The sequence below is a fragment of the Boleophthalmus pectinirostris genome, unplaced genomic scaffold (genome assembly GCF_026225935.1).
Source record: "Boleophthalmus pectinirostris isolate CB_2022bp ecotype Guang Dong unplaced genomic scaffold, ASM2622593v1 HiC_scaffold_10, whole genome shotgun sequence".
Taxonomy (NCBI): domain Eukaryota; kingdom Metazoa; phylum Chordata; class Actinopteri; order Gobiiformes; family Gobiidae; genus Boleophthalmus; species Boleophthalmus pectinirostris.
Window position 1 is genome coordinate 26,863,152 of NW_026570971.1, and position 232,812 is coordinate 27,095,963.

At 37.5% G+C, this 232,812-nt stretch overlaps 17 protein-coding genes and 1 pseudogene across 22 annotated transcripts; 11 read left to right on the plus strand and 7 right to left on the minus strand.

Moving 5' to 3' along the window:
* Positions 1-9,051: 9,051 nt before the first annotated feature.
* gng7 (guanine nucleotide binding protein (G protein), gamma 7) lies at positions 9,052-21,589 on the plus strand. 2 transcript variants are annotated; one of them, XM_020919027.2, is made up of 4 exons: positions 9,052-9,148; positions 12,729-12,842; positions 14,129-14,244; positions 15,185-21,589. In XM_020919027.2, exons 3-4 carry the CDS (start codon positions 14,164-14,166, stop codon positions 15,308-15,310), a joined length of 207 nt encoding a protein of 68 aa, XP_020774686.1. In that variant the 5' UTR covers positions 9,052-9,148; positions 12,729-12,842; positions 14,129-14,163; the 3' UTR covers positions 15,311-21,589. The 2 variants fall into 2 exon arrangements, with proteins under 2 accessions (XP_020774686.1, XP_020774687.1); XM_020919028.2 differs by lacking the exon at positions 9,052-9,148 and adding an exon at positions 9,279-9,358.
* Positions 21,590-24,920: 3,331 nt separating this feature from the next.
* On the minus strand, positions 24,921-29,246 carry LOC110154975 (growth arrest and DNA damage-inducible protein GADD45 beta-like). 2 transcript variants are annotated; one of them, XM_055161720.1, is made up of 4 exons: positions 27,564-29,246; positions 26,694-26,795; positions 26,379-26,595; positions 24,921-25,719 (listed from the first exon to the last, which is right to left on the minus strand). In XM_055161720.1, exons 1-4 carry the CDS (start codon positions 27,596-27,598, stop codon positions 25,615-25,617), a joined length of 459 nt encoding a protein of 152 aa, XP_055017695.1. In that variant the 5' UTR covers positions 27,599-29,246; the 3' UTR covers positions 24,921-25,614. The 2 variants fall into 2 exon arrangements, with proteins under 2 accessions (XP_055017695.1, XP_020774685.1); XM_020919026.2 differs by lacking the exon at positions 27,564-29,246 and adding an exon at positions 27,300-27,551.
* A 150-nt stretch (positions 29,247-29,396) lies between these two features.
* LOC110154996 (interferon-induced protein 44-like) lies at positions 29,397-35,027 on the minus strand. Its single transcript, XM_055161952.1, has 8 exons — positions 34,895-35,027; positions 34,260-34,760; positions 32,867-32,918; positions 31,427-31,622; positions 31,080-31,232; positions 30,142-30,313; positions 29,963-30,063; positions 29,397-29,624 (listed from the first exon to the last, which is right to left on the minus strand). The coding sequence occupies exons 2-8, from the start codon at positions 34,738-34,740 to the stop codon at positions 29,415-29,417; spliced, it is 1,365 nt and encodes a 454-aa protein (XP_055017927.1). The 5' UTR covers positions 34,741-34,760; positions 34,895-35,027; the 3' UTR covers positions 29,397-29,414.
* A 1,255-nt stretch (positions 35,028-36,282) lies between these two features.
* Positions 36,283-58,646, minus strand: LOC110154995 (electromotor neuron-associated protein 1-like). Its single transcript, XM_055155361.1, has 11 exons — positions 58,481-58,646; positions 56,066-56,161; positions 49,362-49,444; positions 48,854-48,991; positions 46,224-46,710; positions 45,481-45,564; positions 41,567-43,576; positions 41,371-41,486; positions 41,158-41,296; positions 40,610-40,827; positions 36,283-39,740 (listed from the first exon to the last, which is right to left on the minus strand). The coding sequence occupies exons 1-11, from the start codon at positions 58,644-58,646 to the stop codon at positions 39,585-39,587; spliced, it is 3,693 nt and encodes a 1,230-aa protein (XP_055011336.1). The 3' UTR covers positions 36,283-39,584.
* A 529-nt stretch (positions 58,647-59,175) lies between these two features.
* LOC110154981 (cocaine- and amphetamine-regulated transcript protein-like) lies at positions 59,176-62,272 on the minus strand. Its single transcript, XM_020919032.2, has 4 exons — positions 62,072-62,272; positions 59,900-60,038; positions 59,452-59,532; positions 59,176-59,353 (listed from the first exon to the last, which is right to left on the minus strand). The coding sequence occupies exons 2-4, from the start codon at positions 60,032-60,034 to the stop codon at positions 59,246-59,248; spliced, it is 324 nt and encodes a 107-aa protein (XP_020774691.1). The 5' UTR covers positions 60,035-60,038; positions 62,072-62,272; the 3' UTR covers positions 59,176-59,245.
* Positions 61,791-65,004, plus strand: yju2 (YJU2 splicing factor homolog). Its single transcript, XM_020919031.2, has 8 exons — positions 61,791-61,950; positions 62,173-62,273; positions 62,364-62,508; positions 62,633-62,767; positions 63,041-63,222; positions 63,346-63,493; positions 63,837-63,999; positions 64,338-65,004. The coding sequence occupies exons 1-8, from the start codon at positions 61,927-61,929 to the stop codon at positions 64,448-64,450; spliced, it is 1,011 nt and encodes a 336-aa protein (XP_020774690.1). The 5' UTR covers positions 61,791-61,926; the 3' UTR covers positions 64,451-65,004.
* A 131-nt stretch (positions 65,005-65,135) lies between these two features.
* Positions 65,136-72,327, plus strand: LOC110154974 (SH2 domain-containing adapter protein F-like). The gene is made up of 8 exons (XM_020919025.2): positions 65,136-65,316; positions 66,232-66,472; positions 66,907-67,008; positions 67,307-67,469; positions 67,902-68,150; positions 69,024-69,183; positions 69,437-69,556; positions 69,999-72,327. Exons 2-8 carry the CDS (start codon positions 66,236-66,238, stop codon positions 70,183-70,185), a joined length of 1,218 nt encoding a protein of 405 aa, XP_020774684.1. The 5' UTR covers positions 65,136-65,316; positions 66,232-66,235; the 3' UTR covers positions 70,186-72,327.
* A 6,906-nt stretch (positions 72,328-79,233) lies between these two features.
* On the plus strand, positions 79,234-89,522 carry theg (theg spermatid protein). Its single transcript, XM_020919045.1, has 6 exons — positions 79,234-79,295; positions 82,733-82,794; positions 82,874-82,931; positions 85,229-85,355; positions 86,058-86,217; positions 89,281-89,522. Exons 1-6 carry the CDS (start codon positions 79,234-79,236, stop codon positions 89,520-89,522), a joined length of 711 nt encoding a protein of 236 aa, XP_020774704.1.
* Positions 86,650-86,767, minus strand: LOC129411459 (5S ribosomal RNA; annotated as a pseudogene).
* Positions 89,523-91,445: 1,923 nt separating the features above from the next.
* Positions 91,446-106,795, plus strand: LOC110154993 (interleukin-6 receptor subunit beta). Of its 2 annotated transcripts, none has more exons than XM_020919043.2 (15): positions 91,446-91,526; positions 92,131-92,223; positions 93,153-93,298; positions 95,836-95,990; positions 96,438-96,601; positions 97,029-97,194; positions 97,887-97,963; positions 99,995-100,226; positions 101,120-101,311; positions 103,318-103,422; positions 103,802-103,942; positions 104,545-104,673; positions 105,159-105,255; positions 105,375-105,453; positions 105,859-106,795. In XM_020919043.2, the coding sequence occupies exons 3-15, from the start codon at positions 93,225-93,227 to the stop codon at positions 106,393-106,395; spliced, it is 2,148 nt and encodes a 715-aa protein (XP_020774702.2). In that variant the 5' UTR covers positions 91,446-91,526; positions 92,131-92,223; positions 93,153-93,224; the 3' UTR covers positions 106,396-106,795. The 2 variants fall into 2 exon arrangements, with proteins under 2 accessions (XP_020774702.2, XP_055014421.1); XM_055158446.1 differs by having other exon boundaries at positions 93,156-93,298.
* A 1,341-nt stretch (positions 106,796-108,136) lies between these two features.
* plpp2a (phospholipid phosphatase 2a) lies at positions 108,137-145,031 on the plus strand. Its single transcript, XM_020919030.2, has 6 exons — positions 108,137-108,377; positions 137,149-137,300; positions 138,405-138,667; positions 140,074-140,131; positions 141,050-141,226; positions 142,540-145,031. The coding sequence occupies exons 1-6, from the start codon at positions 108,317-108,319 to the stop codon at positions 142,687-142,689; spliced, it is 861 nt and encodes a 286-aa protein (XP_020774689.1). The 5' UTR covers positions 108,137-108,316; the 3' UTR covers positions 142,690-145,031.
* Positions 145,032-149,920: 4,889 nt separating this feature from the next.
* Positions 149,921-159,250, minus strand: LOC110154982 (TLE family member 5-like). Its single transcript, XM_020919033.2, has 7 exons — positions 158,876-159,250; positions 155,879-155,976; positions 155,736-155,799; positions 155,536-155,580; positions 155,018-155,080; positions 154,779-154,853; positions 149,921-154,020 (listed from the first exon to the last, which is right to left on the minus strand). The coding sequence occupies exons 1-7, from the start codon at positions 158,900-158,902 to the stop codon at positions 153,784-153,786; spliced, it is 609 nt and encodes a 202-aa protein (XP_020774692.1). The 5' UTR covers positions 158,903-159,250; the 3' UTR covers positions 149,921-153,783.
* A 673-nt stretch (positions 159,251-159,923) lies between these two features.
* Positions 159,924-167,353, plus strand: fam241a (family with sequence similarity 241 member A). Of its 3 annotated transcripts, XM_055154622.1 has the most exons (3): positions 159,924-160,052; positions 160,628-160,684; positions 165,110-167,353. In XM_055154622.1, the coding sequence occupies exons 1-3, from the start codon at positions 160,050-160,052 to the stop codon at positions 165,398-165,400; spliced, it is 351 nt and encodes a 116-aa protein (XP_055010597.1). In that variant the 5' UTR covers positions 159,924-160,049; the 3' UTR covers positions 165,401-167,353. The 3 variants fall into 3 exon arrangements, with proteins under 3 accessions (XP_055010597.1, XP_020774718.2, XP_020774717.1); XM_020919059.2 differs by lacking the exon at positions 159,924-160,052 and having other exon boundaries at positions 160,415-160,684; XM_020919058.2 differs by lacking the exons at positions 159,924-160,052; positions 160,628-160,684 and adding an exon at positions 161,188-161,464.
* A 92-nt stretch (positions 167,354-167,445) lies between these two features.
* Positions 167,446-173,973, minus strand: jkamp (jnk1/mapk8 associated membrane protein). The gene is made up of 7 exons (XM_020919050.2): positions 173,860-173,973; positions 173,252-173,331; positions 172,987-173,141; positions 172,162-172,368; positions 170,562-170,743; positions 170,239-170,315; positions 167,446-169,103 (listed from the first exon to the last, which is right to left on the minus strand). The coding sequence occupies exons 1-7, from the start codon at positions 173,861-173,863 to the stop codon at positions 168,885-168,887; spliced, it is 924 nt and encodes a 307-aa protein (XP_020774709.1). The 5' UTR covers positions 173,864-173,973; the 3' UTR covers positions 167,446-168,884.
* Positions 173,974-174,412: 439 nt separating this feature from the next.
* On the plus strand, positions 174,413-181,010 carry LOC110154992 (actin, alpha skeletal muscle-like). The gene is made up of 4 exons (XM_020919042.1): positions 174,413-174,431; positions 174,681-174,881; positions 180,124-180,255; positions 180,823-181,010. The coding sequence occupies exons 1-4, from the start codon at positions 174,413-174,415 to the stop codon at positions 181,008-181,010; spliced, it is 540 nt and encodes a 179-aa protein (XP_020774701.1).
* A 1,137-nt stretch (positions 181,011-182,147) lies between these two features.
* LOC110154991 (G-protein coupled receptor 135) lies at positions 182,148-189,260 on the plus strand. Its single transcript, XM_055158685.1, has 3 exons — positions 182,148-182,319; positions 184,968-185,190; positions 186,650-189,260. The coding sequence occupies exons 2-3, from the start codon at positions 185,111-185,113 to the stop codon at positions 187,992-187,994; spliced, it is 1,425 nt and encodes a 474-aa protein (XP_055014660.1). The 5' UTR covers positions 182,148-182,319; positions 184,968-185,110; the 3' UTR covers positions 187,995-189,260.
* A 4,120-nt stretch (positions 189,261-193,380) lies between these two features.
* Positions 193,381-216,860, plus strand: daam1a (dishevelled associated activator of morphogenesis 1a). Its single transcript, XM_055161338.1, is given in 27 exon segments — positions 193,381-193,801; positions 200,838-201,044; positions 201,626-201,715; positions 202,457-202,525; positions 202,605-202,699; positions 203,639-203,858; positions 204,083-204,196; positions 204,286-204,396; positions 204,701-204,804; positions 204,881-204,947; positions 205,491-205,608; positions 205,835-205,973; positions 206,241-206,299; positions 206,676-206,863; positions 207,831-207,925; positions 207,927-208,080; positions 208,726-208,833; positions 208,915-209,003; positions 209,120-209,204; positions 209,637-209,743; positions 210,418-210,506; positions 210,896-211,064; positions 211,579-211,686; positions 212,061-212,121; positions 212,212-212,346; positions 214,418-214,582; positions 216,006-216,860. Coding segments are annotated over 26 exon segments (3,129 nt in total). The 5' UTR covers positions 193,381-193,801; positions 200,838-200,852; the 3' UTR covers positions 216,204-216,860.
* A 906-nt stretch (positions 216,861-217,766) lies between these two features.
* Positions 217,767-231,818, plus strand: LOC110154967 (mitogen-activated protein kinase kinase kinase 7-like). The gene is made up of 14 exons (XM_020919019.2): positions 217,767-218,030; positions 219,387-219,497; positions 219,579-219,644; positions 220,083-220,128; positions 220,627-220,765; positions 221,649-221,773; positions 223,393-223,521; positions 225,154-225,284; positions 226,109-226,193; positions 226,953-227,083; positions 227,640-227,772; positions 228,633-228,688; positions 228,783-228,898; positions 229,940-231,818. Exons 1-14 carry the CDS (start codon positions 217,965-217,967, stop codon positions 230,103-230,105), a joined length of 1,500 nt encoding a protein of 499 aa, XP_020774678.1. The 5' UTR covers positions 217,767-217,964; the 3' UTR covers positions 230,106-231,818.
* The last annotated feature ends 994 nt before the right edge of the window (positions 231,819-232,812 follow it).

Below are 232,812 nucleotides of genomic sequence, written 5' to 3' on the forward strand. Positions count from 1 at the left end.
AAACAAAAACAGACCTAAAACCTCTAGCGATCAAATATAAAGAAATGTAAAGTTAATGAAGCCTCAATATGCCATGTTATTTTGTTATGTATTCACACTCCATACATTCACCTCATATGTTCCCTCTTGTCAAATATAATGAGACCAGATTGTGTTCATGGTCGGTTGGGGCTTGCATGTGGGAGTGTTGTTGCATGTCAATGTGAAATCATCAAAGCTTTTCCTGTGGAGAATTCTTACACACAGAGAGACAGGATTAGTCATCGTAGTCACACACAGATACACGGGGGACAAAAGCAATGGAAAAACAGACCAACTTCATGCTATTGTGAGAGTACATTGTATAGGACATAGTAATTAACTGTTATATGCACAGAGAAATTACTAATACTTGTGAATATGTATTGTGGTTTGGTAGATTTGGCTGTGTTCACACTGTTCACGTCAAATCAAAATTGGGACTAAACCTGGAATTAAACCTGGACTATTGATACTTTGCAGTGATGTCATGCTGGAGGTGTTGTACATGTATTTCTATTGGTGAAACGTTCATTAGTTACCATGGTGACACAATGCACACATTATCAAAAAAAAAAAAAAAAGGAAAAAATGTTTTAGTATAGACTGATGAAAACTCAAGAAAAAACACACAACTGATTTAAACAGGGCATTTTCAGGAGCCCATGATCAATATGAAAGGGTTAGAGTTAGGGTTAGAGTTAGAGTTAGGGTTAGGGTTAGAGTTAGAGTTGGGGTTAGCGTTAGAGTTAGGGTTTAAGTTTAGGGTTAGGGTTAGAGTTGGGGTTAGAGTTGGGGTTAGAGTTAGGGTTAGGTTAGGGTTAGAGTTAAGGTTAGGGTTTAGGGTTAAAGTTAGGGTTAGGGTTGAGAGTTCATGGCCCTGTTTTGGTGTTTGATTTTCAACTACAAAAATAAGAGTGAGTAACTAAAAAACTGTTGGCTTGTTTGTGACTGCAATTTTACTTTTAGGCGACTTATAGTTCCACCCAAATAAGCTCTTTCTGGTCAGATGAGGTTGCAATAAATCTCACATTAAGCCTAACTTTAGTAACAGCACTTCAGACAGAGCAGTGCTTTAAGTTAGATTCACACTCCCAGGAAATTTTGATGACAGATGCAAAGTATCAATAAACCACTGGTCTAAAATCTACAACAGGCTAAACTGGGATCAAACTAAGACTAAACCTGAACACATGTCAACACAGCCATATTAGCAAGATACTTCACTTTTAGAGTAACATACTGTAAATGTTATTAATTCTGAATCCTATCATGTGAAAATACCGGATACGGGAATACTGGCATCCAATCCTAGCCTAACTGTGTAACCCAACTCTAGCTATTTAGCCAGAGTAGCGCTAATTCTCCATAAATCTGCTGTCCGCCCACTCCACTGGCATTCACTTTGCGCAGTCATTTAGCATCGAAGGCCCTCCCTGCTCACGTCTGGAGGAGGATTATTGAACATAGTGTTTTAAATCTTCATGTTGATGAGATAAGGAGCTTACAGAGTGGTTGCACTGATGAAAAAGTTATAGTTTTTAACTGTATTTTTACAATTTACAGCAACTGATTTTGTTATGGCTTTTGTAAGGTTTTGATGGGTAGAAATTTCAGTTGTTAAAGGGCCCATACGCTATTTCCAGATCGATGTTATAATGTTGTTTCCACATCCAAAAACAGACCTGGAGTTGTGTTTTGTTTCATTCGCACAGACCCTTCACTGTTTCATGACATCACAAGGTGGAACAGGGCATTTTGAGCTTTGGAGATGTAAACAAACTAAAAATAAAGAATTACTCAAACACGTGTGAAACAAAACAACTTCAGGTATGTTTTTGAGGTGTTAACAATGTTCTAACATGGCTAAAAGCTCACATCAAATGTACATTTTGTGTAATATAGGACCTTTAAATCTCGACAACAAAGGGTATGAAATGGACGAATACATTTAAAGCAACACTATGTAAGTTTCTAAAAAGCTATTCTCATGCTTTAGTTTTGCTTGTTTGAACTTGCAATAGAAGCAGTAAGTTTCTAGTTCCCTGATATACTGATTTAGTCCATTTCCTGTCAAACTGAATACAGGTTTATGAATCTTTTTACAATTTTGACTTACTTTTACACACACATTAAAGCAACACTGATTAAGTCTCTAAAGATACATTCACATGCTTTGGTTTTTGCTTGTTTGGACTTGTAAGAGCGGTACAGGTTGCTAGTTCGATTTCTTATAATCTGATCTGGTCCTTGGTCCATCAAACTGCTGTTAAAACGTTTCATATAATTGTAATTTTAATGAGATAAGATACTGCATAAGATTTTGAGGAATGGTCTACTTTGTATTTCATATTTTGTAAAAAGGATATTGGTCATTTTTGCTCTAATTGTCTCATATATTTTCACAATAAATGCTTTATGCTTTCTCTATTGGATCTCTCACATGTAAAAAGTGCACTGGATTAACATTATAGTCCACACTGAGGCATTTTCCATTGATCACTCACTAACACCGAGGACACGTTTGAACCCCGAGCTTTGATGTGTAAACCATTTGAAAGTCTATGTAAATCCCCTTATAGCCTATCTTTGCAGTGGGACAGGAGCATCTGACAGCAGGTTGCATTGTGGGTAATGTAGTTTGGTTCTATCCTGTGGCTCTGGCCCCTCCATTCCTGCATGGTCCCCAGCATGAGAACAAGGACGCAAACTGTGAATCATCTTTGTAATTTCAACTAAGGCCCTTTTCTTGCAAATTGTTTACTCTTTACCAGCTTTTGGTTTTGTAAAATATACAAATTATGTTGTTTTTTTTTTCCTTTTTGGTGATTTTTATTTTTATTTTTATTTGACTAATTATGATGTATAGATATTTATTCTAGCAATAGTCTTCCTATAAGATATACTGTGCTGATGCATCCTCTGAATAACTGAAAATAACGTATATATAGAGATGATAATAATCAAATCTGCAAAATGATTTTCCTAATAAAAATGTAAATGGACTTTTGTTGTTTGTCCTTACTTACAGTACTTTCAACCAAATGTAACTGAGCCTCGCGATAAAGGTTCTGATACTACAATATACAGAGTTGGGTAGTTCTCAGTTACATTTACTTGAGTAAACTTTTCAGATAAATAGTACTTTTCTGAGTACTTAACTAGCCTCATACTTTTACTCCTAGGTGAGAAAATGTTTTATTGAAGTAAGAGGTTTTGGTTACTCTTCCCACTGTAAATAAGACGACAAGTGACAAATGCTTTATGTGGAAAATATGAAATGATGTGTACATTTGTTTCTTGCCACGTTCATGAAGTTGTTCTAAATTTTTTTGTCTATCCTTTGAAAATACCAGATTTTGTCCTTACAATTACATAAACTATATTATAAATTATAAATCAGATGCTACATTCCAATGGTTAGTCTTTAAATTACTCTTATATGACTACTTTTCCCAAATTTACTCTTTACTCTTACTTCAGTATAATTTTTTGGCTACTCTACCCAGCTCTGACAATACACAATATAGGCATGACACAGACATTCGCGGTCAGTGCATTTCTGAAGATAAGATAGAAAGAAATATAAAAATGTCATCAGAGATCTTTTCATTGTTATTTGTTATAGATGTATAACTGTTCTATCGTCATATTTTCATAGTAAATTTCAGTACAGTCTAACTTGTCAGGAGTAGTGGAAGACTCCAGTTCCCCAAAGATTCAGTGACATTTGTGGTGAGATTAGTTTGACTTATAATTGTATAGTTAGACAGCAAATGTTAACATCCTAACTAACTACGAAATTGTGTGTGTGTCCGTGTGTGAGTATGTAGACCTAGATTTAGGGAATACTTGAACACAGTAGCTCATAAATGATTAAAATAGTTTTTGATAGCAGCAAATTGTGTAAGTAAAGGGGTCCATACACATATACTGTATAAATGAAATAAAATAAAGTCTGCAATCTATTTATACACATGGGGTGGAGTAGCTTAGTGGAGTGACAGTTGCATCACATTTGACTGAGAGTATCCAAATATTGTTGCAGTATTTGACTGGGCTCTATACTTAATACTGGAGACAGACTCTTTGGGTGTGGGTTTACAGTTCCACATAAATTAAGACAAGATTATAAATATAAATTGCCTTTTGCCTTTGTGTGTTTCCAGAGTACATAAAACCAATCAATGCTCTAATCATGATGTCCATTGTTCAAAAGGCAATGCTTGGTTTTAGCCACAAAAGGAGTCTCCCTTTAACCCTGTCATTTCTGCAGCTCAGAGCAGCAGTTTCCATGGAGACGCAGTGACGTTACCGTGGTGTCACTTCAGAGTGGTGTGACCCTATAGTGGGGACAGGGATGAACTGGGATTTAAACTGGACTAAACCAGACCAGGACCAGACAGACTTCACCTATAGGGCCCAAATGAAACCAAACCAGGACTAAAGCAAAGGTGCATCAGGTATCTAAATCTGGTTTAAGGAGCCATGAATAAACAAGGACTAAACCAGGGATAAAATAGAGCTGTATAAGACAAAAATTTTGTGTGTGTGATAATTGCTGAAGTAATTATAGACAATAGCAGATAATACTGAAACAAATGTATGCCACTGACACAAAAAACTAAGAGCAGATTTATAAACAAAAACTATTCTAAACCTACAATACTATTAAAAATCATGAGCTGCAATAAATAAATGATAACAGCATAATTAAAGACTTCTGTATTTAGTCTTCATCTGTAATGAGACATATTCAAGCTTTTTTGGCTCAAATTTGATCAAAAAGCCAAAAAAAAAAAAAAAAAAAAAAATTCCCACTAGTGAAAAGAAAATGGAAACACAATAAATACTGATCCTCAAAAAATAATTATTAGATTATTATTATAGATCTATGTCACTCTTTATTGCAAATAGATTGTATACCTCAGCCGGGTTTGAATACCTCATCAGCCAGGTTTACTTCGTTTCACTTCGCACAAACCGTCTGACCTCACAGTGTTCGCTCAACGGTAGGCGGGTACTTTTTATCATTTAACCAGTCGCTGGTATTTGGTAGTCACATATGTAATGCACCACTAACGGGGCAAACTGGTATATTAAGTTTTTCCCAAATCCCATAGGAAGAAGAAAATTCATCAAACATTCTCTTTATTCCGGTTTTAAATTCTCAATTTCGAGAATCATTGGCAACACTGAATATATGGCTCTTTGCTGATTGGCTGGTGCCCGAACTCTTACTTCCAGGGTTTTTGCGAACCGTCTATTGTGTTTTGATTCCTGACCCAGTCGCTGGAGAGAAATTAAATTGAGCGGAGGCCCTAGGTGGCGCCAGCCTGGCTAGTACTTGAGTGGAAGACTGCTGAGAATACCCAACGCTACAGTGGGGCAGAAGTGGCTCTAATGTATCTGTATCTGTTGATGTGTCCTTAGGCAAGACACTTCACCCATATTGGCTCGTATGAATGCGGGGGCGTGTGAGTGTTGAGGGGCCAATGGTGCAGATTGGCAGGTTTCCATCAGTCTACCCCAAGGCTTAACTTACCCAAACTTACTTATGGAGTAAATTAATAATGATATTTAAAGGTTCACTGTGTAACTTTTCTTGTGGAGAGTCCACCATCTGCTTGTCTCCATGTCAGTCACATTTTAGCTTTGTCTGGAATGTTCTGCAATAAAACATTAAACTTATCTATCTCCATAAAGATAATCAGAAACTAGGCCTAGATACAGGTCAGATCTATGGAGAGGTGCACTGCCTGTTTTTCATGGTATTTGTAAGCAAGAAAAACACCTGTAATAGAATAAATGCAAAATAGACAAGTTTAACAATCACATCACCATGGAGACAAGCAGGTGGTGAACCCTCTACCAGAAAAGTCACACAGTGTACCTTTAATGTATAACGAGATGAAGAAAATATAATTCTTTTGTGCAAATCCAGGCACCCAGATGCTGATGGTTCAATTATTGACTCCTGAGGAAGACTGAAGACAAAGGTCATGTCATATTCTCAAACAGGAAAGTGTGTGGGTGGTTTTCATGTTTGAGAGAGAGATAGAGAGGGAGGGATGAAAGAGAGAGAAAGAAAGAGAGAGAGCAACTAAAATAGAGTGAAATATTACAAGTGAGAGAAGGAGAGAACGAAAGAAAAAGAGGGGGGAAGAAATAATGAGTGAGAGGATAGAGAGAAGGATAAAAAAAGAGTGAGGGAAGAAGAGAGGGGCAGAAAGAAAGAAAGACAAAGAAAGACTGAGACACACACAAGGAGAAAGAGAAGGAGAAGTAGAGAGATGGACAGAAGAGGAGTAAGAGAAGAGAAAGGGCAGAAAGAGAAAGGGAAAGAGAGAGATGATATAAAGAAGAAGAAAGAGAGAATAAGAGAGAAAGAAAGAGAGATGATATAAAGAAGAAGAAAGATAGGGAGAGAGAGAGAAAGAGAGAGATGATATGAAGAAGAAGAAGAAGAAGAAGAAGAGAGAGTATAAGAAAGAGGGAAAGAAAGATGATATAAAGAAGAAGAAAGAGAGAGAGAGAAAAAGAGAGAGATGATATAAAGAAGAAGAAGAAGAAGAAGAAGAAGAGCAGGGCAGAAAGAGAGCGATAGAAAGAGAGAAAGAGAAACTGAGAGAGGGACAGGGAGAAACATGGGGTCAGAATGTGTAAAAAAAGGGGAGAGAGCAAGAGAGAGCAGGGAAAGAGAGGAGGAGAAAAATAGAGATGGATATAAAGAAGAGGAGAGAAAGAGAGGGGGCAGAAAGAGTGAGATAGAGAGACAGAAGGAGAGAGAGAAGGGCACAACAGTGACTCACGGGCTTCCACCAAAAATGTCTGTAATCCACTGTAACAAACTGCCTCTTCACTACAAGCTGCTGACTCTGAGGAGGAGAGGAGACACAAATCTGTAACAAGAAAAGCTTCAAAATACACATAAAAGGCAAAATAAATAAATTAAGTAATAAAGAGGGAAGTAGAGAGAGACAGAGCAGAAGAAGGTGAGTACAGTAAATGTATAGACATCAGCATAATTTCACACATCAGTGAAAATGAGGCCAGTGCAGTCCTCTCTCTCACCCTGTAGGTATAAATAGACATTGTGCAGTTATTTTAAAAGGTTTGCAAGAAAATGTGTCTCATGAAGAGGGAAATGGAAGGTGGGTATTTGTTGGATTACGGGGTGTTTTGGTGCCATCTGGCCTCACTGTTTCTGCTTGAATCCAAATTTGGTACAGTAACAAACATGGAAATCCTATTATACATAACATTATATTACACATATTGTTAAGAAAATCGTGGTCGTGGGTCCGTTACCTCCTCGTCTCCAAGGATATGTTGTTGTTTTGTCCAGAATGCACCACAGTATCGCATTAGACATGGACACAAAAGAGTGACACCACCAAGCCCAGTTACACGTCAGATCTGTGGAGAGACTCCGCTCATGATTTTTTAAGCAATAAAAACATCTGTAATTAAATAAATGCAAGAAAAATAAGGTTAGTGCTACTGTGGAACATTTCAGGCATACCAGTAACATCTCCATGGGAAAAAAATCAGATGACAGACCCTCCACCAGAAAAGTTACACAATGCACCTTTGACTTATGATAGCGGTTTGTCATGTTTACTAGCCTATGTCACATATATGTTCAGTAAATGTGCACTGTGTAACTTTTCTGTCACATAGAATGAAACGTATATGACATTTATTCAAATATTTATAGTAGTGTTTTCATTGCTCAAAAATGAGCCGACTCGCATCCCTACAGATCTGACCTGTAACTTGCCTTGTATCCTTGGAGAGAGGTATGTCTAATATTGTGGATGCCGAGCACTAAGGAGCAGACAAGACAAGCAGATGGTGGACCCTCTGTCGGAAAACTTCCAAGTCACACCTTTTATTGCACTGCCCCAAAATAGAAAAGTGCAAAAAAAATAAGATTTTCATTTCAGATATTTCTTATGAAACTATAACAGGCTAGAAACACTGACTTCTGTCCCTATCTAATTCTAATCTAATCTAAATGATATTTGACTGTACGTGTGACCATGTTGTTTTATAAATCAGGTAAGAAACAAAAATTAAACCCCCCCACTTCATACTGTGGACTTGCCCCGTTTCTATCTCCGTCCACATTAGTCTCCAGCGTGTGCAGCTCTCCTGTTTGTACCGGGTCTGACAGGAATAGAAGGAGCGGCCCACACCTCCCCAGAGAAGACATGCGCACTGGCGGACCAATGGCGCCACCGTGTGCTCGAACTGGTACTGTAGGTCCTCAGGGAAGACTTCGGCAGGGACAGCCAGATGTGCACCTAAAAGAGGCAACAGCATGCTTATTTTTGGTGGATTCTGATAGTTTGAAAACAAAACGGTAAAGGACCCAAAACACTAGCCTGTAAACTGGAAAATCTGCACTTTTAGATTTACGCACAAAAATAAACATAATTTCCCTGCATCCAATTATTATTCCAGTCTTAAAAGAGGCCTGTTGTATGAAGTTACACAATGATAATTATTTTTTTCGTTGTCCATTGACTCCGAATAGCAGACCTATTTAGAAATGCATGGAAATACTACAAATATATCCCTTAATGATCCCAAAAATAACATTCAAATACTAGATTATTTGATCACGTTTCTATGACAACAAGCCCAAGTTTGTGCACGTTTTTATTTAGGTTATGGTCTCTTATTCTTATGGCAAAATGATGCTACTGAAAATCATTTGTCTCAGTGGTTCTTATTGAGCACAACTGACATTAAATGCAAAAAAAGAAGCAAAACACTACTAGACTATTAATTGAAACTTGTCTATCACCACATCTATTCATAGTTTGCCATATATTAAACCATATAAACCATAAAAAAAATCCTGGTTTATAGGGTGAGGGGCCATCCACTAATGAAAGAACATAGTAACGCGTGAGGCAGTGCTTGCTTGTGCCGTGGCTGCTGCTGCTTGAGGGAGCGAAGGAAGCAGCGGAGAGGCGAGGGGAGGGGGCTGAGGAGTGGACAGACAGCGGTATCCGAGGGGGAGGCGTTTGGCTCGGGGAGCGAACGAGCGGCGAGAGGGTGAGAAACCAGCGGATCTGGCCCTTTAAATCACCAATACTGCTACGGCGCACATCAAGAGGTGAGTTTCTATGCTGTTTTCTGTCCATTTCCACCAAGGCGTCGGCCGTGTTTTCCAGTAGCAGACCGTGTCACGATTTCGGATTTCCCCCAGCCCCTTTTCTCACCGGCAAGAAGGGTGTGGGAAGGACCGGAGAGGGGTCAGCGAAGATCCGCCTGCCGCTCGACCACTGAACCGCGCGTCTTAATCCAACCGCTGGATTTTTACCAAGTAGGCCCCTTTAGCATTTGCATTACAGCGGGAGATAAGAGGCACTGTCGCCGCTTTCTTTGCCTTTACATTGGCTCGACTCAGAACATGTCACCACCCCGCTACCTCTCCCTCACCAAGGCCTATTCGCGTTGACATACTGTACGGCAGCTACGGCGCGCTCCACTTGGGAAAAATATCATATGTGACCAAGGTGTAGTGGTGTGCGTAAAAGCGTGATTGTACGTGTGTGTAGTGAATAGCCACGGGAGAGGGAGAGGACATGCTGTTCTATCCATCAAAATGCCCGCATTGTGTTTTCTCAGCAGCAGCAAGCAAGCAAGGGCCTCTAGTCGGTACAGTAGGCCCGAGCGGAGCAGCGAGGATCGATAAGGAATCATGCATATTTCTCTTGCGGCTGGAGGGGCTCGTCCACCAACTCCCTGTGGTCGCTTGGTAGGATGTGCCGAGTCCGATAACGGGAGACAGTTTTGGTTCATTCCCTTTGCCTTTGCGCGTAATTGTGGGTAATTTCAGGGCTCGTGAGCACGGAGATGCCCAAAAGACAAGAAGGATGTTTAACTGCTTTTAAGGGCTCCATCATCTGAGTGTAGCGTATGCCAAAGCGAGTTAGGGAAATCAACAGGCAATAGCACTGTTTCTTACTTATACTAGGCCATACATCCAATTATTAGCCTATTACGAATGGTATGACGTGCAAAATGTAGCCTCTATGTGCATATTATTAGTATGGTTATCTCCTGGCTCAAGCCTCTCTAGTGTATATATTTAGTTTTAAAATAGCATGTTATCTTGTATTAGTTGTAATGGTGTATCTGTGTTTATGGTGAATGGCTGGAAATGACAATAACAGACTGTTCTGGTTTTGGTCAATAGGTAGGCTGCAGGACAGGTACAGTATAATCAAGTCAATAAGCCAAATAGTCAATTAAGTGGTTGCCATGGTGCTTCTGTGACTATGTAGTTGTGTATCCACTTACAGTATGGCCAGTCAATGTTTGTGTGAATAAACCTTTATCAAATTACGCTCTTTTCTGATCTGTTATAATGTTGTTTCCTCATCACAAACATATCTGGAGTTGTGTTAGTTTCATTCTTACATTTTTAACACACAAACACTGTTTATTTAGACTGGGTAGTAATACAGGAAGTGCTTCACTGTGATTTTAAACTTCATACACCTTCACTCTAGAATCATTTGGATGATTTCAGCTGTAAGATTGTTGATCTCTAAACGGTAACTTGAAAACTACAGCTTCATGACTTCACAAGGTAGAACAAAGCATTTTGAGCTTTGGAGATGTAGACAAATAATACAGAAATACTTAGACAAGTGTAAATGAAACAAAACTCAACTCCAGGTACATTTGTGAGGAGGTAACAACATTCTAACATGTCTTAAAGCTTCTAAGAATCAAATATAAGATGGTGTTTTCAAGTACATCTCTGTATATATAGTTTTTTGTGCAAGATCCTAATGGTTTTGAGAACTTTTGCCAGTGCCATGCCAAGTCCCCTTTTAGTCAATTAAAAATCGATTCAAGAATAGGCTATCTTTAGTGGACCACAGCCTAGTGCTTTCTTTGTTATATGATTCAGGTATTTCTACTATTGAACAATGCCTAAATGTTTAATCATACTAAATATTTATGTATACTTTTTTCTACACTGTATTATAAGCATAGCAATAGAAAACTGTATATTTATGGCGATGCTTCAAGTGTCAAGATAAAACTTTGTATATTCTGCTCTCACACTTGCAGACACATACATAAAAGCCCTAATTAAAGACATGAATCTCAGAGCTACTCACAGCAGGAGTAATTAAAGCCACACTGCTCCTGGGAGGCACAGGGACAGGCCGACAGGGGCAGGCAGGGACAGACAGGGACAGACTCTGGTCCTGTTGCATAAAGGGGCTTTTATACTCTGCATGTGGGAGGTGGGTGGGGCAGAAGGTTAGAGATGGTTGACTTGAGGATGCCATATGTGTAGTATTAAGTTTTCTCCTTTAAATATGTGGTAGGCTAGGCTTGATTTATCACCCTTAATTGCTTTAGTCTTTATGTCATTGTATGTGACCAGAGCCAAAACAGTAATTGGATTCTTGTACGCCTGCACATAATGAAAAACAATGGTCCCTAAACAATCTGGCGTCTCTGAAGGTTTCGAAATTATTAAACGGCCCAATCTCACGCTATTTTCTGATCTATGTTATAATGTTTTCCTCATCACAAACATATGCAAAGTTTTGTTTTCTTTCACTCACACATGTTTAACACACAAACCCTGCATATTTAGGCAGAGTTCTTCACTCAAACAGAAAACACTCTGTTCCACCTTGTGATGTCATGTGGTGATACAGGAAGAGCTCCACTGTGTTATTAAACTCCATACACCTTCAGTAGAATTATTTGGATAATTTCAGCCAATCTCTACCTAACGAAAGGTAAAGGTAACTAGGAAAACTACCATTTCATGACATCACAAGTTGGAACAGAACATTTTGAGCTTTGGAGATGTAGACAGACTAATAATAAAGCATGTGTGAATGAAACAAAACACAACTCCAGGTATGTTTTTGATGAGATAACAACACTTTAACATGTCCTAAAGCTCACAAGAGTCAATTTTGTGTAATATAGGACCTTTAATGTATTTTGGAATATACTTTATTACACTATTGCCTTCCAAAGAACTGTTGACAAAATATTTTAGTTTAGTGACTGGTTTAAACATCATGTAACTCTACGTATGATAAAACTAATATGTACAGAATTGTCGTATATTAAGGGGCCCATAAGACTGTTAAAAATGCACTGTGTAACTTTTCTGGTGGAGGGTCCGTCATCTGCTTCTGTCCATGGCTGAAATGTTCCACATTATAGTATTACACTTATTTATCTTCACGAAGACAGCAGCTGACACTACACAGCCAAGTCACATGTCAGATCTGTGGAGAAGCAAGCCCACTCACAGTAAGAATGCAAGCTTTTAAGCCAATAAAAAAACATATTATTGTGTAAATGCAAGATGATTAATGTCATACCGGGACATTCCAGACAAAACAAGAACTTTTTCCATGGAGACAAGCAGGTGGTGGACCCTTTAGCAGAAAAGTTACACAGTGCACCTTTAACCTACCCAATATATAAGATGGTGTGTGTCAGGACGCTTGTGGTTTTGGTTGTCACAATTGTCTCTGTTGGTTCCATCCAATGTTTTAATAGTGTAATTAAGTCAATAACAGATCGAGAATACATTTTTTTGTTATAGTCAACATATATTATCGTAAACATTGTGCAGTTCTAATTTCGTGGTCTGATCTCGGGCATTAATTAACACATATTTGTTCATTTTGTCTCTACAGGATCAAACTGATGTGAGTGAAATCGTCTCAGATCTTTCTTCATTGGAAACTGCACACATAACTTCAACGGTTTGTCCACTTCGGAGAGGGTTGTGTCCACCCCCCACCAGACAGGTACCAGCCCCACACTGGAACAGCCTGCATTAGAGGCTCAGAGACAGACACATACAACAAATGTAGATTAACATGTACAAGTCTGATACTGGTATCTAGGTCATGATAACACATTTTGAAGTGTAAATATTGATGAGAAACAATATTGAAACCAAACCATAAAGCAGAATTATCCCTCCAAAACATTCTAAATGCACAAGATTGTTAGAAAATAAGAGCTGCAATAAAAAAAAAATAACAGAATGCAACAGTTAAGAAGTAAGTTTGCATATGGTGAGTCATAGAAGTTTATAATTCAACACTCCTCAGCTCAAATCTAATCGTAGAACAGTAAAATAACCAACTTTTTCTCACTAGTGCAAAGAAAATGTACCCACACCCATAAGTACTAACCCCCAAATTAATGTTCCATTGATATAAATATAGATAAGTCACTATAGTTTTCATTGTGACAGGCCTATTGGTATCACAGTGTTTATAATCTTGGCTGCATTGCACTAATTCTCGGATTTGTCGGAGTAAAAGTGTGACAAGTTTGAAAAACAATACAGCTTAATATCATGCATCAAATTGTCAAGTTGGGTAATACAATGAGATAAAAAATGACATTCTAAAGAGGAATAGAGGAAGCACATTTCTTAACTTCTCATAGTGTACACCACTCCAGGCTCAAAATTATCACCAGTGACCCAGAATTCACTTTATAAACTGTACCATGTCAAAACTAAACTGAACCAAACTTTCACTTCTATGTTTTGACCTCAAGGTGGCGCAAGTGTCCTGCTTCTGCTACACTGCTGCACTGCTGATTCTGTGATCCATAGACCACACCAGTCAATGTCAATCAATAAACATTGGATGCAAAATAATTACACAGTAGCTGCTCTAAATACATACATAATGCATAAATATAATAATTTTACACCATACAAACTACTTCTGATTTATACTGGCAAATTATAATGTATATAGATAAGTTAATTCCACATTTTCAACACAATAACTATAATAGTTTTTAATGCATTTCTATCTTTCTATGTTTTTCAGTTTTGTCAGTTATGCCATAGATTTTATTGGCTTAAATACATGAACATGCCAGTCTAATTACATACTTTCTGTCAGGCTGCTTTGTCACTTCCGGCTCTAATCGTGACAATGCACTTCCACTAAATGCTCTTCCTTTTGTCTTTATTTTTCACATTTAATCGTATTATGCTCATTATATTACATCATTATATTTTTCAGTTATAAGTAAAATGTGCATGTTTTTTTCTCTCTTTCTACAGTTTTCTTAGGTGTTGGTGTCTTCTGATGGATCAGTATGTCTACCACTAACAATATCGCCCAGGCCCGAAAACTGGTGGAACAGCTAAGGATCGAGGCAGGGTTTGAGCGCATCAAAGTCAGTGATATTTTTACTGTATTCAACACTGGGATGTACCCATGTAATCATTATAAACATTAACAATGCATGCATTTGTAAGCACCTACAGGTCTGAAATAAATTTTTTTGTATGCTATATTTATTATTATTATCTTTATATTTGCTAATCTCAGTGGTAGTATTGATATACACTACGGCTGGATATCATAAAGAAGCTGCTGATACAATACATAACTCGATACACAGGCCAGATACGATACATCTCTCAATACAGTGAGCTTTCGATTTGATATGATTTAATATGATATATATATTTCAAATCAATTCAATATAGTTCAATAAAAAAATAAAGCCTAACTCATGGCTGTTTTTGTTAAACCTCTTTGTGTACAAAGTTAATATGAATCACACCCATTTTAATCATCAGAACAGTGAATATGTCAAATGTGTTGTATCAACAAGTTTCCTTCCTCTAAACAAGCAACAAAACTGTAGCAATGTAACAAAATAGTAAAATATGACAATACTCTTGGCGATATATATCGATAGAGCAGCCCACAATATCAATACTTTATTATCACATTAAATCAGTATTTTTATATTTTTGCACACCTTTTTTGTACTAAAGGCAAGTCCATGAACTAAATCTTGACTTGTCTATCTCTCTCCTGCTCTCTCTCACCCTCCCATCCTTCTCTCTCTCTCTTTCTCTCTCTCTCTTTCAACACTCCGATTTTCTGCTCTTTCTGCCCTCCTATTTTTTCTCTTTATCACCTCTCTCCCTCCCTGACCCCCCCTCACCTCTCTTTCTCTTTCTTTCTCTCACGCCTCTGCCCCCCCACTCTTCCCTCGCTCTCTGTCTCTTGCTCTCTTCCACCCCCTCTCTCTTTCTGCCCCACCGCTTTCTATCCCCTCTCAACCCCCTCTTTCTCGCTATCTCATTCTCTCTCTCCCTCAGGTGTCCAAAGCGGCCGCAGACCTGATGAGTTACTGTGAGCAGCACGCCCGTAGTGACCCTCTCCTCGTCGGGGTGCCCACCTCTGAAAACCCTTTCAAGGACAAGAAGCCCTGCATCATCCTATAGCTCTCCTCTTTGTACCTGTGCTCTCAGTAACACACACACAGACGCACACACACACATATTTGCACATTAACCTGATTTGACCTCCCTTGTTTTTGTTCTCACATAAAAAAAAAAAATAACACACCTCCTTTACAGGTCCTACTCTCTCGCATTACACACGCTCCAAAAATAACTCAAACACGCCATACTGTTTGGCTACAGGTAGGGGGCAGCAAGTATCATATGCTCCCACTTTTTCAAAGCTGTTTATCACTGATTAAAGGTGCTTTGGCAGAGTTTGCTAGTAATAGTACACCAGGTCAACTGAAGGAATCTGTAACGAGTATTGAATTGATTAAACTAGATGAAGGATGGATAACTGTGTTATAGACTGTGAGAGCGTGTGTTTAGGTTTTAGCCAATGAATTTATAGTCTCACCTCAAAATGTTTAAAATTCAAGTAGGACATTTACAACCTTAAACCTGTCTGTATTAAACTATGATAGACAAGATTAACTTTGGAGCAAGTGGCTAAAGCCTTTTTTTTAGAGCTAGCATGATTCTACTCAAGCCTAGCTCAGGGTCGTTCTGCCTGTGACCTACCCAATATGGCCGCCTACAGCCTTTGGCCAAATCTCCAGCTGTGCCAAACTTGTACAGAAATTCTCCACTAGATGCAGGTCTGCTTTCACTCTTTCCTCTGTATCTTCGATGTACATTTTTTTTCTTAGCAGTTTGTGGAATACATGTAGGTTTTATATTTTTGTTGGACTTATTATAGTATTTTACAGTTTTAACATTTATTTTACAGTATTTTTGGTGATGTAACCCCCTGGTGGATCAGGTTTCAAGCCAACTAGAACGAAACTACATTGGTCTTAGTATTGACCCAGGGGGGCACCGCGTTTTTTTCCTAAATATCATGCCTCCTATTACTTTAGTTTACACATTAAGGTGATATTTCAGACTAGACATGCCCAGATTAGTTTACACCTATCCCAAAAAAGCTATATCAGAAAATGAAGGCACCCTTTTGTCCATTTTTTCCTAATTAGAGGTGCAATAGGCGACTTTATTTCATGTTTCAACATATGAAGGTGCTTAGTGTTTTTGTTTTGCTTTGATAATGAAGAAGCCTGTTTTTGAGGTTAGATTCTTGAAAATTTTCCGACTTTCCCTAACTACAACGTGTCTTCTTTTTTACACCCTTCTTTTTCCTCTACAACTTTACTTCTTTCTGAAAAACCAAACTTGATTGTAAAAAAAAAGAAGATAAAAAATATGAAGTTGCGACAAACAAACTAAATGTATAAACTTTCTTTGAGATGTGCAGAAGTGATCAGTTGAGAGTAGCCGTATTGGATTTTATTTTGAGTTTCTTCTTTCTATGGAGTCCATGGATCCTGGTCAGTTGAGTATTACCCTGTACAGTGTTTGTAAGATACAAGATCTAAACACGACGTCCCCTCTGTGGATGTTCGATTTTTTTACTTTTACTTTATCTTCATGTCGGTCAAGTTTCTGTCTCTCGTCACCTCTTATTTTGGACCATTTGTGTCATTGGGGCTTTTGAGTGGGGTTGGTTGTAGCAGCACTGAAAGTAATGAAGGATAGAAAGCCAAGATTTAGTTTTGTTAAAGATTATACAGTTGAAAGATGAGTCTCCGCTAGTCATTCGGTTGACTTAAGACTTCCGTTAAGGCCATTTCTAATTTGTAACTTTTATTTCTCTTGTCGAAACAGTTTTATAGGATTTTAGAGAGAAAAAACTAAATATTTATCTGTCTTATTTCGTGGTTCTCAATCTGTAGTATAAGAACCACTAGAGGACAAACGCCTTCTGTCCTTAGACTTCACTTCTCTAAGCTCATCAATCTCTTGCCTCATATTAGGTATTACACACTCTTGTTGATACTGTCGACTGAAGAAGACTCTTATTGGTTGTTTTAATTCTGAATTTTGTGAGCTCTGACACTAAACATTGAATTCATAAATAGGCTTTTCAATTTGGTGTTTACTCAAAGTCCATTTCTTTCATAGAAGTGGCGAGAAGAGCATAGCAATTAGCGTAACTACTCGCTATTATCTTTTTAAATCTGCTATAACCTATATACGCTGGTATTGTCTTGGTCTGTTTGCAATTTAGCGTCACCATCATTGTATTTCATCCAAGCTGCTACAACCCCCCTTTACTCCTTCTCCCACCTGGAAAAGCCTTCACATTTTGTTTTTGTGATCGGACAACTAGGACAACTTCCACACAAAACTACTATACATACACTCCCCTGCAGTTCGCCTGATAGCTTTGAGGTCATGATGAGGCTAAAGCATTGACAGAGAATGACTGGTGACACATGCGTAGGTTTTGGCCATCTTGTCATCTTGTGTGCTTTTCCTTGCAGGTTTTGAGAGCAGGGCTGGGCTAGTTTTTGTAGGTTAAGGGTTGTTGATGGACAGTGGATTGGCCTGTCCCGCTGTGTTTTGGGCTCCTGTTTTCTTATCAGCAGGGCACCATGACCTACCTGCTTCTGTTTGGCACAATGTAAGGGGCGAGGGCTGTCAGTCTCCATGGCAGCACGGAAAGATTTGGGACATTACACTTTGTACGGGTTGGGAGACAGGCAATTTGTATCTAGTTCAAGTAACTGAGAGCTACCCGTGTTCATTCAGTGTTGACATGATGACAATGTGAAGTTATGACTGCTCAGTGTAGTGTGGTTATATAGTAGGTTTGAATGATTATTAAGGTATTAAGCTATGTAAACTGTTACACAAAAAACAGGACTATAACTTGAAAATAAACATAATTTAAAAATCTAGATAGCAACTACCAACGTTTGTGAAATTCACTATTAACACAATAACAATGATCAGTTATAAGATGAGGTTGCAGTGCTGGTAAATGAGCTCCAGGAAGTTGAATATAGTGGATGTGTTTTTGCAATTCCTGTGCTAAAGCATACAATGAAACAACTAAAAGTAGCCATAAAATAAGATATAATTCAATTGTATGGCCAAATCAAACAGACGTGCCAAAAGTTACAGCGTTTGATATTTATTACTAACCCTAACCCCACAAAATTCCATGTTTACAATGCCTCAAATCTCCAAACCAACAAACAACTGGCAACCTTCTACCAAAAACGTTCCTGAGTTGCATGTTGACTTGGCATAGATTTATGTCAGATGTCCTCCCTTAAGCATTTATTCAGGTTTGGGACTGGTGCAAAAAGTAAAGTGGCGTGTGATCTATAGGGGGTGCATGGATTACTGTTTGAATCTGAACTCTCGAATACAGTGCCATTATCTTAGCAAAATATAGAGAACAAGGCCTACTCAACACATTGCAATAATATGCCATGTAAATTTCAAGCCAAGCTTTTACCTGCCATTGTTACTCGAGTAGAAAGAGCAAGAAAAGTACACAGAAAACTCTATTAGTAGCTAGTTTGAAAGGTCTTACATGTTGGCATGATGGTAACAGAATTAAAAGACAAAAAACACACACTTAAGTAAATCTTTGTTATTTTTATGTTGCTTTGAGAGAAAACTGTGAACACTGCAAAATGGGAAACCAACATTAAATTGTAAAAGTATTTTATTCATTTTCACTTGTTTGTTTATTGCCAGGTACCTATTTGATTTGGGTTTTGATATATTGTGCCCTTGTTGTAAGTAAATACAGTATATCTTACCGTGGTAACAATGCTAATATTTCTTATTGTAAGTGAAATTGAAATTAAAAGCAAATATTCTTCAAATGAAAGTTTATTAGATACTGAAATGCTGCTCAAGTATTTTTTAGCATATAGAATAGTGATTTTATTAAGTACATTTATTGAAAACAGTCACAGGGCAAATATGCAAAATAAAAATAAAATAAAATACATGTAAAAAACAAAAACAAACTCAAATTAAGATGATATACTATTTCAATATATTGTGACTACATATCTATATTTTTTTTTCATTTATTTTTATTTTGTCAGTAACTCATTACAGTCTACATACATTAGTTTCAATCGGATGCCATTAAAATAAAACATATTCCGTGTGTAGAACTTTACAACAAAATCAAACACTAAAGTCACTGTCCCCAAGTGTAGGCAGAAGCTAAAGCTGATTTACACTCATTTTTTGGCAGTGAAGTTCTTTATCTAGTTTTGAATAGTAATGCTACAGGCCAGGTCACGGTTAGCTTGACCAGAATGAGGAGGTCATATGAGTCAGTTTACGAGAGAGGCATGCCTGACCTCTGCAGCTCGTAGTGAATTCAGGAGCAGTTATGTTTTTACAGACAGTAGTTGGAGTAGAACATGCTATGTGGGCTAATCATTGCTTAAAATAGTTGTCATGATAACGTAAATAGCTTGGCATGTGTGATTTATTTCCTACTCTGTTGCTTTTTTGGGTTGCCATGGATCGAGATGTTAAAGGTACACTGTGTGACTTTTCAGGTTGTGGGTCAGCCGTCATGGAGATGCTATTAGTTTGCCTGTAATGTGCCACAACATGATATTAAAGTTACATAAGATGCATTTATTCAATTATGGGTGTTTTTATTGCTCAAAAATAGCTTTAAAAACATTCAGTCTTATTGTGAGTGGGGCCTCTTCACAGATCTCGCCTGTAAATTGGCCTGGTGGCATCACCTGCTTGTCTCTATGGAGAATGATAAGTTTGGAACACTGCAGGCAAAGCTGTAACATCTCCACAGAAGCAAACAACTGGCGGGCCCTCTCCGAGAAAAGTTACATAGTGCACCTTTAAGGCCTATTGAGTTGCATGTTGATTTGGCATAGATTTATGTCAGATGCCCTCCCTTGTGCAATTATTCAGGTTTGGGACTGGTGCAAAATATAAAGTGGCTTGTAACCTATAGGATGCATGGATTAACGATGATATCAAAATAGTACACAAACGCTGAACTGATTTAGTAGTGATTTAAACATGTGATTTTATGCCAGATGCCCTGCCTTATTTATTAATCTTTACGGGACAAGATGCAAGATTTCCAGTATGGTAAAGGGCCTTATAATGTTTTTAATATAAAATAGATTAAAGTTGTGTCATAAGCGGGAAACTTAATACTTAAATTGTTGCTCCCATGTAAACAAATGGTACAGTTCAGACAGTCATAGGCGTGGCACACAGACCTATGCTTTATGTACTGATAAATGTTAGTAAATGCTGCTTATTGTAGCTGGAGTCCTTTTGAAAAACCTGCTATTTATTGCCAAAGCTTTTGTTGCTTGACTTTGCCATTCTCTCCATTGTGAGGAAGAGTGAGCGAAAGGGCAGCTGATGTAATAGCATAACAATGCACAGTGAAACCTGAGTGTTAAACATGGTCCCCGGACATGAAACTCCAGTAGGATTCAGGAAACTTATAGTATTTACATATGAAGGATTGCAACTGCAGACATAACTACATTTTAATGCACAATTCTACAAACACTCAAGTTGTCCTGATCATGTGTTTTTTTGTTTTTGTATTGTTTGTTTGTTTGTTTGTTTTAAAGGTGCATTGTGTAACTTTTCAGGTGGAGGCTCTGTCAAATGCTTTTCTCCATGAAGATGTTCTTGCTTTGCCTTGAATGTGTCACAGTATGGTATTAAACCTTCCTACCTTCTTTCATGGAGACCAAACCAGACCAAGTTATAGGTCAAATCTGCAGAGAGGCGACCCTGCTTACAGTCAGAATGCCTGTTTTTTTAGATATTTTTTTGCTATAAAACCACGTGTAATTTAATAAATGCAAAGCAGAGCTGTTTAATGTCATACTGTGGAATATTCCATAGGCGGAGCAATGACATGTCCATAGAAACAAGCAGGTGATGAACCTCCACCCAAAAAATAACATGGTGCACCTTTAATTTTGTCTATTCGAATCATTCCATTGCTGGTTGGGCTTACAATCAGAGACGCACAGTATATCCTCCAAAATGCTTTCCTGATTGGACGGTTGTTGCCTTAAAGTGGCGTAGATATCGTGCTGGTTTTGAGGATGCCATTGGGGTTGTGACATAAAGCGAGCCCCAGACTATTTGGTATCTGCTAGAGAAATAAGAGCAGACTTTTTCATATCGGCTGCATCGGCTCTGAGCCCCTCCGCGTTTTTGTGTTCGGATCTCCTGTGTATGCATACTGTATCTTTTTGCCTTGATTATGAAGAAAATATATCTATTTTTTGTAACTGTTCTCTGATGTGCCATAACTCATGTTTTCTTGCACACTGTTAATATTTTGTGGATATTGCTGTTAAAAAAAGATATTGAGAAGTAGATAACATTAATAAAAAGATGATATAATGACATATATTGTGGTCATTTGTATTTATTTATCTATTTATATTTGTTTATTAATCTGTGCATTTATAAGAAACCAGTCATATGTATTACACTGGATAATAGTTAATAGTTAATTCACACATCTGTCCCTAGAAAAGACTTTTGACAATTAATATTACTCTAAAAATATTTTAAAAACACATGAAACTGCAGTAATAAAAGGTGAATATAGAAATATACAGACATTAATTTACATTTGAATACTAGTAATACAGTTCAAATATTACATTCAGTACTTGCAAAGATAACTGTGGTAGTAGTAATAGCAGCGTCGGTAATAGTAGTAGTAATAGTTCGAGGGTCAGTACCAGTGGTTGCAGAAGATACAGTAGGTTTCTACTGACAGTAGTAGTAGTAGTAGTAGTAGTAGTAGTAGCAGTAGCAACAGTGGTAGATGTAGCAGTAGTAATAGTACTAGTAGTAGTAGTTTTAGGTTGAAGAGCCAGTACTAGTGGTTGAAAAAGGAGCAGTGTATGCATTATAGTTGTCGTCATAACACCAGTAGTAGTAGCAGAAGCAGCAATAGTAGTAGTAGTAGTAGTAGTAGTAGTAGTAATAGTAGTAGTAGTAGCAGTAACTGCTCTTGTTCAAGGTTCCAGTGCTAATACCAGTGGCTGCAGAAGGAACAGTAGTAGCAGTCCTCGTAATAAGTAATATTCGCAGTAATTGTGGTAGGAGCAACCATAGTAGTAGTAGTAGTAGTAGTAGTATTTGTAGTAGCAGTAGCAGTTAAGTTCAAGGTTCAAGAGCCACTACCAGTGGTTGCAAAAAGAACAGTGTATGCAGTTGTGGTAGTAGCAGCAGTAATAGTACTAGTAGTTGTAGTAGCAGTAGTAGTAGTAGCAATGGTTGTAGTAGCAGACACAGTAGTAGTAACTGATTACAGTGCAGCAGTAGAAAGCATTTTTCTCATGTTTTCAGTTCACTATAATGTTATTTTGCCCTACAGACTTTGCGTACTTGTTCCCTCTTTGCAGAAGGACATGTTGTTTTCCTGCACAGTCGGACTCATACACTCTGTCCATAAAGTACAGCATGTGCAGGGGAAAGAAAACATGCAACTCTCTGATACAAAGAGACAAGGTAATGCTCCCACTTCACTATCATTTCCTAAGAATGCCATTGTCAAAAAAAAAACTGCATGTCTTGGGACTATTGTATTGCCCTACCTTAGCGGTCACGAGTCTCTTCTCGGTACTCAAACCTCCTCCTACCCTCAGGCAAGTCCAAGCCAATGAAAATGAAGGCGGGTGCGTGACAGCCAATCACGACCCAAACCCCCTCCCAAACCCCGCCCCTTTTCAACTAATGATAAACAAACAGGGGACCCATGTGCTTGAATGTTCCCTATCTTTCTTGTAACCATGACTAGACATGTGAGACGCAGGGTGGAGGCCTTGGGGGTAGAATGAACCACTTGTGCTCTTTGGTTTAGGAACAAGCTGCTAACAACTAAAGTAAAGATGTTGTCCAGATCAGTGGTCGGACCTTTTGCCTCAAGTACCACATAAGATAACATTTGGTACCACCAGATTTAAAGGTGCATTGTGTACCTTTTCTGGTGGAGAGCCTGTCAAATGCTTTGTTCTAGTGAGATGGAATGTTTCACAGTATGGTATTAATTAAACCTTTCTATCTTCATGGAGGCCAAACCAGCAATCCCACCCACTGTCAGAATACACATTTTTCTAGATATTTTTTGCTGTTTAATGTCACACTGTTGAACATTCCAGGCAGAGCAATGACATTTCCACAGAATTAACATGACAGACCCCTATCCAAAAAGTTATACAATGCACCTTTAAATCAGGGCTTTGTAAGGGTCTAAACAGAGAGTAAACCAGGTCTAAAATGAGACTAAACTACAGATAAGCTGTAAATGTAAATCATTAATCCAGAGTTTGAGAAACACTGGTCTGGATAATGATGCCTTGTTAAAAATATCTCAATTAAAAGATATTAAAATCATATTGTACTTGCATATGATTGATAAGGACAGTATGTCTATTTCAGTTTGTTCTGCCAGTTTGGTTGTACCAGCAAAATATGTTACTATCTCCACCCCTATCCTCTCTCTCTCTCTGTCTGTGTCTGTCTCTCTCTATCTATCTCTCTATTTACAATAACAGGGCATGGACGTGTCTTTCCGACCACAATGTAAACGGCTATGGCGTGACACAGCTGAGATCGGCCCTCCATGACGCATACACCTACGTTTGTTTTGAAATAGGAGAACAGTACTTATGAATAGAAATGATTTATTGATTTTTAAGTGCAAAATAACTAAGGGAGGGAACAGAATGCATTCAATTATTGTAAGCCAGGACTTAAGCCAGGTATGGGTATGTAGTATTACTAGTAACAACAATAGTAACAGTAGTAGCAGTAGTAACAGTAGTAGTAGTAGTAGTAGTAGTAGTAGTAGTAGTAGTAGTAGTAGTAGTAGTAGTAGGGTAGTATTTGTGAACGGAAATATATTGAGATATTTAGCATCAAGATTAGAACAGTATTTTTTTTTTTTAATGTGGCATGGAATACCAATAATAGCAGTAGTAGTAGTAGTAGTAGTAGTAGTAGTAGCAGCAGCAGTAGTAGTAGTAGTAGTAGTAGCAGCAGCAGTAGTAGTATTTGCAAACAGAAATATATTGAGATATTTAGCATTTAGAAGTTTTTTTTGTTTGTTTTTTTAGAGTGACACAGAATATAAAAACAATAGCAGTAGTAGTAGTAGTAAAAGTAGTAGTTAGCAGCAGGGAATACATATTTGCAAGTTGAAATATACTGAGATATCTAGCATTTTATCATAACAGTATTTTTACCTCCGCCAAGGAGGTTATGTTTTTGCCGGCGTTTGTCTGTTTGTTTGTTTGTTTGTCTGTTAGCAACATAACTCAAAAAGTTATGGACCGATTTTGATGAAATTTTCAGAATTTGTTGGAAATGTGAAAAGGATTCTGATTTCATTTTGGGGGTGATCCGGAAGAAATCCTGGATTCTGGATCACTTTGAAATTTTAGTTAACATTGTGGTAAATGGGGCCAAAAATTTTGTTTCTCAATATCTCGGTTAATTATTGACCAAACCCCATGAAATTTGACTCAGGGATGGACAATGGGATCCTCTTTCATATTCCAAAGGCTGATCCGGATCTGATCCAGAAGACTGATTTTATCGCAATTTATATAAAAAATGGGGGTAGTCCTTGGCGGAGGTCTGCGCTCTCTGAGTGCTTTTCTAGTTTTAGAATAGAGATGGACTACACTGAGACTAGATATTTAAGAAAAGAATAATTTATTGACTTTTAAGCACAGAATAAATAACTATGAAAATGTTTTACAAATAATCAATAAATTAAGTTCAAGTTGTGTTTTACAGTAGGTAGTCTTCTCCAAATGAGGCACATTATAATAACATTATTAAATAAAAGTCCTTTTTTGCATGTCATTCTTGCAGTCTCATGCTCATTGTTCAACATTATATTTCAGTTTGCAGCCTTGCACAGGTCCACTCTGCACGCCCAGTCTTTGCTAAATAAAGACACAATTGTACATGCATACCACGCATTCACTAACTAACACTCACACACACACACCTTCTTTTTCTTCTCGTCTTTCCAAACAGCTTTCCCGACTCAACCCAAAGGAATTCTACAATGGCGAAACTATGTCCGACATTCCTGGGTGCTCCGCTGGCTGGCTGCACTAGTCTGGCCTGGTCCGGGGTGTGACTCCAATCCTGCAGCATTACTCCAATGTTTTGAATAATGCCACACACCCAAAAACACCAACGATTTCTGCAGAACGAGAATCTCCAACTTACATTTCCTGTAAGTCTTGTTTCCCGTTTGCTTGCCCTTATCACAGTCAGTGCCACCTAAGGCCATCACTGCAGCTTTCTTTGAAGACTTGAGTTAATCATCTATCTGTATTAGATGCAGATTTGTGGGGTTTCTCTGGTTTTGTGAACTGAAGTTGTCAGCGTTCTTGCAGGGCCAATTCGGGAATCCACTGGTTCATTTTTCGGCTTTCTTGGCAGTACGTTCCCACCTCCTGTAGTCTGCAGTGGTCAGCTTGGGGATTCTGAAATGGAAAAATACATTGCAAGAATTAATATTTAGCTTTTTGGACAGCAATACATGTAAAAGTAGTTCTAGCAGTAGTAGTAGCAGTTTTAGTTATGGTAGTAGTAGTTTCTGCAGTATAGTGAGAGGATTATAGCAGATGGTAGACGAAATAGCCATTTTAGTGGAAAAGTAGTAGTCATAGTACTGGTAACATGTCAACCATATAAAAAGTATTGTCTATTAGTAACAATAGCAGTAGGTAAATAGTAGTAGAACTAGTGGTTTTAGTAGTAGTGCATTAGAAGCAGTAGTGGAAAAGTAGTCATAGTATTGGTAACATGTTAACCATAAAATTATTGTCTAATAATAGCAGCAGTAGTAGCAGTAGTTGTAGTAGTCAAAATGTAGTAGTAACAGTCTTGTACAATATATAGAATGTAGAATAGTAGTAGAAGTAGTAGTGATAGTAATTATAATTGTTGTTTTAGTAGTTGTGGCATGTTAACCTTGCAAAGTAGGACAATTATTAATGTAAGTAGTAGTTGTAGTAATAATAATAACAGCAGTACTATCCATTGTGTGCACTATAGGTCATATGCATTCAGATATTGCAGTGATTTGTACTATATATTGTGGAATAATAGGTCTAATTAGCAGTAGAGTAAAAGGACTTACAGTGACCAGCATGCAGTGAAAATCTCCATGCTCTTCCAGGTTCTTGTTGGTCTCCTCGCCCCGCAGCAGCTGTTGTAACCGCCGAACCCCGGAAACTCGGAGGATGGTGATGCCATTGTCACAGCAGAAGGCCTGGAGCAGTGTGAAGTGAATTTGTAACGCAACATCTTCCTCATTATCCACCGCCAGGACACACAGGACCACACTGTCAGGGTCACTGCAAAGAAAAGGCAAATTGGGTTAGGTCACATTATCACAGGGATGTTGTAAAGTCTTAGGAGAAGCACATGTTAGAGGAGGAGGCCCATTACTTACGCAATAAGGAGTTTAGCCGATTCGTAGATGCCAACTGTGAGGCAATCCTGCTTTTGAGCTGTGACCAGGAGCTCCTCCAAGGCGAGACCTGCTGAGAGCATTCTGAAAAAAGAGAAAGAAACTGTTTATAGCAGTTACACAACATGCAATGGGAAATTCAGGACCACAGTAATACATGAACAGAAAAGTAAAAAAAAAAAAGGTAGGCAGTTTTAAAATGCATTATTAATATTCTACATCATTGCAAAGAAAGTAAGTGGCTATTGACACTAAAAAGGAAACTGGGATTTGAATTTTACTGCATCTTACAATCTGCAATCTTACTTCTAATGCATGCAGTTTTCCACATAAAAAGTGTCTTAGCATTCACTGACATTTACAGTATAGTGAGTTGTGATGTAAACCAGCTTGTGTTGTGCAAGAAACAATTCTGTAGTAGCCTATTGCATTACTATTTGGAGCTCATTTAGTGTGGATTCCTAATGTCCAAAGACTATCCATGCATACTTTGCAAATCAGCATTCCACTCTATGCACAGTGTATGCAGAGGTCAAAGGGCATTTCTAGCTGTGCACCCACATGCTATGAAGTCGTGCGTAATCTTACCTGTTCGCTACCACGTCGGATCCAAAGTTATCCTCGGGAATCATGTTTGCAAAATGTAAACAATCCAAGAAATGTTCGATAAAATGAGAAAAGTTATATTCCCGGTGGAGCAGTGAAGACTAGACAGCATGTGTTTCTGCCTGTGAGTTGCAAGAGAAGCTTTTATACCCAGAGAGACCGAAAGGGCGGCACCGAAACCAGCGCCGCGTTTCGATTGGCCCTCTCTCTTTCTTTCTGTCATGTGCTGCAACTGAGTGAACTTACTTTACACAACAAAGCGCTGGCATTAGGCTTGTCATCGCAGCCAGCGTGGCGTTATGGCATTTATGTCACCTTACAAAGCAACCACGTGCTCAATTCCCACGATAAAACATATAAAGAAGGAGGACATAAAGAAGAGGATAGTTAGTGTAAAATTGTGTAGTGTTCTTCGCTGTAAAGTAATATTTTGTCAATGTTGTGCAAAAGACTTGAAGACTGACATCTGCTGGGAATCAAAGGATATGCAACTCATGTTAGATCAAGCATCAGGTACTATAAGTCAGAACAAAGAGTAAATAAATGAATCACATGCCCCGAAATGAAAAAAATAAATACACAAATAAAGAAAAATAATAAAATGTATTAATTAATTAATTAATTAAAAGATAAAGTAATCAAAATAAATGATGCACGTGAACTATAGCACAGTAATTTTATCTATGAGATTGCATTGTCTGTCGCTTCCTGTAGTAACCCTTGCACATGCCCTAACATGTCTATATACTTTCACTCTCCTATTATCTGCTGTAGTTTTTCTTATAGCTTTTGTTACATTTGACATGCCCGCGTACTGACCACATACTGATACTAAATGGAAATAAAAACAAACAAAAAAAGAGGATAATTGGCAAAAAATATAATAATGCAATATAATAAAAAGCAAATATCAGGCATGACATTTGGCAATTGGAAGAACTAGTTTATGTGACAAAAAATGCAATATTGTAATGACAAAGAAAGTCTATTTGTAAAGCAGCCTATAGGAGCAGCAAATTAATATCTTACTAACTGTTCGTTTCTTCATTTTTCTATTGACCTAATGCCATGACAATAACGGATACATTTATTAAAACCTAATTATACAATGTAAAGAATATTCTCGACATTTACACAGTTGTGCAACCAAGTCAAGTTCAATGAGAAAAGGTTATGACTGCCCTCTAGTGGTTATTTCTAACAATAAGCCAAAACTAAAATAAAACTTGTGAAATGTGTGAAAATCCTTAATTATTTAAGATGGTTTTACCTAAAAAGCCTGATTAAAATGACCACCAATTTAAATGTACTTTAAGTATTCATTTATTAACCCTTGGAGTGTAAAAAAATTGTGCTCCTTGTGAAGTTGAGCCTCTGCTGCCTGGACTACTCTAATTATAGGTGGTATTATGGACAGATGAAAATCGAATTTTTGATCTTGCCTACACTTTTTGGAGGGTAAATATATAGAAGAAAGCGATGCTGGGAGGTGCAAACTACAGTAGATGAACATCTGTTGTGTCTATACAATTACCATCTTAAGCTTAAGACGGTATCACTAAAATATACATTTCTGGATTGTTAGAAAGTTATGGCCATTATTACAAAGGTATGCAAGAATATGAATAAATTTGGATTTAATTTAGATTTCTTGCCACATTTAGTCTTACTTGTTTGTGCAGTTGATATACACATTAGATTATCCCTGGGAAAGATTGATTTTACTGGAGATATTAACGTCATAGATTTCCCCTAACATTTTACATCAAGGAAGGATCCTGATAGTTCCAATTTATCAGATGATTGGTAAAAGAGAATAAATGAAGACAAAAACACATAAATCAAATAGTAATACACCAATTCTGCTGTGATTATCAAAAAACCTAACAAACAAAGTGTTTAAAATGCTATTAAGGCAGAGCAGGGACAAGCTACAAGTTTTTTATGTTATTCACCATGCAAAATTTAAATGAACGAACCATTGCTTCACCTTTCAGCCAACTTTACAGCACTCAGTTGATACTTAACAGCTCAGACTTAGGGACTGCTCTGTGCTAGATAAACTTGAAAAAACGTAAACCCATTTTAATAATCTGTTTATTCAACATAGAGCTCTGATACGTCGGTTTCTTCCTGGTCGTCAGGCAGCAGGTTTTCAAAGAAACCATCTGCATAGTCTAACATGAGCTTCACCGCAGACAGCAGCAGGATGTCCACCTCCAGGTTCAGCTCCATCTCTGTGCAGTAGTTTTTCACTGGCACAATGCAAGACAGAGGGATGCCAAAAGACTCACTCACTTCTCGAGCCTTTAGGAACAAAGAATTTGACTATTAGGTCCCATTTTATATAAAACGTATTCCAACAGCAGCTGCAGTTAGACTCAAAATCTGGTAAAAGACTCAGGAGGACCATAAATGAGTGAGTGTACTTAATTAATCTCTTTTTATCCACCATCTGATAAAAGGAAATATCAGGCTCATGAACATGCACAAAAGTATCAATAGAAAGCTATAACCCACTTATTTTCAGTCAAATCAACCATTCCAAGAAGAAGCTGGTCCAGTTTATACTCCAAGTCCACAAATAAAAAATTTAAATAATTCACCAAATTACAAACCACAGAACTGTCTGTAGCACAACTTACTTTCTTTTGGATGTAAACGCTGTGGTAGACGTTCTTTAAGTCTCTCTCCACTAGAGGGCAAGCTTCATCTATTTTGGTCATTAGCAGAATCTGGGGAACACCTATAACAGTGCAAACTGTTATTAAGGTATGATCACCATAATATTGAAACTACTCACAGCTTTATGAGAGCAGCTTACCCAGTTGATTGGCTTTCTTTCGGATGGTGCGGAACTTGTCCAGCATCTTCTGATCCATCAGGGACACTCTGCTCACGTCGACCACATAAACCATACAGTGAATCTTGTCTTTGAGAGTCACATGTTTTCTGTAGCCAGGAGTCCCCTCCTGGAGCGATGCGGAAGGATTGAACTACAGAGGAAGAAAGTAGGCTGATTGAAGCTCAGCTACTACCACTGAGCTAGTCACAAAAAGCATGTTATGATAAGAACTTGAGTTGACTTGTCAAATCCTGGCAGATATTTAGATATTACATTTTTGCAGTAAGATAAACTAAAGGCTTTTCACAATATATGTGGCAGTAAATGTGTTAGAAGACCTTCCAGATGAACTACACAAAGGATTATTTGATTGTGTGAAATGAACTGTCTGTTTTTCTCATATCCATCGAGACAATGCAAGGGGCTAGGAATGAACATTTGAGATTCGGGTTTTTACACAATATATAACAGTAAATGTGGCAGAAGACCTTCCAGGGGAAAGACTCCAAGATCTTCCAGAGGAAATATTTTGAGGGAATGAACCATGACATCACCAATTGAAACAACAGAGTGAAGTGAGAGTGAGGCCTTTCCTGTTGTGTACACCTACTTCCACCCTGGACACTGCTGTGCTGTTGGCTCTTCCTGTCAGCACAGATCTACTGACCCTCCCTGGCCAGTCCTCCTGTTAAACTACACTGAAACCTTTGACTCAGACACAAAGGCTATGGAGAAGTGCAGCAAAATTTGAATTTCCCTCATGATCAATAAAGTATCTCTCTCTCATTCTCATATACAACTCATTCATATTTGGTGTGTATTTTGTGGTAATTTTAATGCTTGTGTGGCCTCAGAGAGGGCAACATCAAGGTCAGATGTGTACATGTAGCAAATAAACCGCAATGTCATGTTAGTACCTGATAGCGATCCTGAACATGTCCTTTGCAGATGTTGATAATGTCACCTGGATCTAAACCTGAATCATCGCCATGCTCCAGCCCCATCGTGTCACACAGAATCAGGGGAACAAGGGACCCTCTTTTACCCACCTTTATGGTGTAGGTGCGAAACTGCCAAAAAAAGTAAAAAAAAAAAAAAAATGTAAATACCATCAAATAGACTTACAATTGTAGCATTATTCAAACCTGTAGGGTATACACACACACACACAAATTTTTTTTTTCAGTCAAAGACCCTGATCTTTACAGTTGGGGTCAAGCACAACTCCTAGCTCTTGTTGCTCTCTCACAGACTTTGTAGTTACCTGAACAGTCACGCTCTTCCCTGCCGTCCCTGCGATGGCCTGGGACGTTATGTTGCCTCTGAACACTGAGTTGATAGAGTTGAAGAAGCTGGATTTTCCTGCTCCGACTGGTCCCACCATTAGCACCCGTGCCTCCTTTAAACCCCCCACATCTGGACAATATGACAGGATCTGCTTCTTCAGCAACTCCCTTTTACTGTGAGAAACATAAGTAAGTTACATTTACTTACAAAGATCACCTCACAAGGTGTTTAATAGATACAAATATTAATATTCATATTAATAAAAATTGATAAAATGCAGAAACATAAGATGCAGTGCAGTGAGAAAAACATTTACAAAAATCAAATAAAACCCCAAAGGGCAATTAAAACATATCAGTAAATTCAAGTCTATAGGTGAGTCTTTAAATTACTATTAAATTACTCAAGCTTAGCATGGACCACAATTATGACTTGACGGCTCAAGACACTGAAGAAGGATGAAGTGAACTTGAACCATACACCGATCAAGAATCAAGACCAAAAAGGAAAAAAGATGACAACCCTGCAAAGGAAGGCACAGTCAACGCCATCCTCCAAGCTGACCCAGAATACAGATGAGTAAACCCAGAGTTTCATATGTTTTGAAAAAAAAAAAAGAAAGAAAAGAAAGCAAATGCAACCCTGAAGAGTGCTTCCTGCTAGAAGAGGAGATGACAATGTGCAGGAGACGGTGATTGGGATCCTGACTCGCACAGACAAAGGGACGACAAACTTCACAATAATTAGCAAGTAGCGGTATGTGTTATTTTTAAGTTACACTAGGATTCAAAGATCAATATAATTAGTTAGCTAACTTTAAGTTGTAGTTAGTATCATGGACTGTTTGTCTTAAAAAGACAAATGGGCACGTGCCAATTCTGTTCATTTCTCATTCTGAGAAAACTTTATCATGAGTATTGTCTCTTCAGAGCACTGATCAATGCTTGTCTTTTGTTATTTAATATGTATACGAATCCTCGTGTTCACTTCACATACAAAAAATGGAATTAGGGGACACATACTAAGACAAATTTTAAACAAAGGGTAAGAAGGAGCTCAAATTATGGGTGCAATTTTGAAAAAAAATCTTCAGTGCTTGACGTATGAGCAGTAGTGAGGTGACTCATATGCGACATCACCATACTGTCCTAAAGTTACCTCACAAACTCTCTAATCCAGCATTATAGTACACACCTAAATTGTTGATGTTGTCATTTGTTTATGTTCCCAATGTCAATGTCCAAACCTAAAACGCAGCACATGCAGCCAATCATGAATAAGTGGTACTGCAGCCTTTGTACCTCAGTGGGTGAATTCTGGGGGTTTTGAGTTTTAAAATGAGGTATGGCCTGCCCACATTCTGAGAATGAGAAAAAAACTAAAACAAATGCAGAATGTTTCCGTGTATAGTACCTACTCTTCATTCCATTCAACATTCCTCCAGGGTTTGTCCAGGGCTCCCTCCAATTCTGCAAATGACAAAATATAGAGATTTTTCAATTTGTGATGTAATATTATAATTTGGAGTTATAATTTGATGAGTATGATAAAATAAGTATGATAATCTGAACAAAAAAGAGTGGGCCTCATTCATGAATCTTTTCTTTCAAAAGATCGTAACTTCCACACGTGTCTGCTGCTCGTGCGCTGTGCTACTGCGCTTTTTACGCTCCGTTACGCTTTGGTGTGAATTTGGGGTTACGCATCCAAATTCCTTCTTAAGTGGCAGTTGCCACTACTACCCAGCTACAAACACCTCCACATTCATTTACAATTAATTTACTAAGAAAATTAATATGCTAACGTTTTTTGAACATCCAAATATGGCCAATATGGGTTTGGTATTGTGACACGTCAAAGCGCGAGGGAGAGAGTGAACGAGGAAGTCAGGTGGAGCGTCTGCATATTACGACTGTTTAACAACTTCAGCAGCGATTTCAAATGTCCAAACTCACAAGAACACACACTGAGGTAATAGTTAACTCATAAACTTATTGAACTAAGCGGCCGCTTTCGTCGTATTTATGGCGCTTTCCGTGAGGGCGTATACCTGCGGTAAACAGCGAGGAAGGAGGGCCGGGGTAGAGTGCGCTCCGGTCACGAGAGGTGATAGGGGTGATGGGGGTGTTGAGTCTAGCGCGGTGACCAGGCGCAGGGCTGTAAGAGTGGCCTAACTGTGTCCCATATGTAGAGCACTGGGGCTGGGGCTGAGGCTCACTGCAGCCTGGAGAAAGTCTGTTAGACCCAATAGACACATGCTGTATAACACTCCTCATAAATGTTAATGGATCAGAGTCATGTATTTATAAGAACTCATTTAAGAAAATATATAACTTTCAATCATGGAGGAATTAGATTTTTTAGTTGATTATCAGAGTGATAAAACAATATTTTTTTTGTTCTTACAAGTGCTCCTCACTGTTCATAGAATTTGTTCTTCCAGATTTTCAGTTAAGAAAAAAGTTTCGTGAATGCCAAAAAATGTTCATGAGAAGGCCTTAAGTACAAATTTGTTCGTAAGAACGTTTCATGAATGAGGCCCAGTGTTTTTTTCTTCCTATATTTATAAAGGAGGAGTTTGTATCATCTCTGTGTGAAACCTGACCTTGAATGCTGTTTTAAACTGATAAACATGGTCAACTTTATGACCTGCTTTCACTGCCTCCCCCAATTTGCTTCTGAGGATTTAACCTCTAGCAGTAAAATTATGTTTTTTCTACCCATGTTAAGACCAAGACCCACAATTTGAAAGCATGTGTCTTTCTAAAGAAAAGTTAAAGTTAAAATACAAAATGGAAATTATTACAAACCTTCAACTCGATACACTTCAAACTCAGTCAAAGCCATGTCGTTCCCGTGCAACTCAGCTGGATTGAAGGTAAATGCCGCCCCTCCTGAATTTGTGACTGCAGCTGAATTATTATATAAAAACAGTAAAGGATAAAAGTATGGACCAGTGTTTCCATCTAAAAAGGCATTCTGACCAGCGTTTACGCCGACCCGGATTGGCTGAGGTCTGTCTGGACTGATGCTGTACAGAAATGCACGCTCATCAACGATATTTTGGTTACTTTGAGCATAGTCCTTAGAGGTGTATGCTCCATAGACAAACCCAGAGTTGTTGTAAGCCACACAGATGGTGGGGCCCTGTATGTCACAGCGAAAGTGGAACTGATTTGCAGCAAAACCATGGACAGAGGCCTTGTACAGCAAGTGCAGCTGAGCATGGTTGAACAGAGAGAGGAGCTTCTTTCTCTGGTCGTTAGTTAGACTGGAGATGATGGCAGACATGATGGACAGGGTGGAGTAAGCTGTACGAAGAGAGATCATATTTAAGGTGGTAAAAGATAATTGCCCCATCATAACCCACAGCAAGCAGGTCATTATAAAATAACATACATTTCATCTTAAAATAGCATAATCACCTCACAAAATACAGATTTACCTGTAAATAATCCCTCGTCTCTATGTGCTGCAGTAGCTCAGACAAACTATACGGTATGGTATGGTACAGTATTCAGTATTAAGGAGTGTCTTGTCCAGCCCTCTCCACATTATTGTTTCAGGAAACAAAACTGAAAGTAGTAAACGACACGGGCGGATTGGCAATCTGTGCGTTCGGCCGTACTAACAGTAGAGGGCGCTAATACGAAAAGCATAAATTGCATAGGCCTAACAGGCGACAGACTCAGTATAAACGACGGGTTTTGCTAAGAATTTTAGGATTATTCCAGATAGGTGTCAGTTTTGAAGGGCCAAGGTTTGAGTAAGTGAATTTATGAAATTTCCATCAGACTGTCAAGAGCTGAGGATTTTGTTGTATATTTAAAACGGGTTGGATTTAATTTATTGAAATGGGATGTCTGAAAGTGAGATATTTTGGCTAATATAGGCTACATTTGTTCCAGGTCTACCGAGTGTTACCTGAATGAAGGGGGTGAGTCAATCTTAGGATGAATTAAAGTTGACTGGGGAAGAAGTACTGGTAAAAATTGGAGCTTCTAGTTCTCCTTGTGTTTTAAGTTGTAGTAATATAGTCAGTTTGATCCTTGATGATTTATTTTTCCAGTAAAATTGTATTATTGTGTCTAGAGTATTGAAGCATGTAATTGGAGGGTGAGTGGGAAGCATAGAAATGAGGTATTTGGGGGAGTATGGACATTCTGACTGCTGCTATTCTGCGGGGTAAGGGAGAGTGGGTGGTTAATCCATTGTAGGAGAGATGCTGACTTCCCGATAAGTGAGGTGTGATTGCCCATTCTTTTATTTTGAATGGATTTTTGTGCATTGATGACAGAAGGATTCAGTACACATTTTTTTTTTTAACTTTCTTTATCAACTTTTCTCCACAAACTGCCAACTGACTAAAGCAAATCTATAATAAATATTTTCTCTCTCACTAAACAACATTAGAACACCATGAAAAAATGTCATATGCACTTTAAAGGTGAACTGAATAGGAGTGCTGTATCTTACTCGTCTCCAAAGCCAGTGGTTTTAGACCAAGGTCCTCCTGATGCCATGTTTGTGTATTTGCCTATTTATCAATTCATTGTGATCAGATGTAAAAAAAAAAAAAAAAAAAAAAAAAAAGTATCCCTACATACAAGACAAACTATCAATTGACAATGACAAATAGCTCTGGTTAGAGAGAAACTAAATATTTTCCCCCATTTGACTGTATGTAATAACCTATTTAAACTATCAAACATTGACTTTGTAACAACAGTGATGCTCATTCTTTATTCACACATCCCAAAATGACTGCATGGAAAATTACAAAGTGAAAGGAAGATATTCAGTCAATTTCCCAGTAATCACTTGTGTCTCCCACTCTCCCTCTACCAGTTTAAGTTCATGAATATCATGAATGAACTACATACAGCAAACACTGGACACATGCGGGACATATACACAAAGGCTGTTATAGTGGGGTCAGGTTCAAGCTTCAAGTCTTTAAGAATCAAGTAAAGAAACTATGTCTATATCTTGTGATTAGTGAGTTCGGTGGGGCATTAGACAGTGTGTTTCTTAGAATACTTAAAAGTAGGAAATGCATACAATCACATACACCGCATTTGAATGGAATTGTTGTCTACTTTGGCTTAAAACATTAAATGAAAAGTGCAAGTACTTATAATATAATCAACTATATCATCATGACGACTGACAGAAATAGTCACTTATCAACTTTTTAAATTGTTAGTGGACCAGTGTAACCATCTTTGGGGTGTGCAGTGGTCAGTATCAGGAAACAGTGGCTCAAATCTTGTATGTCTCTACGTCTGTTCATAATATTTTACTGATTGGTGAAAAATGTCAGCTTGGTGAAAATTTTAAGTGGGATGAAACAAATCGACTTTTCATTTTTTGAGACTAAACTGCACATGGGATCTTAATATCATCATCATCATCATCATCCTTACTATATACTATATTGCTTTTGTGTGCAGCTTACCCCCCTCACATTCAGTGTGCCCCTTCAGTTGATTCATTTAAGTCTATTTTAAAAACACACTTTTACTCACTGGCTATTAATACACCATGAGAGTCTTTTATTGGTTTTATATTCTATTTTTCAATTGCTAATTTAAGTATTATTTATGTTTTTTACTTCTAAGACTTGTTGGTAAAATGTGCTATACAAAAAAAGTTGGATTGGATTAAACTGTCATCTGTGGTTAATCACTGCCACTGCATTTTACAAGACCTGTGACATCACCTTTAAAAACAGCTAGAACTCAAAAGATAAAATGACAGTATTTTGGTTGCCGGGCAGCCCTGGGTTAAACATGGCATTGCTGGTTGCTATGACAATCTTACTAACACAGTAACACTTCTTAGTATTTCTCTTCACATTGCATCCATTACATTTTTGTGATTTGAGGCCACCATGTTCTTATTTACATACATAACATCACCCTCTGACCTTATATAACTTATATTGCAATGAAATATCTACAACTTAAAGGTACACTGCACAACTTTTCCGGCAGAGGACCCACTATCTATTTGTCTCCATGGTTCTTGCTTTGTCTTGAATGTTCCACAGTATAGATTAAACCTATTCATCAAGATGGAGACAAGTAGTTTAGAGCACTACGCCATACTACAATTCAGATCTGTGGAGAGCCGCCCCTATTCAAAGAAGGAATTATTGTATTTTTGAGCGATAGAAACACCTGCATTAAATAAATAAGATGGATATGTTTAGTGTCATACCTTGTAACATTCCACGGAAAGCAATGACATTCCATGGAGACAAGCAGGTAAAGGACCCTCCACCAGAAAAGTTGTGCAATACACCTTTAAATAAACATATACATTTGAAGAAATACAACATATTTGGCTAAAGCATTTGCTGCTGAAATACATTACAATTGCTGGACCATTCAGGTTTAAATGAAGCTGATTTGCATTTTGGACATTCAGAAACCAACTTGATTTTCACAAACACCAAACTTTTTAGTCAAGTTGAACCACTGATAAACCATTTTTACATTACATATTATGTACAGTTCAGGTTTGACAGAGCCACAAGACTTTTTCAAAGCTCACCTCACAACAGCTGACCACAGTTAAGAGACGTTTTGTATAAGGCTCTTATTCAAACGGATTTCAGTTATTAAACAACATTTAGATTACACTGCAAATTAGATGTATTGATGTAGATGTATTGAAATTACTTGAGTACAAAATATTAATCTTGTAAATGCACTGTTTGAGCACTGCTTCCTGCTTGTCTCCCTGGAGATGTTACTGCTTTGCCAGGAATGTTCCACAGTATAGCATTAAACTTTCAGTTTTTGTACGTCTTAGATATGTGGAGAGACGAACCTTCTCACAGAAGAAAGTTTTTCAAGGTAATTATAATAAATGCTAGATATTGTGGAATATTCCTGACAAAGCAGGCATTCCAGTTACATGGTGTACCTTTAATTTGACTAGTTTTGGTTAGATTAGCCATATTTACTTACTGAGCTTTTAGCTAATTTATCCGATTCATATTCTGAATTAAAGTGATTTTAATACATGCCACAGATTACATTTTTGCAGTGTAGAACTTAAACTATAGTTTTGGTGTAAACAAATTCAGTGCACAGAATGATAGTTCAAGCTATTTGCCTCTGTTCTTTAGTGTACAGTGATTAGCATGCATATTTATAAAGCACAGGTTTTATACCAGATGCTCTTCCAGGCAGACCGTTTTGATCTTTGCTTTGGACCACCATAAGAACACATATTATCCCCATAATAAAATAAACAATGAGATAAAAGTTTTTTTCATTGTGTGAACTTAATCTGCATTTCTAATTCAATTTAAATCATTTTTACTATGACAATATGCTACTGTAAGTGCATTTTTTCAACTGTGTTAACCTAACATTGGCATATAGGATAAAGCAAATTAATTATATATTACATTGCCTGTTCAAGTCTGTTATGCACATGCTTCTTTTACTGCACTGTTTTTCTCATAACAACAAGTCTAAGGATTTCTCCCCATAGAGATGCATTCTGTAACAAAGTGGGTGTAGGTGGGAGGATATATTGGCAAACACAGTCCAGAAGTGCCAAGGTTGTTGAGTCTATTCACATTCAGGTACTTTCAGTATAGTCCAAATATCAATGTTTTTAATAGGAATCACATCAAAAGGAAAAGAGATTCAGGATAAAGCCTTAGCCTGCTCTGAGAAAGGTTAACTTATGTGTTGTAACCATAGACTGTATAAAGAATTGAACTAAGGGAGTGTGATGTCACCCATGCTCTAGTCACATGAGGTTGAGACAGTTACAAGTGCAAATTTGAAGCCACGTTCCATATTAGGAATAGGAATTTATTTACATAAATAAAATAAATAAATAGCAAAATAAAAGCACCAAGATCATGTAGAGCAGGTTAATACAAACATTTTTAGACCAAAATGACGAGGTGTGATAATTTTACAATGTAAAGTCAACTAGAGCCAATTGGAGTCGATGGATGTGTCCATTTATATATACAGTCTATGGTTGTAGCCTAATAAAAAAGTTATATGTGAGAATCTGTCCTGATATTTTTTATTGACTGAAGAGCCTAAATGTATTTAATAGTTATCGAAAATCTCAACTTTTTTCGTATAATGCCACTCTACTCAGAATTCGATCTTGCAGGCAGGGAAGGTCTCATCCTGCATGGCCACGGTGCTGTTGGAGCCCAAGACGGTGATGTTCAGGTCCCTCTGTCGGTCCAGAGTCTGCTGGTACCACTCCTGCATGGAGCCTGACTCAAAGGTGGGGATCACTGTCACCTGAAAAAATACACAAAATCTATATCAGAGAATAGATTGAAACAGGTCATGGTACATACAACAAATATCTCTTACCTGTTGTCTGGTATAAATGATTGATTATACTATTCTACTACGAAGCACTGACTGTAAAAAGAAGTGGACTAAGGGAGTTATACAGGCGAATTTGGAGCTGAGTTCCATATTAGGGATAGGAATTTACATAATACATATTAGTGGTAGGAATTTACATAATAATGGAATAAAAACACCAGGATCAAGTTAATATGAACATTTTATGACCAAAATGACGAGGCTCAGTGCAGCAGTTAAAGAGTGAGGAGGGTGATCATGTCAAAATGCTGTGATATTATTAATGTTAATTTTGACTGTCATGAGCAAAACAAAAAGGATAGACAAGAAATCTTAAATTTACTTTAATTGTCCAATGGAAGACATTGCTAATAATAATAAGTGACCGGCAGTCATTGAATCAAGTAGTTTTTTGTTGTTGTTGTTTTTTTTCAGAAATTATTCCATGTAAACCTTGTTTCTAAGATTTCAGATTCAGATTATGATATAGGGTGTTTATAATTTAATATGCCCAGTAAGGTTGAAATATATAGTGTTATATGTATACATGTATTGGTAAATTTGTTTTCTAGCTATAAAATGATGTTCCAGTAGTGACAAAATATTATCATGAGTTAAAAAAATTTGGTAACCGTAAAAATAGTTCGCCGTTGGACCTGAAGTACATTGCTTTGTCACTGCAGTGAAAAGTAAGAGACTATATAGACCGTGATCCTTCACTCCTTTTCAGTCCAGCCAACATAAACATTACTATACTTACTTTAGTTAGTTTAATTTACAACATATTATATCATTACCTGCATAGCGTCAGACCAGGAGCTTTTTCCGTCCAGTAAAGCGTCAAGCGTTTGCCTCATTAGCTCCTCCCTCTCGTGTGCATCTCCGCTGATGATGTAACAGGAGGAGCGCACACACCTGAAGAAGTCCACAGAGACCGTAGAGGTGGACGGTCCAGACGGGATATAAGCCAGGTCCACATACACGCTCACATCACCCCCGGAGGCAGGCTTTGGAACTGCAACAACAAAGACAAGGGAAGGGAAGACATGGTAATATAAACCTATAATGTTTTTTTTCCTACAGCGTATTTCACTATTAATAATAATCTTTTAGCTTACTGTTAATATACAACATATATGTTGACCAATTCTGTCTATTTACATGCTGTTATGTGTAGGTGGAAGCTACTATTTATCAATAATCTGTTATAAATTATTTTATAATGAATTTGTATGCAATGAGCTACCACTATTTATTGTACAAAATTAACTTTTTCAGACAGGTTAACTGTTTTGCTTGTGTGTGTATGTAATACAAAACGTAAATATGGAATGAGATTTCCGACCTGGATTGGGTGAAGATTTGGCTGTGGTTTTGGGGCTGGAGGATGAGGTTCGAGCAGAAGAGAGATTCTCCTTTGACCCTTTTGCTCCACTTTGGTTTTGTTTTTTCCCTGAACTGGACCTCTGCAAGCCCTCAATCACCTGCAGACCAGAAAAAATTACCAGAATCTGATATTTTCCTGAGACAGAGACAGACCTCTATTTTGAACACTTACTGCGGACTTCTTCCCTTTGATGCTTCCCGCTTTGGCTCTCTTTGCCTGGGCATCTGACTCAGACTGTGGAATGGGCATGGTGGTTTCGGGGGTGGGGGGGCAAAGGTGGACTATCCCTCAATGGGGCGGGGGAGGGGGTCTGGGGGGAGGGACTGCCCAGGGCGAATATCCCGTGGAGAGTTTGATGGTTCACTACAGGAATCTTCTTCATCTGAATCCAAAACTGCATCTGCTGTTGTTGAGGGGCAGTCCTCTGTTCCAACTGGGGCATTTGATTCACTTGGGGAGGCATCTTTGTGGTTATTGTTGTTGCTATGTTGATTGCTACCACCCTTGGATTGGTCACTATTGGAGGCGGAGTCCGGAGCTTTGAAATGCTTAAACTCGCAAGGTGAAACTAAACACAAGTCAACATCATGGGGCGATGTCTCTAAGTGGAGTGAATTCGGTGGGCGGGACATTTCTGAACCTAAAGATCGTGGAGGTTTCTTCATCTGTAAGGACAAACCAACATAATGGCTGCCGTTTGAGTTTGAGTGATGCGTTACTGATTCATCTCCCTCTTTCTGGCTTGGACCTTGCTCAAAAGACATAGACAGTGATTCGTCCACTTCGGTAGACTGGGGAGAGCTGACTTCTGCTGGCATTGAGTGCGTAGTTGTCGTAGTAGTTAAAGATGGAGAAGGATCAGATGGTACTTCCTTCAAAGTCCCTAAAGTTAGAAAACTCAAATGCTTTTCTTTGTTACTTTTCGGTTTTTCGCTTTGCTCTTTTGGAGAACTTGTCACCTCACTACCATCACTAGACTCAATACTCCCCATTTGAATTCGACTGAGCGCACTACGATTGCCCCAAACGTCATCAGGGGATAGACAGTAAGGGGTATGTCCTGCACTATTGGGCCTAGATTCTGGAGATGCATTCTCTACTGTAGCTTCTTCTGGACTAACTGGAGCCTGATTTGTTTCGGGTGAAGATTTGGGGGTGACGACTGGAGGGCTATGTTGTAAAGCCCCATCCAACAAAGTGTACTCCGTCGGGGTCAAATCTTGTGGGATACTTGGGTCATTTTTAAGCTCACAAGGAAATCCAACCACTTTCGTGGGTTTAACGTTATCTTCACTCTCCTCTTTCACTAGACTTGTCATATCTTGTTTTGTATTTTTAACATCTTCAGTATCTTTGCTTTGTCCATTTTCTGACAACTTTGCTGTTTCTAACTCTCTCTCAGTCTCTTCCCTTAGCTTACGAAACTCTTCCGTCATGTCTTCTGGGGTTGAAATTTTGGAACAAGATGGCTGCTCCTCAGTTTCTTCAACCTTTTCTCTTTTTTCTTCGGTAATCTTAGCTTCTTGCTTTGGTGAATTTTTATGTGAGACTTCAGTTTCTAACTTTTTTACGCCACCACTTGCCTCTTTGCCAGATGTTTTTTTATTCTTCTTTGCAGTAGTTTTGGAGTCATTTTTTGCATCTTTTTTAAGTTTTGTTTTATTGTCTGTTTTAGGTTTAGGAGCAGTCAAATCCTTTTTCACACCCACACTATTTTCGTCTTTAATGTCCTCTTTTCCCTTAACATCTTTCTTCTTCAAAGTGTTTCTATCTGTCAGTGGCGCTTTCTTCAGCTCCTTTTTAGTCTTATCAACCCCATTCATAACTTTTCCTTTCTCTTTTGCATCCTCTTTGACTGTTTTGACGATTTTTCTTATATCTTTACTAACTGACATCACACTATCCTGACTATCCGCTCTTTTGCTCTTCTTCTCTGCTCCCAGTCGCTCAAAATCTCCAGTAGTTACTGTAGGCTTCTGCAAAAATGCCAACCCTTTCAGTTTTTCAAGTCCTTGTATTAATTTTGCTTGTGGAGTGACACCAGGAAACAAAACGCGAACTACTTTCTCTTGAGGGCATGCAGGGTGCCACACAAGCAAAGCACAAACTGAAGCTAATGCGCTGAGTGGTAAAGATTTGGATGCCGAAGATACTGAGTCAGGCCAGTTTTGCATAAATGTTTGGTATTCTTGGCTATTTTTGCTTGGGGAGATTATGTACAGGTCTAATTGTCCCACTCCCATCTTCTGGAAAAGGGTCATTGGTTCAATTGGGGCAGTGTTGGGGCGGACCATTGGCTGTGGTTTGATGTCTAGTTTCTTCAGTAGTTGCACGGTTAAAGCTCCCTGCTGTGTGCTCTTCATTACATTGTCCACATCTGAAAGACAAGAAAGAACTGCCATGTATTCATGTATTCCTTTTAATTTAGGAAAGTGTTAAAGAGTTTTTCAAACTTTGTATAGATGATTCTTTGTCTTATTTTATCAAAGGGTATTTCTCAAAGTGTATTTCTCACGGGAAAACCAACTTCTTATTAACTGTTATCTTCCCCAAGGAGAGTCTTCCCTAAGCACATCCCTCCCTTACACCTCAGCAGCTGGCACATGCGCACACACACACACACACACACACACACACACACACACACACACACACACACACACACACACACACACACAGAATACACACCTTCATTCTCTATGTTTTTTACTGTGATAGAAAAATGTAACCGCCCATTTATTCATGTAACCTGTGAGATTTAATAAATACGTGACATTGGACGGTGGTTCTTTGGCAGTTAAGAGCTGTAGCAGCGCCTCTGTCCCTCGCCGCGAGTAAAAACCCTGAATTCTGCCTTCTGAGTTTCTTTGTGTTAATATCACTGTTATTTTCTGACAGAAAGTAACTGTACAATGCAAAAACTAAAATCTAGCCATGTTAAGGTTGCTTGAATTAAGAAAGTTTTATTAAATCTGAGTAAATTTCACTGTGGAGACACTGGTATAGTTGTCTTTTAAAAACATAAATGTTTATTGTTTTATATTGTCACTGTCCTTGTCTGTTTTTAAAATGGACCATGAGTCCGGAATAAAGATGATGATGACGACTTAACAAGCAAAATTATCTACCAAGGAACAAGATTTCTTGTACTTAAAATATAAACATGCATATTGCTACTCTTAAAATAAGAAAAACAACAACTCTTTACACTTCAAATAAGAAACAAAATCTATTGTTGCTTGAAATAAGAACACTTGTTCTATTGGTAGATAATTTTACTTTTCAAGTTGAATCTACTCAAATAAAGTAAAAAGTTCTTAGTTTAAGTCATTTTATCTTACCTTGATATTGCTTTTTGCAGTGTATCATCAATATCAAATGTAAAAAGTAACTGCACCGGAATACAGTTACTGCGACAGAGTTAGTGTTCAGAATACATATTTTTGGTATGTATTACTTCCCAACACTGGATACAAGTGATAGAGAAATTACACTGCCAGCTCAGTCCTTGTTATCTTAGCCTATGTTATCAGAAGTATAATACTCCCTACAATGGAAGCATAGCCAGACTGACTGGCTGAGACTGGAATGGACAATACTATCACAGTGTCTTGAGAGGTTCAAGTCTTTGGATCTCACACAGATGGTCAGCAAACTTCTGCCATACTTCTTCTTCAAACTCTCGGGCTACTTGGATTTACTCTAGAACAGTAAGGTAAATGTGTTCAAATTATACACTGCTTTTACAGATATAAACTTAAAAAGACTTCCTGATCTGAATCCTCACTTTGTAAACCCCGGCATCTGCAGACAATCATTAATCAGTGTTAGAGCATCTACTATTGGACAGTAATATAAAATCAAATAAAGCACATGTGTATAAAAAGCATGTTCATTTAGACCTTATTTTTAACATCCACAAAATCCCAGGGTGCATGAATGCCACCTGCTGATGCACTGAAGTGTGAGGCTAAAACAAGAGCTTACTAAATATATATGCTGGATTACTGAAAAATGCACAAATGAATCTTAGCACAACTCATTATAAATAGATACCATATACATTATACATGACGGAATCTTTAAGAAGTCAGTTTTACATGTTATGTTTATTTATAACTATACATTTGGGTACTATGGTCTATACAGAGTTGGGAGTGTTTATATAGAATTTGAATGGGTAATGACTCATAGAAGCAGATAAGGACTGTTCTTTGCTAAATAAACATGATTTTTATGCAGAACAATGACACTGAAGACCACAATTGAAGGATGACTCACTGTGTAATTCTGGCTTCAGCCTTTCCGGGGCGTTAAAGAAAACAACTCCGAGCTCTGGGGAGATGAGTCTCTTGGATGAGTCCTCTGTTCAAAGAAAAAACAAGAAATATATATATACACATATCACTGGCTCCTTATTATGGTTTATTTTAGAGCATTTATATCATTTTATTTTATCTTATCTATTGTTATCAATTTGTATTATTTTTAAGGTTTTATGTTTTAAATATTGTTACTTAATACTTTTGCTTTGTTTTTTTCTTTTGTTTTGTTTTTTTGTTGTGTTGTGTTTTGATCTTAATAAATAATAATAATAATAATATATATTAAGAACAAATTGGTTTATTGAGACTCTATAAAACAAACTTTAGGTTTAAATATCCATCAAAACAAATAAGAGTAAATACATGATATAGGTTTTTGTTATGGCCAGTACTGATACTGATTGTTTAGTATCCACATAAACCGATGGACAATATTTTTGATATGTACAGCCAATTTAGATTTTTTCCCCCCATTTACTTCTCATTTACAAAACTATATGCACAAACCTGTATAACAAAAAAGTGGATAGAAGAGCAGTGTAGTAAGATTTTGTGCATTGTCCTCTTTGACTTTGAGGGCTCAAACAAAGCTTTATGCAACTGGTTGGCGCACACAAAATATCACCCACTGCTGGAGATGTAAGGCCATTACACTAAAAAGCCAAAAGATATATTGGAACTAACTAACTCATGTCTCACCTTTCACATCTGCCCTCAGCTCCACCTCACACACTTTTCTCTGGAGGAACGCATTGACTCCAGGGAGGTTCTCTGTTCCGATGTGCGTCAACAAAACCGCATCCACGCGATCCAAGTGTCTCACCAACTTCCAAAAACAGGCCTGCGATTCTGACCCTCCGTTGACCAAAACTGTGAACCCGTTTACAGCGAAGAAGGCACAGTCCCCCCTCCCTGCTGGGAACACATAACAGCAGGGGCGGGACAGTTTGAGAAAGCCCACGGTAGAGGGGGGAGGTAGCAGTTCGAAGGGGGACAGAGGGGAGATGGTGTTGGATATGAGGGAGTTGAAGTCCACCATAGCGTCCATGGCAGGGTGGACCTCCGGAGGGTTGATGTGGAGAGAGTAGGGGCCCTGTAGCTCCAGCAAAGTCTGCCTCCAGTGGCCGATGTTGGGACAGCTCAGGGTCAGGTGCAGGTTGGAGCAGGAGCCCTCTCGACCAACAAACTGAAAACAATGACAATATTTAGACTTTTTAGACAACATACTTTGATCAGTTTCTAATATGGTGTTTTTTTTGTAATGTTAAAAAGCTCATATTGCGCTATTTTCTCATCTATATTATAATAAGGTTTCTTCAACAAAAACATATCTGAAGTTGTGTTTTGTTTCATTCACACATTTTGGAATAACCCTTTATTACCTGGTCCCCAGGTTTTGTATTCACCCTGTGTGTCTGTGTGTGTTTGTCCACCAGCGATAATTCCGCCATTTATGGACCGATTGTCACAAAATTTGGTACATAGTTCGAGCCCCCATGCCTGATGCTACAAAAAAAGGTTTGGTGACGATCCGAGGTCATTTGAGGTCACACGGGTCAATTGAAACGTCACGCCATTATAAAGGATAAGAATTTTGGCTATTTCTGAGCCATCTGCGGGCTAAAATATTCACCCAATCATCACACAAGTTGGCACACACATAACCGGGGTACACTGGATGTTACAAGTTGAAACCAATCAAGGTCACTTGAAGGTCAAGGTAACCAAGGTCAAAGATGTGTTTTTGGTCATAACTCCGCAAAGGATCGAGCTGGAGCAACGGGAGTGTTCTCAAAACCTCAGAAAAATTATCATCTATTTATAATTCGATGAATTTGTATAGTAAAATATTAATAGTTTTCGAGATAATCACTAATAACAGTTCCTTTCTCTTTCAGTGTATTTCTCTTTCAGTAAATTATTTCTATTTCTTCTTTTTCTGGTGATACAGAACACACTGATCCACAGTCACAGAACTAACATATATGAAACTCTTGAAAAATTACATTTTCGTTACACGCTAGTAAACACAGACATTCTCGTGTGTGACCAATATCACACAAATGTTCATGGGCACTGTACACATACACACACTGCATTGTGGATATAACGATCATGTAATATGGGCTGGGCTCCTCATAAACTGCTTCCGTGGTGATGAACTGCCCCCACCGATGCCTCATGGGGACCAGGTTGATTCCACTTGTTATTAGTATGTCTACAACTCCAAAGCTCAAAATGCTCTGTTCCACCTTGTGATGTCATGAAACAATAGTTTTCAAGTTACCTTTACCCATTCTTCAGTAGAGATTGGAAATTCCAGGGCTGAAATCATCCAAATGATTCTAGTGAAGGTGTATAGAATAGAGTGTTTTCTGTTTGCAGGAAAAACACAAACTCAATATGCAGGGTTTGAGTGTTAAACATGTGTGAATGAAACAACAAGAGGAAACAACATTATAACATACATGAGAAAACATCGTAATATAGTAATGGACCCTTTAAAAGTTATTCATCCAAACACAGAAATCCACTTTTTCTTTTGCTTTGCTGCGCAGTGGTTCAGGAAAAGGAAGTAGTAAAACTGACAGTGAAATCCCCTTTGATTTCATTGTCTGTTTAGTGGATGGGAAATACCAAGAGTCAGACAGACATTTCAGCCTGTTTGTGTCTGTGCTGTGGAGCGATCACTACTAATACTGTTTGTTTATCTATAATGCTTCACACTGACTTTTTAAAATACCACCTATACAAACATTCATTTTCAGCACTTTCTCTTGAGTCCTGAGTCATGTGCGGGGAATAATGAAGAATGAATGAAGCTAATTCAAGAGTTAAAAGGAGTCTGGTAATGGTCTTATGTTGTAAGGAGAAGAGCCCATACTACTTTATTTTCTGATCTATGTTATAATGCTGTTTCTCCATCGCAAACATACCTGGAGTTGTGTTTTGTTTCATTCACACATGTTTAACACACAAACACTGCATATTTAAAGATCTTATGTTGCCACCAGATAGTACAGGAAGTGCTCCACTCCTAGAATCATTAATAATAATAATTTCAGCCCTGGAATTGTCAATCTCTAGTGAACTAAATGTAAAAAGCAGCTGTTAACTTGAAAACATCACATCTTTATGGCATCACAAGGTGGAACAAAAAAGTTTGAGCTAAGAAGATAAAGATGATGATAATGGAGATGAGGCAGAACATTAATCAATGACACCTACATATACAAATACACAGATGGCATATTCCCTACCAGAAAAGTTACATGGTGCATCTTTAAACCCTTTCACGTTCTGATTTGTACAGATAAACCTCCAAGTACCTGTCGCTGTAGGATGTGTTTGAGCTGGTGAGCAGAGAACAGCCCCTGGTGAAACAGAAGATCTCCAGTTTCCTCCAAACTCTGACCGGCCAAAATCAGGAGTTTATGAGCCGAGTCTCGGGACAACAGCGAGGACACCTGAAGAACAAATGTAAGAATGAAGTTATCATTCACTAATGTTTACAACACTCCCAGTTTAGTCTTAGTTTTCTCACATGTTGGCCTACAGATTAAAGGTCCCATATTACACTAGATTTCAGGCATTTTTGTTGGTACAGCCACCTACCTATATGTTGTGGAGATGTTGTGGGGATTGTGTTTTATTTTGTGCAACATTACATGTAACACAGCATCTCCTTGGAGAAAAGTGTCTGAGGTTTCGAACACTCCTAAAAACTTACATAGCCCATAATGGTCCTTTAAATTTACTTTTTCTGAAATCTGAAGGTTGCTGAATTGCTTTTTTTTTCATAACATTAATCTAATTTAGCTTCAAATGTTGTCTCACCTCTGTGTGGACCTGCTCCTGTGTGGGACTGATGAGCACCTGGATGTCCAAAGTTTTAGTGCTGTGGCGCAGACACTTATGACCTGGAGGAAGAGAAAGAGAGAACGAGAGAAAGAGAGAGAGAAAAAGAGAGATTCAGAAGGACAGGAAGAGATTGAGAAGATTGAGAGAAAGGAGAGAGATACAGAGGAGAGGAAGAGAGAAGGAGAGAGATTCAGAGAGGGGGGGCGAGGTTGAGAGGATGAGAGAGTGAGAAGTTTGAGAGTGAGGAGAAGGGGAGAAAAAGAGGGGAGAGAGAAATGAAGAGAGAATGAGAAGATTGAAAGAGAGGAGAGGAAGAGAGAGTGAGAGAGAGGGGAGGAAGAGAAAGCCGAGGGGTAAAGAGGGAGAAGTGAAGGGAAACATGAGAGAAAGTCTGTTAAAGTAGGGCACAGGCAGCTGCAGTGTGAAAAATCAAACAGAAAGTGAAAATAACATCTTAGAGTTTGGACAAAGCGACAGGTCTGAACAGAAAAAAGAGACAGGAGGGTGATGGTACAAAAGAAGTTTGACATACAATTGTACACAGCCTCTTTTATAGGTAAAAGTGCAGTTTTCCAATACCAGTCAAAAGTTTAGACACATCATCTTATGCAGTGTCTTTTTTTTTTTTTTTTACTTGTACAAGTTTCTACATTTCAAATACATACTGACGACATCAAATATATGAAGCAATATATATCAAGTTATATGGAATTATGTAGTAAAGAAAAAAGTTAAATAATACTACTTAATATTTTTCAACAAAGCAAAGGGAAGGGTGGCTACTTTAAGGATTTCAATATAAAATATAAAACATAGATATTTAAAAGAGTTGTTTATATCTATATCTTGCTTCATAAATGTCTTCTTTACCTGTATAAAATATAGAAAATAATAAAAATAATCATAAACATACTGTACCAACTCTAATTTGCTGTCCACAACAAATAACAAATACTGAAAAACTAGCTATTTTCTGAAATATAACAGTTTAAAGGTGCACTGCGTAACTTTTCTGGTACAGGGTCACCTAGCCAGGCTGACACTACCTAGTACCTCCGCTCAATTTAATTTATCTCCAGCAACTAGGTCAGGAATCAGAATACACTAGGTAGTTCGCAAAGACCCTGGAAGTGTAAGGTCAGGCAGCCAATCGCTTTGTCCAAACTCTAAGATGTTATTCTGTGTTGGCAACGATTCCTGAGATCGAGGATTTAAAGTTGAAATACAGAGAATGTTTTAGTGAACTTTATCAAGGAGAAAGACGTTATTGCCCTTCTTTCTATGGGATTTGGGAAAAGCTTACCATATTTTCCACACCATAGGGCGCGCTCTTAAGCCTCCAACCCTATCAAAAAACGACTCTGTGCCCCACAATCCAGAGCGCCCTATACACGAATCCACTTGGGTGTCCCAGCATGACTTCAGTAAACTACAAAGCTGCACCACCCACACTGTACGCAAACACGCACAGAGCAGACAGCGACCTTGCAGCGACAAACACCCACGCAGCCACACTCATCACTCCACGCAGACAAGGAATGAAACAGAGGAACAAACCGAAAAAGCGAGTGCAATGTGCCACTTCTAGCCACAACTGAACAATTGAGGCACTGCGAACACGCCAACAATCCACCGGTCCCAGACAGCACCCTCCCTACGCGCCACAATTGAACAAAGCCAAGAATCACGGTGAACGCACCAAACAAATTCCCACTGATCCATCTAACTGCTGTGTTTCATTTAAAGTCCGGTGCAGTTTATTTGTGAAAAAAGTTCGAAAATAGACCATTCAATGACAGTGCGCCTTATAATCTAGAGAGTCCTATAGTGCGGAAAATATGGTAATATACCAGTTAGCCCCTTTAGCAGCCACTACATACGTCACGACCAAATAGTAGCGATTAATTAAATTTTAAAAAGTACCTATCTACCATCAAGCAAACGAATCGCTGGGAGGTCAGACAGTTTCTACCAAGTGATACTGCCTGAGATGTTCCACAGTATGGCATTGCACTTATGTATCTCTGTGGAGACAGCAGGTGACACCACAGGGTCAAGTTGCATGCCAGATCTGTGGAGAGGTAAGCCCATTTACAGCAAGAAGTTTTTAAGTCAATAAAAACCCATGTTATTGAATAAATGCAAGACGGCTGCGTTTTAATGCCACACCAGGACATTTCAGACAAAGCAACAACATCTCCATGGAGACCAATGTACCTTTAACATAGACAGAAATAAACAATTTCTTCTAAAAATTATGTCTGAAGGTTTCATTTTTGCTTTTTAATTTTCATTGGATTCTGTTAATTATGAAGCTTCACAACGTCAGTGTAACTTGGCTTATTTTAATTGCACTGCCCTGGTCCCGACTCCTCGTCTTGCGAATGGAAAAGAGAGCGAGAGAAGGAGCTGAGTCAGAGTCACTGGGGACGAGATGCCAGGTTCAGTCAATGTCCCGCTCAGATCGAGAGGAGGGAGTGGATAACTGTCTGAGCCCATGGAAAATACTCACTGCACGTTCATAATGGCTCCACTGTGTTAGCTGCAACAAAAGCTACATTCACAAAGATACTGGAATGATTGAAGTCAGATATGCGCTAATACTATGGCGATGGCAAATTTAACCTGCTGTTTCTAAAGCAGTTCATTTATCTTATTTGTGATTTAATTAGTTTTGCATGTTTTTATAGTGTGTTGATTTGAATGTAAAGCACTCTGGTCATCTTGAGTGTTGTAAAGGGCTCTATAAATAAATTCTGATTGATTTACGATAGTGTAGTGCGTAAATTCAACCACAAATACTTGTTCCATTTTCCTGTGGTCCAAAACAGCAAGAATAGCAATATATAGGTTCCACTATCGTTATAGGACTATACCAGAGGGTTGTTACTGATATCGCTATTGACCAATTTTGGGGAAAAAAAGAAAACATCAGCAGATGTTTTGTTGGTGCTGCCCCAGTCTCATTGCCAGATTTGTCTTTTTGAACAGACTAATGAGTAAAAATAAAACTAAGGAGACAATTACAGTTAAAAAAAAAAAGGCTTTATCTTTACATAAACATATCACAAATAAATATAAAATTCTGTTCAAAATATGTGATTTTTACTGACTTTTTAATTGACTTTTGTGAGCTTTAAGCCATGTAATAATGTTGTTACCTCATCAAAAACATACCTGGAGTTGTGTTTTGTTTCATTCACACATGTTTGAGTAATCCTGGTATATTAGTCTGTCTGCATGGCCTATCATCAAAGTAAATCTGTGACATGTTAGTACCATATGAACCATCTCGCACTCTGGGGACCTCAGGGACCGGCCTCCTGCTGGTGCCCAGAGTCAGGACTAAACACAGGGACTCAGCATTTCAGATTCATGCAATTGAAACCTGAAACAGTCTTCCTGAAGATGAGACAGACCTTTACTTTGACACTGTTTAAATTCAGACTCAAAACGGTTCTGTTTAGCTGTGCATGCGACTGAAAGGTTTTCATTCCAGACTCTTCTCTCTAATTTAATGTCTCTCTCTTTTTAATTTTATGATGATTATTTATGTTTTGACTTGTTTTTATTGTGATTTTAAAGTATTTCTTATTCTGTAAAGCACTTTGAATTACTTTGTGTTTGAGTTGTGCTATACAAATAAACTTGCCTTGGCTTGCCTTACATCTCCAAAGCTGAAAATGCTCTGTTCCACTTTGTGATATCATGAAGTGGTAGTTTTTTAAGGCTACCTTTTACCTTATGTTCAGTAGAGATGAGCAAGTCGAGGCCTGGAATTATCCAAATCATTCTAGTGAAGGTGTATGGAGCAGCTCTTGTATTACATGACACATGATCACAAGGTGGAACAGGGTGTTTTCTGTCTGAGAGAAGAACTCAGCCTAAATATGCAGGGTTTGTGTGTTAAACATGTGTGAATGAAACAAAACACAACTCCAGGTATGTTTTGATAAGGAAACAACATGAAAACATAGATAGTTGTTTTCCTTATGAGTTATATTGTTGTAGAAATGTCCAGAACTTGAACTACAATATTAACAAAACCATGATGAAAGATAATTTTATTCCGCTGTCATTACAATGTTCAAAATCCTTGAAGTGGGAGTTTGTGTGGCCTGATGGGAAGCTGTTGTGGAGGTGTAGAGCTGCTGGCACTGGCTGGACTCACTTGTCAAAAACACGGTGCCGTTGCTAACACAATTTGCATAGCTCTGCACCAAAAAGTAATTATAATATGCTAGTGTAATACTCCAAAGTAATTTAGATGGGATAAATGGGAGTGACTCAAGGTAATAAATCAACTTGCTTTTTGGGTCATTTTCAGTGCTGCATTCTGGTAAAATTTGCAGAGAACCAAAGAGAAAGAGGGAGAGAGGGAGAAGCGGAGATTAGTTGTCGTTAAAATAGGCCAGGCAGGTAGTATGATTGATAACAGAGTGAAAATTAAAATAACTTGGATATTTGTGAAGGAAAAAGGGTTTACAGCATGCTATGAAAAACTGCACAATGTTGTCATTTCCACTCTGCAAAAAGTCCTATCTAGGTAAGTTACATAATATCTTGATTTCAGTAGATTTGACTTACAATTTAAATTATCTACCAGTGAAACAATATATTTACATCAAGCAACATGACATATATTGTTATTTTAAGTGTTGTTTTTCTTATTTTAAGTGAGGCAATGCTTTTTAATATTTTACTATTTTTGTACCTTGCTCAAACTAAAATAATATTTTTTTAACAGTACAAAAAGTCTTGTCTCATTGGTACTGTGTTTTTATTTCAAGAAATTTTATTGTTCCTAGGTAGTATGTTTTGCAGTGTAGGGTTCTTCTTTATTGATTGTGAATGATGATTTACAAAGTCTCACCGCTTCCCTTTTACATCAGATGATGACTCAACCAGGTCTGATCACAGTGAACATCTATTGTAAGATTAGTCAACATATTTTTAAAGGTCCCACACAAAATGGATTCTCGGATGATATTAAAGCCATGTTAGAATGTTGTTATCTCATTAAAACCGTACCTGGAGTTGTGTTTTGTTTCATTCACACATGTTTGAGTAATAATTTTACTATCTCCAAAGCTCAAAATGTTCTGCTCCACCTTGCAATGTCATGAAGCGGTAGTTAAATTAACAGCTACCTTGTACCTTTTGTTCAGTCGTGAATGGCAATTCAAGGACTTAAATTTTCCAAATGATTCTAGTGAAAGTGTATGAAGTTTAAAAACACAGTGGATCACCTCCTGTTTTACCACATGAACTCACAACTTCATTTGAGAGAAGAACTAAGCCTAAATATGCAGGGTTTGTGTGTTAAATATGTGTGAATGAAACAAAACACAACTCCAGGTTTGTTTTGATGAGGAAACATTATAACATAGATCAGAAAAAAGCTTAATATTGGCTCTTTAAGTAGCTTTTATGTCTTTGCATGTTTACTCACTTTTAGAGGGACCAGCCAATACCCAATCAGTCATCAATATCTCACAAAAGGAGCTTACACAAACTCTGATATTCTGTGCACAAAAGTTTGACATTTCAGGACAGTGCCAAACGGAAAACAGCGGCCCAGTGGTTAGAGCACTCATCCACCAAACCAAAAGGTCAGACGCTTGATTCTGACTAGAGTAGAGACACACCAATTTGACTGTTTCTGTTCCAGTACTGATTTTGATACTTTGCTGCTGAATCTGATGATACTCGATACCAAACAATACTAGTGCAGAGACTGAAATTTGCCTTTATTTTCTTTAAACACAAACAGCCTGAGGTTAAAAAAAAAATATCCAAATGTGTTTTCTAACTATTAAACAGCTTTGTCAAAAGAATTAAGTTTAATATTATGAAATGTTAGCGATCAAATTGCCTTATTACACCAATTTATAGACCAAAATGGGATTTTCAAGGAATCAATATCTTCAAAGCCAGATATCCGATCCACTATCATTTTCAATATCAGCGCCAATAACTGTTACCAGCATTGTATCGGTGCACCTCTAATTGTCACTTAGTCCAAGTTCTGTTATTGTGTCCTTAGCAAGACACTTCACCCACACCGTCCAGTGTGAATGTGGTGTGTGAGTGATGCTTTTCGGAGAAGCAGATGGCTAAGATTTGCAGCTTCACTTCCGTCAGTCTACCCCAGGACAGCTGTATCTGCATTAGTATCTTATCACCACTAAGTATGAAGTGAATGAATAATGAGTAGAGTCTAGCACTTTGAGAGGGTTCATAAAGCACATTACAAGTGCTAGACATTATTATTATTATTGAATCGGACACTATTATAGGAAGGAAAGGGGAACCGCACAAAGCTGGAAAGTTGGACATCAGCAGAATGTTTTGTTTTAAGTTATTAGAGTAATGGTCTCATACCCATTATTTTTATTCTTAACTGACAATTTAATGTTTTAATAGGTCTCTCTGCTAATGACTGCACTGTGATGAAGCAAAAACGCAACTTTCGCACTTCCAGAGGTGGCATAGTTCAACCCCTATTGTTGCTGGTCCTGAGAGTACGCCCATACTTAACAATATCCTGCCTTCACTTTCCTTCCTCTGTCACTTCCTGGTGCGTTTCCATGGTCATTTTTATGTGAAAGTTCAAGAGCAGTAAATAATAGGCAGTAAATTTTAGTTTCAGAGAGAAATTTGTTTAATTTTGAACTTACCAGCGCCCTTGAACGAGGCCGTGTGGTGGGACAAGAACTCCTGCAGGTACAAGTTTAGATTACAGCTTTTTAAGTCTATGTCCCAGGAGCGAAGACCTGCAAAAACAGACCAGAATACACTTTAAATACAACTTTACAAATCAAATAAATAGCCCTGAAAATGCAGACAAACAGAATAGTAGTAAAATCTGAAGTAATTACTAAATAACAAAAAAATTAGTAAAAATAAAAATTATTATTATACATTTTATTTATATAGTGCTTTTCAGGATACTCGATGACAATTTACAGAACAAACATTAAAACAGTCAAAAGAGCAATAATCAAATAATGCAAGAAAGATAAAAACAGTGAACCATTTTAAGAAAAGTTAAACATTAAAGCTATTCCAGTTGAGATGGGTCATGAGATGTTTCTTGAAGGTGGGGAGTTCGGTGCAGTTGCGGATTTGCTGAGGTAAACTATCAAAAACTTTAGAAATGTTTATACTTCAAATACTAGTCAGGTTTTTGAACATACTAGTACTTGTAGGAGAAGGAAAGAGAGGAATTCTGTATATTCTAATATACTGTGTGAACATGGGGTTATCCAGGTATTTATATGGATTCAGTATAATGTGAGATCACAGAAAACATACACCAACTAACTCAAGCCGCCTTATGAAGGGACCCATTTTTGTAAATTATATGAGAGATACAAGGACGCATTTCACAAGGACATATAAGATACCTGGAGTCTCTAGGCGATATATTTTTAGTCTTGAAAGTGAGGGCAATCCACAGGCAGCGGTTTATGCAACTGGTTACATCTGTTACCATAGTTTTTACTTTATTTGTTCAGGCATTTGTCAGATTTGTTTTGCTATGCTATATTAAGATCAATGCTCATCCTATGCACGCTTTTGTTCTGTGTGTAGTTTTTGTGAGAGTGCCCATTTAAATTGCAAATAATATGTTGTTTACAATCTGCATACAGCCACTCATATGACTACTTGTGGTTTCCTCATTTTTTACGCTGTGCATGCTTGCTGTGAGATTATTTGGAATATCATCTAGTTTACTGTATATTTTTGCTTTAATCTTTAATTTCTTTGGAGGTTTAGCTAAATGTATATGTGCAAGTTTTCTATTGAAGGGTCCGCCACCTGCTCGTCTCCATGTGGATGCTCATTCTCTGACTGGAATGTACCTCAAAATGGCGTTACTCTTATCTATTTTCATGACCACATGCAGGTGAAGTTACAGGTTAGATCTGTGGAAGTGCAACTCACTCACTGTAAGAATGCTTGTTTTTCTGAGTATTTTTGAGCAATAAAAACACCTGCATAAGTACAAGTTAGATATAGTTAATGCTGTACTGTGATACAGTCCAAGTAACGCAGTAACATCTAGACAAGCAGGTAGTGCACACTCCACCAGAAAATTTTGATTGCATCTTTAAACCATATACGATTATTAACCTCTGAGATTAATAAACAATAACTCTGATTTTGGGCTTCTATATTGTGCCCAATCTGTATGTTTTTTTTATCTTTAAGGAGCTAAATTTTAAACCAAAGCTACAAACTCAGCAGACATCGCCCCTCTTCATCACTTTAGGTTTTGTGAGGGTTGCAAATGACTTCACCCATAAAGTCTCTATGGGATTCCATGGGTGGGGATGAGGTCATGGATGAAAGGTATTCCAAAGTCTCTCTCTGTCCATTTTGTTCACATGCGGCAAAAACACATATCAGTTTGCATATTGTAATTAAGACACTTATGTTTTACGATACTGACAATTATGTGGCTGTTGTAAATGTTCCAATAAAGTAGACTTAGCCTTCCTCTTCAGATGAGATTAATTATTGAATATGTCTGATGCAGCCTTAACTACTAATCAATAAACCATTAGAAAGCATTTAGACCAGCTCCTTCATTTAAGATTATAAATACTATCCCAAATCATAGTTACATATGATAACATTATAAACATATTCCAATAATCTTCTCTTGGTTTGTGTGTTCCCACCGTGAGATAAATCACTCCAACGTGACATGATGTACCGTACCTTGCCATCTGTTCGGCTTTGTGCGTCTCTGTTGCACGTAAACCCTCGTATAATAATATAGATTTCTACGTCTTGTTTGTTGGCAGCTGGTGGTTGACCAAATGTTCATGAATGATCTTACAGAGACAAACCAGTCGCTGTTGTTAATTGCACGAACCCAAGGGGAATGCATGGTGGTGGGAAAAAAAAAAAATGACCAGATGACGCATCCTCCGGTCAGGATCAGCCGCGTGTATGCATATAATTACATAAAAGCTGCAGTGAGGTCAGTGTAGCATTATGGACAATTCCCACTATAACACATTTTATTATTATGGGTAAATGAATAGTAATAAAGTGAAATGCATGCAGGCTTCTCGTCTTACCTCGTTCAATGTCTCTGCCGATGTGTCCCGCCGCGTGTCCCTGCTCGCCGCTGCGCCCCACCACGATGAGCAGCGAGTGTTTGTGGAGGCAAAAGTCGACCTTAGCGATTTCCTCCTCCCGGACCTCCCTCTCCTCCTGTAGCAGCAGCAGCCGGGCCGACGCCATGTTGAAACGCTGCGCTTGGATGTGATGTCATAGGAGAAAAAGCAGAGAGTGCAAATCTGACAGCGCCTTGTTTTATGATGCGAGGAGGAGGTCCGGTACCGCCAGCTGCCGTGTGGCGGAACGCACCCGAGCAGCGCTAACTGCGCGAGGGCTCCGTGAATTATTGATGGCACGAGGTGAAAGCGCGAGGCGAGGATGCTCTGTTCAATTTTGCGCATGTTTAATTCATTGTCAACATTATGTCCTTTGGTATAAATACAACACACAATATAGAAAGCATACATACTCTTTAAAGTTTATTTTTGTCATACAAATATATATATAGGCCTATTGTACAAACATTGTACTGCATAATGCAAACCAAACATCTTGTATGTATCTTTTTCAGTCTACATCTAAATAGCATGCATATATCTACAACATTTAACACTTATTTTCTATGTTATCACAGTTTATGACAAATGGCTAGTCTGTTCCACATTCTTTATCACAAATAAAAAAATAAAATGACAACAGGAGCCCTCTTAAATGTCTCACAAAAATGAAGTAACCTCATCTTTTTCTTAACAAATAAATGTGAATATGACTTATCCTTTTCATCACAAACATTTGAGAACATAGAAGTTACACGCAGTACCCCGCGGGCAGCTGCACAGTGTGCCAATCCGTGCGCCTTTACGCACAGCGCATGGCTCCCCAGCGTCACACTGGAAAATATGTAAAAAGTACCACATATAAAACTACAATTAATCTTAAATACTTCATACCAAATAACGAGCGTCATGTCTTCAAGTGTTTTACTCACTGATGGCAGCCAACCAAGTTTTTTCTCCGATGGCATTTCTTTGCTCCGCAGCTTCTCCAAAACTTCTTGTAAAGCATCGATCTGTAATAAACAATGGCTGAAATATACATTGTGCCTCACAAGTTAAACAAGCTGAACAGTTGTAGGCTTGAATTATGCATTGACTTCCCAGATACACTTGTGGTGAGTTAACTGTCACGGCTTACCAGCTACAGTCCCACAAAGCACTGTGATTAAGTATTTAGCACATAGGCACAATAAGAAGAGAAAATACAGGAGTTAAACCACCAACCATGGGTTAGTGGGTGAGGATTGGCCATGCTAACACTACCTCCAACATTACACTATATTTAAGAGAATATATATCGAGAATAACTTTGGTCTAAACAGACTCAAAATAAAATGCAACTCTATTTCTAAATTCAGTGACTGTTTAATAATATCCTACCAAGTCTTTCTCTTGTTGAGCTTTTATCGTGTAGTCCAAGGAGCGCGTTTCTAGAGACGAGTCCTCTGTGCGCACGAGCCACAGGTACGAGCAGCAGCAGGTGGCCGCGAGGAGGAGAGTCGTGGCGCTGACCATGGTGCTGAAATGGACAGTCAGGATTTGGATGAAGTCAAGGGACAGTTCTAAAGCTATGGTCCTAAGGAACCCCTCTTTATATCCCCTTTACAAGCCTGTTGTCATCGGCCAGGTCTTTAAATATTAATAAATCTGTGACATGGCTCCACACCTTTTAATCTCGGGGTGACCACAGGAAGAGCGTGGTGTCAAAGGTGTGTTTACATCTGACTTACGTTTTTAATAAAGTCTATTTGAGTAACCTGTCCTGGTCACTGAATAGAAATGGCCTATTTTTGCACACAAAGCATATAGAATAGGCTATATCTGTTTTATTAAACTTTTAAATCTAATATTCGTATTGTCTGGACAGTTAAAGCATTCACTTTTTCAGTAAGATCCATGGCAGTTTTCTTTAATGTATTTTGAAGCTTTTGAAGAGCTCCAGATATTTTAGCTAATCTACAGCTGAGACTCAGTTTAGAGTTTTTTGAGTGTGGCAGTTCATGTATTAGTCTTTTCTCAAATGTTAAACTTCCTGTAGGTCTACCATTTATAAATGAATAGAAAACTGATTTTAAAACTATGAATAGCAAGTCAATTAATAGCAAGTCAATTATTGCAATTAAGTTTATAATTGCATTTATTTCAGAATATACATGTGAATTCATCAAATATCTCTTGTTACACAGCATTTTAGCTCTGTTACTCAATTTGTAAATTTTATGCCCATTACTTTCTGTTTTCATTCAATTTGACTCGAATCTGCTGACACACTGACCCTCTTTGACACTAATCTGTAATCAGGATCCAATTTCCTCTTGAGAATGTGACCTCAGCCTCCCGGATCAGATGTCCCTCTGTGTGTCCACACTGTCACTTGTGGTTGTGTTGTGACAGTGTGGTTGTGACTTGTGACATATCCGCTAATCTCACCTCTGACATTAGCCTACAGGGACAAGTCCCCCAAGACTCAGACAATGCTACAGTTTTATTCAAGGATGCAATCAGCAGTGAGAGTGCAACTCATCCATCGTAATATTCAGGTGCATTCACACTTGCACACGCACACCACAACTGGGATTAATTGAAGCAGTTCTTGAGACATCCACGAATAAGATATTATCACAAAATTGAATCAAAACACACACAATACCCGGAAGATACTTGTTTAGCAGCAAAACCATGGCTACAAAGGTTTGGTAAGTCCAATTGTTTCGATTCAATTTAGTGATAATACCACAATTGGGGATAAACTTGGAATAAAAATATGAAACTAGACAGGATTAAACCAGGACAAAACCAGACAAAGTCTATATCAGGACTTTACTAGGCTCAAACCAGGACCAAACCAGATTAAATGTGAACATGCTCTGTACATTCTCTTAAAGCACCATAAAAACACAACAAAAGCCTATTATTATAAGAGACTATAGTTCATTTGTAATGTAATTCCTATTTAGTTTGATGAATTCATGCTTAATGTAATAATGTAACCTGTAGTATATCACATTTACCTGCACAATCTACTTTTTTATTTATAAAATAGGTTGTTTTTAAATATTTTAAACAGGCAAGACAAAACTTATAATTAGGTAATACCAACAATAGGGCGTTTTAAAATGGCCTGAATTTATTACACAAAATATATTATCACTGAAATAAATCATGTAATTTTCATTGGCCTGTGCATCTCATAGACCCATGGTTTTCTCGGTAATTTTGCAGAGCTTCCTTTGTCCGCTAGAGGCAGCGTTAATTCGATCACCAGCGCTACTGCCCCAAAGAACCGAAGAAGAAATTACCCGGAAGTTTACATCTAAGCCAATCGGGTATTAGCACAGTTAGCATTTAGCAACTTAAATTATTACTTTTCTGTCTCCATAGTTTGGATTCTCTAAAAAAACACAACCATGTCTGAAAGAAAAGTTTTGAACGTAAGTACACAGCTTCTGCTCCTGCGTATATTTATTTTTGTTTTGTTATACTCAACAACACAACTTTACACATGTTTCGGCAAAAGCAAAATAACTCAGAATCAGAAAACTGAATATTTACCTTCCCCATTGCTCACTTTCTCTTTATAATTACTGTTTGAATGGTTAAATGTAGATTAGGCTCATATTATATTGTATCAACTTCGCTGTTTTTCTCCTCAGAAATACTATCCTCCAGATTTTGATCCAGCGAAAATCCCAAAACTCAAACTCCCTAAAGATCGACAATATGTGGTCCGATTGATGGCCCCGTTCAATATGAGGTAATACCCACTATATACAGTTGAAAGGTGTGATGTGTTGTCATTCTCTCCATATATAGCAGAGTAATGCAAGGCTTTTCTTATCTACAGGTGTAAAACATGTGGTGAATACATTTATAAGGGAAAGAAGTTCAATGCTCGAAAAGAGACAGTTCAAAATGAGCTGTATATGGGATTACCTATTTTCCGCTTTTATATAAAGTGCACCCGCTGCCTCGCTGAGATCACATTTAAGGTAAGAGTGACTGAAAATCTACTATATACTAATATATGAAAATAACTAATTACTGTTTTTTAAACATCGTCTGTGGTAACTCATCATATTTATCATGATATATTTAAAAATGGCTGACTGACAGACTGACCCAGAAAACACAGACTATGCGATGGAGCATGGAGCCACAAGAAATTTCCAGGCAGAGAAACTTATTGAGGAGGAAGAAAAGAGGATCCAACAGGAAAGAGAAGATGAAGAACTCAATAACCCAATGAAGGTCAGTTTTTCAAAATGGTTGAAATAAACAATGCAAATCTTCAGACTGACACTGTGGTTACCAAGATTCTGTTTCGAGAACACATTTTAAACTCATCAAAGACTACAATAAGAGCTGCTTAACATATACATATTTATAAGGAACATTTTTCTTGGAACAGTATATAGAATAACTAAGTTAATCAAGTGATTTATTCTGTTACTTTTAACTGTTCAAACTATTTCTTACTGTGAGAGTCCCGCATTTCATAATATTGCATTTGATGTTTAACAGGTGTTGGAGAACCGCACTAAGGACTCTAAAATGGAGATGGAGGTCTTGGAGAACCTTCAGGAGCTAAAGGAATTGAACCAGAGACAGGCTTTAGTGGACTTTGAAGGAATGATCGACCAGTACAGAGAACTGGAGAGGAGAGAGCGGGAGAGAGAGCAAGAAGAGGACGAGCGGGAGACTAAGTAGGTGGCTTTGGTGTTGTAATTTGTGATGTCAACATTACCTTATACATTTTTATTTGGATAGTTCCCTAGTTACATGGGTTAATGTGGAAATGTGAATGAAATGAGCCTTTTTATGCTTAGGGAGATGTTGGATCGTGTTCTTGTGAAAAGACTGAGAGACTCTGACTCTGATTCAGACGATGAGAAGCAGAGAAAAAGCATAAGGACCAACAACACTGATATCAAAGCTACAGACATCCTGACCACTGACAAGTCCACTGATGCACAGGTAACATAATAATAACTAAAATTGTCAATGAAGAAGTAAGTCCCATGCATTTCTGGAGCTGCTGTTGTCTATAAGGATTTTTAGACCTCATTTATTTATGTATGTTTATGTACATACATTTTGTATGTATGATAATTGCTACTGTTTTGGGGATGAAATTGAATCTACAAATACAGAACAAGCAACAAGTCCATTTTGTTAATAGCTTCCAGGACAGCTGAAAGAATACTTTTGGGTTAGTTTCATAAATATATTGTAATACTATACACATTTGGCAGTCTTAAATAACAAACTTTTCTTCTTTAGGCAATAATATACATTTTTTAATCAAAATATTTGACAGGGAGGCTCCTCTGGAGGGGTGAAGAAAGTGGAGAGTTGGGAGAGGAGTGTGGGGACGCTGAGTGGTAAAAGCAATTTGGGATCTCTGGTCGTACGAAAGAAACTTGCACCAGCTGTGAACAAACCCAGTGAATCAACAGCAAGTGCTCCCACCTCACAAACTGGTAATACTCTCATCTTACGCATTTTATTTTGTTTCATATATGTAGGTTGCATTCACTATATAAAATTAACATTACTCATTTAATAATAGAATAATAGACAAATAAATTAGAAAAAATACTCAAAACTATCACATTTTAGGGGGATAAAACAAATTATGTACCTGCATAATTTTATATTACATCAATGGGTCCAATAATTACAGTAATTACAGTGAAAACATGAGAATTTTGACATGGCATGAAAATCTTTCATATAATTTCAATATTTTAAAGACCTGAATAAATAATCTTTTCACTTTCATATCTCAATCTTTATGTTCATGTTATTTGTTCTGCAGATTTGAAATCTGATTCTTCCACTGTACCGAAGCCCACATCTATACAAAATGGGTCATCCTCGCTGAGCCTGCTGGGGGCGTATTCAGACAGTGACAGTAATGACAGTGAATAGGGACAATGTGTTCTGTACTGTGCTGTGTATAACAAAAAGACTGTGGTTATGCAGACTAGAAGAACATATAATTTTGTATTAATACTATTGCATAAATTTATTGTATTTTAATAGCTTAATGGTGCATTATGTAACTTTTCTTGTGCAGGTTTCGCTACCTACTTGCCTCCATGGAGATGTTACTTCTTTGTATGGGTTCTTCCACAGTATGGTGTTTTATTAATAGTTTTCTTTCATATTCAGTAACAGATGTTCTTACTGCAAGAAAACGCCTTATAAAAGTACACACTCTTACTGTGATTACCTCTCCACATATTAAACCTTTAACTTGGTCTGATGGAGTTATGTGCTTGTCTCCATGGAGAAAGATGAGTTTAATGCCCTACTGTGGACCATTTTCATGGAGACATGCAAGTGGTAGACTACACTATAAATGTTTTATAATGCACCTTTAAAATGATGTGTGACAATTTTAATGTATTTTCTGTTGTGAAGTGCACATTTTGTTTATCTGTAACCTCTTAACATGTCTGAATAAACAAATTATGTCCAAATTGCTCTATAGTGTCATTTCTTATGTACTTAATTGATTTTATTTTATACATTTTCTGCTGTAGTGTTGCGTTTGAGATTTTCTGTCCACTCACGCAAAATGCAGTCCTCCCCTTTAATCCCGCCCCCTGAGACAGTCTGCTTCACGTCTGAACAGCTGCTAACATTAGCCCACTGACCTGCTTTATCCACGAGCGGGCTACACTTTAACCAAAACACTCATTTATTGGACCGGATCGTTTTTGGCATTGACGCTGGATGATATCTTAAAATAGCAAGGAACGTGAGGCCTCCAATGCAAAAAGCGAAAGAGGGTGAGTGTTGTGATTTTGGTTAGCATTAGCAGCGGTGGCTAACTTGGCTAAGTTTACACCACTTCAACGTCGCTAGATCATTTTGATTTTCGTTTTTTGACGCCTTCTAGATAAAGGGTTTACATACCCCTCTGCATCTATTGTGGCTCAATGTTAGCACTACGTTTAATCATTTAGCAGATGATAAAAGGGATTTACTCGATTGGTCATTGTAACAAGTGACCATCCCTTTAAAGTAGTAGGCTGCTCTTGACAATGGTTTGATAAACTACTTTTGTTTGTCTTCAGGACGAAAAAAACGCTTTTATTGGAACTAGGACTCTCGTGTAAACGTTTACTGCATGAAATTTATTTAATAGTATTGTACTTTGCAAGAACAATGTATTTATTCATTTTCTAACTTAAATTTATAAAGCAGCCAAAGAATTGTTGACAGGATTGCTGCAATGTGTTCATTTTCTTTTGTTTTGTTTTAGAATCTTTGGTTTATCTTATTATGATTTAGCTTATATAAAAATGTGTATGCATTTTAATTTACTTGTTTTAATATAGATTTACTTTGTAGTCTGAATCTTCTTAACTTCATTCATAATTATTAGGGGTGCAACACTTATTTTGTAGTTGATTTGTCAAATGATTAGTTCTGTTGTTACATTTTTAAGTGTATATTTGATGCAAAATAATATTTTTTTTACATTATTTAGATTTTATAATGCTGCTGTTTTTCTTATATAAAATGTCTTTTATATATTCCAGATGATATTGATCAAAGTACAATTACAAATAGTTTAATAATCATAATCATGATTATATAATTGTTGCAACCCTAGTTGTTGTCAGCTAAAGTAAATGCAACTACTTGACTTTGTTTCTTTTATGATGACTATTTAAAACATTCTCCCTTTTGCTCAACAGATCCATGGCAAAGTGGCTGAAACTAAACTTTGGCAGCAGGCGTGACCCCCCTCAGCCCCCGCGGCCAGACTACACGGAGAGTGAGATCCTGAGGGCGTACAGGGCCCAGAAGGAGCTGGACTTTGAAGACCCTTATTCCCCGGACGGAGAGTCCCAGAACGGTGGTCTCGGCTCCTGCACCTCCACTGTCAGCCTGCCCTCGTTCTCTGCATTCGGTGCAGTGCTGCCCAACGGAGTGGAGGTATGAGCCTAATCATGAATGAAAACCTACTGCCCCATAAAGGCAAGGCTGAGACCGCATAAGAATATATATAGGACACATTCAAATACTGTTCATGCTAAATTTATGTACTTTGTAAGGGTAGACCTTTACTTTTGCTATATCAAATTGTATGTTTCTGGGCTAATGTGCATTCTTATTTGCAGTGACATTTAATAAAAAAAAAAAAAGAGCACACAGAGGGAACTACAAAAGAAGCATAACTATCTCCAGCTTCAAGGAATTGCCTCTCTCTATCTCATTTTATATATATATATATATATATATATATATATATATATATATATAATACATACACACACACATATATATATAATGTGTGTTATTTAAATATTTTTACAAATATTAAACATTTTTTATGGAAATTAAAGTTGGTTTCCTTCTTTGATTTTTAGGTTAAAGTTGTATCTCCGAAACACAGACTCATCAAAGTAGACTCTCAGGAATTTGGACGGAGCAAAGTTCCCCTCAGCCCAGTGACTGTCCAAGAGGAACCAGTAAGAAGCATTTAACTTTCTCTTATTTTACAGTTAGAGAAAAATACTACAACAAGATGGTGCTTATAATTATTTGATTCAAAGATGTTATGCTAATGTTGGCTGCATGATTAAAATCTTGGCCATTGTCCCTAATCATTGTAGGATACATATTTACAAAAATGTCAGAATCAGTATGTTTTATTGTCATCATAGAGACTAAATAATTGTAAAACAAAATTACGAGTACTGTAGTCAAAAGATTCAGGAAAATTATTTGCTTCTTAATGTTTATAAATGCACCTTTTTCCTTCTTCAGGTGGTTCCATCTGCTCCAGCTGCATCAGACGCAGACACAGACTACTCCGACCCGTTTGACGCGCGTCCTGATCCCAGACCCAAACTGAGCTGGGAGCCAAAGACTGTCCCCTCGGAGTGCGGCAGCTACATGGAGCCATTTGAAGCTCAGCGAATTATATCAGGTTCAACTGAAATTTGTGCTTGTAGAGTCATGTCAATTTGACCGAGTTGAATGCTTTGAGATTAAGAAGCTTTTTGTTTCTTTTTGTTGAGCCACTGTGAATGTATAGTTATAGAAAATGTTGTATACCATTCCAGATCAGTAATTTATTTTTATTTTTTTAATTTCTATTATTATTTCTACTTCTTTTTTTTTTTTTATTAACTCTTGGCAGGATGTCATCGTAAATCTACAAAAAGAAAAATGTAGAGCCTTTTAGCAGGTTTCAAAGAGCAGATACACAGATACAATAAGATAGACATGAGAGAATTTACTTATGTATGAGAAAAGTAGTCAAATTTATGCTCTATTAAAACTGCTATTAGAAGTTCTTTTTTAAATAGTTACTCATAAATACAGCGGACTAAAATTATTTCCGGCGATCTTTTGACAGAACTACAGCACAGTGCAATGACAAGCCGATCGGGGAGCAGTGATGGAGGGCAGTTATATGATAATCCATACGAGGAGAGAGGCAGGACCCAGACCCAGCCCAGAGCGCCCCCTTCAAGTCTGCAGCACGCGGCCTGGCTTGACGTTGATGGGAGAGAGAGCAGATTGCCCCAGGACGACGAGAGGCCAGCCGATGAATACGACCAGCCCTGGGAGTGGAAGAAGGACAATATCTCCAAAGCTTTGGCTGGTGAGTCCACATGTGTACACAGTAAGACCACACCAGCACCACAAGTGTTTACTGTGGTTTTTTTCTCCTCCATTAAATGCAAAGATTGGAATTACGACAACAGTTATTAAAATACTAAGTTAACATTCAGTAGTCATATGACAGTTAGAAAATTGTTCTAAACCCCCTTCACACTCCTCTCTTAGTCAAAATAATTGCAATTAATAGTTGTTTTTGTATTCTGATAATAACTGTTATCTGGACTCGTAAGATACATGGCAAATTTGCAGCATTATTAAGTTAATATGGCTGAAAAGAATAAACTATTTATGTTTTCTGGCAATGATACAACCCTAAATGATTTTATGATGATTTTATAATCAACATGAGAATCGAAATACATAACATCCTAACATCATGTCATTGTTTTTGTAGATATGAGTAAATCAGCATTACAGTTGTCATAGAAAAGGCAACAGTTCTTTTGGACAATATCTGAGGACAAATATGCTTTTAAAGGAGCACTATGTAACTTTTTGAGGTTGGGTCTGTCACCTGCTTGTTTCTATGCAGATGCCATTGCTCTGCCTGGAATGTTTCACAGTATGACATTTAACAGATCAGCCTTACTTTTATTCAATTAAAAGTGGTTTTATAGCTCAAAAATATCTAGAAAAATAGGCATTCTGACTGTCGCCTCTCCACAGATCTGACCTGTAACCCTGTCTGATCTGGTCTAGAGAAAGGTTTAATACCATACTGTGAAACATTCCAGACAAAGCAATAACATCTATATGGAGAAAAGCATTTGATGGACCCTCCACCAGAAAAGTTACACAATGCACCCTTTAAAGAAACAAGTAAAACAAACTGTCTGTATATTTGTGTTTTCAGTTCAGTTTGAAGGAGCAGAGAGGGAGCGCTCCCGCACAGAGCAGAGTCGCTTTTGTAGAGCTGGTGCTTCTTCAGAGTCCACCACACTGAGGCTGGTCGGAGACATGCCTCCTCTGCTTGGAGAAAGAGTGGACCCCTTCACGCCCCTCGAACGACAAGTGTAAGGATCAGGAAGGCAACACAGTAATTTAATCATATTACAGGAGGAAAAATATGAGTCTGGAACATCACTTAAAAAATGAAGAAAAAAAAGTAGAATATAGAAATTGAATTAGAAATATATTATGTTCAGCAGATTTTTTTTCTTTAACCAGAAAGTTTGTGTTTTCTCACATTTCTTTGACATGCCAAAGTCAATGTTTGGTTGGTTTTTGTACTGTTTTACTCCTGAACTCTTGTCTCTGTTTCTACAGCTGGTATCATGGAGCAATCAGTCGTGCTGAGGCTGAGTCTTTACTAACTTTGTGCAAAGAAAGCTCGTACCTCGTGAGGAACAGCCAGACATGCAGAACAGACTACTCGCTCTCCATCAGGTGACCTAGTGATTTTCACATTACATTATGTGAATTTACATGCATTTCTTACATGTACAACGCTACATAAGTCACATTAAACTTATCAATCTGCCCTTTGAAGACGTTTTTATTTCTATAACTTATAATGCCATACTATAGATGGAACATTGTAGAGTTAAAACATTGTGGACCCTCAACACTTAACATGTCGCATGCATGTTATTTGATAAGCATATAACTTTTGTCCTATGTCATTACAATCTCTTTTTACTTATTTAGCTTGATTGGTTAAACATCTTCACTCTAAGGACCTTTTTCCAGTTAACAGAATTATATTTTTCTTTTGTTATGGATCAGACCTGGACGACTGAGGAATTGCTCAAACTTATTTAGCTTTATGTCCAACAGAACATTTTAAGTCTTGTATTTTCTTATGAAGCTTCTCTTGTGTCTCCCTCAGGAGTTGCAAAGGTTTTATGCACATGAAGTTCACCCAGTCTGCAGATGGACGTTATGTGCTCGGAGAGAACAGCCCCCCCTTCTCCACCATCCCAGAAGTCATCCACTACTACACCACTCACAAACTGCCCATCAGAGGAGCAGAGCACATGTCCCTGCTCTATCCTGTCATTGTACAGACGCTCTGACACACAAATATACTCTATACACATATACAGTACTGTCCTCCGAAATCTTGACATCCCTGATAAAAATCTATGATCTGTGGTCAAAAGTTCAAGGCAAGGCAAGTTAATTTATATAGCAGATTTCATACACAGAGTAATTTAATGTGCTTTACAGAATAAGAACAACATTAAAACTAATCAAAACATAAATAATCATCATAAAAGAAATAAGAAGAGTGTAATATAAACACCTTTCAGTCATATGCACAGCTAAAGAGAACTGTGATCTAGGTGCTGGACCTGATTTTAACATGAAAAACAGAACATTTTTAATGTATTCCTCACTTTCAAAACTCATTCCTCACATTCTAATTGTTCACAGAGATTAGCGCTTTTCACGACTTTCAGAGGCAGGAACTGTGTTTTGCAGTTTAAGTAATGCTAACAACAACAGCTGGCTAACATCGCACCCACATGATTTTCTGGTTCACAGACAGTACAACTCAAAACCAAAAAAAAAATCTTATTTTGCAATATATCTTTACTAAATTATTCCAAAAAAAATAAAATAAAAAATCAGGTACAGCCCCTTTAGCCTTTATTGTTCCTTGAAATGTGCCCTCAGCGTTTGACCCATCCTTCATTGCCACTGGGGCATCCTGTTATAGAGCATTGGGTGATGACATTTCAGCACCCAGAGACCCAGCTCCAGATCTTGACCTATGGGCTTGGTCAGGAGGACTACTTTAACTTGAGTATATTCCTATCATGCATGTTTTAAGTGTTATATTCTTGACTGAGCCTGAGAAATGTATCAATTACAAGTAAGATTACAGTTACAGTTACTGCCCCTGCCTGCTGCTCTCTTACATAATGATATGGGTTCTTCTGCTGCCCCACATAACTTAGATCAAACTCACTCATGACAACAGGAATCTCAAAACATTGCTAATACATGAATACAAGTCTATTCAAAAATTAGCAAAAACTGACTTTACAATAATTTTTTCTATTGGCTCACTTTTATAAAAGATGCCATGATGAACGGAGGACACTGCAGTTTTAAACCTTATTTACATGGGGTGCTACTGAAAACCACTTCATTTCTTATTTTTGCCTTTTCACTGCCACCGTACCTGCACTGCTCAAAGAGATCGCCTGGGGCCATCCTCTGTATTATTTTACATAAACATAGTCTCACCCACTGGCAGCTCCAACCGCCTCCTCACTAAATTGTAATTTCGTCACTAAGAATCAGTATTAAAGTTTAAATTTGTAGCTGATTTAGTTTTAGACCAAAAAAGACTTGTCCTTTTGGCAAGCTGTAGCTTTTTAAAATTTAAATTGTTATGAAATTCTGCCTTGTTACCGTAGACTGTATATAGAAATGGACATAGCTAACCCGCTAGCCGCCGCATTGTTAAGAGGAAGTGAGCATGGGGTGTTTCCAGCTCCATCGATTCTGGCTCCAATTGACTTTACATTGAAAAATTGTCACCCCCTCTGTAACTGTCTGAGCCTCGTCATTTTGGTCTTAAAATGTTCGTATTAACCTACTCTACATGATCCTGGTGTATTTATTTAGTCCGTAAATAAATTCCTATTCCTTAAATGGAACTGCTTCAATTGACTCGAGCTGAATGGTACGGGTGACACGCGCCTTTAGTCCACTTCTTTACACAGTCTATGCTTATTGCTTATAGAATTTATAGTTAAAGCTCGTGCCAATTTTTTTTTTATCTTGTTTAAACAATGAGCCAATGTTATTTTTTATTTTTTTAAGACAAATGCAGTTACATGGACTGAGAAATATTGCGTCCTATACTTTACAAAGATTACTGTTTTATTTAAATCATACCAACCAAACACTACTTTGTCAGCCTATGCGTCTGGGTTTTTTGTATGGACGTTGAATGTCACATGGAGTTAAAGCCCTACATTACTCTCCTCACTACATTTTGTTAATATAAACTCAAAGTTACAATATATGATGTCAAATCTCTATATATATTGTTAGCTTGGCACAATAACTCGGACTCCTGCAATACTAGTTTATAGACAGTATTATGAAACTGTGGACTTGTGAAAAAAAGCTTTGTTAGACGACTATTTACTGTGTTGTTTTATAAGATTAAATGTATGGTCAAAATAAAGGTGTTGTTTCTTTTTAAAATTTGTTTAACTTATTTCTCTTGGGATGATTGAATGGTGAGACAGCTGCTGGCACTTTCATCTCACAGCAAGAAGGTCCTGGATTTGAATGTTGTACCTGTATCTGCTTTGGTTTTCCTCATCACTAAAAATGTTTTAAAATTTTTATAATTTATGGTAGTCTTTTGGTTAAAGGTGCACTATGTAACTTATTAGTTGGCGGTCTGTCACATGCTTGTTTTTATGGATATGTCATTGCTCTGCCTGGAATATTCCGCAGTATGATTTTAAACATCTACCTCTACTTTACATTACATTCAATTACAGGTGGTTTTACTGCTCAAAAATACCTAGATAAATACCAAGCCAGACTGATCAATACCTCACAATATTCTAGACCAGGTCACTTCACCGAGAGACACAGGCCAAACCAGGTCCCAAAGTATCCGGGACAAACCAGTTCCCACCCATTCACAGGTAAGTTTGGTACCCAGAAAATCCAAGGTCAGGTCATTATCCCCATAATTACAGAAGAGGCCAGTTTCCAGAACATCCCAGGCCCTTCCACGTCTATGAGAACTACAGGCCAGGTCAGTTCCCAGAGAGACCCAGGCAAAATCATCAGGTCCCACGTAATCCTAGACGAGGCCAGTTTCCAAAAAGTCCCAAGCCAGTGAGGCAAAATCAGGTCTCACAGGATCCCAGGCAAGGCCACTTCCCACAAAATGCTAGGCCAGTCCAGATCCTAAAGAATCCCAGCTCGGTCCAAATCCAAGAGGAACCCAGACCAGTCCAGAATCCAGTTCCTCAGGATATCATGAGTTCTATTAACTCAGAGGGGGAGCCTGTCTCACCAGTCCCAACATCAGAACTGGTCTCAGATTGTCAGAATGTCACTAGTCCAGCAGAGGACCACACTGCACCAGAGCTTTCCGACACAGTGCCCCTACTGCTGAAAATCAAGCGTTTCTCAGTCCAGCAGAGAAGACTGTTCTCCCAGAGGAGAACTCCACTGTGGCCCAGATCACTGAGCAGTTCCGCTTGATCCACAAGTCCTACTGTCAGGTCAGCAGAAGAGCCATTAGAGATCACTGAATCTGAGACACCTACATCAGCTCCACTGGACATCCCTGCTGAGTCTGTGAGTCCAGCAGAGGGGCCTAGTGCACAAGAGCCTTATGCTGCTGAACAGCAAGTATCTCTGGATGTGTCCACACCTTCTGTCAGAAGGTGTGGACACTTGAAGCCTCAGAAGGCTTCTGAGGCTTCAACAGTGGACTCTATCGTACCAGAAGACAATACAACAGAGGTCCCGATATCTGAAGAGATGTCCGTTCCTCAAGAGGTTAATGGCAGATTTAAAGGAGTGGAGGAGACCACAAGTCCTACTGAGTCTGTACCACCAGAGGAGATCGCCGAACCTTTGGTAGACTTCAACAGCCCTCAGCTCCACAGGAAGTCTATTCTGAGTTTGAACGTTCATCAGAAGACTCTATCCCACCACAAGAGATGATTATGGTTCCTCTGGCCTCCACCCCTGAACCTTCTATAACTCCTCAGTGCTTCACTCGTGATGCTTTCACTGAAGTAGAGGATTCTCCTTCACAAGAGAAAGTTCACCTAGAGAAGACCAAACTAGATAAAATAGAATTAGAAAAAGTCCAATCTGAGGAAATCCAGCTAGAGAACATCCAAAAACTAGACAAGCTAGAACTAGAAAAGGTCCAACTAAAGGAAATTCAACTTCAGGAAATCCAATCTGAGGAAATCCAACTACAGACTATCCAAATAAAGGATGTCCAATCAGAAGAAATCCAAATACAGGAGATCCAACACAGAGAAATGCAGCTAGAGGATGTACAACCAGAGGAGATTGAACCAGCAACCTCAAACTCCAACACTGTATCCCAAGAGGTCTTCAACATACCTACAACAAAGGGCTCCAGTGAACCAGAGGAGCCATCTGAGGCAAGTGTGGGATCCAATGTAAAAACCTGCCCCAAAGCCACACACTGCATGATCAGAGCAGTGATCAAAAAACTGGTTCTAAAACTCAAGCACCTTCCTGATAATGACCAACAGGTGGCGCTTGCGCAAAGACTCCGAAATGTGGAGAACGAGATTACACTGAAAAAAAAAGGTTGCTGGATTTGCGTAAAAAAGTTATGGAAAGCTGTTGCACGCAATAAAATTATGTTTAGGCTTTGAAACTTTTTTCAAACCCCTCTACACATATTTTTCTCGGAACATGAACATCACTTTTTCATGTTGATGAAATTTGAACAAATCATGCTGAATATGCATATTTATCTTATGGTACCTTATCATGAAATTTATAAGTATGTATAATTTAATTTAATTGATCTAATTCTGTAAAAGAATACAAAAACAGTCTTTAGTTTTCCACAGTTCTATATTGTCTTAAACAGAATCAAACACACAGAGAGCACAGGGAACAGAGATACACAGTTTGGAGCTGGACAGTGTGAAGATTTATTCCAGTGAAGAAGCTCTGGTCTCTGCCTGTGGACACAGGAATAACACATGATGATCACATTCTGATGATCTACTCTGTTGTACATGTTTAAATACACTTATAGCAATTATTACTACAATAATGGACCAGAACAGAATCACAAGAACATTAGAACTGTATCTGCAGAAACAAAACTCGCCATGTGCTGCTTTTCTTTCTCTAAACACAGTAACAGGGAGGGCATCTGGTATAAAGTCCTCCTAGTGTCAACATCACCCTGTAGAAGCACGATAACTGTTTCAATAGGAAGTTCATTTTGAAAAATTTTAAAATAATTTTAGTTGGTTTACTTACTTTGTTCATCTGTGGTCTGTGTTTTGTTGGTTCTCAAACATCTTCCTTTTTTCTGAAACATCAATTATAACATTCATGAACTTCCCCACAGCTCCAGCAGAGCTCTGGATGTCACTGTTTGTAGACGACTCTGGAAGCAACACATTCAAATCTTAGTACAAGTGTCACACTCTTGTAGATGGACAGTCAAAAACAATTTGTTTCAAGCTGTCCTTACATTAACTCTAATATCAAATAAAACAACACAAACATGTTTTAACAATGACGACATTCTAGGCCGGAGAAGCACATAATAAAATCTTTGAAAAGTCTTACCTCCAGATCAGCTCTCATAATCCTCCTGCTCCACACTGCATGTCCTCTGCTCATCTAACTGTCCTGTGTCCTGTTACATTTGAATTTTCCCTCCAAAGGTTTTGGGGAGGAGAATTCCAGAGGGAGGAGCCTCACCAGAAATTATAATAAAGTCATGTTTCCTCAACCTGATTAAAACATGCAGGTCTCACATCGGCCACAATCAAGCGATGTTTGTAAGATTTAAACGTGACTTGACAGAGAAACGTAAAAAAGTGATGTTATTGTTGTCAAATTTGTTTTTGCAATTTGAGCAACCCCTCTCGGACCGTTTTTTCAGTGTATGTTACCTGAGAACAGAGAGCTTAGAGTCAAAGATTTGAAAAACATTGATAAAGCAGCTACTAAAAGTTTTTGAAAAGAGATTCTGTCTGTGTCTGCACTGTTCTTGGACAGGAACACAGATTTCTTTGAGGCCACACCTTCTTGGCCAATCCTAAAATGGCATGTGCACGTTCAGGACTGAGTAAGATGTTTAGGAGTAAAGGTCCTGTCAGCTCCATCTACTGTCTGGGCCGGTCCACTAACTGAACCATAGGACCCCCTTTTCCCCAAACCCCCAACCTCACCTCTAACCAGGCCTGCTGACAGAATTCTGGGGTCCTGCAGAAAGAAGCCTCACATGGGCCCCCCTCTAATATAAATTAATAGGAAAAGGGGCCCTGAGACCCTAGAGCCTCGGACAACAGACCCCATTGTCCCCCCATTGACTCCCCTGCCCTAGGGCCCCTCTAATATAAATTAATTGGAAGAGGGGCCCTAAAACCCTGGAGCCTCAGATAACAGACCCCTTTGTCCCCCCCTGTTGACTCCCCTATACATAACCCCCTCCCCTGTCAAGCACCTGTCACCTGCCCAGACACGTAAATTCAACTAAATTCTTAACATGACTGGATTCCTAATTTATTATGTTTAAAAGGATGGAACATGTATAAAACACTAAAATAATTTGGCACTTTTCAAATGTCATGATAAAATTACTACATCAGTTATAGTTCAATATATTGTAAATGGAACAATATTTTTTAGGGGTCAGTATTTATTTATTTCATGGAGATTTTTCTTTGTGTTGGTTGGAAATTCTTACTTATTTTTACAGCAGTATGATCAGATTTAAAACAAAAAGCACCCTCTCTGATCTGAGTCCCCACTACCTAAACCCCAGCACCTGTAGGAGCCACATTCAGCTGTGATTACAAACTGTACTGTTTCAATAGTACAAAAAATACCCTAACCATCAAATTTGATGACTTTTCCTAACTTTTGCCAAAGTACACAAAAAATATTTTAAAATGTTGTACAGGTGCTACAAATTTCAAAAAACTTGAAACTGTGAAACTGTACAGACCATGTTTGTGTGTATTTTTTTTCAATCATCTAACAAATCTAATCTGCACATGTCGTTGCTTAACTGGTCCAAGCATACAATAAAATCAATACACTTTTAAAATGTTACTTGTTACTTCACTTCTGCCTCAGGAACTCAAATCAACGCATTTAAACAGCGCTTGGGGGTTATGCGCATGTGCAGTAGGGCTAGGGAGTTCAGATCGACAGGACACTGGGCAAAAATGTGTAACTAAATTCTGCAATATTAATTGTATTTCTTTATTTTAAAAAAGTAAATAGCATTGTTTTGACAAACTGGTCAGACTGGTAAGAGTTTATGTTATGACTAAGCAATGAAAATGTGAGGTTGCCTTACAAAAAATGTCATACACAAAAACCTCTAAAATAAAAGCAATGCAGCTTTAGTCCAAGCATGAGGTAAAATTATAAATTATGTTGTATGTTTGTAATTCCAAATGAGCTTAAACGGCCAGTCAGAGTCAACCAAAGATTGTGGCTCGGGAGCTGCACAATGCCGACATCTGATTTAGTCTATTTACATCTCCAAACCTCAAAATGCTCCGTTCCAGCTTGTGATGTCAAGAAGTTGTAGTTTTTCAAGAGCTGAAGTAATCCTGACCAAGACAGCTCAAAACCTGGAAGTGGGGTCCCGAGAGCGCTCCCATGTGGTGGCACTCTGCTACTGACCACTTGACCCTAAAACACATATTTATTTTTAAAGGTACAATGCATAACAATTTTTCTATTTAGAACCACTGTCAGTGTCTAACCTGCTTTTAAATCTATGTTGTGTTCATTTAATTGCAGGTGTTTATTGGACAAATATGTCTTGGAAAAAGTGCATTTTTGCCTCTCCACAGATCTGACCTGTTTGTGTTACCTGCTTGTTTGAAGTTTAATGTCAGACTATGGAACATTCTAAAAGCAATAACATCTCTGTGGAGATAAGCAGGTGACAGGCCCTCCCCAGAAAACCTATAGTGCACCTATCTTATTAAGGAGATAGACAAATTGTTCAATGTTTTTCATAATTTTGTTTTTAAAGGTCCTATGTAATGTAAAATTCACTCTTGTGAGTTTTAAGCCATCTTACAATGTTGTTACCTCCTCAAAAATATGCCTGGAGTTGTGTTTTGTTCCTTTTGCACATGTTTGTGTAATCCTTTATTTTTAGTCTGTCTACAATCCCAAATCTTAAAATGCTCTGTTACACCTTGTGATGTCATGAAGGGGAAGATTTCAAGTTACCACATTTTACCTTTTGTTTAGTAGTAGTAGATTGGCACTACAAGGGCTGAAATGATCTAATGATTCTAGTGAAGCTGTATGGAATTTACAAACACAGTAGAGCACTTCCTGTATTACCACATGACATCACAAGGTGGAGCAGAGCGTTTTCAGTGTTAGAGAAGAAATCACTCTAAATATAAAGGGTTTGTGTGTTAAACATGTGACTTAAACAAAACATAACCCCAGGTATGTTTGTGATGAGGAAACAACATTATAACAGATCAAAAAATACTGTGATAGGGGCCCTTTAAATGTTCTGTATTGGAATTTGAAACCTATATTATACAGAGAAAGATGTAGACATACATATTTTTAGGTACACTTACATTCTTCTCCATTTTCAGTGCAAGAAACAACAGTAAAGCAAGAGCATCCTGACTACAGCTGAACAGAGATGATCTTTGGCGTCACCTGACTCCATAGCAACAGAAAGGTGTCAGTGTCTCCTCAGTGGTGTCACCGCACACATAGGTAAGAGCCCTACAGGAAATAAAATCTTCAACATAATTAATTTATTTGAATTTGAATTTGTCATTTTATGTGTTTTACTTTTATATTTTGGTTAAGGCATTTTAGATCTATATATTACTGGGTCTGGTGCATTTAGTTATTGCATGTAGTGGTGGTGGTCATTGCTTATGGACAAATATTTGGTGGTAAAATAATAGAGAAACAAGAAACAACAATTATACAATATTGTGCAATAGTCTTTAACACTTTGCATGCATGGATTTAGTGTTTTGATTACTACATAGATCAAGAGAATAGTACACATCTGAATATTTCTCTTAAAGGTGCACTGTGTAACTTTTCTGTAACTTATCTTAAAATGCATTAAATATATTTAAAAAAACAAAACAAAACAAAACAAAAAAAAACAAAAAAACACGAATTCTTACTGTGAGTGGGCTTGCAAATGTCTCTGGCCTGTAAATTCATATGTTTATAGGCATACTGTGAAACATTCTTGTCTCCATGGAGACAAGCAGGTGATGGACTCTCTAGCAGACAAGTTACACAGTGCAACTTTAATAATCCTATATATTTTCTTGCAGGAGGTGTTTTCACTATCCTTCTATGTTGGATTGGACTCCATGGCAAAACGAATCCAGCAGCTTGCTCGGCCCAAACCAAACAGACTTCAGTATCCTGACCGGTACGGACTGTCGGGGATGGTCTAATGCTGATATCTATAGAAGAATATATATATTTGTCTTTCGTTCATAAAATTCATTATGTCATCTTTATCATTTTTGTGTGGTCTTAAAGGTCCTATATTACACAAAATTGACTCAAAATTGTGAACTTTAACCTATGTTATAATTTTGTTACCTCCTCAAAAACATAACTGTGTTTTGCTTCACTCAAACAAGTGGAGTTAATATAATTAACTGAGATTCAGGAGCAGGACCACGCCCTGACCGCCCTCTCCTCCTCACCTGCGAACCACGACTCACTTCGACCACACCTCTAATTTCCAAGAAGCCTATTTGTAGCAGCCTTTCCCAGCATACCACTTTGTCTCGGCTAACTCGACAGAGCACGAGACATGGAACACGAGCTCACCATTAACCCGTCCGATTCGGATTCTGACCTGTTCGGCGCGTTGCAGCCCGCCGTCTCCTCACACTCACGGCAGTCCTACGAATTTGGTTGCCGGAGGCCGCGAGCAGGAAACATTCACGACGCTCCCCAGTTCGCTCCGAGGTCCAAGTTGTAAGATGGCGTGCCTCCTCTAGCCTTCCGAGCGCCATTTCCCCCACGCCTCCACCGCGGAGCTCTCTCTCCGAGGCGTACACCCGCCGTAATCTCCTCCGCAGACAGCGGGATCCTCGCTCTCCTCCCCGTTGTCTGCCTCTTCCTGCTCGCCACTCGCCCGACAGCAGCCGCGGGCCCACGTACGTCACAACGGTTTCAACCGCAGCCACTGCAGCCCCCTCAGAAGTCACCCGAGTTCCCGCCGCAGAGCTCGACTCGGCGCCCGCACTACACCGCGCAGGTCCCTGCGCTGCACGCTTCCCCCACAGGTGTCCCGCTGGCTTCATCCAGAAAGCGGTAAATCAGAAGCCGAATCGTGGCCGGCCTCCAAAAGGAACTGAAGAAGAAAGGCATCGTTTTCAGCTGTCAGGATAACTAATCCAAGCTGTTCGATCACTACTTCGAGCCCCGTCACCCCGGCCTCCCAGCCCTCCTCGCTCTCAACCTGGCGCACGCAGCTCCAACCGCCGACTTCATCGGCGGCCCCCAGTTTCTCAGTCTGCCTCCAGAGCACCTCCTCGCGGGAAGCATGTTGTCTCGTCCCCTGTGCCTGCTCCCATTGTGTTAGACCAACGGGTCGCCTCTCTCTCTCATCCCTGTCTGTGCAGGCTGCACTAAATCCCCATGCACACACATCTGATACCCCCATCCCTCCTGTATATTCTCTTATTCCAGCCATTACCAGTCAGATGGCTTCTTGTGCTCCACCCGTCACCTGTCATCACCATTGCAGCTTCAACAATCTCTTTGGCAGCACCCATGGCCCCGTAGGCCCTACAAGCTGCAGAGCACTCTTATCATCTATCAGGGAGGAAGGATGATCTGCAATAATTGTAACTATTAGTTCAATTTCTGGTCAGTGGTTTCAGTGAGGATTTTCACCCTGGCATCAAAGTTCTGCCAGTCACTACACAATTGTGTAGAAACCCCCAGCCCATGCTTGCAGATACCGCCGCTGTGGACAACCTTCTGGTGAAGGAAGTTGCTGAAGGGTTCATAATTGGCCCATTCAAACATCCTCCTCTCGAGACTTCTGCATCAGCCCCATCGGCATTGCTACACGCAAGCACACTGTAAAGAAATGTCTCATTATCAACCTATCCTCCCCTCACGACACAGTTGTTCCCAGAATCAGCAGTCTCATTCCCACAGTTTTTTTCCATGCAGTACGCCACCATCAATCACGAAATCTCTCACTCGCTCTCTCAATCACCAGCGCCTTCAAGGTCCTGCCCAGCCACCCAGATTTCTGGCACTACTTTTGTGTCTTCTGGATAGGGTTTTATTACCTGACGTTCGGCTCCCGCAGCAGACTTAGAATCTTTGACTCCTCTCTGTGTGAAGCCTTGTGTTGTTCACTTCAACAACTTTAAACTCCCGTATGTCTTACACCACCTAGACTACGTCCTGGTCATGACTCCCTACACTACACTATCCGCATCATTCCTCGTGGCAAACCCTTTCTTTCACATCTCCTCAGGAAAGCCGCATCTGTGAAATCCCTTCACAATATTATACCGCCGTACGAAGTTCGCTGGTCCGACATGCGCCTATGGAAGCATTTTCTGGACTCCTGGAATGGTGTCTTCCTCTACAATGAATTTGTATCTTTTCCTGTAGACATCCAGCTTTTCACTGACACTCTGTCGCTCTGTCCAGGTGGTTTGCTTCCACGTGGCCCCCCCAGGTTCCTCTCTCAGACCAGCCAACAGCTCTCCGCCTTGTTTGAACTATACCCATCATTATTGTAGCCATTCTTTGGGGGCACAAGTGGTCTAGTAGGTGCATTCTTATCCATTCCAACAGCGATGCCGTGGCCCACATCATCAAGGGAAGCTCTTGCTCCCTCACGATCGCCTAGTTCCTTCGAAAACTTACCTTCGTGTTCGCTCAGAACCAGCTTGTCACCCGCGCCTCTTATATTCCAGGTTACTTAAACTCCATTGCTGATTCTCCTTTCGATTTTCAGAAGCTCCACACTTGGTCAGTTGCGTTGCCTTCTCACATCACTCCAGAATCATGGTGGAGATGCGTCTCCACCACCCAGGCTAATCTCTCAGGAGTCAACTTCATTACAAGCTGACCTCTGACGAGGGCTGCCCATCTCTCTCTCACTGCCTCGTTTCCATGTTGATTAAAGGGCTACTTAAGTCTGAACCTCGTCTCTCTCCTAAACGCTTACCACTTCATATATCCTCTACATTTGTATTTGCACTCTTCACTCCGGATATCACTTGCCGTCCTTGGTTGTGTTCTGAATTCGCTCCTGTCCATCCACCGCAGGCTTCTGATCTTTCCGCCACCACCTAGAGTCTCAACCCAGCCATCTCCACCCCACCTCGTAGATTATCAATAAACTACTTCTTCGCTCTGTCATAGTTGGAGTTCCTTGCTAGTGAAATCCTGCATATTTAGACTGACTTCTTCTCACAAGTGGAAAATCCTGTCATCTGATGGTACAGAAAGTGCTCCACTTTGTTTTTAAACTCCATGCACCATCACTAGAATCATTGATTTCAGCACTGACATCTCCGAACCTCTGATGTAAAGGTAAAGGGTAGCTGACTTGAAAACTATCACTGCATGACATCAGAGTGGAACAGAGCATTTTGAGCTTTAGAGATGTAGACACAGTAATAATAAGGGATTACTCAAACATGTGTGAATGAAACAGAGCTCAACTAAAATAATGTTTTTGGAGAGGTAACAGTATTATGGCACTGCTTAAAGCTCACAAGTGTCCATTCTATGTAATACTAGCCTTTTAAATACAGCTTTCCCTTTGTGTTTTTCTATCAATTTCTTTCTGCTATTCATTAATTTCTTTGTTTTAAGTCGCTCGGTTTACTGGCTCGATAAGCTGCCTCCTGAAAAGACAGGATCCACCACAAAAATTGGTACTTATTTTTCTTGTAAGCATACAGTATTTTTCTATAACCTGCATGTACTTTGCTTATGTGCCAATTTTTGTTATAGAGTTAACCCCTCGTTGGTTGGAGCTTTCCCGAAGTAAAAAGATCATCACTCAAGTCATGTAAATATCAAATCTCATGTTGCTTAAAGATGCACTGTGTAACTTTTATGGAGAGGGACCATAACCTGTTGGTTTCCACGAAGATGTAATGCTTAGATTTATTTACAAGTGTTGTTTTTGCTCAAAAATATCTTGAAAAACATTAATTCTTACTGAGAGTGGGGTCACCTCTCCACAAATCTAACCTATAATTTGGCTTGGAAGTCTCCATGGAGATTTTTAAGTTTATGGCCATACTGTGTAATATTCTAGACACATCTCCATGGAGACAAGCAGATGATGGAAACCTCCACCAGACAAGTTACACAATGTATCTGTAAAAGTATAGTATGTATTTTTTATTTGCCCCAAAATAGACTAAAATAAAGCATGGTTTTCAATATAATCTAGTTTCTCACTTGGAGAAACTAGAAAAACATGCATCCTAACTCAGAGCGGGCTTGGACCTCCACAAACCTGACTTATTTGGTCTAATCCTGTTTGTTTCCATGGAAATGTTCCTTTAGGTTTTATGTCATGTTGTAGAATATTACAACTATCTATCTCCATGAAGATGATCTGAAGTGTGGTTTTAACTTTCTATTTTTGTAACATGCTACCTCCAAAAGATCACATACTATCATAAATATAAATATTACGTACTGATCACTGTTTCGTAACATTTAGCTTAATCATCCATCTTTGCCACTTCCTTCCTTCATAACCAACTCAGCATTTGCATGGCTTGCCATTTTTATTTTTGTGCAGTAAAGATATCATACTACATACTTGGTTGATTTCCTTTTTCCTGCTCAGAAATAGATTGCACAGTCACATTTACTCAAGTACATTTACAAGACTGGATCACTTTTTAAATAATATTTTATTCTCTGAATGGTTTTCAGACTTTATATACTGTATGCACTCTTGTTTAGTGCAATGGTTTTAGAGTAAACATTTTTAATTACTCTGCCCTCTAAGTACTCTAGTAGACAATGATTTCACACACCTTACCTAATTTTTACCTAATTTTTGTTTCATTCACACGTTATCCTGCATTAGGCTGTCTACATCTCCAAAGCTCAAAATGCGCTGTTCCACCTTGTGATGTACTATGGTAGTTTTCAGGTATGTAGTTAACAGCTACCTTTTGTTCGGTAGAGGTGGGCAATTCCAGGGCTGAAATCATCCAAATGATTCTAGTGTATGGAGTTTAAAAACACAGTGGTGCACTTTCTGTATTACTGCATGACATCACAAGGTGGAACAAAGTGTTTTGAGAGAACTCTTAAGCTTAAATATACGGAGTCTGTGTGTTAAACGTGCAAATGAAACAAAACGCACAGGAATGTTTTTTGATGAGAAAACATTTTTATAACCTAGATCATACAGCATAATATGGACCATTTTAAAATCATAAATCAGACATTTCCTTCTATAAGTACTAAGTATGATTTTAAATTTCTATTTCCAAGGAAGTTATGCAGTAATCCTTTAAGAAGTGGTAATCCCAAATACTTTTTAACATGTGCTTGATTAGATATAATTGGTCTAATTTGCATAACTGTCAGTGGAATTTTGGCCCGGTCTATGGTTAACCTGGGCATAGCCACAGTAATCAAAAAGTGACTCGAACTTGAATATCTTCTCTGTCAACACAAATTAATGAACTGTCATTAATTTGTGTTGACAGAGAAGATGTTAAAGTTGTCTCACAATATTAAAAGGTTCATATTACTCACAAAATTGACTCTTGTGAGCTTTGACCCATGTTATAATATTATTATCTCCTCAAAAACATTCACACATGTTTGAGCAATCCTTTATTATTAGTCTGTCGACATCTCCAAAGCTTAAAATGCAATATTCCACCTTGTGATGTCATGTAGTCTTAGCTTTCAAGTTAGCAGCTAACTTTTACCTTTCATTCAGTATAGAGATGGGCAGGGTTGAAATTATCCAAATTATTCTAGTGAAGGTGTATGAAGTTTAAAAGCACAGTGGAGCATATATTTACCACTTGACATCACAAGGTGGAACAGGGTGTTTTCAGTTTGAGAGAAGAACTCAGGCCAAATACAGGGTTTTGTGTTAAACATGTATGAATGAAAACAAACACAACTTACAACTCGAGGTATGTTTTTGATGGAAAACTACATTATATTAGAGATCAAAAAACAGAGTAATATGGGCCCTTTAAAAATACCCATAGAATACTTATATGATGAGAAGTGAAAAAATCTCCTGGGACCTGTTCTCCGTTTGAAATTATGACCACTCAGATTCCTGTAATATTAATATACACTCTTATTTCTCAGAATGAGTCCTGAGTGGAAAGTGAGTGAGTGGGCTTTGAAGGCTGTACCATCCCAACGCCTGTGTCGTCTGGCTCTCCCACGGCTACCTGCAGAGGAGTGGCAGCCAGAGCGCCCTCTGCTGGTCCCTGTAAGTACTGCATTGCAAGATAGGGTCAATTATGCCAACACCAGACAAAATGGGTCAGAGAATGAACTACTGAGTAGAATTTGGTATGAAATGTGGGCAGAGATGAGATGATTTATCCCCAACTGATAGATACTAGTGCACTTGATTTGATGCTGGCAGATTTAAAGTAAACACGATTCAATCATATATTAAATCTTGTGGGTAGAGCACATGTTACGCCAGTTACCTTTAAAACTGATCTTTGTCATTTTTGTCCTAGAAGAGAGTCTGCCACGTATGGACCTGTAAGCTGTTAAAGTTGTATAACTTAATGGAGATTTGTAGGTGAAACCATCAGGCCAAGTTAGATCTGTGGAGAGGAGACCTAACTCACAGTAAAGGAGTGCATATTTTTAATTAATATAAATGTAAGACAAATCAGTTTAAAGCCATACCGTGCAACATTTTGGCAAACCAACAACAACACCTCTTTAGATTAGAGACAAGAAGGTAGCAGACCCTCCACCAGAATAGTGTACAGTGTAAAGTCTGTATTGGACCAAAATTTAAGGTAAATTTGTCAAATGTGAATCACACATAGAAGGAGACACAGGAGGCAGTCGACCTCACTGAACCGTTAAAAACTCCCATCCATCAGTAATGGCACACACAATACAAATCATCTTGTCACATAGGAGCATTTTATCTTCTCTGTTTTTTCAGTTGAGCAAAGCAACACAGACAGCTGTAGCCACCGCCCGTATCTGTCAGCTCGCTCAACCAAAGAGGAGGTCCAGAGATGAAGGTTCTGCTCCCAGGACCAGAGCTGCCCCTCGCTCCCAGGGCTCCAGCAGGGCCTCTGCACACATAGAGCTGCTTGCCAGTGAGTAAGGACATACTATTATTATTATTATTATTACATCACATTATTGTTGTTGTTATTGATTTTTAAGTGAACTATTTAGTTTGACACAATTTCTGAAACTTTATTCAAAAATATTTAATGTAAGTAAGTCTTTATTTATATAGCACTTTTCACAGACATATGTCACAAAGACACTTTTCACAGCATTTATAGATTCATTATTCTTTTTCTCCACACCTGGTGATAAGCTGCTATTGTAGCCACAACTGCCCTGGGGCAGACTGACAGAAGCACAGCTGCCATGCCAATCGGCGCCCTCTGTCCCTCTGTCCCTCCGACCACCACCATCACTCACACACACACACACACCACTTTCATACTAGGCAATGTCGGTGAAGTGTCTTGCCTAAGGACACAACGACAGTTTTGTGGTTTTTTGTGACTGGAGCCCCACTGTGGCACCTGATTTTCCCAGTGGTCTCCCATCCAAGTACTAACCAGGCCCAGCCTTGCTTAGCTTTTGAGATCTGATGGGATCAGGCTTTGACAAGCCGGTATGGCCACCATGTGGACAAGGTGTATTGTGTCACATTATTTCATCCAGTTCTCTCATGCTGATTTTTGCTTTATGTGAATCTGCTTAAATATTTATATTTAGAGTCAACATCTCAGTGTGTTTAAAGGGTTCATATTACACTATTTTCTTTATCAAAAACATTCCTGGAGTTGTGTTTTGTGTCATTCACACATGTTTAAAACACAAACCCTGCATATTTAAGCTGAGTTCTTCTCTCAAACAGAAAACACTCAACACACACTACAAGAAGTGCTCCACTGTGTTTTTAAACTCCATACACCTTCACTAGAATCATTTGAGTAATTTCAGCCTTGGAATTGCCAATCTCTGCTGTACGAAAGGTAAAAGGTCCATGTCATGTCATCGCTTCATGACATCACAAGGTAGAACAGGGAATTTTTAGCTTTGGTAGACAGATTAATAATAAAGGGGTACTTAAACATTTGTGAATGAAACAAAACACAACTCCAGGTATGTCTTTGGTAAAAGCATTATAACATGGCTCACATGAGTAGATTTTCCATAATATAGGACCTTTTAAAGTTACACTTAAAGTTTTGTATCCTTATAGTATGTTTTTCTTGTTGTGAAGAGAGTTTTATTTATTTGTTATTTTTCTACCTTATTTTTCAAAAGCTAGAATTTACATTTTTATTTTGTGGTTAAATTTTGTGTTTGTGGGTGTTCAGTTGAGTTCATGCCAATGTTACCTGTGTTTTTACTACATGTGTGTTGGGTTTTACATTGTTAACCTTGCAACACCTCAATTACTTACCTTGAATCTTGTTTTGCATAACTTAAGCTGTGTTGTAAATCCAAGTAAACCACATTTCTTTTATCTTTGTTACTACCTCCGCCACCTGTCCGCCACTCCCAGCCAATCACAGCCCACAACATTTCCCTCTCAACTAATCACCAGGCACCGGGTTTTTTACCCCCCTCCCCCTTGCACGAACCCACTCACCTGTCCCATCCCTCTCCACTGGACTTAAGGATAATATTTTCCCTAACAAATTTTTCATTATCTTCTCTTATCTCCTCCTTCCATTCTAGTCATGGTTCTCTTTTGTGTGTTTACGCCTTACCTTGTCTGTTGAAATTTACATATCAAATAAGTAGTTGTGTAAGATGTTTCTTTCTATAGGAGTTAGTATAAGGGTTGCTGAGATCTTCCACGGGGGTGCTCACATAACATTGTATTTAGAGCCGTTTAACAAGCATGCCACACGTCTTTATTTTCTCATTGTTCTGTACCAATTTTAATTCAGTTTGAACTATGTAGTATGAAATCAGATACCATTTGACAGTAAAACCAGTATCGAAACTAGAAACTCATTTGAGCACTTATCGGTACTAAAAAAGTCACATTCACAGGACGGAAATGAACCTGTCCTGAATAGCTTTAGAGTGGTGTTGAGCTGTATCAGAACAAGTATAAAACCACATAGACTTGTTTACGTCCATGCATCACTGTTAAACCTACCTGGACCACTGAGGGATTATACAGATATAAGGTCATATGGTAATGTTAAGGAAAGTAGTACTATGATTTAATGTTGAAAATCACATTTTATTGTCAAAAAAAGTGCATTTTTAATTATCATCAGTATTGACAACACTACCATTTATTGATTCATAAACCCAAACTTGGAACTTTGTGTTTAATTGTAGTCTTGTTTAGAACAACAATGCTAACATTTTTAAATGAGATTCGTTTCCTGTGAAGAAGGTTTTGGTTTAGTCCATTCCTGGTTCCTGTATTTGGAAATTCATATAATGTATTGTTGTTGTTGTTTTCTTTTATTTATATTATTATTATTAAGAAAGAAAGGGCACATAAACAGGCTATAAAATGTTAAAAGGCAGGGTGACCACAAATGAATAACAAAAGGTTGACTGGCCCAGCCCTGAATGTGAGTCAAGAAAAAGTAGCTTAATAATCATATTTTAATTAATTAGATATAATTATAAACTTTTACAGGTTGTAAATTACCTTGTCTTGTGGTGTTGGATCATGAATGTCATTGTGAATGTTTTGAAGGGCCCATATTACACTATTTTCTGATTTGTTTCATTTTGTTTCCTCATCACAGTCATAACTGGAGTTGTTTTGTTTCATTCTAACATGTTTAACACACAAACCCTGCATGTTAAGGCTGAGTTCATTTCACAAATCGAAAACATTCTGTTCTCATGTGTTAAGACAGGAAGTGTTCCACTAAAGGTAAAAGGTAGCTGTTAACTTGAAAACTACTACTTCATGACATCACAAGGTGAAACAGAGCATATGGAGATGCAGACAGACTACTAATGCAGGATTACTCAAAAGTATGAATGTAACAAAACACAACTCTGGGTATGTTTTTAATGCAGTAATAGCATTATAACATGGTTAAAAGCTCACAACATTAAATTTTGCATAACATAGGACCTTTAAGCACACATGAGGACATACTGTATATGTAACATCTGACTCATTTTCCTTCTTTCTTATCTAATTTTAGCCCCAAAACAAAACCACCCAAAGTTTGAGGGGGAGCGTGAGGTCTGCTGGCCCATCTCCAGATCTGCCCAGAAAGCAGTAGCCAGTCCCAGGGTCCAGGAGCTGTCCAACCCCAAAGAGAGGAAGTCTTTGTATGAAGGATACAACCCGTACATCATCAGCCGAGCAGCAAGATCAGCCTGTCCCTCTGCACGCATTCGCCAGCTCAGTCTGCCTCTGCCCAGAAAATGTAGTTCCCAATAGCATTCACATTCTGCATTTTGATTTGATGATTACATAATCTTTCTATGCTTTCCCTGTTCTGTACCAATTTAAATTCAGTTTGCACCATGTTGTAGAGATGTCAAAAGTATTGAAAATTATATATTTATTGATACAAAAACTAGTATTGAAACTCGATACAGGACAATGTATTATGGGGCCATCACCTGCTTGTTCCCTTTCTATTGACAGCAATCATGTCTTTGGAGTTGAGTAATGGCACCACTTTCTGCGGTTATTGTGTAAAAATGACTACGACTATTTATACTAACAGAGAAGACTTTTAACTTGTTTTTAAACTCCGTACACCTTCACTCCAATAATTTGGATGCTTTCAGACCTGGATTTGCCACTGTTCTGAACAAAGGGTGAAAAGTAGCTGTTAACTTGAAAATAACCACTACTGACATCACAAGGTGGAACGGAGCATTTGCGCAACTGTTTATTATTAGTCTGTCACATCTCCAAAGCTCCAAACACATGTGAATGAAACAAAACACAACTCCAGGTATGTTTCTGAGGAGGTAACAACATAACATGGCTTAAAGCTCACATAAAGCTCAATTTTGCATAATTACTTAGTTGAGAAGACTGAAAACTAAAAAGTTCAAAAACTGAACTCTTAATGTGAACAAAACAATTCTCAACAACTTTTATTGTTCTTCTATCGAAAGTTTGCTTACTTTTTCTTTCATTTGCTGGTTTCAGTCCCTGTCCTTGAAGGATAAAAACATACTGCAGAGCATTGTTAAAAGCTCCCCAAAAATGACAGGTGTCAAATTGAGAGAGCTGCATTCTCTGTGGAAGGAGCAGGTGCTGAGCAAAGTGAAGTGTCTCATAGCTCAGCCCCTTCATCCTCGGGCTCCTAACTTTGTCATGATGTCTTCAGGGCATCAGCTTTGTGCGCTGGTGTGAAAGACAAACCGTTTCTCTAATTCTTTTGTGGCCTCTGCTTTTAAATTGCTCAAGTCTGATGGTAGTGGCTTTTGAAGTTTTGCACTGTAATATATAATCAAATATATATTGTTGTACTAACGGACAGACACTTTGTGTGTTTGTGTGTTGTGTGTGTGTGTGTGTGTGTGGACTGCTCTGAGAATGCTGCAAATGAAATGCCCTCTGGGACCAATAAAGTTTTCTGAATCTTGCAGCACATGCTTGTGAGGTCATTTAAATGCTTTACTGTAAAACATTCCTGATAAAGCAATATTATCTCCATGGAGACAGCCAAGTGGTTACATATACATCTCGAATGTACCCAATTGGGCATACAACTTATAGCTTTTGAAGTTTTTGTTTTTACTATTATTAGTATGATGAGGGTGACCAGATTTTTTAAATTAATAATAAATAATAATTTTCAAAACTGGTACTCACTTGTGAGTCAGTATATAATGTAAGGGGTTTATGTGGATGCATAATTTTTGCCTTGTGCTTATTTTTAAGCATGTTTTTTCTGTATGTTGGCTAAACACATGACAATATATTTCCCCCTTTACTGCTGAAATAAGGTCACCTGGGGCGGTTCTTGTATAAGACTGTTGTGACAAAGCACACAGGGTTGAAAACTGGGACTGTAATGGGTAAATAGAGAAGTTTGGTCACAGTATGATGCAAGTTAATCTGATGTAAGACGATATTTAGAATTGGAGTTCTCTTCATGTGTTTTGCCTCCCCCAACCCCCAAGGCAAAATTTTGCCATTAATATTAGCTCTATTTACATCCAAAATCCAACAATGCAAAACATCATAATATAGCCCTAACTGATGGTTATTTACTTGGGCTTTTCCATTATTTAAGACATGCTAATTAATGATCACGTGCAAACAAAAACTAGCCTATTTTTACTACTACAGAACGACTGGACACAGGTGGGCGTGACTTGGAGAAGGGGCGCGTGTTGTGTTGGTTTTACGCACGGTACTGATGGACTGTTGCTCAATCGATGAGCTGAACTGAAAACAGCGGATCCGTGGTTACAACGGGTGAGTGTCTATAATTGTGGCTATACGTAGATTAACACGTTTCATGGGGTTAAGTCAGCGATTTTTACAGTACGGGAACAGTGAACAAGATAGTGCATGTCTGAGATGCACTTTATTTTGTAATGACCGATTCTTTTTTTTTTTTTTTTTTTTTTTTTGCAAAGTTTTGTTCCAAAGTAGGCTAGACTATGATGGCGAGTTTAAAGTAAACTTTGTTATCAGGATTGTTCTAATAGGCCTGCAGTTAAAGAGATAGACAGCATCGTGAAGTGCATGCGTTCAGAAAGACACTCTTTTTGCGTTTTAAAATACTGAATAAATAAATCTTGAAGTAGCCTGTGCTTTCTCCAATGCCATGTAGTCCAAAAAGAAAAGAAAAAACCCGAACTGCTTGAACTGCTTGAATGCCAGAGTTCTTAAACATCTTATGAAGTTCTAGTTATCAACATTTGTTCTCGTCTTTCATTAAGATATTTTGCCTGGAGGTGCATCATATTTGAGTTGCAAATGTAAGGTGTGTTAAATATACAGGACGAACCTCACACAGCAACAGCTCTGGACACGTTTAAAGGTTAACGGAATTTAAAAAGCACTTTATTTACAGGTACGGGTGCGATGTGATGGGGATTGGCATACACCTGGCTGTTCATGGCGTGGAGGCTCTGGATGGTTGTGCTAGCAGTGGGACTTTTTGTGGGTAGGTTTCAATTGTTTGCTAAGCCAATTTTCAAACTAAACAAAGACTTAAGTAGGAGAGAATCTTTGTTCAAGCAGCAAAGTCCTTGTCAATGTAACTCTATTAGTTATTATTATAAGGTGGTACAGTCCGTGCAGGTGAGCTGGTTTAAAAAGTTTTGGCAAGAAAAAAAAAATCCTTCTTAAAGGGCCTATATTACACTATTTTCTGATCTATGTTATAATGTTTCCTCATCCCAAACATTCCTGGAGTTGTGCTTTGTTTCATTCACACATGTTTAACACACAAACCCTGCATATTTAGGCTGAGTTCTCTCAAACGGAAGACACTTTGTTCTACTCTGTGATGTCATGTGGTAATACAGAAGTGTAATTTCACTCCTGGAATAGCCAGTCTCTACTGAACTAAAGATAAAAAAGTAGCTGTTAACTTGAAAACAACCTCTTCATGGCATCACAAGGTGGAACAAAGCATTTTGCGCTTTGGAGATTTAGACAAACTGATAAACTAGGATTACTCAAACAAAGCAGGCAGGCATGTTTTTGATGAGGTAACATTATAACCTGTCTTAAAACTCAGAAGAATCAATTTTGCATAATATAGGCCCTTTAAAGATCTTTTTGAGGGTGATAATTTTGCTTTATGGTTTGGTTTCTATATCGTTTATCATCTATATTTACTTCTAATTTACTAATGTATCGCACTTCAAATTTTATCGTCACAGGCCTGGCAACCACACCTTTAATAGAACTTGGAACATGTCACACACTTGCCCTGTTTATTTAGTTTCAAACGGACCATTCGCTTCTCAATTTCCCTACAGGATAAACAAATTTACCCACCTGTAGTAGTCATAATGGACGATTTGTTTTGGATTTCTTTGTATTATAAAACGTTTTGTAATGTTTTGGTTTCTTTTCTTTTTCCAGCAGTGTCCTCAGTGTTTTGTACTGGCCTCAAAGCTCCTGTTCTGATTGGCTGTGTTTTCATCCATCGATTCAATGTCACCTGTGATTGGATGCCTGGAGACTCCCAAACCACACACTACTCTCAAAGTGCAGAGGATGACCCCACAGTAAGTTAATAACGCAACACACAAGTAAAATTATCTCATGAGATTTCTTATCCATGCTTCTACATTTGGATTGGTTTCTTGCCTGACCAGCCAGTCCCTTCTACATTCTCTTTGAGTCTAGAAGGGTCTGGAAATGGATAACAGAGTGTGTTCTGTTTAAACTTGAGAAAATCCAACCACAGCCGCCGATTTGTATCACGTGTCCTGGTGGACATTTTTCAGTAAATTTGTTTTTATTATTGCTTTTATCAGTTTAAAGTTATTTCAGTGATGATTGCTGATTTTTCTTTCATTGCCAGAGGGGTACCAACAATTTTGTCCACATCTGTATATAACTTCTTATACTTTTGCTTCGAATGTTGAGTCAGTAAAATTCAGTAATAAAATTCAGTTGATTCAGTAAAAATCTGTGAGGTTTCTCAGTCCTTTATGTTGTTGTTGTTTTTTCCCCTTTTATATCTGTAAACCACCATGTTTGCTTTCTATGCAAACAAAGCATGCGTCTCTCTGATTGCTTAGTCCACCTGTCAATCACACCCTCTGAAATCAGGGAGACAGGATACAGCTCCGGTCTTTGTAAAGTTTTGTCAAAGCGCATGGTTGTGACTGATTAGGTAAGCATGTTTCAGTAATATAGCAATGCACACTGATTGTGTTTTGATAGTGACCTGGAGGAGGTGTGACTTACGTTGGGGAGCAAGGGCAGTGATCAGTAACTAAAGCAACTAATAAAAAAAATAATTTTATATGTTTTTTAGTGAATATAGTATTCTCAAAACAATTAAAGGTAACATGGTGAGCTAAATATGTGTTAGCAGTTAACATGTTTACAGATTTTTGCGATAAGAGTTTCCACTTTGTTGTCTGGTCTCTGAATGTGCGCATACCTCATGTGTCTGTCTGTGTGTTCAAATCGTTCTGAGCGTTGTTCTGCACCTCTCATATCAGCCGTGATCAACTGCTTCATTTCACACATGTCTTATTCAGATAAACTGTGCTAGGTTTGAGAGTTTAGCCAGAGCTTATCAGAGTAAGCAAAAATAGTAATGCTGTAGTACTGACACTTTGCAGTCAACAAAAAATGTGAGAACGACGAACTGAAAAGCTGCTTGCTAGCTTGTGAGTGTAATTCTAGAGAAAACAAATTGCACAAATTAGCTAATGTGTTGTACTTCCTACTAAATCAGCGCTTTCTGGTCAGATTGGTCAGATCACACTCCCAAGGAATATTGATGACATCAGCTGCAAAGGATAGACAGATTTATTTTATTGTTACTTTAATACTTTACTTTAATGTTTTTGTTTTTTTTCCCAATTATTAATAGTGTTGTTGTGGTAAATAGTAATCATAGTTTAACACCGACCAAGTCTGTCACAACACGTTAAGTTTATGAATAGTCTGAGTAATCCAACCTGTCATATGCACTTCAAGTACAAAATACACACAACTGATGAAGTGCTGTTGATGTTTTTGTATGTGAACTTGTGGACTTCAGTATATCAAATTTGTTGAACCCAATATCTGACAAAAATTTCAAGGTTCATTTCTGTATGGCTGTAATCCACTAAAGAAATGCTTGGTCGATTGAAGAAATGTCCTGCAGATTGAGTAGTTGGCTAAAAAGGGTGCGTGGCGAACGCTCTCAAAACTATTAGGTATCTGATCCAAATTTTACTCACAAGGAGTTTATTTAAAAATGACTAATTCTGAAGGAAAAAAAGTACCAGGAAACAGTGTATCCGGGGTGTTTACATTCATGTTGTGTCATGTTTGTCCATAAACATGCTCTGTCCCAATCAAATAAAAATAAATAAATAAATGAGTTTAATCTGCCTTTTTACAAATAAATACCAAAAATACCAAATCTTCATCTGATTTGCTCACTCGCTTCTCCTTTCTGCTGTTGTCCCATATAATCCTTATAATCTGCACAAAATGATTACTCAACTAATACAAAGTTTGGTCTACTGATTAATCAAGCCCTGCATTTATGGTTTTGTGGATATTTATTAAAGGGCCCATATTAGACTGTTTTCTGATCTCTGGTATAATGTTGTTTCCTCATCACAAACATACCTGGAGTTGTGTTTTATTTCGTTTACACATTTTCAACACACAAGCCCTGCATATATATTGGCTGAGTTTGTCTCTCAGACAGAAAACACTGTTCCACCTTGTGATGTCATGTGGTAATACAGGAAGTGCTCCAATGTGGTTTTGACTTCATACACCTTCACTAGAATCATCTGGATAATTTCAGCTCTAGAATTGCCTCTGAAGTAAAAAGGTAAAAGGTAGCTGTTAACTTTAAAACTACTGCTTTATGACATCACAAGGTGGAAACGGAGCATTTTGAGCTTTAGAGATGTACACTACCTCATAATAAAGGATTACTCAAATATGTGTGAATGAAACAAAGCACAACTCTGGGTATATTTGAGGAGGTAACAAGATTATAACTTGGCTTAAAGCTTCAAGAATCAATTTTGTGTACTGTAGGACTTATAAGTGATGATTTCTTGTATTTCTGTTGTAGTGTAAAGCTCTGGACCTGTTCCACGCGAAACACCAGCTGTACAGTGCTGATGGGGCAGCTTTCTGTCAACTACAACTTCTGTGTCAGCATCACAGCATACAGCCGCTATGGCAACATCACGACTCCACCACGATGTCAGATGGGTATCGATGAAAGTAAGGGCCATTTCACCATATCTACTTATTTCTCACTGTAAGAAAGTAAAATAAATAAACATGCAATGTGTATTTCTGGTGGAGGCTACACAACCTTCTTGTCTCCATGGAGTTGATATTGCCTTGCCTGGAATGTTCCACAGAATAGCATTAAACGGGTCTAACTAGAAAGTTTAATAGGTTTAATGCCATACTGTGGAACATTCAAGGCAAAGCAACAGCATCTCCATGGAAACAGTGGACGGACACTCCCCCAGAAAAACTACATAATGCACCTTTAACCCAAGAAAGCTGGTGGAGATGTTCATCCATAGAGGTTTTTATGTGTTTTTTGCATATTTATTCTATATCTCTTTATGCTCACTCAGTAACCACAAAGTTACCAGTCCCACTATCATGCTGTTGTTATTTACAAGGATAAAAGTATATATTCTGTTTTTTTTCCAGTTAAGTTGCATCCAGTAACGTTACACAACATCACTCACGTGCACGGCCAACCACGATGCCTGACCCTGAACTGGCAGAAAAGATCAGTTGTATTTCTAGTATCCAACAGTCAAATCCAAGAGGGAAAGCTGGAGTCTCAGATTGAGTTTAAAGCACATGGACAGGTGTGTAAGTGCTTATTTGAACAAAGTATTTTATTATAGATATCAGACTTCAATAGTGCAATTTAAAATATAAATATAAAGAAGAAGTGAACCTATTGATGGTGTTTTACACATCATAAAACAATAACACTTGAGACAACATTGAAATATGAACCTCTTAACTAATTGAAGATGCACTATGAATTTTAATTTTGGAAAAGTAGAAAAACATGTATTTGTATGTGTATTTTTCTTGCTTTCAGACAATTTTAAACCTTTTTTGACAGTGTTTGCTAATGTGTGCATTGTGTCTCATGATTACTGTTGAATATTTCACCATAGAGATACATGTAGAACACCCCCAGCATGATGTCATTGCAAAGTATCAACTATCAAATTTATGATTTTAAAAAACACCTATTCCTTGTTTTGTTCTTTCCCACTGTAGCCAGATGTGACAGTGGCTAATGTGACAGTGACTAGCTTCAGTTTCATGGCGTGCCCCTTCCAGCCGTACACAGAGTACACCGTGAGGCTCCGACATCGTTACCGTAGCGAAACAAGTCTTTGGAGCCAATGGAGCAACGAGGGCCAGGGCAGGACGGGAGAGGACGGTACAAAAAAACATACACAAATCAGGAGTTAACATTATGACCTTGTGCTTTGAATACAGCCCTACATGCAAAACGTTATTTTCTTCACGGACGTTTTCTGGTTTTGCCTCATTAAACTCACCTATCTTGTTTCATTCCTCCAAACATGCGTTCTTACTGTGAGTGGGCTTGCCTCTCCACAAATTTGACTAGTAACTTGTCTAGCCTGGTGGCATCAGCTGCTTGTCTCCATGGAAGAGATCTGACTCTGCTTACAGTCAAAGTGCACGATTTCCAAGTTATTTTTGAGCAATAAGAAATCTGTAACTGAATAAATTCAAGTTAGATAAGTTTAATGCCATACTGTGGAACTTTTCATGCAAATCAATATCATCTCCATGCACACAAAGAGATGGCAAACCCTCCACTAGAAACGCTAGCTAGTGCATCTTTAACCTTTATTAAAAGAAATGCAAAAAAGTTATGTATTGTCTATGCCCCTTCAAACTTGAATCCAATTCTTCTCACGAGTACCTATACTTTTAATGAACAAATAATAAATCCGACACAAATAATAAATCCGACTCAGTAACAAGCACCACTGAAAAGATAATTTGCTGTAATGGTTCAGCTGTACAGCTCATATTGTTTTGTCTGATTGGTTTATAATAATTCATGTTGACATATTTAAATCATTTGACTTCTTCTTGCAGCTCCATCTTCATCACCAATGTTCTGGAGACAAGTTATTCACCAGGACAGATATAGACTCACCTCTCTACTCTGGAAGGTAATATGCGCAATAAAAGGCCTGACGATTTAAAATCACTGCATCGTGTAACATTTGAGATTAATTTCAGTCATTTACACTGTTTATTTCTCTCCAAAGTTATTAGCAAAGGTGTCTAAATTGCAGGACTGCCTCCATAAATTGTAATAGGAGCAAAACAATAATACAATGTAATGGACTGTATTATTGCTGGGATTCAAGGTTGTAGTAATTATGAAGGATATTAAAGTGCCCATGTTATACTACTTTCTATGTTATAATGTTAAAAACATCCCACACGTTTAACACACAAACCTTCTTTTCTTTTATCAAATAGAAAACACTCTGTTTGCTAATCTCTACTGAACAAAAGGTAGCTGTTAATTTGAAAACTATTGCTTCACAACATTACAAGGTGGAACAGAGCATTTAGAAATGTAGTGAGACTAATAATAAAGGATTACTCAAAACACATGTGAATGACACAAAACACAACTGTGGGTATGTTTTTGAGGAGGTAACAAGAGTCCAACATTCCTCAAAGCTCAGAACAGTTACTTTTGAGTTGTATAGGACCACACACGCACACACACACACACACAGATCAAAACAGAAATGGCTGTAGGAAGAGATGGAGGCCCGTGGTAGTAACACATCCAGAATTAATTTCTAAATTGTGGCAAAATGTCCAGGATTTTTACTTTATTAATTGACAGCTTTGAGCGGGACACATCTTAGTTTTGGCCACAGTCTATGCTCACCTGATCAGATACAATCATGGATCTACAATAAGATCTTATTATACTTCCATGGATATAATCACCTGCAATTCTCCAGGTCCTTGCTCCTGTGCGCTCTCACTGCGAGGGGCAGATCTCTTCTTTGATCAGAAAATGCTTCAAAATTAATTAAATGTATTATTTTGAAGGCATATTAGCTACTTTGGAAAAGTTGGATATCATAATGCAGTTCATCATGTCTCGAACTCTACTATACTTTTTATTTGATGAAAATTTTCCTCATATTAGCAGAGATATATTCATAAATCCCAGCTGGAAAAGTTTGTAGTGTCACAATTGTGGATGCACGTAACCATGCTACACGGGAATAGTCTTACCCTCGGCAGCAGTATCTCATGATAAATACTGGATAAATACTGGATAAATACAGGGTAAAACATGTGTTCAGACCTGATCAAGTGTTCTTCCTGCTATGAATCAAAGACTGATGCCTTTTGTCTGTGAGAAATGACAAGAGCTAAATGATAGGAGCTCTATCATAACAGGGACTGGGGACATAGACACTGTCAGGAAAATAACCCATGAAAAAAAAATATATATAGGGTACTAGGGTGACCATATCTCCGTTTGTGAAAAACCAGACACCTTACCAGGGGTGGGGGGTGGGGCCTCGACATTGAGCTACTCTCACCTCGCAAAGCTGTGTCTGCTTTGCACACTGTGCACGTGGCCTCCCACTTGTCCCGATCGGGACGGAAAGTGGGGAACTTTTTGTGCAAGTCATTGTTAAATGTGCATTTGCGCTTTGGCATGTTGCAGGCTGACCGATTGTTTGTGTCTGCTCGCTCCTTCTGAGTGCACAGAGAGCTATGAGAGCTGCTCAATTTAATGGTCCAATGAAAGGTAATGAAAACCTGGACATTTCCATCACTTAAAAAAAAAAAAAAAAAAACGGCCAGGACAGTACGTGAAAAACGGACATGGTCACACTATAGGCTACACTGACTTATATTACTGAGCTACGGCTTAGTAAACCTCTAAAATGCATTCAAATACAGTAAAGTAAATTGTTCAAAACTCCCCTGTGGAGGACCCCAGACCCTTTGATAAACATAATCAGGTGAACATTAGCCAAACACAACTGCTGATGAGCCGAACAACATGCTACAATCATAAAACAATTTGCCGGAGCTGTACAAGATAGTCAAAGCTCAGATAGATTATTATTACTGCTACCTAAGTAGTTATCGTAAAGTGCTACTTTGATTAAATCTTCAAAATAGAAGATAATTTCAGTAAACTTGTTTTTCAGCCCTTACCTCTTGCGTTCGCCAATGGGAGAGTCCGCTTCTACAACGTGACCTGTTCAGATGAAAACAGACAAGTACTTCCAGACAGAGGAAACTGCAGTAAATTGGACATTTCTCATTCCTCTTGTGTGTTGAAACTTCCTTTGGGACGCTGCTCTTGCTCCATCTCTGCCTCCACCTCAGCTGGGGCCTCACAAAAATCATGGATATGGTTTAAACCAGCCAATGTCAATGGTAAGTATTTCGTAGACTTAGATTATTATTTATTTATTCATTTATTTATTTGACAAATAAAACTATAAGAAAACATCTTTATTTTGTTGAAACAATGTTTGAAGTATCAGGAAAAAAAAATTATTTTGTGCGTGTAAATTGTGACAACTTTGACAGAATTCTCCCAGTCTGGTGTCTAAAATAGAACTCCCTACTCCCTGTAAAAGATATTTTTCAACTTTCCTTCACATGCTGCTTCTTCATTGTTGTGAAACTATAATTTATATTTACAACATGTGTTATCCCATCGAATTAAGTCAAAATGAGAGAATTTTTTCTGATGGCGTGTCCGTCAACTGGTGGTCTCCATGGTGATGTTTTTGTTTTGCCTGGAATACTTCACAATATGGCATTAAACTTCTAGCCTACATTTGTTTCGGTTTCATGTGTTTTATGATCAAAAAAAAAAAAAAAGCTCTGTTTTTACAGTTTGCTCATTTTGGCCCCATAATGTGTGGATTTGACTGCTACTGAAATTCATTACTCTTTAATTGATTATCGTTATGTCACAGTCAGTCTCCTCACAGCTGTTTTACATGTTTCACAGGACGTCATTAACTAAATTCATTGACTAAATCCCCCTCACTACATCTGTCTCACTTCCTGTCTCTGTCACACCAACTGATACTTTTTTTTTTTTTTTTTTTTTTTTTTTACACAATCTGACCAGAAAGAATTGATTTAGTTGGAATTACAAAGGTTCCTCTCAAAAAGTATTACAGTAACAAGCGGGCTTGCAGTTTTTCAGTTTAGTAGGTGACAGATCCCACACCAGAAAAGTTACATATTGCACCTTTTAAATTAGATTCTTTCATGCATTCATAAACTTTATCTCCTCATCCTCCTCTCCTCAGAGCCCCCTCCTCCGAGCCGATTGAACGTCACTGTGGTGGATGACAGAAGTCTGAGTATAAACTGGGCTCCACCTGCAGCTGCTGTGTCTCTGAGCGGCTTTGTAGTGGAGTGGTTTGTCGTGACAGAGAAAAACAGTGCCCCCTACCACTGGAAGAGAGTGAACAGTTCCAATACAGCTATAAATATCACAGGTATATACTGTTAATGCTGTGAAATCCTGTGGCTTTTGTAATTATTGAAAAAGTTACTGTTGCACTCTTAAATAATCCAGGCGAATAGTTCCGTTTTGCAATGTTTATTTAATCCAAGCGGTTCAATACATGCGAGGCATGCAGGGCTACAACACCTGAGCGCAGGCCACACTCACAACAACTGGATGGGCATGTCTGACCTACTTTTATAGCTGGACCCCCAACTATCGGCACCACCCATTTCCTGGCTGCTCTCGATGCTACAGTGTATTAATTACATTCAAATTTAATAAATTAACAGTGCATATACTGTAATTGATAAATACTACATAATTTAACATTTCATCAAAATATATTATATAGATGGGCTACATTACCATACATGACTACTGTGTATTAGAATGTAGGGCTGAGAGATGTAGCAAAAAATAAATATCATATATTTTTATCCTCACATTGATTGATCATAACTTACGATTATAATGTATATTTTTTTATTAATAAAAACATATAAAGATACTTTAAATTTGTATTTGATCAGCAAAAATACTATATACAGTGATCCCCATTTATCACGGGGGTTATGTTCTAAAAAATAATCCGGAATAAGTGAAATCTGTGAAGTAGTCAACTTTATATTTGTGCTGAGTCAGCACACACTTTATACACTTTCCTCACACAGGACAGGTGCAACCCTTTTTGCATCCTTCTTAAAACTTACTACTTCTACTAAAACTTAAAACTTCTTTATGTAATGAACTGAAGAATAATTTATTCCATAATGGAGCCCTACAGCACAGAGTCCTGCACAGGTCCATTTTTGGTGACCCGCACCCACACAGTTCAGCACCAGACCCACGCATTACAACACTGCAGTACAGAACCGCACCTGTGCATTAGCCTGTGGTTATATCAAACTTTTGCGCTGTATATGCCATGGACTGAACGAAGACGGAACCAGGACTAACCCAGGACTAACCTAGGACTGATTCCAGGACTGAACTAGGACTAAAAGAGGACTAAACCAGGCCTAAACCAGAACTTGAAACAGGACTCACTGTTGGGACAGGCTCGGAAGTGACCACAGGAGAAAGAACCCGTGCAGAACTCCTCACCTCACGGAGTTACGAGCAACAATTGCCCTTCAGTATGAAATCATTGTCTCTCAATTTGATTAAAATGTAAACAACTCCCCAGCCCTACTAGAATTTCATCATATTTAACTTTGAGATGGGTGCAGGAAATACCCAAAATATAAGAAATATGGTAAAAAATAACAGAAAATACATTCACAAATGTTTTATCCGTGACTATTATTGTGGTATATTTATCAATTCATAGCACACGTTTTGTTTAATCTGCCCTTTTCTCATACTCTTAACCTTTCTACTTAATCTCGCATGCCTAGATGTATTTTGTAATATAAAAATATATGTGAACAAGACCCCGAGATACTTGAACTCCTCCACTTGAGGAAGAGGGAGCTGAGTTGAAAGGCGAAGCTCTCGATTTACCGGTCAGTCTTCGTTCCTACTCTCACCTATGGTCATGAGCTCTGGGTAATGACCGAAAGGACGAGATCGCGAATACAAGTGCTTGAAATGAGTTTCCTCCGCAGGGTGGCTGGGCGCTCCCTTAGAGATAGGGTGAGGAGCTCAGTCACACGGGAGGAGCTCGGAGTAGAGCCGCTGCTCCTCCACGTCGAGAGGAGCAAGTTGAGGTGGCTCGGGCATCTGTTCCAGATGCCTCCTGGGCGCCTCCCTCGGGAGGTGTTCTGGGCATGTCCCACTGGGAGGAGGCCCCGGGGAAGACCCAGGACACGCTGGAGGGACTATGTCTCTCGGCTGGCCTGGGAACGCCTTGGGGTTCCCCCGGAGGAGCTGGAGGACGTGTCTGGGGTGAAGGAAGTCTTGGAGTCCCTGCTTAGGCTGCGGCCCCCACGACCCGGCCCCGGATAAGCGGACGAAAATGGATGGATGAAAAATGTATGTTTATTGTTATAACAGAGGGAGTGGAGCCATTCAAACGTTATGCAGTTTCTGTGAGAGCTCTTTATAGCAATGAGGGACCCGGACAGAGCAAGAATCTACACATCTACACACGTCAAGGAGGTAATTGAAAATGAAATGTTACTTTTCCTTAATTATTGCTCTATATTATTTTTATTGTGTATATTATTATACATTTTTTATTATCAATCTTTTTTTTATGTATATGGTCTGTATGATATACTGAAGTACAGGGTTGGGGCAGATACAACTCTACTTTGCTATTTAATATTCAGTGTTTTTATGTTCTGCTTTATTTTGGCACCTAAAATAAACCATAACCATTTCCTTCCACTATCTCTCACCAAATAATAATAACTCTTCAGCAATAACTGAAGCTGATCTGGCCTCAAGGAGATTATTTGTCTAGTCTTGTTCAGTGTACTTTAATTAGGGATGTAATATGTCAAACAATGTGATGTTTTTACCTGTTTGTTTGCAGTGCCCTCTGCTGGCCCTAACTTGCAGGTGCAGTCATCAGGCTTAAATGTGAAGCTCAGTTGGACTATACCTGTGGAGCAGCTACATGGTTTTATTCGGAACTACACACTTCACTACAAGACATCTGATGTACCAGCCAAAAGTAAGTTAAAGGGAATGTATGATGTAAAAATACTTCTTACATAGTATATATTTCCTCATCATTGTCTCAAAGATGCATTTATAGTGATTTGTGCATGTCTGAGTAACCCTTTATTGTTCTGCAGTTGAGGCTTGAGTGGTCTGAAAATTCCTGTTTTCACTTCTCTTTACTTAAATGCAATTGGGCCTCAGTTTAGGGTTAAGAAAATGTTTTGTAGCTATTTTCAAGCCATTTCAGATCAATATACAGCTCCAAAAGTATAATATATCTTCTTTAAACTTATTTAATATGTAATAAAGGTTTAGTTCCTGTAGGGAAATCTGCTTCTATTTCTGTTTTGTTTGGGTTTTTTTGGTTGTTGTATTTTCATGATGGAAACTACTATACATTACTTTGAAAAACATACAACCCCCCATGTTCCTGGTTAATAATGGCTTTAAAAATACTCTAATTGTTTTAAATCTTTCTCCATAAATCTCGACTCAATATCTCAGCATTCTTATACAAAATAGAAGTGTCATAGAAGAATATGAAATTCGAAATTAAGTAATTCACAATTTAAAATTATTTTCATTATCTTTTTTTTTTTTTTTTTTTTTCAGAAGTGGTTGTGCCTGGTGATGTGGAGCAGTACTCGATTTCATTGTCTCCGGGTCACTATGAGTTCTGTATGCAGGCCAGTACAGAGGCTGGGGAGGGGGTGAACGGATCAACCACCACTGTATATATAAGTGAGCATAAAACATTACATTTTTAGCTAAATTTTATTCTCTTTAATATCCTGTCTTACACAGAATGGATTATTCTGAGATTTGAGCCATGTTAAATGCTGTTACCTCATGAAAACATACCTGGAATATGTTTTGTTTCATTCACACATTTGAGTAAGCTTTATCATTTGTCTGTCTACATCACCAAAGCTCTAAATGCTCTGTTCCACCTTGTCATGAAGTGGTAGTTTTCAAGTTAAATGATTCTAGTGAAGGTATATGGAGTTTAAAAACACAGTGGAGCGTTCCTGTATTACCACATGACATTATAAGGTGGAACAAAGTGTTTTCAGTTTGAGAGACTCATCTTAAAGGTGCAGAGTTTCTGTGTGTGAATGAAACAAAACACAACTCTAGGTATGTTTTTGTTAAGGAAACATGATAACAGATCAGAAAATAGCATAATATGGGCCTTTTTAATGACTGATTTGGTTGATTTCTTTCAGACTTGGAAGAAATCTCCATTATACGTTATGTCATTCTTCCCATTGGTCTAATTTCACTGGTGCTGATGTTTATGGTCTGTTTGGCAGAAAAGGCAGTGTAAGTCAGGTTCTTAAATTTTGTATCTTATTGTTTCACATTCTTCTTGTATTTCTTTCTTTTTTGTTAAAATGTTGTTGCTAAATTACATTATTCTCTACATTTTATTTCTCCAAAAGAGCAAAAAGAAAGCTTTCTAAAGACATCCCAGACCCATCCCACAGCAGCCTGGCCAACTGGAGACCTAAAACAATGACTGTAAGTACAAGAAACATTGGTAACACTTTAAAACTACATTAGTCTTAATATAGCACAAAGAAAGGCTTAATTCATAATGAACAAATGTATTTTTTTTTAAGAATGATTCAGGCTCAAATACTACTTAAATACTACCCCAACTCCTAACTCTTAAATAAATTAAGTATTTACTAAGCCTTAATTAACAGACTAACCACAATCCCTTAAGTGAGTAGTCATAGGCCTAGATCTCTCTTAAAGGTTCACTGCGTAGAATTTCTACTGGAGAGTCCCCCACCTTCCATCTCCATGGAAATGTTATTGCTTTGTCTAGAATGTTCCATAATACTTCTGGTACATTATCCTGATGGTATATTATTCTTATTTTTATTATGTGCATATTATTATATACATTTTCTTTTTCAGGGCATGGTTTCTGCCAGTCCAGACACTAAATACTCTAAAGTGGTTTTGCTCATCGAACGAGAAATGGAAAACTATGAATTGGACCAGGATCTATCCATGTTTGCCACACCATCAAGTTACAATCCCTTCAAATGGGAAACAAAATACTCCCAAAACACTACAAACATGGCGGCGATCAACTTTACTTCCTGTCCTGCTATTCACTCCATTGTACTCTCCTCCAAAGCTAAACTCTCATCAGAACTACATCACAACAGCTCTATCAATGTAAAAAATCTCAAAGGACCACTAGGGGGAGACAGTGAGTTGTGTAAAACGAGCACAAAAAGCTTTCATTACTTCAAGCAGCAACGTAAATCAGCTCGCCCTTATAATTTAGCTATGGGTAATTTTACATCAACTCCAATGCTCAACTTAGACTCTTCCTCTCAAAACAATATTTCTTCCTCTTGTTTAACATTTCCTGATCTACTTTTGAAAGATTTAATGAATCTGTCCCAAAGTTCAATTCAAGTTGACCCGTACATGCCAGTGTGACTACTTTAACATGATCTTTAAAGGTGTGGTTTTTCTGGTGGAGGGTCCGTCTAATGCTTTTCTCCATGGAGATGTTATGGCTCTGTCAGAAATGTTTCACAGTGTGGATTTAAACCTTTCTATCATCACGGAGTTACAAGTTAACATTCAGATTTGTGGAGCGGCAACCCTGCTCAGTCAGAATGTTTGTTTTCCTAGGTATTTTTGCGCTATAAAACCATCTATAATTGAGTAAATGTTCAATAAAGGTAGAACTATTTAATGTCATACTGTGAAACATTCCAGGCAGAGCAATGATATATCCATAGAAACAAGCAGGTGATGGATCCCCAACCAAAAAGCTAAATAGTGTACCTTTAAACACGCACAACTGTGAATTTCTTTTGTATATGGGAAGGACTCTAGCATGTGACTTAATATTAATTAAAAAAGCAAAACATCTGTTCATTTATTTTAATTTTCAAATTTCTATATGGTATTAATCATGAAGCTTACAAAACACTGTGAAACTTTTATGTTAATTTCTCCAGCTGCTTGTTTCCATGTTATTGCTTTACTTTACTTTACTTTCCACACTTTGTCATCAATCTTAACTACATCCATGAAGACAAGCAGGTGGCAAGTTACAGATCAGATATGTGGAGAGGCGAGCCCACTCACAATAGAACCAATGTTTTCAATATATTTCCTAGCCATAACACGTGATTAAATAAAAGCCAAATGAGCTTAATGCCATAATAGGGAATGCAATAATATTTTCATGAAGCAGGCAGAAAAGTTCCACAGTGAATCTTTAGTTTTTCCCAGTGGCATTGGCAAAGTTTTATAGGCTACCAGATGCCATTCCTGACACAACCAGCCATTTGAATTAACAACATGCACTTGCAGGTGAGATTTGAACTGACTATCATCTGGCAAGAGGTAAAAACTTGCAGAATATGCCACTGCACTTTCTTTCTTTAGTGTACTTTATCTGGTTTTGTTTCCCCAACATTTCAGTTTGCATCTTGGGGGTATTTGTATGTGACATGCCACTGGTTGGTAGCCTATAGGTATTAATATTTTATCATTAAAATTAAAAATACAGTTTTAGACATATAAATTGCTCAAATTGATCAAATTATGACTGAATATATTTATGTAACTGTCACTTTCATCTGTCATCAGCAAAACAGATATACTGGTTAGGCTACTGCTGGTACGTGTCATGTGATGTAGTTGTTCTTAATATTAATAAGTTATACAAGTATAATATAAGTATAATAATAAGGTGCACTTCACAACTTTTTTATTGCTTTGCCTAAAATGTTCCATGGTGTGACTTTAAGTAGCATTTGTTCATTACGAGTGATTCTATTGCTCAATAATACAATAATTCCTTCTGTGAAAAGGGGCGACTCTCCACAGATCTGACCTCCCTCTCTCCATGGTGATAAATAGGTTTAATCTATACTGTGGAACATTCTACAAAGCAATAGCATTTCCATGGAGACAAGCAGGTAGTGGACCTCCACTAGAAATGCTACACAGTGCACCTTTTAATAAGTACCAAAAATCTCGTTTAGGGCACCTTAAAAGAGAAGTGACACTTAATCCCTTTAAATTAAAACAACATTTTTATTAGTTTTGCATTTGGTAGGCAGAACCAGAGGAAGGCGCGCCCACGGACACCCAACCGTGCGTAAAAAGAGGCAGGGCTCACTCGGACGCTGCGTAATCACGTCCCCTACCGCTCACCTGGCTCAGTGCAGGCGCGAACGCTCAGGTGGAAAGTTGGGCCAGAGGTGCGGAGCCGGAAGAACAAGCAGATCAAGACTCACCTACGGAAAGCAGTGCTGTCTCTGGTCTGAACGTGTGTTGTGTGCGCCCTTTTAGCGTCTCCAAAGAATATTTATGCAAGAGACACAGCACCGGTGCAGACATGACGGAACAAAAGAATAAACTGCTTCTGGTGGTGGTGGATATTGTGTGTGTCGTTGTAGGTAAGTGCTTATAACGTCTTTTATTACGCTCACGACAACATGGCTGAAGTTTTGCTTTATTGCATCTGGAGCGGGAGAAGACATGTGTTTTGAGGTGACTGGATTTCTCAACAACGCGTGCACGCATATTTCTACATGTATCATAAGTTTATACGCGTCCTTCATGTTTATGCAATATTTGAAGATTGCACAGTACAATTACGCGTGGTTTCTTTACTTTTCCAATCTAATGCGACTGCCACTATTGCACAAATGGACATTGGCAGGCATTATGGACCTCTATCTTGTCCAAACAGATTACAATCGTGAGTGCACTGAGTGGAAATACATTTGCGCGCTGACATCACGTTTAAATGGTCGTTTTCCGCGTATTACTGCCTGACAGGCCCCCGTCTTTTCGTTGTGACTGGAGGATTTGTGTCTCTGAGATGCGCTCGTGGTTCCTGTGGTTTATCATTTCAGTAATGTAAGCCATCATTTGAAGTAACCGGAAAAAAGCTTACTCCACTATCTTAATGACAAAACAATTTGGGTTCGATAGTGCTGTTGCTGTAAAGATGTATTGCTTCTTGGGAATTCAATATAACATTGTGAAAAAAGTCTATTCATTATTGTGGCATATTATGGCGGATGCCCTTCCAAACAGACCTCTTCCCATTTATTTGGGCTTTGATAACATTTAACCCTTGATACAGGAAACTTTTGCATAGGTATATTGAAATTACTCATTTTAGAGACGAGATTATTGTGTGGAATTGTGATTTTAAACCACTTTTAAAGCTCCTATAAAATGGACTCTTGTGAAATTTTAGCCATGTTAGGGTGCTGTTACCTCCACAAAAACATACCCAGAGTTGTGTTTTGTTTCATTCACACATGTTTGAGTAATCCTAGAGGATGTGTGCACACTAAAGCTTAAAATGTTCTGTACCACCTTGTGATGTCATGAAGTGGTGGTTTTCCAGTTAATAGCTACCATTTACCTTTTGTAAGATACCTTTTGAGATTGGCAATACCAGGGCTGAAGTTATCCAAATGATTCAAGTGAAGGTGTATGGAGTTTAAAAACATAGTGGAGCACCTCCTGTATTACCACATGACATCAGTAGGCAGAACAGAGTGTTTTCTGTTTGAGAGAAGAACTCAGCCGATATATGCAGGATTTGTGTGTTAACAAAACAAAACACATCTCCAAGTATGTCTGTGATGAGGAAACAACATTATAACATCTATCAGAAAATTCACTGGCCTTACCTTACAATTGTTTCCACATTTGTAAACTAATGCTGTTAGTGTTAGGGGGGAGGGTTATCCCAAGTTAATCCTAATGTAGACTTGGTTTGGTTGTTGGTTGTTTTAGTATGGGTTTGGTTCTGATCCAGGTTTAGTCCCAGTTTAGAGCTGCGTGTGTTGACATATCAAATTTTAGTGTCTTATTATTCACAGTATTATTGACACTATGACCGAGCAAACCTTCTAAAATCTCTTCTATTGACATTGCCTGCTACCTACTACAAGTTAATGTGACATAAACAGATTTAAAAATAAAGCACTTTACCTTTAGGTTTACTTTTTCAGGCTATAGATTGGATTATAATAATAATACTTACTGAATCCTGATATCCCTACTATAGTCAAATTTGTTCATCTTAAAGAGCCCACGTTGCACTGTTTTCTGATCTGTTATAATGTTGTTTCCTCATCGAAAATATAGCCAGACTTATATTTTGTTTCATTCACACTTGTTTAACAGACAAACCCTGCATTTTCTTCTATCCAGCTGAAAACACTCTGTTTCATCTTGTGACGTCATGTGGTAATACAGGAAGTGCCCCACTGTGTTTTTAAATTCCAGACAGATTCACTTGCCATCCTCTACTAAACTAAAGGTAAAATGTAACTCTTAACATGAAAAACCACTGCGTCATGACATCACAAGGTGGAACAGAGGATTTTGAGCTTTGGAGATGTAGACATATTAATAATAAAGAGTTACTCAAACATGTGTGAATGAAACAAAACACAACTCCAAGCATGTTTTTGATGAGGTAACAACATTATAACATGGCTTGGAGCTCACAATAATTAATTTTGTGCAATATAGGACCTTTGACATCTGTACGTTTTACAGTTTTGACTTAACATCCTATAATACTATGCTACTGATTTGTTCCCAAAACTCCAAACTCTGCACAAAATTAGCTGTGTTTGCATGTATATATCTTGTCTATATAATTCCCAGGCTTTGTGATTTTTTTTTTTTTTTTTTTTTGCATGTGAGAGGTGTGGACACAGGGTCAGTGCGTTGGGTTTGACATTTTAAATCCTGTTTTGGAAATGTGTCTGATTGTAGATACAGGAGGTGGGCTGCTGCTCCTGCTTTGTTTATGAACATTGTACAGTGGGAACGTGTCAGAGCCTGTCCTGGACTTCAGAATGGGGCCCAGTGAAACAGCAGCAGCAGTGGTGGTGGTGGTGACAGTCTACAGGTGTGAGCAGTGTCTGTATGCATCAAAGAAACCCATATATTGTGAATGGACTTAGGCAGGAATGATAATGAGAGTTTAGCTGCAAAAGATGGAGGCCAGAGGAGGTGGACATGCCCTGCAGGTTTGTATAGTGCAAAAAGACAATGATAAATGGAAAAAAAGAATATAGTTTTGTTTTTTGTTTTTTTAAAACATGGTTTTCTATGTATGTCAAGATTTGGTTCACAGTGCATATTTTAAAGGGGCCATGTTATGCTATTTTTTGAACCATATTATAATGCTGTTTCCTCATCAAAATCATACCTGGAGTTGTGTTTTGTTTCATTCAGGAGGCTAAGTTCTTCTCTCAAACAGAAAACACTCTATTCCACCTTGTGATGTCATGGCATAATACAAGAAGTGCTCCATTGTGTTTTTAAACTTCATACACTTTCACTGGAGTAATTTTGATTCAATGAATGAAACAAAACACAACTCCAGGTATGTTTTTGGGGAGCTAACAGTATTATAACATGACTTAAAGCTCACAAGAGTCAATTCTGTGGAATATAGGACCTTTAAAGTATATGTGAAATCCAAAATTTTTAAATTATTGGAAATTATGGACTTTAGTACTTGTAAGTGAATAATGTAAGTTTTGTTATGCTTGTTTGTTTGCCATAATCACATAATCCAATAAATAACTGCAGTATGAATGTATAAAGTATGAAATAAAGTATTTTTATTTTTATTTCGTGGAACTATATGAAGAAATAGTTAACTTCTATATTTTAATTCTCATGAAGCCTGAGGTCAACATTACAATCCGCTATTACAGTCTACAGCCCCTTATATGTCCAACTGCACTCCATGGTGTAGTTTGACACAAATATGAATCTACATTTGTCTTGTGACCACTGTAGCTCAGGAACACACCATACGAGGAGGAATTTTGAGATACTATTTTGCCTATTTACAATTATAAGGATCTTGTAGAGATGGACCAAACCAGGACAAGTGCAATGGTGGCTGAGGTACTTAATTACTTAAAAGTTAAAAGTTACTAAAGTCAAATGCAAAATGTAGTGATATTGATTAAAAAATGATTCAGATTTTTGTCAACAGTTACAATACGAATCACTTTCTTAATTTTTCTTATAAAGCCGGATGTTACCACAAATATGGTTAAAAAAAAACAAAAAACCTCAAAACATTTGAAAATGTACTTTTTACTTTTCAGTGCAGTTTAAAAACATATTGGAGTAGAAAGTACAGATACCTGCTTTTAAATCTAGTGAAGTAAAAGTAAAAAGTATACACTGTAAAATTTACAGTACAGTAAGTACAGTACTTAAGTACTTCGTTACCTTCCACCACTGGACAAGTGTGAACACGGCCTTTAGAGCCTCATTCTTACACGTAGCAATTACATAACGGTAGATTTTTCATTGTAATTTCACCATAGGAAATCTTCCAGTCTCAAAATGTTAAGACCTGTGATTAAAACAGGATTGTCCAGGGTGTACCTCCACTCACGCCCACAGATCAGCTGGGACTGTTCCCTCCCATCTCCCCCAACCCTTTTAAATGAGATAAAGCAAATTATAGTAATGCAAATCCTTTATTCGTTTATTCCTCAAAGTCTGTTTTGGATCCTTTCAAAGGCAGTAATCGTGAGTGCAAACTGTAACCCCATACGCCCAGTAATTAGCTTCAAATGAGAGTGAGTGAGTGAGTGATTGAGTGAGTGAGTGAGAGATTGCTGAGTGAACATTTTTTACCATTGAATCATCTTTTTTTTTAAATTTCTTTCTTACAGTGTCATAAAACTGCTAGAAATATTTGAAATAGTTGAGACACAAAAGTTACTTAATGAACAGCAGGTTATGTATCTGTTACATTTGGTGCTTGTCTGTACACTGTCCAGAACAAGAAGAGCTTAAATTTTTGTTTTATGTTTGTACTGTCGAATTTGTATAGTAATTATAGGCTTGAGTGATTATTAGTTTGATCTTAAAGCAGACCCATTATGAAAAAAATGTACTTTTCAGAGTTTTTAAGCATATGCTATATTTGTTTCCTCTTCTCATTTACCCTCTCAAAGTTGTTTTTGGAGTGATTTGTGCATGTTTGAGCAGTCTTAAATCGCTTATTTTCAAGACACGATTTTGGAGACTAGCCTCTGTTTCACCATTACTGGAATAGGCCCACGTCTTTGTACTTCCGTCGTTCTCCAATTTTATTTTGTTAACATGTGATACATGTAAGATTCAGCCTCAGTGTTGTGTAGTCATCTTGGTACAAATGAAAAAAATCTGCCACTCGGTAGTGAGATGTGCAGCCTTTCATTGGAGGGTCCGACAACTGCACAGCTCTTTGTTGTGATGACGTTTTACAGTGACGTCAGGTCGCATAGGACACCACAGTTTTCTAACACTAAAGCCAGCACACTTGTTCCTTTTATTAAGTAATTTTAGTTGAATATTGTGATTTACAATGTCCAAATTATAACATAATGATCCACGGATGTCATAGATTATAACAAGCAGACACAAGCACAACAGCTCTTCTTTAAGTTTTCTGTCTGCCACCTGCTTGCCTCCTAAATTTTTATACAGTATGGCACTCAACTTATCTAGCTCCATGGAGACGAGCAAGTGACGCCATTGGGCTAAGTTGTCAGATCTGTGGAGAGGTGTTCCTGCTCACAGTATTAATGCATGTTTGTTCAAGGGATTTTTGAGCAGTTAAACATCTGCAGTTGAATGAAAACAAGAAGTTAAATGCCATAGTGTGGAACATTTCAGGTAAGCAATAACAACAAATTATGAAGGTGGCAATTTAAAGTTGAAGGTTCACTCCCATTTTATTGTTTTATAGCATTCTCAGGCAAGACACTTAACCCATCCTTGTTAATATGAATGATTTGTGATTATGGGTGGAGAAGCCGTTGGAGATCAAATTGGCAGCCATGTTTCATTTAAACTCAGGGAAGCAGTTTGAACTTTATCATCACTAACATATTTATTTAAGCTCAATTGTTTACTTGTGCTTATCGTTATGGTATTACCTTGTGCGTTTTACTTCCAGACTCTTGTTTGTGTGTCTTGGCCCCTGAGCTGCAAAGAACAGTTTGTAACAGCATAAAGTTTTGTGACTAAATCATATCTCTGTCAGTTCATGTCCATATTAGGGAAGAGACCAAACACAAGAGACAATGTCCACAAATAATATGAGACACAAGATTAGATCAAAAAGAGCAAGACAAGACAAGATTTTGACATCATTTATAATAAGTGCATTGTGTGATCTAGTTCCGTATTTAAAGAATAGAATTGTACTGTAAAGTGTAAATTGAAACCACAATGATTTAGAACAGAACATCATGGATAAGCTGCTTTTTCTGCACATTCTGGAGATACAATAGTGATTATATAAAATATCCCATCAATTATTATATGTTTATTGTCTCATCTGTAATAATGTATTGAACCATAAGTCAATATAAATGCTAACTCTAGCTTCTTAAGAGATATCCCCTCAAAATTTCACAAATCCTTTTCATGTGTACACAATAGGGATGTAACAATAACCAAAATATTGTGATATCATATTGTCAACGTTCTCACAATAATATCGTGGACCATCACAATATATCGAATTACATAAGTCTCTTTGCTTAAATGAAGAGTTATGGTGCAGCAACAGCTAAAAAAAAAGACAGAGGGAACTACATAGACCATGATCCTTTGCTCCATTTTAGCGCAGACTACAAGAAGAAATACCAGTTCTAAGTACTTTTATGTCTTGTCAAGGCATTTTAAGAGGAAAAAGTAGCAAATTAACAGTTTTAGCTGTTTAGCCTCCACAAAATATCGCAATACATAGTGTACTGTGAGATGTATATTGTGGAAATATCCTACTGAGAGATTTTGTTACATCTCTAATCATGAGCCTCCCCACCATATTATGAGCTTTCCGACGATATCGCAATAAATATCGTACCGTGAGGTTCATATCGTGGCAATATTGTATCGTGAGACTTGGATATCATTACACCCCTAGTGCACAATCTTGGATCAGTTTGGTCTTGCAAGATCTTGTCCCATCCCTACTGCATTTATATTTTGAACTTAACCTACTCTATATTTAGTTTAGTAACTTCTTTTCACACTGTGGATTGGCTGAGATCATGGAAGTCATTCAAACCAGGGACTGAACTTTATTAAGATTTATACTGTGAATTTACGCCAATGTTGTGATGTCATCTGAAACATAGCAATTAGAGCTCCCATTTACTCCAAGTGCCTTCAGCCTCTATAAGCACTTCTCATGGACCATGCTTTGGTGTTTACCATTGTTTGTAACTGAGTGGGGATCTTTGCTTTTTCCATCTGCTCTTGAACATGACAGACCACAGCTGTCTGTGAGTGTTTCTTATCCTTCAGCCACCTCCTCTTCTGTAGTATGACTTCAGGGGGATCAAACTCAATGAACTGTGATCAAGGTTATTCTAGTGCGTAGGAGAAATGGACCTATATGGGGCTTTTTCAATACCGTTTAGAATCCAAAGCAACCGATCGCCAATAAGCTCTACCGATGTTTCTGGGTCCATATACAGGGCTGATTTTGATTATTTTTTCTACATTCTGTAATTTAAAATGACTACAAACTCACCCTCAACCCTTTGCATAGGCCTGTCATGATAACAAATAGGTTATGATAAATGATATATATGCACAAAAATATTCAGATACTATACTATTGAATCTACTATCTACTTAAATACTATACTTAAATATTGCCAAGGCAACAACCCTAAAACATGACTGTAAAAATCTGTCCAGCAATTAATAAATAAAACAATTAAAGGTCCTATATTACACAAAATTGACGCTTGTGAGCTTTGAGTCATGTTATAATGTTATCTCCTCAAAAACATACCCGGAGTTGTGTTTTGTTTCATTCACACATGTTTGAGTAATGCATTATTAATTGTCTACATCCTTAAGGCTCAAAATGCTCTGGTCCACCTCACGATGTCATGAAGCAGTATTTTTCAAGTTAACAGCTCCTTTTGTTCAGTAGACATTGGCAGTTCCACCTTTGAAATTATCAAAATTATTATAGTGAAATTTTGTGGAGTTTAAAAACACAATGGCGCTCTTCCTGTATTGCACATGACATCACAAGGTGGAACAGAGTGTTTTCCATTTGAGCTTACATATGCAGGGTTTGTAGTTAGTAGTTGTAGTTAGTAGTTAGTTCTAGTATCTATACAGTATCTTATCAAATAGACTTAACACTAGCAACAAATACAAAACAAGTGCAAAGAAAAAGTACAAGTGATACTTCTGGATCCTGAAAATTTATTGTTCTTTCTACCAAATATTGAACAGTAAGTCAATATTGTAATTATTGTGGTCTACTAGTGCAATGGCTCAAGAAGTGTCTGGCAGAGATGTCACAATTTATGATGATGATTTTAATGTTTTTTTATTGTGAAATTGTTATTGAGAAACGTCATGATTTAAGCATTATTCATGCACATTATTGACACATGACCAAACAACTGTGAAATCCACATTTATTTCATCCATTGTGTAATAGGTCACCCTTCTGCTAGTGTGGGACTAGCACTGTGAAATCAAACTTATTAAAGGGTAGACTATGCAAATTTTGTAAGTTTATGTTATAATGTTGTTTCCTCATCAAAAACATAGCTGGATTTGTGTTTTGTTTCATTCACACAAACCTTGCATATTCTCTCAAACGGAAAACACTCTTTTCCACTTTGCGATTTCATGTGGCAATATGGGAAGTGCTCCACTGTGTTTTTAAACTCCATACACCTTCACTAGAGTCATTTGGATGATTGCAGCCCTTGCCAATCTCTACAGAACTAAAGGTAAAAGGTAACTGTTAACTTGAAATCTCTTCTTCATGACATCACAAGGTGGAAATGAGCATTTTGAGCTCATTTGAAATGTAGACAGACTAATAAAGGATTACGCAAACATGCGTCAATGAAACAAAACACAACTCCTGGTATGGTTTTAGGAAGTAACAACATCATAACATGACTTAAAGCTCACAAGAGTCAATTTTGCGTAATATAGGACCTTTAATGTAGATATTTTTTTCTTCAAATTACAAAGTGGATCACACATTTTTCCTAAGTTATTCATCCCTAGTGTTTGGTGTTGAAAGCATCAACCTGGCTCATTTTGGCCCTGTATCATTACATATGTCATTATTATCTGGTATTTTGGGGTGTATTGAATTGGGTCAGGCCAAAAAGTCAATCACAATGATAACGTTTGGATATCCGGAGCATTAGGTAATATGTTTATTTCAAATGGATGGACAGGGGAGGAAAGAAATGTAGTCAGAGCCTCATTTCTTGTTTTGTTTTTTTAATTGACCTACATGTATTCCCACATGATTGACAGTGCAGGATAATTATGACATATACTGTACTGTTGCGTCTGCTACAAGGAAAACACTTGTCACATTAAATAACTTGTCATTCAATATATGAAAGCTGGAACACTATTTTTTCAATATTTATCTTGTGTATATTTTCTTTGCACTACTGGAAATTTAGATTAAGGAGAGAAAATAGATTATAGATTAAGATTTGAGGTGTAAAAGGTTGAATTAATAACTCCTATGACTCTTTACAGATACAAACAAGCTGAACTTATACAAATGATGAAAGTGTAAAAACACAGAGGAACACTTCCTGTATTACCACATGACATCACAGAGTGTTGTCTGAGAGAAGAACTCAGCCTAAATATGCAGGGTTTGTGTGTTACACATGTGTGAATGAAACAAAACACAACTCCAGGTATGTTTTTAATGACAAAACAACATTGTAACATAGGTCGGAAAATAGCGTAATATGGGCCTTTTAATTAATGCAGATTTAGTGCATAATACATAATTGTCATTCTAGTTAAATTGCCCACCTTATATTGCATAATTTCTTTCTTTCTTTAAATGTATTTGATATAATATGTGGTAATTTAATGTAGGTATCGCAGATAATTTGTCATACTAGTCTTAATAAGGTTTTTCACAGTCTAGATACCACTAAAAATACAGCAATAAATACAGTGAATGAGTCAAGAAATTAAAGGAAGTGTGTACTGGTATATTCTCAAACTTACTAAAAATATTTGAATTTTGAGTCTATATAGGAACATTAGTCTCCTAGTCACTGCTTGATATCACGTTCACTTGATATGGGAAATAGGAAATGAAATTCAAGTGGTCTTTTACCTCTTCTCTATTTGTATCAATAATGTCAGATAGCTTGTTTAAATGGAGTGCTTTTGGATGTGTTCACACAGAGTAGACTGGACACAGCTGTTGTTAAAGATCATTTATGTCCCATTTTCACAGATCTCTGGCACTTTTAAGAGGATGTCTTTGCTGGTTCACAGACACACGGACTCCCTGTCTCTAGCTTTGCCAAATATGTGTCAGTGTCAAGAAGGAGGTGTTGACATTTGCTCCGTAGCGTTCACATGTGAAACCCCAGAGATACAGCCACGTTATGTTTATGTGAACATGTAAAACAGAACTGTAAGAGGTTATACTCTGTGGCTTTGCATCATATGGCTTGTAGTTATTGTAAATTAGACCTAATAAGATGAGGCATATGCACAAAAACAATAAAAAAGAGAGACTGTAGTAAATCTCACACTTACATTTCCTGAATACTCCTCTAAATTTGTTTTATATAACAGGGGTGAAGGGAGAAAATTAACAAATAATAAAAAACGAACAGATCACAATTATTATAATAATATTAATAATGTAAACTAATGTATAATGATAGATACATTTTTTATTAAGCTGTTTTAACACAAGGGTCGGGAGGGAATGAGGATAAAAATATACTTTTATTATTATATTATAGTTTATGTGCCCTTATACTCTTTGGTATCAAATAGTATCTGAATTTATATACTTTTGACAATCCTAGTAGTAGTAGTAGTAGTTTCTGTGGTTACTGCTGTTGAAGTTGTAGTAGTTTTTTTTAGAAGAGTAGTAACAATGGTAGCTGTATCAATACTAGTAATATGGCCTTACAGCACAATAACATAAATAGAAATAGTCATGTTTACAAGTTGATGTATTTAGTTTTTTTTTAGCTTTATTTATTTATTTATTTTATTTATTTTTTTTTTTTTTTTTTTCTTTATAAATGCTTTGACAATGGTCCTAATTTTTCATCATTCTGAAACTCATTGTACTAGTTGCTGCAGTTGAAGTTGTAGTAGTAGCAGTATTGGTGGTAGTATTAGTATTAATAAGGCATTACTGCACAAAACATCAATAGAAGTAGCAGTCGTAAAAATAATATGGTTCTGAATGTATGTCTTTTTGACTTAAAGGTACACTGTGTAACTTTTCTATTAGAGGGTCCACCAATCAGTTGTCTCCAAGGAATTCAGATTGCTTGTCTGCATGATTCATATTATGACATTTAACATATCTATTTCCACGACGACAAGCAGCTAGATCACATTCAGGCTAAGAATGCAGTTTCCAAATATAAAACATGTGTACTTGAATGCATGCTAGAAAAGTGATGACAGAAAGTTGAATGACAGACTCTGGGACATTCCAGACATTGCAGTTGCATCTCCATGGTGACAAGCTGGTTAGTAACATACATAGCACCAGTACGTTACTTGTGATGTCATGCTGCAATATAGGAAGAGCTCCACTGTGTCCATACACCTTCTCTAGAATCATTTGGATAATTTCAGCCCTGTAATTGCCAATCTCTACTGAACAAAAGGTAAAAGGAGCTGTTAAATTGAAAACTACCACTACATCAAAAATTGGCACACAGCAGTTTAAGCTTTTTGGATGCCGATAACATAATAATCCTGGGTTGTTCATACATTTAAGAATGAAACTAAACATATCTCCAAGTATGTCTTTGATGTTGTATGTCAACATTATAACATGACTTAAAGCTCACAAGAGTCATTTACTACATACTATATACTAACAGGATGTGATACGCTAACTTACCAGCAGTAGCAGTTGTGACAGTATACTAGAACATTGTGTGGTTTTTGAAGGCCTTTCAGTACAATGGTGGTTTCACGATGCGAGTGAGGAGAAAGATTTATTTCTGTTTTCAATCTAAGGTCAAATCTCATTGTACTATGGGGTAATCGTTGGCCTTGCAGAGTCATCCCATCCTCCAGTTTAGAAATCCAGTTATTTTTGGCTGAAACTAAATACAGATTACACAACACAACCAAGGCTGCAGAATCTTATAAATGATGAATGCTAACAAGAGAAGGTGATTTCACAAAACCAAGACAGGAATAAAAAAATATTATGTGTGTGGTTTGGCAAAAATGAATTAAAATGAAAAATGTTAATGCTTTAATACAATAATAGGCCTAGATATTGACTAGTAACTCAATGGGTGACTAGTATCTCAGCTGTTACCATGGTGACACAATGCACATATTAGCAAACACAGTGAAAAATGTTTTAAGATTTTCTGAAAACTCTGAAAAAATACTAAATGGATTAAACAACACATTTTCAAGAGATTGTGATCGATATGAGCGTTCATGGTCCTGTTGAGGTGTTTGAATTTCAACATGAAAGGTAGTGTGACTAAGGCCCCGTCCACACTAGTCTGTATTCAAGTCGTTTTCGTTGTGGATGTAGTGTTCATCCACACTAATCTGAGTGAAAATGGCTCCAGAGATGGAACGATCTGGTGTCGCCAGCTCTCACGAATTCATCTGAGTACAGATCTGATCTGGCACTGTGTGGGTGTCTGAAAACGCTGATACGCTGATGTAGGTCTATGCACTGCAAAGTAATACACCGCCAAAACGCTAAGAGGCTAGAATATATGTCCATTCATGTATACAGTCTATGCGTATGACGTGCAGACGTATAATCTCTGAAAAGTTTAACATGAACCATCTGCAACACAATAGAAGCACAGAACACACTCACCATTAGCAGAACACCCCTATGTCACAGAAAGAACACATATAATCCACTGAGTCGTGTCCTTTAGTCCGACAGAAGCTGAACCGCATCAGCACACAAAAGCAAGCTGTTTTAAGTGCTCAGTTTATGCAAATTAGCCATGCGGTTTTAAGTTTCATTTCTCCATCCATTTCTTCCACTTATCCGGGGCCGGGTCGCGGGGGCAGCAGTCCAAGCAGGGACTCCCAGACTTCCTTCACCACAGACACGTCCTCCAGCTCCTCCGGGGGGACCTCAAGGCGTTCCCAGGCCAGCCGAGAGACATAGTAGTTTCTGTAAAACGTAAACAAATATGCTCAAAGCTGTGTGGATAGGGAAGGCTTGCAGACACAGAAACAACGTGTCTGGACACAGATTGTTTCTGATACGGTGATATGCGGATTCGTTTCAGTGTAAACGTAGTCTAAATGATAATCTGTGACTGTAGTAGTAGAATGTGCACTGTGTAATTTCTCATGTGGAGGGTCCATCAAATGCCTTTCTTTGAGGAGATATTATTGCTTTGTCTGGAATGTTTGACAGTATGGCATTAAACCTTTCTATCTTCATGAAGACCAAACCAGACCAACTTACAGGTCAGATCAGTGGAGCAGCAACCCCACTCAGTCTGAATGCCTGTATTTCTAGGTATTTTTTTTTGCTATAAATCCACCTGTAATTTAATAAATGTAAAGCAGAGTTGTTTAATGTCATACTGTGAGAGTAATGACATATCCATAGAACCAAAAAGTTAGCCTACATAGTGCACCTTTAATGTCTGAGAGACTTGTTTATGCGCACAAATCTTCTCAGCTGTTGTAGTTCCAACCAAGTCAGCTTCTTCTAGTCAGATTGAGTTAAAATAAAGATCAGATTAAAGTTTAATTTGAGTAACAGAGCTTCTAACAGAGCAGTGTTTTCAGTTAGTTTCTCATCCCCAGGGAATGTTGATAACAACAGCTGTGAAGTATCAATAGTGACCTTATGATTCCCCCCCCGAAAAAAAAAAAAAAAAAAAAAAAAGAGAGAGAGAGAGAATGCATTTAGTTCAGCTCAGAGGTCACAGCATTTGCCCAGAGCTGATGTGTGGTTGATTGAATCCAAGCTCTGTGCATACTGTTGTTGTGTCAAGGGGCAAGACACCTAACCCACTTTGTCTGTATGAATGTATTGTTTCTACTTGTCTATTCGTCTGTCTAGGGCAATGGTCACTCTGGAGTGAATACATTGTAAAAGTGCTTTGAGTTTCTAGAAATGTGCCATAAGTCCAATTCTTATTTATTATGTATTATGTATGTCATTATTATGTTTTGTATTAAAGGTCCTAAATTATACAGAATTGACTCTTGTGAGCTTTAAGCCCAGTTATAATGGTACCTCCTCAAAAACATACCTGAAGTTGTGTTTTGTTCGTTCACACATATTTGAGTAATCCTTTATTATTAGCCTGTCTATATCCCTAAAACTCAAAATGCTCTGTTCCACTTTGTGATGTCATGTAGTGGTAGTTTTCAAGTTAACAGCTACTTTTTACCTTTTGTTCAGTTGAGATTCAAGATGCAATTCCAGGGCTGGAATCATCCAAATCAGTCTAGTGAAGGGGTATGGACTTTAAAAACACAGTGGAGCACTCCCTGTATTACCACATGACATCACAAGGTGGAATAGAGAGTTTTTCGGTTTGGGAGAAGAGCTCAGCCTAAATATGCAGGGTTTGTGCATTAAACATGTGTGAATTAAACAAAACAAACTCCAGGTATGTTTGTGATTAAGAAATGATCAGAAAATAGCATATTATGGGGCCCTTTAACGTCACTTTCACCTTCACCCTATTTTAGATATTTTGAGTTGCCATGTGCCTTGTTTCTCACACCAAATAAAACTTTATAGTAGAGGTGTTTTTAATGTTTTTGATCTGCAGTTGGCGTATGAATACCATTAGCTCACATGACAATATTTTGTGCAAGAAAGTAGTTCCCAAATAAAGCATGTTGAAATCACACTAAAAATTCCTTTGACCACAAATCACATTTTAGACTATTTGTCAGTAGCTCTAACTGGACAAACATAGTAAAATTCCTCAACTTCTCAAGAGATTTTGGAAATTGTATCATAGAAAATTGCAATGAGGTAATTTGATATATTAGCTTTCAGGAATGCTTTCTGTTTTTTATAATTTGGATAAACTGTTAGTAAATGGAATTGTGATTTATTTTCCAAGATTTTCTAAGTAAACTCTACAAAGGTTTACTCAATAACTACGTGGATGTTATCTGTTTCTAAAAAACCCATAGTGATATATACGGCCACATTGTCTCCCCCATCATGAAAAATGTGCTGTCTATTCAAGACTGAGTGAGCCAAAGTTTCAATCTACTTTAACCTTTTGGTACAATAGCCTTTCCTATTCTTCCACTCCGGCGGATGTACCCAGAAATGACCATTTTGGACTTTCCCAGGAAAAGTCCCCATCTCACAGGAAGCAATGGACTCCACAACAGTAGTTTAAATACAAGATGGAGTCCAAACCTTGATGAATGAATGATTATAGTGAGGGAAGTGCGCAACAACAATGATAGACATGTTCAAATGCAAATGCTAGCCCTGGGAACACAGCAGAATGATCTTAGTGAGGTCTCAGCGGTACATTTTAAAAGTGCACTGTGTAACTTTCTGGTGGAGAATATGTCACCTGCTTGTTTCCATGGAAATTGCTAGATTGTATGCTTATATAGTACTGCAACTTTAAAAGAACCCTTATTACGTTATTTCCTTATCTATATTCTAATGGCCTTTCCTCATCACAAACATACCTGGAGTTGTGTTTGGTTTCATTCACACGTTTAACACAAAGAACTTGCATATTATTTCCACCTTGTGATGTCATGTCATAATACAGGAATTGCTCCACTATGTTTTGAAACTCAGGCAGCAATGGGCTCCACAAGAGTAGTTCAAATACAAGATGGAGACCAAACTTCGATGAATGAGTGATTATAGTGAGGGAAGTGCACAACAACAACAATAACAGACATGTTCAAATGCAAATGCTAACTCTGGGAAAACAGCAGTATGACCTAAGAGAGGTCTCAGCTGTACAGTTTAAAGGTGCACTGTGTAACTTTTCTGGTGGGGGTCTGTCACTTGCTTGGTTCCATGGAAATTGCTAGATTGTATGCCTACTATTCAGGCAAAACAATATGCACATTAAATACTGCTACTAGAGCTACTACTACTACTACTTCTACTACTACTACTACTACTACTACTATAACTACTGTTTGATGGAGAGATGAGATTAATTAGAAATGCAGACCTAAATCAGTACATATTGTTAATAATAAATACATATTGTTTACTACAATAATTACTAATATTAATGCTACCAGTTGAACTACCACTGCTTCTATGGCTAATGCTTTTATTACTACCACTACCACTACTACTACTACTGCTACTTCTACTACGGCTACTGCTAATACTGTTAATATACTCTCATGCTGCTATATTTATTATTAATTCTTCAGCTATATACTACTCATAAAATAATCCTAGTAAATAGTTTTGTATTTCGTATAAAGAATTGACAATAAACCTTTTTGAATTTGTATAAATAAAGAATAAATTCATAAATACCACTTTATCTGCTGATTTTATTCCTACTACCACTACTACTGCTACTACTACTACTACTACTACTACTACTACTACTACTACTACTACTGCTACTACTACTGCCAGTAATGTGCAGTGATTGTGAATTTGTCATTGCCCAGTTGCCTGCTCTCTGCTGTCTGTCATTACTGTTACTACAGAGATGGGCATAAAATAACAGGAAAACTTCAAATTTTTCCACTAGGGTCAAAGTTCATCAGGAAGCTGTACTGGCTTGTGATCCCAAATTCCATAGAGTTTATTTTCTCAAAGTGAAATCAGGGCTGTTTCCAGCAGAGATTGTGAAAGTGTAAAACAATACTTTTTCTATCTTTTGGACCATTTGTTGCGACATCTAGTTTAACTTTGTGCATTCTTCCTCCAAAAAGGGACACTGTTTATGTGCTAAAATCATTGACTGAATAAAGAAGTGGACTATGGGTGTGTGACATGTTCGCCTCTAGTCAACTGAAGCTCACCAAGGTTAGCAGTCTTAGGGGCAAATTTGGAGCAGAGTGCAGAGTTCTTATATATACAGTCAATGGCTTAAATGTTATAAGATGTGATTTATATGTTATGTTATGTAAAGTATATTCACTTCCTGCACAAGGGCACAATGACAGTATGCAATGTCAGTAGCTGGGATTGAACCACCAACCTCTGGGTTAGTGGGCAGTTATGTTATCTGTTAATATTTCTTGTCAAAGATGTATTATGTTTGCCTGGGATCGAGAATAGACACTCAATTTACGAAGATGTGGGTCTGATCACTGGTGAATCTCCCCGTTTTCAGATGGGAGTTATTGACAAGTAAGTTAGTAAGTAGTAAGGAAAAAATGATCACAGGTGATTGAAAAACATTGTCAATGCAGAAGTAGTGATTGAAGCACTAAACTGTGTTAATCTGAGGTGAGAAAAATTTGATTTTATTTGTAAATCACGGGTGAACAGTGAGCTCCAATCTGTTTGGAAGATCACATTAGGCCAGGCTTGAGGCGCGACAAAGGGCGTGGGGACCAGAGTGATATCAATCTGTGTAAAAAAATACAGAGTGATTCCGGATTTGCCTGGCAAGCACTACACATTGCTTGTCTTGTATGGAGATGTCTGGAATGTCCCACACAAAGGCATGACTCTTATATACAGTGTATACAATGTATATAAGTTTACAAGTCCAAGTTACAGAAATTGTCCTGGTAGGCATAACTGTACTAGCCGTAGGAGGAATGAATAGCAATTTGCATGTTAAAAGCTCCTATGAAAAGAAGACTTAAGGAGCCACGGGTTGGCCAGCTCTAGAGCAAAACAGTAACCTCTCTAAAAGATGAGCAGATGGCAAATTCTCCATACCAGAAAAAGTTACTGGGTGAGCCTCCAGCAGTTTATTTTTATTTCAGGAAAAAAAAAAATAATAATAATTAATTTAAGTATTTTTTAATGTAGGATATTACACATAACAGGCATAATGCAGAAAATGAAGTTTGTATTTTAAAAGCTGAAATGTGTGAAACTAGACACCGTCAAACCTCTTCATTATCAGTTTGTTTTCTGTTGGTCCTCTCTCATGTCTTTTGCAGAGTGGTCACTGCTCTGTCTCTTCCGGCCTAAAACAACAGAGCGCTGCAATAACACTGGAGATATAACAGCTCATCCCGGACAGATAAAGAGACTCACAACAGTTCAGACTCCACTAATTCTGCTTTGACAGAGCGCAAATCTACTTTAAACAACCTCAGGACACACTGCAAAAAAGAAGCCAGATTAGTGTTGTCATGATACCAAAATTTAGAACTTGATTTTGATACTAAGTAAAAGACTCAATGTCAGTCATGGATGAAGAACTCAATTTTGTTACTTAAGTAAAAGTACAGATGCAAGAACAAACAGTTACTCAAGTAAAAGTATCACATGAAAAATTCTATGTACGCTACAGTATTAAAGTACCTGTTTAAAAATGTACTTAAAGAGTAAAAAGCATTGTGCAGAGATTATTGGGCAATAAAAGCATGAATGTAGTCATTTTGAAAAAAAAATAATGTAGCTGTTTTTAAATGATTCTAATTATTCCTTATTTTTTCTAGCCATTTTTGTGTTTTTGTGTATTGTGTTGCTCAAAGTTGGGACGGAAAGTCACATTAAATGTGCTAAGAAAATAAAGTCTCAGCCATTTCAGCAGGTCTCGAACCATAAAGAAAACTACTTTTTACTTTCCAGTCCTGATTTACAATGTAGTGGAGTAGAAAGTACAGACACCTGCTCTCAAATGAAATGAAATAAGTGAAAGTATCCACTGTAAAATTTACATTGCATGTCAATGGTCATAGTTATCCTGCCACTAAAAACAGTCTTACCCACTCCACCACCCAAAGCAAATCTATTATTGCACCAGACTGTCGATGTAAATGTCTGTGTTGATAGAATAATGTTTGAAATAAAATTAACCTTACATTGCATGAATCGTCGCGTGTTGAGGGACTATTTTCTCATATATCAGTCCACTGCTACCAAGCTTTTTATCAGGAAGTACAACTCGCTGCTGCTGCTCAGACATAAATCCTTCAAATGCAAGGTTGGTTTTACTTCTAAAATTATTCTGTTAACACAGACATTTACATCGACAGTCTGGCGTTATAATTGTTTTGCTTCGGGTGCTTTGTGGAGTGGGTAAGACTGTTTTTAGTGTCAGGCTAACTATGGCCATTAACATGCGCTAGCCTAGCACCAGTGACCTCTGCAAATACAAGGATTGGATGGAATATTTCAAAAAGTGTCTCCAAAATTCTGAAATGTCCCTTTAAGTAAAGTACAGATACCTAAAATTTGTACTTTTACATTTGTATTGTATTTGTATCCACCACTACTCAATATACAATGCCACATACACCAATTTCAATGGGCCTAACAGAATGATAACTGACTCCCACATGCAACATAATAATAGTAATTGTCTCTAAAATACTATGTGGTCTTATGAGTTTACACTTCTAATAAAGTCAAGGCCATTCTAAAACTGCTCAGGCCTTTGTCTTATAAATTTGGTTATTTATTTATTCAGTTCTCCAGTATATAGTATTGTATAGTATAGTATTGATTTTTTATTTTATTTTTTATTTTTTTTGACTAGCCTGCACTGCTCTAGTACTAAAAAGACTTTCTGCATAAATTTAAGTTGATTTCTCACTGGATAAGAATTTTTTTTCGGCTTGGAAAATGGTATTTTATCTATTATTTCCAAGTGGAATTTCAATCAACTAAGACTAGGAAGGTATTTAAGAGCTTGAAAATGTCTGAAATGAATATAACAGACATCAGGTCAAATCAATCAACATTAAATCCTGAAGTCAAGTCATTTTAAGCTGTAGATTTGTTGAGTGCAGTTGCATTTCTAAACTTTGGCCACTGGGGACCCATCTGTCAAATGGTCTGTGTCTCAACCAATGTTATCCTTGCACCCAGCAGAGTAAACAATGATTGGCGCCCACTTCAAAGCAGAGCACGCTTGACCTGCAGCAGTCCATATGAGGAGGGAGAGAAGGGAGAAACAGAGGAAGAGAGGAGGAGAGGAGAGAGAGAGGAGAGAGAGAGAGAGAGAGAGAGAGAGAGAGGAGAGGAGAGGAGGGAAGAGAGAGAGAGGAGGCGGAATAGTGAGAGACGAGGGGGAGGAGGAGGGAGTAGAGGAGTGAACAGAGCAGAGAGACGATAGAGAGAGAGAAGAGGGAGGAGGAGGGAGTAGAGGAGAGAGAGAAGGGAGGAAGAGAGGAGGCAGGAGAGGAGGAAAAGCAGAAGGAGTGTTGTCTGAGGAAACATCTTGTCTTCAAAGGACATTAGTGGCACTGATTCAAAAATACAGACAAACATTGGGTGCATGTTGTCTTCCTCGGGACGTGATTCAGGATTTGTTTTGGACACAATAACGTGCACTTACAGTAAATGTACCCATAACCATTCAAGTATTCAGTCATTGTGTAACAGTGTCATAAAAACTTGAATTGATTTGATGTGAGTGGGGTGACCTATCCCATGCAAAGATGTTAATAGGTCCTATATTACATAAAATGACCTTTTGTGAGCTTTAAGTCATGATAGAATGCTGTTACCTCATCAAAAACATGGAGCTTGTTTTGTTTCATTCCCATATGCAACACACAAATCCTTTTCTCCAACAGAAAACACTATGTTCTACCTTTATGTGGTAATACAGGAAGTGTTTTTAAACTTCATATGCCTTCACTAGAATCATCTGAACAGCTTCAGCCTTGGAATTGCCAATCTCTACTGAAAAAGGTAGCTGTTAACTGTTGAAACCGACAACTAACTGACATCACAAGGTGCAACAGAGCACTTTGAGCTTTGGAGATGTAGAAAGACTAACAACGTGTGAACATGTGTAGATAAAACAAAACACAACTCCAGGTATGGTTTTGAGGAGGTAAGAGCATTTTAACATGACTTAAAGCTCACAATAATCAATTTTGTCAAATATAGGATCTTTCAGTACCTCTCAGTAAAAAATTTTTTGGTTTTTGAAAGATGTTCTCATTTTCCTGCAAAGTAAGCCAAATGTGCAATAACTAATGACTGATCAAATCCAAAACTACACAAATACAGCCTTTGCAGGTCAGTATCTTTAGAAAAAAAAGGTTAAAGGAAGAAACATTAGTGAGACAAGCTTACAGTTAAAGATTGATTTTTAAAAACGTGAAAAACAGAACTAGTTTATTTTAAACAGTTTGCAGTGATCCAAAGTTATTCCTTGCTTATCTTATGTATTCTAAGCATCATAATATTTAATCATGATGAGTTTATAAGAGCCTTGCAAAACTTTCAGAGATCAGAGCGGAGTTTTTCCATCACAGTACTGCTAACAACAATTATCATACTTAGACAATAAAACACTAGATACAGTACGTAGACTTATTTTCAAATGCATGGAAGAAAATTGTACAGGAACGGTGCGCTGTGCAACTTGACTGGAGGGGTCTCCATGGAGATGTTATTGCTTTGGTTTAAATTGTCCACAGTATGGTATTAAAGTAATCTGTCTTGCATTTATTCAACACATGTTATATCGCTCAATAAATATCTTCAAAACATCCATTCTTACTGTGAGTGGAGTCTCCTCTCTTCAAATCTAACCTATAATTTGACTTGCAGCTCTCCATGGCGATGCATACAGTTATGGACATACCGTGGAACATTCTAGGCACATCTCCATGGAAACAAGCAGGTGATCAACCCTCCAGCAGACAAGATATACAATGCACCTTTAGTACCACTGTAAACTCAGAATACACATTGCGTTACTTGCATATATTGCGTAAGTGCCTGCATGTTAGATTCATTATGTCATCCAATGAGTTCAATTGAGCAACGCTGGTATCCCTAAGGAGGATCTTGTGTATATTTATTTTGACAGACACTTGCGCATGCACACTAGATCTATATTAAAATATTGAAAAAATATACAGTTAGAGTACCATACTGCTTTTATGTTGTAAAGTTAAGGACTTCTCAGGATTTAGTTGTTCTTAGAGATAACTTTGTGTAATATAATGCCCCAAAACACATCCAAACACCATCTTTGCCAAGCGAGGGGCTAAGAAAACACTTGTGCAATCGTATCAGCAGTGTGCAGGTCTACAGCAGGTTCTGATTAAGTTCATATCAAGGACCACAGGACCGGAGTTATTTTTGGAATTGTTACAACCTCTCGTTTATCCATCAAGGAGCAAGCAGCCAAGTTTCATTATTATTACACTAATGCAATGGTACAAGCTATTAATAATGAGTCATGTTGTAACCAATGGCCCATTAAAATTGGAAATGTATTAACAGCTAAAAGTGAATCTGAAAAGTGAAAGTTGATTTTATATCAAAGGTTAATTTAACATGTTCTTACTTGTGATGTGGGTTGGGTGGAAAAATAAATTGGTGATCATGAGTTTCAAGGTATTTTTAGCAATCGAAACTATAACTGAATAAACACTAAATATGTTTAACGCCTGTGAAACATTCAAGGCAAAGCAGTAACACCTTGGGGACAAGCAGATGGTTTAACCGTCTACCAGAAAAGTTACATAGTGCTTCTTTAAACCATATTGGAATGGTTTATCTTATGGAAAAGTGGATTGCAGTCTTGTGATTGATTGATTGATTTCTTATGTCAGGAGGCCATATTGGAGAGGTCTGGCCCATTGCAAAGTAGTTGGTCGCAGTAGCAGCAGTATTACTAATAGTAGGAGCAACTATAATAATTTGCTGAAAATTACAATATGAATATGGATCATTTCCAGTAGTCATCCCTCAATAGCTGATATGCTGTCTATTGATAATTTACAGTGACATAACTCTGGGGGTGTTCTACATGTATCTCTAATGTTGGAATTTTTAGGAGTTACCATGGTGTCTAGCGATGTAACAATACCTGAAATATCGTGATATCGTCTCTTTGCTTAAATTAAGAGTTGGTTTGGTGCAGCAATAGCTACAAAAAGAGGGAACTACATAGACCATGATCCTTTGCTCCATTTCAGTGTAGACTACATGAAGAAATAACAGTTCTAAGCACATTTAAGTTATAGTTCTTTGGATTAAGTCTTGTCAAGGCATTTTAAGAGGAAAAAGTAGCATATTAACAGTTTTACCGTAAGATTTGGATATCGTTACATACCTAATCATGAGACTCCCCACCATATCGTGAGCTTTTCCCAAATATCGCAATAAATGTTACCGTGACGATATCGTATCTTGAGACTTGGATATCGTTACACGCCTAATGGCGACACAATGCACACATTAGCAAACACTGTCAAAAATGTTTCAAGAAAAAACAGACAATGAATTTTAAAAAACACATTTTCAGGTTTCAGGTTGTTTAATTTTCTGCAAAAAAAATGAGAGTGAGAAACTGGAAAACTTTTGGCTAATGCTAGTTAGTTTGCGACTGTAATTTTATGTATGAGAGACTTGTTTAAGCGCATAAATCAGCTCACCTATTGTTGTTACACCTAAGTAAGCTCTTTATGGTCAGATTGTGTTCAAATAAAGCACAGATTAAAGTTTAATAGAGCTTCAGACAGAGCAGAGCCTAGAGTTAGCATCACACCCTCAGGGAATGTGGATGACATCAGCTGCAAAGAGCAATAGGATAATCCAACTTGGTAAATACTTTTTATAGTGTGTATTTAGTTTTTTATTTTGTACCTTTATTTTGTACCTTTGTGAATGGCTCCTGGCGTGTACAGTATTGTTGTAGGTGCAGACAGAGGTACAGCTGGGGCTCCTCACCTGAGCAGTGCATGACTCAGCCTTCATTCTACTGTATGTTCAAATGAGCTCATGTTTACTTAGCTTTCTCTCACTTAGCATGTTTTTCTGTCTAATTGTGTGTCTTCATGTGGACTCAGTTAGCCCTGTCAATCAAAACCTCGATCACGACTCTGAGGGAAGGAAATCATTTGTTAGTGAAAGCCTCTCCATGGTATTACCAGATAAATACACAGTTCTCACTTGTCAAAATAAACCTGACTGTTTTTCAATCCAATTAGTAAAAATATTCATAGACCTAAACCCCAAACATAAAAATCAGTAACAAATGTGAACAACATTTTTATTAAAGGTGCATTGTGTAACATTTCTAGTGAATGATTTGCTTGCATTTATTTTTACTACTAAAAAGCTCCTTGAAAACATACATTCTTAGTGTGAGCAGGACTCCCACTCCACAGAACTGACCTGAACTTGCATGGAGGCATCATCTTGTTGTCACCATGGAGACAGATCAGTTTAATGTGACACCATGGAATATTTTAGGCAATTAAACACAGTTTACATGGCAACAAGAAGGCAATGTGTGAGTGTGTTAAGGATCAATAGTAGTAGTAGCTCGGGATACGCTACTGGTATTGGATCTGATATCGAAACTTTTGATGAATCAGATATCGGTTCATCTGATATATCATTTTGGTCTATAAATTGTCGATGTCATTTTTCATAGCTGTTCTGTCATGTTTAAAGGAAATAAATAATATTCTTAGTTGTACTATCAGTTGTTATTGGGGATCAGTACATACATAGTAAGCCAAAATATCAACATCTGTATCAGAAAAAGCCGGATTCGTGCATCCCCAGTAGTAGCAGTATTTAAATGGTAAATGGTCACATTTAAGCACTTTACAACAAGGAACCACTCACCCATTCACACACACATTCATACACCAGTGTACACAGACACTGTGGGCAAGGTGGGTTAAGAGTCTTGCCCAAGGACACAACGACAGCATTCATCTGTGGGAGCTGGAATCACACCAGCCAACCTGTGGGTCAGTGGATCTGACCACTCAACTTGTGATGTTTTATGTCAAGAACTGGATTCAAACCACCAACCTTCAGATCAGTGGGCAAATGCTCTACCAGCTGAGCTACTGCTGCCCATAGTATTTAGTAGCGTTTCTTGAAAGATCTCGTCAAGTAGCCATTCCTCAATATATTAGCCAGGCTGGCGCCACCTAATGCCTCCGCTCAATTTAATTTCTCAGGAATCAGAATACACTAGACAGTTCGCGAGTGCAAGTTCAGGCACCAGCCAATCAGCGAAGAGCCATATATTCTGTGTTGGCAACGAGGATTTAAAGCTTTAACAAAGAGAATGTTTTGTGAATTTGGTCAAGGGGAAAGATGTTACTGCCCTTCTTCCTACGGTATTTGGGAAAAGCTTAATATACCAGTTAGCCAATTTAGCGCCACCTTACATACGTGACGACCAAATAGCAGCGATTGGTTAAATGAAAAAAGTACCCATCTATCGTCAAGTGAATGAATTCTAACACTGCGAGGTCAGATGGTTTCTACAAAGTGAAACCAGCTGATGAATCAAGCTATCAATATATAACCTGCTATTCTCAAAATTAAGAACATATGTAGGATTAGATTTTGTATTTATGACATTGTTTATAATTCCTCCACAGTGTGTCCAAGCTTGTCTTAACCTGAGTTATAGTATGAGTGATTGGCATCTTGAAAACAGGAAAACTATTTCAGTGCTCTGTTTTTGAAAGTCAGCTGTAAGCTCAGGACCATTGTCTTGTTCAGATTTAAGAGACAGTTTTACGTCCTCTGTTCCTTTAAATGTGTTCACATAGAGTTTTTATAAGAAGGTTTACACACAAGGAAACTGTAAGCCAGCCCTGTATAGGCCTAATGCCACCTGAGACCAAACAGTGACCGAAAGGAATGCACAAAGATGTTTACAAACTCAACCCTGCTCACTCAACAGTGGTAGAGCAAATTAACTTAAAGGTCCTGTATTACGCAAAATGTACTCTTGTGTGAGCTTTTAGTCATGTTATACTGTTGTTCTCTCCTAAAACCATAAGTGGAGTTGTGTTTTGTTTCATTCACATATGTTTGAGTAATTCTTTATTATTAGTCTGTCTACATCTTCAAAGCTCAAAATACTCTGTTCCACCTTTTGATGTCATGTAGTGGTAGTTCTCAAGTTAACAGCTACTTTTGAACCATTTTTTATAGCACAGACTGAAAATTCCAGGGCTGAAATGATCCAAATGATTAAGGTGTATGGAGTTTAAAAATACAGTGGAGTTCTTTCTGTATTACCACATGACATCACAACAGAGTGTTTCTGTTTCAGAGAAGAACCCAGCATAAATACCATGTTTGAGTGTTAAATGTGTGAATGAAACAAAACAAAATACCAGGCATTTTTTGATGAGGAAACAACATTATAACATAGATCGGAAAATGGCAAAATATAGGCCCTTTTATGTATGATGTTTTTACTGTGTAATTGTAAAATAACCTGTTAAATAGTTTTACTTAGTCCTAAGCAGCAACGGCAGTAGTGGTTTTAGTAAATGCCATTGCTGTAGTACAACAAGTACAAGTAGTTCTAATGACAGTAATAGTAGCAGCAGCAGCTGTAGCGGCAGCAGCAGTAGTAGTAGTAGCAGTAGTATTAGTAATAGTAATAGTTGACTGAAGTAACACTGATAGTGGCAGTGTACAAGTCATATAGTTTAGTTTGAGTAATATTAATGAATAATGCATGTAGCCTACATTTTCCACTTTATACTTAAGCTTATTTGTGTGTGAATGAAAATAATCTTTGCAAATTTGTTTTACAATTGCAAAACAGAACTAAAACAAGAATATTTTCACTGGCCCACTTATATGTAACCAAATAATTAGGCTATTGTAGCTCTTGCCTTTTCCAAACTTTCCATTTGCATAATATGAACCGTCTTGTCTTGCATGGCCTGACATGTTGCTGGTATGTGTGAGTCTATGTGAACCATATCCTGGTGTCAAAGGTCAGGGTCGTTGCCAAGGTGACAGGATGGGTCATCATTGTTGAATGTGAGTACGAGCGATGACGAACACTGTACAGACCCAGAGCTGAGAGATGAGTGCAGTCCTGTGTGTTTTTAGCTGTTTCCTGGATCTTTGTGTTGAAAGAGAGAAAGGCTCACATATTTGGTATAGGAATCGTATACGCCAACATATAAAGAAACATGGTAAATAGTATATAGGCTAAAGCTTAGTATATAGGCTAAAGCCTAGTATGTAGGCTAAAGCCTAGTATATAGGCTAGAGGCTAAAACAACATTTGAATATACCAACAGATTAGAGTACTAAAAAAAAAAAAAAAAAAAAAAATCTTAAATAAAGTCAATTGTTTACTCTGTTACAAACCAAGAAAAAATGAGCGGTATTGTGTCTTTGAGTGTTTAGAAAAGCTATACAAATTAAATATATTAATATTAGTAGTAGTAGCAGTATAGTACTAGTTGATTCAGTAGTAGTAGTAACAATAATAGACATATTAGCAGAAGATGAAGAAGTAGTAATAGATGTAGCAGTAATAGTCGTAGCTAAAGAGGTTGTAGTAGATATAGAAGTTAGTAGTAGAAGTAGTAGAAGTAGTAGAAGTAGCAGAAGTAGTAGTAGTAGTAGTAGTAGTAGTAGTAGTAGTAGTAGTAGTAGTAGTAGTAGTAGTAGTAGTAGTAGTAGTAGAATACAAATAATAATAAATATGCCTATAATGATAATGTCTGATGTTTTTCTCATCAATATTTGAAATAATCCAGTAAATTTTACTTGTAAAATCAGATCAGGTGTGATAAAGATCTTGTTTTTTTTCTCTCTTTCTCCTGTGGCACAAAGCATGGAACAAACAAACTTAACAGCCCTGCCTGATCTGCGTCATTGACTTTAACCTCTAACTGTCTCTCTCACTGTCAGTCATGACTCACAAAGGTCTCTCTTTGAATGTGTCAACTATAAACACATAGTTGCCAAGTTGTTGTCACTGTTTCATTTACTACATGCTAAATAAACATTTAATTATATACAATTGGATTGACAGATAATTATGAGGACCAACATATGTAAATAAGGAATGTTTAAAGGGCTTAGATTATGTTAAATAAACTTTTCCAAAAACCTACACAATGCTTAAAGGTCCTGCATTACCAAAATTGACTCTTGTGTGGTTTTTAGCCATGTTACAATGTTGTTACTTCCTCAAAAACATGCCGGTGTTTAGTTTCATTCACACATGTTTGAGTAATTCTTTATTATTAGTCTGTCTACAACTCCAAAACTCAAAATGCTCTGTTCCACCTTGTGATGTCATGAAGCTTTCAAGTTAACATCTACCTTTACCTTTTGTTCTTGGAGTTTAACAATTCCAGGGCTGAAATCATCCAATTTATTTTAGTGAAGGTGTATGAAGTTTAAAAACACAGTGGTGCACTTCTTGTATTACCACATGACATCACAAGGTGGAACAGAGTGTTTTCTGTTTGAGAGAAGAACCCAGCCTAAATATGCAGAGTTTGTGTGTTAAATGTGTGAATGAAACAAAACACAACTCAGGGTATGTTTGGAATGAGGAAACTACATTACAAGATAGGCCACAAAATAGTGTAATATGGGCCCTTTAAGCTGAGTTGTGTTTTGTTTCTTTCATGAGTCTTTTGAGTAATCCTGGATATTCAGTCTCTCCTTCTCCAGATCTCAAAACTGTCTGCTCTACCTGCTGATGTCACAAGGTGGTGGGTCCCTTTATTAAGATATGCTCTTTTCTGTTTTTATCATTTCTACATGTTTACCTTTCAGATGCTCTTCCTGTTCTGCTGGCAACAACAGTATTTTGTACTCATAGAAATTTGTTTTGTTTGTTTGATTGTTGTTTTTTTAAAAGAAATAAAGACATTTTGATTCTCGAGAAATTGAATGTACTCTTTTATTTATATTGTAATAGTAGAATATATATATATATTTTTTGCTATATGATAAGATTTGAGGTGTAGAAAGTTGAATTAAATACATTTTTTAGGCCTGTTACAATAACAAATTTTGAACTACAATATGTTGCAGAAGAAAATATAGACTATAAACAATGATACTGAAACTAATTTTCAACTCACTCAATAACCTAACGTAGAATTAATGAAACACTTATAGTTAGTTTGGATCTATAATGAGTCGAAGTTCAATCTTCTACAGCTCAAAAATGATGGTTTCATCTTTCATATATTGAATGATAAGTTGATATAGTAATTATTGTGACCTGTGACATGTGTTTTTCTTCATCTGTTCAGCTGCTCTGCCGTCAGCCATCTTGACGATCCTCTTCACTCCGTACCAGAGAGGGATCTACTGTGATGACGAAAGCATCAGCTACCCATACAGACGAGACACCATCTCCCACGGAGGCATGGCCGCCGTCACCATCACATGCTCCATTGTCATTGTGAGTGTCTCCACCATTTAAAGGGCTCAAATTACACTATTTTCTGATCTGTGATGAGCTAAGAACATTTTCTTAGCTCATCACAAATATATCTGGAGTTGTGTTTTGTTTCATTCACACATGTTTAACACAAACCCTGCATATTTTGGCTGACTTACTTTCTCAAACTGAAAATGCTTTGTTCCTCCTTGTGATGTCATATGGCAATACAAGAAGTGGTACACTGTGTTTTTAAACTCCATACACCTTCACTAGAATCATTTAGATCATTTCAGCCCTGCAATTGCCAAAGTCTATGGAACAAAAGGTAAACGGTAGCTGCTAACTTGAAAACTATCTCTTCTTCATGACATCATAAGGTGGAATAGAGCATTTTGAGCTTTGGAGATGGAGACAGACTGATGATAAATGATTACTCAAACGTGTGAATGAAACAAAACTCAGCTCCAGGTATGTTTTTGATGATGTAAGAACATTATAACATGGCTTAAAGCTCACAAGAGTCAAATTTGTGTAATATAGGACTTTTATCTTCATCTGCATAATTGCTTTGCCAATTATGTTCCACAGGATGGCATTTAACTTGTCTATCTCCATGGAGACAAGCAAGTATCACCACTAGGCCAAAACACAGACTCTGTAGGAATGAATTTCAAGATATTTCTTAGCAATAAAAACACCCATAGATAAATAGATGCTAGTTTAATGCCATACTGTAGAACATCCCATGCAGGCAAACCAATTACATCTCCATAGTGTCAAGCAAGTGATGTATCCTCCAGCAAAAAGTTATGTAGGGCACCTTTAATTATATGTAAATGAAAGAGGTTCACAGATAACATAAATTAATTTCACATATGTGTCAGGATAGGTTTTGTAATATGTTAAAGTGAATTTATTTCTTTATTTTTGCATTTCTTTTATTTATTATTAGATCATGTATGTTTAGCCACATTTTACACTCTATGTACCTCTTGTATTTTTTTGCTCTTTGTTATTAAAATATATTGTGATGTGAGCTACTGTGTCTAAGTAATTTCCCTTGTGGATCAATAAAGTTTGTCTAAGTCTATCAGCTGACACTATTTTGTATCTTTTCCTCAGATAACCACAGGAGAGGCGTACCTGGTTTATTCCAACAGGCTGCGCTCCAACTCCCAGTTTAATCAGTACCTGTCTGCGCTGTACAAAATCGTGGGCACGTTCCTGTTCGGAGGAGCGGTCAGTCAGTCCCTCACAGATCTGGCCAAGTTCACCATCGGACGCCCCAGACCAAACTTCTTAGCTGTGTGCGCCCCCACTGTCTGTAACGGGTACATGCTGCAAATCAACTGCACCGGAAATCTACGCAATGTTACTGAGTCCAGGTGAGGCTTTCTTACTGTAGTGTTTACAAGATTTTGTTGTAAGTTAATAATGCAAAAGTTGATGTGAATGCCATAAACTTGAAGCCATATAGCTCTGAGAGATTTACTGTTGTTATGCAAAATTGATTCTTGTGACCTTTAAGCTGTGCTTTGTTTCATTCACACATGTTTAAGCAACCTTTAAGTATGAGTCTGTCAACATCTCCAAACTCCAGAATGTTCTTGTGATGCAGGTAGCGTTCAAGCTAACAGCTATCTTTTACCTTTTGTTCTGTAGAGATCGGCAATTTCAAAGGTGAAATGATCCAAATGATTCTAGTGAAGGTCTGTGGAGTCTAAAAACACAGTGGAGCACTTTCTGTATTACCAGATGTGTGTTGAGAGAAGAACTCAGCCTAAATTTTCAGGGTTTGTGTGTTAAGCATGTGTGAATGCAATTAAACACAACTCCAGGTATGTTTTTGATGAGCAAACATTATAATATAGGTCAGAAAAGTACCTAAAATGGGCACTTTAAGTATCACATTTAAGATCCACAAATGCTTGACGTCATCATTATTTGTTTGGGATTGGCTCCACAAACTTGCCAAATACTGTAAATCTGGCTTGGAGTTGAATAATGACACCACTTTCTGAATCTAAAACATAATTTAACTGTTGTTTATACACAGACACCTAATATGCTGAACTTTGCACTAGTTTTTGTTTCATTTGGATAGGCGCAGTAATTACAGAGGTATTAATCATAAACCCGGTCAACAAATCTGCAATCTGAGAATTAAACAGAAAATTCCACCACAGAATCCTGATCTGTACTCCAGCTCAATTTTAAACTATTCACAGATTTCATCTTCCTGTTATATCCAACATTTTGAGGCTTTTAGACCTTTCAAAAGATGTAATATTTAGTTCTAAATTGTCAGTATGGCAACGGTTAAAATTTTTTATCATTTTGAAACCCATGGATAGGGATTTTTGAATATTGCAATGTCACTCGAATGCAACCTATTGATACTTTGCAGTGACATTACACTGGGGGTGTTCGACATGCATCTCTGCGGTGAAATGTTCAGCAGTCGCCACGGAGATACAATGTACACTTTAGCGGACACTGCCAGAAAAGTTTTAATATTGTCTGAAAATTCAAGAAGAAAATACTAAATGGATTTAAACAGCACATTTTCAGGAGCCTGTGATCAATACGAATGTTCATAGTCCTGTTTAGGAGTTTCATTTTATGTGTGAGGGACTTGTTTAACAGCATAAATCAGCTCACCTGATTTAGTTCTAAGTAAATCACCTCTTTCTGGTCAGATTGTGTTTAAACAAAGCTCAGATTGAAGTCTAACAGAGCCTCAGACAGAGCAGAGCCTACAGCCTATTTTTTGATTCTGTTTTGTTCCCAGGTTGTCGTTCTACTCGGGTCACTCTTCGTTCGGGATGTACTGCATGCTCTTTCTATCGGTGAGTGAGAGGAGCCATGTTTACACAGGACCCGGCGCTCAATGTTTAGTTTAAAAATATCACTGTTGTAAAAATACACACTGCACAATGGCCGGAAGATGACAGATTTAACTTTTCATTCGCTTTCACCAAACACTGTCACTGTTTAGGCTGCAGTAAGACCTACATTTACTTTATGCATGATTTTGTTTGGGATTTTGGTTTGAGCATTTTCAGTTAGCTCACTTTTTGGTACCACAACTACACATTTGTCTGCTAATCCAGTGTCCTGTCATCTCCCAAGATCGGGTATGGTGGCTTTCAAATGTCATACTCCCAGATGGGGGGCAAGAGACCTATTGATTACATTGTATTTTGCTGTAAAATATCTAAAAAGTAAATTCACAAATGTTTAATCTGATTTCTATTGGTTCAATCCAGTCCAACTTTATTTGTATAGTACATTTTATAAACAAGATTCAAACAAGTTCCCAAAGTGCAGCACATAGCAATGTAAAACACTCTGGAGTGTGAGACAGTTTGGGAATGCAAGTTTTGCCTTACCACAATAACATGCTGACATCGTGTCCTGGGGCAAGACACTTCACCCATCCTGCCTGGACATTTGGTTGAGCTGTAAGAGCAGAATAGAGGTTATGGATCTTCTTTCATTTATTAATATAAAAAACATTAACTACAACTTTATTTATTTCCAATATATTATAATTTTTATAGGTACTTATTGTTTGTATTTTGATTTATGACCTCACAATTATTTTTAATCTAATCTTTTGATCTCAGTATGTAAAAGCCTTTTGTAACTTCACCAGATAGCACAATAGATTACAGATACTAAGGTGGGCAAATTAAAAAATGAAGTCTGTAAGTATTTATTTCTAATTTAGAAATGTTATAATGTGATCCTTGCTTTGTCCCCAGTTGTACGTACAGGCCAGGATGCAGGGTAAATGGACACGTTTGGTTCGACCCACGATTCAGTTCTTCTTGGTGATGTTTGCGGTTTACGTGGGCTACACTCGAGTGTCCGACTACAAACACCACTGGAGTGACGTGCTGGTGGGATTCCTGCAGGGAGCGCTCATCGCTGTCCTCATTGTGAGTCCAATCAGAGAATTACTGCAATCCACATAATGTATATACCAGTTTATTTAGTTTGTTTAGCTACCTACTATTGGAGAGTGCCAAAAATAACTTGAAAAATACCTTGAAAAACATGCATTCTTACTGTGGGCAGGGTCACCTCTGTACAGATCTGACCTGTAACTTAGCCAAGTAGCATCACTTACTTGTCTCTGTGGAGATTGTTAAGTTTATGGAAAGATTCCAACAAAGGAATAACATCTCCATGGAGACAAACAGCTGATATAACCTCTCCCGAAAAATTACATAGTGCACCTTTAAATATAAAAAGTATTTATTGAGAATTGTTCTAAAATGTTGTTCAAGGCCTGTTACTCTATGGATAATATGTTATATTTAAGACAGTCCACAAAAGATGAGCCTGATCATTTCTGTCCTAAATCACTATGGGTGCGTTCACACTTGTCCTGGTTTAGTCCTGGTTTGAGCCCAGTTTAGCCCTAATGAAGAGCCTGTTCTAGTCCTAGTTTAGTCGCGGTCTAGTCTGGGTTTAAGTCCAGGTTTAGTGAAAGTTTTGTTTCAATGAGATGTGTATGCAAGTGTGAATTCTCCAAAAACCAGCCTATAATTATTAATTATATTAATCTTGTGGCTTAATATCTTTCTGCTTATTGCATTCTTCTGAATTGTTTCGAAGATGAAAAAAGGGAAGAAACTAGACACATGAACAGACACATTCCCTTATCATTACTATAGGTTGTTTTTTGTGGTATGGCACAGTGCCATCTCCACTGAAAGTATTTATCAATCTCATGTTGCAGGCACACGCTAACATGACATCTTAATTATACAAACAAGGAAGACAATTCTCCTGTTGTTTGATTTTGACGCTGGGTTTCAGAAGACATCTCAACATTCTGTTGTTCAAAGAAAGGGTTCTTGTTATAGGCAACATTAAAAAAAGTTTTTATGATTCTGAAATTCACAGATATAGTAATATTGATACATGCATGCATATACACGTAGGTGACATGATGGCTGAGTGCCTAACAGTAAAGAAAGTTCCTGGTTTGATCCCTGGGTCGCTCAGGTCTTTGTGTGCAGAGTTTGCATGTGCAATAGCTAAAATCCTTCAGCTGAAGTAGTCCAAGACTAGAACAAGATCTGGAGAGGCTTCATAATAGATGATAAGATAATATAGGAGATGTTACCTTCACGTTGTTGAAGGATGTTTGCCCAGAGTGTACAGTCTCTCACCGCTTAACTTGCTTGCATCTTTCACATTTACAGTATAGATCTTTCATGATGTTTCTTCTCCTCTTCTTCAGGTGCGATACGTGTCTGACTTCTTCAAACAGCGCCCCCCTCTGTGCACTACTCCTGACACACCCGAAGATGAACATTTGGACAATAAAGGCAGTGCCCCACCTCCGGACTCTCAACACGGAAACCACTACAACTACACTGGCCCTGTATGAGCCCCCTCCCTCCTGAACCAGCACGGCTGTATACACCACCAGGTCATATGGGCCACGCCACAGTATTCTATTTAATATCTGAACTGAAAATGCAAGAATAAACCAGGACTATGACCAGATTAAACCCAGACAAAACTAGGTTGGGACTAAACCAGGACTAAACAGGGTCCGGGTCTACAACAGGACTAAACTAGGACTAAACCAGAACTAACTTTCTAAATTTACCCAGGACTGAATGAGGTATAGACTGCAACAGCTAAACCCAATGTAGACCAGTTAAACCAAGACTAAACCAGAACAACTCAACTAAAGTAGGTCTAAACCAGGTCCTAATGGGGTGTGGACACCTACAATTTAGGGTCTAAACCATGAGAATTTAACCCAGTGTAAACCAAAATTAAACCAGGATTAAATCACATCTAAACTAGGTCCTGATGGAGTGTGGATGCCTTAATAGGGTCTAAACTATGACCACAAAGCCCAGTCTAAACTAGAACTGAACTGGAACTAAACCAGGATCAAATCAGGCTTTGCATGAAGTGAGTACACAGCAGCAGTTAAAACTTAACAAGCCCCAAATGAGGCCTTAAAGACCAACTAAACCAGGACTAGGACTAAACCATTTAAAGGGCCCATATTATGTTATTTTCTGATCTATGTTTTAATGTTGTTTCTTCATCACAACATACCTGGAGTTGTGTTTTGTTTCATTCACACATGTTTAACACACAAACCCTGCATATTTAGGCTGAGTTCTTCTCTCAAACACAAAACACTCTGTTCCACCTTGTGATGTCATGTGGCAAGACACGAAGCACTTCACTGTGTTTTTAAACTCCATACACCTTGACTAAAAGTGTTTGGATCATTTCAGACCTGTAATTGCCCATCTCTACTGAACTAAACGTAAAATGTAGCTGTTACTACCACTATATGACATCACAAGGTGGAACAGAACATTATGATCTTTGGAGATGTACACAGACTAATAATGCAGGGTTACTCAAACATGTGTGCATGAAACAAAACACAACTCCAGGCATGTTTTTGATGAGGTAACAACATTACATAGGACCTTTAATCCTAACATCTGGACTACACCATGACTAGACTAGAGCTAAATCAGTTCTCAAACCTAATGAACTTCACTATTCTCAAAGTCTGTATACGGCCATGTCTACCACTATCATCACGGGACATTATGTGCTATATACCCTCTATAGTCACCCTTTACCCTAGCTCGATAACCACTGTAGCGGGACTGGGCTCACACTGGGGGGAAGATTTCACAAGCGTTTTTACAACTATCAAAACTCGCAGGTTCCCAGAGGCCTGTTGGGACAGAAGCTACTCCTGCGTTTTTTCAGTATGGGGCGTGTGTACTGCCAAAAATATGTGATTTAAATGTTTATTGTTGTATGACACTGTGCAATTTGATATATGTTTTGTCATGGTTGTATCCCTGTTTAGACTGCAAAGAAATACTCATGTTTTTCCTTTTTGTCTTTAAAGGTGCACTATGTAACTTTTTGGTTGGGGGCCTGTCACCTGCTTGTCTTTATGGATATGTCATTTTTCTGCCTGGAATGTTCCACAGCATGACATTAAACAGCTCTACTTTACATTTTCAATTACAGGTGGCTGAAAAATGCATAGAAAAACAGACATTCTGACTGAGTGATGTTGCCTCTCCATAGATCTGACCTGTAACTTGGTCTGGTTTGGTCTCCATGAGGATAGAAAACTTTAATACCATACTGTGAAACATGATGACACAATAACATGTCCATGGAGAAAAGTATTAGACAGGCCCTCCCACAGAAAAGTTACGCAATGCACCTTTAAATCATGTACTTTTATTCTCAATATGACTGTTAATTTACCTACACTGGATCAATATTGTAATTCAATCAATTTCTTGCCAAATATCTCCACATTATTGTTTTGTTAAAGGTACACTGTAATTTTTCTGGTAGAGGGTCTGCCACCTGCTTGTCTCCATGACAAGTTATTGCTTAGCCTAGAACATTCCACAGATTTTTACTTTTTTTTGCTATGGATCCTACCTGGACAACTGAGGGATTACACAGACATTCCACAGTATAGCATTATCTATCTCCATGGAGACAAGCAGATGGCAGACTCTCTACCACAAAAGTTACATAATGGACCTTTTTTATATGTATTTTTCCATGTATAGACTGCTTTTGCAATATCACCACGAAACATATATTGTGTCATTTGTTTATATAACTACTTTATTCAAAAATTGTGTAGCTTTTTGAGAATGTACCAATATCTGTGAAGTTACCATTCTTTTCAATACATTTTTATTATGTGTGTTTTGTGGCTATCTCTCTCTCTCTTGTAGATCTAGTAATGCGATAATTGATGGTGTGGGTACAGAGACTCACCATTTTTCCTGAAAAAAAAAAAAAAAAATATATATATATATATAATATATATATATATATATATATATATATATATATATGTATATGTGTGTGTATATATATATATATATATATATATATATTTCAGTAACAAACTCTTGGTATGTTTTACACGAAAGGGACCAGTTCACATTAATTAAGATTTATGAATTAGTATGCCTTAATAGCCTAGTTATTTACTTATATCAGTACAGCTTTTCACACATATACACACGGCTCCCGAAAGTTAAAGTGATTTAAAAAAATAAAATAAAAATATTATACCGGTGGGGCACTGTCACTGTTTACAGCAAAATGAACCAATGCTTTTCCTGACAATAAATGTGTATGTAGAGTTCTAGAGTCAAGTTATAGTCATAGTCAAGTTATAGGAATACAATTCAAACATGATTTTAATACTAAGAAGGCTTTATACTTGACCTAGATTTCGATACCACAATAATTATGAAACCCATTATTCTCCAGACAATATAATGGAATTTTCCACATGTCTTTAATAGGGCTGTACAAAACTATTGAAATATCGATATATATTGATATTCAATTTGGAGATACAGGATCATCATCATGGTTGCTGTGTCTATATATCCGTAAGAGTATTTAATATCTTTTAACATTTTCTTTGTGAACAGTACTACAATTTAGTTGCTTATTTGGTACAAGGACATTTTTGCTGCTAAATGTATCAAGTATCACATATATCGATTATCAAATACATCGCCATATCGTGATAATATCATATCATGAGCCATGTATCGTGAATCATATCGAGTGGTGAGGGACCCTGTGATTCCCAGACCCAGTTTTGAATATTACCATGTAGTTTTATAGCCTACTACCCATTGTAAAACTTCTGAAAATTCAGGAAATTTCCATATTGGCCCTGTTCAAGTGATTTTTTTCCAGTATCAATTCTTGTTCAGATTCATTTTTATACTGATTATTATGATATTCATTTCATTTGACAACCTTATGTAATTGTTCTAAGGAAGACATATTACACTAGTCTAGTAACATGCCTGTCACTATATTTTACACAATGGACTATACTGAATCAATGCTTTAGTGCGTCAGTGCGTTTTGTCTGCTCCACTTACTGTTCTTTGGATGCTGTTGAGTCGTGCCTGGACCTGCCCAGCGGTTGTGGGATTCCTGACTGGGTTTGGGCCTTTTGAACCATGTCAGAGGTGAGTTAATGACTTTAAAATGTTTGAAAAGACGTAGTTAAATCAAATGTGAATGTTTGTCTCTGTATTAACGGTTTATTAGTGAAGTATTCAGGTATTTTGTTCACAAGTTTGTATTGACACAGTATTCAGTATTCAGTTCAGTATGTTGAAAGGTTCTATATTACGTAAATTGACTCTTGTGAGCTTTAAGCCATGTTACAATGCTGTTACCTCCTCAAAAACATACCTGGAGCTATGATGGAAATGCTCTGTTCCATCTTGTGATGTCATATAGTAATAGTTATCCAGTTAACTGCTACCTTTTACCTTTAGTATGGAGTGAATGAATAATGCACCAAATTGTGAGGCGATTATGTTTAAGTGTCTGGAAAAGCTCTATATAAGACTAATGCATTATTTTTAGTTCAGTAGAGATTGGCAATTCCTGGGCTACAATTATCCAAATGATTCTACTGAAGGGGTATGGAGTTTTAAAAACACAGTAGAACACTTCCTGACACATGATATGACAAGGTGGAAAAGTGTTTGGTGTTTGAGAGAAGAACTCACCCTAAATTTGCAGGGTTTTTGTGTTACACATGTGTGAATGAGACAAAACACAACTCCTGGTATGGTTGTGATGAGGAAACAACATTATAACATAGATTAGAAAATCCAATAATATGGGTCCTTTAAACTGCCTCATCAATCACAATATAAAACCATGCATTTACTTAGTGGCAACTGGTTTTATTTGGCTAGACAAAAGCCATTGTTTCCATGTAAATACAAAGTGCTTTATTTGAGTTACATTTGTGTATTGGTTGGTGTCTTGTGACAGTGAGGTCAGAGCTGACCTTCAGTATAATGGAATTTCTCCATAGGAAAAAGTATCAAGTTATAAATCCGTGTTATATTGTCTGCTATTTGAGTGCATTTACTGGTAGATTATTCTTGAAATTTTAAAGGGCTTATATTACAGTATTTACTGATCTACGTTAAAGGGACAGTTTGGAATTTTGGACATAGGGCCTCATTTCCTAGTGAGCCACAGTGCTGGAGATGTGTGGAGACTCTTTTTAAAAATATTCTATCCAGTCCTTTTATTTGCAGAGGTCGCTGGTGCTAGGCTAGTGCATGTCAATGGCCATAGTTAGCCTGCCACTAAAAACAACTTTATGCAATCCACAAAGCACCCGAGGCAAAACGATTATAATGCGAGACTGTCTGTGTCAATAATATATGTCAATAATTTTAGAAGTAAAACCAACCTTGCATTTGAAGGATTTATGTCTGAGCAGCAGCAGTGAGTTGTACTTTCTGATAGAAAACTTGGCAGCAGCGGACTGATATATGAGAAAATAGTCCCTCAACATGTGACGACTCATGCGATGCAAGGTTAATTTTATTTCAACCATTATTCTATCAACAAACATTTGCATCGATAGTCTGGCGTAATAATAGATTTGTTTCATGCACTTTATGGAGTCGTTAAGAATGTTTTTAAAGGCAGGCTAACTATGGCCATTGACATGCACTAGCCTAGAACCAGTGACCTCTGCAAATACAAGGACTGGATGGAATTTTTAAACAAGTGTCTTCACACATCTCCAACTATGTCCAAAATTCCAAACTGGCCCTTTAATATGTTGTTTCCTCATCAAAAATAGACCTGGAGTTGTGTTTTGTTTCATTCACACGTTTGAATAACCCTATATTATTAGTCTGTCTACATCTCAAGTTGTCTAGTTAACAGCTACCTTTTACCTTCAGTTTAGTAGAGATTGGTAATTCAAGGGCTGAAATTATCCAAATGATTTTTGTGAAGGTGTATGGAGTTTAAAAACACAGTGGAGCATATAGGCTGTAGATAGCAGCAAAAGGTATCAAGTTATAAATACATATTGTATTGTTTTGATTTTTTTTTGTTCAAATTTGGTCAAATGATTATATGCTAGTTGAGGCATTTTTGTTTTATTTTTGCCAAGTGTAATTTACTTTATCCACTGGTATTATTCTACTTTTTACATTTTAAATGTAACGATATAAGATATAGATTTAAGAAAGTAGTAAACCAATCAGAAACATAGTTTTTTTTTCTATCACAATGTTAAAAATTCAGAATGGCTAATAGATATTGACAAAATGTGAACTTATTTTAGATGAATTCCACAGTTTTATTTGTATGCCACATCTTACTATAAGAGATGATCATGCATAACATTGCGGCCATATGTTTCATTGTTGGGTGTAATGTTATGTGTAGGCTGTACAACTTGCCAAATATGGATGGCCTTAGGCAACAACCTGCAAATATGTTGACACCTTTGAATCACAACTATAATTTTCTTCTTCTTTCTTCAGCCATGCATCACTGGTAATACTGTCACAAAACTACAAGTTCTATCTCCATTTTGGTACTAAAGAAAACAGTACTCAAAATGATCTTGACTCAATGATGGTAAAAAAGTAAGCAAGACACATTAGTAGTTAGTTTAATATACTGTGTGGTCTTACGGTGCTCTTCACTCTCAAGCCACATTAAAACTGTGAATGAACTGGAACTAAACCTGGTAACAACAACAAACAAACAACAAAACCTAGACTAGCCATGCTGTCAAAGTCTGATTTGGTTAGATGGTCTGATGGTGCAGATAGACAGCCTCTCTTCTGTCAGTCTGCCCACAATTTCGTGCATTATTGTAACTTACAATAATGCACGAAATTGTAAAAGGACTTTGAGCGTGTGGAAAAGCGTTACATAAAACGAATGCATTATTATTATTACCTCCGCCAAGGAGGTTATGTTTTTGCCGGCGTTTGTTTGTTTGTTTGTTTGTCTGTTAGCAACATAACTCAAAAAGTTATGGACCGATTTTGATGAAATTTTCAGGATTTGTTGGAAATGTGAAAAGGAAGAACTGATTTCATTTTGGGGGTGATCCGGAAGAAATCCTGGATTCTGGATCACTTTGAAATTTTAGTTAACATTGTGGTAAATGGGGCCAAAAATTTTGTTTCTCAATATCTCGGTTAATTATTGACCAAACTCCATGAAATTTGACTCAGGGATGGACAATGGGATCCTCTTTCATATTCCAAAGGCTGATCCGGATCTGATCCAGAAGACTGATTTTATCGCAATTTATATAAAAAATGGGGGTAGTCCTTGGCGGAGGTCTGCACTCTCTGAGTGCTTTTCTAGTTATTATTATTAGTAGTAGTAGTAGTATTTTAAACTGGCCTCAAACAGGATCAGTATGAACCCTTATGCTTTAATGTAGATTATGAAAATTCCAAAACTATTCAGGAAATGTCCAAATTTGTCCTATTTAAATTGTTATGAGTAGCTGTGATATTAGTTTTAGAATCTCTATATACATTTTTGGCCAACCCTATCACCCATCACTTGTTCCTCACAGGAGAACTGACACCACAAGAGTTGCACTTCAGGGATACTTGCAATGTGTTCATCACAAATTCATGAATTTATGAGGCATGAATTTAGTCCATGCCTTAAATGTAGGAAATTACATTATAATCTTTCAAATTCAGTGCTTGATCTAAAAAAAAAAAAAAAAAAAAAAAAAAACACACACAAATGACAACTACTCTCAATCACGTCGTTTATTTGTAAGGCACCAGAGAAGCTTCCTTACTGCTAAAATGTTGATCCATTCTGAATAGAGTACACAGTTGGTCGTTTACATACTTCCTGCCCCAAATATTTGAGAATGAGACAGTATTTTTCAGCACAAAAAGGATTTAACACATACAAACCTAAAAAAACAAAAAAAAAAAAAAAAAACAAAAACATGCTAAAGTGATTGAGAATGTGAAAAAACAGCCAAAAAAGACATGGTTTACAACATTGTGCCTTGTTAATGTTTAGGCTGCACACACACAACACCAAACTCGTCCATTGTACACACACGTTAAAAAGCAGCTTTGAGACATACAAAAATGCTTTAAAAATATGTATTGATAAATTCATATGGATACAAATTGGCCCTTGACAGCAATAAAACACTATTCATGTCTAGAGAAGGAAAACGAGGGTTTAAAGGTGCATTGTGTAACTTTTCTGGTGGTGGATCCATCACCTGCTTTATATTTGTCTGGAATATTTCACAGTATGGTATTGAACCTTTTTATCATCATGGAGACCAAACCAGACCAAGTTACAGGTCAGATCTGTGGAGAGGCAACCCCGCTCACAATCACAATGCCTGTTTTTCTAGGTATTTTTGAGCTATAAAACCACCTGCAATTGAATAGGTAGATCTGTTTAAAGTCATACAGTGAAACATTCAAAGCAGAGCAATGACATATCCATAGAAACAAGCAAGTGACGCACCCTCAACTATAAAGTTACATAGTGCATCTTTAAACTAGTTACCTGGGCCAAAAAATTGTTTGCAAAAAAAGCTAAGTGCCTTTGAAATGATCATAAAAATATTAGCCATGTGCTCTTAAGATGGTTGTCAATGTCACTTTAAGTCCAAGCCAAAACACTACTGCCCCCTGCTGTCATAAACAAGCATAGAAAATGTAGAAATGGGTAAGATTCATAGATCAAGCTTTTAACATTTCAATACTCAAAATTAGAAAGAAAACTATAGGGATTTTTTTTTTTTTTTTTTTTTTTTTAACTTTTTGAGGGAATTTGTCTAACCACAGTGGCACATATTATTTAAATCTATCGTAAAGCATATAGTCTTAGCAAAAGGGGACATTTGGGAAAGTACACTGTACTGTAATATTGTTTTTATGAATTTATATGAATTAGGTAGCGTTCGCACATTTGCATTCACCACATAAAACTGGTACTAATCCGGGACTAGAACAGAACTAAACCAAGTCCAAAGAAAACCAGGCCCAGTGTGGTACGTAATGCTATAATATTATAATGTGGTCAATGTAACAAATAAGAGAAAAAAATCTGTTCTGGGATGCCTTGTTGGCATTTGGTAGAATGTAGGAATTTTAGTTTGGGTACTATCATAGATGACAATTGTTGTTGTCACTATAGCAACTACCAAACAATATTCTACAATTCAGGGACAATATGATTTTAAGTAAGTAAGTTTGAGTTAACTGATAATGATTTTTTTTTACAGAGCGTCTGAATTCACAAGGGCACGAATCCTTTAATAAACAAAGAAAGTGAATGCAATTAACTAAAGCATGATACAGTGTAATTAAACTACTACAGAGGTACAGTGCACGTCAAGGTAAAATTGGTCTTTCTGGAAATAGACCAGTTCAGTGGGAGGGGCCAGGCAGGGGTAAAGGAAAATATAAAAAAGGTGCTTAATTTTAAGAATTAAACAATTATCGTAACACTTATCTTTTATCTATGTGGCTTTAAAAGTGCACTGCGCAATTTTTTTCTGGAGAGAGTCCATGACCTGCTTGTCTTCATGGAGATGTTAATGCTTTCCCTGAAATGTTCCATGGTATGACATTAAACATATCCATCTAGCATTTATCCATTACAGAAGTTTCTATTGCTTAAAAATACAGTAACTTCTTCTGTGAATTGGCACGACTCTCCACAGAGCTGTAATATAGCATAGTGCTGTAACCTGCTTTTCTCCCTTGTGATACATAGGTTTCATCAATACTGTGGAACATTCTAGACAAAGCAATAACATTTCCATGGAGACACCATGTGGCGGACCCTCCACTAGAAATGTTAAGCAGTGCATCTTTAAGTTTTCAAAGTAGCAACTTCTAATCAGAAAATGCTACCAGAGTTCAATAAGTTTAAATAGCATGATCCCATTATATGAGATTGCTATGGTCGGTGATACGACACATTTCTAAATGTTTGAGTGTGGTTGGCAATTTCAATGTAAGAATACAATAGATTTTACAAATGCGTTTTCAAAAATACTTAAATTATTATAAAGATTGGGATGAGCTATCTAATTGAGTAGGACATTTTAAAGGTGCATTGTGTAACTTTTCTGGTGGAGGGTCTGTCAAATGTTTTTCTTTTATGGAGATGTTATTGCTTTGTCTGGAATGTTTCACAGTATGACACTGAACCTTTCCATCTTTACAGAGACCTAACCAGACCAAGTTACAGGTCTGTAGAGAGACAACCCTGTTCACAGTCAGAATACTGTTTTTTTCAAGGTGTTTTTGAGCTATAAAAATACCTGTAATTTAATAAATGTAAGGTACTTTAATGTCATACTGTGGAACACTCCAGGCAGAGCAATTACATATCCATAGAAACAAGCAGGTGATGGACCCCCAACCAGAGTTAAAAAATGCCGCTTTAAACAAAACAGGAAAATGATCAGACATTAAGACAATGTATTGGAGACAGGGCTGTGTAGATGGACTGCTTTGTACTTCATCTGGATTTATACTAAAAAATGCACTATTTAAAGTCTAAAAGCTTGAACTGAGCCTAAACAACAAAATAAAAAACACACGCAATCTTTTACTTTTGGATCCAAATGATTTTTCATTCAGTCCTCTCCACCCTGTCATCATAACAACCCCAACTCACCGGAGGACTTTTGGTCTGGTTTGAACTCAATTACCCAGCATGCCTCACTTCGTTCGGACCAGGGATGTCAGGATTCATAGATTTTGCAAAGAATGAAGAATTTTAGATGTCACAACATAATGATTTTGACAATATAAGATTTTTAGAAATAAAATCTTATTTAAAAGTAATCTATACTCCAAATTAAGAAACCTATATGTGTATCGCTTTTTTGTCACAATTGGAAAAAATATAAGCATTTGTGAATTCCAAAATTAAATTTAATAAAGCTGGTCAAGAAAGATCTTTATGATAATCTTTTGGGACAATGACACTCTGGTTTGCAGCAAGCGCCATATTAAATGAACTAAATTAGGTTAAAATTATGAATTATAAAATTTCAATTATTTTGAATTTGGAAATTAGGTATAAACTTGATCTTAACCAGAATGATACCAGGATTAACTGCGCCAGGACTATACCAAGACTACTGTAGTACTAAACCAGGACTAGACTCAGTATAAACTAGTCAGGACCAAACAGGACTAAACCAAATCCATATTAAACAGCACATTACCAGGACTAAATCCGGTCTTAATTAGTTAGAACAAAACCAGGAATAAATTGGGTCTAAAGTAGTTAGGACCAAACCAGGACTAGACTAGGAACTAAACCAGGTCTATACTAAACAGGTCTAAAATAGCCAAAAGCACACTAGGAATAAACCAGGCCTAAACCAGGACTAAGGTTTTTGACGCCCGACTACCAACCAGAAAGGTGCATATCGCCTGTGCAACTGTGCCATAGCTTCAGAACAAATAATATAGGATTAGTTTACTTTTTGTTTTTGGGACTGTTGTGAAAAAATTATAAAACCTCAATGTTTCTACTCATAATCTTAAGACTAAAATCGAACTTCCTGACATCCCTACTCCAGACGGTGGTTTTCCTGTTTATCTCCGTGGCATTAGTCAGACTTGTCTCCATCCTCGGCTCGGGGGGGTCTCTCTGCGGAGTCCCGGCCCTTGTCGTCCTTGCCCGGCTGGGACGCCCCGTGGGAGTAGTTGGCGAGGATGGAGGAGAGAGAGAGGAGGCCGGCACTGGAGGTGGGAGGCAGAGTGGGCGGGGTCAGACCCAGAGGCAGAGGTGCCACAGGGAGAGCCAGACCCTGCAGCTGGGACAAGTGCTGCACCTGGAGCTGTTGCTGCAAAGACAAAACGGAAATAGTTATGAACACGTACAATCAGAGCAATACAATTTTACTATGGCAAAAGAAAGAGGGGGGTGAATACTGTTCAAGGGAGAGATGGGGGCAAGATCTCATGAGACTAAAGTGCCATAATATTTTTCATCCCAGTGGCAAAGGTTCAGGTTTCAGGTTAAGACACACTTTATTGTTACTGTAGGGAAATTTGGCTTCTGCATTTGACCCACCCTTCAATGCCACTAGGGCAACCTGTCAGGAGCAGTGAGCCCCCCAATGATTTAAAGTAATTTCATGGTATTTAGCACAGCTGACTAAAACACAACACATCAAGAGAGAGTTGAAGACAAATGTACTATTTAATTATTATTCTTGTAATCTCTTAAGGCCTAAATGGAGATGTTTGTTCTATTTTCTTGCACTGGTTTATATATAAAGAGCATCATATTGCTGATCTATTACAGTATTTTAATTACGGTAATATTTTTAGAAGCATGCACCCCCTGTCTCAATCCCATGACCAATTTCTCTAAAAGGGAGACAATAAAATATTATCTTATCTTACATATACAATTTACAGTTTAGAGAGATGAACTATAGAACTGTATGGTACTTTACTGTCTGGACATTATATTCCTTCTGTGTTTAAATGATTTCTCACACACACACACGCTCGACTCCATACTGTCTGGTCACGCACATAAACATTTTGACATTATGTTCACAAACAGAAGTCTGCCTTAAACTGAGCAGCTCACCCGGATAATGGAGTTCATCTCTGGAGGTGTGACCTGTTTGGCTCTCTCGATGGCTCCCATGACCTGCTGCTGATGCTGAAGTATAAACGCAACATTGTCAAGATCAAAATAAAGGATTTCACATTTATACAACAGAACAGACAATTAAAGACAATTTTAAAACTTAAAAGACAATATTACATAATACATCCACTTTAATTTAAATTGCACTGCATATAAACCCATCTAGTGTCTCTTACCTCCTGTGACAGATAAGGCAGCACCTGAGCACAGATCCCATTCAGTCTTTTGACTATTTCAGCCTGCAATAAAGACACATATGAGATAAATATATTAGTTGGCTCAAAACAGGGCTGCTCTTGAAAGAAAATATGATTGTGATTTGAGATATGTGTTTAAAGTCCTTTCTATATTGATACTGCTATACTTTGAATTTCCTTTGAGACCAATAAAGTATCTATCTATCTTCTTCTATCTATTTATCTATTTATATTTGTATTTAACTAAAAAGTAGGATTCTGTTCTGAGTTTGTAGAGGTCTAAACTATGTGTACAGGATTTTTGTAAAAAGAAATTCTTGCTCTGTGTTGAGAAACATTTAATATCTAAATACTTGTAATCTTTGTGATTTGATAATTTGATAACTCACACTGCAATTCAGTATAACTGTAGTGTATTGTGCAGTCATAGTTTCAGAATTTTAAAAAAGCATACTCTAAAAAGGAAAAAAAAAATAAAAATCAGGATGTCTGCTTACCTGTTTGTGCATTTCAATGTTTAGCCCATAGGACATTTCATAGTACTGTGGACAAAGAAGATACAGTTAAAACCATGCTATACAGAATTTTAAGTATATTTTTAAATTGTAACACACATAATATAAGCCTATATTTATGAAATATTCTTTCAAAACATCTTCATCCGACCAACAAAATAGGACAACAATGTCATTCTTACCATGATGTAGTGACGCTGCATCTCTGACTTTTCTGAGGCTAATTTGTCACACTCTAACTTCAAACTGCAAAAAAAGCAACAGTCAGCATGTTTTTTTTCACATACAAAAATAAGGACATAGCGATCAGATGTGGGAGTTTAACCTGTGGTACTGAGCCTGGAGGAACTGAAACTCGTCCTTGATGCGGTCGCAGGAGTCAGATGTGGTGAACTTCAGAGCTTGGCCTGACTGCGAGGACGCCTGCGGAGAAACAACATCACACAAACTCAGCGGTTTCTTGTCTATAAAACGAACGGTTACAGTTGAAAGGTCCTGTATTACACAGTATTTACTCTTCTGTTATAATATTGTCAAATCCTCAAAATCATTGAGTTGTGTTTTGTTTCATTCACATATGTTTGAGTAACCCTGGATTTTTTTTTTGTCTGTCTACATTTTCAAAGCTCAGACTGCTCTGTTCCACTGTGCAATGTCATGTAACTGTATTAATCAAAATGGCTCTAGTGAAAGTGTATGGAGTTTAAAAACACAGTGGAGCTGTGACCTGTATTACTCCATGACATCACAGGGTAGAACAGAGTGTTTTCTGTTTGAGAATAGAACTATGCAGGGTTTGTGTGTTAAACATGTGAGAATGAAACAAAACACAATTCCAGGTATGTTTTTGATGAGGAAACAACATTATAACAGAGATCAGAAAACAGCATAATATGGGCCTTTTAATGGACCCCTGTGCTACACAAACTGAGGTTTAAACATAAAAGTACAAAATAAACTAAATATATCCATGGAGACAAGCAGGTAGTGAAAGCACCTTTAACCACTTTGCTATCAAGGTGAAAAATGTTAAGGTTTTCAGTTTATAGACTGATCATATAGTTATTATTATTACTAGATTATTGTTCTAGTAATTCCTTTAAAGTACAGCATCACAGAACCCTTTACCTGTCAAAACATAAAAGGCATGTTGGCAATTGTATTTATTTATTTTTTATACATATTAATCAATATTATTTATTTGTGTGTGTGTGTTATGTACAAAAGTAATTTTCCATTCTGACATGTTAAAGATGAAAACAATAAATTACTAATCAAAAAAACAAAAAGCACAAAAATAAAATAAAATAATGTCCAAAATGTTGTCCAAATAAAGTCTTGTTTTAATGAGTTTGTGTTTGTTTAGTAACATCAGCTTAACCCATAAGAGAAGTCCGCATATTACAGATTTGAACTATCTGAACAAAACTGCAATTTAGTCAGGGAAAGTCCAGTGAGGTTTATTTTAAGCCTAGTAATAAACTTTATACTTTATATTGACTTTTCCTGGACAGATGTTGCGGACAAATTGATTGGGGACAGAGAGTTGAGGAAAGTGTTTACAGAAGATTAAGTGAGCCCACGCGAAACATACGTGATCCAACTCCAGTTATATGCAGCCAGACAACAGTTAAACCACCAGTCTCATCAGTAATCCTCGTGTGCCCTAAACCTTATTAATGTCTAAATAAATGGCAAGAGGACAAGTGTTTTCCAGCGGGATTATGGGTAAGCAGAGGGGATGACGGAAAGGTCAGAACTCAGCATCTACTCTCAAACAATTAGTCCATTAATCTGCTGTATAAGTGTAACTAAACTATTAGAACTAGTGGGGAATTTCCCTAAATAAACATGGTGGATTTAAATTGTTGTTGTAAGGTTTTAACTTTAAGATATAGTACTTTTACAATCTCGTATGTCAAACTAAGGACCCTCAGATATATGTTGTCACAATAATTACGATATCCACTTATTGTCTATAAATAACAGCTGGAACAATATATTTTGGCCAAATAATTAGAGCAGTAGATGGTGGAATAAGTAACTTCTATGGCTAATTATTGGTTCATTCTGCTATTTATTTGTTGCAGCTTGTGTCTTTTAACCATACTGTACATTTAAAACAGTTTTCTATGATTATATATCATTTAGTTTATTGTGTCAGTTTCAATAGCATCTTTATATGTTATGACAGGCCTTCTCTCAGACTTCCCTCACCCCCAACACTTCCTCCAGCTCCTCCAGAGAGTGTAGTAAATACAAGGTGATGCGCATGGCATTGCACAAAAACAACAAAGTCAAAATATAAACTTACTGACCCCTTAGTAATGGATGAAATATTGCCACCCAGTGGGTTGTAATCAGATGTGAAGAATCGCAAATGATATAAGAGAACTTTAAGTGTCCCACAAAGGGGAAAATGCAAATTTTACATTTCTAATATACTATATATTTTTTTAATTAAACTAAAAACAACTATTACACTAAAATTGGCTACCCCCAAAACTGCAAACACCATTAGTACACCACTAATCTAGTTTTAAGAAGTGAGCCATAAAGGATTGGTGTAGCCATATAACAGTTAAGTCAATCAGTCTATAGCAGATAAAGCCTAATCAATTAGTTTAAATGGACCTGGTGATTGCGTTTCCCCTCTAAGATGAACAAATTGGCCCCACAAGACAATGCATTCTCAACATTATAAAGCTCTGATTGGAGTACTACAAAGAGACAAAAGGATTTCACCAGCTCATATTGGCGAGTCCATGTCCACAGATGGTAAATTCCCTGTTTCTACAATAAACAGGTTAGAATATGTATGTATTGGATTTAAGCATTTAATCATACTTCTGTTAAAAATAAAATGTGTGCACAACAGGAAAAGCCAGATGTTATTTTATAGATTGTATAACTTTGATTTTCATTTTCAATTTGTAATAATCTACATTTTAATTTGATTTGCACGCAGTAAATCAAATCTTAATAGGTAATAATGACTACAGCTGACAACAAAGGAAAAAAAAATCTTCTTAAGGCCACAAAAAGGGATCTTGAACTGTCTCTTTATTGAAAACCCTTGCAAAACTGTGGCCTAGGAGACGTAGCAACACATTAGCACCCCGCGTACATATTGACTTTGTTATAATAACCCTTGCTACCCTGCTAAGGCAAAGATGCTAGGTGCAAATGCATTAATAGATTGGGTCTAATGACAGCTAGAGCAGCTCCGCTATCAGCTGTCTGACCGTAGCCTGTTAGCTCGTTGCGGCTCACTGCTAACTTTGACACTCACACAACTTAATTCTACTAAAAACAAACTTACCGAGTGTCTAGATTGAGGAAACATCATGTCAGCAGGCTAGATCTTCTTTTTTCCTCCGGTCCGACTGAAAAATAAGGCTAGATGGCTAAGCTAACAGGTCCCCAGATATTTTGTATAAATTGGAGACTGTATTTCCACTTTGTACTATGTCATGCTTTCAATCGTTAGCTAAACTCTGAGCTACAATCAACAAAGATGCTTTTCTTTGCTTCGGAGTGATGTAAACCGATGAGTCCGAGGGTGACCAAATAAAAAAGAGTGTTGTAAAAAGGTTCATCGGGTTTTGGATAAGGTTAAAGCGACGTTTCCCCGGGGAGAGCTGGATGTTGACACACACGGAGCGACTTTCCTCTGCTTTGAAGCGAAGAGCAGCATCAGCGAAAACAAAGCGGGAGGAGAGCAGAGCGCGCCACCGTCCGGTCGGCCCGAGAACTGACCACTGCGCCACACTGCACAAACAGAGGTAACATGCTCTATGGTTAGATTATATTATCACTGCTCTTTAATTATTATAGTGCTATTTAAAGGTGCACTGTGTAACTTTTTGGTTTTGGGGGTCTGTCACATGTTTGTTTCTATGGATATGTCATTACTCTGCCTGGAATCTTCCACAGTGTGATATTAAACAACTCTACCTTCCATTTATTAAAATATAGGTGTTATAGCTCAAAAAAACCTAGATAAACAGGCATTCTGACTCTGAGCGAGGTCGTCTCTCCACAGATCTGACATGTAACTTGGTCTGGTTAGGTCTCCATGAAGATAGAAAGGTTTAATACCATGCTGTGAAACATTCCAGATGAAGCAATAACATCTCCATAGTAGAAAGAATTGACAGAGCTTTCACCAGAAACGTTACACAATGCACCTTTAATTAAAACAGTGCAAAAAAAAAAAAAAAAAAAAAAAAAAAAGAGGGGAGAGTGACTTAAGTACATTTTAAACAGGAACTGATCACTGCAACATATCAGCTTCACAAACAGGTAAAATGATATGGTTGGATTATTATCACAGTTATTTAAAGGGGCACTGTGTAAATTGGAGGGTCTGCCACCTGCTTGCATCCATGGAGATATTACTGTTTTGCCTTGCTTATTCCACAGTATGGAAATAAACTTGGTAATCACAATGGAGACAGGGTAATGGTCAGATCTATGGAGAAGCAAGCCTGCACATGGTAAGAATCTTTGCTTTTTAAGGTATTTTTGAGCTATAAATCAATTATTTGCCTGGAATATTCCAGGCAAAGAAATAGCATCTCCATGGAGACAAGCTAGTAGCTGACAATCCACCATAGAAGTGACATAGTTTAGTTTATTATAGTGCTATATAATTGTTACAGTGCAAAAAAGAGGGAAGAGTGACTAAAGCACAGTTTAAACAAGAACTGACCACTATACCACACCGCCACATCACATTAAGTAACATGTTTTTTTTATCTTCTTAATCTTAATCATTGCATTACCAAAAAAAAAAAAAAAAAAAAAAAAAAAAAAAAGGGGAAGTGTGACTAAAGCACGACTGAAACAGGAACTTCGGTGTAGTGATGTGATTATTTGGGTATAGGAGCTGACATATCATACTGTTTTATAATAACAAAGAGCAGTAATACAAATGTTAATAACACATTTAAAATAAGTAGCAAAAATAGCAAGGGTGGGTGGAGGAGAGTACACTACTTGGAAATGTCATTGCCTTGCCTGAATGTTCCACAATATGGCTTTAAACTTCTGTCTCCGTGGATGCAAGCAGGTGACCCAACAAGGCCAAGTTACTGTTCAGATGGAGAGAGGCCAGACCCTGCTTACAGTAAGTATATCTGTTTTCACTGTTATTTTGAGCAATAAAAACTCATGTAAATGTTAAAATTATGTTAAATGATGGTGGAGGAAAAAGCATCTCCAAGTTGGTGGGCTGCAAGTTAAACTAGAACCAAATGCATTAATTAGTATTGACAATATATATATAATCACTTATCATCCTATCATCCTAATATTACAGAAAAATATGTATTTGCATCTTGATAGACTTCTTTTTTTAATTTATTAATTCATTTATTTTTTTGGCGGTGTGTCACACATTTTTGATTTGGCAACCTAAATCAAACCTAAACCTAAAAAACTAATTTGTAGCAAGCTAATTTGTAGCTACTTGTTGTGTTACTATTAACTACTATAAAGCCAAAACTGAATCTTACTCTTTTCCATTGTCATTATTATTAATTTCGTAGTTTTCCTTTGTCGTCTTTTGCCCTTATCGTATTATTTTGTTTGCTGTCTGGCTGAAGTTTGCATTTGTAATCTGGCAACCTAGAGCGTCAGAATTAGCGTTGCATTTGAGAGCTATGAACGCACCTCTTGAGGCACAGCACCGTAGCACCAGATTGTGAAATATTTCGTCTCTCGTATGTTTTTATTTTTTAGAAGTTACTATTAGCGGACAGTCTTGAAAATGTCCGCTGTTTCACCACCGTTAAACGAAAATCATGTCATTCATCGTCGAGATTTATTGAATCTACCGACAGAAAACATAAGAAGATGGCATATGGGAGAACCCGTACATGGGGCTACTCCGTACACTTCAGATCGGGTAATGCAAAAGTACTTTTTACTTAGCTAGCTCTTGTATTTACTATTATTAGATCATACGGATACTAATCTTATCATATTGTCGCATAAACAACTCTGTATTTATAACGGAGGTCTGGTGTCAGTGATAAGCTTTGGCCAGAGAAAGCTGCTTATGTATCAGTCTGTATCATGGGCGTCAGTTGTTCAAAATTATAGACGTGATCATAACATAATCCATATAAAAATTACTTTGAGACTTTTCTATTAATGACATCGTTTGCGTTTATTAACATATAACATAGCTTTAGCAAACATGCAAATCAAAATTACATAGAGGTATCAAAACGTTACATTTACTTAGCTAAGTTATCATTCTAATAACTTTTTACTAGGCATTTGATTGAGAATTGTATGCAATCACAACAAAAATACAGACATATTAACCTTTGTTACATAGTTATAAGGGGTGAAAGGACTCAATCACAATCAAATATACGGGAAAAAGAGCAAAAAGCATGCTAAACCCAATAACACAAACCTATTATGCACTAACTTGCAACAAATGTCAATAATGAAACAACACAAACTATTATTGATTCCCATTACTTTCTGTAATGTTTGACTGTAATAATAAGACTATACCACGTTGTATATTTATTGGCGAGTATCCCAGTGTTTTCAGGGTTAAACTTATCCAGGCAACAGCTGCTTATGTCCATTATAAGCCCTCTGTTGTCAATCCACAGTTCAAAGGTAACATCATAAAGTGACAACTGTGGGGCATTACTAATGAATTGTTGTAAAGTAGTAATCTATTACATCAAGTCATATTTAAACAAAGAACAAGAGGTACCTGGGTTTGTTGACATGTTTGATAAACTTGGTTTAACATTCTTTAACAAGTTAAGTCGCATTTTCTACAGACAGCAGCACTGAACCACACTGATTTATTTGACAACTTTTGCAATCTTTCTTCCTATAGATTCTCAAAGTTAACGTCATTGTGTATCTGTGTATCTGTAATGAAACAGAAAAAATGCACAAATTGTAAGTCAAAAAGTTTATTTAAAGAGCTCGTACTACTATTTTCTGAACTATGTCATAATGTTGTCACCTCATCAAAAATATATCTAATTGGGTTTCATTTCATTCACATACATTTAACACACCCACTCTGCATATTCAGGCTGGCATCTTCTCTCAAACAGAAACCGCACTGTTCCACCTTTTGATGTCATGTTGTAATACCAGAAGTGCTCTAGTGCAGTGATTCTTAACCATAAGACCAGGGCCCAAAGTAGGGCGGGGACCACCTCCGTGGGGGCCCCACAATCAGTACAATATAATGCATTTAATGCATTATATTGCATTAGGGCCCCAGGTTACTTTCTTCAGAAAACATCTTGCTCTAAGATTGAAAAGGTTAAGAACCCCTGCTCGTCTAGTCGTGTTTTTAACTCTATACACCTTTACTAAAATCATTTGGGACATTTCAGCCCTGCAATTGCCAATCACAACTGAACTAAAGGTAAAAAAAATCACTGTTAACTTAAAAATACCACTACATGACATCACAAGGTGTACCAGAGCATTTTGAGCGTTGAAAATTCAGACGGTCTGATAATAAAGACTTTCTCAAACTTGTGTGAATGAAACAAAACACAACTCTGGGTATGTTTTTGATGAGGCAACAATATTATAACATGGCTTAAAGCTCACAAGAATCCAGTTTGTGTAATGTAGTACAGTTAACTCTTCTAAAACAGAATACACCTTCAGATTTGTTTTGTTACAGTTCTCACAACTGTTTTGTAAGGACTTCATCAGAACTTGCTCAGACATTCCCAGAAAATAATTATTGTTGTCTGACTTGTTTTGTCAATACACACATTGAAGTATTAGTTACACTATTAACCATTTCACTGCCAAAAAGGCCAGTGTGTCCCATTTAAAAACATACCACTTAGCAGATCGCAACACCTCATCATTCATGAAACCTGTGATTTGGTTGAGCCACAGGTCTTACGAGAGACTTTTGTAATTGTATGCAAATGTTGTCATGCAGTCAGCTGTTTCTAGCTGTAAGAACATCAAGATTTTCCAGTTTTAATGTTAGGTTATCTGTGTGAGGATCTCCTGAGTCCTGAGTAAGTAGATCTGAGACAAGGAAATGCAGTGTCACACATCACAATACACAATTTATTTTTAGACACTAAAATGTAGTGTAGTGGGCATAACTGTTTATTTCTGTAATTTTCAAAACACAGACAAAATATTCATAATAGTAGAAATATAGAGAATGACAATAATAATAATAATAATAATAATAATAATAATGAAAAAAATGTTTATGATGATTTTTTTTTTTTTTTTTACTGTGAGGTCTTTTTTTTGAAAATTAAATAAAAAACATTGAATTTGCAGGACCACCATACTCATTATTATTATTATACAATTAAAAGCATTCAGTAGAAACATTAGTAATGTGTCTACAGTGAAAATTATTATTCAAAACATAGTACTTTTATTTGCATTTGTCCCATGCTATTGCCAACCCTTGAGGGTGCTACATGATGAATTTGAATATTTCCAGCATTGCCTTTGCTGTCGTGTTAGGGGCTAAATAGACCATACAAAAAGAACAAGATAGAGCCATAAAAAAGTAAGCATTAGTTCAAATTAGTAAAACTTTTATTAATTGCCAGAGAGGTTCCTTAGTATAGCTTTAAACTTACTGTATTTCTCATAACTGGTTTTATTCTACTAGTAACTGTGTTATATGGCATCACCTGTTTGTCTCCATAAAGATAGATACCATATTGTTGAACATTCCCAGGAAAGCAATAGCATCGCCATGGAGACAAACAGCTGGCATATCTTTCAGCAGAAAAGTTACACTGTGCATCTAGGCCTGTTAAAATAAATACTATATTGATTTATCGTTCAATACTTGACAGATGGAACAGTAATTTGGAATCAAAAATGTTTTTATTTATGTTTTTTTTTCTGCCCTACTGAGAAATTTTGATTTTTGACACTAAAAGACAAAGTGTTGTCAATGTGTTTGCTACAGGAGATGATTGTAATTAGAGCTATTAATATATATCGTCATTGGATTTGAGTTGTACAGGATTGGATTCATTATAGATACAAAATACTTAAATATTGCATGCTGTTATTTTTTTTTATTTCAGCTCATGTTTTTAACCATTGCTACCGTTGCTGTTTTCAGTTGGAGGTCTGTCACCTGCTTGTGTCTATTTATATGTTATTGCTTTGCTCAGAATGCTCCTCAGTATGACATTAAACAGCTCTGTCTTACATTTTGTTCAATTACAGGTGGTTTTATAGCTCAAAAATACCTAGAAAAATAGGCATTGTGACTATGAGTGGGGTCACTTCTCCACAGAATCAGATCTGACCTGTAACATGGTCTGGTTTGGTCTCTATGAAGATAGAAAGGTTTAATACCATACTGTGAAACATTCCAGGCAGTAACATCTCCATGAAGAAAAGCATTTAACAGACCCTCCACCAGAAAACATACACAGAAGGCTTACACATTTTTATATGCATTTGTATGACTTTTTTGTAGGTACAAGAAAACAAAACAAGAATAGTACATGTTGTGCTTCTTATCTAATTCCCTCTCTTTTCTTTACAGGACCACAGGAGACAGACAGCTCCACAGGGCTTCACACGCGCCCAGTGGCCAGAGATGGATGACCCCACGACCAGGCAGCCCGAGCTGGACGACTGCGAGAGGATGGGGACTCTGTTTGGGATGATCAACAAATGTCTACGAGGCGTGGGCTTCAGTCAGATGTACTTTGGGGACAAAATAGTAGAGCCGGTCGTCATTATGGTCTTTTGGATACTGCTGTGGTTTCTGGGATTTCAAGCACTCGGACTTGTGGGAACTCTATGCTTAATTATCATCTACATCCAGGACTAGAAAGATCAGAGATGCCTAAAGTTTGGAAGAATGTCTGACACTGAAAGACAATCTGAATGGAAGTGGCTCAAGAATTTTTAATACTTGTTGTCAATATGGTTGCTATGGGAGATGATTGTAACTAGGGCTATTGATAAATATCGTCATGGTGATATCAGATGACTTACCGTAATATCCATATCAAGAAACTGAAAATATTACATCATAATCTTTAAATTTGGTGTTTTAAAATGTTCAGAATCAACTTTTAAACATGATTTTCAGAAAGCCTTTATATTTGTTCCTGTTTTGCTCATAGGTTTTTAAAAATACATCTTTTTGTTTTTCAGTTATACAAACTGTGTCAAAATTGATCTGAACATAATGCAATATATTCAAAATATCTATCCAATAACACTTTTAGAGACCCAAAATTACTGAATAACAGAATTGTCACACATTTTATTTTCACTTGTTGGTTTCACTGTCAAACCAGGCATCTTATATTTCCGTCATACTTTAAGAATGGGAAGTGGTGTGTTTTTATGTTAACTCCACCAAACTGAAAGGGTAAAGAGAAGAGGCCTTTTTAACTGAATTATTTTAAAAACCAAAAACACCTTTTCAGCACTGTTTCTAAAGCGCACAACATTTTGGTTTGATCTTAGCTTTAAACTCTGCATGAATGTCTTTAACTATAGTTTAAAACATGCCTTTAACTATGGTTTAAAACATTTTAATTGAAAAAAATATAATTGTTAGATAAATTTCTGCAAACTATAAATGCATGTACAATATTATCCCTTTTCAAGAGCCAATGCTTTGAACTTTAGAGTCTATTTAATGTGGTTTTTAATTGTCTAAAATATGGCCCTTTGTTTGCGAGCCCAGAGAGGAAGTGTTCATTCATGTAGTTTTCCAGATGCACAGGAAGAAATGTGTTGCTAAGTACACATGTACTATTTTAATCTTTCAAATTCTCTCATCTTCTCAGTAAGACCTCACTGAATCAGTTGCATGCTAATTTGATCTGTTTTCATGTCAGATGCCCTTCTGATCATCTTGCCTAAGAGTAAGCCTGTCTCAAAAGCAAATTAAAAAAACAAAAAACATTACATCAGAAAATATTACAATAAATGACCATTTTTACTGCCACTGACACAAAAACCCTAAAGCTAGATAATCCCAGTCAACAGTTTTCTTAATGGACCATATCATACATACTAGTAAACCACAATGAAACACTTGAAAAATGTCCTCATTAGTGAAATATAAGGCACGCCCAATAGAGTTTTTGCTTTTTAAATGTCATATATCGTACACTAAATAAATATTGTGATTATAGTGACAGGCCTTGTTTCAATATAATTTAAGCATACTAAAAACACTGTTGATATGAATAGGCAGGAAATCTTGCAGGTGCGCAGTAAAAGTAGTTTAACTCTTCCTCCGCTTTATGCATGACTTCCTTTTCACTACAGAGATATGGGTGTTGCTTTCATAACTTCATAACCTTCACTAGATCGTTTGGATAATTTCAGCCCTAGAATTGCCAATCTTTACTGAACAAAAGGTAAAAGGTAGCTAAAAGGTTAACTTGGCTTTGGAGATGTAGACAGATTAACAATAAAGGATTACTCAAAACGTGAGCAAAACAAAACACAACTCCAGTTACGTTTTTGATGAGGTGACATCATTTTAACATGGCTAAAAGCTCACAAGAGTCAGTTTTGCATAATATACGACCTTTAAGTTAACGTTGAACCTGGAAATAGCTCTTTGTTTTTATCCTCTTTATGTAGCTGTATGTTTTGCTTGAATGTGTTACTACTGAAGAATTGATGCAGGCAGTGGCCATCTTGGTATAACCAGTGTTTTTATGCTGCAGAACAGAAACTTGATTGTATTCAAGGAATTTCCTCTGACAAATGTTAAAGATATGTCATTAATTAAAAGTAAGCCTTAAAATTCTAATTTTGGCTGGCTGATTTTACTTTGAATATAATATATCAAACAAGAAGCTGTGCAGTTTTGTGAATAAGCTAAAATTTCACACACACCTATGATAATGATACATAATACAGTTTTATACTTTTATTTATAATATTTACAATTGAGTCATGCATATATTCAAAATTTTATCATCTTATCTAAAACAAAAGATAAAACATTTGCGTCACTGAGTTTCCCCTCATAACAGATAACTGTGTTTGTTTGGCAAATAATAGGAGCTAATTTTAACAGGTTAAAAGGTGAAACTATGGATTTTATTTTATGCATAGGAAGGACTTCCCCTTTAAGACCTTTTGTACAGCTAAAAGCAGAGAAGCACTTTACACTTTATTTACACGAAGATGAGAAACTCGCATCACTGGACACATTTACAGTTTGCACACTCCACAAGATGTTTAAAGGTGCATTGTGTAACTTTTCTAGTGGAGGGTCTGCTTTCTGCTCATCTCCATGGAGATGTTACACATTTTTTTACATGTTTTTATTAACCTTGATAAGCATGTATTCTTATAGTGAGCAGGGTCACTTCCACACAGCCTGGTAATTTGGCTAGTCTCTATGGAGATGGAACATTCAAGGCAAATCAAGAACATCTCAGTGAAGACAAGCATGTGCCGCATCCTCTACCAGAAAAAATGCACCTTAAACAATAAATAAAAAGAAATATCATTTTGTACAGTATATATTTACAAAAAAAATAACCTTTTATCTCAACAACAAAAAGAAAAACATTTTAGCGTCTCAACTCACATATAATGCACTTATAAAAGGGACATGTTACAAAAGGAATTCATAATGTCATTGTTTTAACAGTTAAGTAAATACAGCCAGCTGTAAAACACTTCTTACATTTCAGAACAGTAAATTTACATCAAGGAAGTGAGCATGTTTTTACTTTCAGTTTGGTGGGAGTAAAGGGGGCAGGATACAGGGACCCAGTTTATTATTAGAACTGCCTTCTTTGTTGTGCAACTTAGAGCCTTTGGCAATGGCATGCACTTTAATGAGTACAGGTTTTTAATAGTAAAAATAGTCAACACACTGCTCAAAACCGTAATTAAAACACAATACAATCAATAGTATTTAATTTGACACATCATATTTAAAGGTGCACAATATAACCTTTTTGGTGGGTGTATGCACTTTTGTCTCCGTGGAGATGGTATTCCTTTAACTGAAATGTTCTGCAGTATGGCATTAAACTTAAACATCTTGCATTTATTCATTTGGTTGTCTTTAGTACTTAAAAAAGTAAAAATATCTTTTTTTAAAAATGCATTGTTTCAGTGAGTAGGCTCGCCTCCCCATAGATTTGACTTGGCCTGTTGCACTAATGGGTTGTCTTTAGAAAATTAAGTTAATGCCATTCTGCGGGTTACTCTAGGCAAAGCAATCACATCTCTATGCAGAACAGGGGCTGTACCTTCCACAAGAAAAGTTCCATAATACACCTTTAATAGCAGCGCTTCATGAAGGTGAATGGGTGGTCTTTTTAGTGTCCATTGCCTCCTTCAGACAGGATGCGGCTGGGCTCAGTGAATTTTGCCGTGGCGATGTAAAACAAGGCTGGTCCCGGGACCAGAACCAGCAGTGGCAGGTCCTGCTCCAGTTTGTCCAGACGAGAGATGGAGATGATCCCATACGCATGGAGCAGCCAGTGGCTAAATAGCACAACCAGGCGCTTCTTCTTGGCTCCCAGACTCTTGAAAGACTGAAAATGAAGAAGAGAAAAGTTTGGGATATGGTATACAGTAAGAAATCAGTGTCAGTTTCGAGTGACTGATGCCATTTTTGTTTTAAATTGTTAATTGCTAATGACAACAGTTCTAACTTTACATCATTCTGAAACACGCAACGTGAGTATTCATGGGTTTTAGTTGAAAATTATGAACACCATTTTGAGAGCTTTTGATACTTCAGAAGATATATTTTGTTGTGAATTGTTAATTGCTATGGTAACAGTCCCGTTTTTCTAAATAATTCTAAAACCCAAGGACAGTAGTGAGTATTCATGGGTTTTAGTTCCCAGTTATATCTCATTTTGAGGACTCTGACCATTCAGAAGATAGGATATTTTTGTAGAACGGTTAACTGACATTGGCAGTGGTTCAATTTTACCATCAGTGTTTTTTCCCATAGATATCAGACTCCAAGATAATAAATTATGTAACTTCTCAAACTAGAATTTCTTTACTCTATTGCTGACATATTTACGACCTCTCTAAATATGAGTCATGCCCCAAGTTGTATAAAATGGTTACTTATCTTTACAACATATTTTAAAAGGTAAGACAAAGATCAAAATCAGCTACGAAACTAAAGGAGAAGTAAAGTTTGTGTATTTTTTTTAAAGACACAACAGTATTATTTAACCTTGACATATGACTTCAGTGAACACTATATAACTTCTGGTAAGAGTCCAGCACCTGGCTGTGTTCATGGAGATTGCTTTTGCTAGAATGCCCTACAGTATAGCATGAAACTTGCTTATTATTTTACTATAGTAGCTTTGTTTTTGTTTTTTTGCAATAAAACAACAGTTTGAAAAATATGCATTTTACTGTAATCAGCCTATATTTCCACAAATCAAACCTGTAAATTGGCTTGAAGCTTGTCTCCATGGAAATAGATAAATTTAATACCATACTGTGAAAAATTCCAGACAAAGCAACAGCATCTCCATGGTGACGGACCCTCCACTCAGAAAGTTATACATTGTACTTTCAATGTAAATTTCAAACATCCATTGACTGTAATAATTTACAAAAGGTGGCTACAAATTATGTGTCCCTTGGGCTAAATATCGTGTTAATATTTAAACCAAAACAAACCAAAAGTGCAGATACCTGAATCTCAGAGGCTGACATGTAAACAGCCAGAGTCACCAGCGAAAGGACCAGAATGATGTAAGGAAATGCGTAATCTGCAGAACAGAAAGGGTAAGTAAAAACAAAGAAGTATGTGACATTTCTACGCCATTTAGTTTTAGTATAACGTAACTGAACAAACATAATGTAAAATTAAGTGAAAAGCCTTGCATTTTCATTAAAGACTATAAAAAAGGAACACAAGGTAATGGAAAAGAAACAGAACTGCAAACAGATATTCATAAAGTTACATACTTATTTTATATTTTAATTCAAGTTTAGTGTTCTTGTGCAACACTCACAGAGCAGTCCTCCTCCCACGGCCTGGAGCACTGTGAGAATAGGGAAGAAGTACAGCGCTGCGTAGATGCTTTTGAACCGATCAGATTTTCCCAAACCACAGGCGATCTTCTTCACCAGCAGAGGCCGCAGCAGCATCATCATCACCAAACAAAAGGCGTAGTAGATCAACACTATGGTATATCTGAGGGACAGAGAAAGGGATTGAAGAATATAAAAATTACAAGTACTAAAAACAAAAGCCAAATACATGTAGACTTTTAAGTTTAAGGTTTAAGATTTTGAAGTTACACTATGTAACTTTTTCTCAGAGGTCTGCTACCTGCTTGTCCCCATGGGGATGGTGGGAATGCTCCACAGTATGGGATTAGAGCTCTGAATCTGGCAGTTATTAAATTACAGCTGTTTTTATTGCTAAGACCACATTGAAAAACATGCTTTCCTGCTGAGAATGAGCTCACCTCTTGACAGGTCTGACCTGCAATTTGGCTTGAAAAGTGTGATACCATACCATGAAACATCCCATGCATGCAAAGCAATTCATATACATATAACACACATACATATTTACAAGTACTGTGCCTATGCCCGTCACGACAATTATTATATGGACTAATGATGAAATGGGCCATTCCCTCAAAGTGATTCTGCCACATTTGTTATTATATATGGTATAAAAATCCTGAATCAACTCAAATGTCCATAGCTAGCTGCTTAGCTAGCCTCTTGCACAGTCTCCATGGATATGAGAAAAAAAAAAAAAAAAGTAAATTTCACACAATCCAAAAGTCCCTTGTGTGGATTCGCTCAAAGTTTTTCCTCTGAAGGTCTTCTACCACATTTAGTGCCACATATGGTGTAAAATATCTGTAGGAACTCAAATGTCCATAGCTAGCTCCCTAGCTAGCCTCTTGCATGGTCTCCATGGGTACAGGAAAAACAAACAGCTCATTTCACAAAATCCAACAGTCCCTTACTTGTGTCTTATGAACTGCACATGCTGCACTTCTTAGTTGATTAAAATTACATGACAGGGTGTTAAAAACTGAACTCAAAATACAAAAAGTTTAAAAATGTGCTCAGTGTGAAAGCCAGGTAGCCAGGCTCAATATTTGTCATGGCTATAATTTCTTTGCAATTTGCCAAATTATTGCCTTTTTTATGTAAGTTGAGCTGTAGAGGGTTGAATAGCTAACTGTTAAAGCTAATTATTGGTTCATTCTGCTGTTTATTTGCTGTGGCTCGCACCTTTTAACAGTATATTTTACATTTGGTTTACTGGGATTATCCTGCTTTGTGTCAGTTACACTTGTTTCAATATTATCATGTATCGTGGTATATCTCTGTAGTGTACGTCTGTATAACATACTTCAGAATGTGTTGTCACTATGACAGGCCTAACTGTACCCTCCACTAGAAGTTATATTCCATAAGTTATAAGCCATAATGAAAAAAAGCAATTTGGAGAATTCAGTATTTCCACATCTAATATAAAAAATTCCATGGTGATACTTAAGAAAATAAAACAAGATAATTCTCATTTTTGATTAATTAAGTAAAAAAGAACAGGACTATCCACTCACACTGCCATGTTGTACTTACAGTGGGTAGACGGCCTCCTGGGTGCAGTGTAGAGTATTGACATAGTCTGGGCTGGGGTTGTAGAGCATTGTGTACCAGTCTGAAAGCATCTGGACCCTGCACGAGCGAATACTGAGCTTCCCCACAGGCTCAGTGACCAGGAGAGTGACCACCGCTGACACACTGCACTCCAACATGGCCGTGATGTGCTGGAGCAGAGCACTGGAACTAAAGCAGAATAAAATGTAAGAGAAAATGAAAACAAAGTCACACACTGCCTTAAACTTACCAGGACATTTCTGATAAAACTATCTGGTGATTTAGGAAACATTGTGTTATGTTATGTAGTTATGTGGATTTTTTTTGGAAATTATTTCAGTGTTATAGGCTCTGTGCACTGCAACATGCTAGCTAGCTCACAGTGCCTCAAAGCAGTCCATTGCCTTATCTTACTTTTTTTTTATCTTAGCATAATTTGCAGAGAGTATCAGTGATGAGTAATGACATTTTCTTTTGTAAAAGCTTAAGACATATCTAGAATATGAAAGAGCTGCTACAGTCTAATAACAAATATAAAACAAAATATTTAATTTGTACCTCATAGTTAAAGCAAGTAAATCAGGTGAGCAGTAGTAAAAACATTTAACAGTTTAACTATAGGGACACTGTAGCTTTTCTACACTTAAATAAGATGTTTCTGAGTCTGTGTGTTGAGGAAATAATTATTGTGGGGCAAAAACAATTAATCTAACAATTTTTCTGATTTTGTATTTATTTTTTTGATCTGATCTGATGTAATTTGGAGGTCACATGACATTGATAAATAACATTGTCAATTGTGTTAACCTTTTCTTTCCTGAATACCACTCAATGAAGAACCAGTGCAGGACTAGAGGCAACATGGCCATGAAGCCCAAATAGAGCCAGTCGTAGAGCTCAGGAGACTCTGTGCAGCGCTCACACACTTTTTGCTCATTAGTCCGCTCACCCCGAGGACAAACCTGAAAGACCATAAACATATTTAGAGGTAAATAATCTGTATAGAGCAAATGAAAAACTTCACCTCGTCCTAGATGTTTAAGTGAGAAACTGTCTAAGCAATTATACTTACTCCACACTCTTCATCCACTGATCCATTGATGAGTCTCCTGCCACAGTACAGGCCTGGGCACGTCAGGGTCATGGCTACAGCTGTGAAAAAGCTTTAGTTCAATATCACTTAAGTTTACAAATGAGAGAGAACTAAAAATAACAAATCTGCAACAGTCAAAACACACGATTTTCCCTTACACATTTGCACCAAAAGCATTCAACATGATAACACAAATATTTTTAACTTTAATGATGTAAAATTATTTATTAATCCTGCCAAATGATGCAAAAATATATAAACCATATATACTATTAAAAGGCATCACAAAACTGAAATTTACCACCATTCATTAGTAGTAAGACACATGCTAGCTGGTACAACAAGTAGCCATGCAAAAACAAATAATCGTCGTTACAGGACAAGAAATTTGGACATGGAGAACTCGAGGGACCATTAATCTACCCTTAATAAACCATATCTGCCCTTTAAAACCTCTGCTCTCAAACAGCTCGGCTAACAGCTAGCAGTAATGTTAGCATCGAGACACCAATCCAGCACAAAACAAAACAAATGACAAATCTACAACTTGAAACAGTCAAAATAGATACATTTCAAAGTTGTCTTACACATTTTGAGCCAGATAAAGGTGGAAATCCAGGTTTCCCGAGTCAGAAATGTAATGTTTTCATTTCATTTGGGTGTACCCGGTCTTCTTCTCGTGACCTTTAACGCGCGGTAACGGACACAAAAACATTACACCGCCGCCTCCTGTCAGAGTCTAGAAAACGAGCACAAATACACTATTTTGGTTTTATTCCACAAAACATAGCGACTTTACCATATTTATTAGCTAATGGTTTTTACTCCATATCACCAAAAAATAACAAAACAGGCAAATTTGTCTGTTTTATCCATATTATGCATTATTAATACAGCTGATCTTTGTAATCTATAGTGACACTACAGTGAACCAATTTATGTCGTCACATTCACGTCAGATTTCGTATAGTTTTTTATGTTTTATGTCGTACTTATAGCTTAATAGCATCAAAGATTTAAAAAAAAAAGTGAGACCAACATCAACGCTGTTTGCTTGTTCACAAAAAGCAAAAAAATAAAAGTCTGCAGGCCTACTGTATTTGCAGTTGGAGGCTCCAACTTAAAGCTACTAAAATTAAAATGACGCTATTTCGCATTTGTAAATCCCACATGTGCGGTGAAACAGAAACATTTTATTTATTTATATATTGATTTGTAGGAAAAGTACAATTAGCCTAACATGGCCAAATAGTTGACCAAAGAAATGTAACACAAATGACAATAAAAACGGTAGGTCTGAACAATAACAACAGCATCTCAGTGAAACCTACATAGGAACCATAAAATTTGACCTTCAGAAACCTTATTAAATTATAACACTACTATCAACAACTACTGTTGTTGACAGTGGATCTGGACTGTGTAAAGCTGGTCTTGCCGCAGGAGAAACTGTGCTACGTGGCCCCAGACTTTGGGAAAGAACTGTTCACCGCCGCTCATCACTCCTCATCTCTGGTTAAGAGTTACAAGTTGCCTGATGGACAGTCCATCATGATCGGAGAAGAAAGGTTCAGATGCCCAGGATCCCTCTTCCAACCTTCTTTGCTTGGTAAGTCAACGACACATGACCACAGTTGACTTTTTAATGAACTTTTAGCATGTTATTATCAGAGATGCACTGATCCCGCTTTTTCAGTTTCAATACCGATTTTCGATACTATAGCTCTGCTAATGCTCAATATCAGACGATACCAGTGCAGAGACTGAAAACAGCATTGCAGCATTCCTAAAAAATTCAAACAAGACTCTGGTTCATATACACACCAAGTTCAAAAATGTCTCGCAGCCATTTTCAACAATAAACACATTTTATTAATCCATTGAGATCAATATTGCAGTTCTATTTCATTTCAGTGAACCTATAACCACGTGACTCTGGAGCATTATGCCAAATTAAACACACCTGTGGGTGTGCGCTACACCTATATGAATGACGCGCGTGCACACACTCACCCTCTTTCTATCCTCCTGGTCGTTGAGAGCTTATGCCGCGCGGCTTGAGATTTTCGCCGTTTTGTTCACGGATCATCGCTGATTTGGGCTGCTCCTTGTTGTAGTACCCCCCTGGCGTTCCGTGTCAATTTTGTTGCAGTTTGGTGAGTGTATCGCTCCCGTGTGCCGGCTGCAAACTTTGCTATCTAGCCGGCTTGTGCATTTGTTATGCTAACTTAGCTCTGTTTGTAGTGCCGTGAGGTCGCGCTTCGCCGCCTCCTGGCTTGGAGAGGTATTGCAGCTTTCTGCTGAGGTCTGCTCTCCTTAGTGCTTGTATTTTTCTATATTATAATATTATGATATAATATACATGCACATAAACTTCTTTTTCATTTGTTTGTGCTACAGGGGACTTCATTCTCCTAGTGTGAATCTCTTGTGTCGAAATGGCTTCGGGGGTGGATAGTGACCACATGGACTGTGTTACTGTTATGGAGACGCTGCCACCTGGTCAGGAGGTGGACTCCCCTCCCCCCCGTAAAGCGACGTGGAAGTCTGGTGGTAAACGGGCACATGACCACGTTTATGACCCCAGGGTGGATCATCTCCAGAAACAACTGGAGGTTATGCGTAAGACCATGGACACCATGGCTGCTACACCAAGGTCCTGGGTAACTCCTTGGCCCATCTCACCATGGCCAGGCGCCACATTTGGTTGAGCCAGACGGCCTTGTCAGAGGCGGAACATGCTGCTGTTTTGGGAGCCAGCATTTCGCCTGGTCATGTGTTTGGTGCGGCTGCAGAGGCAGCCTTGGATGAAGCCCAAAAGGTGCGAATGCGCAGTCGAACCATGCGCATTCAGGGGCTCTTGAGGTCACGTCCTCGGATGGCCCCAGAGAGACGTATTGGCCCACAAAGACCTCAGTCAGTGGGTCAGGGTTCCTCACAGGATTCTGGAGGTGGTAGACAGGCCTTTGTTCCCCGAATGGGCCGACAGGGTCTGTACTCATTCTCGGGAGCGCGGTGCACGGGGTCCGCCCAAGTCTGCCCAGCGCTCCTGACTATACACTTCGGCTGGCGTCAAGTGCTTGAGCACCCATCTCAGTGCTTGGCGCCAGTGCACTTCATGCCCATGGGTGCTAAAGACCCTGGAGTGCGGCTACCGTCTGCAATTCCGCCTCCACGCTCCACGCTTTCGGGGCATTTTATGGACAAAGGTGGGAGACAAGTCTCTTTCAGGAGTGCTTGCCAGCGAGATCTCTGCCTTACTCTCCAAAAAGGCTATACGTCTACTGGATCCACAGGAGGAAAATCAGGGGTTCTATGGCAGTAGCTCAGTTGGTAGAGCATTCGCCCACTGATCTAAAGGTTGGCGGTTTGAATCCAGCTCTCGACATAAACATCACAGGTTGAGCGGTTAGATCCACTGACCCACAGGTTGGCTGGTGTGATTCCAGCTCCCACAGATGAATGCTGCTGTTGTGTCCTTGGGCAAGACACTTAACCCACCTTGCCCACAGTGTCTGCGTACACTGGTGTGTGAATGTGTGTGTGAATGGGTGAGTGGTTCCTTGTTGTAAAGCGCTTTGAGTGCCTTGAAGGTGGAAAAGCGCTATAGAAAAAATTTGACCATTTACCATTTACTCCCCGTATTTCCTTGTCCCAAAGCGCACAGGTGGTTTCCGCCCCATTCTCGACCTGAGAAGGTTAAACAAGTACCTCAAGGTTCTTCCGTTCAGAATGCTCAAACTGACGGCATTATTTCAGGCCATTCGAGAAGGCGACTGGTTCACAACTGTGGACCTACGCGATGCCTATTTTCATGTGCCCATTCATCCGGGTCATCGTCGCTACCTGCGGTTTGCATTCCGAGGTGTAGCTTACGAGTACAATGTGCTCCCGTTTGGCCTGTCACTGTCTCCTCGAACTTTAACAAAGTGCATCGATGCCGCACTCTCCCCACTCCGGAGGAGGGGTATCAGAGTGCTGAACTATTTGGACGATTGGCTGGTATGCACTCCGTCCCCAAGCATGGCTCGCGAGCACACTACAGTCGTTCTCGACCGTCTAACTTCCTTAGGTCTTCACCTCAATGCAGAGAAGAGCCGCCTTGTCCCGAGCACTTCGATGGAATATTTGGGGCTGGTCCTGAACTCAATCACAATGACTGCCTGCCTGACACCAAAGCGGGTGACGGCCATCAGGGAGTGCATAGCAAGTTGCCTTGCTCGGTGCACTGTGACTGCTCTGCAATGCCAGAGGCTGCTAGGTCTTTTGACAGCAGGTTCCCAGGCAGTGCCTCTGGGTCTACTGCACACACGACCACTTCAGAGGTGGTTTGTGTGCCAAAGGCTCTCCATGCCCAGGGACAGGTTGAGGAAGGTAACCCTGTCCCGCACGTGCCTCAAGACCCTCACATGGTGGATGGGTTCCAGAGCTGTCGCAGACGGGGTTCCCCCTAGGCTTTGGGGCAGCCTGGGTCACTATAACTGCAGATGCATCCCAGATGGGTTGGGGAGCTGTGTGCGAAGGCAGGACTGCCGAGGGACTTGGGACTCTGTACGACAGAGTTGGCACATCAATCTCCTCGAGATGGAGGCTGTTCGTTTGGCACTGCAGCACTTCCTCCCAGTGGTGAGGGGCAAGCAGGTGATGGTACGAACGGACAACACTGCAGTGGTGTCTTACATCAATCAGCAGGGCGGTCTGAAGTCTCTGTCTTTGCATGCCAGAGCATGCCAGCTCCTTCTGTGGGCCCAGTCAGAGGACATGTCTCTGAGAGCCTTCTACCTTCCCGGCCTCCTCAATGTTGCAGCAGATCTGCTGTCCAGAGGCGCTCCTCATCCCGGCGAGTGGCGCTTACACCCCCAGGTGGTGGATCAGATATGGTGCCACTTCGGTCAGGCCTCAGTGGATCTATTTGCGACAGAGGACAACACTCATTGTCCCCTGTGGTTTTCGATGAATGGCCTACCAGGACCCCTGGGGGTAGATGCCCTGAGCCAGAACTGGCCTCCAGGGGTGCTTTATGCTTTTCCTCCACTGCCTCTCCTTCCAGCTCTGCTTGGCAGGGTGAGGTTGTTCCAGGCACGAGTTCTCTTAGTGGCACCGAACTGGCCGCAGAGACCCTGGATGTCCGAGGTGTACGAGATGCTGGACGGGGAACCGTGGCGCCTCCCAACCAGAAAGGACTTGCTGTCCCTGGGACGGGGCAAGATCTGGCACCCTTGGCCCGAAGTCCTGAAGCTTCATGTATGGCCCTTGAACGGCAGCGCTGGCATGCTCTTGGGCTGAGCAGGGCTGTTGTTGACACCTTACAGGCCGCACGGGCACAGTCCACCCAACGCCTCTACGGGTGTAGGTGGAGCGTGTTTGCTGGGTGGTGCCACAGGACTGGTGTAGACCCTGTGTCCTGTGACATGACTGTGGTGTTGTCCTTCCTTCAGCACCTTTTGGATCAGGGGCGCTCGGAATCCACTTTACGTGGATATCTTGCTGCCATTTCTACGGCTCATGAGCGGTGTGATGGGCTCACCCCTGGGTCGCATCCCCTTGCAACACAGTTTTTGAAGGGTGTTGGGAGGCGTTGCCCTTCCAGACGTCGTTTGCTCCCATCTTGGGATCTGCAGGTAGTCCTCGGGGCACTTTGCCTGCCTCCTTTTGAGCCTTTGTCTGACCTGGACCTGCGGGTCCTGAGTTTGAAAACGCTTGCCATATCGGCTAAGAGAGTGGGGGAGCTTGCTGCTCTTTCCGTTGGGACAGGGTGCCTGCGTTTTGGGGACGAGAATGAGGTGGTACATCTCCTGCCGAACCCCACCTTCCTACCCAAGGTGTTGCCTAGGAATTATGTGGCTAAGCCTTTGGTCTTGGAGTCCTTCTATCCTCCACCACACTCTTCTGAGGATGCTGAGAGGCTGCATGCACTTTGCCCCGTAAGGGCCCTAAAGGTTTATGTGGCTCGTACCAGCTTGCTTCGCTCAGTGTATAACCTTTTTGTGAGCTATGGCACATCCGCGTTGGGCAGGCCTGTTACAAAACAGCGGCTGGCCCACTGGATAGTTGATCTCATTGCGATGGCTTATAATCACGCAGGGAAGCCTCCCCCGCATGGAGTGGTTGCTCGTTCTACACGGGGAATGGCTGCATCTTGGGCACTGTTCAGAGGTGCACCTTTGGAGGAGGTGTGTAGTGCTGCTGGTTGGGCATCCTCCTCTACCTTTGCCAAGTTTTACAGGCTGAATTTGCCTGCTTCCACCATCCCCTCTGCTGTTTTAGGGGCTGTGGTGGATGGGTGACACTTTGTGTTTGTTATTATGAGATTGCTCTGTTTGCAATAAAGCTGCTCATGCACTTGCACTTGTGGTTGATGTGCTTACTTATTTATCAGATGGTGTGTCCTTGTGGGTTCCACCTCACCTTCCCTGTGACTGATTTGGCATACTGTTGTCACGTGGTTACAGGTTCACTGAAATGAAATAGAACGATTGTTTACGTATGTAAACACGATTCTATGAAAAGTGAACCTGTAACCGTCCTGGTCACATGTCGGTGATTGGCTGGCTGGTTACGCCCAGTTGTCAGAAAGAGGGTGAGTGTGTGCACGTGCGTCATTCATATAGGTGTAGCGCGCACCCACAGGTGTGTTTAATTTGGCATAATGCTCCTGACCCGAGGGTTGTAGTCACGTGGTTACAGGTTCACTTTCATTCATAGAACCGTGTTTACATACGTAAACAATCGTTCACAATGAACAAAATCTGAAGTGGGGATCTATATGTCATGTGTTACAGTTTAATAGTAAATACCCCCAACAAGGCAAAGACTTGTTACAATCTAATGACTCAATTCTGTCTTTTTAGGTGTTGAGTCCAGTAGCATCCCTGAAATCACTTTCAGCTCTGTCATGAAAGTCCACAAGGACATCCAAAAAGACATGTGGGCCAACATAGTGTTGTCTGGAGGTACCACCCTGTGCTCTGGCTTTGCTGCCCGTATGATTACTAAAATCAGTACCCTTACATCTGGGGAAAAAAATGTATTTAAGACCTCCCAGATCATTATTATTCTCTTGATACTGCTGTGTTGTTTCAGATTTAAAGAATATAATTAAACAGACACTGCACTCCTTTGTAGACATTTACTGTAGTGCTGGGATCTAAATGCCTACTGAAAGTATGTCTTTACAATACTAATCTTTATTTACTATTTATTCTGGCAGAATTTGCTGGTATGCAGAATGAAGTTCTAGAACAGGTGTAATTCCTGAAGATACATGATCATGTGATTAAGTTGTTTTAATTGTATGTTGCATTGGTAATGCTTTAATAAAATATTCTAAGTATTTGGAACAGAATTCTCTGATTGGGCCATGGAATATGTTATTGTATTTTAATGCAGGTATTCAGTATTCTATAACAAAATGCAATTTCATCAGCAGACATATTCATGCCATCTATACATTTCAGCCTGTGGGCTCTATACATTAATATGCTGACACATCTGGTGCATAACACAAAGCACAGGAAACACTTCTCCTTTACTATAACTTCTTTGATTAGGTTTTTATTCTCGTTCTAAAATAGTTGTACCTTCCCTTTCACACATTGTGGCTCCCCCAGAGAGAGGGTACGCTGCATGGCTCGGAGGCTCCGTCCTGGCCTCTCTGTCCACCTTCCAGAAAATGTGCATGAGCAAGCAGGAGTATGATGAGTGTGGTCCCAGAGTCATCCACCAGAAATGCTTCTAATCAAGTAGTTTTCCTAAATTTTAAATATGTGAATATGTACTTAACACATGGCGTTGGAACAATGCTCTATATTCAGGCTATTGGTTGTATAGGTGTGTGTGTTTTATGGTTGCCTCAGCTTTGGTGCAGGCTCCTATTTATGTCTGTGACTGTAGGTATTTGATTAGTCGACAAATTATTTTGTGGAGATTTATATGGACCACAGCACAACAGAGAAGGTACATATCTCACTCCACACAAAATTAGTTAATTGGACACTCTGGGTCTGAAAAAAAGAACCTAATAACATAGAATATCGGAAGATCAAATGAATCTCATTGGACTATTAGTTGGAGTTTGTTTATTATGCTTTTTTACTGATAAATAACATTTTTAGTACTAGTAGCTTTTGTTATTGAACATGCAATCTTATGTGAGGGCCTTGCCTTTTTGTCACTTGTTTGCTTTGTGGTGCATGTTTTTAGTTCAAAAATTTTAAACAGACTACAGCCTTATTTTATTGTGAGAAATGGATTGTAAGGGTACTGGATACTGTGCAAAATCTGAAGCAACTGTCATGAGAACTATATAGTCATCTCATGACAGTTGCTTCAGCATTGCAGGATATATTTCTTTTAAAAATAAATTTGAGCTTGACTATAGGCTGTTTACAACTTATTGTCTTTGTATCTGTTTATTAAACGACTGTAACACTTTGAAATAACATGGCTATTCTGCATTTGGCTAGAAAAGAGAAAAGCACAACAGCTAATATTTTTACCTACAAACTTTCACTGTTGCCAGCAGAGGGCGCAAGACCTAACTTCAAGTTCCATCCTGAGTGACAGCCTGACTCTAGTCATGAATTAATTGTTTGAAAAAAGTAATTAATTTTGTTAATTTGGCTATAAACTTATTTCTGGTGTTTCATAACACAGATTAAGATATACAAATTACAGTGTTATAAATAATAATAAAATAAGAGCAATAATACTAATTAAATAGGCTACTTTTCATAATATTTCTCTAGTCTCCATCACGAGTTACCATAGCAACAGCCTCAAACGTCAGCGCCATGAAACGGGAGGCGTGCTCCTTTCACAGAGGCACGTCCCGCCCCCGGCATCAGACAGAGGAGCCTCAAAACAGGACGATTTGGGCACATTCTTGTTCACACCTGGGACTTTGCGCAAAACACGTGAATGGAGAAATAACCACGGGGCAAAGACGAGATGTTTTTTACTGCAAACATCCCCTCTCGATCGGCTGTCCACCACGTCCACGATCCGCCGCTGTTTTCCTCCTTTTGCGTCACTGAGCAGCGCTAATGGTAAAGAAGAGTTATTTCTTGTTTTCTCACGATGGATTAAAAGAAAAGGCCATGCAGATTTTCCATGCAGGTTTTTGACTACAGTACATGCGAAAGTACTAGCTGTATGTACATCAAAAAAACAGATGTGGATAACACAGCTAAAATCAAGACAAAATTGAACCGATTGAAACAAAATGCTAGCATAACAGTCACAGCTGGTGTTGTTCTCTCAGTGTTGACTGGGCCTGGTTCAAATCTATCAAAGTGGTAGGTAAAAAGCATGCACAAATATCTAAAGACCAACATGAATGCTACACTTGTTAGATAATCCAGAAAAATGGGTCAAAACTACAATCTTACAGCCTTATTAATAAATAATTAAGATAGAAATTCGTGCAAAATTGCCCAAAAGTAGCCATTATTTTATCATTACCTGTTTTATTATTATTTATGTATTATTAACTGAGGGGGAGGTATATTTTTATGTAAATGCATAGTGTTTTGTATGGTTTTATATTCAGTCTATGGTGGCTCAAGCAATCCATATTTGAAACATTTAATTTAAAGCTGCACTGTATGATTTTTCTAGTGGAGGGTCCGCCACCTGCTTTTCTAAATGGAGATGTTATTGCTTTGTCTGAAATGTTTCATAATATGGCATTAAACATTTATATCATTATGGAGCCCAAACCAGGCCAAATTACAGGTCAGATGTGTGGTAAGGCAACCCCACTCCTAATCAGAATGCATGTTTTTCTAGGTATTTTTGAGCAATACACCACCTGTAATTGAATACATTGATTACAAGGTAGATCTGTTTAATGTCATATTGTGGAACATACAAAGCAGAGCAATGGCATTTCCATAAAAACAAGAAGATAATGGACCCCCAACTGAAAACTTACCTTTGATGCAATTGATGAGTATACATTTTATCATATTTGCTTATCGCCTACTGATCAAAAAGTAACTGATTACAGATTAAATATAGTTATGTCTTGTTTATGACAATACTACACACATAAATTAATCATATTAGTTAAGTTTATCATAATTTACTTAACATGTTTTCTCTTAGGCCAGATAAGTGTTACGATAAACAATAATATTGACACTACTTTAAGCTTCTAACACAAAGCAGGATAATCTCCATAAACAATTTTTAATAGACAGTATCATTAAAAAGCCTGAGCGGCAACTAATCAATAGTATAATGAACCGATAATTAGTTTTAAGTTATTTATTCTACTCTCTACTGCTCAAATCTTACCTTATTACATAAAAATCTTCCCATTATTGCAAAGAAAATGCACACATGCAAAATATTGAGCCCCAAAATGTAGTGTTCCAGCTTTCACATATGTTGAACGATAAGTCTATACAGTAATTATCATGACAGTCTTAGTGTCTATTCTAGTCTTTGTTATATACTTTAATTATGTTATATGGCCGGACAACAGGTGGTCAAGCTTTGCTAAAATCTTCCTATAGCTTGAAATCGGCTTACATGGCTGGTTTAAGGAATCTATACGAGTGAATGTTTTATGACTGGTTCACTCACAGACATCAATATGTCATGACCAGTGACCTCTCAATGACCACCAACAGGTCTTCAGGAAATTGTGTGCCTTTGTTTTATATATTGACTCATTTATACAAACCCCCATACAAAACCCCACTTAAAGGAGACAAGCCTATATAATTGGGCTAGGCTATTGATCCCTTTTGTGTCAATATCACAAATAAGCACATTTTGAAGTCATTATAATTTGTATTTTTCATATCTTTTGTGGCAAAGTTTATAACAATTGGGGCTGTGAAAAATTAATATCCCTATACTAATTGCTACTAAAACTAATATCTAAATTAGATTCATTTGAAGTATTGATACAGAAAACATACATTTACAGGACAAAACTGGACCTTTCCTGAATAGTTTTAGGGTGCCACCAGCTCGTCTCCATGGAGATGTTATTGCTTCGGCTTAACTGTTCCACAGTATAGCATTAAACTTATCTATCTTATCTATCTGTGACGACAATCAGGTGACTCCCTAAGGCCAAAGTTATAGGTCAGAAATTACTTATACTTGTTCTAATACAACTCAAGATCTATTCAAGAAAGGTTCATTTCTGTCCTGTGAATGTGACTTTTTTAGTATTAATACCTGCTCAAATGAGTTTCGGTACTAGTTTTAGTATCTTCTGATTTTCAATACTTGACTACCCTAATCTCTAATATATTTGAGCATGAATAAAAGCAAGATAGTAGTAGTGGCCATACCGGCTTTTCAAATCCTGACCCCGTGAGATCTCAGAAGCTAAGCAGGGTCGGACTGGATAAGTACTTGGATGGGAGACCACTGGGAAAATCAGGTGCCACAGTGGGCTGCCAGTCACAAAAAAAAATGTTTTTGTGTCCTTAAGCAAGGCATTTCACCCACATTGCCTAGTATGAAAGTGGTGTGTGCGTGCGTGAGTGATGGTGGTGGTCTGAGGGACCGATGGTGCCTTTTGGCATGGCAGCTGTGCTTTATAAGCGCAGCTGCCATGCGCTATATAAATTTAAAAATAAATAAACAAATAACAGGTAGAGAACCAAAACAAGAAAAGTTACATGGTGCGTCTTTAAACCTAATTTTTCTGTATTTTTCTCTTATTTTCCAGGATTCTGAAAAAGACGTGGATGAAGGGGAGTTGTGTGCAGTTGTGTCTGGATGTAGGACGCTCGTGTTTGTGCTTGACTCAGGTCTTAATGAACGCGCGTGAATCCGGGATGAGTTTGACTGTGTGGTCTCTGAGCTGTCGTGATGGACCAGTCTGTTACTACAGCCCTGCAGGCCAATGGCACTCACCACCACCCCAGCACCCTCTCACCTCTCCTACCCAGGTGACATGGATTTAAAAGGGCTTTACCTGACATACTTGCTTAAAAACCATGAAAAAACAGTGTTGTTAATTTCAAACAGTTTGCAGTGGTCCAAAGTTATTCTAATTATTCACTGTGATGAGATTATGAGAGCGTTTCATAACTCCCAGAGATCAGAGCAGAGTTTTGTCATTACGGTAAGGCTACCAGTAACTAGCATGCTAACAGGAAATAAAGCGGTTTAGAAGTAGATGCTGACAGTCCACAGTGGAGTTATTTTGACCATAGTATATAAAATATAACTGTACTGGGGCAAGACTAATTTTGCTCAAAGACATAAGAAAAAAATCTGGTACTCATATACTTACTATATACTATACTGGTACCAGATGCCACCAACAGGTGATGGAGGGCAGGGGCTTAACTCTGTGGAAGATTAACTGTTTCTGAACTAAATTTAAAAATATATATACATTTTGAACCATATAATTAATTTGCAGCTTAAGGTCCTTACTTTGGGGAATAATTAAATTACAATTTTTCTTTTTACTGATAAAAAACAAAACCTTCTGGATAGTTTGTTTGGATAATCCATTTTAGTCCTCATCAATCTCTTTTGAGAAGAAACTTTGCCAATAATCACATTACACAGTTACATCTCTAGAGCTCTCATGTTGTTTCACAATGACATTGGGAAATTGCTGGAAAACAAGAGTTGTTGAAAGAAAAGTCCGGGTCATATCTTTAGTAATAATTTATGATTTGAAGGCGTATAAGAATACAATGGTCCTTTGCAAATGATATTATGAAGTGAGGTAATTTCTCACAAACACAAATGATTATTGTGTAACCAACCAATGGGACTTAATGATTTTGTATTATGCTGGCTGAGAAATTGTTCCATTTTGTGCCGGTTTAAAGGTCCTTTATAACGGAGTTTGACTCTTGCGAGCTTTTAGTCATATTACAGTATACTAGTAATTCTGTTAACTCCTCAAAAACATACCTAAAGTTGTGATTTGTTTCATTCACACGTTTGAATAATCCTTTATTATTATGCTGTCTACATCTCCAAAGCTCAAAATGCTCTGTTCCACCTTGTAATGCCATGTAGTCTTAGTTTTCAGGTTAACTGCTACCTTTTACCTGTAGTTGAGTAGAGATTGGCAATTTCAGGGCTAAAAGGATACAACTGATTCTAGCGAAGGTGTGTAGTATAAAAATACAGTAGAGTACGTCTTGTTTTACCACATGACATCACAAGGTGGAACAGAGTGTTTTCTGTTTGAGAAACAAACCCAGCCTAAATATGCAGGGTTTGTGTGTTAAACATGCGCGCAACTCAAGGTATGTTTTTGATGATCAGAAAGAGAAAGAGAAAGAGATTATAAACAATAAACCAAGTCAAGCGTTTCCATTTTGACAGTTCAAAACACTCTTTTTTACACAGCATTTATTTTTTTTACTTTCTTGTGTTCAGGGTGGTCTCCATAGTTACCAGCCTGGTCACAGCCACCACAGAGGGCACAGCAGTGACCCGGGGCAACCAGTCTGACCTGAGCGACCTGAACCATGCCCGCCTCCCTCCCACACCCTTCACCCCCCTGAGCGCCGCCGAAACCAACTCCATCCTCCGGGGAATCGCCGTAGCAGCGCAGGCCCTCATCCTTCTCTCCATCTTCCTCCTGTCCAGTCTGGGAAACTCCGCCGTGGTCATCGTCATCATCAAACACAGGCAACTCCGCACAGTAACCAACGCGTTCATAATGTCACTTTCTTTATCGGATTTCCTCACCGCTGTACTATGCCTACCCTTTTCCTTCGTTATGCTTTTCAGTAAAGATGGCATTTGGATGTTTGGGGACCGATTTTGCGTCGCCAATGGGTTTTTCAACACGTGTTTTGGTATCATTTCTACTCTTACAATGACTTTAATATCTTTTGATAGATACTACGCCATCGTGAGGCAGCCTCAAGCTAAAATCGGAAGACAAAAAGCAACTCAGCTCCTCATAGCGGTTTGGTTAACTGCGGTAATATTTTCTCTACCTTGGTATTTGCTTGTTCGAACTCCAACTGAAATCCACAAAAGAGGTTTCTACCATTGTATGTATGTTTTCCACTCTGGGACTTCGCGAATGGGGACAGCCTACAGCATCAGTCTTATAGTAATCTGCTATCTACTACCTTTTTCTCTTATGTGTTTTTGCCATTATAACATTTGCAAGACAGTCCGACTTTCTGAAATTCGCGTTCGACCTGTTACTACTTATGCATACTTGTTGCGTTTTTACAGTGAGATGCGAACAGCTACTACAGTTTTGATCATGATCGTTTTTATAATTTTCTGTTGGGGGCCATATTGTTTGATGGGACTTGTCACCGCGATGGGGAATTATACTTTCAACCCAGCAATGGACACAGTCGCGATTTGGCTAGCGTGGGCAAACGGAGCTATAAACCCACTAATTTACGCTTTGAGAAATCCAAATATTTCAATGTTACTTGGAAGAAGCAGAGAGGAGGGATATCGGACCAGAAATATAGCGGCGTATTTATCAAGCCACAACCAGAACAGAGAGATCAGGTTAAATCAAGCAGAGAGAATAAGAGACAGATATGTTAGCAGAGTTGGAGTGAACAACAATAGTCGTTTGTCCAATTCTAGTCCAGGGAAGGGAGGAGGAGGAGGTGGAGGAGAGGTGGCGATGTGGGCGTGTAAGAACCCTGCTGTGTTTTTCTGTAGAGACGCTCAGCCTGACACCGCCACTGTGGCCAACTCTGTGAGCGGTCCCAAGAACAAGACCGCCGACACTTCTCTGTGACATTCAGAGAGATGCATACCCTGTGAAGATACTTTAGGAAGAATGGAGTTTGTGTTTTTGTGTTGAAGTCTCCATTTTAAAGTTATATGGACATTTGGTAACACTTCTAACAACAACACACTTATTAAAGAAAGTACTTTTTATAGAGTGTTTTTATTATGTAACAGTTATTAATAATATCTGTCATTATTTTAAATACATTAGCCGAGCCACTGTGCTCTTATGCCATACGACCAGATAAACGGAAGAATTGTATCAGGGAGGCCATCCTGGGCATCTTTTCCCAAAGTTTAAAGGTGCATTATTTAACTTTTTTGTTGGAGGATCCCTGGAGATTGCTTGGCTGGAATGTTCCACAGTAAGGAATTAAATGTCTTTATCTTTCATTAATTATGTGGAGTACGTTACATGGCTAGCACTAATTCTATATGGCATGATCTACTTGTCTCCATAGAGACTGATGTGTTTAATGCCCTACTGTAGAATATTCTAGATGAAGCAATATCATCTCCATAGAGACAAGCAGAAAGTGCATCATCCTCCAGATAAAGTTACAGATTCCACCTTTAAGAAGTGTATGGATGAAGGTGAACAGGGCTGTGAAGAAAAATAACTAGTTAGTGCAAAGATGAGAAGTTTTACTACAGTAGCCATGTTTTTCATTAATCTAGCAAAAAATTAAATTCGCCATTGGTAAATAAATTTAATTATCTTTTGAGAATTATTTTATTTTGGTAGATTTTAAATAGTTTATACATGTAGAAATACTACAAACATGCAGAGCTCCTCTCACTCAATGTAGGTATAACAAAAGCACATATCCATATCTAAAATATGCTACGCAACAATTGGGGTATAAGCTGTATGTGATGAACAAAGAGCAGAGTGAACGATCCAATAATATATTACAATAATAATGAAATGTATATTTATTTTAAATAGAGACCAAAAGTATTACTACTGAAATAGCACAGGTATCCTTACTTAATGATGTGAACTGTGTCAAAATAATTCCCATAAAATTTTAAACAATAATTTAAAAAACTTTTTTATAAGTGGTGAAGCATGTGGGGAATGGATGAAATAAAGAGCAGTGCCAAAAAGCAATTATGTGATGTAAATGTTGATGTTCTGCCGATATGGGTCATGTCTGTTTTTACAAAAGCCAAAATTGTTTTTAAAAATACAAAAATTTGATTAGTTTATTTAGATAAACCCATTTATGTCCATTGTTAGTTTGTGGTCAAATTTTTAGATTGTATTATTTTGTCTGTATGGTTGTTAATACGTTAATTATTATGTGTAACGGTCCCCTAAATATGTCTTTACAGGGTATCCTTCTTACAATATAAAAACAATTCTTAAACATTTGATTGAGTGATATTTTAATTTCCTTTTTAAGTGCTAGGTACAAAAATGTGTGACTATTTTTCAGATCTACCCATGCACCACCTGTTGTTTTTATCATCTCAAACCGTGATCAAACACACCTTAAGAATATCGCCCTAGATCACTGAATGAGAGCTTTTGATAACGGCTGGTATCATATAATTTCTCACTATTTTCAGTCTGAATGACGTGGTTGATTTGACTATATTACGCAAAATTTACTCTTGTGAGCTTTAAGCCATGTTAGAATGTTTTTAAACATATCTAATGTTGTGTTTTGTTTTTGAGTAATCCTTTATTATTAGATAATACATCTCCAAAACTCAAAATGCTCTGTTCCACCTTCTAATGTCATCAATCGGCAGTTTTCAAGTTAACAGCTAGTTTTTACCTTTAATTAGGCCGAAAATTGGTAATTCCAGAGCTGAAATTATCCAAATGATCCTAGTGAAGGTGTATGGAGTGTAAAAACACAGTGGAGCACTTTCTGCATTACCACATGGCATCACAAGGTGGTACAGCTTTGAGAAGGTCTGTGTGTATGTGTGAATGAAACAAAACACAACTTCAGGTATGTTTTTTTGATAATGAAACATAGAAATTAACAATTCAAAATATTATATCTCTTCGAATGGTCAACTGTCCCCAAAATGACACAAGCTGAAATTCATGGTTCACGATCAGGACTCAGACGTAGCGTTAGAATTAACCCCGATCCATTAACTGTACATGTTTTTTATCATGCAATTAAAACAATAATGAAATGAACACATAAATGATAATTGATACTCCCCATGTTGTTAGTTATCTTCTTGGTTGCCCTGTAATTGTGAGGAGTGAGTCCTGACAGACAGAACAGAGGCTACACCCATTTCAGATAAACCCATCCTCCCTTTAATAACATATAATTGGATACAGGGCACTCATCACTATCTGCTCTGTCTGTCTGAGAGGCACTGGCTAATTACACCTGACGCAAAACATTTTCAAAACTGCAGGCTAAATGTTATAATAGTCTTTTGTTTTTACTAAAGAACTTTGTGTGTATAGAAATATATGCATACTATTTATGACATCCAAAACTTAAACATATAAAGAACATTAGAAAGATGAAAAAATCCTGTATAACACATTTACTCTTGTGAGCTCTGTTAGAATGCTGTTACCTCATCAAAAACATACCTGGAGTTGTGTTTTGTTTCACAAATTCACAAATGTTTGAGTATTAGTCTGTCTAATCTCCAAATCTTAAAATGCTCTGTTCCACCTTGTGATGCTATGAAGTGGTAGTTTTCAAGTTTGCTGCCAGCTACTTTTTACCTTAAGTTCAGCAGAGATTTGCAATTCCAAAGCTGAAATCATCCAAATGATTCTAGCAACTTGCACACACTATACAGGGAAACATGTCTGACTCTGCATTCATTGTGATTTTGAGTCCTACTTCAGAATAGAATACTATCACACTGTTTTGTGTCCAGCCAAAAAAGCAAGGTGTGAAAAAATATTTGGTTCATGCACATCTGTTACTTCTCAATTTTATTCATTCAAAGACACTGTCGGATCAGAACCATGTGGCAACACTTGCACTAGCGACATAAGACATTCAGAAACATGCCGTCCGATGGTTCAAATGAGCATCTGTACTTTAAAGCAGATTCAAACTTGCTTTTTAAGTCTCTATACCCAGTTTACTCCCATGCATTAGAGCAAAATTAGTCTTGCTCCAAAACACATATATACTGTATAAGCCACCCTAGAGGTCAAAATAAGTCTATGTACTGTCTGCATCTAAATATAAAGTGTTCCCATAATCAATTGTCGTTAGCAATTAGTGTGAAACTCATCTCAGTGAATAATTAGGGTGCTCTGAATGGATAAAGTAAGTGAGGAATAACAAACTATTTAAAATGAACCACCTCTGTTTTTCATGTTTTAGAAATATGAAAATCAATCATGCACCTGCAACCTCAACCAGTTTCTAAATGTTATCAGAAAAGATGATTGTCTTATCTCTGGCAGTTTTCCACTACAGTCCTGTGACATTTCAGGTGCTTTTCAAGTGAGGCATTGAGTCAAATCTAATCTTTAATTTTCACTTCCGCTGTTACTCTATATTATTCATTCAGTTAGAGCATTAGAAATTTAAGTCAGTAGTATCTTGTGTTTCTTTAAGCTTTAAGCCATGTTATAATGTTGTTATCTCATCAAAAACATACCTGGAGTTGTGTTTTGTTTGAGTAATCCTTTATTGTTAGTCTGTCTACATCTCCAAAGCTCAAAATGCTCTGTTCCACCTTGTGAGGTCATGTAGTCTTCAAGTTAACAACTTTTACCTTTTGTTCAATAGAGACTGGTAGCTCCAGTGCTGAAATTATCCAAAAAAATTTTAATGAAAGTGTGATGGAATATAAAAACACAGTGGAGCACTTCATCTATTACCTCATGACACTACAAGGTGGAACAGTATGTAAGAACATAGCCTGTTGCAATGTGCAAAAAGTTCATTTTTATTTGATATTTTCTTCTCAGTACATTTCACAATTAGTGTAACTAAATTATAATGGGTCTAATGAGTAAGGGAGAGACATAGGATCCCAAACATTACTTTTCAAGACTTTCCTGTCATTGTCAGATAAGGCAAGCCACAAATTGGAAGTAAAGACACAAATAAGTACCTTTGTAAAACTTTATTGATTTTTTTCCCCTTTGGTAATTTATTCTTTGTCAAAGTGAATTTCAGAATAATGAGGGAGTCCTGATTTGAGAAGGGGACCCAAAGCTATATAAGTCACGGTGAGAGAAACTGGAGGAACCAAAAACTGTTTAGCCTGTGATTTGAACCAGAAACCTTCTTGTTATGGGGTAAAAGTACCAGCTACTGTGCCAATTTACCATACAGGTAAAGTTAAAGATGCACTATGTAACTTTTGTGGTGGATAGTGCTGCCCCTTGCAGTAACAGCATCTATATTTTACTGCTTTGCCTGGAATGTCCCACAGTATGGCATTAAACTTTGTCAGTAAAGAAAAACAGGTTACTCTACCACCAGGTCAGATCTGTGGAGAGGTGGCCCCACACAGTAAGCATGCATGATTTTCAAGGTATTAAACCTGACCATTTGTAATTGAATAAATGGTACATAAGTTTTATACCCTACTATTTTTAGGTATCTGTACTTTACTTAAGTACATTTTAGAGTGAATACTTTTTACTTTTACTTCACTACATTTGAGAGCAGGTGTCTGCACTTTCTACCCCACTACATTTTTTGCAAGGACTGAAAAGTAAAAAGTTACTTTTCTTTATGGTTTGAGCTCTACTGAAATGGCTGAAACTTATTTTTAGCACATTTAATTTGAGTTGACATCCCAACTTTATGCTAAACAAATACACAAAAACAGCTTTAAAAAAATGAGAAACCAACTGAATGTGCTTCTTTATCAAAATCACTGCATTTAATTATGATAAAAATCACCGCATAATACTTTTTTACTCTTAAAGTACATTTTAAAAAGGTATTTCAATTCTTTTACTTAGATATTTTCATGTAATCTTTTGCCCCAGTATTTGTACTTTTACTTCGATAACATTGAGTACTTCATCCACCACTTCCCTACTGTAGCAGATTCCAGACAGAGCATTAACATCTCCATGGTGACAAGCAGATGGCAGACATTCCACCAGAAAAGTTACACTGTACCCCTTTAATTCATACTGACCAGCTTAGACCAGAGTGCTATTTTACCATAACAGGACATATGCAGAACCAATACCTCTGCCACCTTTTAAACTACATAAATCTTACCTATAATCTACTGTTATTATTATTATTCAAATAAAAACAAAGTAAACGTAACTCCTATGACTTATATAAGAGTTAGCTGGTTTCTAGTGATTATCTAATGAGCCTCTGTCGCATACGCACACACACACACAGAGTTGCAAGGGTGAGGTTGGGGTGTGACTGCTGCCATAGGAATGCAGTAGTGTGTGTTTTCAGTACTTCACACTCCTACCAAAGCAGTACTGACAGTATCTTCCAACATTCAAAGCTATTAGTACTATAGACTCCAATTCTACCTGCTAATCTGTGGATAACACTGAAGCGGATCAGATTTGAAGGATTTTTAACAGATTTTTGGTTACTGCTGCGACTGTTGGGGTGGCTGCCTGAAGATTCAAATTAACTTTATTATACCGGGAGTTACGTTTTTGATTGCTCGTCAAACAGTGGGATTATAGACAACATGACAAGACAAGCTGAAGAGGGAGCACACAGTCCCTCCCTGTGATTTTCAGCTGTTATAATGTTTGAAAGACAACTAATGGTTTTACCTCTTTGTTGACATGAGCGCTTCATTCAAACATCTCATAATGGCCTCACACTGCATAACATAACCTGGGACAATACAAGACAGGTAAGATTCAAAACTCTAATATTTGTATTATTTTTTTTAATATATATAAATAATTGTTATTAGAATTGTTGCTGTAATTATATTTAACTACGAAATCTGGTTCCACTTTATAATAGCTACACCATTACTAGTGTTAAAGGTGCATTGTGTTACTTAGAGGGTCTGTCAAATGCTTTTCTCCATGGAGATGTTATTGATTTGTCTGGAATGTTTCACAGAATGCCATTAAATCTTTCTATATTCATGGAGACCAAACCTGACCAATTTGAAGGTCAGATCTGCGGAGAGACAACCCCGCTCACAGTCAGAATGCCAGTTTTTCTAGGTATTTTTGAGCTATAAAACCACCTGTAACTCAATAAATGTAAGGCAGATCTGTGTAATACTGTGGAACATTTGAATCAGAGCAATGACATATCCATAGAAAAATGCTGGTAACCAAAAAAGTTACACAGTGCATCTTTAATAAAGCATGAGCAAAGAATTAACAAATTGTTGACTAAGAAAGATTCAGACTTAATAATGATTTAATTAAGGGTTAAGACTTTGTTTGTGGTTGATTAAGGTAATTAAGTGTCCAAAGAGCCAAAACTCAAAAGTGCTCCTTATTAAATTCTTATCATCAGATTACAGACTACATTACAATAATCTACTACAACTATTACAAATCTAATTTATTCTATTGCATTTAATGTATAGAAATATATGACATGAAGATTTTATACTGATCATATTAGCAGGATTTAAATGGTTGCAACATCGAAAGTTAGTGTTAGTCTGGACTGCAATGCTGAAATGAATTTAGGCAATAAGTACATTTTGAAAGTATACCACATTACATTATATATCCAAATCGCAGTTTATTTGTTATTTCAGTATAAAACAATACACAGAAACAAAACACTGTATTCAGATTCAGGTTATCACAACCCCCCCGACCCCATATGCATTGTGGGACACATATATAGAATGTAGCACTGAGTGAAACTTTGTCCACAAATATTTTCTTGCCTTTTGTATCGTCGGTTGACCTTGGAGGTTAATGTTCAGTTGGCCATGGCACAGTTCAAATACAAAAAGTCAAACATCGGCCAGATCAAAAATCCAAAATGACGCATATCAGGGCCAACTGCAGCTACTGATAAGAGTTGTATTACTTTTTCTCATCCTATCAAACCTGTTGTCTATGTAACAGACTTATACATCTACTTTGATTTGTCCAACTGTAACTGTAACTCTGCCAAATTCAGTGGGCTATGACTTGGCCTCTTCCATATGCAAAATGATGGAGGGTTCGCTACCTTCTTGTCTCCATGGAGATGTTATTGCTTTGCTTGAAATGCTCCATGGTATGACATTAAACATAACCATTTAGAATTTATTCAGAACGGGTGTTTCTATTGCTCAAAAATACAAGAATTCCTTCTGTGAATAGGGGCTCCACAGATCTGAGTTGTTATGTCGTGTGACGCTGTGACCTGCTTGTCACTTGTGATCAATAGATTTAATCGATACTGTGGAACATTCTAGACAAAGCAATAGAGACAGCAGGAGCAAGTGGCAGACCCTCTGCTAGAAATGTTACGCAGTGCACCTTTAAGTGACAATGCAATGCCAGGAAACTGTTTAGAAATCAAATTTGACTGATTGAGCCATAGTTTTGGGTGTTGGGAGGTTCTTTGCAGAATTACTTGTGTATAATTTCAACAGGTCAGCCTCCCACTCTTATTGTTTGCAATCTATTAGGTAATCAATTCGCTAATTCCCAGACAATAGGTGGTTTGCTTAAAGGTGCATTGTGTAACTTTTCTGGTGAAGGGTCAGTCAGTTGCTTGTCTCCATGGAGATGTTATTGCTTTGTCTGGAATGTTTCACAGTATGACGTTAAACATTTCTATTTTCATGGAGACCAAACCAGACCAAGTTACAGGTCAGATCTGTGGAGAGGCAACCCCACTCACACTCAGAATGCCTGTTTTTCTAGGTATTTTTGAGCTATAAAACCACCTTTAATTGAATAAATGTAAGGTAGAACTGGTTAATGTCACATTATGGAACCATAAACCAGCCAAAAAATTACACAGTGTACCTTTAAGTGCAGAGTTGTGTCAATTTCAAGTATTCAATTGTGTCTATTCAAAGTTCAGAGTCTGTACACACATGAGGCTGTTGGGGAAACAGTCCAGAGGCGTGTTCATTAATCACAGTGTTGTGTTTCGATGTTGAGAAATCTGGTTCACACCTGTGTTTAGGGCAAGGTGTGGACCAGCTACTTATCAACACTGGAGTGCAGTACATGCTCAATTATGTTGTTATGTTTATTTATTTTTTGTGACCACAATGATAATAAACACTCTATTTACACTTTTTAAATTATTATTGTTATTATTATTATTATTATTGTATGATATAAAAATATTATATTAATATTAAAGAATTATAATTGCAAAAAAGAGAGAGACCTTCTTAACAAGAGACTGCGGGAAGAGAAACATGCTTGGATTGTCTTTCAGTTTTATAATTGTAACATTGATCATTATGTTTCAATTGAGTCACACCTGCTAAATGACTTTCATTTTGAATTTAACTATGACCACAAGGCCAAAGTAGAAAAAAGAGAAGGTTTGTGGATGTTGTGGAAGAAGACATGGATAAATGCAGCTATATGAAAACAAGAACAGGGTTAGATCAGGTCAAAATGGAAATGTGATGGCAGCAAGAGTAAAGTGTGTTCATACAGGCTCATCTTGAAACACAAGTCCTTGAGTTTAGTATTATATTGTCCGTAAATGCATGTTTTGTGAACCAAGGTAGATAAAACTGCAGTGATCACGAATTTGTACAGCCTTAATTGTCACCATTAAATTTGAGGATTACATTAAAGGAAAATGTAGGCTAAATTATTAACCTACATTAAGTCTGCCCCATTATGGAAACAATAATAATCCTAATTATTTAAATGATAATGATAATGAAATCACAATTATTCAAATGATTACCGGTACTTGCTTAGAGAAAAGGTGAATCATCAGCGCACCTAAAATGCAGAGAGGAAATTAAATGAAAGTACTGTACAAGAAAGTACAAAGGAAATATGACGGCACTTAAGAGTTAATAATAATAATCTTGATGAATCAGTTCCTCAGTTTTTGTAATCGATTAGAGAAGCAGTAATCATAATCAGAATTTGATGATTTGCATTAGCACTAGTTCAATTATAGGTTTTTTAATTAACACAGTTATAGTCTACTGCCTGTGTTCCTGATACAGCCCTCTTATAGATTTGTTTTTACCAGTGAAAATCACACATTTACAAATATTTGCTGTCCTTGATGAATCTGCTTCACTGTTGTACCACTGATACTGACCTTTGACCTTCAGCTTTAAGCTCGAGGACATGGGAAACATCAATGACTGTGAGAAAACGTCACCACAACAATCCATGTATCTGATGTTTATATAATTCCAAAGAGGTGATGTCACTCTCCCAAATCGTACACCAGTTTTTGTGTGTGTTTTAAAGGGACTATATTACACTGTTACGTTGTAATGTTGTTTCCTCATCACATGGAGTTGTGTTTCGTTTCATTCACATGTTTAACACACAAACCCTGCTGAATTTTTCTCTCAGATAAAACACTCTGTTTCAGCTTGTAATGTCATGTGGTAATACAGGAAGTGCCTCACTATGTTTTAAAACTCCATACATCTAAAGGCAAAAGGCAGTTGTTAACGTGAAGACTACCGCTTCATGACATCACAAGGTGAAACTGAGCATTTTGAGATTTGGAGAAGTAGACAGACTAATAATGCAAGATTACTCAAATGTGTGAATGAAACAAAACACAAACTCCAGGTATGCTTTTGAGGAGGAAACAACAGTCTAACATGGCTTAAAACAAGAGTAAATTTTGCTTAATATTGAACCTTTCATTGCTAAATAGGATGTTAAATTGAAATCCAGCAATATACACAAAACATGAAAAAACATGCACACTTATAGAAATTAAGCTAATAATGAAATTGTGACTATTACACATAAAATTAGATTACAATCAAAACCTTTTGTGATTTTGAAATGTTTTATTACCATTGCTAAAAAACAAATTTGTAAATCATGAATTTGCTTTGCCAATTAAATGAAATTGAATATTGTGTGGACAGGGACTAAATCAGGTCTCAACTAGGACTGAACCAGGATTATGCAAGCTCTAAACCTCAATTTAGAAAATAAACCAGTAATAAGCAGGAATAAATCAGAACTAAACCAGGACTAAGCCAAGATTAAGCAAGATTTAAACCTCAAACTTGAAAATAAACCAGAACTTAACCGGGACTAAACCAGGATTATGCAAGATCTAAATCTCAATTTAGAAAATAAACCAAGGCTAAACCAGGACTAAACGACACTAAACCAGCACTAAACCAGGTCTCATCTGACAGCTCTGGACACATGAGACCGATTACTGTTCAGGTCCAGCAGCGTTCGTCCATCACATCGATTTAACTGACCTGTGGTTATGTAAAAGTATTGACTGGACCAGAGCGAATGAGGTCTTTAAATAAACACATGTCAGTGCTTTAATATTGTTAATATACTTCGCTCAATAAGAGGGACCATACAAAACGACAAAGTGAGTCTTTGTAGATTCAATGACAGAAGTGACAGTTACTTAGAATGGAGATGATTAAGTAAGCATTAGTTAGTGCTCCATTTTCTTCGTGGTTGACTGACATTATAATTTGACTTGCTTTTATGCCAGATGCCCTTCCTGTTGTAAATGAGCTTGTCTAGCAATGTTTAAACCAGTGACCATACAGTTAGTGGGCGACTATGTAATGTCAAAATCAGTCATAACATTTGCTACAACAAACAACAAACCTGATAAGTAACCTTAAAATATATCAAGAATATAAATATTTTGTGCCTGGCAAGTAGAGGTATTAGTAGCATATATGACAGTAAATAGAAGGGAAGTAAATGTTCTTATTGCTGTGTCTGGAAAATCCCACAATACGGCATAGAGACAAACCTGTCCAAGTTACAGGGCAGATCTGTGGAGTGGTGACCCTGCTCACACTGAATGCAATCAAACAGATGTATACTTGTAATGCTATATTGTGGAACATCAGGCAAAGCAGTACTCTCAGTGGACTCTAGAAAAGTTACATAGTGCAGCTTTAAATGTGGGTCATGTTTCTGTGTGTGACTGTTGGGAATCTGGGAAGACAGTATCTTATTTCTTCTAAATCTGAACCCCAAATTAGGATAGCATGCTCCAAAACTGCCAAATTCTAACCTGCTTTATTCAGTCTCAAAGCAAAGAGCGAGGAGCCACTGACCCAGTTACAATCTTTTAAGAAACTCATAACTTATAGGACCAGGGAAAGCCAAAAATTTACATGTAGGTAAAAGGATTAAACCAGATGTAAACCTGGACTAAAATGGAACTAAACCAAGACTAAACTAAATGTCCATTAGTTACCACGGTGACACAATGCACACATTAGCAAAAATTGCCAAAATGTTTTATTATCTGAAAATACAAAACGGATTTTCAGGAGCCTGCGATCAATACGAGTGTTCATCGTCCTGTTTAGGTGTTTGATTTTCAACAAAAAAGTGAGAGTGACTGTAAGTTTAAATTTTTGAGACTTGTTTACCTGCACAAATCAGCTGGTGTAGTTCCAACCAAGCCAGATCTTTATGGTCAGAGTAATAGAGCTTCAGACAGAACAGTGCTTTCAGTTACATCCTCAGGGAATGTTGACGTCATCAGCTACAAAGTATTAACCCACATGATCTACTGGCCCTTATTTAGTTTTCTTTCTCGCCTTATCAGACCAACAGTAGTCATGTAGATTTACCACTCTGAGATAGCGTATACTTAACTGGTTGTAAAATATTAACTAACTATGTCACTGATCCAGCTTTGGCACATGCTTCGAGTGAGATTTTGGGATAACTCTTTCCTCAAGTCAAGAATGCAAAAGTTATTTACAATGGAGAAACCACGTCAACAGAAACCACAGGTCACCGTGTTCTCCTCTTTAACAACACTGATTTATTTCTGCAGGGGGTGTGTCCAGACCAACCTGTCTATCAAGTCTGCAGCCAACTTAAATGTCATAAGAAATCTCTATCATCTTATTTTAACTGGATCTATGATGTGCTAAATGTATTAAAAAATCTAAACAAGGAAATGTGTTTTGGAGGATCTATGTGACTTTGAATTGAGGCTGGGATTTACAGGGATTCCTCACGATTAGGTACAATACATGGTTCTCATATTATGAAATACACCCATTTTAATGATCAAAACAGTGGATATAACAAATGTATTGCATAAACAACTTTCCTTTCTCTAAACAGGCAACATAACTGTAGTACTGTCACGAAATAGAGGTGTAATGTGTTACTTTTTTGGTGGGGGCTACATGACCTGCTTGTCTCTATGGAGAGGATAAACTATTAGCAATCCCTGGAGTGCTCCACAGTATTGCATAATTTGCAATTATTTGCATGGAGACAAGTAGGTGACACCACCAGGCCAAGTTACAGCTAAGACCTGTGGAGAAGTGATCCTGCTCACTATAAGAATGCATGTTTTTGAAAGGGTTTTTGAGCAATAAAAACACTGTTAATATTAGTTTTAAAGTTTGATGCACAGATAGTATGGAACATTTTAGGCAGAGCAAAATCATCTCCATGGAAACAAGCGAATATCCCAAACCCCCACCAGAAAAGTTAAATTTTTAGTCATCCATAGAACTTAAGTAGGTTTGCAGGGGGCACTTTACCCTGCATATGTACAATTCTACTTCAGAGCCACATATTTTACAATGAGGCCTCGGATTGAAGATAACCCAGTTTGTAGATATTTTTTTATTTGTAATTTTTCACAAGAAACTCTATGGCAAGCAGAAGTAGGCAACGTCTGCATGCCATTTGTCTTTCCACCTCAGACTGACCCTGCCTTGCACCTGTAGCCTGAATAGCACAAGTCTCTAACTGTCCCTCTCTGTGTGTTTGAAGGAGGCAGGTGTGACAATGGCGTCCGATGAGAAGCCTCATCAGGAGAGTACGTTTTACTCCATATTTTCCTGCTGTTTCAAAGACCGGGAGCCGCAGCAACCGGAGATCACCTATCGCCATGACAACCATAACCTGTTCGCGGGACTGGAGCCCGCTCTGCCCATGCCCCCCGAACAAGAGCTGGACGCCCGCTTCACAGAGCTGGTGGTGAGTTTCAGGTATATATATATATATATATATATATATATATATATATATATATATATAGGGACATAGCTAACGCCTTAGCCACCAGGTTCCAAATAGGAAGTTTGCCAGGAGGCTCTTCCGGTTCCTTCTGTCCCTGGTTTCTATTGACTTACATTATGCGCTTGTCACTCCTCTCTCTGTAACTGCTGCAGTGAGCCTCGTCATTTTGATCTTAAAATATTTGTATTAACCTGCTCTACATGATCCTGATTTTTTTTTCGCTATTTTGTCCATCAAAAAATCCTATTCATAACATAAAGCCTGGCCCCAGATTTACTCCTGTAACCTTGAGGTTCGCGAGCCTCATTTGAGTGGAGCTGAACGCTATGGATGACGTCACACTCGCTTAGTCCACTTCTTTATACAGTCTGTGGTTAAAATAAACATCAGATTTAGTCTAACTTGAGTAAGAGAGCTTCTAACAAAGTAGTGCTTTCAGTTAGCTTCACACCCCCAGGGAATGTTGATGACATCAGTTGCAAGATATCAGTACATACGTACATAGTGGCACAGTAAATGTTTGATTTTTTTGTTTTTAGGATGAGTTGGATCTCACTGAGGAGCACAGAGCACGCATGTTTGCACTGCCAGCAGAGAAGAAATGGCATATTTATTGCAGTAAAAGAATGGTGAGATTTTTGAATTTATATATAATAACAAGTCTCTGCTCATGGACACAACAACAGCTCTGAGCTGAGTTGCCAACCTTTATGTGCCAATGTTCTAACCACTGGTCTTGCCCAACAGTCTCCAATCGAAGTACTAACCAGGCCCATCCCTACTTAGCTTCTGAGATGAGACAATTTTAGGCATTGGCAAACTGTATGGTCAACTACACTATTACACTATTTTCTAATCCACGTTGTAATGTTGTTTCCTCATCACAAACATACCTGGAGTTGTGTTTCATTCACATATGTTTAAGACACAAATCCTAGGATAAGCTCTTCACTCAAATGGAAAACACTATGTTCCACCTTGTGATGTCATGTGGTAATACAGAAAGTCCTCCACTGTGCTTTTAAACTCCATACACCTTCATTATAATGACTTGGATAATTTCAGATCTGAAACTGACTGATCTCTACTCAAGTTAAGGTAAATGGTAGCTGTTAAGTTGAAAACTGCCACTGCATGACATCACAAATTGGAACAGAGCATTTTGAGTTTTGGAGATGTAGACAGACTAATGCACCACTAATGCAGCATTACTGAAACAATACACAACTCCAGGTAAGTTTTTGAGGACAACCTTATAACATGGCTAAGAGTCAGTTTTACTTAATATAGGCCTTTTAAATTGAATGTGCATTTTATAAGAGTTTCAGGATGGACACATTTGGCGTGCTAAACTCTAGTGTGTTTTATAGGAAGCAGAGGAGAACAATGGAGCCACTCGTTGGCCTGATCATTACATTGACCGTCTAAATATGACTGCGGTGAGTCAAAAGTGATCCATTCTGATACTGTACAATATACTGGTGATTACAAAGGGAAACTTATACCTGTATTATTTAGGGGAGGACGTTTGTGGCTCTGGATGGAGACGATGACAATAGCAGGCACAAACTTGTGGAGGGTCTGAAGACTGCACTGAGGACACAACCAATGAGGTACATCACTGTTTAAAGGGCCCATATTGCTATTTTTTATCTCTGTCATAATGTTGTTTTCCTCATCAAACCCATACCTGGAGTTGTGTGTAGACCGACCTATAATAAAGGATTACTCAAACATATGAATGAAACAAAACATATCTCCAGGTATGTTTCTGATGAGGTAACAACATTCTAACATGACGTTAAGCTCACTAGAATAAATTTTGCGTAATATATAAAGCAGGCAAAAATTACGCATAGCATTGTCAATAGGTTGAATTCAGGCAAACTGCTCATTAACTGACAAAGACTTGTATATTTTGAGTGATCCATACAGTAATCCTGCATTGTCCAGGCTGAAGTTCTCCACCCTAACTCCACCTGCTGCTCTGTAATTACTTGATTGATTACTCACAAACTCTAGGTCATACGTCATGTGGAGTCAAAGTGTTGCATAACTTAAACAAGAGTTAAAAATGTTGCGTAATCGAAACAATAAAAACACGATTGTTGGACACTAAGGATCAACCGATGTGTTTTTTTTTCATGGCTAATGCCGATTGTTTAGAATCCAGAGCAACCGGTGGCCAATAAGGTCTGTTAATATGTTTTATGTAGTACTGATGTTGGCATTTAAAATTTACTACAAACTCACACCTGGCCCTTTTCTATCACAGACCTATAAGATATCTGTGTAGTCACATATTGTGACAGTTATCTCTGAACGCAGAGGAGCTCCTGTTATGGAGTTCTGAAATTAGTTAGAAAACCAGTCTCTCTTATTAATCCATTTTAGATCAATAATATGGTTTACAATGATCAAAGTGTAAAATAATGATCTACATATGTTATAGTAACATAATATGTTTTTTAAAGTCCAACACAACCAAATGACATCACTATATATGGTATTCCTGTTCTATTTAACCTGTAACTAAAGCTACCATTGTGCAGGTTTGTGACGCGGTTCATTGAGCTGGACGGTTTGTCTTGTCTCCTGAACTTCCTGAAGAAGATGGACTATGAGACATCAGAGTCGAGCGTCCACACGTCTCTGATTGGGTGTATCAATGCGCTCATGAACAGCACCCAAGGGCGCGCACATGTCCTGGGACACCCTGAGAGCATCAACATCATCGCACAGAGTTTGGCCACAGAAAACATCAAGACTAAGGTACTCAACTGACAAATAATATGTTAAAGTATCTATAAAAATGTTTTGATAACTGGGCATTATTAAAATACTCCTAAAAGTTTCTATAGCGATTATTTTTAGTATACCCAAAATTGCTTTCTGCTAGATATATTGCAATACTTTGGGGAGTAAAACACAATGTACTCATTAAATTAAAAGAGAAAGTTAAAGTTTATAATATTAATTAAAATACACATTTTCAGGTGTCAGTGTTGGAGATCCTCGGGGCAGTTTGCCTGGTGCCAGGGGGACATAAGAAAGTGCTGGAGGCCATGACACATTACCAGACATTCGCAGCAGAGAGGACACGTTTTCAGGTTTGGATACCTATATCCATATTACCATATAGGTCAATACTCGATTGTAATATTGTTATGATTATAATTATTTGATGCTTTGTTGGCAGAGTCTGGTGTATGACCTGGATAGATCCACTGGTCGTTACAGAGATGAAGTGAATTTAAAGACGACAATCATGAGTTTTATTAACGCTGTGCTTGGGAAAGGAGCTGGAGAGGTCAGTATAACTCATTTACTTAATGTGATTTCCAAAGTGGGGTTCAAGGTCATTTGGATGGCCTAAAAGGGTTTTCTTCTCTACACAATATTGATCTGTAGAAAGCATGCTTGTAATCAACTGTGCAGGGTACTTTGAGTCAGTAATAGATACCAGTTGTTAGTGTGAAAGAATTTTCATTGCAAATAATTTACAAAAAACTTACCTATCTACAAGTTTTACAAGGTTTTTGACTACGTGGGGAAGGCATGCTAAACATAGTGAATATTTAAAATATAATTAACTTGCATTACTCTTTCTCCAGACCAGTCTTGAGTTTCGGATCCACCTGCGATATGAGTTTCTGATGTTGGGCATTCAGCCGGTGATTGACAAACTGCGCTCACATGAAAATGCCACTTTAGACGTGTACGGTAAAACACTGCCATAAACCAAATAGTGTGTGAACCAAATCTAACCATGACTCCGTCTCTTCTCTGTTCAGACATCTTGACTACTTTGAGATGCTCCGAAATGAAGATGAACTCCAACTCAGCAAACGCTTTGACTCTGTAAGTAGTTTAAACAGAGGAGTTATGAAAATGACTAGAGATGCACCGATTAAGCTTTTTCAGTTTTGATACTGCCACCGATATCTGCCGATACCTGATGTCAACCAATACCACAGCAGAGACTGAAAATATTATTTATTTCCTTTAAACACAAATATCTAATGGTAAAAATGATTCACATAACTACATAACAACTTTGCCCAGTAAATCTTATCTTATCACACCAGTTTATAAACCAAAATGAGTTGCTCAACTGAATCAATATATTGGCACTGAGATCTGATCAAAATTTTGATCTGTCACCAGTATCATATCATGCATCTCTATTTCATTTCTCTAATAATGACTGCTTCAAGGTTGATGAATGGATAATGATAATGGATTTGTTTGAAGAGGCTTATATACAACTATGGATATCTAAAACATGAGGGGGGCGCGTACTGAACCTTGTGGTACACCTTGGTTGTCTACATATTATTTGAATAGATAACATAAAATGAACAGATAACATAAAATGACTGTTTAAAATGTGTGTTTCTTCAGGTGCATGTAGACACCAAAAGTGCCAATGGGATGTTTGAGGTCTTGAGGAAGAAGCTGAGCCACACAGAGCTGTACCCACACTTTCTCTCTGTGCTGCAGCACTGCCTCATGATGCCCTGTAAGACCTGTGCACACCTGTATACTCCCTCTCTGTATCTCTCTCTCTCTCTCTCTCTGTATAAATAAGAACTACCACTAAATAGTTAACTAATATGTTCACTTTCATTCACACAGTCAAAAGAAAAAAAAAAGGCAGAAATCATGTTAATTTATTAATATCATACAGTTATACAGGTTTAGTACTTTTGTTGTTATTGAATATGAAGCATGTGTTGTTTTTACAGTCAAACAGGGCAGCACCTCTCGGCAGTACTGGGTGTTACTGGACAGAATCATCCAACAGATCGTTCTTCAGACGGAGAAAGGAGAAAACCCTGATGTTGCCCCATTAGAAGACTTCAATGTGAAAAACATCATCCGAATGTAAGGGCAGTTTAACTCAAAACACGGATTAATGATTGTGCAAAATATCAATCTGGTATTTCTCTGACAAATATTGTGATTACATTTATGTTTTTTGTTTTACAAATAAACAATATTTGAGGATATATCTTAAAACCAGCAGCACTAACAATTGAGTGAAATAGGAACTGCCAATCTAACACTAGCATCTCATGCTTTTCATTTTGTAAAGGTCTAAACTATAGGAAAAGGTTTATTGTTTATGTTTAATTATATTTTTGTGTCTAGGCTGGTCAAAGAAGATGAGGTCAAACAATGGAAAGAACAAGCAGACAAAATGAGAAAAGGTATTTGCTGATTTTGGATGTGAAAACATTATATATGACTATATGTCCTTCATTCACATGTGTAGTATTAATTCATTTTTTAATAATAACTGTTGCTGGAGTTCAGATGACATCACAACTATTTCTATAGATCAATAATATTTACCGTAGATCAAATTAATATTGTTTAAATGCAGAGTATGCATTATGTAAATCCTGAATATTGTTGAAATATTGTTAGTTCTATAATCTGAAAACTACCAACTGACACATGAATCAGCCTTTAATAAAAAATGACAAATACATATAAGCAACAAAAATAGGTGTTCCTTGCCAGTAATCAATAATTTACATTGTTTATAGATTATAAACTCATTTTCTTTTGTTTTGTTTTCAGAGCATCAGAATTTGCAGCAGAGGTTTGAGCGTAAAGAGCGTGAGTGTGAGGCCAAGAACAAAGAGAAGGAGGACATGCTGGAGATGCTGAACAAGATGAAGGACAAACTGGAGCGAGAGACAAATGAACTGAGACAGACCAAACAGCAAATGGCCGAACTGTCAGCGAGACTACAGCAACTCAGCAGTGTAGGTTTAAATATGTGAAAATGTTATAGATATAAAAGCTGAAAAAAATATTGTTCAGATCACAGCAAATATCCTAATAATAATAAGATTGGTTTTATATAGCGCTTTCCTCTGTAACTTCACAACATTTCACAATAGTTTAACACAAAACAAGAACAGGACAAACAAAAACAAGTAATGAAGAAGCAGTCATTTGTGGGGGTTACGCTATGAGGAAGAAGTGAGCTTTCCAGTTATCAGATGATATGAATCTTGATTTTCAATTTCTCAAAATATTTTTTCCTTGAAAGTCTGAACTCTGCTCCAGACCACATTTTAGTGACAGAGGATTGGTTGCTGAACCAGGCTCTCATTCACAATCAGAAAAGACTGGATCATAATCTCGATTCAAATTTGATTCATTGTCCAACCCTAGATTAAGTTTTAAAATTTTAAATCTTGAATATAGTTATGTTATCTGTGAAATAAGTAGTCTATACTAAATTCAACGCAAAACTAGCTAGGGACTACTTTTGGAAACTTTTGCATGTTGTGGGAACTAATTAATAAAAAAATAAAAAATAATAATTAGTACATTTCAATACATTGGTTAATATTGATCTATTTAAGGTGTAACACTGTATAACTTTCCTGGTGGAGAATCCATCACCTGCTTCTCTGCATTGCCTTGAATGTTCCACACTGTGGCATTACACATATTATCTCTGAAAAGAGCAGGTGACACCACAGGGCCCTAACATGCCCTGTCTGTGCAGAGGCAAGCCCACTCACAGTAAGAAGGCAGTTAGGTCAATAAAACTCATGTTACTGAGTAAATGTAAGATGGATAGGTTTAGTGCCATACTGGGAAACTCCAGACAAAAAAATAACATCGTCATGGAGTCAAGCAGGTGGCGGACCCTCGATCAGAAAAGTTACACAGTGCGCCTTTGACCCTTAATTCTCAGTTTGTTTTTTTCATTTATAGAGCTCTAATATTCCTGGTGGACCTCCTCTTCCCTCCTCCACTTCTGGTGGCCTTGCTCCTGTCCTGTCTGGCCTCTCTCCCCCTGCCCCTCCCCCTCCCACCCCCTCCTCCCCCCGGCGGACCTCCAGGGTTTGGGTTCATCCCGCCCCCTCCACCGCCTCCGGGAGCACCCATGGGACAAGTGAAAGAGAAGAACGTCCCCAAACCTGATAACCCAATGAAGTCATTCAACTGGAGCAAACTGCCACCGGTACAATACAATGACATGAGGATTATTTCAGTTTAGTGATTTTGGAAGAACTAGAACTACTGCTATTATTGATACGTTGCAGCTAATGTCATCAACATTCCCTAAGGGTGTGATGCTAACCAAAAGCACTACTCTGTTAGATGCTCTGTTACTCACGTAAAACATAATCTGAGTTTTATTTTAACACAATCTGAAATAAGAGCTCTACAACAGGTGAGATGATTTGTGCTTTTAAACAAGTCAAGACAGGTTTTCAAACATCTAAACTGGACCATGAACGTTTGTCCTGATCACAGGCTCCTGAAAGTTAATTTAAAATCCATATTGTATTTTATTTATTTATTTTTTTCTTAAGTTTCAGACAATCTTAAAAATGTTTTGTCTGTATTTGGTAATGTGTGCACTGTCTCCATGGTAACTGCTGAACAGTTAGACACATGTAGGACCCCCCTAGCATGACGTCACTGCAAAATATCAATAGACCCAAGCCTAGAATATTTAACAGTAGCTCAAAGGTGGGTAGTTTGTTCATCATTCATCCGTGCTACGGCTAGGAGATACAGCAAAGCTCTGATCACTCACATTTTTGAGTCAGTTCATATTTTAGAAGCTGACTATAATTCCACATAATCACTATCTTTTCAGAATAAAGTGAACGGCACTATCTGGGAAGACATAGATGACCTCAAAGTGTTCAAAACTCTGGATCTTGAGGAGTTTCAGAAAACCTTCTCAGCCTATCAGAGACCACAGGTACATTCACCAACACATAACAATAGCATACAATATAAGCACATACTAGTTAGGCCAATCCCTGTCCATTTGTGTTTATAGAAAGATACAGAGGGCGAGGTGAAGAAGGTGAAGGAGCTGTCAGTTATTGATGGTCGACGAGCTCAAAACTGCAACATTTTGCTCTCAAGGTCTGTGAGAAAAAATGGAAACTACATAGTAGATTTGATGTCTGTTTTCTGCTTCATCTGATGTAAAAAATAAAGTAATTTTTATTTGGAAATTTGACTCTATTTTGACTCTACAGACTGAAACTGACCAATGAGGAGATTAGTCATGCGATCCTGACCATGGACGAACAGGAGGACTTACCCAAAGACATGCTCGAGCAGGTATTATTTGAAGCACCAAGCACTAACTTTTACTCTGTCTCCATGGAGATTTTGATTTCAATGTTCCACAGTAGGGCAATAATGCATCTTACATTTACTCAATAAAGGTGTTTTTATTTCTCGAAAACATCTTCAAACTTTTTACAATCACCTCTCCATAGATTCGACCTGTGACTTGGTTTGCCTGCACTTGTCTCCATGGAGCTAAATGAACTTAATCTATCACTCTATCTATCTATCTATCTTTCACTTTATCATAGCACTTTGTGACTGTAAAATTGGTAAACTTACATTCAGAATTCTAACTGATTAAAGTGCTGTAGCTTCAAATAAAAATACTAAAGTACAGTTTGTTAAAATAGCTGTTACTTTAATCTAAAGCAATAATATTAAATCAATATTTAATTCTCTCTTTTTGTCTATTTCTTGCAGCTCCTGAAGTTTGTCCCAGAAAAAAGTGACATTGAGCTTTTGGAGGAGCACAAGAATGAACTGGACCGAATGGCCAAAGCTGATCGCTTCCTATACGACATGAGCAGGTACAAATATAAAGGTGGACTGCGTACTTTTCATGGAGAGACTATTATTTATTTATTTTTTTAATAATTTTGTTTTTTTATGTTTTTAATGTATTCAATTATGGGTATTTTTATTGCTCAAAAATTCCTTTAAAAACAAACATTCTGACTGTGAGTGGGGTCACCTTTCACAGATCTCACATATAAATTGGCGTGGTGGTGTCTCCTGCTTGTTTCTATGGCGAATGAATATTTTAATTCCATACTTTGGAATATTGGAGGTAACTGGCAGGCCTTCTACCAGAAAAGTTACACAGTGCACCTTTAAGTAAACTAAGTTAAAATGGGGTACCTGATTTTTCAAACAATGAAAAGAGAAGCTATAGCCCAAAGTAAATCTACCCTATCCATTGTTGGGCTACTAGTACTACTCCTACTAACCCATTTGGCGCATTGACAGTACTAATGAAAAAACTGTTCAGGCGTGTGCACAGCTTCAGACAGTTCAACAAAAAAAGGTGTGGACCGCCAACGTACAGTCATCCCAAAGTGGTCAATTAAACTAATCTAAACTAAACTGTGAATTCTTAAATGACAGAAGAGCACAATGAAAGTATTAAAAAGAACTGCTACATAGTATATTAACTTTCAATATTTTCACCTATGAATTAACTGTACTTTCTCTCTCTCTTTAGAATAAACCACTACCAGCAGAGGCTACAGTCCCTTCACTTTAAGAAGAAATTTACAGAAAGACTGGAAGAGGTCAAGCCTAGAATCCAAGGTATAGAATAAGTAAAATAGTTAAAACATATTATGGACTCAATATAACACATTTCTATACTACTACTATTACTACTACTACTACCACTACTACTAATACTACTACTACTACTATTACCACCACTATACAACATCTCTGTATTTCCATGTTATTGGTCCGTCATTCATATATTTAGAATCTTACATAATGTTTTGAACAGTGTGCATTTAGTTAATACACATTTAAACATAAGCTCTATATTCCTATAGATGTGTGCATGTACTTATCCAGTTACATATTATTATTATTATTTTCATTATTCTATTACCTATTTGGTCTTTATTATGATGAATCTTAGTGCAACTGAGCCACCATAAAGAGACTTTTTTTTTTTTTTTTGTGTATTCCAGCTCTGAGTCTAGCGTCTCGGGAGGTGACGAGGAGTGGTTCACTACGACATCTTTTAGAGATAGTTTTGGCTTTTGGAAACTACATGAACAAAGGACAAAGAGGGAATGCGTATGGATTTAGGATCAACAGCCTCAACAAGATTGCAGACACCAAGTCCAGCATAGACAAGTACGTACGATCATTTGTAGTTTTGTGTCATGTTGTTTAATATATACATGGATTTTAATTTAACTGGTGTTAACTAAACCAGAAAAACACTAAACCAGGACTAGAACAGGAGTCTTTCAAAATTTTTATCCAGTTTTTGCCCAAGTTTAGACTTTAAGGTGCACTGTGTAACATTTCTCGTAGAGGGCTTTGCTTGAATATTCCACAGTATGGCATTAAACTTGTCTATATCCATGGAAACAAGCAGGTGGCCAACCCTGTACCAGAAAAATCACACAATGCACCTTTGATTTTGGTCTAGATATACTGCAAAATTGGTTTTGCCCATTTCTAATCGTGGTTTAGTCATGATCTTTTGCTGCTTTAGTTTTGAGTTTAGTCCTCATATATCTGTCTCTGTTTCAGTTTTGTATGTGGAAGTTTGAACACATCTTTTGAGAGCTAACTTGGACTTAAATTTATCTAATCATTAATAACTGACCAATTTAGTAAATCTAACTGTTTTGTTTCACAGGAGCGTTACTCTCCTCCATTACCTGATCACTGTGTTGGAGCAGAAATATCCAAAAGTGATGACATTCACTGAGGATCTAAAAAATGTGCCAGAAGCCGCTAAAGTCAAGTAAGTCTTTAAACCTTTGAAACTGTTTAGGGACCATATGGCTCTATGTTAGTTTGGAGAGCATTATCTCTGTGGTTTTGTTATATTAGATGTAATCATTTCCAAATAATACAAGCATTAACATTTCCCATTAATACTTATATTTTAGTCATGTTATACTGAAAACATGTGCATCTGAAAACATATTCTGAATCTCTAGGACATTCATGGTTAAATAAAGGTCAATCAATAAAAAAAATAACTCTCTAATGTCAAAGTTTTCTTTCAAATATTATCATTTTTATTTTCTATAAATTGAAAGCATCTGTATTACTTATTTCCCATGTTTATTAAATCGTATGTATAAGGTACATTTAACATCTTTTTCTCTCTAGTATGACTGAGCTGGAAAAGGAGATTGGGAGCCTAAGATCTGGTCTGAAGCTTGTTGAATCGGTATGAAATTCCCACATAAGAGCCAAACACTGTTAAAGATTTTTTAAGATTTGCAGATAGTAATTTTCTGTATGTTTCTCATTATTACAGGAGCTCCAGCACCGGCAGTCTCAGTCCTCCCAGGGCCCCGTGGACAAGTTTATCCCTGTGGTCAGCCAGTTCATCACCGTGGCAACCTTTAGCTTCTCAGAGGTGGAGGAGTCTCTCAGTGAGGCCAAAGAACTGGTGAGATCGATTAATTGATTGATTGATTGATGTACCATATGACTGGATGAGAGGTAGTGCTGGACAAAAAAACAAAAAAAAACAAAAGAAACAATCTCATTCAAATCAAATCATAAGGGGAAAAGAGAGGGAGAGTTGGGGGGTGAGAGGGGTAAGAGAGAGAAAAGGAGAGAGGAAGTGAGACTTGGGAGGAGGAGAGAAAGAGAGGGAAGAGCCGAAAGGGGGAAGGAATAGAGAGAGAAGGGGGAGATGGGAGAGAGGGGGGTTGGGGGTAGGTAACACATTTCTTAGATCACCATATTACCTTTAACACGCTGGATCCCCCCTCCCTTTACTCTCCACGCTAAGTCAGTCCCCCTTCAGAGCACAATCACAACACAATCAGCGCCCACACCACTAACGAAACTACAGCACATCGCATCAGGTTTGTGAAGCTGTAGTGTACAGTTTTGTATCTTGCTTTTGTATATATGTGGAGAATTGTCATGTGGAGGCATGGGTGATGTAGGCTTGTAGGTGGAGCATTGGACAGAATCCTACCTCTAACCATAAGGAGGGTTCAGTTATCTCTAGTTTGTCTGCCTTTCACATTTTGAAGTACTATTGCAGCGCACTAATATGAAGCAAAGTTCTGCTGGTGTGTATTGTTTTTTTTTTTTTTATTAATTATCATTGCATTTATATAGCGGCTGTCAAGATTCCAAAAGCACTTTACAGTTCATTGTTCATACTAGAGGCAATGTGGGTGAGTCTTGCCTAAGGACACAACAACAGTTTTTGCTACTGGTGCCCCACTGTGGCACCTGATTTTCCCAGTGGTCTCCCATCCAAGTACTAACCAGGTCCGGCCTTGCTTAGTTTCTGAGATCTGACAGGATCAGACTTTGACAAGCCGGTATGGCAACATGTTTTTTTAACCATCACTTTCACCAAGAAATTATAATTATTAAATTAAAATATTGAGCAAACAGTAAAGGATCAGGCTTAGTTCAAAAAGTGGGATGAATTCAAACAGTACAGTAGCAAATGAGTATACTGTATTGTCTGTAGGCTGCTCTGATAAAACTGGACTGTATGGGACACCAGCTCATTCTTTAATGCTATGCAAGTGTGTGACATGTGAAAATAATGCAGACCTTCCCAAGCTTACAGCCTTACAGTGACATGATCCACACCTAGATAAATGTCTTTATAGGTGGCATCTGATTGTCCAAGTAAACCATTTTGTCATGAGTAAGAAGCAGAAGGAAGTAAGAAAAAGAAGGGAGTAATTAGCAAGGTGACGCATTTGAGTAAATTTGACAATGGAGAAATGTTAATTGCAAGGGTCAGATGATAAAACTGTTACTTCTGTTTGTGGTCTGTCACTTCTACTGCTTAGTGATGGGCAATACAAGTGGTTTTAAATTTTGAGAGGATACAAGAACCAGAACTGTATAAGGAAAACTTCAAATATTTTGTAACATTTTGCTCCAAACCTCATACTTTTACTGGCAGAGGATGGCTGTAAAAATCCAGATTAAAGGGCCAATTTGTTCTATTTTCTGAATTATCTAATAATGTTGTGTTTTGTTTCATTCACACGTTTAACACGCAAGCCCTGCATATACATATACATATACATAGTTCGTCTCCCAGACTGAACTCCACCTTGTGATGTCATGTGGTAATACAGGAAGTCCTCCACTGTGTTTTTAAACTCCACACACCTTCACTATCATTTAGATGACTTCAGCCCTGGAATTGGCAAACTCTACTGAACAAAAGCTAAAAGGTAGCACTTAACTTGAACTACTGTTTCATAACATCACAAGGTGTAAGAAGAGAATTTTGATCTGGGGATGCAGACAGACTAATAATGTGTAAACGAAACAAAACACTACTCCAGGTATGTTTTTGAAGAGATAGCTGTTAATTTTGCATAATTAAAGACCCCACAATATAACTGACAGTTAGAAATAAATGATTAAAACTGGACTATGGCTGTGACTGATTGACAAGATTGTCTTCATTTAGAAGCTGGTTTGATTTAGCTTCATTACAATATTAACTGAACCTTTTTTTCTTTCAGTTTGATAAGGCGCTGAGGCACTTTGGAGAGGACGCCCTGCAGCCCGATGAGTTTTTTGGGATTTTTGACTCTTTCATGACGTCATTCTCAGACGCAAAACAAGACAACCTGAATATGATCAAACGCAAAGAAGAGGAAGAGAGACGAGCTCTGATGGAGGCAACGGTAACAAAATATACTTATCAAATCATTTCTAAAAACATGCTTTAAAGGTTTAGTATGCACATTTTTGGTTGGGGGTCCGTCACCTGCTTGTTTCTTTGGGTATGTCATTGCTCTGTCTGGAATGTTCCACAATATGACATTAAACCTTAGACTGATTCAATTACCCAACTTTTTATAGCTCAAAAATACCTAGAAAAATAGGCATTCCGACAGTGAACGGGGGATACATCGCCGCAGATCTGACCTGTAAATTGGTCTGGTTTGGTCTCCATGAAGATAAAAAGGTTTAATACATTTATACTGTGAAACATTCCAGACAAAGTACCGGTAATACTATCTTCATGGAGAAAAGCATTTGAGGGACCCTCCACCAGAAAAGTTACATAATGCACCTTTAAGATTCCCTAAGTGTTTCAAAATTGAATAGTCAGCTACTCTTTAGAGATAAATTATTTTCTCTTCACCTGCCAGGCTTGTTTGACACTCTAGCTCCAAACTATATGTTACATAACTAGTTTAACCTCTTGTTCTGAAAACTAATTACCTCACAATAGTCCTGTCAGTTTTCTCGTAATATGTTTTAACCTGCTCCACATGTTTCTCCAATTATTCCTGACTCTCTAGTAGAGACAGAGGTTTACAAGTCAGTCACTTATTTTTTTAAATATTTTTTGTAGCAATAAAATTTCAATTAAAACTTGAATAATATCAAATCTATAGCTATTTATTTATAAAGCGCATTCAAAAAAGCTTAACAAAGTGCTGAACAACAATGATACAATAACAGTGTAAGTAATAATAAAAAAATATATAAATAAATAAATAAATACAGTAATATTATAAAACCAAGATGTAACTCTCTCTAACTCGTTGCCACGGTGATGAACTTGTATATATCCTACAGTGAAACAACACTCTAAATGTAAACATTGTAAGTACCTGCTTGTTTCTATGGATACGTCATTGCTCTGCCTGGAATGTTCCACAGTATGACATTAAACAGCTGTTCCTTATATTTATTCAATTATAGGTGGTTTTAAAGCTCAAAAATACCTAGAGAAACAAACATTCTGAGTGTGAACAGGGCTGCTTCTCCACAAATCTGACCTATAACTTAACCTGGCTTGGTCTCCATGAAGATAGAAACGTTTAATAACAAACTGTGAAACATTCCAGATAAACCAATAACATCTCCATAGAGAAAAGCATTTGACAGGCTCTCCACCAGAAAAGTTACACAATGCAACTTTAACATAGCAGTGGTTAAATATATAACCACAGTATCATCTCACTACTTTGTATTTCTCTGTAGTGATGTTTACCTGAAGTGATGATACACTTGAGCGTCATGTTATAAAGAACATAATATTAACATAATCAGCTGCACTATGCTAATAAATTTCCTTTTTTCATATTTTTTTAGCTAAAGAAAGAAAGAGAGAAGAAAGCCAAAGCTAACGAGGATGGTCAGCGGAGCGGGGACTTTGACGATCTGGTGTCCGCCCTGAGATCTGGAGAGGTGTTTGATAAAGATATGTCCAAAATGAATCGGAGGAAACAGAGAAAAGTAAACCAGTTTGAGACGAGCCGAGAGAGGCCTGCCACTAAACTAAAGGAGTAAACATGCACTTTATGGACACTGGATATGAATTTTTAAATGACTCTATTGGACTACTATAGAGCACTGGACCAAATGCTGCTGAAAATGCTGCTGCTGCAAGATTTTAAGGGCCCATATTATGCTATTTTCTGATCTGTGTTATAATGTTTTCTCATCACAAACATACCTGGAGTTGTGTTTTGTTTCATTCACACATATTTAACACACAAACCCTGCATGTTTAGACTGAGTTTGTCTCTCAAGCAGAAAACGATACAGAAAAAGCTACACTGTGTTTTTAATGTCCAGTTTCCAATCTGTAGTGAATAAAAGGTAAAGGGTAGCTGTTTGCTTGAAATCTATTGCTTCATCACTGCTACATCACAGCGTGGAACAGAACATTTTGAGCTTTGGAGATAGACAGATGAATAATAAAGGATTACTCAAATATGTGTGAATTTAATAAAAACTCAACTCTGGGTTTGTTTTTCAGGAGGTAACAACATTATAACATGGCTTAAAACTCACAAGGGTCAATTTTGCCTAATATAGGACCTTTAATGTTACTATAAAATGTTGTAATTATGTTCTGTATGTATTTATTTTCAACTACTGCCAGTGTTCAAAGCTGTGAGTCAGAAAATAAAAAGGATTACATTTGAAGAAGGAAAGAATAAAGCATATTATTGACATGTCAGGACAAAGGGTTGCACTAATGCTATGTTCTGGAGTAGGGTTGTCAAAAGTATTGAAAATTGGATATTAATCGAAAGTAAAACCAATATACTCATTTAAGCAAGTCCCGGTACTGCACAAAATCACACTAACAAGTTTCAGTGTGATTTTGAGCTTTATTAGAACGAATATAAGACCTCATGCTAGGATAAAGACAGTACTATTATTTTATATATGAAAATTACATACAACCATTATTACAAAGTGCTTTTTTTTTCATTGTGGTTTTGGCATCCCATACTGAGTGAATTCCTTAGTATAGATATTGAGCTCGAAACTTTAGTATGATGACAACTCTATTCTGGATTTTAATATATAAACTCTGTTTGTAAAGAATATTGTAGGGGAGTGTCACTGAGATGCTAAAACAAACAACTTATGAATGGCATTGTTTACTTTAAGGCTTTGTTAACATGAACAAAAGAGGGCTGAAGAGATGAAGAGAGCCTTGGATACAAAGGAACGTGCATCCAATTTGACCTAAGTAAACAAAACAAAAATTTGTAAAGTAAATTAAATAATCACTTCAAATTATACAAAAGTATTCAGCCTACAGTAGGTCATAGTGAAACTCAAAACTTGGCTTGAGCATCTTATCTGAAACAATGTATGATGTTGTTGAGTAGACAGCCTACAGCCTATTGTGACCAGTGAGTTGTCGCCCCCATGTGGCGGCCCAAATCAAGACAACTGCATTCAAGGCGGCTATACTCGTTGATCTGAAGCCTTACTATATAATTTATCTTTAATCATGTTGTACAAACAATCTTCCCAGTTACAGTAATGTTTTCAAAGTTATAATTTTATTACTGTGTTTGGCGTCGTGACAGGGGTGGTCTGCGTCCCCTACGTAGCCCGTGCGTAAAGACGCAGCTGTAGCTCTCCGGTTGCTACTTCCTGATTTCACAGCAACAGATGAGAAACGGCTGTTTATGAGGAAGAAACCAGCGTCTCTCCGCATCCCTTTGTCCGGACCGACGCCAGAGAAGCCCCGGCTTTTACCTGCACCGCCGTCGGCTTTAAGGAGCAGCGGGCCGCGGTGTTGACATGGTGGAGCCCGCAGCTGCCTGTCTGTTCGAAGATATCCAGTATGAAGATATCCAAGTGGAGGCGGTAAACTTATGAACGCATAAACAAGTTATTATGGGGCATGCTATTTTGTGCTTGATTTAACATAACATTTAACATAACACAATGCAAATAGCTTAAATCTTTTGGCCTCCTTCTCGAAAACTCTGCGGTGTGTTTTTGTTTTGGGGAACCCCAGATACAGCCCTGCCCTAAGCGTTGTTTCCACTCGACCCCCATTTCTAGGAAAACTGGGACACCAGATTATTATGGTCCTGTAATATATCACAACACAGACTGTCTGGGCTAGTTATAGTAACCTATTCATCTCAAACCGCAATATGTAGTTCTTTGGCTACTTTTAAGCCATAGTTTGTCAAATATACAACTACTAGATTTCAGATTTGCCTATATTAAATAATAGTTTTAATGTCAGGATCTACATATTACATAATCAGACTCGTAATTACATTGACTTTATTGTGAGTAAAATAGGGCTAAGTATTATAAAACCTTTTCGGATTTTTATTTTTTTTTTTTTTTTTTTCGGTGATCTGCTTGACAAAATATGCAATGACTGGATTTCAGAATTCACCTATTTTAAAGATGCATCGTGTAACTTTTCTGGTGGAGGGGTCGTCATATATATATATATTTATTTATTTATATATATATATATTATATATATATATATATATATATATATATATATATATATATATATATACATATACATACATACATACATACATACATACATACATACATTCTTCATAAAGATGCTATTGCTTTATCTGGAATGTTTCACAGTATGGTATTAGACCTTTCTATCATCATGGAAACCAAACCAGACCAAGTTACAGGTCAGGTCTGTGGAAAGGCAACCCCACTCACAGTCAGAATGCCTGTTTTTTTTAGGTATTTTTGAGCTATAAAACCACCTGTAATTGAGTAAACAAAGTTAGTGCTGTTTAATTTCATACTGTGGAACATTCCTGGCAGGGCAGCGGCATATTCATAGAAACAAGGAGGTGACGGACCCCCAACCAAAAAGTTACATGGGGCACCTTTTAAATAATAGTCATAGTGTCAACATCTGCATAACATTGTCTTTGTAGAGAGTAAATTGGATATATTTATAAAACCTCATTGGTACGTTTGATTGCTCAAGTTTTCCAGTGATCTGCTTCTGCCTGTTTAAAATTAGTGGCTATGCCAACAATGATCTAAGTAATGAACGCCTTCCAATACAGTTCTCATAGGCTATTGAGTTTAACAAGATAGCAGATAGCAACAGTTGTAGTTAATCACTGGTCACTGTGGTTACTATAAGAACCATCTGTTGTTTATTTGTTGAGTATTTTCCGTTATAAATCACTTTTATTGCTGTGTTGCCTCCAGGTTGTCGGCAGAGGGACCTTCGGGGTGGTTTTTAAAGCTGTGTGGAAAGGCAAAGATGTCGCTATCAAAACAATAGAGAGCGAAAATGAGAAGAATGCCTTCCTGGTTGAGGTACACTTTATATGAGTCTATTTGTCCATATATTGTCAACAATTTTGCACGAACTGTTAACTGTCTGTAATATTTTTCCAGCTTCGGCAGCTTTCCAGAGTGAATCACCCCAATATTGTAAAACTCTACGGCTCCTGTAATAACCCAGTGAGTTTTTTTTTTTTTTTTTTGCTTTGCACTATTTTCTGATCTCTTTTATAATGTTGTTTCCTCATCAAAAACATACCTGGAGTTGTGTTTTGTTTCATTCATACACTTTTAACACTCAAACCCTGCATATTTAGACTGAGTTCTTCTCTCAAACTCAATAAACTCTGTTCCACTTTGTAATGTCATGTGGTAATACAGGCTGTGCAAATGAAATGTGTGAATTTAATTTTATGTAATATAGGACCTTTAATTTATTATTATAATTTAGTGATATTATTTCCTATTTGATTACTAAACAGGCTGCATGCAATTGTAGATAGGGTTCTTATCATACACATAACGCAATGACCACTATTAGGCAAGTAACCTTAAATCTTGTAGTTTGTAATACTCGGATTATCATAATTATTTTGTTTTGTATTTATTTATTTCTAGGTGTGTCTGGTGATGGAGTATGCAGAATGCGGCTCATTACACAACCGTAAGTGATTTTACAAATAGTTTTTAAAACATGGTAAATGGTTTCTTGTTGTCTTTATCTTATAAAGCACTTCCCTATTGACTCATAATTTCATCACATTTTTATTCACACCCCATACTTGGTGGTAGTATGATACTGCCTCTGTAATAGAGATTGGTCAGTATGGGTTTTGTCATGGCCGATGCGGTCATGACGATACCAACTGTTTAGAAATATTATAATATATTAATGTATATTATATATTATGTATATTGATATTTTGTTAATTTTGTAACAAACTTATGCACTAGAGTATTTTGCTGCAATTACATAAGAAAGCTGCATATTCACATTTTGTCAAAAAATAAACAGAGAATACACATTAATAAAAAAGACTTGAGAAGAACCTAAAGGAATATGTGATCCATTTTAATGAACACAACAGGCTGTAGATGTTTCCACTGTTCATTCAAAGATCTGTAAAAGCCTGTGTTGAAGTATCTTTGTTTCTCTCTTCAGTCTTGCACAGTGCAGATCCTCAGCCTCACTACACAGCGGCCCACGCCATGAGCTGGTGTCTGCAGTGTGCACAGGGGGTGGCATATCTGCACGCTATGAAACCAAAGGCTCTGATCCACCGAGACCTCAAACCACTCAAGTAAGAGTCTGAAGTGTGAATGAGAGGAGAGATTTCTTGTGTGAAAAAAAAACTGCTTACAAATGTCTAGCTTTTTAATGCCAAGGACCAAAAAACAAGTGAAATCCTTAATTTACTTTCATTCATTTGGTTTAATTAGCTTTAGAGCAGCAATTATAAGCAGATTTTTTTGTGACAAACTGGCAGTTAACACTGAATTAAAAAATATTCGTAACTGTTTGACTAGGTGACTAATCAAAAAACATTGCTGTCATCTACAAAATTATCATTATCAGAACTAATTACCATAGCTATGTAATGACACCAGGCAACTGAACTTCCAGTTATATAATAAAATTCAAGAACTTTTTTTTATTTTTTATGCTATGCTATGACTTTAAAGATGCACTGTGTAACTTTTCTGGTGTAGGTTCCACTCACTACTTATCTGTTATGATATTAGACATGGCCATTTCTATAAAAACAAGCATGTAACACGACTGAGCTAAGTTACAGGCCACATCTATGGAGAGATGATCCCACTCACAGTAAGAGTGCATGTATTTCAAGGTATTTTCATGCCATTAAAAACAATTTTAATTGAATGAACGTAAGATGGAAATGGTAAATGCCATACTGTGGAATATTCACAGAGACAAGCAGATGGCGGACCCTCCTTCTGGAAAGTTACACAGTACAGCTTTATAATTCATTTGTTATATCCACATTTTTTAAGTAGACTAAAACCTTTGCAAAACCTGTAAAATCTAGCTTTGACGTCAGTTAGCTGAGTCTATATGAAACTAGCATATGCTTTACACTAATAGAACATATCTGGTTTATATTCATTTAAGTGCTTAGTTGGCTGCTGTTGTTTTCTCTTATACTTTTTGTTCTGTTTCAGTCTCCTGCTCGTGAATCGCGGGACAGTTCTGAAGATCTGTGATTTTGGTACAGCCTGTGACATTCAAACTTATATGACCAATAATAAAGGCAGCGCAGCGTGGATGGCACCAGAGGTTTTTGAAGGTGAATTTGAACTATCACCATTAATTTGTTTAAGACAGAGCAATGACTTTTTATTGATTCTTCTACTGAAAAGTGACTTCAGCCTATTTGAATTCAGATGAGATACAAGCCACTCTGTATTGATGAATTAAAAGTCCTCATTATCTCCGATACACACTTTATGGCTGCTATTTGCACTTTTTGCGTATTGGCTATTGGCCTTAAACCTCTTGCCTAGGCCGATATCTAGTTTGGGATCACCAATTGCTACATAAAGCTTTATTTTAACACTTAATTCGGTAATGGAATGCACAAAATATGATTACACACAGCTCTTTATGGGTTAGTAGTAAAAACAGTTGCAGATGTCTAAAACTAATTGTCTATTGAGATAATTTTTACTTATTATAGTTAAGTTATGCAGAGGAATAAAAGTTATAGACAATATTTATGCTAGTATTCATTTCAAATCATATATTTATGGGGAAAATTATCAATTTGAAATTTCCAATTTACATACTGGCCCAAAAATATTGGTATTGGCATTGACCATGGAAAAAAAAAAAACATATTAGTCCATCTGTAGTCTTCATTGTCCTCATTTTGTTGCCATACCTCACCTCTGTACATTTTTGTCAGTAAAAATCCTTTATCGTTGATGTTAAAATTCGGGGTTTGGGTATTTCGTAGTGGGTGTTTCAGAGATATGAAAAATTACATGGGTTTCAGCTTCCTGTTTATACCTCACACTTGGAGATATCATCACCATTCAAAAGATAGAATGATATTGTGAAACCCACTGATAATGAATAAAACCTAACCAAACAAACCTCAATAGACCTGATTAAAAATAAAACATGCAGTTTAATCTTTGAATTTGAAAAGATATTTAAACTTTGTATTTACATAACATAAATACAACATAGTATAATGTATAAGAGCTGCAGATAGTAAGTACACAAAATACACTGTAGTACTGTATACTGTAGTAATAAGACTTGAGAAGAACCAATATTAATATGTAATAATGAACAGAACAGACTGTAGAGATTTCCACTGTTTATTAAATTATCTGTAGAAGTCTATATTAAGCAGTGGTGGAAGAAGTACTCAATTTTGTTACTTAAATGTAAGTTCAAATACTGGAGCAAAAAATACTAATGTCAAATTATCACATGAAAAAACTACTCAAAGATGCTTTACAGCTTTTCTGGTGGAGGGTTTATTACCTGCTGGTCTCCATGGAGATGTTAAAGCTTTCCCTGGAACGTTCCATATGATATTATTATTATGATATAACATGTCCATCTACTTTATTTAATATGCGTGTTTCTATTGCTTAAAATACAGTAATTCCTTCTGTGAACAGGGGCGACTCTCCTTAAATCTGAATTGTAATGTGGCGTAATGCTGTAACATGCTTGTCTCCATCGTGATAGATAGGCTAATCTATACTATGGAACATTCTAGACAAACCAATAACATCTCCATGGAGACAAGCAGATGGCAGACCCTCCACTGGAAAAGTTGTGCAGTATACCTTTTAAGTAAACTCGATAATCATCTTACTAAAAAAGGCTACATATGAAATAACGGAATCGATGGCTTGTAATGTAATATAATGTTATTTCCTCTTCCAGGCAGCAACTACAGCGAGAAGTGTGACGTGTTCAGCTGGGGCATTATTCTGTGGGAGGTTCTGTCCAGAAAGAAACCTTTTGATGAGATCGGAGGCTCTGCTTTCTGCATCATGTGGGCGGTTCACAGAGGTCAGTGCTGTTCCTATATTTCAATACTGATCAGAGTAGCTTCACTTGAGTATTATCTCTTTAAAGCTCCTACATTATGTGAAATTGACTCTTGTGAGCTTTAAGACATGATAGAATGCCTCATCGAAACGGTTGTTTTGGGTTATTTTGTTTTATTCACACATGTTTGAGTAATCTATTATTATTATTAGTCTGTGTTCATCTCCAAAGCTTGAAATGCTGTTTTCAAGTTCACAGCTACCTTTTACCTCTAGGGCTGAAATTATCCAAATGATTCTAGTGAAGGTATACTGACTTTAAAAACACAGTGGAGCACTTCTTGTACTACCACAAGACATTACAAGGTGGAGCAGAGTGTTTTCAGTTTGAGAGAAGAACTCAGCCTAAATATGCAGGATTTGTGTGTTAAACATGTGTGAATGAAACTATACTCAACTCCAGGTATGTTTTTGATGAGGAAACAACATTATAACAGATCAGAAAATAGCATAATATGGACCCTTTAATCCTTGTTCATATGATCAGTTTATTAAAGACGACTAGCCAATTGTTGTACTATATGGAAGAGTAAATATACATGCGTATAATTTGACAATTTTTTCAAAAAATATAAAAGTTTTTAAGCACTGTAGTTCAAAAAGATCAGTATTAGTTTGGTTAGTTCATAGTTGATACCAGAAAAAGCATATCTAATTTATAGGAAATGTAACTGACAAAATAAACAGAGGAAGTGATTTTCAGATTAAACCACATGCTACAGTTCTCATGGTCATAAAATAGTGAAAAAAATCAAACTGCTTGTGAGTGGCAGTTCATTAATGGATTGGCATAACATTTCTAATTAAGCACTTATGAATGTTTTATAAAATAATGATAACACTTTTTGTCCACATTTGTAAATTATTATTAAACTCTTGAAGAGTTTAAATTCCAAAACGAATGTCTATTTTTGAAAGTATTACTCTTTTTGTTGTCATGTTCTACAGATATTATCAATGGCAATAATGTATAGTGGATTTTATCAAGGAGGGATGGAATATTATTTAGTTTGTTTTTTTTTTTTTTGTAAATGAACTCCACTTGTTAATGGGTAAATGATTAGTTAAACTACAACTATACAGTACATTACAGTTCAGATCTGTGGACAGGCAACCCTATTGACAGAGAGAATTATTGTATTTTTGTGCAGCAATACACATAATGAGTACATCCTAAATAGATGATTTTGCTTTGCCTGGAATGTTCCATGGTATGACATTAATAAACACATTTGCATGGATACAAGTAGGTGATGGACACACCGTAAAAGTGAAAAAATGCATAGCGCACTCAGATGGCCAATGTACAAAACTATATATGCTGTATATATTTTTAAACGTTTTGGCAAAAAGCCTTTGTCAGATAATTTTTCTTGCTTTGGACCGAGTAACTACACACAGTACTGTGGTCCAAAGCAAGAATAAGAATCTGGAATTTTAAAACATGTTAAAAAAAAATCTTGGACATCAGCCATCTGAGTGTGCTATGCATTTTTTCACTTTTAGTGTTGCTGCTCCAGGCATTTGCACCTCTATGAAAACTGTGGTGTGAATTTGATTATTATAAAGTGTTACCAATATAAAACCTGTGCAGGCACCCGTCCCCCTCTGATCAAAGACCTGCCGGAGCCCATTGAGTCCCTGATGACACGCTGCTGGGACAAAGAGCCCAGCCTCAGACCTTCTATGGAGGAAGTTCGCAGCACCATGAGCAGCCTCATGAAGGTACTACACATAGGCCTGTTGCATTATTACTATATTGACTTATCATTCAATATATGAAAGCTGGAACAATATTTTTTGAGGGTCAGTTTTAATTGTATGTGCATTTGCTTTGCACTACTGAGAAATTTGTTGTAAATATTTTGGCTATAAGAGAAGATTTGAGGTTGAATTAATAACTTCTATGACTCATTACAGATGCAAATTGAGTGCTAAAGTTGGTTGCTATTTTTTTTTTTACAGTATTGTACATTTCAGTGTTTATGTGGTTTAAACTGGGGTTTATTGTTTATCATCTATATTTACTTCAGAGGCCTGGTTTAGTTTATTTGTAGTCCTCGGACATAAGTACAATTGAAGACAGACAAAAAAATCATTATTATGAAATACTATTCACCAAACATAGTCCCATAATAGACACTCATCTTTGTTGCAAACCAAAGACACAGCTAAAATAGACTTTAACTTAAAGCTTAGTTGACATTTGAGATATGTAGATGTGATTTTATATTAACAGACCATCACGTTCTAGCCATAACAAAACATTGTAGATTGTTATCCAAGAGCTAAATGCAACTGTAAAAAGAGGAAAACACTGCACCTGGCAAATAAATAAACAATAATTATACCTGACAACTTGAAATTATATGTTGTAATATTGTAAAAGCCAATAATTACTCCCAGTACAATGTAAAATCTACTTCCAGTTTATTCGACCTCTGCTTTAAAATTGCCTTTCTCCATTGGCTGAATAGCCCCAATTGACTGTAGTATAATGATATAACAGTACACTATTCTACCTGAAATTACCGTGTTGTGTTTTGCAGTATTTCCCCGGCTCTGAAGAACCTCTTAAGCTCTCTCACTATTCGTCCGGAAACAGAAGTGGCTCTTCATCAGCCACAAGCACAGGTAATCACAGCTATAATGATTACTACAGAGCTCTTTGTGTGTGTAGCCTGTATGTTATATTATAAACTTAAGCAGTGTGTTTTGTCTGGTTTGGACCTTGTTTGAACCATAAGCTGTATAAAGTGGAGTAAGGGACTGAGTCACCTGTAGAGTTCGGCTCCAGTCAAATAAAGCTCATTGAGCCTAGTGGCTATAGGAGTGAATTTGGAGCCAGGTTCATTTAGGAATAGGAATTATTCACACATAAAATAGCAAAATAAAAACACTAGGATCATGTAGAGCGGGTTAATACAAACGTGTTAAGACAAAAATGATGAGGTTCACTGCAGCAGTTAGAGAGAGAGGAATGACCATTTTTAATGTAAAGTCAACTGGAACCAGGGTCAGTGGAGCCAGACGCGTCCCCATGCTCACTTCCTATCTCCTGATGTAGACTTTGATTAGATCTCTTCAAGTCCTAACTTAATCCTGGTTTGGTTATCTGTTCTAGTCCTGGTTTAATCCTGATGTACTTCAGGTTTAGTTCTGGTTTTAGTCCCAGTTTATTGCAAATTTTAATGTAGTGTTTGTGCACATCTGAATGCAGTCTTGGAAACATAGTTGATACAATAGCTAACAATATATAGTATAAAGACAATTACAAAAAATAAACAGCAAAAGATGAAGTTCAAAAGTAGTAGTAGTAGAATATGTGTGAAATAAGGGTAATTGTTGCATTTTAACTTTTAGGGGTAAGCAGTATTTTGTTTTGTTTTGTAGGTTCTTATGCGGACTGCACCATCAGCAGCAACAGAAGTGATGACACCAGTGACTACAGGACGTCTGGAGGGAGAGAGGAGACTCTGAAAAGCTTTGAGAACAAATTCCCACTGCAGTTCTGGCCTGCTAAGGTAAAGAAAAAAGAATACAAAATGATTCTTTGGAAATGAACAGCAGGAGCCAAAAACAGTAGAAGCCAAGGATTTCATACTAAATCCACCAGTGTATTATTTACACAACAACAGTAGAGATGCATTTATTCACTGCTATTCACTGTTTGCCGATTTGTATCTGACTCCAGTTTTTGTGAAAAATGTTTTTTATATATATATATATATTATATTATTTTATATATATATAATTATATGATTGATAAATCCTATACACAGGCATGAACCAATGAAAATGTATAGATCCATATTAGTATTTACATTCAACAGTTTTAACAGTTTAAGTATATGAAACTTGCTGAAAACCATGCCTGTTATTTTGTGGTATTCATAGGTAATTTTATTTATGTATGTATGTATTTATTTATTCATTCATTCATTCATTCATTTATTCTGTTTAATTGGAGGTAATTATCAAGCATCAAGATAATTAACATCACATAAAACGTCTTGCTTGTTAAATCATATAATAATGTTTACAGTCTATGGTTAAAATCCTCTTTTTATTGTTCTTCAGGCCACTACTATTCGGACCAGCTTGTCTCGAGTCTCCAGTGTGGACAGTCAGCGCTCCCAAAGCCCCACCCACTGCACCAGCCCTGCAGCCACCTCCAGCCAATCAGAGCTCAGGATGTCTATCAGCCCCCCAGGTACGACCCAGACCCCAGGAGGACCACAAACATGCAAATTACACCTTTTAATGGACTGCTCAATGGATGAGTGGATTTCAATTGGTTATGGGACCTAGTTTTATCCCTAGTCACTATTGAAACACACAGAGCGACTGTTTTTCCATTTTATAGCACACTCAACATAGAAGTAGAGCAACATAGAAGAAATAGAGAGACATAAGAATATCTCTATATCAGCTAGGATATAAGAAAAAAACCCCAAAAAACTATTGACTTTTTACAGTTTCATTTTAGTGGAATACTAACCCTAACCTAAACTACAATATTTACAGTATATTTTAGCACATCTTTCATGAACTTAATACTGACTGAAAAGCGTCACAGATAATTCTAAAAAAAAAAAAAAAAAAAAAAAAAAAAAGAGAGAGATTTGTTTTTATCAATTATAGACCACCCAATGGCACACATTTTTTTAAAGAAATGTATTTATTTATTTTGGGGACACTGCATAAAAATAGCATTTCTGTAAATATGCCAGAATTAGCAATGAAGGATCTTTTTTATTTTTCATTGTGACAGATGTTAATGTTACTGTTATGTACTTTAATTTCCTGTAAGTATTGATGCTATAAAGTTTTATTGGCTTCACTTCATACATCTTGCTCAGTCTGTACTTAAAAAATGTTTACACAATTTATTAAACTGTTGAAGTGCAATCATTAATACAAATACTGTATTTTAGACCTGACTGCACTTTTCAGTATTCGTCACTAGAGGGCAGAGCTGTGCAGTCAAACATTGCTTGTGTAACTGTTGTATGTATGTTTATTATATTATATATTATGACTCATATTGAACTCTATATTTTATTTGTTTAGCTACAAATGGTCTAGACACTGCCATGGCCAACCTGAGGCTAGATATCCAGTTACAGGTAAATATCAATAATACTTTCTCTGATTTTAGTCATTATTTTTAATAATGTATTAATTAATGCATTAATGTATTTTCCATAATTCCTCCCTCAGCCTTTGACCCCGTGTCCGAACTCCAAAGAGTCAATGGCGATCTATGAGCAGCACCAGAGGATGGTCCAGGAGTATCTGAAAATCCAGGCCGAGATCGCACACTTTGTCCGGAAAAAGTAAGCAGTGTACTGTGGGGGTCCGTCACCTGCTTGTTTCTATGAATATGTCATTGCTTTGCCTGGAATGTTCCACAGTATGATATTAAACAGCTCTACCTTACACTTATTCAATTACAGTTTTATAGCTCAAAATTATTCTTATATACATTCTGACTGTGAGCAGGGTTGCTTCTCTTCAGATCTGTCCTGTAACTTGGTCTAGTGTGGTCTCCATGAAGATAGAAAGGTTTAATACCATACTGTGAAACATTTCAGACAAAGAATATACCATCTCCATGAAGAAAAGTATTTGACGGGCCCTACACCAGACACAATGCACCTTTTAAACTATAATGTTCATAGATAATTATGCTTTTTGTTTTTGTAATCTGTAATAGTGATCTAAAAGTAATAGAAACTGGGGCATTGACTTGAGAGAGGCATTTTATAGCAAGCAGCACATTTTAGTTCACTTATATTTATTACTGAAAAATGACTATGTGGCATTTTTGAGTCTTGTTTTTGAATAATCACATGTAAGGACAGAGCAGTCGGTGGAGGTAGGGGGTAGGTAAATGTGGGAAATCACAAACTGTATAAAGAAGTGGACTAAGGCAGTTTGACATCACCCATCGCGATGTCGGCAGTTATAGGGGCAAATTTGGAGCCAAGTTCCAATAGCGAAATAAAAACACCAGGATCATGTAGAGCTGATTAATATGAACATTTTAAGATAAAAAAAAAACCTGATGGAAAGAGGAATGATGTTTTTTTCAATACAAAATCAATTGGAGCCAGTCGATGGAGCCGGAAGCGTGCCCATGCTCACTTCCAATTTGGAACACGACAGCTAGTGGGTTATGTCCATTTATATATATATAGTCTATGGGAAAAATACAGGACTTCTCAAACATGCATGAATCCAGTGAAATACAACTTTGAGTAAGCTAATGATGAGTGATCTGTATTAGAATGTGGTGGTTAGAAGTTCCTGGGTTTGATTTCTACACTTTCTACACTCTATACATGGTTTTGGAGCAGTTTTTTGGTGTGTGACAGACAGGAGCTGACTCTGGAGTTGGAGCAGGAGCAGAGGGAGCAACAGACCTCCTCCCATCTGATCCAGGAGCACAGCAAACTGAAGGAGGACCACAGCAACCTCACGTCCTACCACCAGGGCCTAAAAACCAAACTCCGGATGATCCAGAGCCAGCAGGACAGCTAGGGCCAGTCTGTATGGGTTGGTGCAATAGACTGAGTGAGAGTGCTACATACAGACAGTTACTGACAAAGAGGGGAGAGCAAGATAAAGGAAAAATGCTGAGTGTTTTGTAACAAATATTATTGAAAAATTACAAAAAGAATTTGTTTTACTTGGCCAAATAACATATACATACACATAGATATCTAAGACAGTTTTGTAAAGATGCTATAATCCCAAATGGGAAGAGCCAGATTTTCCTGTAGACTGAACTTTGCCATGAAGTATCTAATAGGAAAGTGCACAAATGTTGATCTGATCATTTCTATTTGTGACTAGACCCAAGAGCTCACTATATTACAAAAAAATGCATTTTAACAGTATTCATTTTTGCCAACGCCATCTGTTTTAAATATTATTGGTCTACAGAATGTTGTGATATCTTAAACCCAACAAAATCACCTTAATCACTGACTAAGATGATGTGTTTTTAGTTATATGAGGAAATCAAAATCAAACTGAACTTGTGACAGTGTAACCCAAATATTTTTTACAAAAGTAGAGGTTACAATGGTCTATGTTTTGTTTTTTTTGTTTTTTTAATATATAAAGTTCTTTTGGCTGCCATCCAGAAACCATTTTGGATCTACTGGTTACAGAAAAAACACACTGTCCAGATGACTACCTTTGAAACCTTTTCTACCATGGACCACTCCTGGACAAATTAAGGATTACATCAAATAATTGTACACATTATTGATACTTTGCAGTGACATTGTGCTGGAGGTGTTCTACATGCTCAAGAAAAAATACAAAATGGATTTAAACAACACATTTTCAGGTGCCTGTTCATGGTCCTGTTTAGGTGTTTGATTTTCAACAAAAAAGTGACTGTAATGTTATTTGAGCGGGACTTGACAGCGAAGATCAGCTCACCTGTTGTAGTTCTAGTTAAGCTTAAAGTAACTAAGTTAGTTAGTAATTACTATGTGGTCAGATTGTGTTAAAACAGAGGTCAGATTAAAATCTAACAGATCTTCAGACATAGTAATGCTTCCAGTTAGCATCACACCCCAGGGAATGTTGATGACATCAGCTACAAAGTGTCATTATTGTAAAACAGAAAGAAATCTACTAGGCATGTTGTGTGTGTATAGTCACGGCATTTAAATGGTATTATCTTAATGATATTGCTTGTTTTTATTATCCCTTGATGTTTGACTGTTTAGAGGATATTCAGGGTCAAAGAAAAACGTCATTATAATTCATTTCAATGGTCCAAAATGACTCACTGCTTACTAACGGATTTTTGTCACATAACAAACATATGACTCACTCAGTTTTCACCTTTTTAAATGGAAAACACTACAACATGTCACCCTGGTACTTTTCAAAATAATATTGAGCCTTAAATGTTTCTTCAAGCTCATTGTATGTAAATGTAATGGGACCAAAGCTTCATTTGTAAATAGACTTTCATTTTGAAATGTTTTGGTCCTTTTTATTTTTAAGTTTATCTTTGAATGGCATAAACTGACATTTTATCTGTTTTAATGTGTTTTAAAGAGAATAGTCTATGCACATGAACATATTACAAACTGTACTGTGAACGCAAAGGCTTCCAACAAGAAATAACTGCAGAGAAAGTGTTTTAACTGTTTTTGCGTTGATTTTGATTTTACAGAATGTATTTTGCACTGGTTGTATTTGGACCCATATTAAAGTCTCATGTACTCAGTTTTGTAATGTGATTGATTTCAATATATTTATAATGGATGTGCAGCACTTTCATCCTTTTATTGATCAGTTTAATGCCATATTCACGAGCTAGGACCGTGCCACAGCAATGGAATACGATAAAGATATTTATTGATGATGGATAGATGTGATGGCTGGGTGGAGACTCAGGATGGGAGCTCTGTCTCAGGTGGTCAACGCAGCAGAGCAGATTCAGCAGCAGGATGCTCCCCTTCCCCCTTGTAGATGATGTCTTCAGGCTGAAAGATGAACTAGGGAGACATGAGGTGGGAGGGAGGGGGTCGAGAGAGTGGAGACAAAGGGTGTTGTTAGGATAGGCCTGTATAAAGAGGGCGTCTGGATAACTGAAGGTACGGTTGAGCCGTGGACCTGCTTCTGAATCTCACTCAATCATATTAACTCCACTTATGGAACATTCCAGTGATCACAATAACATCTCTAGCAGCTCTCTGTGCCCACTCCTGTCAGAAAACGATTGAGAGGTTGGTCTATGAAGGGCATCTGTCTTAAACAATTGACAATTAAAATGTACATGATTGACGTAATTACAGTTTACAAAGCTTTTACACATTTCTATTGGTAAACTATTACAAATAAAGGTATAAACATAACATACAGAAACTGAAATCAAATTAGATGTTTTATTATTGCGGTTAAATATTTATGCATTTGAATTGGGAAAGTGCATATTAATCACTAATCTGACCGCACCAATCTCACCACCTTTAAGAAAAAATCTCAATACGCATTTATTTTGAATAGCTCTTAATTTTTAAAGGTGCACTGTGTAACTTTTCTGGTGGAGGGTCTGTCAAAAGGTTTCCTCCATAGAGATGTTATTGCTTTGTCTGGAATGTTTCACAGTATCGCATTAAACTATGGCATTAAACCACAGGTCAGGTCTGTGGAGAGGCGACCCTGCTCAGTCAGAATGCTTGTTTTCCTTGGTATCTCTGAGCTCTAAAATCACCTG

Excerpts from the sequence above, each read along its gene's own strand:
- gng7 (XM_020919027.2), top strand. The coding sequence starts at position 14,164 with ATGTCTACCACTAACAATATCGCCCAGGCCCGAAAACTGGTGGAACAG. Across the intron at positions 14,245-15,184 it reads CAGGGTTTGAGCGCATCAAA|GTGTCCAAAGCGGCCGCAGA; the intron begins GTCAGTGATATT and ends TCTCTCCCTCAG.
- LOC110154975 (XM_020919026.2), bottom strand. The coding sequence starts at position 27,343 with ATGATTCCCGAGGATAACTTTGGATCCGACGTGGTAGCGAACAG. Across the intron at positions 26,596-26,693 it reads TCGGCTAAACTCCTTATTGC|TGACCCTGACAGTGTGGTCC; the intron begins GTAAGTAATGGG and ends TTTTCTTTGCAG. Across the intron at positions 25,720-26,378 it reads TTCACTGCATGCTGGTCACT|AATCCCCAAGCTGACCACTG; the intron begins GTAAGTCCTTTT and ends TTTCCATTTCAG.
- LOC110154996 (XM_055161952.1), bottom strand. The coding sequence starts at position 34,740 with ATGTCTGCCATCATCTCCAGTCTAACTAACGACCAGAGAAAGAAGCTC. Across the intron at positions 30,314-31,079 it reads ATGTTCAGGATCGCTATCAG|TTCAATCCTTCCGCATCGCT; the intron begins GTACTAACATGA and ends CTTCCTCTGTAG. Across the intron at positions 30,064-30,141 it reads AAAGAAAGCCAATCAACTGG|GTGTTCCCCAGATTCTGCTA; the intron begins GTAAGCTGCTCT and ends GCACTGTTATAG.
- LOC110154995 (XM_055155361.1), bottom strand. The coding sequence starts at position 58,646 with ATGGCGTCGGCCCGGCTGCTGCTGCTACAGGAGGAGAGGGAGGTCCGG. Across the intron at positions 49,445-56,065 it reads GGCCTCGTTCAAGGGCGCTG|GTCATAAGTGTCTGCGCCAC; the intron begins GTAAGTTCAAAA and ends CTCTTCCTCCAG. Across the intron at positions 48,992-49,361 it reads AGGAGCAGGTCCACACAGAG|GTGTCCTCGCTGTTGTCCCG; the intron begins GTGAGACAACAT and ends TTTGTTCTTCAG.
- LOC110154981 (XM_020919032.2), bottom strand. The coding sequence starts at position 60,034 with ATGGTCAGCGCCACGACTCTCCTCCTCGCGGCCACCTGCTGCTGCTCG. Across the intron at positions 59,533-59,899 it reads CTCAACAAGAGAAAGACTTG|ATCGATGCTTTACAAGAAGT; the intron begins GTAGGATATTAT and ends TGTTTATTACAG. Across the intron at positions 59,354-59,451 it reads AACTTGGTTGGCTGCCATCA|TGTGACGCTGGGGAGCCATG; the intron begins GTGAGTAAAACA and ends CATATTTTCCAG.
- yju2 (XM_020919031.2), top strand. The coding sequence starts at position 61,927 with ATGTCTGAAAGAAAAGTTTTGAAC. Across the intron at positions 62,274-62,363 it reads ATGGCCCCGTTCAATATGAG|GTGTAAAACATGTGGTGAAT; the intron begins GTAATACCCACT and ends TCTTATCTACAG. Across the intron at positions 63,223-63,345 it reads GAGGACGAGCGGGAGACTAA|GGAGATGTTGGATCGTGTTC; the intron begins GTAGGTGGCTTT and ends TTTTATGCTTAG.
- LOC110154974 (XM_020919025.2), top strand. The coding sequence starts at position 66,236 with ATGGCAAAGTGGCTGAAACTAAACTTTGGCAGCAGGCGTGACCCCCCT. Across the intron at positions 67,009-67,306 it reads TGACTGTCCAAGAGGAACCA|GTGGTTCCATCTGCTCCAGC; the intron begins GTAAGAAGCATT and ends TTCCTTCTTCAG. Across the intron at positions 67,470-67,901 it reads AGCTCAGCGAATTATATCAG|AACTACAGCACAGTGCAATG; the intron begins GTTCAACTGAAA and ends ATCTTTTGACAG.
- theg (XM_020919045.1), top strand. The coding sequence starts at position 79,234 with ATGGCAAAACGAATCCAGCAGCTTGCTCGGCCCAAACCAAACAGACTT. Across the intron at positions 79,296-82,732 it reads AGACTTCAGTATCCTGACCG|TCGCTCGGTTTACTGGCTCG; the intron begins GTACGGACTGTC and ends CTTTGTTTTAAG. Across the intron at positions 86,218-89,280 it reads ACACATAGAGCTGCTTGCCA|CCCCAAAACAAAACCACCCA; the intron begins GTGAGTAAGGAC and ends ATCTAATTTTAG.
- LOC110154993 (XM_020919043.2), top strand. The coding sequence starts at position 93,225 with ATGTCACCTGTGATTGGATGCCTGGAGACTCCCAAACCACACACTACT. Across the intron at positions 95,991-96,437 it reads TCAGATGGGTATCGATGAAA|TTAAGTTGCATCCAGTAACG; the intron begins GTAAGGGCCATT and ends TTTTTTTTCCAG. Across the intron at positions 100,227-101,119 it reads TAAACCAGCCAATGTCAATG|AGCCCCCTCCTCCGAGCCGA; the intron begins GTAAGTATTTCG and ends TCCTCTCCTCAG.
- plpp2a (XM_020919030.2), top strand. The coding sequence starts at position 108,317 with ATGACGGAACAAAAGAATAAACTGCTTCTGGTGGTGGTGGATATTGTG. Across the intron at positions 108,378-137,148 it reads TATTGTGTGTGTCGTTGTAG|CTGCTCTGCCGTCAGCCATC; the intron begins GTAAGTGCTTAT and ends TCATCTGTTCAG. Across the intron at positions 141,227-142,539 it reads CGCTCATCGCTGTCCTCATT|GTGCGATACGTGTCTGACTT; the intron begins GTGAGTCCAATC and ends CCTCTTCTTCAG.
- LOC110154982 (XM_020919033.2), bottom strand. The coding sequence starts at position 158,902 with ATGATGTTTCCTCAATCTAGACACTCG. Across the intron at positions 155,800-155,878 it reads CTCCAGGCTCAGTACCACAG|TTTGAAGTTAGAGTGTGACA; the intron begins GTTAAACTCCCA and ends CTTTTTTTGCAG. Across the intron at positions 154,854-155,017 it reads TGCCTTATCTGTCACAGGAG|CATCAGCAGCAGGTCATGGG; the intron begins GTAAGAGACACT and ends TTTATACTTCAG.
- fam241a (XM_020919058.2), top strand. The coding sequence starts at position 161,327 with ATGTCCGCTGTTTCACCACCGTTAAACGAAAATCATGTCATTCATCGT. Across the intron at positions 161,465-165,109 it reads CTCCGTACACTTCAGATCGG|GACCACAGGAGACAGACAGC; the intron begins GTAATGCAAAAG and ends TTTTCTTTACAG.
- jkamp (XM_020919050.2), bottom strand. Across the intron at positions 170,744-172,161 it reads CAGGAGGCCGTCTACCCACT|ATATACCATAGTGTTGATCT; the intron begins GTAAGTACAACA and ends TCTGTCCCTCAG. Across the intron at positions 169,104-170,238 it reads TGTCAGCCTCTGAGATTCAG|TCTTTCAAGAGTCTGGGAGC; the intron begins GTATCTGCACTT and ends CTTCATTTTCAG.
- LOC110154992 (XM_020919042.1), top strand. Across the intron at positions 174,882-180,123 it reads CTTCCAACCTTCTTTGCTTG|GTGTTGAGTCCAGTAGCATC; the intron begins GTAAGTCAACGA and ends CTGTCTTTTTAG. Across the intron at positions 180,256-180,822 it reads GTGCTCTGGCTTTGCTGCCC|GTTTTTATTCTCGTTCTAAA; the intron begins GTATGATTACTA and ends TTCTTTGATTAG.
- LOC110154991 (XM_055158685.1), top strand. The coding sequence starts at position 185,111 with ATGGACCAGTCTGTTACTACAGCCCTGCAGGCCAATGGCACTCACCAC. Across the intron at positions 185,191-186,649 it reads CTCTCACCTCTCCTACCCAG|GGTGGTCTCCATAGTTACCA; the intron begins GTGACATGGATT and ends TCTTGTGTTCAG.
- LOC110154967 (XM_020919019.2), top strand. The coding sequence starts at position 217,965 with ATGGTGGAGCCCGCAGCTGCCTGTCTGTTCGAAGATATCCAGTATGAA. Across the intron at positions 228,689-228,782 it reads GGCTAGATATCCAGTTACAG|CCTTTGACCCCGTGTCCGAA; the intron begins GTAAATATCAAT and ends TTCCTCCCTCAG. Across the intron at positions 228,899-229,939 it reads GCACACTTTGTCCGGAAAAA|ACAGGAGCTGACTCTGGAGT; the intron begins GTAAGCAGTGTA and ends GGTGTGTGACAG.